The following is a 243,216-nucleotide window of genomic DNA, read 5'->3' as shown; positions in this document are numbered from 1 at the left end:
AGGTTGCCTAATTACTCTGAAATTCATCATTAGTCAAATAAGATGTTTCTAAATCTTAATGTTTCTTCTACAGTTCTGTGAATCTTATTTTTGTTTTTGTTTTTAATATATTTTATTGATTTTTTTTTACAGAGAGGAAGGGAGAGGGATAGAGAGTTAGAAACATCGATGAGGGAGAAACATCGATCACCTGCCTCCTGCACACCTCCCACTGGGGATATGCCCGCAACCAAAGTATATGCCCTTGACCGGAATTGAACCTGGGACCTTTCAGTCCGCAGGCCGACGCTCTATCCACTGAGCTAAACCAGTTAGGGCTGAATCTTATTTTTGAACATTCTCAAAGTGATTTTATCATCTTTCAGAGATAATCTGTTTTTAACAATATCCATAAAGCCTTTCTGTGATACATTCTTTCTCTTTTTCCCTTTTAATCACATTTTAACTACTCACCCAAAGGAGCTCTGGTCAGTGTTTTATTTTATCCTGTTAACAACTCCTAATGGCTGGTTTTTCTTATGTGCAATAAGCCAGTATTGTTTTTTGTTTTGTTTTTATATTTTTACTAGTGACCCAGTGCACAAAATTTGTGCACATTAAAGGGGAATTAATTAGGATAAATATTTTAATATTGCTATTTGCTCTTTATAGTAGAAGTGTCAGAGATGAAAGAAAATTAGTAAAATGCATATAAAATCTCCCTCCTATCAGAGTCCGGGGTGCGCCGCAGGGCCCAGAGTTAAGTCCCTGCTCACCACCCTCACACACTTTGAAAATGCAGGAGACCCAGACCTGGCCGGCCCCACCCCCGTCGAGCCCCTCCAGGCGGGAGGCGCAGCCTGAGGTCCCCCAGCCTGGCGCTGGGGCAGGGGGCGCAGTATGAGGTCTCCAGGCCCGCAGTGGGGTGAGCAGCCTGAGGTCCCCGTCAAGCCCCGCTGGGCAGGGGGCACAGCCTGAGGTCCTCCGGCCTGGCACTGGGGCGGGGAGGCGCGGTCTGAGGTCTCCCAGCCTGGTGCTGGGGTAGGGGGCACGCCCTGAGGTCCCCCATCAAGCCCAGTCCCCCCGCAGGGTCATGTCAGCGCTGTACAGGGGTGCACGCAGGCAGTGTCACGTCCCTAGCCAGAGATGCAAGCAGGCAGCGTGACGTTAGCGCTGGGGGCAGAAGTCCCTGCCCACAGACTGGCCGTGACTGGGACACCTAACGGACAAATAAGCATATTACCTCTTTTTATGTACAGATTGGTTTCAGAGAGGAAGGGAGAGGAACAGAGAAATAGAAACATCAATGATGAGAGAGAGTCATTGATCAGCTGCCTCCTGCACACCCCCTACTGGGGATCGAGCTCGCAACCTGGGCATGTGCCCTGACCAGGAATCAAACCCTGATAAATGGATGCTCATCAACTGAGCCATGTCGGCAGGGCAAACAAGTAATTGTTTTTAAAAGTATTTTCATACCTTCAATTTCCTGGACAAAGCATACTGAGATCCTGACTCAACCCAAAGAAATATTCCTTCCTTCAGAGTGAGTAGGCATAGGTGAGAGTATGGATGAAACATTTGTAAGTTGTAGTGTGCTTGGCATAAATAAGAACTACATAGTTTTTAAAAAATAATATAAAGTAGCCGAAACCGGTTTGGCTCAGTGGATAGAGCGTCGGCCTGCGGACTGAAGGGTCACAGGTTCGATTCCGGTCAAGGGCATGTACCTTGGCTGCGGGCATATCCTCAGTAGTGGGTGTGCAGGAGGCAGCTGGTCGATGTTTCTCTCTCATTGATGTTTCTAATTCTCTATCCCTCTCTTTTCCTCTCTGTAAAAAATCAATAAAATATATAATAATAAAAATAATATAAAGTAGTTACTAAATATGTACTTTTACCAAGGTTATGCATTTATTGCCAAGATAACTATAAAAGCATTTTCTGAGGGAAATTCACCTTAAATTTTTGGGATAATTCAAGAAATGTCTCTGGAAAAAAATTTTAATTTGTGGTCTCTCATGGTTATTGTTTTCAGTTTTTGTAAAGCTTCTCATTTATCTATTTTGGGGAAGCCCAAAGTAAATAGTTGGGACCTTATATTTGTTTGCCCTTGTTTTTCCTATTAAGCAATGATTTAAGAATATATCAAGCACCTTGACTTGTTAAGTACCTAGTGTTTGTGGGATTCCATTAAATTAATTTTAATAAGCCTACCCGGTTCTTGTGAAAACCCTTATTGGGATGTGTTTGATTTGTTTCATTGTTTTAATTCTGTGTTCATCCCCTAAGTATGCTATCTATCCATAAATAAACTGTCATAAGCCATAGATTGGCATAGTAGGAAATGCACAGGTGTTTAGATAGGGATCCGTTCCATTACCTACCGTGCTGTAGCCTTTCCCACAGGACTGCTGCAGTGCACAACTCCAGGGGCCACCATTCATATTTGTTGTGTTTCAGGGAGTGCCGTGTTCATAGAACAAATGTTAATAGTGCCCCTGAAATAGTACTGCAATGGCCTTGCTCTCTGAACCTGTTTTCTCTTCTCCTGTTTTCTGCCTGAGTTAAACAAAGTTCCTTAGAACCTGCATTGCTCTGCCACATAAGAGTCTGCCTGGACTATGGTAGCCCCCTTACTGGTATTGCTTATGACTCCCTCCCTCCAATCCTTCCTCTACCCAGGAGCCAAACTATCTAAATTTCTTATCTGAGCATGTCATACCCAGCCAAGGTGATGAGGCAGGCTGCCAACGATGCACACAACTTGTGGTGCATGATCCCTGCAGCACAGACCCAAAGGAGCTGGGTTAACCTGCGCTGACCAATGGACAGCATCCCTCTGAGCACAGATCCAGTATGTCCTTCCTCCTGTCACAGCCCAGAGACTTGGTGGGGTCAGGGAGGTGCTTTCAGTGGTTTTGCTGAGCCCCACAAAATATACACGATATATGGTAAAAAAGATAGTCGTCATTTCACTACTAGTGACCAAAAAAAAAAAAAGCTTTTCTTTTTTTAAATCCTCACTCGATATTTTCCATTGATTTTTAGAGAGAGTGAAAGGGAAAGGGAAAGACAGAAATATTGATGTGAGAGAAACTCATGGCTTGGTTCTTCCTGCACACGCCTGGACCAGGGCCCAGTCTGGGGAGGTACGTGCCCTTGCCCAGAATTGAACCTGGGACCCTTCGTTCCACAGCCCGACACTCCACCCACTGAGTCAAACTGGCCAGGGTCAAACGCTATTTTTTTTAAGAGTTTTACTGATTTTTAGCAAGAGAGGAAGGGAGAGACAAATGATGTGAGAGGGCAACATCAGCTGCCTCCCACACGCCCCTCTTCCAGGGATCAAGCCCCCAACCTGGGCCCGGGCCCTAACCGGGAATCAATCAGCAACCATTCAGTGCCTGGGACAACACCCAACCCACTGAGCCACACCAGCCAGGGCCCAAAAGCTATTTCTTTTTTTTTTTTCTTTTTCTTTTTTTAAATATATTTTATTGATTTTTTACAGAGAGGGATAGAGAGTTAGAAACATCGATCAGCTGCCTCTTGCACACCCCCAACTGGGGATGTGCCTGCAATCAAGGTACATGCCCTTGATCAGATTCGAACCTGGGACCCTTGAGTCCGCAGGCCAGACGCTCTATCCACTGAGCAAAACCAGTTTCGGCCCAAAAGCTATTTCAGATTCAATATCAATAAAGAGCTGTCAAACACCCCGGAACACAGACACGCCCACAGTTCGCTGGACCCAGGCGCCCAGCCCCACTCGCCCCTGCCCCTGAGTCTCTGCAGAGCTCTCTTCTGGCTCATCAGTGGTCCGTGCTACCCATGAACACAGACGTGCACACAGCGTCCTGCATCCAGACACACATACCTCGTTCACTTTTTGGCATCATGGTGGGCTGGAAGCAGCACCCCCCAATACTTGAGGCCAAAGGACCCCTTGTCCCTGGGGCTGAGACGTCTCTGGGGCTGAGCCTCTCCTACCCCTCTCCCCCCCCCCAACCCCACCCCAGGCCCTGGCCCATGAGGCCAAGGGCGAGGCCAGGCCCTGAGCCTCCCCCGACCTAGGGCCTCCCCATCAGGTCCAGTGTGGACAGGCCCAGGGTCCCAGCCCGCTTTTCCTTCCCATCCACTTGTCACCCCTTTTAGTTTGTTGGGTTTTTCCATCTTTCCATGAGTGTGGGCAGTGGACACAGCTCCCATCCCAAGCACCAGCCCTGGCTTCTGTCTGGACTTTCCATCCCCCTAGTTTTCATTATTTGTAACGAAAATTTCCAACAGAAGCCCAAGGCGGGAGCCCCTGGGAGCCCTTGCAGCCCCACCCCTCGCAGTGGGCCCCGTCAGAACTGAAAATTGCAAACCCCGATTTTAGATTCAGTTGCCCTTTCTCCGGTGTCCTGCTTCGGGGTCTGGCCATGGCCCCATCTGACTGCCCAGCTCTCTCTCCCCACCCTCCCTGGTGTTTGTTATTAAACATCTGTGGAGCTCCTACTGCAAGGAACAAAAAGAAAAAATTTAAAAAGCAACAAAAAAATACAAACAGAAGAGAAAAAAAAAATAACAAAAAAAGAACGAAAAAACACACACCGAAGAGATTTTAAAAAAGAAAGAAATACATAAACTGTCACCAACTGTTCTTAAACTGTTCCTTGTACTTTTTTGCCAAATTTAGCTTCTTGTAGTTTTAACTTATTGCTATGTTAACTATTTATTCTTGTTGCCCTGTAAGGACATTTGTGTATATTTCTGTTCCTTCATCCAGTTTGCAAGTTTAAAGGAACCACGATGTTCTCTTTGTTTCTTTAAGTTTTGCTGAGACCTGGTTATGCCTAATTTATTTATAAAGGGTAAGTGGAATCATTAAAGTAATAATTTTTTTTAAAGATCTGTCACCAAAAAAATAAATAAATAAATAAATAAAGCACCATTCTGTTCCTTTGCACATATTTATACAACAGTACAATATAAAGGTTATTTGACTTTTTTAATACATTTCCCATCTAGGTCATGAGTACCTTGATGGCAGATGGCATGTCATACATCTTTTATCCCTAACATCTAGTAAAGTGCCCAACATGTAGTCTACTCATGATCATAATAATTAACACTTAATACTGTTGAAGCGTTATCAGTTAAGTCCCATAAATCTAGTGGGGCAGGTATTATAATCCTACCTTTAAAGAGGAACAAAAAATGGTTTAGGAAAGTTGCCAAAGTTCACACAACTAATTAGTGGGAGAACCAGGATTCTAATCTAGATCTATCAAATTCCAAAGTCTAAGCATCACCACACAGCAATAAACAAATGTTTATTGAAAAGAAAATTATGTGTATGTGGCCTCTATCTGAACAGATATCCTCATCAAATATCACTCAATATTAGCCTGAAAGTCAAACCTATCTTCAGGATTATTCAGGAAATGAGGTGTGGTGTGTGTGTGTTTTTTAAGTATGATTTATAAATTTTGTATATATTCTAGATCTTTGATGGCAGTATTTGGCCAAAAATTCTTAGGTTACATATGTTGTTCTCCTTGACAATGGCATTTCTTCTCAAAATTTTGCCACCTTTTAGGCACACCTTGTCAAAGAAAAATATTCTGTAAACTTGAATAAGGTGGCAATGAATTTATCCTGCAGCCACACTTTTCAGCAACATTGCAGAATACAAAACCAACACAAAAATCAATTTCATTTTTCTACACCAACAATGAACAATGCAAAAAGAAAATTAAGAAAACAATTCCACTTACAGTAACATCAAAAAGAATACAATACTTAGAAATAAACTTAACCAAAAAAGGCAAAACACTTGTACAGTGAAAACTAGAAAATATTGCCAAAAGAAATTAAGACATAAATAAATAAAATGACATTTCATGGAATGGAATGGAAGACTTAATATTGTTAGGATAGAAGTACTACCCAAAATGATCTATGGATTTAATGCAATCCCTATCAAAACAGCAAAAAAGTTTTTGCAGAAATAGAAAAACCCATCCTAAAATTTATATGGAATTTTAAGGGGCCCCAAATACCCAAAGCAGTTGGAAAAAAAGAACAAAGTTGGAGGACTTGCTTCAAAACTTAGTACAGCAAGCAAAACAACATGCTGGAATAAAGACAGACATAGGCCAATAGAATAGACTAGAGATCTCAGAAATAAACCCTTATATTTATAGTCAAATGATTTTTGCTCATTTTCGAATTAGGTTGTTTTTGTTGTTGAGTTGTAGTTATTTATACATTGTGGATATTAATCCTTTATCAGATATGTAATTTGCAAATATTTTCTACCATTCAGAAGGTTCCCATTCAATAGGGGAAAGAATGGTCTTTTCAATAAATGGTACTGAAAAAACTGGATATCCACATACAAAAGAATGAAGTTAGTCCCTTATCTTACACCATAGAAAAATTTAACTCAAAATGGATCAAAGTTCTAAATATAAGACTAAAATTCTTAGAAGATAGAAGGAAGCTTTGTGGCATTAAATTTGTCAGTGATTGCTTGGATATGACAACAAAAGCTAGGCAACAGAAGAAAAAAATAGGACTACCTAAAAAAAAGAAAATAACAACACCAGACTACATCAAAATTAAAATCTTGCACATCAAAGGACACTATCGAGAGTAAAAGAGCAACCCATAGAATATAAGAAAATATTTCCAAATTATATATCTGATAAGGGATTAATATCCAAAATCCTATATAATAAAAAGGAAATATGCTAATTGACCATCACACCCTCACAAAGATGGTAGCACCGACAGCCAATAAGGAGGGAATATGCTAATTGACTGTCACCCCCTCAAAGATGGCAGCACCCACAGCCACAAGATGGTGGCGCCCAGTCCCCACAGCCCCACTGGGGCAGCAGGCACGTGGCCCAGCTGCTCCACATACCGGCCTCTGGAGTCCCCCAGTCCCCTCAGCCCCCCAACCACCCAGGGCCGGCCTGAGGTGCAGGCAAGCCTCAGATGGCGGCTGCCCAGCCACCCAGGGCCAGCCCGAGGCTCAGGTAACCAGGGCCAGCCAAGGCTTGTGCAGCCAAGGCCAGCCAAGGCTGTGGCAGCAGCAGAGGTGTGATGGGGCGTCACCTTCCCCTGATTGCCAGGTCGCCTCCCACCCCTGAGGGCTCCCAGACTGTGAGAGGGGGCAGGCCTGGCTGAGGGACCCCCCTTCCCAGTGCATGAATTTTCATGCAGTGGGCCTCTAGTATATAAAGAATTACAACTCAAAAACAACAAAAAAACTTAATTTAAAAATGAGTAAAAGAGTTGAATACACATCTCTCCAAAGAAGATATACAAATAGCCAATAAGCACATGAAAAGATGTTTAATGTCACTAATCAGGAAAATGCAAATCAAAAGAACAATAAGCTACCATTTTATACCTATTAGGATGTTTTTTTTAAAAAAAGTGTTGTCAAGGATGTGGAGAAATTAGAATCTTTGTACATTGTTGGAGGGAGCCAGATTGGTTTCAGAATTGCGGGGGAGGGGGGTGGATTTAAAAAACGTAATAGAACCCTAGACAGTTTGGCTCAGTGGATAGAGCATTGGCCTGCAGACTGAAGGGTCCCAGGTTGAATTCCGGTCAAAGGCATATGCCCAGGTTGTGGGCTTGATCCCCAATAGGGGGCATGCAGGAGGCAGCCAATCAATGATTCTCTCTCATCATTTATGTTTCTATCTCTCCCTCTCCCTTCCTCTCTGAAATTAATAAAAATATTTTTAAAATAAAATAAATAAAAAATGTAATAGAGGACATATATAAGTAACACCCCGTCTGAGTTTGAGATAGTACTCTATAATCCAATTCTTTTATGTATCTGTAGAGCAGTGATGGGCAACCTTTTGAGCTTGGTGTGTCAAACTTCGCCAAAAAACTGAGCATAACTCGGGTAGTGTGTCTCTTTGAGGAAAAAACTAACTCCAAGACTCTAATCGCAAATGTTTCATCCTCAGGAGCAGCAAATGTTTCATCCTCCTCGGCATGTGGCCGCATGTCATCAGAAATGGCTACGTGTATCAGTGCTGACATACGTGTCATAGGTTCACCATCACTGCTGTAGAGTTTGTACCAAATTTATTAAAAATCTACTTTTTCTGCAAACCATTTTGAATTTAGTTGGGGTTTGGACTTGTGGATAAGGAATTGTAAACATGTATTATTATTTGAAGACTAGAGGCCCAGTGCACAAAATTCATGCATGGGTACAGTCCCTAGTGACTGCTGGCTGCCAGCCAGGTCCTCCCTTCATTCTGCACCACCCCCTGGTGGTCAGCACACGTCATAGTGAGCGATCAAACTCCCGGTCGGTTGAACTCCCAAGGAGACAACTTGCATATTAGGCTTTTATATATATACTAGCATTCCCGTTGCAGGAAAAATCCTGCAATAGGATTTCCTGCTGCACTCTACCCCGCCTCCCCTCTGCCCTTGTCGCCCGCCCCGCCTTCTCCTCCAGCCCGCCTGCTTTTCCCTTCGCCCCCGGCCCTGACTTCGCTCCTCCCTTGTCCCCCAGCCCATCTTCTCCTCCAGCCAGCCTGCTTTTCCCTTCGCCCCAGCCCCGCCTCCACTCCGCCCTTGTCGCCTGCCCCGCCTTCTCCAGCCCGCCTGCTTTTCCATTCGCCCCCGGCCCCGCCTCCGCTCTGCTCTTGTCACCCGCCCCGCCTTCTCCAGCCCGCCTGCTTTTCCCTTCGCCCTGGCCCTGACTTTGCTCCTCCCTTCTCCTCCCTCCGCCTCCCGGCTTGCTTGCTTCTTCGAAGCTTTACGCCCTTCTGCAGCTCTTGGCTTCTTTCAACGCTGTCTTGATATGCAAATTAGCCACCATCTTTGTTGGGATAATTTGCATACTCATCCTGATTGGCTGGTGGGCGTGGCTTGGCTGGTGGGCGTGGCTTAGGTGAAGCGAAGGTGCGGTCAATTTGCATATTTGTCTATTATTAGATTAGATAGATAATATGAAGAATATATGTATGCAGGCCTCCATAACTTAAGAAAATATGTATTTTTTATGAGGGATGCTGTGGTGTCACATCCAAATTCTTTTTACCAGTAGATGTACTCATTTTCCAGCTATTGCCAGTGTTGATTAATAACAACTCACAGTTGTCCACTTCTTAGAATTTTGCCCTCAACCAAAAAGGAGCCATCTCTCTTTGGGGGCAAGGGACATGGGGAGAAGGCTTGTCAATGACTGTCTGACATAGTCCCTTATCTCAAGAGATTAATTTATTTCAGAGTTTCCCTGTGGAAACAGCTTGAATTCAAAACACTAAAGCTGGGTTTTGAATCCATGCTCTTCCTTAGTTTTTTCTCTCCTATGCTGCTTCTATCATCTTCTCCTAAGAGTAAATCCCTCAATAAGTCACTTGAACCAGAATCTCTCTCTCTCTCAGGCTCTACTTGTAGGGAACCTAACCCAAGACATTTGGTGCCAAGCATGGTCCTAGACACAGAGAATGGAATGATGGTTGCCAGGGGGTGGAGTGGGATGAGGGGCTGGGTGAAAGAGGTGAAAGGATTAGAAGGACAAATTGGGCCCTGGTTGGTGTGAATGAGTGTCATTCCATGCACTAAAAAGTCGCTGGTTCGATTCCAGTCAGGGCACATGCTCAGGTTATGCATTCGATCCCCAGTAGGGAGTGTGCAGGAGGCAGCCTATGGATGTTTTTCACCGATGTTTCATTGGCTACCTCTAAAATCTATAATAATTTTTAAAAGTACAAATTGGTAGTTAGAAAGCAGTCATGGGGAGTATGAAAGCAGTAAAGTATAATATAGGGAACATAGTCAATAATATTGTGATAACTACGTATGGTGCCAGGTGGGTACTGGAAATATCAGGGGGAACATTTTAAAGTATATGATTGTTTAACCACTATTATGTACACCTGAAATTAATACAAAATAATGTTGAATGTAAACTGTAAAAATAATTAAAATAAATAAAAATAGGGTTTATAAAAAAGCCCTGAAACTATACCTATTAACCTTTTGCACTCAGATGTCGAGTGTGACTCGACACGGTTAGCATCGAGATTAAAATTACTCTTAGAATGTATCAATAATTTGAAATATAAAAAAAACCAAATAGCCAAAACCGGTTTGGCTCAGTGGATAGAGCGTCGGGCTGCGGACTGAAAGGTCCCGGGTTTGATTCCGGTCAAGGGCATGTACCTTGGTTGCAGGCACATTCCCAGTAGGGGGTGTGCAGGAGGCAGCTGATCGATGTTTCTCTATCATCGATGTTTCTAACTGTCTATCCCTCTCTCTTCCTCTCTGTAAAAAGTCAATAAAATATATTTTAAAAAAAACAAATAAATAAGTTTGTATGAAAAGAAACTCCAGTTTTTTATTCTACTGCCACACTTTGTAAAATCCGGGGTATTTAAAAAATTAAATCCCGAGTAGAATAAAGGAATCGAGAAAAAAGCAAGCGAGTGCAAAGGGTTAAACAACTCTATATCCTCCCCTGTCCCCAGCCCCCAGCAACCACTATCCTACTTTCTGTTCTATGAATTTGACTACTTTAGATTCCTCATCTTACCTAATAAAAGAGAAAAATGCAAATTAACCATCACTCTGCTACACCCACAGCCAATCAGAGTGAGTATGCAAATTAACCAAACAAAGATGGAGGTTAATTTGCATATGCAGGTGCACAGCGGTATTTAGCCTGCTATGAGGGGAAGGGGGAGAGCAGAGGGAGCTACTGGAATGGTGTTCCAGACAGAAGCGAGGACTTGCCAGCTCCCGGCGGGAGCGGGGACATTCCGGCTCCTGGGCGGCTAGGGAGTGGGGGACTTGCCTGCTCCCGGGCAGCTGGGGTGGGGAGCAGGGACTTGCTGGCTCCCGGGCAGCTGGGAGTGAAGCCAGGGGCCTATTCTTGCACAGCTATCATGCAACAGGCCTCTAGTCTACCTAATAAAAGAGTAACATGCTAATTGACCATACCTTTGCCTCGCCCACCAGCCAATCAGGAGTGAATATGCAAATTAACCCAACAAAGATGGTGGGTTAATTTGCATATGCAGGCGCCGAGTGGCCAGGGATGGGGCAGGATGCAGGTGTTCCGCACCACCCCAGCCACTCGGGGCCTCTGGGCAGGTGGGAAGGCAGAAAGGCTGCTCCAGCCAGAGCGAAGGCGGTGCCGGCAGCCAGGGGAACGAAGGCCCATTCTTGCACGAATCTTCATCCGTGCATTGGGCCACTAGTATAAGTAGAATCATCCAGCATTTTCCTTTTTGTCTGCCACCCATTCTTGATCTCTTTCAGTTATAATGGGCAGTCCATCTACTGGTATATTGGCCCCAAGAACACCATGTTCTTTGAATCATCTCAAAAATCCCTGTCAGCCAGATTCTCCTGGCTCCCATTCTCACAATAAGTCCACCCTTCTTCTGATGGTTAAATACTGCACTGCTGGCTTACTACCATTGTATTAAACATTTATGGAGGGCTGTGCTTTAGCTTTGCCCAAAAATGACAGCTTTCTATTTTCCTTTCTAGCATTTACTCTTTTCATAAACGAATTTGCATGGGATTGAGAAAGGACTGAATGGCCCTAGCTGGTTTGGCTCAGTGGATAGAGCATTGGCCTGTGAACCCAAGGGTCCCGGGTTTGATTCCAGTCAAGGGCAAGTACCTCAGTTGCAGGCTCCTCCAAGGCCCGGGCTCTGTTCGGGGCTGTGCAGGAGGCAGCCAATCGATGTGTTTCTCTCACATTGATGTTTATCTCTGTCTTTCCCTCTCTCTTCCACTCTCTCTAAAAAAAAAAAATAAAATATCCTTGATGAGAATTAAAATAATAATAATAATAATCTTAAGAGAGAGAGAGAGAGAGAGAGAGAGAGAGGACTGATGGCTAAGTAAAAATAAAATGGTTTTGGGAATTAGACATATATTCAAATCTAGTTTTTGCCACTTCATTCAATAAGAGACTAGTCACTCTGAGGTATATGGGGAAAATTGGTCCTTAGATGTCAGGCTTCTATTTTGACTATAAGGCTTCCATTCTGACTAAACACTATATGTTGGATTTTAATACATGTCTTCTTAATTTTTGCAATATATACCAAGTAATAAAAAAAACAAAATTCCTTTCTGTAGATAACAAAAAATGTTTGTGAGGGTGTGACTTTTTGCTTTTATAAAGTGAGTGTAAGAACACTCATATCTTGTATATTCTTTGTGGAATGTCTGACCACCAAGGTCAGGTTATCCTGACCGTGACTGAATCCAAGAAGCCAGAACTAGCCATTGATAAACTTCCCCAGTACTCATTTTATCTAATTAACCTTACAGTGGTTTTAGGGTATTTTGCCCACCCCCAGCTCCTGAAGCAAATGGGACAGCAAACAGGACAATGAGATGTTCAGTGTTGCATGTTTTCTCAATAAAGCTCTCTGCTATCTGCCAGATGCACTGTTTGCCTGCACCAAGGGCCACCCAGCCCTGACATGCATAAAGGGTACAAGAGAATTCTACCTTTGCCTTTTATCTGCCTTTATTTGAGGGAGGCAGTGCGGTGATGGCAATAAAGCAGAACAATGAAACTCACTTGGCAATTGGTTGTGAGAGTAATTTCCTTAACCTTATTGCCTGGACCTAATAAAATAGAACTACATCCCAAAGCATAAGAATGTGTTTTCCACAGCTTTGATTGTGCTTTATCACCCAATCATGACCTCTAATTTACTAAACTACATAATCACTTTTATGTCGCTGATGACCTTGCTCTACGAATTAGAAGAATTTAATTTGGCTTATTTAAACTCTCAAGTTTGCATATACTGATCTCCAGGCACTTTAAAGGTCCTGTTTTGGAGAAAAAAAATGGGTTTAATTATGCAAGGATTTTATTAAGGGGGACACCTATGTAAGAGAATATAAGCAGGGAACTGAAATGGGCTGAGGGAGTTGTCAGACTGCCATGCATGTCTGACACTGTATGAATCAGGATGTCACGGTTTGATTCCCGGCCAGGTGGGCTCAATCCCCAGTGTAGGGTGTGCAGGAGGCAGCCAATCAACGATTCTCTCTCATCATTAATGTTACTCTCTCTTCCTTTCTCTCTGAAATCAATTTAAAAAAATATGTATTTTTAATTCTTTATTGTTTAAAGTATTATACATAGTATTACATATGTCTCCTTTTTCCCCCATTGACCTCTCCCCAGCCACCCCCACCCCCCAGCACAAGCCCTCTTCCCCTAGTGTCTGTGTCCATTGGTTATGCTTACCCCCCCGCCCCCACCTTCCCACTGAAGTTTGGCAGTCTGTTCGATGCTTCTCTGTCTCTGCATCTATTTTTGTTCATCAGTTTATGTTGTTCATTATATTCCACAAATGAGTGAGATCATGTGATATTTATCTTTCTCTGACTGGCTTGTTTTGCTTAGCATAATGCTCTCCAAAAAAATCTTTAAAAAATTTTTTTTTGGTAATGTATACATACTTGGGCAGACATCTGCTTTACTTTTTTGTTGTTGTTGTTAATTCTCACCCGAGGATATTTTTTCCATTGATTTTCAGAGACAGTAGAAAGGAGGGGAGAGGAGAAAGTAGAGTGAAAGGGGGAGAGAGAGAAACATCAATGCAAGAAAGACACATAGATTGGTTGACTGAGAAAATTTGAATATGGATTAAATTATAGATGATATTAGGGAATTGTTAATTTATTAGGGGTCATAATGGTATTGAGGTTCTGCAGTGAATATTCTAACACTTAGATTTATGCTAAAATATTTAGTGGAAAGTATCATGGGGTCTGCAACTTACTTTCATATAGTTAACATACACATACAAAGTGCGTAAGTCAAAATATTGATTATTAAACACAGAAATTTGAGTATCCTATCTAATAAAAGAGTAATATGCAAGTTAACCATCACTCCTCTACACCCACCAGCCAGTCAGAGCGAGTATGCAAATTAACCCCAACCAAGATGGCTGCAGCCACAGAGAGCAGGAGGGAGGCTTGGGTTTCCCTGGGAATGGAGGAAGCCAAGCTTTTCACACACCCTGGTGGGCCAAGGCCTCCACTCAAGGGTACAAAGTTTCAATTATAGAAGGTAAATAAATTCCAACTGAAATGGCGGCAGCCACCAGCTGGAAGAGCAGGAGGCTAGGGTTGCCCTGGGCGATGGAGGAAGCCAAGCTTCTGCAGCCCTGGCCGGCCTAGGCCTCCACTGCAGGCTACAAAGTTTCAATTGTAGAAGATAAATAAATTCCAGATACCAGGGCCTCCGCTTGGGTCACCAGGGGGCGTGGCTGGCCTGCAAACCACCACAGGCCCCTCACCCAGGCCGCCCCACACCCCAAGGGAACCCCCACCCTGATCCAGGACACCCTTCAGGGCAAACCAGCTGGCCCCCACCCATGCACCAGGCCTCTATCCTATATAATAAAAGAGTAATATGCAAATTGACCATCACTCCAACACACAAGATGGCCGGCCCCATGTGGTCAAAGATCCTGCCCTCATGTGGACACAAGATGGCCACCACAAGATGGCCAGCAGGGGAGGGCAGTTGAGAGGGACCAGGCCTGCAAGGGAGGGCAGTTGGGGGCAATCAACCCTGCAGGGGAGGGCAGTTAGGGGTGACCAGGCTGGCAGAGGAGGAAAGTTGGGGGCAAATAGGCTGGCAGGGGAGCAGTTGGACATCAATCAGGCTGGCATGGGAGTGGTTAGGGGGTGATAAGGCTGGCAGGCAGAAGCGGTTAGGGGCAATCAGGAAGGCAGGCAGGCGAGCAGTTGGGAGCCAGCAGTCCTGGATTGTGAGAGGGATGTCCCAGATTGGAGAGGGTGCAGGCTGGGCTGAGGGACACCCCCACCCCCGTGCATGAATTTCATGCACCGGGCCTCTAGTATGAGTATATAAGTTTTTGGATGTATGAATTTTTCCACAATAGAGAATTTTTTGGGGGGAAAGACATAGGCGCTCACAGACTGAATGAGGGATTAATAAATGATAGTAAATTTGATGGGTGAAACATGATAGGGATTCCTAACTTAAAGCCCATCCTTTTCCTTCTATGCTAATGTTGTTATTTATCTTGTGTGTGTGTGTTTTCTCCCCAGTTACATTTTGATAAAATATATGCAGAGACCATCTCTCCTACACTGGTCTATTATTCAATTAGGCCCTGCACCTATTCATTATACTTTTGTTGAGTGAATCCCCTATTAACAACATTTCAATGCTTCACCATCACCTAAACACCATTATACTGGCCCTAAAAACCCTTTACTGCAGCCTCATCAATGACCAGGACTTCTAAACTATTTGTCTCCTCTCATGCCACTATACCTTTAAAATTTCTGTTTCTTCTGCCTAAAATGTCCTTTCCCTTCTCTGACTGTCAGATGAATCCAAACATCATCTCCTCTGTATGGTCACAACACTTTGTACATGACTCTGAGCATATCATCATCATCATCATCATCATCTTTATCATTATCACTAGCATCCTTTATGTACCTCTATACACACACATATGCTATCATGAATATCCTGAACTCTTACAACAATCCTTCAAGGAAGCTATCATTATCTTCTCTGTATAGATGAAGAGACTAGCTCAAAGAAGTAAAGGGGCTTGCTTAGTCACATAGCTGGTAAGTTTTCAAACCCAGGTGTGTCTAACACAGAAGTTATTGCAATTGTTTTTTCCACGTGATTTCCTCTGCGGCAGAAACTACTTGTGATTTCTTTTTATTTCCCTGGGGTGTACATTGTGCCTAGTGAATAGTAGGCATTTCATAAATTTTTCTTGGCTGAAAAATTGCTAGTGCACACCATGTTAGATCCTACTTCTATGTTTCTCTTTGAGTATTTTCTACCTAAAATGGCTTGCCTCCTCTGTGCCTATTTAAACTCTGCCTGTTCTTTGAAATGCCTCCTCTGTGGAGCCCATCTGACTGGGACAGCTTATCTCTTTCTCCACTGTTTGAATAATGCTAGCGCACGCATTTTACCCCTAAATTACATTCTGCCCTTTATTGGTCTTGTATTGACTTATTCATGGTTAGCTTCTCAGGATAAGGTCAGGGTCTTCTCTTTGGAATGCCTCAGAGCACAGAACTTCTTTCATCTAGAGCCAAATAGCTTTTAGTAACATTGAGAGATTACAGTTGAATTAAATTCTACACACTTCTGAGAGTGCCAGTTGAAATACTGCTCTCTGATTAAGAACTTCCATTCATTGAACAGGAAATGTTGATTTTTGCTGAGACACAATAAATCCACTATTAACACAGGATAAGGTTGAAAACTGAGAAAAAAAACAAACTACATCAAGAATACACCATCATGCCCAGCTGGTGTGGCCCAATGGTTGAGCATCTACCCATGCACCAAGAGGTCATGGGTTCGACCCCCAGCAGGGGACGTGCAGGAGGCAGCAGATGGATGTTGGTGTTCCTCATTGATGTTTCTCTCTCCCCATCTTCCTCTCCCTTTTTCTGTCTCTAAAATCAACTAAAAATGTATAAAATATAAATAAATAAAATGGGGATAAAAATTCATGTCAACCATATATGTAAAAGAGCTTTATGAACGTTGTGCAAATATTAGTTATTGTTTTCAAAGGAGCATGTCCCTGGCTGCTTTGTCCATGCTTATTGTGCCACCTATTGGACATGCCTTGAATTACACTGCTCTTTTTCTCCTAAGCATCACCCAACAATCACCTTAGATTTTGCCTGGCATACTTGAAGATCCTTTGGAAAGAATACTCCCTTGCTTGGTTTCAGTGAATTTTCAATATATTATTTAAGATTAGTGAGCTCAACAACTATCTATTGGACATTTATCAAGTGGAAAGAGCCAAGGGAAAAAGATAGAAGTCTTAATACCCACTGTTGAGGAGATGTGGGTTATGCCAGCGTGGTAAGAAAGACTTCACAGAGTAGATGATCTCCTACAGGGGTCTCATGAAAAGAGTATATTTTTTTATAAGAGAATGGCTTTGTTCTGCTTTCGTATTTTTTTTATTGATTTCAGAGAGGAAGGAAGAGGGAGAGAGAGATAGAAACATCAATGATGAGAGAGAATCACTGATTAGCTGCCTCCTGCACAACCCACACTGGGGATTGAGCCGGCAACCCAGGCATGTGCCCTTGGCTGGAATCAAACCCGGGACCCTTCAGTCCGCAGGCCACTGAGCCAAACCGGCGAGGGCAAGAGTGTAATTTTGAGAGGGAAATAAGAGCACTTCAGGCAGAGAGAACAAATGAGCAAAGGCATAGAGCTGTAAAAGTACCTTTGGGAATGGTAAATTGCTCTGTGTAATCAGAGCGTTGGATCCAAGGAAGGAGGAGGTGATGACAGTGATTAATAGCCATTGTTCACAGCCTTACTGTGTACACAGTCCTTTCAAACATATGTCCTCAAGGGAGGCTTAATAGCACAATGGTTGACACCATGGACTGTGATGGCAGCTAGACCTTCATTTAAGTCTGTTTTTATTTGATAGCAATTTAACCTATCTCTGTTTCAGTTTCCTCATCCAAAAAAAATATATATTTCATAGGGCTCTTGTCAGGATTAAATAGGTTTGTCAAATTCTTATACACTAGCTACCATTAATAACTGCAATAATTAGTAGTTATCATAAGATACTATTATTTAATCTATAAGGAAGAAATTATTTTCCAAATACTATAGAGAAGGAAATAGGTTAAGTGGCTGAGGTAAAATTCCAAAATTTTAGACTTTTTAAACTATATATACTAGACTCCAGACTGCAAAAGCAGGTTGGGGCCAGAATGTTAAGAACTCTGAGTGACGCTATAAAGTTTGGACTTGATACTAGGTAGGTCATGGGAAGCCACAGAATATATATATTTAAATATATTTTATTGTTTTTTTACAGAGAGGAAGGGAGAGAGATAGAGAGTTAGAAACATCGATGAGAGAGAAACATTGATCAGCTGCCTCCTGCACACCTCCTACTGGGGATGTGCCTGCAACCCAGGTACATGCCCCTGACCAGAATCGAACCTGGGACCCTTCAGTACACAGGCTGACGCTCCATCCACTGAGCCAAACCGGTCAGGGCGCCACAGAATATTTTTAAGCAGGAGAGAGTTTTAAATCATATCTACTTTAGAGAGAATTCAGAATCTTTTGAGTAGAGTCACTGGACTTAGCAGCAATAATTGTAATTATAATGATAGTAAACATTCATTTCACAGTAATTATGATTAGGAATAAACATTATGCATTGTATTTCTTTAGAGAAAATAAACTGTTAGACGGCATCAACTCATTTAAAAAAAAATTTCATAGGAAGCAAACAGAGGGATATTCTATTGCCAATGTGATCTTTGTCCAAGTGAAAGGAGGTTATACACTTTCCCTTCCTCTCTAAAATCTCCCTTCCTCTCTAAAATCAATAAAATTTTTCTCTAATCTTCACAGCATACAGGGCTTGGGCATCTGAAGATGGAAGGGTAGCCTGCCCAAGGTCACAGAGCTTGTAAAATGGCAGTAAAAAACCCAAGCCTTTTTACTCCAAAGTTCTTGCTCTTTCATCAACATCTCACTTCCTCTCTGTGGTTAAAGGAGATATTTTAAGGCAGGAAGATGCTTCCCTCAAATTAAATTCAGAGTGTGAGTGTGAGGACCAAGGATGGATGCTGGATCTCCTCCCTCAAACGGATAGAAGAAAATGAATCTGAATCCTAGGAGCTTCTAGTCCTCTGAAACTGTGGGGGAGCATAACGCCAGTGGTCTTGATCTGGCATCTAGAAGGGTTCAGGAAACCTGGAGAAGGGGCTGTGTGTAAATTAATAAAGAGTCCAGAGAGGAAACATAATTTTGAAAGGCATTTAGGGAGTCAGAGAAGACTTAGTTAAAGGAACTAAGTTCTCTTCATCTCAGGACCCCTTGCTTTTTATTAACACAAATTGTCCTAAGGCAAGGTGGAGATATACACATCAAAGGGTAGGGTTAGGTACAGAATCCATTGTCAGATTGGGGAATTACCTCGGCTGTTCAGGTGTTTGGCCAAGAGGAGGCAATAACATGTAGATTAAGATGCCCTGAGCTGTCTGACAGCAAGCAATCAATTTAATGCATCCTTTTCAGGTTTGGGGAAATGCCTTTAGCCATTCCCAACAGGCGATAACATATGTGACTTAGCCCTTATTGAGTCCCCAAGTTCCATCAACCTTTCGATGAAACTCTTGCAATTATGCCATGGTGGAACTGGCTTCTGGCAGGAGCAGAAAAGGGGGGAATGGATGAGGAGGGAGCAGGAAGCAGGGAGGGCACAGCAGTTGATGACATTCTACCTGCTGAGCCTTATCTCACTAGGTAGGCAAGAGTGGATAAAAAAAGCTGTGGTACGCCCTAACTTGTTCGGCTCAATGGATAGAGTGTCGGCCTGCAGACTGAAGGGTCTCAGGTTCGATTCCAGCCAAGGGCACATGCCTGGGCTTCGGGCTTGATCCCCAGGAGGGGCTGTGCAGAAGGCAGCCAATCAATGATTCTCTCTCATCATTGATGTTTCTATCTCTCTCTCTCCCTCTCCCTTCCTCTCTAAAATCAATAAAATATATATTTTTTAAAAAGCTGTGGTACATTTACACCATGGAATACTATGCAGCAGTGAAAAGGAAAGATCTCTTACCCTTTGAGACAGCATGGAGGGACCTGGAGAGTATTATGCTAAGCAAAATAAGCCAGTCAGAGAAAGACAAGTATTACATGATCTCACTCACATATGGAATCTAATGAACAAAATAAACGGATGAACAAAATAGGTCCAGAGACATAGAAGCATAGAACAGACTGCAGAATCTCGAAGGGTCGGTGGGGGAGAGTGGGCGGTTAGGAAGAGATCAACTAAACAACTTTTAGCATATTTGCATAACCTATGGACACAGACAATAGGGTGGTTAAGGTCTGGGGTGGGGTTGGGGGCAGGCTAGAAAGGGTCAATGGGGGAAAAGGGGAACATATGTAATACTTCCAACAATAAAGATTTAATTTTTAAAAAGAGTTTCTGGCAGATCTACTCTGTGCCAGGGACCTGGAATTGTGGGGACTAATAAGTTCTGATCCCTAAAATTTCATAACATCACGATGTTATCATCCCATAAGATCAGAACTAGCAGGCTCCTCAGAGATTATGTCCAGTATCCTCATGGAATAAGGAAACAGGTCCAGAGAGGAGCAGTGATTTGCCCAAGGGCCACACAGCAGTGAGAGGCAGAATTTAGGGCCCCAGCCTTATTGGGATGTAGGGCCCCAGCCTTATTGGGATTTACTTCTCTTTAATCCATGCCAAAGTAAAAGTGACTGACAGAAGATCCTTTCCCAAAAGCATGCTTTTAAGAGAAAAGAGAGCACCTAGAGGAGAAAGGGGGTATAGAGAGAGGAAAAAGAGCCTAGGATCTCAGGGTCAACTCTGCCCCTCTCCAGTTTTCTCAGGAGCAGGCTATATCTGGGGATTTAAGAGGTTGGTATGTGGGAGCAGAAGTGAGATTTAATCCCCTTCCTCCACGCAAAAGCACACTTTTCCCCATATGGATTTCATATCATACAGAATATCCCAATGTAAAAGGATCTAATTAGTTTCCTTTCTTCTCTTTCTCCTTTCTTTACTCATTATACTAGTACCAGACACAGGAAATATTCCACAGTTAACAAAAAGATTGTTTCATGTGTCAGGGGCCATTCATTTATCTTAAAAGCTTACGAGTAAAATCTTAGAAAACTGAAATCTGGGTTCAGATCTTTGCTCTGACACCTGCTGTGTGATCCAGGACAGGTTCTTTCTGAACCTCGGATTCTTCCAAAGTAAATAAAGAAGTTAGCATCAACCTCAAAAGAGTGTTATGAAGATTAAATGAGAATGCAGATGAAGCACTTAATGCAGTGAGATACATTGAGTGCTCATAAATGGTAGCTATTTTTTTATTAATAATTATTACTAATAATAATTCTCTGAATATTTCCAGGCCTGTGCTATAATACTTTTGTGCCATGGGAGACAACTAAATTTTGTGACATCATACCATGGGTTCCAGTCCTGAAACTGGCTCCCTGTACTTGGGCACCCTGTCTCTTTGAGCCTTATTCCCTCATCTATAAAATAGGCTTACTAACCGCTACTCTACTCATCATATGGGACTATTATGGGACTCAAACAAGATGGTACATTCACAAAGGCCTCATCTATATATATATCAAAGCCAAGTGGCCAGAATGACTGGTTGCTATGATGCTCACTGTGGCCGGCCAACCGCCCAATCGGGGGCGGGGCCAGCTGGCCAACCTCCCACGGCCCCTCCCCCTGGCTGGCCAGGCCCCGATTGGCCCAATCAGGGCCGGGCTGGCCAGACTCCACCCATGCATTAATTCATGCATCGGGACTCCAGTAAATTATAAAGGGCTATATGTAAAAGTAAATGTCTATTATTATTAACTAGTGGCCTGGTGCACAAAATTCATGCACTTGTGGCAGGGGAGGGGGTCCCCCAGCCTGGCCTATGCCCTGTCACAGTGTAGGAGCCCCATGACCCATTGCCCCAAAGAGATAGGCCCTGCCCACCCATCCAGGGCTCCTTGATGGATTGCCCCAAAGAGGTAGGACGGAGCCGGGAGAGGCTTCAGGATCCCCAGTGCATGCGTACGGAGGCCCCCACCATGGCCCCGCCCCTGTCCCCAACACTGCAAGTCCCCACCCACCCGCACCTGCTGCGCGCACAGCCTGCTGGTTGGTCGTCACCGTAATGGCGTTCCAATCAATTTGAATATTACCCTATTATTAGATAGATAATCTGTGGCTCATTTCCCAAGGAGACTCTGGGTAAATAAAATAATATTGAGGTGATGTTTCAAGTAATTGAGGTCAACAAGAGAGGTTTGGTCCGTATGCCAAGTTCTAATCTGACCCTCTCCCATCAGGTGAGGCTTCTGTTTACTCCTTACTGAAGAGAGAAGCCTGAATATCTCCCCAATCTCTTCAATGCCTCAGGGTGTAAGGAGAGGAGAGAAAAAAGCCCAAATATAAGACCTGGCTTGTTTGCCTGCTCTATTGCTGTCTGCCTAGATAAGGGAGAGGAATCTGACAGATAGATCTCTTCTTGTGTCCTGATTCTTCTGGCTCCTCCATTCCCCAGGGTAGGTACACAGCATTGTTAGAACCCTGGGGAGAAGGGCTTTTTATTGAACTGATGAAAACTGTTTTACACATCTTCACTGCCCGTTCTCACTTGAGCATGTCATGGAAAATTCATATTGCTGAATATCCAGAGAAGTGGTGTTAAAATGTAAAAGAATAGCACATGATTCAAATATTGACCACCCATCCATTTGCTTTTATGGGTCCTTGGACATGTCACAAGGATCATTGATATCCTTTCTAGCCAGTGGTGTGCTGGTAAATGTTTTAATTGCCAGCTCTCTGAGTATAGGTCTGACATGAATGCTGGTTAGGATTTTAGTTTATGTTAATGGGTAAGATGAAAGCAAAATAAAAGAAAACAAACAAACAAACAAAAAAAACCCAAAGACATATATTGTAACCTCACTTATTTGTCAATAAGATGAGTAACTTATTTGCTGAATCACATAATAGTTTTCAAATGCTGGAAGAATATTTCCTCAATTTTTGCTGTGTTTTTCACAATGTAATAGCTCTAGATACAACATAATTTTTAAAAATATTTTTATTGATTTCAGAAAGGGAAAGGGAGAGAGAGATAGAAACATCAATGATGAAAGAGAATCACTGATCAACTGCCTCCTACAAAACCCTACACTGAGGGTCCAATCTGCAACCCGGGTATGTGCCCTGACTGGGAATTGAACTGTGACCTTCTGGTTCATAGGCTGATACTCAACCACTGAGCCATGCTGGCCAGGCTAGATACAACATAACTGTAAGTTTAATCTGCATTATTAACATTTGCTCTATCATTTTCTTAAATCTAAACAATTAACAAAACAAGCCTTGGTATGTAGCATTTGCCAGTTTCTGTGATATAAATATTCCCACTATGGCCAATTTCACAAAAGTTTAAAATTTTTACTGAATCCAAATTTTCTACTTTTTCTTTATTTGCTTGTACTTTTGGTGTCATATTTAAGAAATTGCCATGTTATCTAAGGTCACAAAGATTTACATATATGTTTCCTTCTAAGAGTTTTATAGCTTTTACATATAGGTCTTTGATAAACTTCACTTTTATATGTAGTGTGAGGTAAGGTTCAACTTCATTCTTTTGCATGTAGATATCAAGTTGTCCCAGCATTATTTATTTATTTACTAGAGACCCGGTGCACAAATTCATGCACGGTGGGGTCCCTCAGCCTGGCTGGTTATCAGGGCCAATCGGGGTGGTGAGAGGTTGGCCAGGGGGAGGGGCCACAGGAGGTTGGTCAGCCTGGCCTGCGGGATTGGGCCAAAACCAGCTCTCTGACCCCCCCCCAAAGGGTCCCAGATTGTGAGAGGGCACAGGCCAGGCCGAGGGACCCCACCAGTGCACCATCAAGTCCAGGGAGGGACGCAGGAGGGCTCTAGGGCATGTCCGGCCTGTCTTGCTTAGTCCCGATCAGCTGAACCCCAGTAGCAAGCTAACCTACTGGTTGGAGCATCTGCCCACTGGTGGTCAGTGCACATCATAGCAAACAGTTGAGCAGCCTTAGCATATCATTAGCATATTACTCTTTGGTTGAACAGATGACTGGACACTTAGCATATTAGGCTTTTATTATATAGGATTTCTTTTCCCTCTAGTACTATTTATTGATAAGAGTATTCTTTTCCCATTGAGTGGCATATAGCACACTATAATTTAAAATATTTGAAACATTGAGAATTAAAGTGTTTATTTCTTTGTAAAAAGTTATCAAGAGTAATGTGAACAGCACTTGTCTTATTGTTTAACTTACAATATCAATGACCATATTTTCTATGCTTGGAACATGGTCTTATTTCTTTTAATTTTGAATCAGCTTTCAACATTTTATTCTTTGCATTTTCAACATTATGAAGTATCTCCAAAAGTTTTATCATGAAGTATTCTGCTGAACTTACTTTCCCTAAGACATTTTCATTCTTTTGGTCACAACTACTGTCCTCATTTATACCAATAAGTTTGCCTTCACTAAGTTCCTCTGGCTGCACAATTAAAGTCTTTTGAATGAAAGGAGTGTCAATATTCCCATGCTCAACTATTTCTTCTCTAATTCCATTTAGGTTCAATTAAAGTTTCACTTCCAGCCTTATCACTGTTTTGTTTCTTTGCTCCATTTGAACTTTATTTTTTGATTATTCATTTCTGTAAAATGTCACGGGTTGGTTTATCACTGGTAGAAAAAGAGGCGACACTCTATATACTTTATTATCCATGCAAGAATTGAATAACAGACATGCAGTTATCAATCTCTGACCGACTGTGAAAGAAGTGATTGATCACTGATCATGATGTGCATCTGTTATTTACATAATGATTTGTGGATTGAAGAGATAGCAGCAAAGTTTGTACTTCGTGCAATTACTTATAGTTAATCCACGGTGATTAAACTGGAATTGTGTTGTTGGGGGACTGATGTCATTTAACTAAACTATAGTAACTAAAGCTCTGGCTCATGTGGCTCAGTTGATTGAGCGTCTTCCTATGCACCAAAAGGTCACTGGCCTGATTCCTGGTGGGGTGTGTAAGAAAGGCAACTGATTGATGTTTCTCTCTTACATCAATGTTTCTCTCTCCCTTTCCCTTTCTCTAAAGAAATCAATGAAAACATTAAAAAAATAAACTATGGTAACTAAAATTTATGCATTTCAGAACTGTGCAAAGGGATGCCTGTATTTATTAACTATTTTTATGTAATGTATTATATATTATTTATTATCACTTAATATAAATTCTAAAAATAGCTTTTAAATGGCTGTGTTTAACAATTGGCTCATAAAGTTCATTAAAATTTAACAATTGGCTCTCATCAATGCTTTCAGATCATAAATTCCTCAAATCATTTTTTTAAATATTTTATTGATTTTTTACAGAGAGCAAGGGAGAGGGATAGAGAGTCAGAAACATCAATGAGAGAGAAACATCAATCAGCTGCCTCCTGCACACCCCCACTGGGGATGCGCCCACAACCAAGGCACATGCCCCCGACCGGAATCGAACCCGGGACCCTTCAGTCCGCAGGCCGACGCTCTATCCACTGAGCCAAACCGGTTTTGGCTCAAATCATTTTTTTTTTTTTTTTGAGAGAGAGAGAGATCAATTTTGTTCCACATTTTTATGATTCATTGATTGATTCTTGTATATGCCCTGACTGGGGATTGAACCCACAACCCTGGCATATCGGAACAATGCTCTAACCAACTAAGCTACTTGGCCAGGGCTTATGCCTCAATTCCATGAATCCAGTCTTTCCTTCCTTTTCCCTCCCTCAGCCAAAACACAGATACATATACAAATATATTTAAAACTAAGCAAAAATATTCTCTTTTATTCAACTCTAGCCCTATAGAGTCTGGGTCATAGAGCTCAGTGTTTGTACAATGAAGATGAATTTACATACACATGAGAATGCATACCTAAGTTTACATCATTCCCTCATACGCATAATTTGGGTGTAGCACGCCCAAACAAAATAAATACTATGAGTCATAGGGCTGTAATGGATGCTGACTGCTTGACTGGACTACTCTGTGCTCCAAAAATATTTTTTGTTTATTTGGTTTTCTGATTATGAAAGAATACATGTACATTGGAAAGAATAGAAAGGATATCAAGAAGCTATTAACTCTTATTTTTATATTTTATTGATTTTTAAAAAATATATTTTATTTTTTTACAGAGAGGAAGAGAGAGGGATAGAGAGTTAGATACATCAATGAGACAGAAACATCGATCAGCTGCCTCTTGCACACCCCCTACTGGGGATGTGCCCGCAACCAAGGTACATGCCCTTGACCGGAATCGAACCTGGGACCCTTGAGTCCGCAGGCCGACGCTCTATCCACTGAGCCAAACTGGTTTCGACAAGAAGCTATTAACTCTTTTCTAGAGCCGTAGAGATAGAGATAGGAGATAGTGTTTGAGGTGAAAAATATGAGAAAAGACAAGGGAAGATAATTAACTTTGAATGCCTATCATATATCTGGCACTTTCTCGGTAACTCTTACAATCAGGTACCAAGTAAATGATAAAAAACAAGACTCAGAAAAAACAGCATGGAATTAGTGGAGCTGTGAATTGAACTCAGATCTGCTAACTTCAAAGCACAGGCTCTTTTCACTATATTATTATATGGTCTCTGTACGTGGTGGGCAGCATGGAATAGCCTGGTGGGCTAAAGGAGCCTTGACTGAACTGGACACCCTGAGGTAAGGCCCAGAGATTCAAATACCTAAATAACGACTTTCCTCCTTAGTCCAATCCATGCTTACATCATTGGAACCCAGGTGTCCAGTCTCTAACCCAGGGTCATTCCATTGTACTACATATATCATGCTGCCTCATATGTAGTTCTTATGAAAAACATATCATAAAGATTCTCCAATATCAAGGGTATCCTAATACTTTCATTCTGGGACAAGAGGATGACATATGAATGTCATCATGGACAGAGTGTTAATTATGCTTATGGAAATACTCTTGTTTTATTATTCAGTCAATTTTGACCTACATGAAGGAATTTTACTCATTTTATAAATGTTCCCAGTGGTTTTCCCCTCCCTGGTGGTTGGTGCACATTCCTACTCTGAGTGTGGGAGGAGGTGTGGTGGTGCTGAAGCAACAAGGAAATTTGTAGTCAGATAGACTTGGGCTGGAATCTTAGCTCTGTCAGTTACAGTTATTTTGGACAAGTAATTTCACCTCTTTGAACCTCATTTTACTAATCTGTCAACATGTTGAAACAGTACTCATCATTTTTTCTGTCAAGCCTGCTCCTCCTCCCCTGCCAACTCCTTGCCTAACAGCATGAACTACCAAGTTGCCTAAGTCAAAAACCCAAGTGTCACCTCTCACTTCTTCCTCTTTTTCACACACCAATCCAATCATGAATTTGATGATTTTGCCTCCCAAAATCTCTATTCTCCCTACTGTACCCTAATTTAAGTCATCATCCTTTTGCCTAGATTATTGCAATAGACACATAAATGGTTTCCCTGTCTCCAAATCTGTGTCCTTTAATCTATTCTCTACATCATAATTAAGAGTGATCTTTTCTAAATGAAAACTTTTAATGCCACCGACCAGTTTAAAAACTAATGGCTTCCCATTGCTTATAAGATAAAATCCAAAGTTTTTTATTATAATGCCTTTCCCGATTGGGTCTCTGCTTGGCTGTCATTGCTCCCCTACCTTGTCCGCTCTGCCTTAGCCAAAACTGTTCTCTCTGTTCTTCACACACATCATATTTTCTCTTGCTTCCAGGTTGTTGCATATTCCATTGCTGCTGCCTGGAACATGTTCTCTCCCTACCTACTACCTTCCCGTCCCTCCACCTCATTTACCTAGCTAGTCTTAGCTATTCTTTAGGTCTCCATTTAGGTATCACTTCCTCTAAAAAAAATCTTGCTCCTGATTTGTGTTCCTATAGCACACTGTGCTTACCCCCTGAAATCATAATTGCCTACTTTCTCACCTACTTCGACCAGTAGAATCTAAACTCCTTAAGGGCAGAGATGGTATCTTGCTTACCACAGAATATAGCCTCTCCTAAGTACATAGTAGTGTTCAATACATATTTGATTAGCTGATTGAATTAATGAACTGTTCTGTGCGCTCGTTGTCCAGATCCCTGTCTCTGTACACTAGGTTTTAGAATCTGGCTCTAGCCCTCATTCTGGCTTAGGTGACCTGTTTTCTTCTTGCACCCTAGAAAACTCCCAAGATTTTCAATTCTATATATTTTCTCTTATTATCAACTTCCTCTGCAGTTCCAATTAGGATAGTCCAAAGAATACAGGTATTGGTGCTGACCAATCCTGACCACCACTGATATTTGCCCAGAAATAATCTGATAATAACAACAAACCATTTCATGAACACCTACTATGTGGCAATTCCTTGCATATAAGGCAGACATTAGTCTCGTTTTTTTGATGAGAAAACACGTTTTAGATGTATGTACTATTATATGTAATACTTTAAACAATAAAAAAATTACATTAAAAAGAAAGAAAAAAAAAGAAAACACGTTCTATTCATATCTAATGGTTACTCAGGATTTGAACCCAGGTCTGCTAGGTTCCAAAGCTTTTCCACTATATAGGCTTGAAAGTGTTACACTTCTTATTGTATTTGGTTTGACAAGAAACATGTGTAGGTGGGGGGAGAGACAATGGTACAATGAGGCAAACCTGTTGGAAGGGGCGTCTGGTGATATCTAACAAAACTACACATGCATTTATCCTTTGATCCAGAAATCCCACTTCTAAGAATTTACCCTTAAGATATATCTACAACGTTAGAATAATACACATGCACGAAATTATTCATTACATCACTTGTAATGCAGAATACTGAAACACCCATACATTGAAGAATGGTTGAATAAACTATAGATGTGGCTCTCAAACATTTTGTTCATAGGCCTCATTTACATGTTTATAAATTATTGAGAATCCCAGAGATCTTTTGTTTATGTGGATTATATATATTGATATTTACCTTCTTAGAAATTAAAACTGAGAAAACATTTTAAGCAATTATTCAAAATAACAATAGTAAACACATTATAAGTTAACATAAATAACTTATTTTAATGAAAAACAACTATATTTTCCAAAACAAAGAACACAGTAAGAAGAGTAGAATTATTTACATTTTTTAAAAATCTCTTTGAAGCCAATCTACTAGAAGACAACTGGGTCATATTTGCTTCTGCATTCAATCTGTTGGGATACACTGTTTTAGTTTATGTATATGAATAAAATCCGTCCTTAACAGATATGTAGTTAGAAAAGAGAGGAGTATTTTAATAGTCATTTCAGATACTTGTGGATATTTTCTTTGATACTATATCAAAATTTGACAAGTGGTAATTTCTTTTTTTATAAATTTATTGTTACACTTATTTGGGCATTCATTGGTTGGTTCTTGTATGTGCCCTGACTGGGGATTGAACCAGAAACCTAAAGGTTAGTTGCAATGTGGAATCTGAAACCATATCAGTAAATTTTTGTGCTCTGTTCCATTAAAATCTTTGATCTATATTATACTTTAAAGGTAGATTTTACCCATATATATTTTTGTAACATCATGCATTGGTTATTTGAAAAAATACTAATTCATGGAGTTATGCAGATCTACCAAATGTTGACACATTTCATTATACAACATTAAAAAACACACGTTACAACATTCGTTAATCTCACCACCCATTTTTTTTCTGAAAAGTTTAGGAAGTTGTCAAGTTCATAGTGGTGAATATAAGTTTTTCAAAATTCTAATATTTACATGAAAGCTTGAATTTTATCATTGGTAACAAATACTGTTAGTTGTTTTCCTTGAAGTAACAGGCTCACTTCATATATTTTCTGGAAAATGTCTAATTCCCAAGTCTGAATGAATAAGCATAGTTATTTTATTGTTCTTTAAAGTAAAAATGATGTTCCAGTAAAAGTGTGTGTGTGTGTGTGTGTGTGTTTATTTTTTCAAGTTCTACTCATATAGAGCCTAGAAGCAATGGCACTATAGTGGCAATGAGCACACTTAGCAGTCCAATATCAAAAAAAAAAAAAAAAAAAAAGGAAGAAAGAAAGAAAGAAAGAAACCAATATCCTTTTAGAAGAAAGAAAGAAACCAATATTAATATTTAGAAACCAATATCCTTTTTTTTGGATATTGGTTTCTAAATACCATTCTCCACTAAATAGAATTAGAGCTTTTAGGGGAAATGGGTGATCCCAGGACTGAGGCTAGGAAAGCACAAGAAAAGCCTGGGATGCAATGCCAGAAAGTACGGGAAATGCTTTTAAAATGATGGATATGATGAAAGAACACAAAAGCTAGCTAAATCTAAAACAATTTGTACATCAAAATAAGTAGTGATGGTAATGACAACATAATTCATAGAATAAAATAAAAATTGATGAGTTCATTCTAATATAAATCAACAAATTGATAAATGAATAAAAGAGGTAGAAGCAAAAACCTCTCCCATATAGTAGGAAAACAAAAAAATGTATAAGGAATGATGACAATGTTATTAGAAAATTATCATTTGGCAAGCACTATAGTAATAATTGCTTCAAGCAAGAATTATCAATGAATGTTAGAACTTGTGGGGAGTCTCAAATAATCTCCCCACAATATATTTATTAATTACTAGAGGCCCGTTGCATGAAGATTCGTGGAATAGGCCTTCCTTCCCCTGGCTGCTGGCACTGGTTTTCTTCTGGCACCCGGGACCCAGGCCTTCGCTCCCGCCGGAGCCTTCAGTCTTTGCTCCAGCCGGAGTGCCGCTCCTGTAGCTCCCTCTGTCCCCCGCCCTTCCCCTCATAGCAGGCGTCCTGCCCTGCCTGGCCACTCCACACCTGCATGCGTGCTGCCCAGAGGCCCAGAGTGGCTGGGGGTCAGGGCCGTCGCCATCTTTGTCAGGTTAATTTGCATACTCACTCCTGATTGGCTGGTAGGTGATGTGAAGTGATGGTCAGTTTGCATATTTCTCTTTTATTAGTGTAGATAAAGAGCAAAATACCTGGTGGTTACTTTACACTGGATAAACCTGGCAAATACTGACTTAGTTAATTAACAGAACAAAGTTGCTCTCACCAATGATGGGATATATTGATATCACATGCTTCCTAATATGATGCATTCAGAAGGAGACAACATCAGTTTTGAAGTATTCCTGCTAAAAATGCATAACCTGAATCTAATCATGAAGAAACATCAGACAAACTCAAATTGAGGGATATTTTACAAAACAAATGCCCTGTATACTTAAAAAAAAATTTTTTTTTATTGATTTCAGAGAGGAAGGGAGAGGGAGAGAGAGATAGAAACATCAATGATGAGTGAGAATCATTGATTGGCTGCCACCTGCATGCCCCACATTGGGGATTGAGCCTGTAACCTTGACTGGACTCGAACCTGGGACCTGTCAGTCCGAAGAATGATGCTCTATCCACTGAACCAAACCAGCTAGGGCCCTGTATTCTTTTAAAATGTCAAGGCCATGAAAGACAAAGACTGAGAAACTGTTCCAGATTTTTTAAAAATTAAAGAGATTTGACAACTAATTATAATGTGTGATCCTGCCTAAATTTTGGGTCAGAAAAAAACTATTTTCTTTTTTTAAATATATTTTATTGATTTTTTTACAGAGAGGAAGAGAGGGATAGAGAGTTAGAAACATCGATGAGAGAGAAACATCGATCAGCTGCCTCTTGCACACCCCCTACTGGGGATGTGCCCGCAACCAAGGTACATGCCCTTGACCGGAATCGAACCTGGGACCCTTGAGTCCGCAAGCCGACGCTCTATCCACTGAGCCAAACCGGTTTTGGCAAAAACTATTTTCTTTTAATATAAAGAATATTAGTGGGTCACTTGGCAAAATTTAAATAAGATCATAAATTAAATCACAATACTATATCAATGTTAAGTTTCTGATTTTGATAATTGTACCCTGATATTTGTACTCTTTCTTTTGAGGAAATAGACTGAAAAATATTTAGGGATAAATGGATCAGAAAATAATTAAAACAGTTCCTTTATATATCCATTTTTATATCTATCTCTCCATACAGATAGAAGAAGGGTCAAGAATGAGAGCACATGCATGAACAAGAAAGAGAATAATAAAGCAAATGTGGTTAGATATGGGTTAAAAATACATGGGATTTTTGGTAGTATTTCTGCAACTTTTCTTTAAATCTGAAATTATTTCAAAATAAAAAGTCAAGAAATCCCATTAACATACATTTTGCACTATTTCCTTCTAAATATTATATTTACATATATTTTAAAAATATAAAACATAATTGGGATCATACAATAGTCTTTACTTAACATTATTTTTCTTTGATATTGAATCTTGAGCAGTTTTCAATTTCATTTAAAATTCTTTAAAAAGATAATTGTTAATGGATATATAGTATTTCTTGCGTGGAAGTACTATTATTCACTTAATTTCTTTATGGTTTTCCTTACATTTTTAGGTCATAATCCCACAGTAAAATATATAAGAAATACCTTTTTGCATATATCTTTGTTCACATATTTGATTACTTCCTTATGCTCAATTCCTAAAATGGGAATTGCTTTCTTCTTTTTAAAATGACTCAGATGACCTAACAAGCTCCCAAACATCCCCAATTTCCTTTTAAAATCTGTGCTGCTGCCCTAGCCGGTTTGGCTCAGTGGATAGAGTGTTGGCCTGCGGACTGAAGGGTCCCAGGTTCGATTCCAGTCAAGGGCATGTATCTTGGTTGCAGGCACATCCCCAGTAGGAGGTGTGCAGGAGGCAGCTGATCCGATGATTCTAACTCTCTATCCCTCTCCCTTCCTCTCTGTAAAAAACCAATAAAATATATTTAAAAAAAATAAAATTTGTGCTGCTTTACTGATTTCTGACCTGCTGCAGGACTTACCTGTTTGGTAACAGACTGTGAATTCTAGGTCTGACTCCTGGCTGTGGTTGGTGATTGCAGAGGTGTGTGGGAGATCACAGAGGGCAGCAGCAGACTGGGTTCAGTTCTGGGCTGCAGGCCAATCACCTGTTGAAGGGGAATCTTACTCTTTGGTGAGACCTAAAAATTAACAGGAAAGACCTGAAAAGTCACTAAGTGCGTGGGATGCACCGGCTTGATGCACATCAGGCTACAAGCCACAGATTTCATTCATCTTAACATTCCCTGAGGTGTACTATGTGCTGAGATTGGGTGTGGGGACACAGAGATAAATACTGAATCTGGCTCACAGGGCTCACATCTGATAGGTTAGATATACAAGTAAACAGATACTGACAGTGCAATGATGAGTACTTGTAAATTGGGAAGCACAAGGATTATCAGGAGCATGGAAGAAGATTTGTGCCTCCTTTTATACAAACTTTTATACAGTATATACTCTTATACACAAATATATGCATTCATCCCTCCTTTCTCCTCTTCCTTTCTTCTTTTTATCCAGTGCCCCTGTAATTTGTTAAGCTTATACCCTAGACCAGCAATTTTCAACCAGTGTGCCACAGAATTTTTAAAACATGCAATAGCTGACTATTCAGGGGCACTGACCTCTTTTCCCTTAGATTGTCAAATAAAAAAATGACAACAGCCAACACAACAATAGCCATTTGGTGTGAATGAATCAGCAAAAATATATATTTGTTGGTGTGCCACAGAATTTTATATAATTACTTTATGTGTGCCATGAGATGAACAAGATTGAAAATCACTGCCCTACACCAAAATGGGTGGTGGTGAAGTTGGAGAGAAATTCAATAAAAGAAATATAATTTATTGGGCTTATTGAGCAACTAGAGGCCCAGTGCACGAAATTGTGCATGGGTGGGGTCCCTAGGCCTGGCTGGCAATCAGGGCTGAACGGGGCCTTCCAGCTGCCAGCCAGGACCTTCCTTCGCTCCATGATACCCCCTGGTGGTCAGCGCATGTCATCGTGAGTGATCAAACTCCCCGTCTCCCAGTGGAACTCCCAAGGGGACACTTTGCATATTAGCCTTTTATATACATACATACATACACATACATACACACACACATATACATATATACACAGATATATATGTGTGTGTATATATATACATACATATACATATACATATACATATACATATACATATACATATATACATGCATATATATGCATACATATACATGCATACACATACATGCATACATATACATATATACATGCATATATATATATATATATATATATATATATATTCCAGGACATGCATATATATATATATATATATATATATATATATATTCCAGAGACACAAGAACTGTGACTCCTGTGCCACTTACCAAGCCAGGAAATGGATATATTTTTGGCCTGAATTTCTCCCTTCCCAGTTTTATTCAGGTATAATTGGCAAAAGGACTGAATTTCAAAGAACAAGTTTTAAAGAGCAAAGAAATTTTGTTTAGGATGCTACAGCTAAAATTCACTTGAAGAAACCATTCTTAGAGCATTAGCTTCCTATAGGATGGATGTATATGGTATAAAAATGAGAGGGGGGTCTTCCAGGTTGGGAATAGAGATATTTTAGAGTCACTGGATGGATAGTAGTGGAAATCAATGTGAAATTGAGAGTAGGATAACCAAATCAATGGACAGAAGGTCAATGTAGATTAAAATGAAAAAGATTTACAGTAGAGGAGAAAAACAGATGAGAGACATTTAAGAGCAGAGAGCAAAATGGGTACAAAGAGCCAAAACAAAGGAATAATCAGGGAGGTGGTAATGATGATAAAGGCAGCCTCTTTCAGCAACATAGTTTGAATTGAAGAGGAGAAATGTGAAACAAGAGGATACTGGTCCTGGGAACAAATTAATCATCTTTTTAAAAATATATATTTTTACTGATTTCAGAGAGGAAGGGAGAGGGAAAGAAACATCAATTGGCTGCCTCCAGCCCGCCCCTTACTGGGGAACAGGCCCTCAACCCGGAAATCCAACCATAACCTCCTGGTTCATAGGTCGGCGATCAACCACTGAGTCACACAGGCAGGGCCAAATGAATCATCTTCATGTAGTTGCTACACCCTGGATAGCATGATTAGTCCTAAACGAACGCAGATTTTCTGGTGGTGGTGAACTAGGCTAGGAAAGCACAGTGATAATGTTAGCTTGTCAAACTGATCTAAGTTAAAGGGCCCATTTCTCTAGATTGAAAATTTTTAGCAACAAGTAACTTACTCTTACAGCCTTTTCTGAATATTGCAGAAAGGACTGTTAGGGTATCATATGGGAGACTGAAGGAATCTCAAGGGTTTACTTTCAGGTTTTCCTTAGATTGGATGCATTTCACGTGTGAAATGGTGGTAGTGTAGTACTTAATTCATAGAGTTGTTGTGAGGATGATTCATAGTTTCCCCCCGAGCCCCAGTTTCTCTGGGTATAAAAAGGGGATAGTGATTTTTTTGGTAATGTGACTCAGAGGTAGGTGGTGCAGGCACACTCAGGATTGTACAGGAACAGCTTGCATGGATTGGAAGAGAGCCGCTAGGTTATATTATCTCTAAGGTGGCTGCTCAATTAGTATTTGAAAGTTCCTGGAGACCGTATATAATTATCTCATTAAGATTTTGTATTATTAGGACATAACCTCAGGTAAGATGAGACTGCCTTATAATTTTTTTTTTTTAAAGAAAAATATACTAGGTCTCTGCTGACATCTGCTATGCAGTAGAATGTCACAGGATCCAGTGTATTAAGTTCTATTATTCCTCAATGGAGGGATATTATATTAGGGAAATTTTACCCAGACCAAGGATGATGAAAAATAATGCACCCATCTTCTGTGCACACACACACACCGAGAGAAAGAAAGAACAAAAGCTGGTGGGAACAATCTTGATCGAGGGTGTTTTGGAACCAACAAGAACTGAAACTAACATTTGAATACCTTCTATGGGCCAGTTCCTTTACATAAATTATCTCCAGCCTTCACAGTAACTGGCAAGGTAAGCCTGTGAAAACGGAGGGTGGAAATAATTAACTTGCCTAGGGTCATCAAGTTAGATACAACAGAGGCTGGACTTGGTCGTGTTAGGATCTGCCACCAAAATCCCTGCTCGTTTTACCGGACTACTCTAGGTTAAAATAACGTAGTCTTTGGGAAAACTGGGGACCAGAGGATATGGAGAATGTCTCTTTCCCTACCTCTCCTCTAACAGTCTTTTTGTTCTTTTTGTTTTTGGCTCTGATGTTTGCACCCTAGACTTTGAGTGGGATCGAACACGGGGTATCTGAACACAATGATTCCACAGCCCCCACTAGGGAACAACTGCCTCCCTCCTGGGCCTTACCTGAGATTCAGGCAGGGGAGGGGGTGAGGATGGGGGTGGGTGGGGGGAAGAGTAGAGGTGGAGATCGGGGAGGGGATGAGTTAGAAAAGATGCATACTTCTTTTCTTTCAATTGTTTATGAATTTCAGGACAACCGGTTGGCTAGTCTCTTCTCTCGCTGAAAATAGTATTAATTATGGGGGAGGTTTCAGTGGTTAAGGTTTGGTGTCTGCTGGACATTTCTGTAAATGATCCCAGTAGATCCCAAAAAAGTTAAGGTCAAAGACAATTCCTTCATCTGTTTTGGGAGAGGATTGTGTGTGTGTGTGTGTGTGTGTGTGTGTGTAAAAAGGTTGGTGCTGGGCCACTCTTCTTACACCCCGACACACTGAAGGGTCCCCCTGATTCCCTCCCCGAGAGAGGCAGAGCGAGGAGATTCCCTCACGCTCCTGCTCTCAGGTGCGGGTCCGAGAGAGGGACCAGGGACGTTCTTGTTCCTCCTGGGGTGACGGAAAAGGTGCAAAGGTGCTTGGGGTCTGAGGACGAGGACCCGGGTGGGTGGGGGGCACCCGGCCGGCGGGGACCTAGGGGCTTTCGCCTCCCGGAGGCGCCGCCGGGGGCGGGCGGGAGGCCGTGGGCCGAGCTGGGAGCGCGCCGCCCCGCCCGCTCCGCCCGCCCAGCCGCGCTCCCGGCGTTCCCGGCCGCTCGTGCCTGAGCGGCGCCGCAGTCCCCGCGCCGTAGCCCGGCGTGGGGTGCAGGGGGCGCTGTGGCCCAGCGGCGCCGGCGGCAGGAGCAGCCAAGGCGACGCTGGAGGCTCCGCGGAGGCTCCCCGCCTGCGGCACCGCGGTCGTCCCGCCGCAGCCTGGCGCCCCCGACCCCGCTGCGCTGAGCGCCTCCGCGGTCCGCGTGGCTGCGGCGGCCCGGGAGCCCGATGCGGCTCGGCGGGTGCTGGGCCTCAGCAGCAGCGGCGGCCGCAGCCCCTTCGGGAGTGGGAAGCTGCGCGGCGGCGCCGGGGCAGCGCCGGTGCCCTCCGGAGGAGGCTGCGGGCTCGGGGACGACCCCCCCGCCCCCCCCGGGATGTGCTGAGGCGACGGCGGCTGCGGCTCGAGGTGAGTGTGCGCGGCGCGTCCCGGGGCTCGCCGGCCTCGGCCTCCGGGGATGGCCGGGGCGGCAGCCCTCAAGCCGGGCGGCGGGGAGTCCGGCCCCTGCGGCAACCTCCCCCCCAACCCCAACCCCAACCCCGCGGCTGGGGCCTCAGCCTTTCTCCCGGCGTCCCCGAGGAGGCTGGAGGCGCGTGAGGGGCGACTAGGCCCCGCGCCGCCGAGAAGCCCTGGCCCGGCCTCGGTTCCGGCGCCGCCCGGTGTGGAGCAGGGGCTGGCGGGGGCACGGGCGCCCCCCGGGTGGGCCCCGCGCGGAGCGCAGCCTCTGGTCCCGACCCTGCCCGTCCGCCCCCGAGGCGTGCAGAGGACGCCTGTTTGCCGGCAGCCTCGGCTTTTCCGCGCCCCCCACACCGAGTCCCGCAGAGGCGGGGGGCGGGGGGTGGGAGGAAGGGCGGGGGTGGGGTGCGGGGTTGGAGCACTGGACGGGCTGGGCCCCGTCAGCCCCGGGTGCCCCTGGGGTGTCACCTACGGGTCTGATGGGTTGAAAAGAACCTTTTGCGTCTGATTCGAGGTGAAATTTCATCACCTGCCGGTAGCTCATCCCTGCCTTCTTCTATTACATTTTGTCTCGCAGCGTGGTCTGCCTTGGAGAACGCTCCATCCCCAGCTTTGCGATGATAAATGCTCACAGTTATTTAAAAAAAAAAAAACACACACACACAACATACATATATTCTTACCAAAGTCGTTTCCCTCTTCTCCCCCCTGTAAGTGTATTTTAATGCTTCAGCCCTTGGTACAGACATGGTCTCCCTAAACAGACCCCTAGGATGGATGACGAGAGGATTTTTAAAAGTCGTGCTATCCTAGATAAACAGATACCCGGTGGGAATGGGACATGTTCTGAATGCCAGAAGTTAAATGATTTGTTCTGGTATTCGTGCAATAGAAAAGTTAATGACTAGTGATTACACTTGACCGCCCCTTGGCCAGGTTTATAGGTGTTGAGGGTTTCTGATAAATGCGGTTAAAAGTTGTTCTTGTTCTCTTATTATGTATGTGAAGGTTGTAGGGTCGATACGGACTTCTAAAACTTTTATAGACGTGAAAAAATAAACATGCTTATTGTTGAAAACTTGGAAAGCACAGGAAGGCACTGTACAGATTCTCCATAACTATTTAATAATGGGGGAAAGGTCACCTATAATCTCATAGTACGTTTTTATGGTCCTTTAAAGTTTAAATGTTGGGCTTGTGTACTGTTGGTGATTTTTAAATTATTCTGCATATTGGGTTCAAAGATAAAAGACTATTCCGTTTTACTGTTTAACATACAGGCATTTGAATAAGACCTATACAAATGTTTTACTAAATTCTGCTGTAATCATAGTTGAGTTCATCAATAAAAACAGAATAACATGGGTAGCTACCTAAAAGACCCCTGACTTTTTACCACCTGTGCCGCATGCGAAGCTCCTGAAGTCTAGGGAGGTTTGGTGTAGTAAATGTTTCTGAGGACCTATCCTGTTACATGCAGTACCCTTACATTGTTTTTGTAAGATTTTGCTCAAATACTTATGATTGTAAAAAATCGGCTTGATTAAAAAAAATTTTTTTTGTAGATTACATTGGGTTTTAAAAAGCCCAATCCAGTTTTTCTCAGTGTGTCCCTAGAGGCTACCAGCATTAGAATCAGTTGAGGGTGCTTATTAAAAGATGCAGATTCTGGCCCCTTGAAGCAGAATTTCTAGGGCCCTGGCTTGGTAGCTCAGTTTGTTCAAGCATTGTCCGGATATGCCAAGGTTGTGGGTTCCACCCCCTGACCCCCTATACAAGAATCAACCAGTGAATGTATAAGTAAGTGGAATAACAGATCAGTGTCTGTCTGTGTCTCTCTCCCTTCCCCTCTCTAAAATCAACATAATTTTAAAAATTTCTAAGAATGATGATGGCCCAAGGATCTTAATTCTTATCAAGCTCCCCTATTCTTAGTCCTACCAGTTTGAGAAATCCCTGATACAATAAAGTTTAAAGTTAACTAACCTTGGCAAGCTGAATGAAAGTATGGTGTCTGTTTTCTAGTTAAATTACCAATCAGTCTTAAGTGGCAATATAGTCATTTCTCTTAGCAACAGATAGTGGTGTTTTAATCTTAGAGAAAAGATATTTCAAGGGACAGCTGATTCAGTAAACAAACATTTGAGAGCCTTTTGTGGTAGCTGTGTTGTTAAAAAAGAATACCTGGCCATTTATTTTGGTTCTCATCTCCTCGGACCTCAATGTTATTGTCTGTAAAATGCAGGTAGTTATACTTACCTTGCAAGCCTTTTAGGGTAAGTATATCTGAAAAAATTTGTAATCCGTAAAAGATAGTTATAAAATTTTAGCTTTTTTAAAAAAAAATTATATTTTTATTGATTTCAGAGATGAAGGGAGAGGGAGAGAGAAGCATCAATGATGAAAGAGAATCATTGATCGAGCCTGCAACCCAGTCATGTGCCCTGACTGGGAATCAAACCGTGACCTCCTAGCTCCGTGGTCGGCAAACTTCGGCTCACGAGCCACATTCGGCTCTTTGGCCCCTTGGGTGTGGCTCTTCCACAAAATACCACGGCCTGGGCGAGTCTATTTTGAAGAAGTGGCATTAGAAGAAGTTTAAGTTTAAAAAATTTGGCTCTCAAAAGAAATTTCAGTCGTTGTACTGTTGACATTTGGCTCTGTTGACTAATGAGTTTGCCGACCACTGAGCTCATAGGTCCATGCTCAACCACTGAGCCACACTGGCCAGGCACATTTTAGCTATTAATTTTAAATGCCAGGTGCTTTCTTCAGTGTTCTGGCAAACACAATAATGACCTAGGTCTCTGCTAGCAACTAGCTAATTGTAGAAGCAGGACATATTTAGTTAACTGTTATAAGGCAGGGTCAGACAGGTGTTGTAATTGGGTGGCATATGCTAGATCGCTCGTTAAGGCTTCTATGTTTAATGTAGTAGCTTGCCTGTAAGAATATTAATAATTTTTATATATTATCTTTCTTTTCTCTTCCAATTCCTGATTCAGTGTTTTATTCTTTAAGGAGGCAATCATATATATTGCTTGGTAAGTGATAGTTTTATTTATTTTATTTTTTAAAATTGATTTTAGAGAAGAAGGGGGAGAGAGAGAGAGAGATAGAAACATCAGTGATCAGAGAGAATCATTGATTGGCTGCCTCCTGCACACCCCCAACTGGGGATCGAGCCCACAAGTCCTGCATGTGCCCTTGACCAGAATCAATGAATCAAACCCGGGACCCTTCAGTCCGAAGGCTTACGCTCTATTTATTGAGCCAAACCGGCTAGGGCTAAGTGATAGTTTTATATAAACTCCTTAGAAAGACAGAATGAGTGGAGATGATCCCATTTCTTCCTCTGTTGCTAAGTTACCACTATTCATTTCATTCAGTAAACTTTTATTTGGTACCTGTTATGTGCTTGACAGAGATTAGTTGCAAAGGCACAATTTAAGCCTCAATTTTCTCTTCTACAAAATGAAGCTGATAATACCTACCTTATAGGATCATTGTAAGGATTAAATGATATAATGTGTAAATCAGAGCTATGATTTAGTCCCAGCAGTCCCAGTAAGTCATTATTACTCTGGAAGTAGAAGATATGCTTCTTGTTTACTTCTTTTTGAAAGAGCTTGAAAGATCATTATTTATTTATACAGTTTACTACTAAGAAATAAAATCAATATGACCATTTTAAAGTATTAGAAATTGCTGAATTAAGGAGGAACCAAGGTGTCAGTAGTTAGTATTTTAATTGTGTAGTTAGTAGAAAATCTTATACTTTATGATACTAAATACATTTTATTTAATAAAATAATTAAAATGCTATTTATGAAATAATTCCAATTATGCAAATTAGTAGTACTTACAATTTTTTTCTTTTGAATTATTGTAAATAGCCCATTTATAGAACTGAACTATTAGAAAAATTAGAACAATATATAATGTTTTGTACTTTTGAAATACTTTTTGAGAGCCTTTAATAAGGTAAAGATGAGGAAATCTCTATGGACATGTTGAAATCAAGAAAAGGCATCAAATTCATATTGGGTAAGGGAAAAGGAGAACTTAATGTTAATGGGGATCTTGAGGCATTTAGGATTTTATATTGCAAAACTATTTTTAAAGTTGTCTTAAATTTTTTCTGTTAATTACCTTTTAGTTTAATATCCGTATATTTGTTTACTTAAGCTTAAAACATACTTTACTGGACCTAGGCTATTGGCTATAATAGTTTCTTTAGTTGGAAATTCTATAGTGATTTGTTATCTTTTCTCCTTATTATTTATGATGACATATCCTTAAGGATACACTTTTTAAATACCTATGATGGTAGTTTTGTTGCATTTAAAAAAAATATAGAAGTAGTAAATCCATGCCCTAGATTTAAAAATATTAATTAATTTTAAATGGAAATATATTACCTTTCAGAGGAAGGAGCCTTAGGAAGTAAGATAAAAGAAAATAGTAAGATGAGTCTAGAATTTTTCATAAATTAGGAAAAGTTTGGGTATATTCAGCCTTGGATTTTTCTGGCAGTTTGAAATAATATTAACTATAAAGAGGCTGTAAAATGTGAAGTGAAGAATTACATATATTTCAGTTAAATTTAGAGTATTAGGAAAGGCTCTATTTTTATTTTTTGTTTAAAGTATTACATAAGGCTCTATTTTTTGTAATATCTTTATTGAGATATAATTCACATACTATACAATGTACTCATTTAAAGTATACACTTCAGTGGCTGGTTAGTCACAGAATTGTGCAAATATCATCACTATATAATTTTAGACATTTTCATCACTCTAAAAAGAAACCCATTCCCATTAGCAGTCACTTCCCAGATCATCCCCTCAGTCTTTCCTGCCCTTAAGCAACCACCAATGTACTTTCTGCTCTGTGGATTTGCATATCTATTCTGGACATTTTCTATAAATAGAATCACAATATGTTCTTTTACTTAGCATAATGTTTTCAGGGTTCATCCATGTTACAGCATGTATCAGTACTTAATTTCTTTTTATTGTCAAATAATATCCCATTATATGGATGTAACACATTTTATTTATCCATTCATCACCATAACCATCATTCATAACCAGAACTCAGTGGAACTGGTCAACCATATTGGGTGATGATGGGAATAGTGGTGTGGGGGCTTTAACTATAAAAGGTTGTGTTCTAAGAATATTGTTTAAGAAAAGGCAATTGTAAGCCTTAGTTTTAGTTTTCCTTTAACTGCTAAAATATTTCTGAAAAGTTAAGAGTCCAGTTGTATATTTAGCTATTAGTGTTTCTAAGCATTAGACTGACAGATTTTAGCGATTGCTATTACCTCTCCATGATATATAATTCTATACACATAAAGATTAGTCATTGCTCTTTATTTTTATGTGTAGTATGGTCCCTATTGTTTGTTTCCAATCAAGTCATTAAAGCTTTTCTATGAGATTTTTGTAGAACATAGTTCAGAGTCAACAATAATGACTTGCTAATGTTTCTAATATTATTTCCAAATAGTAAGTACTGTAGGGAACCATGTTTGAGTTAACAAAGTGCAAGTTTTGGACCTTCATTCTACACACAGTGGATCACCCAAAGTATTTTCCCACTTGATTTGATCACTTTTAGATCCTTTAATAGTAACTTTGAACTGAGTGAGCTGAAAGGCTTCCACTAGTTTGTTATACAGCCTTTTAGTTGCTTTGGATACCATAATTTCTACATAATGTTAAAGAAGAATTCAGTTCTGGAGTGTTTTTGCTGCAATTAATGAAAAGGTATGCATTTCTATTTGTAATATGGTTCTTTTCTACCTCTTATGATTGTTTAGTAGTATCTGCCAGCATTCCTTTTATTAAAATGAATAAAGAGTAAATGGTATATATTTTTTATTTATTATTGTTTCAAAGCACAGCAGACCTGTCTCAAAATTATCTTTATTAAAATAAAAAGCAAGCAGTATGAAAAATTTTTGAGAATATTTTGTCAGGGTTTATGTAAACTCTAATATCCATTTTTAATTTTCAATTGAACATGAAAAATAACCCCTAAAAAGAATTGAAGTAAAATACTTTGAGAGAAAAACCTTAAAACTTCAAAATATATCATCTAACCTTTTTGTGATTCTGGTGATGTAATAACTGCCCATAGGCTTTAAAAAAAAAAAAATTAGCAGCTGAGGTAAATTGTTGGGGTTTTTTTGTTGTTGTTTTTTTAGGTCACTCTTAGAAATTTCTGCTCAATGTCTAAAAAAAATAAGTTTGATTCTTTTTTAAAAAATATATTTTTATTGATTTCAGAGAGGAAGGAAGAGGGAGAGAGAGAGATAGAAACATCCATGGTGGGAGAGAATCATGGATAGGATGCCTCCTGCAAGTCCCCCACTGGGGATCGAGCCCACAACCCAGGCATGTGCCCTTGATCAGAATTGAACCTGGGACCTTTTAGTTCGCAGGCCGTCGCTCTATCCACTGAGCCAAACCAGCTAGGGCCTTTTTTTTTTTTTTTTTTTAAGGTTGATTCTTTAATATGGCACAGACCTTCATGATTTGGTTCTAACCTGATCATCCCTCACTCCTGTTTCTACATGCTCCACTACCTAATCCTTCCAAGATTCCAGGTTTATGAAGTTTTTCTTGATTTCTTTGACCTTGCATTTCTTGTGTAATATAAAAGCTTTGTCAACAGTGTGCCACCTTCTGCTAGGTGTGTCACATATGTTATTTCTAATTCTTTAAATGACCCTATAGTATCCATAGTGTTATGCCTATTTTGCAGCTGAAAGAACTGAGAGTCTCGGGAACCCACATATGTGTCAAACCATATAGCTCTGCCTATAAAATCCACATTCTTTTTCATCTTGTGAACCTCCCTACGTGTTCTGTATTTGTTTTATTTTAGGATTTTCCATACTGCTTGATGAAATATTCATATTAGGAGAGCACAAATTTAGTTGATTGACTTTGGTGGATATTTTCATGTAGCATTTTGTATAAGGAAAAGGTGTGTGTGTGTGTGTGTGTGTGTGTGTGTGTGTGTGTGTGTGTGTACTTGAGAAACTTCAGCTTCATATACTGGTATTTAAAAAAATTTTATTGTGGTAAAATACACCACATACTAGTAGTTTTGAAGCAGATAAAAATGCCTGCTTTGCTATTATTAGAAAAATATAATAACTGATCTCTGGACCTCATTTCTCTGATCTGAAAATGAGTGGTGGACTAGATGTTTACATCCCCTTCAACAGTTAGTATTCTATTCAGTGATTTTAAAGAAGTGAATGAAAAGATAAATAACATGTAGACAACTCCAGGCAATGGTGAGTAAATGTCATTAATGAAATAACAGAATGAGGGTGGCGGTGGGGGTGGTAGCAATGGGCTCTGGATAGTGGCTAAGGAAGATAGAAGAACCAAGACCAAGGGATTGTAATTTATATAAAAGTTTTTCCTGTAATAAAGGAAATATATTTCTGAATAAAAACATGGAACTTCTGGAAGTTAGCTGGATGAATGAATAGCTTGTTCCTGAGGCCTCTTCTTTCTCTATTAGACCCTTTCTTCTGTGCTTTTTTTTTTTTTTTTTTTTTTTTTTGTGATAGTGTGTATATGTGTTTGAGAAAAAATGCATGTAGAGATGTGTTATGAAAACTAGAGGTCCGGTGCATGACATTCGTGCATGGGGGCGGGGTGGTCCCTCAGCCCAGCCTGCGTCCTCTCGCAGTCTGGGACCCCTTGGGGGATGTCCGCCTGCAGGCTTAAGCCTGATCCCCCTGGCAGTCAGACATCCTTCTTGCAGTCGGGGGCTCTCGCAGTCCAGGACCCCTCGCTTCTTACTGCCCGCCTGCAGCGGATGCCGGAGAGGCTCCCGCCTTCGCCGCTGCGCTCACCAGCCATGAGCCCGGCTTCTGGCTGAGCGCACTGACCACCAGGGGGCAGCTCCTGCATTGAGCGTCTGCCCCCTGGTGGTCAGTGTGCGTCATAGCGACCAGTCGTCCCATGTTTGGTTGATTTGCATATTAGGTTTTTATTATATCGGATAGGATAGGATAGCCAGGTCACTAGTAGCACTTGGAATAAAGCTTTTATATTGCTCATAAAGTAAGAATTCAGTAATTAAAATGGGGATCAGTAATTGTAAATCTTCACAGTTTGTTGATAAAGCAAAAGAGGGCATGTTTTGCATTTAAAAAAGCATGAGATACATTTTATTTATGTATTTATTTTTTCTTAATAAAAACTGAATTTTAATCAAAGTGTAATCTCTACAGAAACATACATCTGGGAAGGGCAGATGGTAAAGAGAAATTCCACACACCCCCCATTTTTTATTTTTTATTTTTTAAAATATATTTTACTGATTTTCTACAGAGAGGAAGGGAGAGGGATAGAGAGTTAGAAGCATCGATGAGAGAGAAACATCGATCAGCTGCCTCCTGCACCCCCCCCACTGGGGATGTGCCCGCAACCAAGGTACATGCCCTTGACCGGAATCAAACCTGGGACCTTTTAATTCGCAGGTCGATGCTCTATCCACTGAGCCAAACCGGTTAGGTCTCCCCCCCCCCCCCCCCATTTAAAAAAATTTAAATTCTTTATTGTTTAAAGTATTCCATAAGTCTCCTTTTCCCCCCATTGATCTCTCCCCGGATGCCCCTCCACCCCCAGCACATGCCCTCACTCCCCACCCCCACTTATATGGAGATGCTTTTTTTTTTTATTGCATTCTAATCCTAGATTTATTCAACACAATTATTTTACTCTACACAACAAAGTATAAACACATTATCTAAAATGCTACAAAGTTACAAAAAAATTCAAAACAGAAAATCCATAGTACTGACTGTACAATAATAGCCGAAAAAGCAATGTACATGTTGCCAAGGTAACCCCAAAGACCACCACGAAGGGGGAGAAGGTCTGTGATGACCTTGCAGACCAAATTTGCTCACCAATTTTAGAGAAAAAGGAGATGTGCCATATGGATGTATGTACATGACTACATGTGAAAACAGAACCATTTACAGCAACTAACATGGGATGTTTAACTCTAGAGGTCAGAAGAACTCAAGCAGGGGAGTATGGCTAGGTTAATAGGAACAGCAGCTGCACAAAAGCATGCCTTTTCCTGAAGGATCCTCAGGCTGCTAGACTGGCCCTAGGTCATCTGTGGAATGGAAAAATGTGCTCCCAGGCTGGGGTGCCACTGCCACCTGGAACCCTGCTCTGTTCCGGTTGCCTCTGCCACTAAATTGACTCTCAGAGACTGGAAACGTGGGAACTTTCTAGACAGGAAACTGGAGAGCATCTTCATAGGCACAACCCCAAATCAACACTTCTGCAGCCAAACTTGGCCTTCAGAGGAAACGTCTCAATGCTCCTTTGGAAGCCTGTCCCTGAGTGAGGATTTGTTTCCTACTCACTGTCCTTCAGCTAGAAAAGTGACAGAACTGAGTTGGATGGGATATAAGTTTCGGGGCAGAGCTTCGGTGGCTTGTTTATTGGGAGGAATTGGAGCTCGAGCGGCTCCTATGGCGGTGGAGGCCGGGGGAATGGGATCGCCGAAGCCGCGGGGAGTGTGACCTTCTCTTCATCCATGGAGGTGACCGACGCCACATGGGCGGTAGTGGTAGCATTCTCCTGGGAGGGCTGAATCGCCTAGGGGGTGGCCTAGGCCGGGGGCCAGCACAGCAGTGGCGGTGATTTCCTGGCCATCAATTTGTCCACCATCCATGTGCTTCGGTGCCTTCCCATCTTCATCTGGATTTTCAAACAACACGTATGCATAGCCTTTTGATAGATGGGGGTGCATCCTTTCTACAGGCATGTCAATCATTTAAATTTTTCCACAGGTGGAGAATATCTCCATGATGTGATCCTTGGTCACATTCCTGGTGAGTCTACCAGTGTGTACTTTTAGGGGAAGGACTCCGCCTTTTCCTTTCCTTTTCATCTCTTTTGGGTGGTTTGGATTTGGATTTGTTGAGCAGCCTGTTGTCATGTCTGCGCCGAAAAGGAGTTGAGAGCCGGAAGAGCTGCTGGAACTGGAGCTTCAGGATGTGCTGGAACTTCCTGAGCGGCTTGATGCTGATAAAAAGCTAGATCCTCTGCTTGAGCCAGTGCTAGTACTGGAGCCAGAGCTGGACCGAGACCTGGTGCTGCTGCTACCACTGGAAGGGCTGCACCTCTTTCGAGTTTTATCCCTGCCACGATCCTTTTCGCTCGACTCCTTGGTGGCCCCTTCTCCTTGGTGGCCCCTGTATCTTTAGAGCGATCCTTGGACTTCTCATCAGAGCAGTCTTTGCGTTTGGTAGGAGAAGGAGCCATCTTCCCACCACCGCGACTTCGTCCTGCTGTCCTGCTCTCCTCAGCCGCTGAGGTCGGCACTGCTCTGTGGAGATGCATTTTACTGTGAAAACTTTTACATAGTCTTCCCACCCTCAAGGTATTGGAGATGCTAATATTGACATATAGATAGACAGATTATGTCTTTACTACCTGGGAAATTGTTGAACAGCTAGAAAATTGTCCTTGTTAGCTTTTTCTGGAGTCCTTACTTCAGTGAATCTTAACTTTGGGAAGAAATCATTGTACACCAGAAGCAAGAAAGTGTTCTTTAATCAAATGAATTTGGGTTTTGCAAATACACATTAGTATTTTTAAAATGGAGGGGTAAAAGTAAAGGAACTTGTTTAATTTTGTTCAGCAGTGTATTACCCAAACTTACTGGCTGAGGAACCCTTTTCTCCCCCATAATACTTAGTATCTTTTACTGATCTAGATCAACTTTAATCTCTTTTATAAAGTCTCAACCTTAGGTGATAGGCCCTGCTTACTTCCTAAAGGACCTCATTCTATTGTTGGTTACTGCTAATTATTAGAAAGTAACTTTTATATTTAGCCAAAAATCTGCTTTTCTCTCATAGCTATCCTTTTGTTGTTTTGCTCTCTAAAATTATACAGAATAATTACTCTCATCTTAATATCTGAGGATGACCAAGATAATGAAGGCTTTGGAGTCATACTGCCTGAGCTCAAATTTTAATTCCATTGCTTTTACTGTGTGATCTTGGCCAAATTAATTAACTTTTCAGTGCCTCAGTTTTCTCATCTGTAAAATGTGAATAACAACTCTTCTATAGTGGGTTAAATGAGATGAATCATCTAAAGAGTTAATTACATAATATGTTGCTCTAGGTCCCCTGGGAAGCAACAAGTTAGAAGTGCAAGAGATTATGTGGGGAATAGAATGGAATGCCTATGAAAGGAAAGGAAGAGGAAGCCAAATTGATCAAAGAGAGTCTCAGTATGCAATATGGATCTGAAAGAAAAAAACCTCAGCCAACCCAATGGGTTGAATAGCTAGAAAATTGCCTGTTAGAGGAGTCTTGCCTCGGGAAGAATGGCCAGATTCTAATACACCCACCATGTTTAGTTATTCCAAGAGCTGCCCAAGAAGAATATGGCCTGGACTAGAAGGTTGAGATGAATTCTGAACATGCTGCAGCTGGAAGTTGTTAGCTAACTACTCCTTGCACTCAGATGCAAGTTCTTTTTTGAAGGGAGATCCAAGTGACTACCACAGTCCATTTTCTGTTCTTCATGGCTCTGTGTCTCTAAACATTTTCTAAGAGCAGCTTCTTTAGGGTTCCATGGACCTCTGTTCCTGATGGGAAACTTAGAAGAAGTAGGTTAGTGAGATAGGCTTCGGCCCCCATCTTTATGGTCATGGCTACTACTTAGTTGAACTTGCAGTAGCCTTAATCATTCTCCAGAATCCAGCTGGTTTCTGCAGAGGCCAGACTGGTGAATTAAACATATGAAAGGTACCACTACCCCTCCATCTTTAATATACTTAAGGGTAGCACTAATCTCTGCCATTCCTTTTACCTCCACCCTCTACACCAGGGGTCCTCATACTTTTTAAACAGGGGGTCAGTTCACTGTCCCTCAGAACGTTGGAGGGCCGGACTATAGTTTAAAAAAAAACTATGAACAAATTCCTATGCATACTGCTAAGTCGGCTGCTAAGCAGGACAGGCAGCGGCGGCAAAAACGCCCGGCGGGCTGGATAAATGTCCTCGGCGGGCCGCATGTGGCCCGCGGGCCGTAGTTTGAGGACCCCTGCTCTACACAGTACTACTTTGGATTTTTTATTTTGGCCAGAAAGTGGGGAGACACCAGGTTTCACTTGGTCTTTTCCCTATGATAGTGCTTATTCCACAGGCCAAGGATCCAGGGTGGGGGTCATCCTAGCCACCAATTATGCCAATCCCATATATATATATATTCAGGGACTGGGAAAATGACTGTTGGGTGGGTTTGTGGACCAGTGGATCCACTGTAAGCTAGACTTTGGCCAAGACTCCATTTATTGTTTATTTCTGTATTCCTTCCCTTGTAATAGGGCCATGATGCTGTTCCAGTCTCCAAATATCAATGTCATCTCAGACTCTGTGACCAGTAGTTCTTCAAATGTCTGGGTATTTTACTTTTCCTCTATATAGTAACCTGAGTAAATAGCCATAGGTTCTTTGGGGAAGAACATGGGGAAATATGTGTATGCTATTGTGTTGCAGGGTCCTTACTCCCTAGCCATCTTTTTTTGTCAGTGGGTGTGGATCTGAAAACTGTCTCAGGTTCAGGAATTAAGCAAGGGATAGAAGCTTTTTATTGAGGCAGCCACTCTCAGCCTTGTGCTTATCCATTCTTGCCTTGTGTTGATTGTATATGTTAAGCAGCACTGTTATCGGCCTGTTTTGCTCTAATGTTAACCTTTGGGAGGATTAACATTAGCTATCCTGGCAAGCAGGAGTGGAGGTGGGGGGCATATCCTAAGTGGAACTCATGTTGCCTTGTAGGTGAGAGGTCTCTGAAGTGTGTTCCTGCAGAGTGGGAAGTGCTAATATTATCCCTGCAATTTCTGAGGGGTCAGAGGATCTGGAGAATCAAAATCTTGGGGGGCAGCCATCTTAGATGTTCCTATTTCATCTAACAGGCTTCTGACCTTGGCATAACAGATCTGCCTTGACTGAACATTTAATTATTTTTGAAGCATTGTATTCTTTAACTATCCTGGGTTCGGTCTTCATCTTTTCACGTTCTCCCACTGTAAGTGATAAAGACCTCTGTGAGCCACTGGATAGCACTGTGGCCTTCACACTTAGTTTCCATTTGTTGGTTAGCTGCCTCCTCTAGGGAGTCACTGCAACACAACAGCCAGACTATTCCATTATTCTTGTATGCATTTTTCCCTCACACTTTTCAAGTACTGGAATCATTACACTATTCAGAGTGTTCCTTTCTGGGAACATTCTCCCAAGAAGGTTTTAGCACTTTTCCTAAGAAACTTTCAGCATTTGGGTCACCAGCTTGTGTCAGGGACTGTCCATGCTGTATATTTCACCCAGGATGAGATTCTTCTTGCCAGTTGGATAGTAAGTGATCTAGTTTCCAAACTCCATCTTAACCTTCTGTTTTATCATTTCACTTCTGGCACCAGCTGTGCCAATTTGAGTTCTTGGAAGCAGATTTCAAGACAGAAATGCAAGAAGTATATGGGAGAAGCGGAGGACTTCTATGAAAGGAAAAAATGGGAGAAACAGAATGGACAGGGAGAATCTCAGACCCACTGAAGACTCTGGAGCAAAATTTTTCATTAGTTGAGTCCTGCTTTTGATAGAAATGGCCTTTTATTAGTACTGGTGTTGTGATCAGTCATTGGCTTGGGCTGCCCAGGAAGAGGGTGATCTCAACTTGATAGGGTGCCTGAGGGACTGCAGCTGGGAGCTGGGAGCATGCCTAGCAGTTGGATCTCTTTCTTGAAGGGAGATACAAGGGACACGTCCCGATGACTGCCACACATAATAAGTGCTAAGTAAATGTTAGGTTTTATTATAATTATCTACAGAATAAGTTTTCCTAAGTGGCTTTTATCCTTTGTAAGTAAAAACTTCTAGACATCTTACTTTCTGGTTATTTTCTGTTAGAAATGTTGTTAAGATGTGAAATGAATCTCGTGCTTGGAACTGGAGCTAAAAACAGTATTTCAAGTGTGATGTGGCACATAGTAGGTGCTCAGTGAATGCTGATTGAGATGAACTGTGTTATTGATCTATTCAGCCTGCAGCATGTAATCTCCACCCCCTCTCCAATTTGGACATTTCTAATAGTGAAGCCTGAGATTACATTAGCTTGTTTCCTGTGATGGCTTTTTTCCTATAACAGATCATTCAGTAGTTTGGATCTTTTCGAACACAAATGTCAAACTATATATCACTATACAGCATCATGTTAGATTTAGTTGATTATTCGAATTTGATTCTGTCTTTTGAGTACTGATTCTTTGATTTAGCAGATCCAACTGTCACACTTTTCTTCATTTCATACTACATATCCTATCATTGTGCCACAAATGTTCACATCCAAATCATTAATAAAAATGTTGAACAGGCCCTAACCGGTTTGGCTCAGTGGATGGAGCATCAGCCTGCGGACTGAAGGGTCCCAGGTTTGATTCCGGTCAAGGGCATGTACCTTGGTTGCGGGCACATCCCCAGTGGGGGGTGTGCAGGAGGCAGCTGATTGATGTTTCTCTCTCATCAATGTTTCTAACTCTCTATCCCTCTCCCTTCCACTCTGTAAAAATCAATAAAAAATATTTAAAAATGTTGAACAGAATAAGGTTAAGAATCTAGACTATACCATTCAGATTGATAAGTATTTATGGTCAACGCTATTTAGCCAATTAATAATTCCTTAACCACATTGATATATGACCCCAATTTCTACATTTGTCCATTAAAAGATAGTAAAAGACTGTCAAATAAAGAACTTGCAGAAATATAGCAGATCAAGGCTAGTTCCTTAGGCAAAAAAGGAAAAGAAGTGAATCAATTTGACTACGGATGACCACCACTTTTCTTTTTATGTGCTTACATTTTTAAAAAAATTATTATAGAGAGATGAAGGAAGAGGGAGAGAGGGTGGGGAAGAGAGGGGGCGAGGGGATTGAACCCCTAACCTGGGTATTTGCCTTGATCAGGAATTGAACCCGCAACCCTTTGGTGCAGGGAATGACGCTCCAACCAATTGAGCCACCCAGCAAGGGCAGTGCTTAACTTTTCACTTTTATCTACCAGAAATTAGCCACATGACCTTGGTAAAGTTACTCAGCCTTTCAGGCCTTCACATACCTGAAATAATGTGATTGGCAAGTTCATAGAGACAGAAAGTAGAATAGTAGTTACCAGGGCCTGGGGGGGGGGGGGGTCAATGGAGAATTAGTGTTTAATGGATATAGATCTCAATTTGGGAAGATGAAAAAATTCTGGAGATGGATGGAGATGATGGTTGTACAATGTGAATATATTTAGTGTCACTGAACTATACACTTAAAAAACCACATCAAACTTAATGGAAACACTAAATAATTCCTATTAAAGTCAGAAATCAAATGTCCATTGTCACCACTTTTATTTATTTATTAATTAAAAATATATTTTTATTGATTTCAGAGAGAGAAATGGAGAGGGAGAGATAAAACCATCAATGATGAGGGAGAATCATTGATCGGCTGCCTCCTGTATCCCACCCCCACTCCCTCCTGTCCCCCTACTGGGGATTGAGCCCGAAAGCAGGGCATGTGCTCTGACCAGGAATAGACCCATGATCTCCTGGTTCATAGGTCAATGCTCAACCACTGAGCCATACTGCTCAGGCATTGTTTTCACTTTAAGAGGAACTAGCAATTTAATTAGACAAAGAAAAGAAGAGAACATAATTGGCGAAAAATGGACAAAAACTTGATGGAGGAGCCCCATTAATCTCCTTGGATTCTGTATTAGAGAAATAAAAGTTCCACTGGAAGGATTATGGGAGCCTGGAACAGTCTGCTCAGGAGGGTGTTGTATGTGTGCCTTCATGTAGAGATGTGTGTGATTGTGTGGAGGGAAACAAAATAAATCAGTTGAAACCCGGGAAAAAATATGATTGAATTAGATCACTGGGGTCTACAGAATCACTATTGAGAATAAGTAAAGGGGAGATACAAGACAAATTCATGGGGTATGTAGATCTGCAGTGATCTGGCTATTTCAGTTAGAGCACTTTTCTATGTACTGTTGTTGGGGTTCTGCTGCTAAAGAACTACATTGATCTAGAACCCTTTGGAATCTTAACAATAGAAAAGCTTAATATTTCAGGTTTAGTTCAATAGTTAATAGCCAGCATAGTTCCTAGAACATAGTAGTATGATTGAGATTATAAGAAGAATAATTGAAGAGACAGACATATAAATAACATTAAACTTAGTTGTCTTTTAGGCTTTGCTATCAATTATTGGAGGGTTGGAAGTATATATTATTTTTTACCTATCTCCTCTACTTTTGATTCCCCTCTGCTACTTGTGCTCTCTTTTGAACTCCCTCTTTTCTTTGTGAAGTAAAGATCATGTTCCATGGAAAAAAGTGGCTAGTTGAGTTCACATATCAAAGGATGTGCAAGTGCTTTTTTGAGACAGTCATCACAGTGTGCTATGCAGCAAAGTGCCTTATTCGTACTTCCCATTTTGTCACAGAATATTAAAAAGACATTTTCTCAAGAGTTAAGGTTTAGCAAAATTAATAAAATTTATTGCTTCATCTATCAAATGAATCTGGCATTTAAAAAATTTAAACTGAGAGTTCATGCAGTGAAGAATATGACTAGTACAATTTGGTGTTGTTGCTAAGGTACCTTGCAAGCAATTCTACCCAGCATTGCTTTGCAATGTGCAGATGTGTCCATCCATGCAAATGTCAACACAGTGAAAAAGGCATACTAAGGTGTTATGTTTTAGTGTTATCATGAAAATAGTGTTTTGTTTTGTTTTTGAATTTATTAGGGTGACACTGGTTAATAAAATTATATAGGTTTCAGTTGTACAGTTCTATAATACATCATCTGTATATTGTGTTGTGTGTTCACCACCCTAAGTCAAGTCCCCTTCCATCACTATTTATCCCCCTATACCCTTTTCTACCTCCCCCCACCCCTCTTTCCCTCTGGTAATCACCATACTGTTGTTTTTGAGGTTTTGATTTTTTTAGTCTGTTTCTGCTTTGTTAGTTTATTTTGTTCATTAGATTCCACATATGAGTGAAATCATATAGTACTTGTATTTCTCTGACTGGCTTATGAAAATAGTATTTTTTAAAAATTGTGTATAATTGACATACATTATATTAATTTCAGATATACTATATAATGATTTGATATAGGTATGAAAATACTTTTGACCTTATATACTTTCTGAAAGAGTCTTGGATTATAGATCTCTAGGAACCTATGGACCACAGTTTGAGAACCATTTGTAGTAAACTAACTCATCTCATTTTGTCCTTGGATGTTTTCAAGCAGCCTGAACTTTATCTTATAAGATTACCTAGCTTGTAAAGTTTTTTAAATTCAACACTCTGGTTAGATAAACTCCATTGAGTATTTAACTAACTGAATCATTTTAAAAAGTTTTAATAATATAGTGCTTAATCTGCACTCCTCGTTTTTAGTCTGAATACTTTACTGCTTGCTCATACCTATTAACTCTACCCTGATGACTTAAAAAAACAAACTAGTTTTAAGATTTGCTTTCCATATTTTCTTACTCTGAACAAATCTCTTAAAGTATAGCTGTTGATCTTTTGACATTTAAATCCTCTGAGAGTCATGCAATAAAAATCTTTGTTTTTCTAGCTCTTTTGGGAAAAGGCAAATAAATTTAGAATTGGTGGAATATTTTCAGCAGATTCTTAAAATGAAAGCACTTAGAAATATTAGTTGCATTGTAGTCTTATAGTATGTATTTTGTCATCATATCTAATACAGTGGTTTCTGTGGAAAATTTGGAGTTGCCTTAGGAGGGAGGTGGTACTTTTAATTTAATATAGTCCTGGTTTAAAGAAATTATTATTAAAATCTCTTATACGTGAAAATTGAAAATATAAACAAAGGTTTTGTTACAGATTAGATTCCTTAATAACAAATTCTAGATGGATTATCAAGATTCTTTTAGTATATTGAAATTTTATTGTTTTGATTTTTGTTGGATATAATTGGCAGTTGGCCAGCCTTAATCTGCTCCCCCCATAAACCTCTCATGTTTGTGTACTACTCTTCCCCTCATTTAATCTGCTCTTTGACTTTGCTGTTCCCACTCCTTGAAACTCTCTTCCCTAGATATTCGTAAAGTTACTTCTTGACATTCAGTCTTGGCATAAATGTCAACTTCTCAGTGAGACCTTCTCTGGCTGCCCTATCTAAAATTGTAATCCCCAATCTTTTTTCTTTTTCTCCTTTGCATGTATCATCTAGTGCACCATATATTTTACATGTTTATGTTGTTTATTATTCATTTCCACCCATTAAAATATAAGCTCCATGCCCGGCCAGTGTTGCTCAGTGGTTAAGCATGGACCCATGAACCAGGAGATCATGGTTTGATTCTTGGTCAGGGCACATGCCCAGGTTGTGGGCTCAATCCCCAGTAGGGGCCATGCAGAAGGCAGCCAATCCATGATTCTCTTTCATCATTGACGTTTCTATCTCTCTCTCCCTCTCCCTTCCTCTCTCTGAAATCAAGAAAAGCATATTTAAAAAAAAAAGTGTAACCTCCATGAAGGGCAGGGTTTTGTGTGTTTTTATATGTTGTTGGATGTGGTTTGCTAGTATTTTGTTGAAAATTTTCATATGCATATTTATTCCTAAGGTATATATTGGTCTGTAGTTTTCTTAGGATGTCTTTGCCTGATTTGGTATCATGGTAATTTTAGCCTCAGAGAATGAGTTAGAAAGTGTTCTTTACTGTTTTTTGTTTTTTTTTCCTGTTTTTTTTTTTTTTTTGGGGGGGGGGTTTAAGTTTGTGAAAGATGGGTATTAATCTGCTTTTTAAATATTTGGTAGAAGTCACCATTGACACTACCTGGGCTTGGTATGGAAGTTTTAAAATTTAATTTCTGGAAGTTTTAAAATTAATAATGCAACCTCTTAACTTGTTTATAGATATATTCAGAGTCTCTATTTTTTAATGTCAATTTTGGTAGTTTGTTTCTAAGATTTTATTAATTTCACCTAGGTTTTCTAATTTGTTAGTATATACTTGTTCATACTATTCTTTTATAATCCTTGAAAAATCGTATAATTTCTCTAAGGTCAGTAGTAATGGCCCCACTTTCACTTTTAAAAAAATGTTTTTGATTTCAGAGTTGTTTAATTTCTACCAATTTTTAAAAATTTCTCAAATTTCCTTCTGTTAATTGATTTCTAATTTCATTTCATCTTGGTCAGAAAACATACTTTGTATGATTTCAATCCTTTTAAATTCATTGAGGCTTGCTTTATGACTTAATTTATGACACGTGCACTTGGGAAGAATGTATATCCTGCTGCTGTTGTTGGATAGGGTGTTCTTTAGATGTCTATCAAATCTAGATAGTTTGTAAAGTTCATGGTTTCTATTTCCTTGCTAATTTTCTTCCTAGTTATATCCATTATTGAAAGTATGGTATTGAAGCCTAGAACTATTATTGTTGAATTGTTTATTTCTCACTTTAATTCTGTCAGTTCATACTTCACATATTTTGGGGCTCTATTGTTAGGTACTCTAACTTTAATTCTGATGTATAATATGGATTGGACTATGTATGTTAAAATTTGATAACTAAATAAAGCATTGATCTCATCATATATACTGTGAACAATAAATATCATTTGTCTTGTGTTTTTTTTTACTTTTTTTTGTTTTGTTATTCCCCATCTGAGGATATTATTCTATTGATTTTTAGGGAGAGTAGAAGAGAGAGGGAAAGACAGAAACATCGATGTGAGAGAAACATATCTATTGGTTGCCTCCTGCACGAGCCCAGACCAGGCCTGAAAGGAGCCTGCAACCAATGAATGTGCCCTTGACCAGAATCGAACCCGGCACTCTTTGTTCTGCAGGCCCAACTCTCTATCCACTGAGCCAAACCAGCAAGGGCAATATCATTTGTTTTGATATAGCTTTGATGCTTACATGATTTTGACTAGTAGTTATTATGTATAGATTACATAAAGAAGCACTTGTCTCTGAGAAGACTCTTAACTTCACTGGGCAGTGGTTCATTATACAGGTTTATGAGCATGTAAGGTACAGTGAACTGTAGCAGTTTAAACATGGTTGAGATAAAGTATTTAAATAATTACTTTGCTAGTGTATTACTTTTTATTGAGAGTAAAGTGCATGTGGTAGTATAATAATGTTCCTTGACTGTTCCTGGTAGAATTTGAGTCAGTACCAGTTATTATAAAACTATTAACAGTATCTACCTTTTGTACAAACAAGTTCTAAATCATATCTGGTTTAGGAAGAAGAAGCAAATAGAGAAGTATCCATTATGTTATATTCTATGAATATTTTTCTTTTCAATCTTCATAGCAATCATTTGATGTGGGTGGTGCTGCTCTCACTTTACAAAGATTCATTAATTTGACTAAAGTCACCCAGTGAATGCTTTTTTCATTTTCTATCATTCTTTTAGTCTTTTATTCCACAACTATGCCAGGCTTTGGAGATGCAGCCATGACCCTGTCAGACATGATCCTTTGCCCTCATGAAGTGAATTGTTTGGTGGAGTCCTTTTACTTAGTCTGAGCCACATTTCATGTAGCTGTGACACATATTTGTAGAGTACTTTATAAAATATTTTTGCATTATTACCTATTTTATTATTCTTATTGCAGTTTTGTGACTCTGGTGGGTTAGATATTATTGATATTATTCCCATTTGAAAACTGAAGTAAACTTAAACTTAGGGATATTAAAGTCATGTGGTTAGTAAATGGTGGAGCTAGCACCCAGTCCCAGGTCATCTGGCTCCAAGAATCCTCTACTTCTTCCATTACACTGCATTGTCTCGTTGTTTCACATGAAACTATAAGCCTAGATCACCAAGAGTGATATCCTAGAAAGTAACCAGTCCAGTAGCATTCAGTAGAGCAGATCTCCACCAGGCAAAGTATGTGGAGAGAGAAAAAAAATCAAGAGGCTCAAACAGCTGTGACTGGTGTGTCAAAATGAACGTTTTCTTAAATAATGCAGTGTGAAGAGACTACAGCATGAGAAATATTGGACAAACATGGTCTGAGCAGCACTTAGATGGGCTTCCAGGGGCTTCCCCTTACTCCCTTCCCCAACAAAGATTTGAAACAGTGAATTTAAGAGGAAGAGACCCAAGCAACACAGGGCTTTGTACAGAGCTATCTGCAGCTACAAATCAGAGTGTAATCTTTATATGAAGAAGGGATTGCTTGTTTTACATTGACTACCTCAGCTACTTTCATGCAGGTACAGAGATAGTGATCTATTCAGTGAAAAGATTTGAGTGCTTCCTCTGTGTAAAAGCTCTGTTAGGCCTTATGGGAATGATAACATAAGCATGACACCATACTTGTCCACAGGAGCTTGTAACCTAGTAAGGAGATTTTGCATTCATTCAAACAATACTTGTTCATTCAGAGTCTATGTGTCAGACCCTTACCAGGTGTTGAGGAGACAAAAGTGGAGATAACATAGAAATTGACTCTAAGCCTTTAGCTTATACTTCCCATTGCTTGGAGAGTATTTCTTTACCTCGGCAATTAGAAACCTTTTCAAGTAGAGAGCAGGATCTGAAATTCTCTTACCAAAATAGCAGTCAATACTGATGTTCTTGTGACTTGGCCACAAATAGAACCAGATAGCTTATGGCTCAGAGCTTAGGTGTCAGTTAGAAAAAATATATATCATATTTAACAGACAAAGGATTAGTGCCCGGGATATGTAAACACTCCAACAAATCATTAAGAAAAATACAGACATTCCAACAGAAAAAAAAAAAAAAGGTAAAAGATTTGAAGAAGAGATCACAAGATAGGAAATTCAAAGGGTAAAAATATATATCAATCTTATTAGTAATTAGAGAAATGACAATTCAATAATGAAATACTATTTTACCGCTCTTACTGGAAAAAAATAAAAGTTGATAATAGCAAATTTAAAATAATAATGATAAGAAGACTTTAAAGAACTTTCTCTATGACAGGTACAACAATCCTGTGAAGTAAGTACTATTATTATTATTGTTTTCTTGATAAGGAACTTGAGAGACAAGGATAGAGTAACTTGCCCAAGGTCTGACATCTAGTACTTGTTGACCTCAAATTTGAACTCAGGAAACTCTGTCTGTAGAGCTGTTCTCTCTCCCCCTCTCTCTCTCCCTCTCTTTCGCTCTCTCTGTCTTAAATTGATTTTTAGAGAGAGAGAGAGAGAGAGCGAGATATATCAAAGTGAGACCTAAACATCTGTTGGCTGCCTCCTGCATGCCCTCTATTGGGGATCAATCCTGCAACCTGGGCATGTGCCCTGACCAGGAATTGAACCAGCAAACTTTTGGTGCACAGGACAACACTCAAGCAATTGAGCCACACTTGCCACGGCTAGAGCCTGCACTCCTAATCACCAAAGCAGTGCCCTTGTCTGAGTTGATTACCATTATGCTGTATGTTCAGCCTCAAAAAGCTTACTAGAAAAAAAGCACTTAAATATGTGTTGAATGAATTTTTTAAAAATATATTTTTTATTTATTTCAGATAGGAAGGGAGAGGGGAGAGAGAGAGAAAAAAAAAACATCAATGATGAGAGAGAATCATTGATAGGCTGCCTCCTGCATGTCCCCTGCTGAGGATCTAGCAACCTGGGTATGTGTACCCTTGACTGGAATCGAACCTGGGACCCTTCAGTCCTCAGGCCGACACTCTATCCACTGAGCCAAGCCAGCTAGGGCTCAGTGAATTTTTTTAAACAGCAAATATATTAGGCACCTTATTTTGGAGGGTAATTTGTTAGTATCAAAAAGGACATATTAATTCCATTTCTTAATGTGTATTTTTGAAAAAAATGTATATAATGAGGCATGCATAAGGATATTCATGCCAGGCAGCATTCTTGATATTTGTGGAAAAATAAGGGAAAATGTAAATGCTCATTCTCATTAGTGCTGTAAATTACTAATAAACATACTAGTAGTTACATGTAGCTATATATAACTAATAAATATAAGTAAGAAAACTATGATATGGCTATATTTTAGAATTCTGGATGCACAGTTAAAATAAATGAAATAGTTAATCTGGAAAGATATCTAGGATTTATTATTGAATGAGAAAAGCAGGTTCTAGAACTTTTACTACCAAAATAGATTCTAGATGATGGAAGAGTAAAACAGAAATAATCATGAAAATAGCAGAGAAAATATGGATGAATATTTTTATAATAATGGAATGAGGAAGGCTTTTTTTGTAAGCATGATGAGAAATGTAGAAGTTACAGAGGAGAGGAATGTTGAATTTGACTACATAAAAATGGAAGATTTCTATGTAGAAAAAAGAACAAATATTAAACTGGGACAAAGATTCTAAATATGATATATAAAGAATATTTATAGACAATTTGCAAAAAGGCCAATAAACATGAAAGTTGTAAATGAAGAGTACAAATTAGAAAGTCAGGTCCGATTTCCTACCTGTGAAATTGGCAAAGATTGATCATTCTCAGTAACTGAGCTTGTAGAAAAACTTTATACTCTTGGAGGAAATATAAGTAAGCACAGCCTTTGTGGTGGAAATTTTGGCAATATTTATTAAAATTAAGTATACTTACTATCCTTGTCTCAAATTCCACTTTTAGGGATTTATTGTATATTAAAATGTAAAGATACATGAACAAAGGTATTATATTGTTTATAGGTATACAAATATGGAAACAGTGTTCATTAGTAGGGATGAGAGTTAAATTATACATTCATGTAATAGGATGCTGTTAAGTTGTTTAAAGAGACTGGCAAACCTGGATGTACATGCACACCTCATTTCACATTCTTATGTGTAGTGCTGGTTGATTATAACACTATGTTAAATAACATGGATGAATATATTAAAACAGAAGACTATATATTTTAAAGAATCTATTATACTTTGTATGGTGATAGATGTTTATAGACTTAACAAATGTGGTGATTATTGTGTAAGGTATTTAAATGTTGCATTACTATATTGTACACCTGAAACTAATATAATATTGTACATAAACTCTAATTTTAAAAAAATCCATTATAGTACCCTGTTTGATCTATATCTCTTTCCTTGCTCTGTCTGTGTACTGTTACATGTAGTGGGAACATTAATAATTTCAGGCATACCATAATATATATATGTTATTGAAGTAGAGTTTCTTTTTCTATTTTTCTTTTATTAGAAAAACAGTGAAGGGGGAATGCTGTTTCCAAATACATGCATACTCAGTGGTTAAGAGTCTGGGATATAGCCGAAACCGGTTTGGCTCAGTGGATAGAGCGTCGGTCTGCGGACTGAAAGGTCCCAGGTTTGATTCCGCCAAGGGCATGTACATTGGTTGTGGGCACATCCCCGGTGAGGGGTGTGCAGGAGGCAGCTGGTCGATGTTTCTCTCTCATCGATGTTTCTAGCTCTCTATCCCTCTCCCTTCCTCTCTGTAAAAAAATCAATAAAATATATTTAAAAAAAATAAAGAGCTTAAAAAAAAAGAGTCTGGGATATAAAACCAGATTTTCTGGGTTCAGATCCTGGCTCTGCTACTGTGTGCAACTTTGTGACAGTTAACTTCTTTTTGCCTCACTATTTCCTCATTATTTATCCAACAAATATTGGAGTGCTTACTGTATGCCCAACGCTATTCTAGATGCCAGCAATGCAACAAGGAGAATTAAGACAAAATCTACTCTCCTGTAGTAGATGTACATTCTGGAGAGTTTAATTCTATACCTACTATTTAGGGTTGCTAAGAGGATTAAGAGTTTAATACCAATAAAACACTTGGAACAGTCTATGGTACATAGTAAGTAGATGATAAATAATAATAATAATAATATTATTTCTCCTTTCCCCAAAAAAGACATACCAGGGAGTTTATTAACTATTTTATAGAAGTTTTTGTCAAATACAATGACTATATGAAAATAGTCTGTTTCAGTATATTCTTACATTTACCCTCATTCTGGGTTCTTTATGAAAATAATCTGTTTCAGTATATGAAGGCTATATGAAAATAATCTGTTTCAGTATATTCTTACATTTACCCTCATTCTGGGTTCTCTCATACACTCTGTCATTGAGCTCTAACTTGGCAGCCAATAAGTAAGTGCTCTATTACCTTAATTTGAGTGTGCTAGATGTTCAGGGGCAAAATTTACAGTGGTTCTTTTAAGGAATCTTATGGAAGTGGTAGAGAAATTAAGAGGGTAAAGATCAACAAATTATTAAAATTGATGAATTGAAGATTATCATAAACATCAATAAAGCCTAGAAGGATTGACTAATAATTATATAGCATTTAATGGGAAAAATGAAATGTTATAGTTTTATATATTGATTTGTAAATTCACAAAATCTCAGTATGTATTCATAGAATAAATATTTATTTACTGCCTGTCAGGTGTGCTGCTTAATGCTGTCAATGCTTTGGTGAATGAGATAGTCATGGAACCTAATCTCATACAGCTGATATTTTACAGTGTTACAAAAATAATTATAGAGTTATAAGAGCTGTGCAGGAAACCTAGTCTGAGGGGGTCAAAGGAAGATTTCCTTGAGGAATTGAGATTTAATCTGAGACCTGAGGTTGAGTGAGTTTATATTAGTCAGGAAGAGAGAGAAGAGTGGGAAATAGCAATCCAAGGAGGTGGAACAGCATGGATAAAGGACCATAGGTGGGAAAGAACTTGGTACCCTTGAGGACTAGGAAAATGTCAGTGTAGAGGGAGAGAAATAAACAGGAAGGAAAATGGTAAAAGAGTAAGCTGGAGAGTCAGGGTTAAATTATGCAGGACTTCATAAAGTCATAGTAAGGAGTCTTGATATTTTAAGTGCAACAGAAAACAATTGAAGGGTTTCAGCCAGAAGAATCACTTTATTAGATCTTTTAAAAGACTACTATAACTGCTGAATGGGTTCAGGAATGAGGTGGCAGAGTAGATGTGAGAAGATCATTGAAAAGATTATTTGTGGGGGGATCCAAGGTGGTAGCAGAAGTAAATGCAGTACTCGCATCCTCCCACAACCACATCAAAATTACAACTAAACCACAGAACAACCATTATTCAGAACTGCCTGAAATCTGGCTGAACGGAAGTCCTACAACTAGAGAATTAAAGAAGAAGCCACAGTGAAACTGGTAGGAGGGGTAGAGGTGCGGTCTGGGCTAGTGTGACACCTGTGTGTGGCATTTTTTTAGTCAGGAGGAATATCTCACCTGAGGTGCTCCCCTCCTGTGCCCCCATGAGGAGCAAGGGGTCCCAGCCCCATACCAGACCCCTCAGCCCAGGGTTCCAGTGCTGGGAAGAGAGGTCCTAATATTTTCAAGCTGTGAAAACCACTGGGGATTGTGGCTGAGTGATACAGAGGCTACTGCAGTCCCAGGCAGTTCTGCTTAAAGGGCCAGTGCACGGACTTACTTGGACTCACTTCCTCTGAGCTCCAGCTGAAGCAAGTCCTGCTCCATAGAGGTGTTTCCTGCACAGCAGCTCTTCCACTATAGTCACAGCTGGTCCTCACAGCCACTTGGCCTGGGAGTCAATTCCTCCTAGTGACACCAACAGCAAGCAAGGCTCAACTACAACAGGAGAATGCACACAGCCCACACAGGGGAACACCTAGAATGCCCACTCAGGTGACTAGGGAGGCTGAGCCACAGGACCCTATAGGACCGTGGTTGGCAAACTGCGGCTCGCGAGCCACATGCGACTCTTTGGCCCCTTGAGTGTGGCTCTTCCACAAAATACCACAGCCTGGGCGAGTCTATTTTGAAGAAGTGGCGTTAGAAGAAGTTAAAGTTTAAAAAATTTGGCTCTCAAAAGAAATTTCAATCGTTGTACTGTTGATATTTGGCTCTGTTGACTAATGAGTTTGCCGACAACTGCTAGGATATCTACCGTACTTTCCGGCGTATAAGACAACTGGGCATATAAGATTTTCCTGGGTTAAAAAGTCGTTTTATACGCCGGAAAATACAGTATATTGGACTATATTGATGGGATTAGATATAATGGATTAGACATATTGGACTACTGTATTTTCTGGCGTATAAGACGACTTTTTAACCCAGGAAAATCTTATACGCCTAGTCGTCTTATATGCCGGAAAATACGGTACTACACAAGGCCACTCTATCAATTTGAGGAGACATAGCAGCTCTACCTAATACATGGAAACAAACACAGGGGAGCAGCCAGGATGTGGAGACAAAGAAACATGTCACAAATGAAAGAACAGAAGAAATCTCCAGAAAAAGAATGAGAACGAAATGAAATGGAAGCAAGTGAACTACCAGATCCAGAGTTTCAAACAGTGGTTATCAAGGAACTTAGTGAAAATATCAATGACATAAAAAAGGACCAGTCAGAAATGAAGGATATAATAACTGAAATGAAGAATAATTTACAGGGAATGAACATGAGAGTAGAGGACGCCAAGAATCAAATCAGTTATTTGGAATATGAGGAAGCAAAAAACACCCAATCAGAACAGAAGAAAGAAAAAAGAAAAAATATGAAGATAGTGTAAGAAGCTTCTGGGACAACTTTAAGCTTATCAACATTCACATCATGGGGATGCCAGAAGGAAAAGAGAGGGAGCAAGAAATTGAAAACTTATTTAAAAAAATGACAGCAAACTTTCCTTACCTGGTGAAAGGAATAGACATACAAGTCTAGGAGGTGTAGAGAGTCCCAAACAAGATGAACCCAAAGAGGCCCACATCAAGACACATCATAATTAAAATGCCAAAGGTTAAAGACAAAGAATCTTAAAAGCAGCAAGAGAAAAGCAGTTAGTTACCAACAAGGGAGTGCCCATGTAATTATCAGCTGATTTCTCAACAGAAACTTTGCAGGCTGGAAGGAAGTGGCAAGAAATATTCAAAGTGATGAAAAGCAAGGCAAGATTACTCTACCCAGCAAAGTTATTATTTAGAATTGAAGGTTAGATAAGGAGCTTCCCAGATAAGAAAAAGCTAAAGGAGTTCATCACCACCAGCCAGTATTACATGAAATGTTGAAGGGTCTTCTTTAAGAAGAAAGATAAAAAATATGAACAGTAATATGGCAATAAATAAATAACAATTGAATCTAAATGTAAAAGAACAGGAATATAATGACAAAATAAACCAATGTATAAAGTAGAATCAGAGACGTGGAAACATGGAACAGACTGATGAATCTCAGAGGGAAAGGGGGAGGAGGGCTGGAAAGAGATTAACCAAAGAACATATATGCATACATGCATTACCCATGGAAACAGACAATAGGTGGTTAAAGGCCTAGGTTGGGATAGGATCCAGGTGGAGGGTGCCAATGGAGGGGGGAAAATGGGGACCATCTGTAATACTATCAACAATGAAGATTAAAACATCTATACTAATAAAAGGGTAATATGCCAATTAGACCGGGAGACCTTCCGGATGTCCTTCCGGACAAAGCCATAGTGGCGGGGCCAAGGCAGAGGCAGTTAGGGGCGATCAGGCCAGGAGGGGAGGGCAGTTGGGGGTGATCAGGCTGGCAGGGGAGGAAGTTGGGGGCAAGCAGATTGGCAGGGGGGACCAGTTGGGGGCGAGCAGGCTGGCAGTGGGGGGCAGTTGGGGGCGAGCAGGCCGGCAGGCAGAGTAGTTAGGGGCAATCAGGCAGGCAGGCAGGTGAGTGGTTAGGAGCCAGCGGTCCCGGATTGCGAGAGGGATGTCCAACTGCCGGTAGTTGGACATCCCCTGAGGGGTCCCAGATTGGAGAAGGTGCAGGCCGGGCTGAGGGACACCCCCTTCCCCTGCATGAATTTCGTGCACCGGGCCACTAGTAAATAATAAAAAAGATCATTTCAATACAAGGAAAAAAAAAAGATCATTTCAATATCCAGATGTGGAATAATGTTGGCTTGAACCAAGGTAGTGGTTGTAGACAGAGTAAATGAATTTTCATCTATTTTAGGAGGTGCTTGATGGTGAGCATCATGGAGAAGGAGGGATAGGGAATGTCTATATTATGAACAACTGGGTAGATGATGATGTAAGGAACAGAAGAAACAGTGTTGATTAGTATGAGACTAGATGTACTTAGGGAGTTTGAGATATCTGTGAGACATGGAAACTTGAATGGGCACTGTATATATAGATTTAGATCCCAGAAAAGAGGTCTGAGGTGAAGAAAAGGAAATTAGACTTGTTAACAGATGGTGTTTGAGGCAATGGTCGTAGGTAGAATTTCTTTGGAAAAGAATATATCGAGAAAAGAAAAGGACTGAGTACAAAACTGAGTTATTTTAACATGTAAGATTGAGTAGAAGAGGAGGAGTCAGGAATGAAGGTGAGAGGGAGATGTTAAAGAAGTAGGAGAAAGTCAGAATTTTTAGTGTCACATAAGACACAGAAGCAGAGTTTCATAAAGGAAGAGGATGTGATCTATAATTGAATATTGCTAAGATGGGGAAAGAAGCCAGAAAATAATGGGAGCATGGGTGAGGTGGAAGAAGGGAGATATTGAAAGCTGACAACTTTTGAGATTATATTCCTCTTAAATGTGAAGGGTTCACTGTTTGAAATGTGAAGTGTAGTGAAACATCCAAATGGAGAAGTATTGAAAGTTAGGTAGGTGAAGCCATGGCCCTGGAATTTGAGTGATGATATAAGGAACAGAAGAAGCAGTGAGCTATTCACATAGAGATGGTAGTTGAAGACTTTAGAAGAAATGGGAGCACATCTACAGTTAGAGATTTTCTTTGGCTTGTTATTAAATCCTCCAATATAATAAAAGGCTAATATGCAAATGGTCATCATGCCCTCATGCGTAATGACTGACCAGCAGGAGGCTGTATGCGCAGCAGGCGTGCGCAGGTGGGTGGGGCTGTGTGCTCCGTGAGGCGTGTGTGGGTGGGAGGGGCTGCATGTACAACTGGTCACCAGGAGATGCATGGTGCACCTTTTGGTCCCTCCCCCCCAGCTCCCACTGGCGGCTCCCTCCTGCCTCCTACTCACGGAAGCTCCTGCAGGCATGCTGCAGCTCTCGCCGGCTCCCCCCCAGCTCCCACTGGCGGCTCCCTCCTGCCTCCTACTCACGGAAGCTCCTGCAGGCATGCTGCGGCTCTCGCCGGCTCCCGTGAAAGTGGTGGGCAGCCTACTGTGTGCGATTTCGCGCACTGGGCCACTAGTAATATTATAATGTTCATAATACAAGTAATTTGAGCACGGACTTGTTTCATTCAACTCAAGCTTTGGCTGAGACCATTCAAGTTATGCTCTTCTTAAATTTGACATTGTTAAAAGTAAGATACAATGCTCTAAATCAGGGTGGGGAGGGCTTAGTCTATGGCCTGAGAAATCATTTGGTGTGGCCCTGCCAAGGCATTAGGAGTGAGTTAATTAAATGTTTGACCAAATCTAGCAAGCTAATTTTTAAGTTGATAATTTTATATGGTCCATGAATAATATTGTAAATATCCAAATGGTCCTTGGCAGAAAAAAGGTTTCCCACCTCTGCTCTAAATGTTCAGAAAAAGTCAAGATAGGAGCAAACATAGTATCTAATTTTACTGCAAGTATTAAGGTATACAGTTTATGAACCTACCAATTTGGCTATTTTTTCAATAGTTGTTACTGGTATATGAAATATATCAGGTGTAGTGACTGAATTAGTGGTGAGTCATAACTTTGCTCTACATATACTCTTGTTACTACTCTTGGTGCACACAATTTGTGGTATACAAATTATATTTCCCTGTCATTCTTCTTCCTAGAATGATCCAAATGATAAGACCCTACCCCCAGTGAATTTATCTCTCATGTATTATCTACTTGTAGGTCATAGAATATCAGTGTTAGTGTCTAATCTTTGAACTTTTAGGTATGCAATTAAGGTTAAAATTGTGATTTTGATATTGATGGTCTCAATTTATATCATGCTATCCTATCTAATAAAAGAGTAATATGCAAATTAACCATCACTCGGCTACACCAATAAGCCACACCCACCAGCCACTCCCACCACCCAATCAGGAGCTAATATGCAAATAAACCCAACCAAGATGGCTACGGCCACAGAGAGCAGGAGGGAGGCTTGGGTTTCCCAGGCATTGGAGGAAGCCAAGCTTTCTGTCTACCCTTGCCGGCCTAGGCCTCCACTCAAGGCTACAAAGTTTCAATGATAGAAGGTACATAAATCCCAACAGAAATGGCTGCCGCCATGGAGCAAGCAGAAGGCTTGGCTCCACTCCAGGCTACAAAGTTTCAATTGTAGAAGATAAATAAACCCCAGATACCAGGGCCTCTGCTTGGGTCACCGGGGGGTGTGGCCGGCCTGCAAACCACCACAGGCCCCTTGCCCAGGCCACCCCACGCCCCAAGGGAACCCCCACCCTGATCTGGGACATCCTTCAGGGCAAACCAGCCGGCCCCCACCTGTGTACCAGGCCTTTATCCTATCTAATAAAAGAGTAATATGCAGATTGACCATCACTCCAACACACAAGTTGGCTGCCCCATGTGGACATAAGATGGCTGCCACAAGATGGCCAGCAGAGGAGGGCAGTTGGGAGGGACCAGGCCTGCAAGGGAGGGCAGTTGTAGGCAATCAGGCCAGCAGGGGAGGGCAGTTGGGAGGGACCAGGCCTGCAAGGGAGGGCAGTTGGGGGCGATCAAGCCTGCAGGGGAGGGCAGTTAGGGGTGACCAAGCCAGCAGTGGAGGGAAGTTAGGGGGACCCAGGCCTGCAGGGAAGGGAAGTTGGGAGGGACTCAGGCCTGCAGGGGAGAGCAGTTGGGGGGGACCAGGCCTGCAGGGGAGGGCAGTTAGGGGTGACCAGGCCTGCAGGGGAGGGCAGGTAGGGGCAAACAGGCTGGCAGGAAAGCAGTTAGGCATCAATCAGGTTGGCAGGGGAGTGGTTAGGGGGTGATCAGGCTGGCAGGCAGAAGCGATTAGGGGCAATCAGGCAGGCAGGCAAGCAGTTGGGAGCCAGCAGTCCTGGATTGTGAGAGGGGTCCCAGATTGGAGAGGGTGCAGGCTGGGCTGAGGGACACCCTCCCCCCCTGCACGAATTTCGTGCACCGGGCCTCTAGTTGGGATATATTTGTTAAGACTTTTGTTACAAGTTAGCAACCAACTGGAGCTTACTTAAGAAAAAAGGGAATTTTTTTGAGGATACTAGGATATCTTACAGAATCCAAAACCAGGGATTGCAGCTGTATGTATTTCTCAGTAATAGTGTAGAAGGGTTTGTGAGTCATTCATTTTAGATCAGGAGCTCACATCAATTTAATAAATTGGTTAGGTTGATAGGTTTCCCTGAACATGGCATTTTATCTTGCAATAAAAATTTATGTGTGTGTATGGAGTGAGAGGCAGGCAACTCTAGAATTCTGTTGGCAAAGATAATCCAGTAGGTATCTGCTGTCTAGAAATTAGAGATTGATTTTGGACTGATACAGTGTTAATTAATAGTTCAGTAATGAACAAGCAATTTATATGTTAGTTTAGGGATGTTGTATATCTGAATAGTTTCTGACCCTATACCATGTATGTATATACACATTTGTTTATGTGGTCTTGAATCTTATTACTCCAAACATTAGAATTATATATGTTCCTTATTTTAGTGCCAATCTCAAATCAGTTACTGTTCTAGAGATTTGAGAGCATATGTATATTTGGTATGCCTGTTATCATCATGTTTCCCAATATTTGTTAAACTACTGTGCTTTTTGTTGAATGTATATTAGGGCAGTGGTTGGCAAACCGCGGCTCGCGAGCCACATGTGGCTCTTTGGCCCCTTGAGTGTGGCTCTTCCACAAAATACCATGGCCTGGGCGAGTCTATTTTGAAGAAGTGGCGTTAGAAGAAGTTTAAGTTTAAGTTTAAAAAATTTGGCTCTCAAAAGAAATTTCAGTGGTTGTACTGTTGATATTTGGCGCTGTTGACTAATGAGTTTGCCGACCACTGTACTAGGGGAAACAACCACCTGGCTCTAATTCAGTGTTTGTGAAAGGTGCCAGATTGATACCCTGGAAATTGAAGCCCTGTGTGAATGTGGGATAACAACAATGTCAACTTACCAGATCCTGCTCTCTTAATGTACTTTGGTCTTGATTTGCAGGAATAAAGCTCTTTTCAAAGATTATCTCATTTCTTTTTTTCTGCCACTGTGAGTCGAGAGTGTTCATATGTAAAAGGTTTTATTTTAGGATCAAATGTACTTCGCTCTTCAGAAAGTTGAACAGTTAGGTTACTTTTTTGTTCCTGTATTTCTTTTCATTGTTAAGACTTGAATTGATCACTTAAGACCAAAGGTCCTGATATATTAAGGTCCTGATATATAAATCACTCTTGCCTTTCTCTTCTAATTCTTTCACACAAATTGCTTTTGACAATAATAACAGCTACCATTTATTGAGCACTTATGTATCAGATTTAAGTGAGGCACTTTATATAAACACATTCTTCTTCATCATTAAAACTATCCTGAAAAGTATAGTTTTCATATAAAATATAAAGAAACTGAGACTTAGGGTAAGTAGCTTGCTCAAAGCAACAATGCTGTTAAATGCTAGTAGCTAGAGCATGAATTCCAACCTGGGCTTGCCAGAGTCCTGCACCAGTGCTCTTTCACCAAGCTCCACTGACTACTCATAAGAGGTGTTCATTTGGATTAGACATCACATGGGCAGGTTTATTACATGTTGGTCATGGTTGATTTGGAATTCAGTTTTGCTAGATATTCCATTGTTGTATTCATAGATACTCTTGAATCACACTTTTTTCTTTCTTTAAAAGTAAGTCATCAAACTTATTGGAGCTGTCTGAAGAGTTGTGATTATGGATAGAAAGCCTTGACAAAACATGGTTTAAGTTTGAACTGTTCTTCAGTATGCAAACAAATAATTTTATGTTGGTATTAACAAACTTTGAAATAGTAAATACGTTAGAGTCTTAGTCTCAGCACAATTCTTGGGATCCTTTGTATGGAAAAATTTCCTAGGTGGAAGTGCTGTGAAAGTAAATCCTTTAGTTATTTTACTTGGTGTTACAAGTGGTTATGAGCACTTAATCTTTGCCAAACATTATGCCGTATACTAGGGATGTAATGGTAAGTAAGACAGAAGCAGTCTGAAAAGTCTCAATAGCCTGGAATGGAGAGACAAGTAGTTAAAAAAATCGTGGTAAGTGCTATGATAGAGGAAGTAAAAGATAATTAAGAAAGAAGGGACATCTATTCCAGACTTAGATTAGAAGGGCTTCCTGGAAGATGTGTTGTTTAGGGTACGATAAGGAGGATAAGTGAGAATTAGTCAAGTAACAGTGTCACTGGCAGAGTATTCCAGAACTAAATAATAATGAGTGAAGGAATGTTTTGTTTTTATAACAGTTTTATTGAGATATAATTTACATACCATAAATTTTCACTCAAGTTTTTGAATATACATTCAGTTGTTTGCAGTATATTCACAGAGTTGTGTAACCATCACTGCTGTCTAATTACAGAACATTCTCATTAACCCCAAAAGAAGCCCCATACCCATTTAGCAGGCACTCCCCTTATTCCCTCCTCTCCCTAACCCCTGGTAACAATGAATCTACTTTCTATTTCCTTTTCTGAACACTTCATATAAATAGAACCATACACTATGTGGTCTTTTGTGACTGGCTTCTTTCACTTAGCGTAATGTTTTCAAAGTTCATTCATATTGTAGCCCATATCAGTATGAAAGCCTGTTTTGAGAAATGGGATGAGCAAGATTGAGAATTGAAAGTTCAGTTGATCACGTTTACCATGCATAGAGCAAAAATTAGAGAATAGAGAGGTATCCTACTAGAGAGGTAAGCAGAAACCATATAGAGGTATGGACTTAATTCTAAGGGTAAAAGGATACTATTGAATGGTGTTAAGTACAAAATAAAATAATCAGATTTGTTTTATATTTGTATAGAGACTAGGCTAGATGGCTACAAAATGGGTGCGGGACAGGGAGATTAGTTAGGATTCTTGCAGAAATTAGGGCAACAGAAAGATGTTGGTTGTGTGGGATATGGCAATGGAATGGAGAGAGTGGATGAGTTTGAGAGATTTAAAAGGCAAGATTGACAAGATGTGGTGTTAGTTTGAATGTAGAAGTGGGGAGAAGTAGAGGTAGTATCTAAAATGGCATTTAAGGTTTTGGGTTGGTGAGCCAGATGGATAAGGATGCATAGACTTATTAAAGATCTGGCTAGCTTAAAGGAGTTCCTAGGGTGCCAATCTATAAGGAGTACTAAAATGGTTCTGGAAAGTTAATGGTATGGAGGAAAAAAAGGTAAAGAATTCAGTTACCAGAACTTTTTACTTATTAGTAGAGTACTGTATGTTATTTAGAGGAAAACTTTGATAGACTAATATAGAAGAAGGTAACCCCCCCTCCCTCACCCCAGCTTCTTGCTTAAATAATGAGGTGTTTCCTAAACTGTACTCTAAGAAGCCCGAGGGCTGTTTTATTGAGCCCACTCAATAGAGGAGAGGTTGTCATCAGTGGGTCTCTGTTTTTGCCTATCCCTTTTATGGTTCTAATCCTTTTCTTTTTTCTTTTCCTGCCCTCCCCTCCCCTTCTTCCCCTCTCCTCTCCTCCCCTCCCTGTTAATCCTCACCTGAGGATATTTTTCCCATTAGTTTTTAGAGAGTGGAAGGGATGGAGGGAGGAAAGGAGAGGGAGAGAGAGAGAGAGACATCGATGTGAGAGAGGTCAGCAATTGAACCAGTACCCTTCAGTGAGTGAGCAAACACTCCAACCATTGAGCCACACTGGGCAGGGCTCTAACCCTTTTCTTTAGAATATTTATATACGATTGGATTGAAGAGTAACAAATTACAAACCTACTGTTACATATATCTGTTGCTATATGATAAACTACACCAAAACTGGTGGCTTCAAACAATTATTATCGCATTTTTCCATGTATAAGATGCTATATTTTTTCTAAAATCATTAGACTGAAGATCGAGGGGCGTCTTATACATGGAATTCAGCCGAGGAGGGAGCCTCAAGGGTGTGTAGCTGCCCATTCCTTGTCAAACAGGCTTCCTCCAATTACGAGCCTTATTGTTACGGACATCAGCTGATGCTGTAATTGGAGGTGGAGGTGGAGAGTGCTGCAGATGCAACAGGGACCAGAGCGTACTGAGCCCATAAAGATGTCAAAAAATAAAAAGATAAATACTGGTAAGCAGTTTTTATCTGCAAAATTCAAACTGAATGTAATCAGCTATGCAAAAGAGCATGGAAATAGAGCTGCAGAGAGACAATTTGGACCTCCTCCCAGTGAGTGTATGATCAGACAGTGGAGAAAACAGGAAGAACAACTCCTTAACATGCCAAAAAAGAAGAAGGCCTTCAGAGGAAAACCAGCAAAATGGGCAAACTTGGAGCAGATGCTTAAGGCTTGGATTATGGAGCAGCATTAGAGTGGCTTATGTGTGTCAACCAAGCTTATTCAATGTCAGGCAAGAATGTTTGCAAGCGAAATGAACATTGTTGACTAGAGGTCTGGTGCACGAAATTCGTGCACGGGGGGCGGGTGTGTGTCTCTCAGCCCAGCCTGCACCCTCTCTAATCTGGGACCCATTGAGGGATGTCCGACTGCCCGTTTAGGCCCGATCCGGGTGGGATCGGGCCTAAACGGGCAGTCGGACATCCCCTCTCACAATCCAGGACTGCTGGCTCCCAACTGCTTGCCTGCCTGCCTGCCTGCCTGCCTGCCTGCCTGATTGCCCCTAATCACCTCTGTCTGTCAGCCTGATCACCCCCTAACCACTCCCCTGCCAGCCTGGTCGCCTCTAACTGCCCTCCCTTGCCAGCTTGGTCATCCCCAACTGCCCTTCCCTGCAGGCCTGGTCCCCCCCAACTGCCCTCCTCTGCCGGCCCGGTCACCCCTAACTGCCCTCCTCTGCAAGCCTGATCGCCCCCAACTGCCCTCCTTTGCAGGCCTGGTCCCTCCCAACTGCCCTCCCCTGCTGGCCTGATGACCCACAACTGCCCTCCCCTGCTGGCCATCTTGTGGCGGCCATCTTGTGTCCACATGGGGGCAGCCATCTTTGACCAATGGGGGGCAGCCATCTTGTGTGTTGGAGTGATGGTCAATTTGCATATTACTATTTTATTAGATAGGATTTTATAGGAAAGGCAAAATGGTGCTTCAATTTCATGAGGCAAGAAGGGTTGGTCATGAGAACACAAACAAAGTTAGCTCAGAAAATGCTACCAGTTTATGAGGATGATCTCACATATATAGACAGTGACTTAGAAGACAGCAGTGGTACAATAGAAGTTGAAGAAATTGATATGTCTGGAACTAATAGTGATCAAGAAGAGAGCAGTGATGCAACAGAGGATGAATAAAGTGATATGCTGCATAATATTATAGTACTGGTATGTAAACATTACCTGCAGTAATCTAAATAAAAGTTTGTTCTGTTTTTTGTTTAAAATATTGATTTCTTGGGTGAGCCCAAGTGGCCCTGGGTCTGGGAGAGGCCAAGCATCCCTGGGTCCGGGTGAGACCATGTGTCCCTGGATCCGGGTGAGGCCTCGTGCACCTAGGCCCGGGTGAGCCCAAGTGGCCCTGGGTCTGGGAGAGGCCAAGCGTCCCTGGGTCCGGGTGAGACCATATGTCCCTGGATCCAGGTGAGGCCTCGTACACCTAGGCCCGGGTGAGCCCAAGTGGCCCTGGGTCTGGGAGAGGCCAAGCATCCCTGGGTCCGGGTGAGACCATGTGTCCCAGGATCCGGGTGAGGCCTCGTGCACCTAGGCCCGGGTGAGCCCAAGTGGCCCTGGGTCTGGGAGAGGCCAAGCGTCCCTGGGTCCGGGTGAGACCATGCGTCCCTGGATCCGGATGAGGCCTCGTGCACCTAGGCCCGGGTGAGCCCAAGTGGCCCTGGGTCTGGGAGTGGCCAAACGTTCCTGGGTCTGGGTGAGACCATGTGTCCCTGGATCCAGGTGAGGCCTTGTGCAACTAAGCCCGGGTGAGGCCATGTGCCCCTGGGTCTGGGAGAGGCCAAGCGTCCCTGGGTACGGGTGAAGCCAGATCCTGGGTCCGGGTGAGGCCGTGCGCCCCTGGATCCATCCGGGTGAGGCTGGGTCCCAGGCCCGGGTGAGACCACGCGCCCCTTGGGTATGGGTGAGGCCACGTGCCCCTTAGTCCAGGTGACGCCGTGCCCCTGGGTTCGGCCGAGACCAAACCAGAGGGAGTCGGACCTCCATTACCACCATTTGTCCACCATCCAGAGCTGAGGGGTCAGTGCTGACATGTACACATAAGGAACTACTGGACATCGAAATTGGGTCTCAAAAGAACTGTTGGTCCAGGGGGAAGCTCGCTACAGATTGATTCATTTGCCTGTCAGCATAAATATTATTGCTCGTCTCACATTCAGTTCTTATTAGTATATATCTAGTGACATTTGATCTCATTCATCTAGAGGAAATGATGAACAACATAGACTGAGGAACAAGAACAGAACCAGAATCAAGGAGGCATCGATCGGACTATCGGGCCTCAGAGGGAGGGTAGGGGGAGGGTGGGGGGAGGGGGAGAGTTCAACCAAAGGACCTGTATGCATGCATATAAGCCTGTCCAACGGTTAAGTTCAACAGGGGATTGGGGCATGCGTGGGGAGAGGGGTGGGATGGGAATGGGGGGATGAGGACAAATATGTGACACCTTAATCAATAAAGAAATTAAAAAAAAAAATAGAAAAAAAAAATAAAAAATAAAATATTGATTTCTTAAGTTTGGGTTAGAAAAGTCAGGGGTGTCTTATACATGGGGGCGTCTTATACACGGAAAAATACAGTATCTCTTCTGGTTCTGGGGATTGACTGGGCCCAACTAGATGGTTCTCTCCTAGGGGTCTTCATGTAGTTGTAGTCAGACAGGGACTGGGGATGGAGTCAGTCATCTTGAAGCTTGCTAATTCACATGTATGAGGTTCATGGGCCAAATCACTGACATCTGTCCTTTCCATGTAGTTTATCTGGCATTATAACTGGATTTTAAGAATGAGTGTCCTGAAAAGTTACTGTAGTCTCCCTCCTGTTTTGCTCTATTAGTTGAGGTAGTAATGGTCTGCCCCGGTTTGGAGGAAGTGGATATAGATTTCACCACTCTTGTAAGAAATTTCTATGGGATGGGAGATATTGTAGCAGCCGTCTTTGGAAATAGGATCTGCTACACCTACTTGGAGAACCCTGCCCAGACTAGGATAGGGAACCAAGAAAGAGGACTTTGGAATATTGAATATAGTTTTGTACATGTTGAGTTTAATTCCTTGCCAGACTTCCTGGTGGAAATGTTATTAAGTACTTTGGTTACTCAGCAGATACTGAATTTGTTCTGCGGTGAATAGTATTAATTAGCACCAAGATAGGAAACGATACTTAATTGAGAATATTTTTTAGTTTATCCTCCTCATTTTCTTTTCTTTCTTTTTTTAACCTATGGCCAGGATTTTGGAAATTATTACCTTCATAATTCTCTTCTGTTATAAACATGTCCATATCAAAGATTCCTATAAATTGTTTGCATCTTATACTTTAAATTTAAAAAATGTATTGCTTTTTATATATATAGCGAAACATTGATTTGTTGTTCCACTTACTTATGCATTCATTGGTTGGTTCTTGTATGTGCCCTGACGAGATTGAACCCGCAACTTTGGCATATCGGGACGATGCTCTAACCAACTGAACTACCCAGCCAGGGCCGCATCTTATATTTTAAACATCAGTTTTATTTGTGTCATTATTCCTTATATGTTTATTTTTAAAATAAATTTTTGGTATCTTAATTTTAGGCGATTCTTTTTCTTTCCCACATTATAATAAAACATTTCATCTTCTGTTACATATCCCAGGGAAATAATTTTTTAAAATCCTTGTTTTTCCACCCTGGCCTGGTGGCTCAGCTGGTTGGAGCATTGTTCCGTTTACTGAAAGGTGGCTGATTCCATTCCTAAGCTGCAGGTTCAATTCCCGGTCAGGGTGTGTATGGGAAGTGACCGATTGATGTTTCTCTCTTTCTCCCTCTTTCTCTTTCCCTTCCCCTCACTCTGAAAGTCAATTTAAAAAAATCCTCAAGTGAGGATTTTTAAAAAATCCTTGTTTGTTTTTTTTTGCTTCCTTTTTTAGTTTTTATATTTGAGAGTAAAGATTTCAGTAGTTTGGGTTTTTATTCATTGAAATTCACATATCTTCAATTCTCTTTTCTTTTATTAACAAATAACATACATTTATCCTAAGAAAAATTAGGTCTATGGAGGCTTGAAAACAGTGTAAATCACCCAAATTCTGTTGAGAGATTCTCCATTATATTTGGGTGTATATTTTTTAAGATTTTTAAGTTTCTCCCCAAATATGGAGTCTTACCTTTTGTACCATTTTGTAAATTGCTCCTTTAATTTGCTGTTTAGATTTTTCCTAATATTTTACTATTTTAAACATCAATCTAACAGTAACTTATTCTACATCTTTTCTGTTTATTCGAATACTTCTTTAAGATAAATATCTAGAAGAGTAGTTATTATATCAAAGGGCCTGTGATAAAATTTTGCAAACTATTTAAATCCTTACCACTTTTTTCTCTTCCACTAGAGAATGTCTCCATTTTTTTGATTCGCTCTTGCATTTGCTTGCTGTCCCTCTCACCTGTGACATACATTCACAAATATTTATTTCTTAGGGAGGAAGAAATCTTTATCATGAAGTTGATTACTTAAATATGACTTCATTAATTTCATACAATTTATTTCTTCATGAAGCATTTATTGAGCACTATTTGGTATACCGTGGATTACAGGGAAGGAAGACATAGCCCTTGTTCTCCATGAACTCTCACAGTCCAGTGGGGGAGATAGACATTCCAGGGATACCAGAAGGTGGAGATCAGGTACAGGGTTGAAAGTAGATTGACTAAAGAAGATGTCCTGTGAAGTCATAATTGTAAAGTTGAGACCAGTCACCATCTGTGTGATTTTTTTTTAATTTTTTATTCAGCCACATTTAAGCTGTTTGGGGGAATGTGTGAAGTAGGTACTAGTAGACAGTTGGACTTAACCAGGCTTGAGGCTTTGCCAGCTGAGACTAGACGGTCAAAGAAATATGATTCCAGAAAAAAAAAAAACCTATGATCTTTAGGATAGTTATTGGACTTGTCTCACACACATACCGGATTTGACTTTGAATCTATAGAATTATTTTTTTTTGTTAAAAAAAAAACTTCAATTAGCTAGGTATTAGAGAGGAGTACCTTACTTTCCTCATTCTCATTTGACTTTGTCCCTTTCATACCTGATATGATTTAGTTCTTCTTGATAAATGCAAGTCTATATTTTTAGCATCAGCAGCTCTTCTCATATAGAATATGTAGCCTGTACATATTTTTTCAAGTTCTCAAGATAGAAAAATCTTTTACCAGTGATTTTCGTTCCATATTGTTTTATTGGTTTCTGGAGTTTTAGGCCTTTTTCTTATTCTCTTATTTTTTAGTAAGCACATAATTTTCACATCAGATAATGGAACCATGTTTGTAATAATATCAACAAATTTCTTTTAGTGCCTCATTTTATTTTTAAAATTAAATGATGTACATTAGATCATCTCTAATATACGTTCTTGTTTTGAAAATTCTATGACTATATGATAGATATTTTATAGTGCTAATATGATATTCTTAGTTTTATTGTGATTAGTTTCATCTACTAATCTTGTTCAAGGCTAAATTAAGCTCTTAATGAATTTCGAATTATCTCTGAGCAGTTATAGAGGCATTTGTTGGACTACTATAACTTCATGGATCTTGTTATATATTGAGAAGAAGGAAATAACATCTGAGAAAACTTTGGCTTTTGCATACATCTGATAGTATATGTTAAAATTGAGTTAATAGTTCCATTGCTACTAAACGGAAGAGTACTGGGATCATAAGAGACTCCATTTGGAGGAAAACAGTTGTTTGGCAATAAAAATCTTAGCAGGAACTTTTGAATCTCATTTTAAGAGTTCTATATAGGTAGAAAAAAAAATCACACTAACAAGGACTTTCTTGTGAAGCAGCAGGTTTGTTAGCTTTGGATTCTTGGGGAGTCTATTGTAACATAAATCAGTGGTATTATTATGAATTAACATAATTAAAGGCATTGGGTAGAAAGGGCCTGCCTTGATGTTTCACTCTGTATTATATATTGAAAATAAGAAGTGTGCAAAAAGTCTTAATTGTTCATTGTAACATTTACCTGTTGGCCTTTTTAGACAATAAAATGTGTCTGCTGCTGCATTACATTTCATGCTGGCCAGCCACATCTTCGAATCTGTAGATGTAATTGTAATTTTTTGTAGCTTTTATTTGTCTAGCTATGATAGGTTTATATGAAGAAAATTACAGCTTCTTGCTTTTGCAATGTAATGAGCAATGTGTTTTTTCTTTAGGATCAAACAGAACATACTGACTCAGCAGGACTGGCTGGCAGTGCAGCAAGCATCATGATTAAGCACAGGGAAGTCTGTTTCTTATCACATGTGTAAGGGGAAAAAGGTAAGAAAATCAATGTTCATATTTCTCTTAGAGCTTGAACTTAAGAAAACAACTAGATTTATAGAAAATAATGCTTATGTATATATGCTGCTTGCTTCATTAATAACATTGCCTCTTGTTAAATCAGGAGTGTAGTTTTAAGAAAAATTTGACTTAAATTCAGAACAAAAGGATATTTTTAAATTACTGTTGAATTATGTAAAAAATGCTAACTTCTCTATCAGTGCTTTTAGAGTCAGTTTCTACCTTGAGAATACATAGTAATTTCTTTCTTTTTTTTTTTTTTTTTATTTATTTTTTTATTTTTTTAAATATTTTTTATTGAGGTATTATATGTGTACATATCTTACCATTACCCCCCCCACCCCACACCCACACATGCCCTCCCCCCCCAGAGTTTTGCGTCCATTGTTTATGCTTATATGCATGCATACAAGTCCTTCGTTTGATTTCATAACTCCCCCACCTCTCCCTAACTTTCCCCCTGTAATTTGAAAGTCTGTTTGATGCTTTACTGTTTCTGTATCTATCTTTTTGTTCATCACTTTATACTGATCTTTACTATCCCTAAATGAGTGGGATCATGTGGTATTTTTCTTTCATTGACTGGCTTATTTCACTTAGCATAATGTTCTCCAATTCCATCCAGGTTGCTGCAAATGATGAGAATTCCTTCTTTTTTATGGCAGCATAGTATTCCATTGTGTAGATGTACCACAGTTTTCTGATCCAGTCATCTGCTGACGGGCACCTAGGCTGTTTCCAAATCTTAGCTATGGTGAATTGTGCTGCTATGAACATAGGGGTGCATATATCCTTTCTGATTGGTGTTTCTAGTTTCTTCGGATATATTCCCAGGAGTGGGATTACTGGGTCAAATGGGAGTTCCATTTTCAGTTTTTTGAGGAAGCTCCATACTGTTCTCCACAGTGGCTGCACCAGTCTGCATTCCCACCAGCAGTGCACGAGGGTTCCTTTTTCTCCGCATCCTCGCCAACACTTGTCGTTTGTTGATTTGTTGATGATAGCCATTCTGACAGGTGTGAGATGGTACCGCATTGTTGTTTTGATTTGCATCTCTCGGATAATTAGTGACGTTGAGCATGTTTTCATGTGTCTCTTGGCCTTCCTTCTGTCTTCTTTTGAAAAGCTTCTATTTAGGTCTGTTGCCCATTTCTTTATTGGATCATTTATCTTCCTTTTATTAAGTTGTATAAGCTGCATGTAGATGTTGGAGATCAAACCTTTATCAGTGATGCCATTTGCAAATATGTTCTCCCATGCAGTAGGTCTTCTTGTTGTTTTGTTAATGGTTTCTTTTGCTGTGAAAAAGCTTTTTATTTTGATGTAGTCCCATTTGTTAATTTTCTCTTTAGCTTCCATTGCCCTAGGGGCAGTGTCAGTGAAGAATTTCTTTTGGCATATGTCTGAGATTTTGCTACCTGTGGATTCCTCTAGTATTTTTATGGTTTCCCGTCTTATGTTTAAGTCCTGTATCCATTTTGAGTTTATTTTTGTGTATGGCGTAAGTTGGTGATCAAGCTTCATTTTTTTGCATGTATCTGTCCAATTTTCCCAACACCATTTATTGAAGAGACTGTCTTGACTCCATTGTATGTTCATGCCTCCTTTGTCAAATATTAATTGAGCATAGTGGTTTGGGTCAATATCTGGATTCTCTATTCTGTTCCACTGATCTATATGTCTGTTCTTGTGCCAGTACCAGGCTGTTTTGAGAACAGTGGCTTTGTAATACAGCTTGAAATCTGGTATTGAGATCCCTCCTACTTTATTCTTCTTTCGCAGGATTGCTGTGGCTATTCGGGGTCTTTTTTTATTCCAGATGAATTTTTGGAGAGTTCTTTCAAGGTCGGTGAAATATGCCATTGGTATTTTAATGGGGAGTGCATTGAATCTATAGATTGCTTTGGGTAGTATGGACATTTTAATGATGTTGATTCTACCAATCCATGAACATGGTATGTTCTTCCATCTGTTTACGTCTTCCTCTATCTCTTTTTTCAGTGTCCTGTAGTTTTCCGTGTATAGGTCTTTTACCTCCTTAGTTAAGTTTATTCCTAGGTATCTTAATTTTTTTGGTGCGATGGTAAATGGAATTGCCTTTTTAGTCTCTCTGTCTGTAAGTTCACTATTGGTGTATAGAAAGGCCATAGATTTCTTGGCGTTAATTTTGTATCCTGCTACATTGCCAAATTCATTTATTAAGTCTATTAGTTTTTTGACGGAGTCTTTCGGATTTTTTATGTACAATATCATGTCGTCTGCAAATAAAGACAGCTTTACTTGTTCTTTTCCAATTTGGATGCCTTTTATTTCTTCTTCTTGTCTAATTGCAATGGCTAATACTTCCAGTACTATGTCAAACAGGAGTGGTGAGAGTGGGCATCCCTGTCTTGTTCCTGTTCTTAGGGGAAATGTTTTTAGTTTTTGTCCATTGAGTATGATGTTTGCTGTGGGTTTATCATATATAGCTTTTATTATGTTGAGGTATGAGCCTTCTATTCCCACCTTGTTGAGAGTTTTTATCAAGAAAGGGTGTTGGATTTTGTCAAATGCTTTTTCTGCATCAATTGATATGACTATGTGATTTTTATCTCTCAATTTGTTTATGTGATGTATCACGTTTATTGATTTGCGGATATTATACCATCCTTGCATTCCTGGGATAAATCCTACTTGGTCATGGTGTATGATCTTTCTGATGTACTGCTGGAGCCGATTTGCTAGAATTTTGTTGAGGATTTTGGCATCTATGTTCATGAGGGATATTGGCCTGTAATTCTCTTTCATTGTGTTGTCTTTATCTGGTTTTGGTATTAGGGTGATGCTGGCTTCATAGAAGGAGCTTGGAAGTGTTCCTTCCTCTTGAATTTTTTGAAATAGTCTGAGGAGGATAGGTTTTAGTTCTTCCTTGAATGTTTGGTAAAACTCTCCTGTGAAGCCATCAGGCCCCGGGCTTTTGTTTGCCGGAAGCTTCTTGATGACTGCTTCAATTTCGTCCATAGTTATTGGCCTATTGAGCTCTTTAGATTCTTCTTGATTGATTTTAGGAAGGTTATATTTTTCTAGGAATATGTCCATTTCCTCCAGGTTGTCTAGTTTGTTGGAATAGAGTTGTTCGTAGTATTTTGTAACAATCCTTTGTATCTCAGCGGGGTCTGTTGTTATTTCACCTCTTTCATTTCTGATTTTGTTTATTTGGGTCCTCTCTCTTTGCTTCTTGGTGAGCCTGGCTAGAGGTCCATCAATCTTGTTTATCCTTTCAAAGAACCAGCTCTTGGTTTTGTTGATCTTTCGTATTGTTTCTTTGGTCTCTATGTCATTTATCTCCGCTCTGATCTTTGTTATTTCCTTCCTTCTGGTTACAGTGGGCTTTTCTTGCTGCTCTTTTTCTAGCTCTTTGAGTTGTAGGGTTAAGTAATTTATTACCATTGATTCTTGTTTTTTGCAATAGGCTTGTAGAGCTATGAACTTCCCTCTCAAGACTGCTTTCGCTGTATCCCAAAGATTTTGGATTGTTGTGTTTTCATTGTCATTTGTTGCCATGATGTTTTTTATTTCTTCCTTGATCTCTCTGGTGACCCAGTCATGGTTTAATAGCATGCTGTTTAGTCTCCAAGTGTTTGATTTCTTTGGATTGTATTTATTGTAGTTGATTTCCAGTTTAATGCCACTGTGATCTGAGAAGACGCTTGATATAATTTCTATCTTCTTGAATTTGAAGAGACTTTGCCTGTGACCCAGCATATGGTCTATCTTTGAAAATGACCCATGTGCACTTGAGAAGAATGTATATTCTGTGGCTTTGGGGTGAAATGTTCTAAAGATGTCAATTAATTCCATCTGGTCTAGTGATTCATTTAGGATTGCTGTTTCTTTGCTGATTTTTTGTTTAGAGGATTTGTCCAGTGGTGATAGTGGGGTATTAAAGTCTCCTACTATGATTGTATTGCTATTAATCTCTCCCTTGAAATCTTCCAGGAGTTTTTTTATGTATTTGGGTGCTCCTATATTGGGAGCATATATGTTTACCAGAATTATTTCTTCTTGTTGGATTTCTCCCTTTAGTATTATGAAGTGGCCTTCTTTATCTCTTGTTATGGCATTTACTTTGAGGTCTATTTTGTCAGATATAAGTATTGCTACCCCAGCTTTTTTTTCATTTCCATTTGCCTGAAAGATATTTTTCCATCCCTTCACTTTCAATCTGTGTGAGTCTCTTGTTCTGAGGTGGGTCTCTTGTAGACAGCATATATATGGGTCGTGTTTTTTTATCCATTCAGCTACTCGATATCTTTTGATTGGAGCATTTAGTCCATTTACATTTAAAGATATTACTGAAAGGTATTTGTTTGTGGTCATATCTATTTTTGTGTCTATATTCCTTCTTACCTGTTTATTTCTTCTTTTTACAGTATTCCCTTTAGCAATTCTTGCATTGCTGGTTTGGTGGTAATAAACTCCTTAAGCCTTTTTTTATCTGCAAAGCTCCTGATTTCCCCTTCAATTTTGATTGATAGTCTTGCTGGATATAGTATTCTTGGATTCAGTCCTTTGCTTTGCAACACTTTGTATACCTCCGTCCATTCACTTCTAGCTTGTTGTGTTTCTGTTGAGTAATCATTTGACAATCTGATGGGTGTTCCTTTGTAGGTAACTCTCTGTCTCTCTCTTGCCGCCTTTAAGATTCTCTCTTTATCATTTATATTTGCCATTGAAATTATGACATGTCTTGGTGTGTGTCTTTTGGGGTTGATCCTGCTTGGGACTCTCTGTACTTGCGTAACTTTTATCTTTCCCATATCCGGGAAGTTTTCTGTCATTATTTCTTCAAATAGATTTTCTAATCCCTGCTGCTCTTCTTGTCCTTCTGGCAGCCCTATTATACGCATGTTACTTCGTTTCATGTTGTCCCGAAGCTCCCTTAGGCTTTCCTCCTGCTTTTTAATTTTTTTCTCCAATTGCTGTTGAGATTGAGCTTGTTTCTGTACCTGATCTTCTAACTCACTAATTCGGTCCTCTGCTTCTTGTAGTCTACTGTTGAAACTTTCCATGGTGTTTTTGATTGTAGCTATATCACTTTTCATTTCTTCCTGATTCTTGCATAAGTTGTTGATTTTCTCATCCATCCGATGTATAAATTCCACGACCATTACTCTAAACTCCTTTTCGGTCATGTTGCAAGCTTCAGTTTCACTGATTTCCTTTCTTGGCGACTCCACATTTTCTTTCCTCTGTGAGTTATTTCGTTTCCCCATTCTGGCTATCACCCGAAAGCTCAAGCTTCCGTTTGCGTGGACCTGGGCCGTGTGCTGTGGGGACTTCACTCCACCCGAGTTTCACTGAAGTGCTCTGACACTAGGACGTGTGGCTGCCTTTGGTTGGTGGGAACCAGACTTGCCCAGGGTCAGTGTCCCCAGTGTTCCGTGTGGTCTCGTGTGCACACTTAGATTCAGGGGCCCTGTCTGCACCACACTGTTGGTATGTGCCGAAAATGAGATCCTTAGCAAGTGCCAGGAGTCAGAGTTTCCCTTTGTCTGCACCAGGACTAGAGTGTCAGAGTCTCTGTTGCCTTGTGCGGTTTCTCGTTGAGACTCAGGGTCCCTATGTGTGCATGCACCAACAATTGGGGTCGCTGGCTCTTAGTGTGAATGCGCTGTGAGTCAGGGATCCCAGGCAGCTGTGTCCGGCGTGCCAAATTCCCTGAAGTGGAGCTGCGACCTGTGTGTGCTCTCTCTACTGAGCCAAACCGGCTAGGGCGCACACTCTTGATTTCCTGAAGGTGAGCTGGCTCCGTGCACTCTCCCGGAGTCCCGGAAGGGGGGCGGAGTCTGTCCTGCGTGCCAAATTCCCCAAAGGGAAAGCCCCTCTGTGCAAGCACTAAGATTCCCTGAAGGGAGAGCTGTGACCCGCAAGCCAAATTCCCCCAAATTCTCCGAAGGGGTGCCCTCTGTGCGCACTGACAGATTTCCCCAACAGGGAGCTGATTCTCTCCTGTGCGCTCTCGCGCGCGCCAAATTCCCTGAGGGGGAGTGAGTCCCTGCGCAAAGCTCTGCGGCTTGGGCGAGAGGCGGATCTATCAGTTAAAATGGCGCTGTCTGCGCGCCTGCGGGGAGGGGGATAGGCTCTTTGACTCACGGAATTCTGCCGGGACGTCTGGATTCTTGTTGTTTGTTGGTCTGAAGCTGTGATAGCAGTTCTCTGTCCCCAGTGGCTGCAGGGTCCTGGTTTGTGTCAGAAGCCAGGATCCGAGTCTCAGGCAGCTCTGTTTCTCAAGATGGCGTGGTCTCCGCGTCCGCAACAGCCGCGGAGATGTGTCCGCTTTCTACATAGTAATTTCACCATGAAGAAGAACCTGGATTTGAGCAATATTGTTAAGAGCAAATAATAGTAATCTCCCCAATTAGTGCCATTTATATTTCTTATTCATCATGCAAGAGTTCAGTTAAAGCTAATTTTGGGGCAGGGAATCAGAAATATAGATTTAATTACATTATTTTGAATTTTTAGACTACATATGAAGAGCAATACTTTTAAGAAAATTGGAAGTAGTGCCCTGGCTGGGTAGCTCAGTTGGTTAGAGCCATCATCCCAGTTTGCCAAGGTTGTGGGTTCAAGCCCCATCAGGGCACATACAAGAATCATCCAATGAATGCATAAATAAAGAGAAACAACATCCCTGACCTGTTTTGCTCAGTGGTTAGAATGTCAGCCCGATGGCTGAAGTCAAGGGCATGTGCCTTGGTTGCGGGCTTAATCACCCGACCCGGGGAAGGGATGCCAGCCGGAGGTGCCGTTTGATGTGTCTCTCAAATCGATGTTTCTTTCTCTCTCACTCTCCATCCTCTCTTTCCCCCTCCCCTCCACTCTCACTAAAATAATCAATGGGAAAAAATATCCTTGGGTGAGGATTAAAAAAAAAAAAAGAAGTGGAACAACAAATCACAAATTGATGTTTCTCTCTTATACTGTTTCCCTTCTTTCTCTCTCTCTAAAACCAATTAATAATAACTAAATACATCTACGCTTATTTGTAAAAGAAAAGAAAATTGGAAGTATTTTAATAGGTCTTTAGAGTAGGAATCATTGGCTTATTCCTGACTAGAAATCATGTTTGATTATTTAAGGGGTAAAAAATGGTGGTGGGGTAGAGGGTATATAGATGAGATTGGTTTCCGAAACTGATTGCATCATTCACTAATTAGTAATTTCGTATATTCTGGCTGAGTTTCTGGTTTTCCATGTAAGCTTTGAGGATAGAGGCAGGGTCTAACAGTGTGTGACAGGAGACTGAGCTTCCTTTCTATTCAGTTGAGAATGGAACAAAGACATTTAGGAGTAGTGCCTTCCTCATCAAAACTTCTGGGCCTACAGTTAGCAAGGTATTTCTTGTCCCCTAGCCTTCTCACATGGGAGTATAAGAGGGGAGTGCCCTTCTCTGCTTTCATGTGGTGAAATTTTATTCTTCAGGTGCCACTTCTTTAGGAAGTTTTCATCCACTGCAAAGATGGTCAATAATAATAATAATAAATAATAAATAGTCAGCAATAATAAATTATTATAATATTTATTACTATAGTCTACCTTACCCAAAATTATGCACCCTTGCAGTTTGGATTCACCTTTTCTTTGGCTCCATAGCACTAGTACATACATGTCAATTAGTATATACCACATGTTTTTGTTTGTTTGTTTGTTGTTGTTTTTTAGGAATTACTGGATAAAGGCTTCCATATTCAAACAAGTTGGGGAAGTTTTATTTATTTTTTTAAAAAATATATTTTACTGATTTTTTACAGAGAGGAAGGGAGAGGGATAGAGAGCCAGAAACATTGATGAGAGAGAAACATCGATCAGCCGCCTCCTGCACACTCCCCACTAGGGAAGTGCCCGCAACCAAGGTACATGCTCTTGACCAGAATCGAACCCGGGACCCCTCAGTCCGCAGGCCGACGCTCTCTCCACTGAGCCAAACCGGCTAGGGCACCACAGTGTTTTTTTTAATATTTTAAATTCATTTATTCATCTCCTCTATGAAACATTAGGCACTTTTAGGCCAAGGACATTGTTTTATTTGTCATTGTAACCTAATGACTAGGACAGTGCTGGTAGTTAGTAGATGCTCAGTAATGTTGATGCATGTATGTACACATTTATTGCAATTAGTATGCAGTGGTTGGCAAACTCATTAGTCAACAGAGCCAAATATCAACAGTACAACGATTGAAATTTCTTTTGAGAGCCAAATTTTTTAAACTTAAACTTCTCCTAACGCCACCTCTTCAAAATAGACTCTCCCAGGTCGTGGTATTTTGTGGAAGAGCCACACTCAAGGGGCCAAAGAGCCGCATGTGGCTTGCGAGCCGCAGTTTGCCGACCACGGGTATATGGCATAAAGAGGAAGTACCAGTGAAGGAGCCAGAGAGGCAGTCAGATCAGTGCTGTAAAAGACAGATTCAGGAGACTGTTTAAAAGCTCTCTGGTCCACAGAATAAAAAAGAAAAAAGGGGTCTACAAGCCCAAAGACAAATGAAGAGATCCTCAGGAAGAAACTACTGAAGTGAACTTATTACATTCCTTTTTGAGATGTGCATATATAATATTTAGTGACTTGTTTTTAAAAGGAGATGGGTACTTTTATAAAAAAGCAAGTAAAGAATCCTGACATAGATTGAAATCTTTTGAGAGGCACAGTTTATGCAGTGATAAGCCTGCCCCTCTCCCAAGTCCTCAGGAGACCACAGGTTTTTCTTTGGAAAATGAAACTAAAGAGGCTTGCAGAGATCAGGGATGAGGCACCATGGTGAAAACGGGGATTAAAGGAAATCCTATGTATTGGCAAGTGAGACCCATTCCCTCACTCTTTCCTCTGCTCTTTCAGAAGGTGATTTTCTGGTATTATAGCTCTGCACCCCCTGACAGGAGATTATGAGTCTTCTCTGGAGTCCAAAGAAAAAACTTTGTATACTGACATTTTGAGGTCTTTCAGTGAAATAGTTGTGTTCACCACTCATTGGAAGCCTTCTAGTTGAGAAGCCACACATGCAGAACTTTGCAATTGGCTTTTAGTACTTCATTTGTTCAGTAGTTAGGCATTTGGGGAACGGTCCAGTGTGAAAGACAGAGACCAAAACACAAAAGTACAAAAGAGGAACTTGAAGGAAATGATATTGGAAACAGAAGAAAGTTTGAAAACAAAAACAAAGCTGTAGGTAATCACATCAGAGAGGTAAGAGAAGTAATTATATCCATGAAATAAGATCAAGATGTCATAAAAAGAATCAGAAAAAGAAAGTGCTGTGGAAATTAAAAATATAATAGACACTTTTGGTGCATTTTAAATAATTTAAAAATGATCTCAGGTTTATAGAAAAGGCGCAAGTATATTACAAAAAACTTTTTTTCTCTGAACCATTTGAGTGAGTTGCTAGCTACCTGCTGTGTCACCTTTGAAACTGTTTCCTACAAACAAGGACAGTATCCTACATAATCACAATACAGCCATCAAAGTCAGGGGATTAACTGATGCATTACCACCACCTAATTCTCACACCTTAATCAAGTTTCCCTAGTTGTACAAATACTGTTCTTTTTGTAAAGAGGATCTAGTTTCAAATCACGTGTTGCATTTAGTTGTCATGTCTCTTTGGTCTCCTTCTTTCTGAACTAGTTCTGTGGTATTTGATTTTCTTGACCTTGACATTTAAAAATTGCAGACCAGTTATTGTAGAATGTCCCTCAATTTTGGTTTGCCTGCTATTTCCTCATGACTAGGTTCAGGTAATGCATTTTTGGTGGGAATATCACAGAACTGGTGCCGTTTTTGTTTTTAATTAATAACCTTTATTTTTTAAGAGCAGTTTTAGGTTCATAGCAAAATTGAGCAGAAAGTACAGGCTGTTCCCCAAATACTCCTATCCCTACTCCTTGTTACCCACGCCCCATCCCACACACATAGCCTCCCCCAGTATCAACATTGCTATGTCCTTTTCATTGCAATTCATTAGGGAGCACAATTTCTATTATTGATAACTAGAGGCCCAGCGCATGGAATCGTGCGGGTAGGGTCCCTAGGGCTTAGCCTTCTGCAATCAGGGCCATCTTCTGCCCATTTGCCAGTCCCCAGGCCGAATGCCACATCCACCGCTGGGCTGCCAGGCTGTTGGGATCACCAGCTCATCCCCGGCTGCTCGGGGGCTCAGGGCTGCGGGAAAGCAGGTGCTGGTGATTTCACCTCCATGTGTGTGCACCGGGCCGGCCACTGATGGAACGCACTGCCCTTTCGGGGCCGCTCACGCAGGCGCCACTCTGCCGCCACTGCTGCTGCTGCTGGGGGAAGGAGGGACCGAGAGGTGCTCAATGCACTCATGGTGACCAGTTGTTTAGTTGTCACGGTCATCACGGACACTGGCTTTTTATATATATATATATATATATATATATATATATATATATATATATACACACACACACACACGCACGCACGCACGCACGCACGCACGCACGCACGCACGCACACACACACACACACACTCTCTCTCTCTAGAGGCCCGGTGCATGAAATTCGAGCACGAGTTAGGGTCCCTAGGCCTGGCTGGCGATTAGGGCTGATCAGGTTCCTGGTCTCCCCCTCCTCCTTCCCTCCCTACCTCAGCACCCCACACCACCGCTGATCGCCTGCCATGTTCCACACCGCCCCCTGGTGGTCAGTGTACATAATAGCGAACAATCAAACTCCCATTCTCTTTGTTGAACTCCTGAGGGGACACTTTGCATATTAGCCTTTTATATATATAGATACATGTTCACTTTGATCACCTGTGTAAGGTAGTATCTGCCAGGCTTTGTCTCTGAAGTGACTTTTTTTTTTAATTTAAAAAGTATATATTTTATTGAATTTTTTTTACAGAGAGGAAGGGAGAGGGATAGAGAGTTAGAAACATTGATAGAAACATTGATCAGCTGCCTCCTGCACACTCCCTACTGGGGATGTGCCCACAACCAAGGTACATGCCCTTGACCGGAATTGAACCTGGGACCTTTCAGTCCGCAGGCTGATGCTCTATCCACTGAGCCAAAAGGATTAGGGCTTCTTTGGTAATTAGTAAGTATTTTTGTGGAGAGGAACTTTGAAAGTATGTAGATATCCTATTCCTCATCACACTTGGGATTTATTCATTCATGTTGTAAAGACTCATGGTTTTCTTTTTTATTCAAAGGGTTGTAATCCATTGCTATTATTATTTATTTTGATGCTCAAATGTCTCTGATTTGGCCTGTGGGAGCTCCTTCAGGCTGGTTTCTGTGTCTTTTTAACATGTCTCAATCATTCTTGGAGCACTTCTTTGCTTTCCAGTACACAAGATAAATATTCAAGGATCTTCTTTTTTTAAAATTGAAATATAATTCACATACCATAAAACTCAGCCTTTAAAAGTGTATAGTTCATTGTTTTATTAATACTTACAGAGTTGTGCAGTTATGACCACTGTCTAATTTCACATTTTCATCATCCCAAAGAGAAATCTGTATCCATTAGCAGTCACTCCCCATTTCTCCAATTCCCCCAACTCGTGGCAACTACTAATTTACTATCTGTCTCTATGGATTTGCCTAGTCTTTACATTTCATATAAATTGAATCATATAATATATAGCTTTTTGTGCCTGTTTTTTTCAGTTACCATAATATTTCCAAGATTCATCCATGTTGTATTATATAACAGTACTCATCCATTTTTATCATATAATATTCCATTTTGTCAATATCCCATATCACATTTTATTTATCCATTCATCAGTAGATAGATAATTTAAGTTGTTTCCAGTTTTGGCTGTTATGAATAATGCTGGTTATGAGCATTAGCAGATAACTTTTTGTATGAATATGTTTTCATTTCTCTTGGTTATGTATAAACCCGGGAGTGGAAAAGCTATGCCAAGTGTTAATAATTCTGTTTAACTTATTGAGGAAATAACAAATGTTTTCCAAAGTTACCACACCATTTTACTTTTTCCCAGCAGTGTTTGAGGGTTCTCTACAACCGCATCAAAGGTCTTGTATTTTTTCTACTCCAGTTTTGGAATCAGCCATTTCTCCCTGGAGCTCTGGTTCATTTTAGTGGATAACAATATGTAAAAACCAAATCTGGTGCTATGTATACTTATTACTTTTTGGAGTTGAGGTGGAGCTTTGCTGTTCCAAGATCCTCTATGGAAAGAGCTAGAAAATACACACACACACACACACACACACACACACACACACACACATACACTCACTCACTCCCGTACATTTGCATTGTATTTATTGTTATAAGCGTCTATGTTTATTGAAGTCCATGAGTTCACGCTGATACCTCAAATTCCAAACTAACACTGCAGGGTTCTTTGTAGTTTTCTCCTTTTCCACATTTTAACCCCTTTCTTCAACAGAGATAGACTTTCTCTCATTGCCTTTCATGTAATCACTTATTTGATCTATCTCTTTACCTGTAACCAATCTCCTATCACTGTCTTCTTCTCTTGGACTTCCTTCTTCTTCTTCTTTTTTTTTTTTTTTGTTAATCCTCATCCAAGGATATTTTTCTATTAATTTTTAGACAGAGTAGAAGGGAGAGGTAGAGACACAGAGAGAGAAACATTGATGTGAGAGGGACACATCGATTGGTTGCCTCCTGCACATGCCCTGACCAGGGCAGGGGATCGAACCTGTAACCAAAGTAAATGCCTTTGACCGGAATCAAACCTGGGACCCTTTATCCTAGAGTTGACACTCTGTCCCCTGTGCCAAACCAGCTAAGGCTCTCTTGGCCTTGCTTATCCTGTTCTGGCTCTGACCTACCACCCTGGATTGCCCTCTTACATCTTCTCACCCCTCCTGCCCATGGACCCTTTTTACCTGCTTGTGCTCTGATACCCCATGCTGGGCTGTCCATCTGAATAGACAACTTTCTCACCCTCCTGGGGCTCTGACACTTTATGCTGGGCCACCCTTACACACTTGGGCTCCTATTTACCACACTCCGGCTCTGATTCTCTCTCTCACACAGATGCCCTCTTCATCCTGCCTCCATGACTATTCAGTTTTTTAAAATAATTTTTTTCCTTTTATTTTTTAAACGTTTTATTTTGAAGTAATTATAGGCTCATAGGAAGTGTAAAATAGTATAGAAAGTTCCTTCATTTACCCATTTTTTTTCTCATTGGTGACATCTTTACATAACTATAGATAATATCAAAACCAGGAAATTGATATTTTATCCATTTATCAGTTGGTAGATATTTAAGTTGTTTCTACCTTTTGGCTCTTATGAATAATGCTGCTGTGAACATAATCATGAGTATATGTAGTTCTCTCCCTTTATTACATGTAGATTTGTCATCACTGAGATCTCTCTTGTATTACTTCTTTATAGTCACATACACCACTCTTGCCTCACTATCCCATCTTTTAAGATTTAAAAAATTAAAAGCATTATTACAAGTCACAGGAAGAGCTGAGTAAGCATAGGTGTAGATCATGTTAATGTTCATGAATGGGAAGAATTAATATCATTCCCAATCTTGAATGAGAAGCAGGCTAGGAATTCTACTTTCTGAATGGTAATTTTATTGGCACTGTTCCATCCTGCTACATTGCTGAGTATAGGGGCCATTTGGGGCATCCCCCACCTCCCAGTTCTTGACTTTGTGCAGAGAGCCCAGTCTGGCTTCCTCCAATACAGAAACTTCTATAAGTTTGCAGCCAATAATTCCCATCCTCCCTGCTAGTTTTCAAATTCCAGGCCTGAAGGTTGCTGTCTGGACTGCCATCTTTCAGTTCTCACTCACTACTGTGGCTTGCATTTGTCCTGGTTTATGGCATCTGTATATTTCCTTTTCTAGCTTTTGAAGTTGAGTGTATAAACTTAAAAAAAAATCTATTTTGCCTGTATTCACAGTGGAAAGGAATGCTTTCCACCACCAGTTCATTACACTCCTTCCTTTCTTTCTGTTATATATATTTTTATTGATTTCAGAGAGGAAGGGAGAGGGGAGAGAGAGAGAGAGAGACATCAATAATGAGAGAATCATTGATTGGCTGCCTCCTGCATGCCCCCTACTGGGGGTCAAGCCCAGAACCCAGGACCTTTCAGTCCGTAGGCAGATGCTCTACCTACTGAGCTAAACCGCTAGCGCTTTTTTCTTTTGAAAAATTTCGAGCCTATAGGAAAAGTGAATAAATAGTACAACGAAGACTCATATAGCCTTTACCTAGATCAGTGATGGGCAACCTTTTGAGCTTGGTGTGTCAAACTTCACCAAAAAACTGAGCATAACTCGGGTAGTGTGTCACTTTGAGGAAAAAACTAACTCCAAGACTCTAGTCGCAAATGTTTCATCCTCAGGAGCAGCAAATGTTTCATCCTCGGCATGCGGCCGCGTGTCATCAGAAATGGCTACGCGTGTCAGTGTTGACACGCGTGTCATAGGTTTGCCATCACTGACCTAGATTCATCAATTTTTACCATTTTTTTCAAATCCTCACCCGAGGATATGTGTGTGTGTTTTTTGTGTGTGTGTGTGTGTAAGAGAGAGAGAAAGAAAGAGGAAAACATCATTGTGAGAGAGAAACATCAATTGGTTTTCTCCTGTACCCACTTGTCCGGGGATTAAACCCACAACCTAGGTATGTGCCCTGACTGGGAATTGAGCCTGAAACCTTTTGGTGTACAGGACTTTGCTGTAACCAACTGAGTTACCTGGCCAGGACAATTTTTGCCATTTTGCCTCTTTATTGAGCATCTCTCTTTCTCACTTTCCTTTCTCACCCCCACATTCACACTCCAATACTTTTTTCTCTCTCATTCAAAAGTTAATTACAAATAGCACAACATGTCTTTCTTAAGTAGCTTAGCAGGCATTTCCTAAGAGTAAGGGCATTCTCTTACAAAATCAAAATACAGTTATCACATTCAAGAAAATGATTGTTAATTCACTATACCGAATGTATGGTTCAAATTCCTCCGCTTATCCCATAAATGTTAGGTTTTGCTTTGTTTATGAATATGTGCATGTTTTATTGAGGATCCAGTCAGTGATCTCTTTAGTCTCTTTTAATTTAGAATGATCTTGTTTTCTATAACACTGAATTTTTTGAAGAATTTAGGACAGTTATAGAATAGATTCTAGATTTGTCTGTTTCTTCCTGATTCAATTCAAGTTAAACATTTTTGGCAAGAATACTTGTAGGTGAAGTTTTAAACTTCTCATTGCATCACATCAGGAGATGCATAATGTCAACTTGTTAAACTATAGGTGATATTTGATAATTTGGTTAAGGTAGTGATTACCATATCTTTTCATGGTAAACATACATTTTCTCCTGTGTAATGAATAAGTCATCTGTGGAATGATACTTTGAGAAACTGTGAATAGTTTCTTCCCTAATAACCATTTAACAAAGGTTTTAACATCTATTTTTGATGCTTGCCTGAATTAATTATAATTGAAGTTTAATACAACTTACTGGCTAGCTGTGTATACACTGTTCACTTATTCATTTCAGAGGTATGTATTGAAAAGATAGTACGTTAGTCTCTGAGCTAATCATTTGGTGAGCACAATCAAGTGTTTGTCTTTGTGGTTTCTACAGTCTTGTGGGAAAGATTGACATTAATAAAATAGTCACATCAGGGTGTATTGATAGATTTTTATAAATATTATAAAGGAAAAAATGGAGTGCTGTGAGAGATTATAAAGGGAGATCACCTTTTCTAGAAATTCAGGGAAGACTTCCCTGTGAAAGTAAGCTAAGCTGAAAGATTTAGAATTATTTGGGTAAGGAGGGATGTGTTGGAGGCAGTTGGGTGAAAAGTCCCAAAGAGGGGCCTTTTGTATCAGTTGTTTTGTCTATAAATTATATTTTAACAATTGAAAATGTAATACAAATTTGATCTCTCTAGATTTAAACAAGTCTCTTAAGCGGTGTTTCCTCACTGATGGAGAATTATTTTCAAGCAGAAGCTTACAACCTGGACAAGGTTTTAGACGAATTTGAACAAAACGAAGGTGAGAATTACTTTGGTAAAGGTATTTGAATGTATTTATGATATAGAGAATGTGGGGTTATAAGAGGATGAAGTACTTTTTAAATATGTAAAAGCAGGTCCAATGACTTAATAATGTTATGTATTAATAGTCAGGGTAATAACTAACATTTTAAATCACTGTGTCAAAATATTATGCTAAACCATTTACATGGATTTTATAATTTTATCTTTAATCCCATGAAAGTATATCTTATTTACATTTTACAGATGAGAATAGAGGCACAGAGAGGTTAAGCAACTTCCTCAAAGTTATTTTGCTAATAAGTGGCAGGATTAGAATCCAGGCAGTATGATACTAGAGCCTTAACTCTCCTCTACTATATACAACCATCTATGGTCAAAAAAAGCTTTAAAATGTGTGATCGCATTTCCTAAACTAAGAAAAATTGCTTTTTGAATATCAATTGACCAATAAAGTCAAGATATATTTTAAGCCTAATTTTAAAAGATTAAGCAGCTGTCAATATGGTTAATTAAATTATGCCTTTTTAAGGCTCAGTCTAAAAATGTCTACTTAAGATTCACTAGGGAGCCCTGCCGGTGTGGCTCAGTGGTTGAGCGTCGACCTATGAACCAGAAGGTCACGGTTCGATTCCCAGTCAGGGCACATGCCTGGGTTGCAGGCTCCATCCCCAGTGTGGGGCGTGCAGGAGGCAGCCGATCGATGATTCTCTCTCATTGATGTTTCTATCTCTCTCCTCTCCCTTCCTCTCTGAAATTAAATAAATAGATAAATAAATTATATATATATAAAGATTCACTAGGGTAATGTTTTCCTTAAATTCCCCTCTCAGGATGACTTGAATGGATAAGCCATAGTTAAATCTGTTTCACCTTATCCACCTTCCTTGGTGTTCTCCCTTTCTAACAGGAAATGACATGTAACAAATTTACGGAGTGATATATTTCCAGCTAAAGTCCATAATTTTAGTATGGACTCCAAACCTTTACCCATTGATTCAGGTTGTTATTTGATGGCAGTTGGGAAGAAAGATTAGTCTTGATTTTGTTGCTTTGGGTCTATGATAGAGGAAGCCTTAAAGAGAACATGGGATCATTGGGGTAAGGAGGGAAAAGGGAGAGAAATGATACCTGGAATGGCTTGCTCTTCTCATATTTTACCATTGATGACCCAAAGCTAACCCACAACCCTAGGTTCATTCCTGATTCACGTAAATGTGAAACCTAATCATTTGGGATTTTCTTGGATCTAGAGGATCTTTATATATACCAAGGTGGAAGGTGTATTATCCTCTTAGTTTGAATCATTTATACAAGTATTTTTCTCAGTTCTTTCTTTGGTTTGGCCCTCTATGTATTACAGTTATTTGTCATGAGATATCTACACAGATGCTACACCTAATCTTGTGAATACTATACTTTTAGAATGCCACTTACTCTAATTAATAAAACATTAGTTCATTACATCACTCTTTTTGCCACTTCTTGTAGACTCTAATAGGGTACTTTGTATATAGTTGCTTTCTAATACATTTTTGTTGAGTCAATAAAAATTGTTTCCCTTAGTTTAAAAATAGAGTATTTGCATTTAAAAATAACTCCTTTAGGAAAAAAAAAAAAGAACTTCAGAAGCTACCTTCTTGTTTGTAACTAAATTGTTCATTTGTTTTGAACTCTTTTTTGTTCAAAATCTCAGTGCCAGTTGCGTTAAAGCTACAGCCTCTAGCTGGTACCTTTCCAAATTTATTTTAAATGATCTCTCATTTTGTGTTAATTTCCTCCTTTTAATGAAAAATATACCACACACAGACTGAGATAATACTAAATATTAACATTATACCCAGGTAGTAGGTAGTTGAAAAATGAAATGAGCACCTGATCATTCCTGTTACTAAATATGCTTGTAAGAAGCAATATTTCTTTTTTTGTTTCCTTGAACCAACTTGAAAACATGACTTCCTTTTATTTAAAAAATATATTTTATTGATTTTTTACAGAGAGGAAGAGAGAGGGATAGAGAGCCAGAAACATCGATGAGAGAGAAACATCGATCAGCTGCCTCTTGCACACCCCCTACTGGGGATGTGCCCGCAATCAAGGTACATGCCTTGACCGGAATCGAACCCAGGACCCTTGAGTCTGCAGGCCAACGCTCTATCCACTGAGCCAAACAGGTTTCGGCCATGACTTCCTTTTTTAAAGGAAGTACATACTACTAAATCTCATGTCTCTGCTACCCCAGATTTGATAAACTCAGGATTTAACACTTAGATACTAAGCCATTCTCCACATAATCTGATGTTTTATGGCCTTTGTAATCTGCCCTTTCTAGATTTTTTTTCACTACTTTCTTACTTGAATTCTTCTTTCAACCCAAACTGATTTGGTTATTGCTCTCAGATAGTTGTGTTGGGTTCTATACTTTTCCTTGTTCCCCTGTTAGGAATGTCCTCTTTTCCAGACTTACATAGAATTGTCTTTGAAGCCCAGCCCATTTGCTTCTGCTTCAATGAATTCAAGCTCGCTTTCTCAGCCTGTAAAATATCTTTCTCCTCTGAATTTGTTTTCTACTACTACATAATAATTTTCAAATACTTATGCTACCCTGTACTGCTAATTAGATATTCATCTGTATTGTATCTATTTCTTATTTGCCCAACTAGATTATGTACTTCTTGGAGGCCAGAGCTATCATTTAATCTTCATGTTCCTCAAACCCAATGCTTTTACTATGGTAGAAACTCACTTAGCATATATTGATTGTGTACTTACTACATACCAGAGACTATGCAAAGTAAGGACTTACACTGGTGGAAAGAAATGATTTCTGCCTAAAAAAGTCAGGTAAATTAACCATTGCATTAGAGTGTAATAAATACTTTAATGAAGATATGAAGAAGGTGCTAAGGGAGCATTAAAGATTAATGTTACTACTGAGGGGAAATATATCTGCATAATTTTAGAATTATGATTTATCAGATTTAAGCAAGAAGAAAGTAAGAAGGGTAATAAGTGCATTATTTGTTATTTTTCTAATTAACCTTACACATTGCACTGTAACTTGGGGAAAATAACCATCATAGTTATGATCTGCTAAAAAGTAAACAGGAACATGAAATTATGCTTATTGATAGGATATGTATAGATTGACTTAATAAGGTAAATGAATATTTTCTGCCAAATGTCTTTGATAATGTAAATATGAACCTAATTAATATATTGTGACATGGTTACAAGCAGAATTTCACACACTGTAGCAAACTTTTAAAAAACTTATGGACAAATTTCAAATATATACAAAGTAAACAATAGTATAGTAAACTCTAGGGTACCCATTACTTACCTTCTACAGTGATTAACATGCTGCCATTTTGATTTCATTTATATCTTCAACCACTTCTCACACCCTCCTTTACTGTTTGTTTGTTTTTGACAGTTTTTAAGATAAAATTTACACACATTGAAATGTACAGATCTTAATTGTATATTTTTAACAGATTTATCTCATGTAACCCACATTCTACTCATGATGTAATTATAGAACATTATATCTCCACAGAAAATTCCTTTCTTGTCCTTTCCACTCAATTACTATATCTTCATCACTTCTGATTTTTTTTTCACCTTAGATTAGTCTTCACCCCGTGATGTACTTAGTCAATCCAAGGCCTTCCCCATTGCTGGTGGCCCTCCACCCCCCAAGTACAGTATTAGATTGAGGTAGAATTCTTTTGTTGTTTGGAATGTTGTGGGATATTACAACTCAGTGACATTTAATACAGGGAACAGTTACAAATATATTTTCTTATTCTTGGCTAAGAATTAGAAACTTTATATTCTAGGAATATTTTATTTTCAGATTATATTTGCAAATATAGTTAATTAATTTAGTTTTAGCTTTTCCAGTATTACTAGCAAACTTACTGTAATTATTTGTGTTTTGTTTTTTTTTTCAGATGAAACAGTTTCTCCTATTTTATTGGAAACAAAGTGGAATAAGATTCTAGATCCCCCCTCGCACCGACTGTCATTTAACCCTGCATTGGCCAGTGTGAATGAACCTGTAGTTTCTAATGAGTCACAACCACAATTGAAAGTCTTCTCTCTGGCTTATTCGGCTCCTCTGACCATACAAAGAGAGGACCATTGTGCTAATGGGCAGGGCTGTAGTCTGAATCCAGAGGTCAACACAATGTGGATTGATGAAAATGCCATTGCAGAAGATCAGTTAATTAAGAGGAACTATAATCAAGATGACCAATGCAGTACTGTTGAAGTGGGAGAGAAGAAATGTGGAAACCTAGCTTGTCTGCCAGATGAGAAGAATGTTCTTGTTGTAGCTGTCATGCATAACTGTGATAAAAGGACATTACAAAGCGATTTGCAGGATTGTAATAATTATAATAGTCAATCCCTCATGGATGCTTTTAGCTGTTCACTGGATAATGAAAACAGACAAACTGATCAATTTAGTTTTAATATAAATGGTTCCACTGAAAAAGATATGAACTCAGAGAAACAAATGGATCTATTTAATAGGCCAAGTGCAGAGGGGGATTCTGTTAAACATATATGTACTACTTCATCTGATAATCTAGCCAGTAGCTCTTCCCCTTCACAATTAAAGGATGATGAAAACATAGGTAGAGACCCCTCCATGTCTGTAATTACAAGTTTAACAGTTGATTCAGTAATCTCATCCCAGGGAACAGAGGAAGGTCCTGCTGTTAAAAAACAAGAGAACTATATGCCAGATGAGATTCTCACTGACAAAACCAACTCTCCTAGGACAGATACAGGGAGTTTAAACTCCTTTTCCCATTTGAGTGAGGGGATTTTGATTAAAAAAGAGCCAGCAGAGGAGATGACAACGGAAAAATCCATCCCACCTGGCTTACCTCTGCTTCTCAAACCAGACATGCATAATGGGTCTGGAAAGGATAACTGTGAACAGTTTTCAGATTGCCTTTTGCCCAGTGAAGTTAGAGCTGATGAAAATGAAGGTCGTGAGCATGAAGAAATTCTTGGCTCTACAGACCTTAATATGACAGAACATTTCTCTGAATCTCAGGAGATGGCTGATTGGAAATTGACTAAACTAAATGAGGTGAATGACAGCCACGTAAGTGAAGAAAAGGAGAAGTTTCTGCAGATGAATCAGCCTGAGGACACTTACAATGATAGTGGAGGAGAGTGTGATAGAATGGCAGAAGCAGGTCTAAATTTAAAAGGAACTTTCATGAATGAAAGTGAAGGATGTGATTTCTCCACTGTTACTGATACACCAGCAGCAAATACTTCATCTAATTGTTGTGATTCCTATGGAATGCAGAGCCCAGTTGTTTGTTTTGTTCCAAAGACTTTACCCTCCAAAGAAGATTCAGTAACAGAAGAAAAGGAAATAGAGGAGAGCAAGTCAGAATGCTACTCAAATATCTATGAACAGAGAGGAAATGACATCACAGAAGGGAGTGGACTACTTTTAAACAGCACTGGTGACCTAATGAAGAAGAATTATTTACACAATTTCTCTAGCCAAGTTCCATCAGTGCTTGGGCAGTCTTCACCCAAGATAGCAAACCTGCAATCTATCAGTGTTCCTTTTGGTGGTGCAAGACCCAAGCAACCTTCTAATCTTAAACTTCAAATTCCAAAGCCATTATCAGACCATTTACAAAACGACCTTCCTGCGAACAATGGAAATAATATTAAAAACAAAAATGATGTTCTTGGGAAAGCAAAAATAGGGGAAAATTCAGCAACCAATGCATGTAATGCCTCTTTGGGAAACATTTCTATTGCTGATACAAATGGAGAACATTTAGAAAGTTATGAGTCTGGGATATCTAGTAGACCGGGTCTTGTGTTACCTCCAGATAGCCCAGATAATGATCTCAGAGCTGGTCAGTTTGGAATTTCTGCCAGAAAGCCATTTACCACCCTCGGTGAGGTGGCTCCAGTATGGGTACCAGATTCTCAGGCTCCAAATTGCATGAAATGTGAAGCCAGGTTTACTTTCACCAAAAGGAGGCATCATTGCAGAGCATGTGGGAAGGTAAGTTGTATCAGTTCAGAAATCTAGCATGCTCATTTTGTAATGCTCAATTAGAAATTAATAAAGGGAATAGTATAAGATGAACATACTTCTGATTGAGATGAACATTATAAATAGCTTTTGAACACCCAGTTCTAGTTCTAAGTAAAAAATGACCTCACTGATTATTGGTGTTTATATAAGGTTTTTGTTGCCAAGTCTTAAGCTGAATCAGTTTTCTTGAACAGATGAGAATTGAGGAAGTATTAACTTTGTGGTTTCTATATTGATAGATACTTGGTTAATGGAATTGTTTGAAATAAGGAAGTTATTCTTTCGATTTAAGAAATGTTTGTGATTTAGTTCATTTTTAAAAAAAAATATATATATTTTTTATTTCAGAGAGGAAGGGAGAAGGAGAGAGAGAAAAACATCAATGATGAGAGAGAATCATTGATTGGCTGCCTCCTGCATGCCCCCTACTGGGAATCAAGCCCCCATCCCTGGCATGTACCCCGACCAGGAATCAAACCATGACCTTCTGGTTCATAGGTCAATGCTCAACCACTGAGCCAGACTCACTGGGCTTAGTTCATTTTTTTTAATTCTTGAGAAATTGAATATTACACTTAGAATCCATTGCAGTTTTTGCTGTAGGATTTTTGCTACTGTACTATACATTCTGGAACTTTTTATACACAATACACATAATTTTGTCTTTCCCCCCCCATATATCTTTGATACAAAAAGAGTTGAACACTACAAATTTTTGTGACAAGATTATAAGAATAGTTGATAATTGTTCTCTAAAATTCTGTTAACTAGTAACATATCAACTTAGTAGTTTGTTTTTTTTTTAAAGAAGAACTGTAAACGAGGAAGAAAGAAATGTGAGGTTTGGTGTCAAGTCTGGATTTGAACTTTAGCTTTGTTAATATTAATATAACTTTATTAAGCCTTAGTTTCTTTATACATACATACATATATATGTATATATACATATATGTATGTTTGTGTGTGTGTGTGTGTGTGTATATATATATATATAATTGATTTGAGAGAGAAAGAGATAGAAACATCAGTGATGAGAGGGAATCATTGATTGGCTGCCTCCTGCACGTTGGACCGAGCCCACAACCCAGGCATGTGCCCTTGACCAGAATTGAACCTGGGACCCTTTGGTCCACAGGCCGATGCTCTATCCACAGAGCCAAACCGGCTAGGGCCTTAGTTTCTTTTTTGTTTGTTTGTTTTGGTTTTATTAATCCTCACATGAGGCTATTTTTCTATTGCTTTTCAGAGAGAGTGGAAGAGAGGGGTGGAGTGGGGGTCGGGGGGAGAGAGAGAGAGAGAGAGACAGACAGACAGACAGACACATTGATGTGAGAGAGACACATGAACTGGTTGCCTCCTGCACTTGCCCAGACTGGGAGCAGGGAGCAAACTGGGAATCCAACCTGAGACCCTTCAGTGCATAGGCTGATGCTCTAACCACTGAGCACACCGACCAGGGAGAGCCTTAGTTTTTTATAAAAAAAAAAAACAACTAAAAAGATTAATAATTTTTATATATTAGGCTTTTATGAAAATTAAATGAGATTACAGATATAATAATAAGTGCTTAGTAATTAACCTCTACTTCCTTTCTTGCCTGATTTATTGGACAATTAGGATTAATTAGGACGTTTTCAACTTCAAGGAACAGAGTATCTGATCTAGTGATTTAGACAAAAGTAACATTTTGCATAACAAGAAGCCTGCAGATACTCAGTTGTATCTAGGTTCGGTCAGGTTTACCTCTTGGTCTTCCCCTCATGGTCTCAAAATAATGGCACAGCTCCAAGTATCAAGTCTAATGCAACAACTTAAGTGCAAAGAAACTGGTTGGGGGAACAAAAAATCCTGTTCTTCTTGCTGTCCCCTCATCAGAGAGGAAAGGATCCCCAGCAACTTTTTCAATTTATTGGCCAGTTTTAGACCACAGGTCCAGTTTTAGACCAATTATTGACAAAGGGAAACAGGATTGCCAGGACTGGCTAAGGTAAATTATGATTCATCCCCTGGGGCTGAGCCCAATGTTGCCTGGGATTCTGTTAATAAGGAAAAGGGAGAGAATGGTTCCTGGGTGCAATCAGCAAGGGCTATTATATGGTCCTAGCACAAAGCAACCAAATGGGGAGCAGGATGAAGTTAAACTTGTGACCAGGCTGTTAGTCTCAGGTTATTAAAATTTGAAGAAAAGCAGGTGTCTAATTCATAAATATTTTTCAGTTTGAAGTAAACCTGTAGTCAGTAACAATCGGTTTTCTATTAGAAGATGAGAGTCAGTGTTTTTATTGTAGTTTTGCTGACTATGTGTAACACTTTCTTTCTTAAGATTTTGCTTTCTTAAGGAAATAATAACACTTTTGTTCTAGACCAGCATATCTAAATGTAATGAGTAAATAGGAAAATTACTCATTTAGATGGAATTTTACAGAGTGGAATTTGTGAAATTTCTGAATTCATATGGCTTATGGATTCATATTCTATCATTTATTTTCCCTTTTCATCTCCAGTAACCTCAGAGGTGTTCTAAAAATTGATGAGATAATATTTGTAAAATTTTTTGAGCTCCTCAGAAGAAAAGGGCTTATAAACATAGGTATTCTTTTTCTAGGTATTAAATTAATCAGATTATACTGGAGATGTAATTAGAAAAATACCCCAAGTGCCCTGGCTGGTGTGGCTCATTAGTTGGAGTGTCAGACAGCGTACTGAAGGGTCGCAGGTTCAATTCCTGGTCAAGGGCATATACCTGGGTTTTGGCCCCCGGCCCCCCGCAGTGTGTCTCTCACATCAGTGTTTCTTTTTCTCTCTCTTTCTCTCCTTCCCTTCCTCCCTTCCTTCCATCCTTTCCATTCTATCTGAAAAGCAATGAAAAAAATATCCCCAGGTGACGATTAACAAAAAGAAAAAACACCTCAAACAATGTTTGTTTCTCCATTCATGTATTCATTTGTGCAATAATTTTTCTAATCAAGGAAATAATAAACATTTGTCTAGTGCCTATTTTGTTTTAGTGTGATATGATAGCACTGAAATACTTTAGTCTGTTGCTCCATGGAATTTACATTCTAGTTTGGGAAAATAGAGAATAAATGCAATAGTTTGCAGTAGATTGTGTTCGTTGTAATAAAGTATGTGGTATGATATTTCAGTAATTTAAGTTTTTATATATAAATATGTAATTCTTTTTCTAGACCAGTGGTTCCCAACCTTTTTTTGGCCATGCCCCATCTAAGCATCTCTAAAATCCTGATGCCCTCCCTGTTACATAAAATTCTTATTCAAAAAGTGAACTTCTGTTCACATGGAAGAAACCTAAAAGGCCATTAACTTGGTCTAAACAAGCTTCCAGAGAACATGGCATCCTTGAAAGAGAAAAATAAAAGAATGAAAGGACAGTTGAAGTACTGAGGAAGAAATCACTGAGAAATTGTTAAAAAAATAATAACATGAAGTGATATGAAAAAATAGCAAATAAAGTTTCAAAACATAATAGAGAACTGAAATGCACAAATATGTCACAATATATATTTATATACTGTATGTGAGGCTTCTAGAACCATAAGAAATGCAAAAAATTTACTGTTAATAACTCATTCTTGAATTGCTCCCCTTAAAAATCAATTTGCCCTCCTCTGGGGCATGTGCCCTACATTGGGAACCACTGTTGTAGACTGATTTTACTCTTTGACTCTGTGCCTCTAGCTCAGAAAACTGGGGAACATACTTAGATGATGTTTGAAATGTGGTGGGATATTTTTTATTGTCATAGTAACTGGGGTTGCTGATAGCATTTAGTAATCTGGGACCAGGGCTGTTAACTATCCTGTGGTAATAAATGGGGCAGTGCTGTCCAGTGGAGAATTAGCCCACCCAAAATGCCGAGTGCACTTGTTGAGAAACACTGACTAACCTGGTTCATGGGAGGCAAATTCTGGTACTTTTAAATCCAGGATTACTAACCCTTGCTTAGTGCTTCAAATCTCTTCTGCTTATTTTTCTATTAGATTTAGGTACTAATTTAAATACTTATTCTATTGACCTGAGTATTTTATTACATCATAGCCTTTGTCTTTTTGAGAACAGGGTCAGTGTTTGCAGGTTTTTTATCAATTTTGTATTGCGGTACACTATGTGAGTCACAGACACTGTCCAATGTTGTGGTATATGTGACATTCGATTTCCATGTAGTTCTCTGGCCTGGGTGATTCTACAGAAATGCATCCTCTACCTGTGTCTCATTTCCTCTCCATTCTAGGTAGTTCTTGGCAAGTCATCTACTTTTCTAACTTCTGTGCCTTTTTCTAATCCCATTGAAAACATAAAGGATCCACCCCACACTATTGTTAGGCCCATGGGATATTGGGAAGGATGGATATTCTTGGGTCTTTCTGTTTAACTGCATTATGCTGCCCCCTACCTTAGTTTTTCAAAAAGATAATTTTGTGGGATTCTTTTTGTGTTCTTTTTCTTTTCTTCATTTTTGCTCGTGGTTATTTTGCCAAAGCACAAGCCCTCTTTCCACTTCTAAAAGTTCCCAACTGTATTAGTTTCCTAAGGCTGCTGTATAGGATACCACTAACTGGGTGTCCAAACAACTGAAATTTATTGTGTTACAATTCCATAGGGTAGAAGTCTGACATTGAGGTAATGACAGAGTTAGTTCGTTCTGAGGGCTGTGAGGGAAGGATCTGTTCCATATGTTTCTCCTTGACTTGTAGATGGCTGTCTTTATATTCATATGTTATTCTCTCTGTATATGTGTATTGTGTCCAACTTTTTCCTATTATAAGGTCACCAGTCATGTTGGATTAGGAGCCCACCCTAATGACCTCATTTTAACTTGATTACCTCTGTAAAGACCCTGTCTCCAAATGAGGTCACATTCTGAAGAATTGGGGGTTAAGACTTCAACATATTTATTTGGTGCAGACATAATGAAACTTGTAACATCAACTTAATATTATTTTTCTTCCATATTTTTAAATACAGAAAACAATCTCAAAATAAATATTCCAATCTAACATCTAAAAATTACATAAAATATAAAAAGTGAAAGAAAAAGGCCCTATTTCTATCCACTGTCTTACTTCAACTTATTTTACTTTGCTTTTCCATGTTAGTCGGTACAAACAGAACTACCTTATTCTTTTTACAGCCTGAATAATACAAACAGAATGATCTCATTCTTTTTTACAGGCTGAATTCCATTTTATGATTGATTATACTCAGTTTAATTGTCCCAGTACAGTTTGGGTTATTTATAACTTTTGGTTATTATAAGCTGTATATAGATAATTTTTGTGTACATCTCTTTATACATGTAGAAGTTCTTAGTAGGCCATATCTTTAAAATTGCATGTGTTGGGTCAAAAGGAATGAACACTTAAAAATTTTAGAAATATTGTTAAATTAACTTACCAATTCATAATATCACTAGCAGGATATGAGAGAAAGTTTATTTTTTCTCTGCACCCTCACCACCATTGGATAATATCAGGTTTTTTTAAAAAAATCTTTGCTTGTACAGTAGGAAAAAATACATCATTTAAAAATTTTTATTGTCATGAGTGATATTTAATATATCTATATTTGTTGACCATTTAATATATTTTTCTGTGAATTGTGTGAGTTCTTTGCATCTTTTTCCTTGAAGGTATGTGTATTTTTTATTAGTTTATTGAAGCTTTTAATATATAATGAATCTTAGCTCTTTGTTATATATGGCACAAATATTTTATCCAGTCTGTTATTTTATTCTTTTTGATGCTGTTATAAATGGATTTGTTTTCATGATTTCCTTTTCAGATTGTTCATTATTAGTGTTTAGAAACGCAACTGATTTATTTTTTTATTAAGGTATATGTGTACATATCTTACCGATTTTTTTTTTTTGGTGGACATATGTTTTCATTTCTCTTACACATACATTTAGGAGTAGAAATGCTGGATCATGAAATATGCATATATTCAGATATTATGGATACCAATCCATAATGGTCATACCAATTTACACTCCTGCCATTAGTACATGAGAATTTCAGTTGCTCCATATCCTTATCAATACATACTTGTTTTGTTTTTTTTTTCATTTTAATCATTCTACTGGGTGTGTGATAGTTTTAATTTGAATTTCCCTAATGACAAATTATTTTAAGCATCTTTTCGTGAGTTTATTGGCCATTCAGATATCCTCTTTTGTAAAGGATTTGTTCAAGTTTTTCGATTATTTTTATTCTTTATTGATTAAGGTATTACATATGTGTCCTTATCCCCTCATTGCCCCCCCATCCTCCCACTCATGCCCTCACCCCCCTGGTGTCTGTGTTCATTGGTTAGGCTTATATGCATGCATACAAGTCCTTTAGTTGATCTCTCCCCTTTACCCCCACCCTCCCCTACCTTCCCTCTGAAGTTTAACGGTCTGATCGACGCTTCTCTGTTTCTGGATCTGTTTTTGTTCATCAGTTTATGTTGTTCATTATATTCTACAAATGAGTGAGATCATGTGATATTTATCTGGCTTATTTCGCTTAGCATAATGCTTTTCAGATTGTTCATTATTAGTGTATAGAAATGCAACTGATTTTTGTGTGTTGACTTTGTATCCTGCAACTTTGCTGAATTCATTTATTAGTTCTAACAGTGTTTTTTTTGTGTGTGTGTGTGTGTGTGTGTGTAATCTTTAGGGTTTTCTACATACAAGATCATATCATCTGCAAACATATAATTTTACTTCTTGTTCAATTATATGCCTTTATTTATTTTTTATTGCCTAATTACTTTGGCTAGAACTTCCAGTATTATGATGAAAAGAAGATGGGAAAGCAGGCATATTTGCCTTGTTCTTGATCTCAGAGGAAAAGGCTTTCTGTATTTCACCATTGAGTATGATGTTTGCTGTGGCTTTTTCACATGTGGACTTTATTACATTGTGGTATTTTCCTTCTATTTCTAGTTTTTTGAGTGTTTTTGTTATTAAGAGTGTTGAATTTTTTCAAATGCCTTTTCTGCATCAATTGAGATGATCGTTTGGGTTTTTCCCCTTCATTCGGTTAATGTATATTACGTTGATTAATTTTTGTATGTTGAACCATCCCAAATTTATTCTTGCTCCCCTCCATTTCTTCTCTATACTGTAGCAATGCAGATATAGTCATGTCTTTATCTGATTAAAATATTTAAGTGATTTCCCATTGATGTAATAAAAAGACCAAAATTATTCATACAACCTATAGAACCTTTGCTTGGTCTGGCCTTCTCTTATTCCATGCAGCCCTTAATTCTCAGGTCTCTAGCCACATTAACTTGTTTTTACTTCCTTGATGGAGCCATCCTTCTTCCCCTAATGGAACCTGTGCACATGCCATTTCCTCTGCTTATTATTGTTTCACTTCTTAGTAACATTTTATGCATAGAAAACTTTTACCCATACTTCAGATTTTATCTCTGTCATTTCCTAAATAAAACCTTCCCTGACCCTGCCAATCCAGTAAGCCTAAATTACATGATCTTTTCTTTTTTTTTACTATGCAGTTTTTTGCAGCACGTAATTTTACATGTACTTTGTATGATTGTTTGATTTTTAGATTATAACCTCCATAGACCGTTAATTCCACAAAGGCAAGGACTATGTCGGTTTGTTCACTGCCACACCCAATGGGGTAGCATGGTGCCCAGCATGTCAGGGCTCAAATATCTGTGGAGTAAATGAATAAATTGTGTCTTGGTTTTATCTCTTGATTAGAAAGGTAATTAAAGGATTTAAGGAAGGTAAACATAATTAAATTTACATTTTAAAAAGCTCTGTCATTTCACATTTGGGTGAAAGATGAATTGGGAAGATGTATCTGAAGATTGGAAAGACAGATAATTGATATGATGATAGTTTAGGCTTCAGATTATAAAGGCCTGAAAAAAGGCAGCAGTATTAGTGATGGAGAGGAAGAGTGGGGAGAACTGTTTAAGAGGGAAAACCAACAGGACCTAGTGACTGACTGGATGTGGTCATGGTGAGGGAGAAGGAAAAGTCAAGTCTCTGGGTGAATTCATGAAATACATGAATTAGTATGAGGCAATATATCACATAGTGGTTAAGAACAGAGCCTGTAGAAGCTTATGTAACTTACTAGCTGTACGACTGAGCATTTGTTGATTTAACTGTTAATTATAAATGTCTTCATAGAATTTTCAAGGTTAAATGAGATAATAGATGTGGAGTTACTAGTGTTTATACAATTTGCAGTGAACTTGAGCAAGTCATTTAACCATCCAAACTTAGTTTCTTTTGGGATAAAATAATAATATATCCCATGTTCTTCCTACATCTCAGAGTTACTTTGAAAATATAAAGCCTCTGAAAACTGTAAATTGGTAGTCATAGTAGCTAGATATTAATAACATCTAGAGAGAGAGGAGATGATCTCTCTCACACTGTCTTTGATATGACTTCATTTCTTGGTTCATCTTTGTAAGCTATCTATATATATAAAGAGCCAGGGTCGTAACATCCAAAACAACCGAAGGCTTGACTGAATGCCAGGCTGCTTCTCTCTCTGGGCCTCGCTAGCAGCCAAGCCTCTCTCTCTCTCTCCCAGAGGTCAGCAGTTCAGCCCACTCGCCAGCAGCCCGGGGCAGCTGCTGATCAGGCCTGGAGATAGGCCCGGAAATGCTGACTGGCATTGAAACTGACCAATCAGAACCATATCTGGGTGAATTGCAAGGAGCCAATGGCTGCCTAGGAGGTGGAGCTTTTGATGCTGACTGGCATAGAAACCAACCAATTAGAACCTACTCTGGCCCTAGCTGGTTTGGCTCAATGGATAGAGCGTCGGCCTGTGGACTGAAGGGTCCCAGGTTTGATTCCAGCCAAGGGCACATGCCTGGGTTGCAGGCTCGATCCCCAGTAGGGAGCGTGCAGGAAGCAGCCAATCAATGATTCTCTCTCATCATTGATGTTTCTATCTCTCCCTCTCCCTTTCTCTCTAAAATCAATAAAATATATTAAAAAAAAAAAAAAAGAACCTACTCTGGGTGAACTGTGAAGGCAGAACCTAAGATGGGGGCTGAGGAGGGGTGTTAAGGGCAACAGCTGTTTGGTGTAAGGTGTAAGAAAGAGATTTAATTTTTTAATTATCAGTTTGGCAGTATAGTGCATATGGCTAGCTATCAGTCCAGATATAGGGATTATGTGTTTTTGTCTGCCAAGAGCATCTCCTCCTGCTGAAAAAGCGCCGCGCCCCCCCCCCATTTAAGCAATCCTATGTTATATAATCTATCTATACTAATAAAAGGGTAACATGCTAATTAGACCGGGTTGACCGGCCATCTTCCAGACGTTCAACTTCCTTCCGGACAAAGCCATGGTGGTGGGGGCCAAGGCAGAGGCAGTTAGGGGTGATCAGGCTGGCAGGGGAGGTCAGTTAGGGGCGAGATCAGGTCGGCAGGGGATGGCAATTGGGGGCAACCAGGCCAGCAGGGGAGGGCAGTTGGGGGCAAGATCAGGCCGGCAGAGGAGAACAGTTGGGGCAATCAGGCAGGCAGAGGCAGTTAGGGGTGATCAGGCTGGCAGGGGAGAGCAGTTAGGGGCGCAATCAGGCTGGCAGGGGAGGGCAGTTAGGGGCGATCAGGCAGGCAGGCAGGCAAGTGGTTAGGAGCCAGTCGTCCCGGATTGCAAGGGGGATGTCCCCCGAGGGGTCCCGGATTGGAGAGGGTGCAGGCCGGGCTGAGAACGCCCCCCCCCTCTGTGCATGCATTTCATGCACCGGGCCTCTAGTAGATACATATTGGCCCTAAAAACTGTATTAGTAGAATTTACTGAGAACAGCTTTCTGCTTGTATGAAGCTCTCTGGGATAAGTGACTAATGAGTTCTGAAGAAAATAAATCTTCACAGGGAGCTAAGGAGATTCTTTTGCCTGGTGTGGAATGGAAAAAGAAGTAAGATTATCAAGAGTCAAGCCTGGAAGGTGAAATAAGGTGCTAGTGAAAATAAGGTGCTAGATATGATTATTATTCCTCACATAAGGGTAGTAAAATACAGAAGTTAAAACCCAGAATTCCTAGTCTTTGTTTATTTCACCCTGCTATGTTACCTTTCCAAATAGAAATAGCAGATGTAACTATAAATGCCTATGTTATTTGATATTGTGTGTAGGAATTTTGCCTAAGGGGAGCTCAGATTCTAACCCTCCATCCCCACATGTGTATTTGCTAATCTTGGCTAAGATTTTTATTTTTAGCCAAACTTCACTTTCCTTATTGCTGGCAGACATGTAATCTCACACTATTGCTTTTGAATTGGGTCTTGTGCTCAACTGCGTTTTCCTTTAATGTTTTTAGTGTTGTAATAATAAAGTTTCCTATCAGTCAGTGTTGGTCAGTACTGGTTTACTCCCTTTCTACTGTGATCCTAAGTAAATTTATTATGTTCTTTTTCCTGCAGGTTTTCTGTGCTTCCTGCTGTAGCCTGAAATGTAAATTGTTATACATGGATAGAAAGGAAGCTAGAGTATGTGTAATCTGCCACTCAGTGCTAATGAATGGTAAGTATTAAAACGGGTTGAAATCACAGTTATTGAGAACAAGAGAATTTCCTGCCTTTCTCTACACGTTTAGCTTCTGAAATGTCATAACTTTAATTAAAAATATTGAGCTAAATTTCCATGTTTTAAAAATATTTTAGCATTTTAGAATTCCTGTGCCTAATGTAATGAATGAATGCTAAGGTCAGGTAAGTTTTGCAGAAAGAATGGAAGTTCTTGTGGAAATCTGGTGCTATATGGCTGTTAATATACTGTGAAATGATTGGAGTGGGATGGGGGTAGGGGACTCTTGACCACTTAGATGATGAAATATTAAAATTGGACTGAGGTTTTCCTTTCAAGGGAAGCTATCTCTTTCTAGGAAATACCTTAATAACTTAGGATATATTCTTATTAACATCTTGTTTCATTCACCTTGTTAAAAATAAACATTTTAGCATCTAGGATCAAATAGAAAATTGCACTTCTCTATTATCTCCTTAATACTACTTAGATTTGTTACAAGGATAATGGTTTTGAATTTAGTTACATGGTAAAATATATATATATGTGGCCAGGAGAAGATAAATATAGCTTATCCAGTGTTCCTTTGTTGCAGGATTGGAAATGAACCCAAGGCATTTTAGTTAAACAAACAAACAAAAGCCACCAGAGTATTCTCTTAGAGATATTATAATTGATTAGGCTGTAGTATTTTCCTCTTTGAGTGCATCTTTGTACAGTTGTCAAAACAATTACTAATAGACATAAAATGTTGAACTTGGATACCACTGCCGCCTGTGCCAGGGTAGTGTGCCTCCTGGAAGCCGAAACTTACCTGCTCGAGGCCCCTCTTGCTCTGTCTGTGTTGCTCATAGTGATGTTTTCCTGTTGCTGGCTTATTAACCTATTGCATGTCAGTTAATCTGATCTGTTCTAATCTCCTTTGAGCTACCCAATTTCCTCCCATTTCTGAATTCTTATAATTTTGTTCAAATATGAATTCATTCTCTTTATTCTTAAAGGTCATTTTTTAAATGGTTATTTCACTCTGTTGCTCAATTGGTAATTTTGATTCTTGCTTTCATTTTCGAACATATATCCACAGTTAAGAGCATGCTGCTTAATTACAGTACCCAATACCACTTGTATTTGATGAGGTCTTTCAACTTGATAGCTTTTTTCTATTTTATTTTAATTTGGCAAAGCTAAAGATGAAGGAAATGGCAGAGGATTCATGTGGACTACTTACATTTTGTTAAGCAAAGATGCCCTTAATGGGATCCTAAACTAATTTACTTTTCCTGGTTTTTCCAGTGTCTTTTCTCTCGCATGGCTTAGCCCAGTCTTTTACAGAATATTTAATTTGATGCTTTTCAGTGTTCCCTTGTCCCTTTTTCCTTTTCTCTTCCCTTCTTTCTGCCAATGCTTTCAAAGGAACATAACTGTTGTTTCCAGCCTTGTCCTGCAGTTTGGAGGCAATAAATATTCAGAATCTTATGGATCATTCTTGGACATTGAATGAGATTTGTAAAAATGTTAAAAAATATTGGGTGGTGTCTATTCCTGGGCATGTGATATTACCTGAACCTGGAATATAAAATTTGAAATCTTTCATTTCTGTAGCATCTTTCATCCTATTTACTTTAAAGTCGATATGTCAGTATTTAGTTAAATTATAGACTAACAAAATATAGTATTTTAACATATTGTGAGCATTTATATTTTTTGATGGCACTTATAGGATATTGGCACATTTTCATGTTCAAATGGGACCTATGCTCTTGAGACACACCAAAGATGTGAAATGATTGTTTTTGCTGGATACTTTTACTCAGGGTGATCATTGCACAAAAGCAGAATCCACAAAAGTGTTGAGATGCATTCACCTGAGCTTTAGGCTTCAGATTTTTTAAAATGAGATTTTACCTTAACTAAGAGAAGAATCTAAAAGTCTAGAAATGACAAAGAAAATATTATACAATGGAGTCATGTTATTTTAGCCCTGATTTTTATTTTTGCTAGAACTTTATAAAATGTATTGAACATTAAACCTCCCCACCCCACCTCCAAATGCCTAAGTGCTACCCCCGTTGCAAATCCTTAATAAGTTTGATGTTGTTTCATTCCCTCTTCAGGGAATGTGTGGTCTCCTTTACAGAAGCCAGGGGCCTAGTCATTAACCTCAGACTGACCTATCAGTCTGTATTAGAAGTATCATGTAATTCTTATTTCTTGCTTCCAAATAGTTTACTTAACTAAATGGTTTCCTTTATTGACTAAAATTACTTATCTCCTTAATACTACTTCACTAGCCAGCTAGAAGAGAGATATACTATGAGTGTTAATGAGGAGGAGCTACATTATTTATCCAGTATTTGGAGGTCTTGATGTCCATATTTTGCAATCCATTCACATTGATTGTGTCTGTATTTGCTTTAGCTCAAGCCTGGGAGAACATGATGAGTGCCTCAAGCCAGAGCCCTAACCCTAACAATCCTGCTGAATACTGTTCTACTATCCCTCCCTTGCAGCAAGCTCAGGCCTCAGGAGCCCTGAGCTCTCCACCTCCCACTGTGATGGTACCTGTGGGAGTTTTAAAGCACCCTGGAGCAGAAGGTAGGGGATCATGTGCTGTTCTCTCTTTTTCCTCACCAAGTTCCTCTGAAAAGGTGCTGATGTGATTTTACAGCACAAGTCTTTAAGACACTACAGATAAGTCCCTTTGGATGGTTATTAAAGTGGAAGAACAAGGTGAGAAATGTGTTGAGACTATTTCCGGGCAAGTAAAGAATAATATTGTATTGCCTGATATTTTGGAGGCATCTCTAAAATATGCCAGTGTTCTCTTTAATTTTAGAATGGAGCAATTACACTGCTTATATTTGAAAAGAGATGCAGATTTTGAAGTCTGCCTGTAAAATCCTAACCTCATGCCTACTTTAATGTTCTTTTATAGGAGTTCACTAAGTGATGAAAATGAGAGTTCTTCCTCTGACCAGCCCATTGCTTTTTGACATATACAGAGCCATTTTCTCTTCATTTTTAATCTATTCATATAAAAATATGGAAATATTGTGTTAGGTACATAGATCTTTATAAAATTCAGAACTTTAATTCTGATTATAACATATGGTAGGTAGGAAATTATAGGCTAAACTTATTTTAATTATATCTCTATGATATTGTCAGATGAAAGGCACTTTGTAAATTCAGGGGATTGATTATCAGTAGTAAAAATAACAATTACATATTTCCTTAAAATGATCTTATTAGGAAGTTTCCCTTGATAATTAAAATCAATCTTCTTGCATTAATTTTTTTTGTCTAGTAGTATTCCCTTCCCCTTGCTTAACAGCCCTTCTCCCCTTGTGAAGATCAAAGACTTCCGTTGACATTATCATGCTCTTCCCCGTTTTCCCCTTTCCTCAGATCAGCCCTTAATGATACTCTGTATTTTTATGAGTTCAGGTTTTCTTTCTTAAAACCTTTATTCTCTTTACTTCATTTGTCATTTTTGTTGTTCTTCTCTTATCTCTCTTTGTTTTGGCTCTTTGAATTGATTTCCAAAACTGGATTTAAAAATATTATTTCATCAGATTCAGTTTTCCAGCTTTCTCTTGTTCTTTTACTAAAATGCCAACTGCTTTTTCACTGCCAGATAAGTCTTTTTCTCCTTCAGTTACACTTTAGTCAAAGTTCTGGTCAGTTTGCTTACCAATGCTTACATGTCTGAGCCAATTCTTCCTTTTTAATTAATAATTCTTCAAGATTCTTCAGGGTGTCTTTTGCCCTTTAAAAATACCATAGCACTTTTCCAGATATTTAATTCCTATGGAACCTCATCTTTTTAGGAGATGTGGATGTCTACTGCTAGATATTTTCCCCCTGCTATTTATTTCCTAGGCACTTAAAACACCTTCTTTAGTTTTCTCTTTTAGTGTCATGGGACAGAGTATGTGATACAATCATAGGTGTATTTAAGAATTCTTCATATTTTAAACCAAAGTGTTTTAAATCTTTGCATATAAGTTATAGAAGTAAAATATACTTAAATGTGTATTTTATTAATTTATAACCACTTTTACACATAGTTACAGTTCTTATATTTCTAATTATAAGATGCTAAATAGTGATTTTTATTTTATTTTTTACATCTGGAATTGGTGACCTTCTCTTCTTTGATGTTAGAAACCCTACCGATGTCACATTGATGCCTCTTATTTTTCTGGTTCCTTAAGTGGCTCAGCCCAGAGAGCAGAGGCGAGTTTGGTTTGCTGATGGGATCTTGCCTAATGGAGAAGTTGCTGATGCAGCCAAATTAACAATGAATGGAACTTCCTCTGCAGGAACCCTGGCTGTGTCACATGACCCAGTCAAGCCAGTAACTACCAGTCCTTTACCAGCAGAGGTAAGAAAACAAAATGGTAACTAAAAGTGAGTGCTTACTTTCCTTAGCATGTGCTGCCTCTGTCTTGCTTTTTATAAGTTGAGTGACCTTTCTGTGGATACAGTTTGGATACAGTTTAGTGCATGTGTGTGTATTTATAGGGGTACAGTATACTAGTACTAGTCACAGTTTTGGGGCTAATGGAATTCTCTTTCATTGGGACCTAATTTTCAGAAGGGGACAAATACTAGCTACTTTTTCTGGACTCAGTGAGAAAACAAGAGTCACCTCGGGTCAAAATGAGCAAATATACTTCTATACAGTGGTACCCTTTCTATTGCTCATTGCCTCCTTGAATTTGGTCGTCAAACCTATAATAAAGCTTATGTTAATTCCACCTAAGTATATGTGTCCATTTAAAAAAAAAATAAAACAAGAGGATTAAATTTAGATAAAAAGTTTTTACTCTTGAAGTTTTCATAGAGTTGTTAGTTACTATTTATATTTATGATCAGTAATTTTTTTCAGGGATTTACATAATTTATGGATTTTATTTTAGCTGAAATTGTATGTTATTAATATTACATTTATTGACATACAGAGCTAAATTTCCTGTTTGGTGAAGGAACATTAAACCATGTCATATCTGTCTTCAAATATTTCTAAGTCTTTTTTCCCCCCTGAGGTTACAAAGGATTCCAGCCAGAACTATCTTATTTTTCCCTGAATTTTTATAATCACTTTGTCAAGAAGGTTCCTTCTTTTTCCTTCACTTGTTTGTTTGGAAAATTTTCAAACTCACAAAAAAGTTGCAAGAATAGTACAGTGAACACCCATATACTCTTCACTTACATTTACTGATTATTCACATTTTGCCATATTTGCTTTACCCTTACACACACACGCACACACTCTCACACACATGCAGTTATTTTTTTGATGAACCATTTGAGGATTATTTGTACTTCATTGTTTAAGAACAAGCTATTTTCTTTCATAAACAGAATACAGTTATCATATGAGAAAGAAATTTAACATGTAATTCTATTATCTAATATATAGTCCATATTCAGATTTGCTCAATTGTTCCAATAATGTTCTTTATAGATTTTATTTATACACAAGTGCACATATATAAAATTTTTATTATTAAACTAGAGGCCCGGTGCACGAAATTTGTGCACTTGGGGGGGTTGCCCCTCAGCCCAGCCTGCACCATCTCAAATCTGGGACCCCTCGGGGGATGTCCGACTGCCGGTTTAGGCCCGATCCCCTAAACTGGCAGTTGGGCATCCCTCTCACAATCCGGGACCGCTGGCTCCCAACCACTCGCCTGCCTGCCAGCCCGATAACCCCCTAACCACTCCCCTGCCAACCTGATCGATGCTTAACTGTTCCCCTGCCGGCCCGATTGCCCCGAACTGCCCTCACCTGCTTCCCCAGTTGCCCCCATTGCCCTCCCTTGCCAGCCTGGTTGTCCCCAACTGCCCTCCCCTGCCAGCCTGGTTGCCCCCAGCTGCCCTCCCCTGCAGGCCTGGTGCCCCCCAACTGTCCTCCCCTGCAGGCCTGGTTGCCCCCAACTGCCTTCTCCTGCCAGCCTGGTTGCCCCTAACTACCCTCCCCTGCTCCATCTTGTGGTGGCCATCTTTGACCACATGGGGGCGGCCATCTTGTGCGAGGGCGTGAGGGTCAATTTGTATATTACCTCTTTATTATCTACACTAATAAAAGAGAAACATGCAAATTGATCGTACCTCCACTATGCCCACAAGCCACGCCCACCAGCCAATCAGGAGTGAGTATGCAAATTAACCCAACCAAGATGGCTGTGGCCACAGAGCAAGCAGGAGGCTTGGGTTTCCCTGGCAATGGAGGAAGCCAAGCTTCCTGCCCGCCCTGGTCGACCCTGGCCTCTGCTCAAGGCTACAAAGTTTCAATTATAGAAGATAAATAAATCCCAACAAAAATGGTGGCAACCACGGAGCTGGAGAGAGCAGGAGGCTTGGGTTGCCCCCAGCGATGGAGGAAGCCAAGCTTCCTGCCCGCCCTGGCTGGCCCTGGCCTCCACTCAAGGCTACAAAGTTTCAATTATAGAAGATAAATAAATCCCAGATACCAGGGCCTCCCCTTGGGTCGCCAGGGGGTATGGCCAGCCTGCAAACCACCACAGGCCCTTGCCAGGCCGCCCCATGCCCCAAGGGAACCCCTACCCTGATCTGGGACACCCTTCAGGGCAAACCAGCTGGATCTCACCCGTGCACCAGGCCTCTATCCTATCTAATAAAAGAGTAGTATGCAAATTGTCCGTCACTCCAACACACAAGATGGCTGCCCCCATGTGGTCAAAGATCCTGCCCCCATGTGGACACAAGATGGCCACCACAAGATGGCCAACAGGGGAGGGCATTTTGGAGGGACCAGGCCTGCAAGGGAGGGCAGTTGGGGGTGGTCAGGCCTGCAGGGGAGGGCAGTTAGGAGGGACCAGGCCTGGAAGGGAGGGCAGTTGTGGGTGATCAAGCCTGCAGGGGAGGGCAGTTAGGGGTGACTAGGCCGGCAGAGGAGGGAAGTTGGGGGTGACCGGGCCTGCAGGAGAGGGCAGTTAGGGGCAATCAGGCTGGCAGGGGAGCAGTTAGGCATCAATCAGGCTGGCAGGGGAGTGGTTAGGGGGTGATCAGGCTGGCAGGCAGAAGTGGTTAGGGGCAATCAGGAAGGCAGGCAAGCGAGCGGTAGGGAGCTAGCAGTCCTGGATTGTGAGAGGGATGTCCCAACTGCCCGTTTAAGGTCGGATCAGGCCTAAACGGGCAGTCGGACATCCCTCGAGGGATCCCAGATTGAAGAGGGTGCAGGCTGGGCTGAGGGACACCCCCCCACCCTGTGCACAAATTTCGTGCACCAGGCCTGTAGTATAGGATAAAATCTTTTTTAAAAATTAGGATCCCATCAAGGATCACAGTTGCATTTAGTTGTCATGTTTCTTTGGTTTTCTTTACTTCAGAACAGTTATACCACTTTTTAAAATTTGCTTTTCATTTTACTGTGTTTAAGTAGACAAATGCAGCTCAAACCAGTGTTGTTTAATGGTCAAGTATATTTTCAATCCATGGTTGGGAATCCATGTATGTGGAGGACTGACTTAAGTTATATGCAGATTTTGGCTGTGCAAGTTGTGGATGCCCCTAACCTCTGCATTGTTCAAGGTCAACCTTATTAATATTTTTGGAATATCTAGGCCATGTTTTGCATAAGGTCCTTAATTTGTATTTGTCTGATTTTTTCTCATGATTAATTTCAGATTAAACATTTTGGCAATAATAATACCACCTAAGTGATGACCATTTCTTAGTGGAACACATAAATTATCAGTTTGATAGTTGGTTAAATTGATATCTCCTGTGTTTCTCCACTGCAAAAGTAGCTATTCCTCTTTGCAGTTAATATGTGAGGGTTGATACTTTGAGACTGTGAATGTCCTGTTTCCCCAGCAATCTTTCACAAGTGATTTCACTGTCCTTTGACAATTCTTGCCTGAATCAATTATATCTAAGATGTTTACGCAATTATGACTTTGTTTTCTATTAAATTTTTTTACATCTTTTAAATTGTATGATTGGTTCTTAAAACATAGGTATTTTTGTTGTTGTTGCTAATAGTTTTTTTGGTGGAATCTTTATTGTTTTCTCTATATAGAATCATGTCATCTGTAAATAGTGAGAGTTTTATTTCTTTCTAATTTGGATGCCTTTTATTTTATTTTTTCTTGTCTAATTGCTCTGGTTAACATAAAAAAAATTTTAATGAATGAGGAAGCTCTAGTGGATACATGTTATAGGGAAATAAGGTTTAGCTCAGTTTAGGAGAAACTAAACCAAGTTAGTTATTTTATTTCTGTGGTCTCACATTGTTCAACACTCTATTATAATACTTATCTGGTAAAATGAGGGAAAACAAATTCTCTAAGGCCAGACTGGAATATAGTTTTCTCATCTTTATGGCCCATAGAGTACCTGGCAGTTAGTAGGTGCTCACTAAATTAAATAAATACCTTTTCACAGATGGTATTTAAGTAGAGGCCAGGTGGTCACTTCTTATTATATTAAAAGGTGAATTAATGCATCATTAAGTAGCAAATTAGAATATATTGCTTTATTTCCTATACTATGCCTTGAAATCGGTCATAATGGTTTCCCATTGAATTATAGATAGTATATATAAAAGATATTGACATATTTTTAAAAATATATATTTATTAATTTCAGAGAAGAAGGGAGAAGGAGAGAGAAATAAAAACATCAATGATGAGAGAGAATCATTGATTGGCTGCCTCCTGCAGGCCCCCCACTGGGGATCGAGCCTGCAACCTGGGCATGTGCCATGACTGGGAATCAAACCGTGACCTCTTGGTTCATAGGTTGATACTCAACCACTGAGCCATGCTGGCTGGGTGATATTGACATATTTTCAAAAGTAATTTAAATATTTATTAATTTTTAAAATATATATAGCAAAGTGCTTTAGGAGAATTAATTTTTGGGAAACAACTTGATGAGCATATACATACAGGGTATCCCCCCAATGTACACACACTTTAACAGCTGACAGCTGTTAAATAAAAATGAAATGTATTTTAATAAACACTGCCTTAATAATTATTCGAAGTGTGTATATACATTTTTGGGGACACCCTATATCTACAATAATAAAAGTGTGATATACTAATTAGACCGGACGTCCTTCTCGACGACCTGGATGAAGCTGGGCTGCGAGGGAAGCCTGGGTCACTCAAAATGTGTTTATTATACTTTATTAAATACTAGTGGCCCTGTGCACGAAATTCATGCATGGGGGTGTGACCCTCAGCCCAGCCTGCACCCTCTCCAATCTGGGACCCCTTGGGGGATGTCCGACTGCCGGCTTAGGCCTGATCGCTGCCTAAACCAGCAGTCGGACATCCCGCTCGCAATCCAGGACCACTGGCTCCTAACTGCTCACCTGCCTGCCAGTCTGCTTGCCCCCAACTGACCCCCCACTGGCCTTCTCACCCCCAACTGCCCCCCCTTGCCAGCCTGATCACCCCCAACTACCCCGACCTGCTGGCCTAATCACCCCCAGCTGCCCTCCCCTCCTGGCCTGATTGCCCCTAACGGCCTCTGCCCCGGCCCCGCCACCATGGCTTTGTCCAGAAGGATGTCTGGAAGGTCTCCCAGAAGGTCTCCCAGTCTAATAAGCATATTACACTTTTATTAGTATAGATATCTAGCATGATCATATTAATGTAAAGAAAATTTAAGTTTTATTTCATGGCATAGTAAATGAAAATGAAGACCTATTTTATTTATTTATAAATATATTTTTATTTCAGAGAGGAAGGGAGAGAGCTAGAGAGATAGAAACATCAATGATGAGAGAGAATCATTGATTGGCTGCCTCCTGCATGTGCCCCACTGGGGGTGATCAAGCCTGCAACCCGGGCATGTGCCTCCAGCCAGAATCGAACCTGGGACCCTTTAGTCCGCAGGCCGACACTCTATCCACTGAGGCAAACCAACCAGGGCAATGATGACCTATTTTAATCTCTATATGTTATCAAAGTTAATTTTTTTTTATTGTGGTAAAATCTTACCTAACAATAGACAAACATGTAAATTGACTGTACCTCCGCTACGCCCACAGCCAATCAGGAGTGAGTATGCAAATTAATCCAACAAAGATGGTGGGTTAATTTGCATATGCAGGCGTGGAGCGGCCTGGTGGGGCGAGACGCCTGCTATGAGGGGGAGGTGGGGAGCGGAGGGAGCTACAGGAGCAGTGCTGCGGCTGGGAGCGAGGACTTGCCGGCTCCCGGGCAGCCTGGGAGCGGGGACTTGGAGGCTCCCAGGTGGCCGGGAGCGAAGCCAGGGGAAGGAAGCACGAATATCATGCAACAGGCCTCTAGTATATATATATATAACATAAAATTTACCATCTTAACAATTTTTAATTGCACAACCCATGGCATTAAGTACTTTCATATTGTACAACCATCACCACTATTTCCAAAGATATTTTGAAAAAGCTGTGTAAATGAGACTTTAAGAAACCAAATACATTAAAAGTTCAGAAATTATGAGATAACATTGAATTTTGTGTTTGTTCACACTGCAAGTTTTAAATATATATATGTTTTTTATGGCAAAAGAAACTTGGGTAAGGGAAGCTTCGCCTCTTTTCTCATTACTATGATTTGATGATGCCAAAAGGAGAGACTGTACAGTTGGGAACAATTTTATAGTATAAGCCCAGTCTTCTGGGGAACCATAGGTTAATGAGTATGAAAAAAGTATGAATTCCAGATCTTCACTTCAATTTTCATTTATATTCTTGATTATATTTTTCAAAGTCTTAAACATCTCTATAATGCTCACTTTGCTAATTTGCTTTTCCTAGACAGATATTTCTCTGTTCTCTGGGAATATAACTCAGGTTGGAAGTCCTGTTGGGAGTGCAATGAATCTTATTCCTGAAGATGGTCTCCCTCCCATTCTCATCTCTACTGGTGTAAAAGGAGGTTTGTGTACTTACATATTGCCTTCTAATTAAGGGAAGGTGATAACCACCCTTCTCTAACAAAAAAATCAACTACTCAATACCATGGAATTAATGGTTGCTGTTACTGGTTGTTTTAGAGTAGATATTTATGCTTTTATATGATAACTAGTAGCCCTGCACATGAATCCGTGCGCCAGTGGCTTGCCAGTAGCTTGCTGCCACCCTCCAGTAGCTCTCCGCCCGCTGCCCCGCCCTCCTGTAGCTCCCCCGGTCCCCCTCTCCCCGCCCCCCCATCTCAAAGCTTGCTGCTCTGTCCCCTCCTGTAGTTCTCTGCTGCCTGCTTATAGCTCGCTGCCCCACCCTCCTGCTGATCTGTGATCCGGTCGTTACGCAGTCGGTCGTTACGCTTCCTGGTGTAATGACCATTTGCATCTTTATTATATAGGATGTCATTTCATTTATTGGAAGGATATATTTTTAATTTTAGTGTAAATGTAGTTGATTGGCAGGTTTTAAAAATATTTGTGTATTTTAAATATGTTTTTATTGATTTCAAAGAGAGGAAGGTAAAGGGAAAGAGAGGTGGAAACATCAATGGTGAGAGAGAATCATTGACAGGCTGCCTCCTGCGTGTCCCCTACTGGGGATCAAGCCTGTAACCTGGATATGTGCCCTGACTGGGAATCAAACAGGTGATCTCTTCCTGGTTCATGGGTTGATGTTTAACCACTGAGCCACACTAGCCAGGCTGAAAATATTTTAAAGCATATAATACTCTAAAGTGTTTCTTGTGGTTCTAGAGTTGGCCCACCTGATACGTCAGTACATTAATTTAACTTTTTGTTTTGAAGTGTAATACACATTCAAAATCTGTAATAATAAAAGCGTAATATGCTAATTAGACCGGACAGCCGAACGACCTTCTGGACGTCATTCCGGATGTCCTTCTGGACAAATCTGCGGTGGCAGGGCCTGAGGCAGAGGCAGTTAGGGGCCATCAGGCAGGCAGAGGCGGTTAGGGGTGATCAGGCAGGCAGGCAAGAGGGGTTGGGGCGATTAGGCCAGGCAGGCAGGCAAGCGGTTAGGAGCCAGTGGTCCCAGATTACGAGAGGGTGCAGGCCGGGCTGAGGGACACCCCCTTCCCGTGCACGAATTTTGTGCACCGGGCCTCTAGTGTACATTTAAGTGGAGGATACTGAAATTGCAATTTTATTGTTAAAAATATTTTTAGTGAGTTCTGATAAGTAAATTATTATCCAATTTAAAGAATGCTTTTCTTTGCATGGAACAGACTGAAGAATTTCAGAGGGAAGATGGGGTGGAGGGGTGGATGGGAAGTGATTAACCAGGGAATCTAGATGCATATTATGGACACAGACAGTAGAGTGGTGAAGGCCTGGGAGGGGCGGGTGCAGGGTGGAAGGGGTTAATGGGAACAAAAAACAAATCGGACATCTGTAATACTTTAAATAATTTTTAAAAATGCTTATCTTTTTGTGAAAGTTTCTTGTTGACATACCCAGATCAGCATCCAATTAGCATATTTTCAAAAGATGTTTTATCAATAATTTCTCCTCAATTTTTTCCTAGTCTTTTACCTGGTCTCCTTGCCTTCAGTCTTTCTGTACTTTATCTTCCACATCTAGCCAGTTACCTTTTTAAACAAAGATCCTATCTAATAAAAGAGTAATATGCAAATTGACCATCACTCCAACACACAAGATGGCTGCCCCCATGTGGACACAAGATGGCCACCACAAGATGGCCAGCAGGGGAGGGCAGATGGGAGGGACCAGGCCTGCAGGGGAGGGCAGTTAGGGGTGACCAGGCCTGCAGGGGAGGGCAGTTGGGAGGGACCAGGCCTACAGGGGAGGGCAGTTAGGGGTGACCAGGCCTACAGGCGAGAGCAGTTGGGAGGGACCAGGCCTGCAGGGAAGGGCAGTTGGGAGGGACCAGGTCTGCAGGGGAGGGCATTTAGGGGCAATCAGGCTAGCAGGGGAGCAGTTGGGCATCAATCAGCTGACAGGGGAGTGGTTAGGGGGTGATCAGGCTGGCAGGCAGAAGTGGTTAGGGGCAATCAGGAAGGCAGGGAGGCGAGTGGTTGGGAGCCAGCAGTCCTGGATTGTGAGAGGGATGTCCGACTGCCCATTTAGGCCTGATAATGGTAGGATTGGGCCTAAATGGGCAGTCGGACATCCCTTGAGGGATCCCAGATTGAAGAGGGTGCAGGCTGAGCTGAGGGACACACACCCCCGTGCATGAATTTTGTGCACCGGGCCTGTAGTATTATCATATATTGCTTTGGCTTAGAAACAGTCAATGGATTTTCGATGCCTTCAGTATAAATTGCTTACCTTAGCATACAGTGTTCTTTATAACTTTATCTCAACTTATCTTTCTAACTTTATTTTCAGCTACTGCCTTATGCATTCTACAGTTCACATGCATGCTACAATTTATTTACTGTATTGAATATTTGCTTTGCATACTTTCATGCCTTTTCTTCTGCTGTGGAAGAGTGGGAAGAGAATGGACTTCAGAACTGGACAAACCTGAGCTTTGCTCTCAGTACTAATCCATTGTAGCTGTGTGATCCAGTGGGCAAATCATATATTCTCTCTGAATGTTTTTCCTAGTCTTTAAAAAAAACCAGTAATGCCGAAACTGGTTTGGCTCAGTGGATAGAGCGTCGCCCTGCGGACTCAGGGGTCCCAGGTTTGATTCCGGTCAAGGGCATGTACCTTGGTTGCAGGCATATCCCCAGTAGGGGGTGTACAGGAGGCAGCTGATCGATGTTTCTCTTTCTTTGATGTTTCTAACTCTCTATCGCTCTCCCTTCCTCTCTGTAAAAAATCAATAAAATATATTTAAAAAAAAAAAACAGTAACTACACCAACCTTAATTTAAGAGTCATGAATATTAAGTCAGATTTCATATCTGAAAGTACTTAATAAAAAAAGTGTAATTAATATTATCATTTTCTTGCCTAGAATACCCTTCTATAACCTAGACTCCTTGAAGAATTCCTCAACCTTTCAAAATCCAGATTAGGGGAAAACTCTCCTCTGAATCCTTACCTAGGTTTTCTCTGTAGTAGTGTTTTGCGTCCTTACTCTTTTAGTAGGAATTTTTGTAGACTGTTACTACATTTTTTTCTTATTGTAATGTAGATATTTTATAGGTCTGATTCTTTCACTTAGAAGATGAATTCCTTCATTCTTAATTTATGTTTATATCTTTTTATTTTAAATATATTTTTATTAATTTCAAAGAGGAAGGGAGAGGGAGAGAGAGAAACATCAGTGATGAGAGAGAATCATTGATCGGCTGCCTCCTCCACGCCCCACACGGGGACTGAGCACACAACCCAGGCATGTGCCCCGACCGGGAATTGGACCGTGACCTGGTCCATAGGTCGATGTTCAACCACTGAGCCATGCTGGCTGGGCATGTTTGTGTCTTTTGCTGCTAGCATGGTGCTGTGCCTATAGTAGTCTCTCAGCAGTGTTGGCTGAATGTATTGTACTATCAAATCCAACAGTGTTCTGATAATTCAACAGTGAACTTTCACATAAAGTTAAGCATTCTTTTGCTTTGTATAATACCTATGCTTCTTTACCAGGCAGGGACCCCTAAAAATATTCTTTTGTTAGTAAAATTACTATGTAGGTGACAAATTTTTGCTATTTTAATAAATCTTAGATTAATAAGAAATTTATTGGCCTACTCTGTTGTTAAGATGAATAAGATTGCATTTTCATTAAAAGTAATGTCCATTAACTGATTGTCAAAACCTCTTCTACTTAAAACAACTGGTTATCTCATATTTGCTTACTTAAAGCACATTACTCTCTCTCTTCACCATAGTTTTGCAATGTCATATTCCAGTGAAATAACTTCATAAATTTTTTTCTTTTTTTTAAGTCACTTAGTATTTCCCTTTCTAATAAATATTTTCATTGATAGGTAGACATTTCCCATACATCCAAAAAATAGTTTTTTGGATTCTATTAGTCATTGGGAAATGGTGTTATTTTGTTCTACCTGGCTGTCCCTTAATGATGCATTTTATAAGCAATTTTCATGTTTCCGGTTTCTTTCCACTATTTTTATATTCTACAGTGGTTATTCCCCCTCATTTTGACTTCAAACTGAGATGACTACCATCATTCAAAATGTGGTGGCTGAATATGACATAGTACTATACTTACAGGGATTATATGGGAAGGGTTCTATTCAGAGCATCGAGTATTAATTTGTTTATGTTCAGAATCTGATGTGTGATTTACTGGTGATTTTGGTGATATATGTACTGAACTCTTGACTTTTACATAGAGGAATTTTTTCATGAAATCAATCACTTAAGATACTTTTGGCTTATTTTCTAGGTGCATTTTTATTTTTTATTTTATATTTATTTATTTATTTATTTATTTATTTATTTATTTATTTATTTTTTTTTTTTTTTTCCTAGGTGCATTTTTAAAGTTTAATGTTTTAATGGTAAAAAATCTCAGACTACACTAAGGGACATTGAGTAAAAAGTAGGATTCTCTTCTATCTCAACCGCTAGGCATCCTTTCCAGAAGTAACTAGTATGTTATCACTTTCTTATATATCATGAATTCTTTAAAATGTTGCTCTTAAAACATGTAATATGCGAAATTCTTATTATGATTATTGGAGAATTTTTGTTAAATAAAAGGGTTGTTTTTAGATTTGGCACAAACCATTTTGTGGAGCAATCTCTACTAGGATAACCATGTTGTCCTCCAAATTGGCCTGGGTCACTTTTGAGAGTGAAAGAGGGCACTGTTAATGATACTGAGCTAGCAGGCACAAACCTCTATTCTCTCTAGCTATAAACCAAATGCTCTCTCTTTTCTTTGCATAATCAGTCTGTTCTTCCATCAGATTTCTTTCTGTGTTTGTCCCTTTAGCCAGTCTCTTACATTGTTTTTTTCCCTTTACAGACTATGCTGTGGAAGAGAAACCATCACAGATTTCAGTGATGCAACAGTTGGAGGATGGTGGCCCTGACCCACTTGTATTTGTTTTAAATGCGAATTTGTTGTCGATGGTTAAAATTGTAAATTGTAAGTTAGAAATTTGTTTTTCAAAATAAAAAATGATATACTTTACTGACTCATAGATAATACATAAAGCTTTCAAATTTATTACAAATATTTTTATATAGAGCCACATCTTGTTGACCACTGGGTACTGAAGAAGTTGGTTTGTATAAAATAATATATCCCAGAGGACAGTTGTGGGACTAACAGAAACTCTTGCTAAAAGTCATAGAGGTGAGATAGGTGAATTCTCTATGAAGGAAAGCCAAAGAAAACTTGAACTGATCTGAGTTAGGTTCTTCCTGAAATGAGTATGTTATGTCACAACTTACCACCAGGATAACCAGTGGTGGGTATATTATCCAGGAGGGTAAAAAAAAAAAACATGCCAGATTTAAATCTCAGAAATCTTAACAATGGTGCAAAACTTTGTTTGGGAGAAGTATTATTTAACTAACACGTAGTGAAGCTTCAGTACTTCTTATGATTCAGAAGAAACTTCTAAATTCTTGTGCCTTCTTGGGCATCAGAATGAGAGAGAAGACAGTAACTTAAAATCCTGATTCTAAGATGATATTGGAAAATAGAGAACACATTTCTTTTGGATGAATATTAATAGGCACAGTTTTGGAGAGGAAGGAAGCACTGGAGAACAGTCCTCTAGTTCCCACTGTGAGCTTGTTTTAAGTTGATCTTGGAAACCAGAAACATCTATTTCCTTAGAGGTTCTACATCGATGAAATGCAGTTTTCTAGTTTACTTGCTAGACAAACCTTTGCATGTTTGGCCAGTTATGAAATGCTTGTGATCTTTCCTTCTACGATCAATTTTAAAATAATTTGCTCATTGGGGTGGTGAACACACAATACATTGAAACCTATATAATCTTATTAACCAATTGTCACCCCAATAAATTAAATTTAAAAAATAAACAAAAAATAAAGTAACTTGGTCAAAATTTCAATTTGTCATATCTAGTTTATAAGTTACACTTAGAAAATAATTAACCTAGACTTCTTTATTTTGTTTTGTTTTGTTAATCCTCACCCAAGGATATTTTTCCATTGATTTTTAGAGACAGTGGAAGGGAGGGGAAGAGACATAGAGAAAAATAGATGTGAGAGAGACACATCAATTGGTTGCCTCCTGCACATGCACCAACCTGCTGGGGATTGAGTCTGTGCCTTGACTGGAATTGAACCTGGGGCCCTTCAGTCCTTGGGCCAACGGTCTATCCATTGAGCCAAATCAGCTAGGGCTAACCTAGAATTCCTTTTTAAAAAAATATATATTTTTTTATTGATTTCAGAGAGAAAGGGAGAGGGAGAGAGAGAGATAGAAACATCAGTGATGAGAGAGAATCATTGATTGGCTGCCTCCTGCATGCCCTCTACTGAGGATCGAGCCTGCAACCTGGGCATGTGCCCTTGACCGGAATTAAACCCGGGACCCTTCAGTCCCAGGCCCATGCTCTATCTTCTGCACCAAATCAGCTCACCATCTGTTTAGGTATATAAAGGAACAATTGCCAAAGTGAAAGAAGGGATCTTTTGTTAGTTTGATTTACATTGTGGTATTTATAATGTTATTAGAATCCTTTTTCAATTCCTTTGGGGATCCCACTATGTTGGAATACAAATGATAAAAGTGCCAAGGACTGAACATTTTTAACTACATTTTTAAGTATATATGGCTTATGCTATTAAGACTCTACAGAGCCCTATAGTGAACAAGTGGAAGTAGTCCAGAAAAGCCATCTTTTTCATCACTTTTTACATCATGAAGACAAGTAAAGTCATGTTGAGGATCTAGAATTTTCTTGCAGAAAGGACTATAATTAGAATATCTAGAATCTTTTAGTCATAGATTAATGTACACATAAAAGACATATTTTTTAGGCCACAACGAATTCAAAGCTGTAAGATGGGCTTTTACTGTTGTTGTTTTAGGCCTTACATAAGTAATTCCTATGTTGAAGTGTGTGGTGGTGTTTTTTTAAATAAAGATGGGGAAATAGATTTTTAAAATCATTATAGCTAAGGATGTGTAGATTGATTGTATTTTATTTATAAAGGAATATTGTTTCTTTTGATAATTACACTATTTTAATAATAGCAGTTAAAAGTTTTCAGTGTTGTATTTTCACTATTCTTTTACTCCCCTTCCAATTGTTTTTCTAAGGGTTTGCCTAGAGCCAGAGGCATTGATATATTTTATTTCCTACAGTAGTTCTTTGACTCAATGCAGTACAAATCACAGGTTGAATTATACAGACAGTATGATCCATTTTATTCTTTACTGTATTATAACAGATTTTTGTGCATTTTTCAAAGGTTAAGAGTTGAGAGGAATGTCTTTGTTATATTTTTATTCCATCTGTAGATGTGAACAGGAAGTGCTGGTGTTTCACAACCAAGGGAATGCATGCAGTGGGTCAGTCTGAGATCGTCATTCTTCTACAATGTCTGCCTGATGAAAAGTGTCTGCCGAAGGACATCTTTAATCATTTTGTACAGCTTTATCGCGATGCTCTGGCAGGTGGGAATCCTTATGATTTAATCTGCACCCTTTATAGGTGATAAAACTTTTAGACACAGATGCAAAATAATTGTGTTAAATTTGGAAGCCTGGCGTTGGATGTTGATATTAGTGGCAAGTTAGACCATGCATTGGTCTGAGGAAATTATAAATTTTAGTACTTTACCTGGTGTGTTTGTTATTTTACAAAGGCTAGAATCAAAAGTTGTAAGAGAATTCATTGAGCTTGATGTAAGAATATTTTCCTTCGAGTAGCTTAGGGATCATGATATTGTTACCCAATAGAAGAAAGCATAATCATAACTTACTACTTGTTTCTTTAGTTAACAATATTTAGATAATCATAATGTAAAAGTACTCTCCATTTAATTTTCAAGTTTCAAGAACCAAGCATGGATATCTTTATTATGGTTTCAAAATTCTATATAATAAAGAGGTAATATGCAAATTGACCATCACACCCTCACAAAGATGGCTGCCTACCACCAGGCTGGCAGGGGGGTTAATGAGGGACGACCAAATGACTGACCAGCAAGCTGCGTGGGGCAACCAGGCCAGCAGGGGGGGCAGTTAGGGGTGACCAAGCAGGCAGGCAGGTGAGTGATTAGGAGCCAGTGGTCCAGGATTGTGAGAGGGATGTCGAACTGCCAGTTTAGGGGTCGGGCCTAAACTGGCATTCGGACATTCCCCGAGGGGTCCCAGATTGGAGAGGGTGCAGGCTGGGCAAAGGGGACCCCCCACTCCACCTCCCACCCACCATGCATGAATTTCATGCACCGAGCCTCTAGTAAATTATAAAAATTATTTACTGTAACAATCAAAAAGTAAATGCATAGCTAGTATAAACTGGAGAACTAATCATATAGTAGCCATATTTTTAAGTTTTGAGAAAACTCCATACTGTTTTTCAATAGTGACTGCACCATTTTACATTTCCACCTGCACAAGGGTTCCCTTTTCTCCACATTTTCACCAATATTTGTTATTTTAAAATAGATTTTTTTAAAAAAGCTGTTGTAGGAATTCAGCAAGAAATTATCAGGGTTTAAGTTTAGTAATGGCAATGGGAATAAAGACTGTTGAAGAGAGATAAACGACAGCGATGCTTTAGTTGAATAGAATTAGTTAACTAATTGGATGTGAGGGGTGAGAGGGAACAAGTGGAAAGTTGACTTCAGATTCATTAAGGTAGTAAATAGAAGAAGAACAAATATGGCAGCTGAAGTCTTTGTTCATTGCGTTGAATTTGAAATGATGACAGCAGATGATGATATATAAATTGAAATGACCCCAGGAGGTGGATCTGGGAGACCCAGTGTTTATGTGAAAGTTTAAACTACAGTTCTGAATCAGATAGGCAAGTGTGAAGAGACTAGAGCTGTGAATGGAACTCTGAGAAATACCTACAAGGAAAGGCATGAATCATTATATGAGTCATTAAAATATATGTTTAGAATGTATAGTTACTTATTTTTAAAAAGTATCCGTATATATCAGTAGAGTCCATTATTATATTGAAATGCAAAAGGTCTGCAACAAAAAATTACTTGGAACTGATAGTAAGATAATGGTGATAGCCTAAGGTCTGCCTATAATACATTTAAGCCATCTTAAATATATGTACATGCCCTCACCCAATATACATGTATATTTATATTGTAATATATGTACATGCCCTCACCCAGTATACATGTATAATACATTTAAGCCATCTTAAATATATGTACATGCCCTCACCCAATATACATGTATACTTAGGTAAATAACATTTCAGCAGCATAAACAAATGAGCTATGAGAGTCTCTTCTTGAATAGTAGTCATTTCACAGCTCAGAAATAAGGGCCTAGAAAAGTATCTTAGATTATCTAGTACAACTCTAATGAAACCTGGAGATGTTGATAGCTTGTCTAAATCACAGGCCTAGTTGGTGGCAGAATTAGGCCTAAAGCTCCCCAACCACTGTTCTTTAGTTTATGTCAGTATAGCATAAAACTGTACTATTAGTAGTATAGCAGTTTTTAAAAACAGATATGCAAAATATCTATGTGATATGCATGTTTTACTATGAATCCTGTTTTTAGATAAAGTAGCAACTTGCTATATTATTTCACTATGATTTTTTTAATAGGTGGAAACATATTTTAAGTGTTCTAAAATGACCTCAATTCATTATTTTTCTCCTTTGTATAGTACAGTGAGAGGAATTGGCAAATTGTATCTTAAATTTCCCTTGAGTATGAAAGCTTTGAATACTCTATTACTTGCTTAGTGGTTTCTCTACCACAAATCACTAAAAAAAAAACCTTAAAAACCCTTGAATGAACTTTATAATTTAATCTGAAATTTTCATCTAAACTACATGTATTTAATAATACATGTATGTATATATGTTTCTTATTTAGTAATATATATTTGTCATAGTTGCTTATGCTTTCCACAGTGAGGGGGAAAATTATATTTTGTGAGAAACGACATTTGAGAGTTTCAGGATGCCTTCTAATTATCATAATGCCATGGAAGATTTTAAATTGTATATAATAATTTTGAAGCAAGTCACTTTTTTACCTGTAAAACAAAAAGTTTCCTGACTAATGCATTTCCAGGGAAAGAGGAACCTCACTGGTGTTTTCACCATCATCAATGATTTTCTTGTATTGTTTTACTAGTTAAAGAATATTATCTTACTAGAGGCCTGATGCACGAAATTCGTGCAAGAGTAGGGCTTCCTTCCCCTGGCTGCTGGCACCAGCTTCCATCTGGCACCCAGGACCCGGGCTTCCCTCTGGCCCCGGCTTCATCCGGAATGACGTCTGGAAGGAAGTCTCGTCTAATTAGCATATTACCCTTTTATTATTATAGATGGAACAGGTTTTTATTTTTCCAGCTAATTTTGAACCTTTTTGATAAGTTACATTTATTTTATCTTTCTGTGAACAGAGGAGCCAAGGTATTGATGCTTTGTAGAGTAATTTTTCAACTGATGAGAAAGTAATATGGAATTATTTATGAAGACATGACTTAAGACTAATCATTAATATTTATTGAGCACTTGCTACATGATAGGCAATGTATTCATTGCTTTATGTGCACTATTCCACTTCTTCTTAACTATGAAGTTTATACTGTTCTTTTTCCCATTTTACATATGAGGAAACTGAAAGGCACTGAGGGCACAATAACTTGCCCACAATCACACACATAGCTGGTAAGTGGTTGGACCCAGGTTTGAATTCAGCTGTGTCTTCTCTAAATCTCATTTTTTGAACCATAAAAAGCAATAAACTGCCTCTTGAGCTTTTTGAAGTTACATGGTAAATCTCACAGATGTTCTAAACTGAGGAAATAATCTTTTATGAAGTACTCATGCTTAACTGTAGTGAATTGTATTACAGAGAACTCCAAGGAACTGAATAAATTGATGACTTGAGCTTTTTTAAGTTATATTAATGCCTAAAATATTAGTATTTCTTGAAGTAAGTGAACTGTTTGGAAATTGTTCCATTTGAGTTGATGTAAAGATTGATAAATATGCTTTGAAACAAAGGAAGCTGTTGTCATAGATATTTAAGTTGTATTTAAATTGAATTTAAAGATGGTTATTTGTGAGCACTTTGAAAAACAAAGTTTTAATTCCAAATTTAAGATAGAAAATTGCAAATTATATATATTTTAAAGAAATTGTGGTATGTCAAAAGATCAAGAGATTGAAAGATCTGCTTTTTAGATCTTATTTTGCCACTTATTTACCCAGTGTCTTTGAGAGTCACTTCACCTCTACCCCTAAGCTTCAATTTGTTCATCTGTAAAATAAAACCTCCAAATTCAGAAATGGTACTAGCTCTGTTAAGCTAGTGGCACTGGTTTGATAATTACCTGAATTGCTTTGCAAGCTACTGATTTAAAGCATTTGACATTATTGTCAGATCATTTATGCTCAGAAGCAAGAGCTGTCTGTTTTAATTACTATATAGATTCTTCAGTGATCTTGGGGTATGTAGAATTAGTTCAGTGGATACATTGTATTGAATGTTTCCATTGAGAAATATTCTGTATAAATTAGTATATAATAGATTTTATGAATTCAAGAGCCCCAGATTAAGTCTTCAAATGAAAGCTTTTCTTTATCAAATTCTTATGTCCAGTGTGTTATTTTTGCCAGTATCTGTGGACTGTTACCCTTTTTTTGATGAGGTAGTAATGACAGTGTAAACTAAATCACTCTTTGGATTGATAAAAGTCTACTTAAATTTTTTTTTAAAGAAAGTAAATGTTTAAAGCATAAAAGATATTTTTTATAATGGAAGGGGACATACTAAAAATTTTCAGTGTGATAGGGGCAGAAAGGTAATCAATATCTGTGGGAAAATACCAATAATAGATTTCAAAGGAATAATTAACAAATGCCTTGAGTTCCAAGCCAGCATTTTTCACCTCTGAGCTGTATTCACTAGGACATTCTTATGAAACATAAAAATGCTGTCATTAGAGCTTTAGAGGAATGCTATTGTGTACTCTCCATTGTGGAGGGAGGGAGAAATCTTCCATCTCTTCTCCTATCCCTCCTTCTCCCCACCCTTCCAGATAAAAAGATGAAAATTTATATAAACCTTACTTTAAAACCTTTGATAAAGCAAAGAAAATCCTGTAATGTTTGGCTGATTATTATATGTATATTTGCATTATAACTAATAGTTATGTTTTGAGAACACACTGTGTGCCAGGTACTGATAGCCATTCTACATATATTCTACCATTTATTCTTCCCAGCAGGTCAGAAGTTTAGTATAATTTCTCCCATTTTAGCTTCTGTTGAGGCTCACAGAAGTTAAGTAACTTGCCCCCAAATCACACAATAATGAGTGATCAAACTAGTATTCAAACTCATATCTCTGAAACTCCCAAATCTGTGACCTTTTTTTCAAAATACCATACTACTTTCTTGATATGGGGATTTAAATATATATATATATATATATATATATATATATATATATATATATATATATATATATATATATATATATATTTCTGAGAGAAAGGGAGAGGGAAAGAGAGAAACATCGATGAGAGAGAATCATTGATCGGCTGCCTCCTGCATGCCCCCCACTGGGAATTGAGCCTGCAGCCCAGGCATGTGCCCTTGACCGGAATTGAACCTGGGACCCTTCAGTCTATAGACCAATGCTCTGCCTACTGAGCCAAATCAGCTAGGGCTGTATGGGGATATTTTTTTAATATAGATCTGGTCCAACAGTTTAAATGGGCAGCCAGTTTCAGTTAATCCTGCGGCAAGAGTACTTAGTACCCCTAATGATGATGATGTCCAGGTGAACATGGCTCTCATCCACAGAGTTTTTCTGAGTTTTGTGTGGGAGGTGTTACCTTTATTTGTAGACCCTACTATCAATATAGCTTCCCACCTTCACTCAAGGATTCTATGACCCATCACTGAACTGTTCTGTGAACAAACAGACTCCAGTTTTCAAAAAAGTAAGCACTAACATTTGTGATGGGGATTTTTGTATTTGGTGGTCTTTCAGAGACATCAAAGGAAGCTTGCACATTCTAGTGAACATATCTGCTCTTACGTTATTGAACAGCTCTTATCAGAAATTTTGTAATTCTGAACTAAGGAAAATATCTCATTAATGAAGGGCTGATTTGGTACTGTTTCATTTTAAAAAATACTTAAATTAGAAAGTGCTTAATAAAGAGCATTTGCAGGTAAAAAAAAGAATCCCCACCTAATATGAATTTAAGTAAGCCCTACGTTATTTACATTTCATATTTGTCTCCAAAATTACAAAGGCACAACCTTCTCTATAAATTTTCTTTTCCCCTCAATGTCTCATACATAACTTTATTGTCTTAATTCATTATGTTCATGAATTAACTTTTTCACCCAGTGAGATTATAAGCTCTGTGAGAGCAGGTACCTAATCTTAACATATTTTCACGACCTTTGAATCAATAATTGTTATCCTGATTCATATAGTAAAGTTGCACCATCTAACAAGGGAAGCCATCAATATTTTTGGCTTTACTCTATACCAAGGGTGGGGAATGTCCGGCCCTCAGGCTGCATAAGGCGTGCAGAATCATTGGGTCTGGCCCTGCCAAGGCAACCACAGGCAGGACTTGAAATTCAATAAATCTAGGCGCTTTTTTCATGGCAACAAACATTTATATTAAGTGAATTATATTAAGCAAATAATGTTATAAATATCTACATGCCTCTTGGCAGAAAAAAGGTTCCCCACTCCTGATCTAGACAAACTTCTACAGTGATAATACAAGATATATATACCATGCTCACAGAAGCCCTGATAACATTGGGGAAAATTTTTTCATTTAATAAATGCCATTTGTTTATTTAAAAACTTTCTAAACATGGCTGTTTCATGGTGAAAAGTTAGGAATTAGTGTTCAGTAATGTCTGGCCTAGTATTGAGTAATAATGATTACTAAATATATTATTGATTTATTAATAGAAAGTAATCTGAACTTTTTTGTTTTAGGGAATGTTGTGGGCAACTTAGGACATTCCTTCTTCAGTCAAAGTTTCCTTGGCAGTAAAGAACATGGAGGATTCTTATATGTGACATCTACTTACCAGTCACTGCAAGACCTTGTACTCCCAGCCCCACCTTACTTATTTGGGATTCTCATCCAGAAATGGGAAACTCCTTGGGCTAAAGTGTTTCCTATTCGACTGATGTTGAGACTTGGAGCTGAATATCGACGTAAGTAATAACATACTTTCTTCTAAAATACATGAGCAAGTCATGATGACTAAATAAAGTTCTGAAATATTCAGAGTCCCCTAGCCCCTTGTGATACTGATACAATTCAGCAGAAGTAGTATTTTCAAATAGCTAAGCTAAACTTAGCCATTATCTCTACTCATTTTGCCTAGAATGGGACGGACTTAAAAATATCAAATGAGAAAATTGGTGATTATTTATTACCCTCTAAACTTATTGGTTTTATAATTCATTGATAAATACATAACCATCTTCAGAAAAAAATGAATTTGAACTTAAGAAGTAACTTTATTATTATTTTTTTAAACCTGAGGATATGTTTTTTATTTTATTGATTTTTTTTAGAGAGAGAGAAAAAAAGAGAGAGGGAGAGAGAAACATCAATCTTTTGCCTCCCTTATGTGTCTTGACCAGGCATCGAATCCAAAACCTGGATATGTGCCCTGACGAGGAATCAAACCTGCAATCTTTTGGTGCATGGGACAGCACTACAACCAGCTGAGCCACCCTGCCAGGGCTAACTTTACTTTTTATAGTGTCTATATTTGGTGGGTGTATTTTTTGTCACTTGGTTGGAAAATAGTTATGGCAAATTATATTTTATGTAACCTAACAGATACTGGAAACTAATGGTATAGAGATCACTCTCAGTTGATAAGGTAAGCAACAGAGACCTTCCTTCCCATGGTTGTAGCAGTGCAACTAAGTTGTGATTTTTTTTTTTTAAAGACAACAAGGACTAAATGCAAGCTTTATTTTAAACTTTATAACTTCACCTAATTGAAAGCACCCTGGTTTAGACCACTTGAATAGGTTCTTAACGCTACCACTTACTAGCTCTGTAACTTTGGTCAAATCACTCAAGTTGTCTGATTGTCAGTTTCTTTTGCAACTGGTGATAAAAGCCTGCCTTTTATATTATATTAGAGGCCTGGTGCTTGAAATTTGTGCATGGGGGGGGTCCCCCCCCCCCCCCCCCGCTAGCTCGACCTGAACCCTCTCACAATCCAGGCGCCCTTGGGGGATGTCCGACTGCTGGTTTAGGCCCAATCCCACAGGGATCCTGCAGCGGGATTGGGTCTAAACCAGCAGTTGGACATCCCTCTCGCAATCTGGGACTGCTGGCTCCTAACCGCTCACCTGCCTGCCTGCCTGCCTGATTGCCCCTAACCACCTCTGCCTGCCTGCCTGATTGCCCCTAACTGCCTCTGCCCTGGCCACTTGCCCCTAATCACTCATCTGCCTGCCTGATCGCCCCTAACCGCTCACCTGCCTGCCTGATCACCTCTAACTGCCTCTGCCTGCCTGCCTGATCGCCACTAACCCCTCTGTCTGCCTGCCTGATCGCCCCTAACTGCTTGCCTGCCTGCCTGATGGCCCCTAACCACTTGCCTGCCTGCTTGATCGCTCCTGACTGCCTCTGCCTGCCTGCCTGATCACCCCAAACCACTGGCCTGCCTGCCTGATTGCCCCTAACTGCTCACCTGCCTGTCTGATCGTCCCTAACCGCCTCTGCCCTGGCCGCAGCACCCGGGACCCAGGCCTGCTTCGCCTGGGCTGGCCGCAGGCACCTGGGACCCCGGGCAGCTTCTCCCGGGCCCCGGCTTTGTCAGGAAGGATGTCCGGTCTATCCAGTCTAATTAGCATATTACCCTTTTATTAGTATAGATAGGATTTTTAAGAGGATCAAATGAGATGAAAAAATTATTTTATAAACCATAAAATATATATGTCCTCAGCAGGTGAACTTCATTGCTTCACTTATTTATTCATTAATTCAACAAGAAATTAATAAAGGCCTACCATGTGTCATGAATTCTGGGAATTCAGAAATGGCCAAGACCTGTTATAGGCCCTTGGAAACCTTTGTAAGGAAGACATACAGAAATCATGAAGTAGTGTATTGTATTAATACACATATTCAGAGTTAACAGAGTTCTATGGGCGCTCCAAGATGGGCCCTAAGTTCACCAATAATGAAGGAATTAGATAAGAAATATGTCTTGGACCAAAGGCTTCTGGATTGAACTGTGAAGGAAGCATATCATCAGCCTAGTGAAGTAGGAAAAGGAAAGGGATTGTTTGCAGATGAACCAGCATGTATAATTTCTTGAACAGAGAATTCAGACCATAAAGTTCAAGGAGTGAGCCAGCTAATAGGATCACGTGGTATTTGGTTCCCCTAAGGAGGGTCCTGGTTGGAAGATGTCTAAAAGTGAATTCTTTTAGATGCTTGAGCACAGAGGAATCAGAAGATATATATTTCCTGGATCATATTAATCCACTTTGAAGAACAGTGCTTCCTAAGACCTTGTGGTCATTTTTGAAACCACTGCATCAAAAGGCTTATTCTGGTCATCAAAACAGATTGGTGTAGTTTATAGAAGTCTCAGGATTTGCCTTTGATGCTACCTGCTAAATACTTTTTTTTTTAAAAATCCTCACTGAGGATATTTTTTCCATTGACTTTTTTTTCTCCTTTTTAGAGGAAGTGGAGGGGGGGAATGGGGGAGAGAGAGAAACATCAATGTGAGAGAGACACATAGATTGGTTGCCTCCTGCACATGCGCAACAGGGGCTGGGATTGAGCCTGAAACCGAGGTATATGCCTTTGACTGGGAATCAAACCCGAGACCCTTCGCTCCACAAGCCGATGCTCCGACCACTGAGCCAAACCAGACAGGGCGCTAAATACTTTTGAGCTCTAAATTTCATATGCTCTAATGAAAACTATCAACCATGATATCTCTTTTATTCAAATTTTAAGCTGCCAGACTTAGTCTGATCATTTCTCATTTCCATAGTTTATCCATGCCCACTGTTCAGCGTCAGATTTCGGAAGCCATTGTTTGGAGAGACAGGACATACCATTATGAATCTTCTTTCAGTAAGTTGGTAATTTTTGCTTTCTTTTTCTTTACTGGGATTTATATGGGTGAAGGAAGAGAAGGATTTTATTATTTTGTTGATAGCAATGCCTCTGCTGCTTCAGGCAGGTGAAGATTTATATATATATACTAGAGGCCCGGTGCACGAAATTCGTGCATAGGGGGGGTGTCCCTCAGCCCAGCCTGCACCCTCTCCAATCTGGGACCCCTTGGGGGATGTCCGACTGCCTCGGACACCCCTCTCACAATCCAGGACTGCTGGCTCCCAACTGCTCGTCTGCCTGCCTTCCTGATTGCCCCTAACCGCTTCTGCCTGCCAGCCTGATCACCCCCTAACCACTCCCCTGCCAGCCTGATTTATGCCTAACTGCTCCCCTGCCAGTCTGATTGCCCCTAACTGCCCTCCCCTGCAGGCCTCGTCATCCCTAACTGCTCTCCCCTGCAGGCCTGGTCACCCCTAACTGCCCTCCCCTGCAGGCCTGGTCACCCCTAACTGCCCTCCCCTGCAGGCCTGGTAACCCCCAACTGCTCTCCCCTGCAGGCCTGGGTCCCCACCAACTGCCATTCTCTGCAGGCCTGGTCACCCGCAACTTCCCTCATCTACCACCCTGGTCACCCCTAACTGCCCTCCCCTGCAGGCTTGATCGCCCCCAACTGCCCTTGCTTGCAGGCCTGGTCCCTCCCAACTGCCCTCCCCTGCTGGCCTGACCACCCACAACTGCCCTCCCCTGCAGATCTGGTCCCTCCCAACTACCCTCCCCTGCTGGCCATCTTGTGGCGGCCATCTTGTGTCCACATGGGGGCAGTCATCTTGTGTGTTGGAGTGATGGTCAATTTGCATATTATTCTTTTATTAGATAGGATTAGATAGGCTAGAGGCCTGGTGCTCTGGTGGGGGCCGGCTGGTTTGTCCTGAAGGGTGTCCCGGATCAGGGTGAAGGTTCCCTTAGGGCATGGGGCGGCCTGGGCGAGGGGCCTGTGGTGGTTTGCGGGCCTGTGGTGGTTTGCGGGCCTGTGGTGGTTTGCAGGCCTGCCATGCCCCCCGGCGACCCAAGAAGAGGCCCTGGTATCTGGGATTTATTTACCTTCTATAATTGAAATTTTGTAGCCTTGAGCGGAGCCAAGCCTCCTGCTTGCTCCGTGGCCACAGCCATTTTTGTTGGGATTTATTTATCTTCTATAATTGAAACTTTGTAGCCTTAAGCGGAGGCCAAGGCAGGCCAGGGCTGCCGAAACTTGGCTTCCTCCATCGCTGGTGGCAACTCAAGCCTCCTGCTCTCTCCAGCTCCGTGGCTGCTGCCATTTTTGTTGGGATTTATTTATCTTCTATAAATGAAACTTTGTATCCTTGAGTGGAGGCCTGGCCTGCCAGGGTGTGTGGAAAGCTTGGCTTCCTCCATTGCTGGGGAAACCCAAGCCTCCTGCTCTCTCCGTGGCTGCAGCCATCTTGATTGGGTTAATTTGCATACTTGCTCCTGATTGGCTGGTGGACGTGGCTTGTGGGTGTAACAGAGGTATGGTCAATTTGCATATTACTCTTTTATTAGATGGGATATTCTTTTCTAAGTATAAGGAGCCTTGGAGTGAAATAGTACAGGATTCTAGCCCCTGATTTTACACTTATTATGTAAGTGACCTTGCAGGATTATTATTAGGATTAGAGGTAATGAACAATTAAAGCATAGAGCCGTGGTCGGCAAACTGCAGCTCACAAGCCACATGCGGCTCTTTGGCCCCTTGAGTGTGGCTCTTCCACAAAATACCACGGCCTGGGTGAGTCTATTTTGAAGAAGTGGCATTAGAAGAAGTTTAAGTTTAAAAAATTTGGCTCTCAAAAGAAATTTCAATCGTCGTACTGTTGATATTTGGCTCTGTTGACTAATGAGTTTGACCACTGGCATAGAGCATTCTGTCTTGTTTTTATTTTAAGCCAAGCATTCTGCAGTGTATCTAGAATATATCTAGAATCTGAAAACTTCTCAAAACCTTTTGAACTATTAACATCTGGGTTGAAATGATCACTGTCTCTTGTCTTGATTATTTTTATTGTGTATCTGATCTCCTTCCCCCCATCCCTGGCTAACCCTCAAACATTCCAGAATCTCCTATAACAACAGACACATGTGCTCAGCATTAATCTGCACCCCCCTCCGCCCCCCCCCTCCCGCCCCCCCAGACAGTGATGGTAATCCTGGCCTTAGTGTTACGGTAGCATGGGATTACTGATCTTGGTTTTTTCATATTTAAAACCAATTTTTTATTACTCATTTTGTTAAATGTAAGATGACACACATCTTTGTGTGAATACTGTTCAAGCACAAACCTGGCCAAAAAAAAAAAATGTAGAGGTCCTTATGGTGGCCTGTAAGACCCTGTGAAATCTAGCTGTTTGCTATCACTTTGACCTCGACTCCTACCCCTCTTGCTCATTTTGCTTCAGCCAGACTAGATATCGTGTGTGTGTACCCTGCAAATATTCATTCAGGGCCTAGGTTGTTTCAGGTATTTGGAATATAATTAGAACAAAACAAGAGAGAGTTCTTACCCTCTTGGAGCTTTCCTTAGTGGGAGGAGACAGTTAATCTATCTATCTATCTATCTATCTATCTATCTATCTATCTATCTATCTATCTATCTAAAAGCCCAGCAACCGACCAGCAGAATGATCAGAACGACCCATCGACCAGTTCCACCAGGGGGCAGACGCTCAACACAGGAGATGCCTCCTGATGGTCAGTGCGCTCCAACAGTGGGAGTGCCACTCGGCTGACCAGGATGAGTGGTGCTCTCACAGCGGGCCTATGCCCGCAGGCCACGCCCCCCCCACCAGTGCATGAATCCGTGCACTGGGCCTCTTAATAAATAAATATGGAAAGTGTTAAGTGGTGTTAAAGCAGGGTAAGTATTCAAATATTTGTTTAATATCCTATCTAATAAAAGAGTAATATGCAAATTGACCATCACTCCAACACACAAGATGGCCACCCCCTGTGGTCAAAGACGGCTTCCCCCAAGTGGACACAAGATAGCTGCCACAACATGGCCGGCAGGGGAGGGCAGTTGTGGGCAATCAAGCCTGCAGGGGAGGGCAGTTAGGGGTGACCAGGCCTGCAGGGGAGGGCAGTTAGGGGTGACCAGGCATGCAGGGGAGGACAGTTAGGGGTGACCAGGCGTGTAGGGGAGGACAGTTAGGGGCAAACAGGTCTGCAGGGGAGGGCTGTTGGGGGCAACGGGCTGGCAGGGGAGGGCAGTTAGGGGTGACCAGGCTACCAAGGGAGGGCAGTTAGGGGTGACCGGGCCAGCAGGGGAGGGCAGTTGGGGGTGACCAGGCCTGCAAGGGAGGACAGTTAGGGGTGACCAGGCTGGCAGGGGAGGGCAGTTAGGGGCAATCGGGCTGGCAGGGGAACAGTTAGGCGTCAATCAGGCTGGCAGGGGAGTGATTAGGGAGTGATCATGCTGGCAGGCAGAAGCAGTTAGGGGCAATCAGGCAGGCAGGCAGGTGAGCGGTTGAGAGCCAGCAGTCCTGGATTGTGAGAGGGGTGTCCGACTGCCCTTGAGGGGTCCCAGATTGGAGAGGGTGCAGGCTGGGCTGAGGGACCCTTCACCCCCCCACCCCCGCCCCGTGCACGAATTTCATGCACCGGGCCTCTAGTTGTATATAAGAGATATATGAAACTTTTAAATTTATCTATAAGCGTTTACAGTTTAATGAAGAGCTGGAGTACACATACCAGTACACTATGGGACTCTCATTATTCTTACTATTTAGATGAATTGAAGCTTTTCATTTTGATATTTTTTCCACTTTTGCTAATTTTATTACTATAAGTGGAATCCTGTCATTGATTACTTCTTTATTCCACTTCAATCTGCTTTTGCCCAGGACTTCAGAAATTACCAATATACATTGCCAATAGTTCAAGGTTTGGTGGTTGATATGGAAGTTCGGAAAACCAGCATCAAAATTCCCAGCAACAGATACAATGAGGTAAGTTTTATCATGAAGGCATATTTTTCATAGTTCAATGCATGAATGAAGTTGAAAAATAGGGGATTATTTATAAAGTTTATTTTTAAATAGTTGACAGTGAAATCAGTTCGTAATATTGTATGACCTAGATCAATGATGAGAAATTTTATAATTAGCAAGATATTAAATTTGTGATTTATTTAGTCATTGGTTGTGCTTTTGACCTTTGCATGCCATGATAATCAGTGATAGATTTGCATTCTGATCAAGATATAAAATAAACTTTATAATATTCATGGTGGAATCTTTTCATTTTTTCTTTACTGTGAGTACATGTTATTTTTGACTGTCGTTTATGTTTTAGCACAGGTCACTAAGTCCCAAAATGACATTTAAGTAAGGTTCCAAAAGCAAATGATTGCATCTTAAATTAAGCTGTATTTTGTAAATAAAATGAAATTGTGCATATTATATACATATTAACAGTTGTATAAACCTTTACCTATTTGTCATGTGAAATCTTTCTTGAATTTAAAATGTTCTTAAGATAATTTCTGAAATGTCTAATAGTAAACATTGTGATTTAAAATAAATGTTATTTTAAAAGTTAGCTTGATATTATAATAGTTAAAATGTGTTGTTTTTTTGTGTAAAGTTGTTGTTTTATTAGGCAGGATGATAGATAACTCCCTGATCACTTCTTTCACTACTTCTTGGTATGAAATAATTTCCTCCTTCCCTCTCTTTTTTTTCTTTCTTCCTTTCTTTTTTTCCTTCTTTATTCAGACTTCTATTTACTTATTCACTTGTGCATTCAATAAACATTGTGTACTTGTTATGCACTTAGAATCACACAAATGTTTTACTGGACTTAGAAGCTCAGGGCTCTGCATTGCTATGTGTGAGAATGATCTATGTTAAGAAAGCCTTTACCCATGGCTTTCTCTATGATGGCTTTTTTCAGGAGAATGGAAAATAGTAGCTAGTGTATGCTTAATTTTTTCTGGGATACGATTAGCAGTTTTTAGCTTTTAGTCCTACCTGGAAATGAATATCAAGCATTAATATACTAGACTAGGTAGAGGCAAATCTTCAAAGTGAATTATAAAGAGATTATGCTTTGAAAACTTGTTTTCTCATATTTGAAGTTTTATTATTTGATTCAGAAACATTGATTAAGCATATTCTGTGTTATGAAATACAAAGATGAGTAAGAACATTTTTCTTGCTTTGTGGGAGCTTACTGTCCAGAAGTAAGATGATCAGATATCATCCCCAAACCGGTAACGTATATTACTATCCTTGGTGTTTGCAAGATGGTGCTTTGTGCTGGGAATTGGGTCTGCTTAGTATATCTACGAAAGCTATGAGGCTTCCCATAGTTATTTCAGTACTGACTGATGACATTCAGGATAACAGCTGCCATTCATATTATTTGTCTTTATCTGAATTCTGTCTTCTAGGTTTATGGTTGTGCAATTTCAGAAATCTTTGTTCAAAAATAGTAAACACATTTCTTATCATTTATTACTTTTCATTTTCAATAAAGTTCACCAATTTATTATCACTTATTTTTCTTACCTGATTTAGCAGACTGACTTCTCTTCTAATTCAGTTTTTGTTTCAATTCAACATAATTGTATCTCTCACAATCTTGGAGAGTTGAACTGTGTTGTGTCTAATAAGTCTTCACTTCATATTTGAAAAAGTATATTTCATTATATACATTATTTCATTTAATCAACCACAACATTCTACTTTTCCTCTCATTCATTTTTTCATTTATACCTATAGTCTTTCTTATTACTTCCTAACCTGTGTTCCTTTTTTTGCTTTATAGCCCTTGCACAAGCCATATTATTGATGCACACTTCCCCTCCTCTTCACCTACCTAACTCTCACTCATTTTTAAAAATTTTTATTTTTGTTAACCCTCACCCGAGGATAAATATCCATTGATTTTTAGAGAGTGTGAAAGGGAGAGGGAGAGACAGAGAGAGAAACATTGATGTGAGAGAGTCACATTGATTGGTTGCCTCCTGCATGCACCCCAACTGGGGCCAGAGATTGAGCCTGCAACCAAAGATGTGCCCTTGGCAGGAATCCAACCCAGGACCCTTCAGTCCACAGGCCAACGCTCTATCCACTGAGCCAAATCTGCCAGGGCTAATTTTTCAATTGTCAGTTTCAGTAACATTTTCTTAGAAAGACTTTTGTTTAACTGCCAACTGGGATAATCCTCCTTGTTATAAGCATCCCTAGAATTCCATATTCTATGTGCAATACTCACGGCAGATGGCCCTAAAATCTGAGGAGTGTTATACATTTCTTTTCTCTTAGGGAGGAGGAATGGGTAATCCTCTTAAAGAATAATAGGAGTTGGTGAAATATGCAAAATAGAACATAGAAGTGATATTCCATTTACTGTTGGTTAGCTATTCCTTGTGCTATATGTGGAAGACAATATTTAACCACAGGTATAAATTAAAATAAAAGGATCCCCAAGAAGGATACCTAGATGTTGTACCTCCACTGACTGCAACAGGAAGTAACTGCTGAACACCACATGCTCAGAATAAGATTGTCCCTTCCCCCATAAACAGTGGCTCCAGAACACTGTTGCTAGCCAAATCCCTAACTCTCCCTGACTCCCAGCACTCACAACCTTGCTGCCACTTTTGGTCTTGAAACCACCAGCTCTAATCTCAGATGTTCAAGCACAGTAAGAAGTCCTGGGCTCCTGAGGCATCTTCCATCTCTCACAATTGTAATATCTATGTTCATCTCTCACTCACTTCAGAATACCCAAAACTTAGTCCTTTTAAGTTCATTTGTCTCTGACCATTTCCTTGGTGATCTGTCCAGTCCTCTGGCCTTAAATACTGTCTCTCTGCTGATGTCTTCTAAGTGTTCTCCTGCCTGAATCTCTCTCCTGTTTTGTGGACTTGAGTGTCTTACTGCCCACTTGACAGCTCTATTTGAGTAGGCATCTCAAGCTTAGCAAGTTCAACTCTAACCTCTTACTCTTCCCTCAAAACCTGCTCTTCATGTAGCATTCCATAAGTTAATGACAGTGCTGTCCTTCCAGTTACCAGGCGCAAAACTTGGGAATCATCTGTCTTTTCTTTCATATCCCATGTTTAATCTCTCAGGAAATTCTGTTGGCTCTACCTTCCAAATATATGTAGAATCCAACCATTTCTCAATCCTTGGACCTATCTTGATCTAAGTTAACATCATCTCTGCCCTGGGTTTGTGCAGCAGCCTTCTATGGTCTTCCCATTGGGACCCGTTCCCCCATCAGTCTAGTCTCAGCACAATAGCCATAGTGATCCTGTTTAACCTAAGTCAGATCATACCACTCCTCTGCTCAGTACCCTCCAAAGATCTTTTATCCCAGTCAGAATAAAAGGTGAAGCCCTAAAAAAAAAAAAAAAGGTGGAGTCCTTAGTCCGTTCCACTATTTGTATTTCTTAACCCGTTACTTCTCTAACCTAATTTCATACACCTCTTCTTTTTCTGTCAGTCAGCTCCAGCCACACTGTCTTTAATGTTCCTTGAAACTACCAGGCATGCTACCACTCCAGGGCCATTGTTCCCACTGTTCTAAATGCCTATAAGCTCTTCCTTAGATTATCCCATAGCTTTCCTCTCACTTTTCAGTAAGGCCTTTTCTGACTGTCCTATTATTTATTTGTTTGTTTATTTATTTTAAGTTTCAAAGTGAGGAAAGGAGAGAGGGTGATAGAAACATCAATGATGAAAGAATCATTGATTGGCTGTCTCCTGCATACCCCCTACTGGGGATCAAGCCTGCAATCTGGACATATGCCCTGACCGGGAATCGAACCCTGACCTCCCGGTTCATGGGTTGATGCTGAACCACTGAGCAACACTGGCTGGGCTGACTATCCTATTTCAAGTGGCCAGTCCTCCTGGTCCTACTTCCTTGCCTTATTTTTCTGTTTAGTACTTATCAATGTCTAACATTTTATGTATCTTATTTATTGTTTTTGTTTTTTCCCCTTACACACACAAGAATCTAAATTCTATGAAGGAAGGGATTTATTAAATAAATGAAGTACTAACACAGTACCTGGTACATATTCCATGCTCAATAAGTATTTGCTAAATGAATGAGCCAAGGTTCATAGTTAATATGTAGACACATAGAACTGGAAGGTGGGTACTAGCTTCTGGACACAAGTGAACTCCAGCTAACTATTAAGATAAATATTTGTATTTTTTCTAAATATCTCCAGGAAAGGATATTGCCCCTTTCCCCCTGTTCCTTCATCAGTCAGCTATGTTCCCTTCTTCGTTCTATTTCTGTTTCTTCACTCATGCTTTTCTCTTTATCCAAAGTGTTCTTCCTCTACCTGACTTCAAAGCCACTTCAAATGGTCCGCTCTAGAGACTTCCCTAGAATTCTCCATGTCCCAGTGTCACTCTTTCTTCCCTGTTTTCCCAGCTTTCTTTATACATGTAACATGGATAGCTGATTAGTATGAACCCTTTCCTGCTCTGTTTATCTTTCATTCTTCATTGTGTCCATGGTGTGGTGGTTTGCTTTCATACATTTCCATGCCTCTGTGATGGACCTTCCTACCTGAAGTTCTTGTCACTTGATAAATGCTTATAGAATTAAATCATTAAAACTTATTTTATTGGATACCTAACCTATGTGACACTACAGTTATAAGTGAACCAAAAAAAATTTGTAATTGTGTTAACAGTTATTCTCAGTACAATCCCATGAATAAGACAAACCCTCCAAATCCATCCCTGCTTTTATGGTTTACTAATCAATGTACGGAGCAAATATTTATTGAATACCTGCCATGAGGAAGGCCCTGTGCTAATAAGCCTTACACATTATGTACAAGTTGTATGGCTGTTCCTCAAGACCCACTTAACTTGTCCTACATAAGCCCTTTCTACTTCAAATCAAAAGGCTAAATCAACTGTCATTTTTTTTAAAATATATTTTATTGATTTTCCACAGAGAGGAAGAGAGAGGGATAGAGAGTTAGAAACATCGATGAGAGAGAAACATCGATTCAGCTGCCTCTTGCACACCCCCCACTGGGGATGTGCCCGCAACCAAGGTACATGCCCTCGACCGGAATCGAACCCGGGACCCTTGAGTCCGCAGGCCGACGCTCTATCCACTGAGCCAAACCGGTTTCGGCATCAACTGTCATTTTTAACATGTGATCTCAGAGAGGAAGTTGAAAGTCATGGTATGTTAATAATTCAGAGATGGATTAGGTATAACAACTCACATATCCCTCCAGCACAGTAATTTCTAGAACTATATTCTTTAATTGGCTCTTATGATCTTCATAAATGGTTAGACTGCAGTGGTGGGAAATACAAGAAAATAAGGCGTAAGTATTACTTCACCTGTTATTTTAAAATGGTTCTTTGAAGATAAGACCCATATAGCGTTAGCTCTGCCTAGCTCATGGTTGGTGCTCCGTAGATGTTTGCTATTTTGCACATACTGTTATCACAGCAGTTATTTATCTTCCTTTTATCAGTATGTCATTGTCACCAATTTGTGATCTCTTAGGAAGAGTATGAATCCCATTATCTCAGAGGTACTGGGTTGACTTATTAGCTGCAGACTCTAAGGTTGCTTTACAATTTTATACTGAGGGTGGAGGAAACATACACATTTTATTTAACAATCAGTGCTTATTATGTCCTTGGTGCTGTTCTAGCACTTTACAAATACTTATTTAATCTTCATAATTGTGTGAAATAGTTACTTTTATTGTGTCACTTGATAAAGGATAAAAGTGGGACATGGAGAAATAAAATAACTTGCCCAAGAGCACACAACAGTAGCAAATCCAGGATTAAAATATAGACAGTCTGGCTTGAGTCCTTGCTATTAATCTTAACCCAAGTCTGGATGTGAATAATGCCATATAAGAAATACGAAGAATGTGCTATGGCATTTCAAAGAAGGGAGTGGTCACATTGGTGTCTGATAGGAATTAAAGAAGGCTACATGCAAGAATTGGCGTTTTACTAAGCTTTGGTTTGGGGGGCAGCTTTGTCAGGTGCTTGGGTATGGGAGAAGAAAAGGTAGGCTAAGTAATAGTATATGCTAAAGCTCACAGATGGGAAACAGCAATGCATCAGGAAGTATTCCTGCATATAAGGATACAGTCAAGAGGAAACAAGACAGCTGGTTTGGGGCCAGAGCAGCACATAGAAAGCTCATGATTTTGAGTCGAGGAAAAGGTGAAGTTGTGACTTGAGCAGAGCTGCGCTTTGGTAATTATGTAACTAGTGTGTGGAATGAATCAGAACTGACAGACGGAGAGTGGAAAAACCAGCTATATGGTTATTATGTCCAGAAAAGAGACAATTAGGTCTTGAACTCTGGTGCAGATAGTGATAGATATGAGATAATTACGCTCTAACCCAGGCGTCTTCAAACTACGGCCTGCGGGCCACATGTGGGTGTTTTTGCCGTTCTGTTTTTTTACTTCAAAATAAGATATGTGCAGCGTGCATAGGAATTTGTTCATAGTTTTTTTTTAACTATAGTCCGGCCCTCCAACGGTCTGAGGGACAGTGAACTGGCCCCCTGTTTAAAAAGTTTGAGGACCCCCTGCTCTAACCACTGAGCAATGCCGGCTGGGCCAGAATTTGAATTGATAAAACAGAGGAAAGGCACAACTAAAATGGGAAATCAGGTATTTGTATTAATCATCATATGGCAAGTGTAAGTTTACTTATGGTCACTAAGGTCCTTTGAATATCTGGGATACTCTCGGTGTAAATGAATGATTTAAGAGGGAAAAAAAATCTATTCCTTTCTAAAGAAATATGAAGCTTTTTATCTCATTGGACTTGAAGTTGACATTCAGAGAAATTATCTTCTTAGAGCCTACCTATTTATTCAGAATGTCTGAATTGAAAATATTTCTTAATCTGCTTAGTGTAGACAAAATTAGAAACCTCTTTAGCCTAATGGTTTAGAAGAAATGATGGCTATAACATTCTTTTAAATTGCTACATATGATTATATCAGTTTCTTCCGTATTTTACAAATGTAAATTACAAATGAGAGCCTACTTTAAAAAGTGTGTTGACTTTTCTTTTTAAATATATATTTTTATTGATTTCATAGAGGAAGGAAGAGGGAGAGAGAGATAGAAACATCAGTGATGAGAGAATCATTGACTGACTGCCTCCCGCATTGCCCCTCACTGGGGCTTGAGCCCGCAACCCAGGCATGTGCCCCTGATGACTTTTCTAAGTAGGAATCTTCCATCTGACTTTATCTTGTTTGCCAAAGACTTACTTAAAGGTAATCCTTGCCCTAGCCTGGTGGCTCGGTTGGTGCGTCATCCCATGCACCAAAAGATTGTGGGTTCAATTCCCTGTCAGGGCACATACCTAGGTTGAGGATAACGGGAGGCAACTGATCAATGTTTCTCTCTCTCTCCCTTCCTCTTTCTCTAAAATCAATAAACATATCCTCGGGTGATGATTTAAAAAAACCCTGATAGAAGTGGTTTGGACTAATGAGGTTGATAAATGTCAGTGTGAAGGAAATATTTAATTACGAGAGGCCCGGTCCATGGATTCATGCACCGGTGGGGTCCCTCCGCATGGCCTGTGGGGATCTGGGGAGGAGCCACTCCCGCTCATCCTGGCCCTGCTTATCCTGGTCAGCTGATCACCAGGGGGCAGCTCCTGTGTTGAGCATCTGCCTCCTGGTGATCAGTGTGTGTCATAGCGACTGGTTGAGCAGTCAACTGGTCGACTGGTTGCTTAGGCTTTTATATATATAGATTGTTTGGATGCCTCTAGTGATACAGTAATATATTAAAACTTTAACTTTACAAAAGTTATAAACATGAAGTGAAGCCATATCATATCTTGTATTTTAACCAAGGAGGCAAAAGACTTATACCCTGGAAACGACAAAACATTGCTAAAAGAACTTAAAGAAGAGACCTAAATAAATGGGAAGATATCTCATGTTCTTAGATTGGAAAATTTAATATTAAGATGTCAATACTACTTAAAGTGATCTACAGGTTAAATGCAAGCCCTACCAAAATTCCAATGGCTTTTTAAATTAAATTATATTTTAGCCTTAGTTGGTTTTGCTTAGTGGTTAGAGCATCAGACTGAGGACTGAAGAGTCCTGGGTTTGATTCCAGTCAAGGGCACATGCCTGTGTTGTGGGCTTGATCTCCAGTAGAGGGCACGCAGAAGACAGCCAGTCAATGATTCTCTCTCATCATTGATGCTTCTGCCTTCTCTCCCTCTCCCTTCCTCTCTGAAATTAATAAAAATATATTTTAAAAAAAGAATTGAAAACGGGAACTCATAACAAGTACATGTACACACATGTTCACAGTAGCACTATTCATGGTAGTAAAAAAGTGGACATAGCCCAAAGGTCATGGTGGAAGGGTAAATCAATTGTGGTATATATACATCTAATCCTTGAACAACACAGGTTTTAACTATGGGGATCCATTTATATGTGCATCCTATCTAATAAAGATGGAATATGCAAATTGACCGTAACTCCATGACAAAGATGGTGGCGCCCACAGCCAGTAAGGAGGGAATATGCAAACTGACGTGACAAGGCGAGAGGTGGAAGGTGGCTCTGGGCCGGAGCGAAGGCGGTGCCAGCAGCCAGGGGAAGGAAGGCTTATTCTTGCATGAATCTTCGTGGATCGGGCCTCTAGTTTTTAAATAAATATAGTCATTCCTCTGTATCTCCAAGTTTCGTATCTGAGGATTCAACCAACTGCAGATCCAAAACAGTATTTTTGATCTGTAATTGGTATCCGTGAATGTGGAGGTCCAACTGTCAGCATTGTTCTACTTGAGCATCCACAGATTTTTGTTATTCATAGGGGTCCTGGAATCAGTCCCTCATGGATACCAAGGGACTGTAGTTAAGTTTTGGGGGAGTCAGAAGTTATAGGTGTATTTTTGACTGCACAAGGGATCAGTAACCCCCCTGTTGTTCAAAGGTCAACTGTATATATAATGAAATATTATTCAGCCATAAAAAGAAATGAAGTAATGAATACATGTTACACCATGGAAGAGCTTCAAAAACGTTATTCTAAGTGAAAAAAGCCAGACATAATGGCCACATATTGTAAGGTTCTATTGATATGAACCATTCAAAATAAATGCGTGGAGACAGAGTGTGGATTGGTGTTTGGAGGGGGAGTGAGGAGACACTGGTTCACAAACAAGGGTTTTTTCTTCAGGTGATGGGACTGATTTGGAACTGGGTAAGGTGGTGGTTGCCCAATATACTGAATGTATTAAATACCACTGAACTTCTCACTTTAAAATGGTTAACTTTATGTCATGTAAATTTCACCTCAGTAAGGTGTGTTTTTTTTTTAGTGTATTGATACAGGAATATAAAAGGTATCCAGACACTAACCTGGTGTTTTTCACACTGTGGTAATGCAGTTTATAACATAAGAAGGATAGGGGAGTAAAACAAAAGACAAATTTTGGAAGTTTTTCAAAAGATTGAAGCCATTTTAAAGGATTGGATCAGAAAGTTGGACAAATGGGATGGCATGAAAGAAAAAATGGGTAATAAAAACAAATTATTATTAGCCTCTTTTAACCAGAAGCCAGAGTTCAGCATCAAGATAATATAAGCTCAGATTTGTTTATTAGACACAAAATGGTGGCCTGTGAATTTTTAGGTTAGCTTCAGAATTTTTAAAATATTTTGATAAGAACAAAGCAAAATATTGGTAAATGACTCATTGAAGATGTCAAGCATAAATTAGTAAAACTAAGAAATAATGGAATTTACATCTTTTTTTAAATTAAATATATTTTTATTGATTTCAGAGAGGAAGGAAGAGGGAGAGGGAGATAGAAACATCCATGATGAGAGAGAATCATGGTGGATCGGCTGCCTCCTGCAAGTCCCCCACTGGGCATTAAACCCACAACCCCGGCATGTGCCCTTGACCGGAATTGAACCTGGGACCTTTCAGTTCACAGGCCAACGCTCTATCCACTGAGCCAAACCAGCTAGGGCAGAGTTTACATCTTTTAGAGGAAAGGCCTCACTCCTTAGTATGCATGTGGAAAAAGAAGGCAGGTACACTTCAATATGGGACATTCTTTTGACTTAGAATTTCAATATCTTCAGAGGACCCACTGAATAATGAAAACTACTGTAGTTAGCTAAACTAATTTTAGTTGCTTGTGTTCAGTGAAGCAATAAAAGACAAAAGAATGCAAAATGTGTCATATGCCTAAGTTATAATATGAATCACCTATAAACTATACAGGGAATTTTTGTATGTTGATTTTTGGGCTAACAGTGACTGATCCTTCACTCTGTTTTCATTATTTGGTAGCCCTTTTATCACTGTAATCTTACCTAGTAATAAAGAAACATGTAAATTGACCATACCTCTGCTACGCCCACACAGCCAATCAGAGTGGGTATGCAAATTAACCCAACAAAGATGGCGGTTAATTTGCATACATACCTGGGTCTCAGGAACCTCTTTGGCACCCAGGTCACTCCCAGCTGGCCATTGGAAGGGTGGGGGGGGCCCCTTCCCAAGCCTAAAGTCTGGGGCAGCTCGAGCTGGCGATCAGTGGGGTGGGGGCGGGGAGAGCCTGCCCAAGCCTAAAGCCTCAGGTGGAGACTTTAGGCTTGGGCAGGGGCCGAGCCTGGGATCGGAGGGAAGGGGAAAAAAATCAGTGGAAACATATCCTCAGGTGAGGATAAAAAGAAAAAGAAAGAAATGTCATATCCTATGAAAGACACATCTTGAAAATGCCTAAAGAAAGTTGTCATTTTTTCATGGTGAAGGGACTGGAGTCTGTGTTGATGAAAATATCTTGGCAGCTGCGGTGACTGGCAGTGGCTGCAGCAGCGGGGTGATGGGGCTGGCGCCTTCCCCGATCAGCCCAGTCGCCTCCTGCAAAGGGAGGCCAGACTGCGGCTTAGGTCCACTTCCAACGGGGAGCGGGCCTAAGCATCAGTAGGATATCCCCTGAAGGCTCTCAATATGTGAGAGGGGGCAGGCTGGGCTGAGGGACCCCTCCCCAGTGCACAAATTTTGTGCACTGGGCCCCTAGTAAGTAATAATATTCTGTTTTGTCTTTGAGAAGGTGAAGGAGTTATGCCATATCAGACCCCCCCCCAAAAAAAAAAAAAAAAAAAGCCCATTCTTGGCAGAGAAGAAAGCTAACTCTCTTTTTTGGTTACAGGTGATGAAAGCCATGAACAAGTCTAATGAGCATGTCCTGGCAGGAGGTGCCTGCTTCAATGAGAAGGCAGACTCTCATCTTGTGTGTGTACAGAATGATGATGGAAACTATCAGACCCAGGCCATCAGTATTCACAACCAGCCCAGGAAGGGTGAGTAATTGTTCTGATGGAGATGATGAGAATGGAAGATTGTACTGGACTTGGAGATTGGATATCTCAGCCCCATTACACTTACTTTCTAGAAGGGTGACCACAAACAACCTGATTAAATTAACATTTCCAAGCTTATTTTCCAGGGTTACATTGGCTCTTCAGTAGCCAGACGCAGAATTGCAAATGGCATCTCTGTTATTGAGGGGAACATTCAAAAGTATTGCCTCAGGCCATGTGTCCCTGGATCCGGGTGAGGCTGGGTCCCGGGTCTGGGTGAGGCCACGCGCCCCTGGGTCTGGGAGAGGCCACGCGCCCCTGGGTCCGGGTGAGGCCATGTGTCCCTGGATCCGGGTGAGGCCTCGCGCACCTAGGTCCAGGTGAGGCCACGCGCCCCTGGGTCTGGGAGAGGCCACGTGCCCCTGAGTCCGGGCGAAGCCGTGCCCCTGGGTCCGGCCGAGACCAAACCAGAGGGAGTCAGACCTACGTTACCACCATTTGTCCACCATCCAGAGCTGAGGGGTCAGTGCTGACATGTACACATAAGGAACTGGTGGACATTGAAATTGGGTCTCTAAAGAACTGTTGGTCCAGAAAGAAACTCACTGCAGACTGATTCATTTGCCTGTCAGCATAACTATTATTGCTCGTCTCACATTCAGTTCTTATAAGTATATCTCTAGGGACACATGATCTCGCTCATCTAGGGGAAATGATGAACAACATAGACTGATGAACAAGAACGGAACCAGAAACAAGGAGGCATCGATCGGACTAGCGGGCCTCAGAGGGAGGATAGGGGAGGTTGGGGGGAAGGCGGAGAGATCAACCAAAGGACTTATGTGCATGCATATGAGCCTATCCAATGGTTAAGTTCAACAGGGGGTTGGGGCATCTTTGGGGAGGGGTGTGGGATGGGAATGGGGGGATGAGGACAAATATGTGACACCTTAATCAATAAAGAAATTAAAAAATAATAATAATAAAAAAAATAAAATAAATAAAAAAGTATTGCCTCAGGATATTGACAGGGCCAGCATTGATATCTGAAGGTAGGAAGCTAGGTCCCACGGTGAAAATATATTTAGATTGGGGTTTGTTGAATGACCACACTCAAAGAATATTAGTGAGTAGGTCGACAGGAAGGAAGGTTTCTAGGTTCAGTGGCACCTGGATTGTGGTCTCGTCACTTAGGAGATTGTTAGAAATGAGGAATCCACACCCAGATCTGCTAAATCAGAATTTGCATTTTAACACAATCCCTGTGCAATTCAAATACACATTAGAATCTAAGAATCACTGCTCAGTGTGACATTTTCTCAAGTGTCTTATCAGGTTCTGTGGTTTTAAAACATCCTAATATATAAAAAGCCAGGGGCCGCCACGACCAAAACAACCAGATGGACAACCGAACACAGGCTGCGTGGGGCGACAAGGCTGGCAGGGTAGTTAGTGAGGGACGACCAAACAACTGAACAGCAGGCTGCATGGGGCGACCAGGTCAGCAGGGGGGGGACCAAGCCGGCCGTGGGGGCAGTTGGGGGTGACCAGGTCAGCAGGGGGGAAATTGGGGGCAACCAGGCTGGCGGGGGGGCAGTTGGGGGCGACCAGGCCAGCAGGGGGGCAGTTAGGTGCCATCAGGCCAGCAGGCAGAGGCAGTTAGGGGTGATCAGGCTGGCAGGGGGGGCAGTTAGGGGCAATTAGGCAGGCAGGCAGGTGAGCAGTTAGGAGCCAGCAGTCCTGGATTGTGAGAGGGATTGGAGAGGGTGCAGGCTGGGCTGAGGGGCCCCTCCCCCAAATGCACGAATTTTGTGCACCAGGCCTCTAGTATTCATATAAATAGATGAAAGTCTTGCTTAATACATTAAACTGAGAAATCCCAAGTTAAACCAGTTTTAGCAGATTTTTTTACTACCGTTCTTTTTAGAGGCTTTAATGAGCCGATGTGTATTATGATTCCAAAAGGAGGGTAGTGTGTAGCCTTTCCTAAATTTATTTGACCATAAGTCTCTTTCCCCTCAGAATATCTCCTAAAACTTGCTTTCTTTAGTATGCTTTATGAAACACTTCTCTAGAAGACATACTGTAGGTCACTTTCTTTAATATATATTTAAAATGAGTTATTTAGTTAGTAAAGGTATAAAAGGTATTTAGCACATATATATTCAAATACCATATCCAAAATAAGGTAGGTGATAAGTCCACAGTGCTCCCTGTTAGTCAAATCTTACTCAGAATATTTAATAAGTTCTGGATATCATTAATGTAATTGATGATGTCCATTGGTAAAACTGGTAGATCTTCAGAGGATGATTCAAGGCCTCTGAAAAATCTGGGAACTAGGTCAAAGGAAGACATCCTTACTGAAGTATAAATGTTTTACTTGAAAAAGTACAAATAGCTATCTCTATTTTTAAGGTTTTCTGTTATGTGGAAATAAGATTCAACTTATTCTGAATAGCTACAAAAGGCCAAAACCAGCACCACTGCATGAAAGTATTAAGGATCTAGATTTAGCTCAATTTGAGAGCACTCTCTAGAACACGGAGAGTTACCCAGAAGTAGAATGGACTGCCGTGTGCTGTTGTGGGCTCCTTGTCAGTAGGAGCCTCGATAAAGGCTGGATGACCTACCCATTAGAAATACTGGGGGCCGCCCTAGCCCGTTTGGCTCAGTGGATAGAGCGTCGCCCTGCGGACTGAAGGGTTCCAGGTTCGATTCCGGTCAAGGGCATGTACCTTGGTTGCAGGCACATCCCCAGTAGGGAGTGTGCAGGAGGCAGCTGAATCGATGTTTCTCTCTCATCAATGTTTCTGGCTCTCTATCCCTCTCCTTTCCTCTCTGTAAAAAATCAATAAAATATATTTTAAAAAAAAGAAATACTGGGGGCCAGTGAGTAGGGAGCTGGAACAGCTCAGTACAATTTAAGATGTGGAGAAAAAGAGTGTAGAGAAGTTTTCATAAACCTAAATGTATTAAATATCCTTTCTTTTATGAAGAGTCAGTGGTATCAGGTGTTTGTCTTTCAAATAGGTGCTTGTGTTTTTAATAGCTCCACTTCATAAATAAAATAGTTGGCAACCATATCTCAATATTCAAAATATATTTGACCTAAACACACACCTAGAAACCAGTGAATTTAGATCAGGGGTCAGAAGACTTTTTCTGTATATTTTAGGCTTTGCAGGCCTGCAGTCTTTGTTGTCAACTACTCTGTGACATCATATTTCAAAAACTGCCATAGACAATGTGTATACGAATCGACATGGCTGTGTTCCAATATAATTTTATTTAGAAAAACAGGCTTCAGTCCAAGCCCAGGACTTGACCACCAAGATTCCTCTGCCTGTAAAATTCTTTGGTTCTCAATTATAGGAAGAACAAAACAAAATGGGAGCATGTATATTTTTAAAAATATATATTTTTTTTATTGATTTCAGAGAGGAAGGAAGAGGGAGAGAGAGAGAGAAACATCATTGATGAGAGAGAATCACTGACTGGCTGTCTCCTGCATGCCCCACACTGGGGATTGAGCTCGTAACCCAGGCATGTGCCCTGATGGGGAATTGAACCAGGAGCTCCTGGTTCATAGGTCGACACTCAACTACTGAGCCACACTGGCTGGGTGGGAGCGTGTATCTTAAAATCTCATTCGCAGCCTATCATAAGCATCAGAATCATTGGTTACTTGTATATTATGGTGTATAGAGTTGGTGTTTCTTGTCTTCTGGATGGTTGGAGTTCCCAATGACTAAATATTTTATTATTGTTCTCTGTCTCTCAATCTCAGGGTCTATCTTTACTAAAGATTTCTTTTGTTGTTTTAGTGACTGGTGCCAGTTTCTTTGTGTTCAGTGGCGCTCTGAAATCCTCTTCAGGCTATCTTGCCAAGTCCAGTATTGTGGAAGGTAAAGAATGAGTTACTTACTGCACATACAGTAGTTCAGTCCTATTTGTACAACTGAAAAGCAAAGGATACTAAAGGAAGCTTTGACATTTTTGCCATAGAGTTCTGGACTCATTATTTATTCAGTAGCATCTCACTCTTCAGCTACTTAAAACTGTCATAATAGTGGTTAGTTCTCCAAAGAAGGAAGTACGTGGTAGAGATACTGCGGGACAGTGGTCTTAGAACTACACTGCACAGAAGGGGGGTTGGAAGGGAATAAATGTGTATGGAATGGCACTAGTTACTTAAGAGATGGCCTTTCAGAGCTTTGGGATAAGGAGACATAGTCTAAGTTTAAATATATCATTGGGTGCAAATCTGTAAACTTGTGGATGAAGTTCAGTCCCTGTTACCCACAGGAATGTTGCAATCATTTGGGATAAGGAGAAACTCTGTTCTGTCTGAAGTGAAATCAACAGGCAAGTGTTTTAAACAGAACACATCTCGGCACTCGCTCCTCATAGCACTTTCAGTAAGGAAGAGCTCAGCTCAGAGCACACCACCTGCTTGTGTCTGTCCGCTCTAGAGAGCAGTTTCACATTTAATTTAGAGGGGTTTGCTAGGTTCCAGGTCCGTTTCTCACTGCCCCTCTCCCTGGCTTTTCATTGTTTTCATCGGTATTGTCTTGTGCTGATTCGCAGATGGCGTCATGGTCCAGATCACTGCAGAGAACATGGATGCCTTGAGGCAGGCGCTGCGAGAGATGAAGGACTTCACCATCACCTGTGGCAAGGCAGATGCCGAGGACCCCCAGGAGCACATCCACATCCAGTGGGTGGATGACGACAAGAACGTCAACAAGGGGTAAAGGCAGCAAACTCCCCCCTTGAGGCATGTAGTTACTGCTGGGCTCTGGGTCTGTCTGCACTGATGTGTTATAACTTCCCTGGAAGCCCTGCCTGAGAGACTGCTTTGGTAGACACCACATAGAATTTTAAATTCCTGGCTTCTTGGCTTCATTTCTGAAGGAGTTTCTGTGCATATTTTTGAAGGGAGGAAACTTTGACTGTTTTACAAAACAATTTCAAGTTATTGAGATAATAGTAATGCCTAAGCCTTGTATGGTTTGCAAAGCACTTTTACTAATATTGTTTAATTTGATAGAACTGGTGTCATTCCAGTATCACAGAGGAGTAAGGAAGCACCAAGAGACTATAACTGCCTGCACGAAGCGAGGGAGTGGCAGGCGAGGATCGCCTCCTGGGCTGCAGGTGCTGTCCTCTGTCCCAGTCAGGGCAGCTCTTGTTCGGAAGGTTCAGGCCCAAACCTCGGAGTCGCCTGTATCTCAGGCCCTATACCTAATCTAACTGTAAATGCTGTTAGCTTTACTTCAGAATACATCATAGACTCTTATTACTGCTTCTTCCTACCTAAACCGCCATCATCCCAGTTCAGGCCACCATTGTTTGGTCTGCATTATTGCAGTAGCCTCCTAATTGGTTTCTTTGTTTCTAGTCTTGGCCTGTTCCCTCTTCCCAGCCTAATCTGTTTCTAATTCTACAGAGTTGCTCCTCTGCTCAAAACCCACCACTGACTTCCATTATCATTCAGGGTCAAAACCAAAGTCTTTGCGACCTCTAAGGCCTTACACAGTCTGCATCCCTCTGCCCCACTCTTACTTCTCAGAAGCAACACCTGCCTTCTTGTGGGGACATGGCAACTATACTTCTGTCCTGGCACTTGCTGTTCTCTCAGCTTATACTTTGCCCCTGGGTAGCCACCTGAGTCACTCCCTCACTGCCTTCAGAATTTTCTAAAATGTAGGTAACTTTCTCGGTAAGGCCTTCTGTGGCCAACCTACCTAAATAATAACTCTGTCGTACACATTTCTTCCCTCCCACCCCCCAATTCCTATCCCCCTTCTGTGCAGAATAGTTCTAAGTGCACTTATAAGTTTCTAACAGACAAAAATTTTTACTTATTGTCCCTGGGATGTAAGCTCCATGAGGACAGGGACTTTTGTCTGGTTTATTTACTGCTACCAGTATATTACCAGCACCAAAAGCACTGTCTGGTACCTAGCAGGTACTTTAAAAATTGATTGAATAAATTAGTATATTATACCTCATTAAGCTTTCTCCCATCCACTGTCTATCCATCCACCCATCTATCCTTTAGGCAATAATAATTCCACGTGTGGAGATACAAAAATGAATTACACGTGGTTCCAGTTGATAAGTGGCTTAGTCTCATTTTGAAATAGTTAATTTGATAGAACTGGTGTCATTCCAGTATCACAGAGGAGTAAGGAAGCACCAAGAGACTATAACTGCCTGCACGAAGCGAGGGAGTGGCAGGCGAGGATCGCCTCCTGGGCTGCAGGTGCTGTCCTCTGTCCCAGTCAGGGCAGCTCTTGTTCGGAAGGTTCAGGCCCAAACCTCGGAGTCGCCTGTATCTCAGGCCCTATACCTAATCGAAGTGCATCGAAGTATGGAAAATGCTCATAGAAAACACTGTAGGATGCAGTGAAGATTAAAAAAAGGAAAGCGGAAGCTTGGCAGAGGTGGTAGGTCAGCATTCAAGAATGACTCCATAGAGAAATAGCTGCTGCTCTAGCTGAATCTGGTAGGATGAGTGGGTATTTGCCACATAGCTCTGGTAGAGGAGGCATTCCAGTCAGCGGGAATAGCAGACCCAAAGGTAGATAGAGGGCATTTACAGCATGGCACAAAAACTTACTGAACAGAAGGAAGCAATTTCTAAATCGTTGAGTGCATTTGACTGTTTTACAAATAACCCTTTATCTTCCTGTACTTCACTGGCAAATTTAATTTCAAAATCAGTTTGTTTAATTCTCCACTACAGTTGGAAATGAACATGATTATTAGGACCAAAAAATTGATCATCTGAAAATCTGATGCCATACATATTGGTAACTAAAAACAAGCAGGTGGCCTCTTTCTACAACAAATGCCATTGGCAGCATCTTAGGAAACAGGACAAGAACTAGTCACGGAGACTCTGGAACTCGGGAGTTTAGTTTGTACAAATGGAACATTTTCCAGTTTGTCCCTCTGTCTGGGTACCCTCTCTCAAAAGAGTACTCATCAACTAAGAGTGTTCTTTCTGATGAATTAGCAATTAAACTTAACATTGTTTAAATAATCAAGTGAATGAAGTGAATCCCTGATATTGAAGTTTAAGTTAAATTTCATCTTAAATATGTAGAGGTTGAAAAACATAAACAGGTTTGAAAATTGTTAGGAAGAGTTTGGAATCTTTGTGATTCCATTGATAAACCTTATCACCAATGAGTGTGTTATTTGGAATATTTGTGATTCCATTGATAAACCTTATCACCAATGAGTGTGTTATTTATCTCCAGTTATTTGTACTTGTTATATTTTGGAGAGGAAATGACTATAAAATGTGGGCCTTTCTATTCAGGAATCTAGGAATGATAATTTAGCACCAAAGGGAATTTGTTGTGATAAATAAAACAGATACTTGTTCACCAGTTCACATCAGCACTGTGATAATGAATATACTCAGTTAAATAATTCTTTTAATCAACAAACATTTATTAAACTCCTATGTTCCAAGTACTGTGTCCGAACTGAGAATATAGCACACAAAGGTGAGTATATCATATTCCTCCCCTTCAGAAGTTCATTTGTAAGACGGATACACAAAATGTATGGTGAGTATAACGTGATGGGTGTATTATAGTCAGGAGCAGAGTGCTGTGACAGAGCAGAGGGGAGAGCAAAATTGAGGGGCGGGGCGGCTGTGCATTCACTGAAGGAAGGAATGCTGCAAGAAGAGAGCAGGTTTGAGTAAACAGTTCTTCGTATTAAAATAACCAGCTCCTGGAATCATGAGTCCTTTGTATGTGTGTTCTTTGAATTATTTTAGTGAGCCCTTCCCATGAGCACTCTATTCATACATGTTTGTGTAGTGGCTTCTTGCTATGATATGTTGATCAGATGTGTTTGGCAAGGTGCCCGGTGTCAAGATTTGATAAGAGAAGTGGCTCTTCTGACTTCCAGAGCTGCTTCCATCTCTTTTCTTTCCCTCTATTTTAGTGTCATAAGTCCCATAGATGGGAAGTTAATGGAGTCTATAACAAGTGTGAAGATATTCCATGGGTCAGAGTATAAAGCAAATGGAAAAGTCATCAGATGGACAGAGGTAAGGAAATAAAACTTGGCATTCTTGACCCGCTTTGAGCACAACTTTTGCTAGGTCCAGAGACACATTCTGGCCTGATGCTGGAGGATAAGAAAAAAAAAGTCTGTCTTCTATACTGCAGTTCCCACTGGTCTGTCTTAGCTCACCAGTAAGAAATGCCACCAAGTGCAGGCCGCAGCACTGATGTCTGCTCCTGCCTGTGCACAGCTGTTAGGGTTTGTTTGCATTGGAATTCACGAAGGCTGCATCTCTGAGTGGTACACATCACCTTTGCTCTATGATTCAGAAAGCTGGGCTAGTTAGGCTGCACTCCCAGTCAAACTATCTTAGATAACATGGTCTTTAGGAATTAACACATTTCATCAATAGAAAACTAGTGTGTCAACTATAATTTAAAAAGAACAAAAGAAAGCTAAAGTTTGAAGACTGAGTAGCTTGTCCAAGCTTACATGGCAAATAAGTAATGTCAGAGTCCTGATTCAAACCCAGATCTGGGCAGTTCCTAAGCTCTTTCCCACTGTGTTGTCCCTGAACTTGAAAGCTGTATTAGAGGCTGACCTGGGGCAAGAGGAGCAGGGCAGAGAACCTGTGTGTGCATCTCAGACAAACCAGAGTTTACTCTCTGAGAATAAACAGATGGGTGCTAGGTCTCCCAATTTGTTTTGAACCTTATTTATACTTATCTATAAAATACACTATTAAGTTAAAGATCTCTAAGATCCCTTGCAACTTTAGAAGTAATTTTTTTAAAGTTCTGTGATTTCTAGCTTTTCTCTTTTACACACGAGGCAGGAGAGGCCAAGTGCCTTACCCAAGTTCACATAGCTGGTTCCTGATAGCAGAGACTAGAGTCTGGTTCTGCAGTTCTTGAGCTGTTGTTCCAAGTGATGTGTCCTTCATACCAAGTCCAGCGTTTTCATACACAGCTCAGTGGTCTTAGCTGCTTGCTTTATGATTATTCCTTTGACATATTTTGAGCAGTTCAGACACTGGAACATAAAACTCCTATTGCTTATAAAATAGTTTGACCTCCGTTTCCTCCTTTTTGATCCCTAGTAACCTAGTGAGGCATGGTGGCGACCCATTAATTTGCATAATGAGAAAGGCTCTGAAAGGCTGTGAGACTGACCTGCCTGATGCTAGTTACTGAGCAGAGGCCAGGGCCTCCTGACTCCCATGCCAGAGCTCTTTCCCTCGTTCCATGCTGGCACTCTCACCTGTGCATCGTCACAGGGCTTCAGAGCTGACTCCTCTTAGTATTCTTAGTATAAGCTTATTGAGCACTAGGCTAGGGGTTGGTATAGATAAACATATTTTGCTAATATATCATTTTTTATAGTAACTAGAGAGGACAGGTGCTTTCCATTTTATAAAGCCAGATTGGGCATTCAGAAGCCAAAGGACTTGTTCATCACCTTCCTCCATGTGACTAGGACTCAGGTCTCTCGGTTCCAAATTTGCTATGTTCTCCCTGTGCCCAGTGCGTGCACACTGGCATAGCTCTGGCCTCAGCAAAGGCGAAGCTACACTAGTATGGTGGCGAAAGCTCTGTAAGAGACAGAAGACCTGGATTCTGGACTTACCTGTCTCTGTCTCTGAATACTTACGTACACTTGGGTGAATCCACTCCCTTCTATAAGTACTCGGTAATATGAAGGGTTTGGGTCACAAAAGCTATAGGAGCCATTCTCTTAGATTCTAAGATCAGTTCCTAAGAAAATCGTCCACATACAGGTTTTGAGTAGAATGTACCAGGATGACCCTGACTATGGCTTCCAGAGAAATGGGCAGGTTGCTGCTACCATTTTATAGATTCAGAGACTGAGATTGTTTCTTGGATGTAAGATGTTAGTGCCCCACTTTTGTCCCAGGGACTTTGAGGTACCCTGTCAGGTCTTTTTGCACATCTCCACGGATCAGGGTGCTCACGCAGTGAGCTGATGTACTTGTTTCTTCCCACATCTCCTGGGCACAAGGTTAAGTCTCTTTCGTTTGGGGAACAGGTGTTTTTCCTAGAAAATGACGACCAGCACAGTTGTCTAAGTGATCCAGCAGATCATAGCCGGCTGACCGAGCACATCGCCAAGGCTTTTTGCCTTGCTCTCTGTCCCCACCTGAAGCTCCTGAAGGAAGATGGAATGACTAAACTGGGACTTCGTGTGACACTGGACTCAGATCAGGTAAGGAGATCCTTAGGCAGCCTTTGAAGCTGGCCTTGGGAGCTGGTCAGTTTCTGTTTTCTGATATGTGAGTTTCCCTGCATCAGCCCAGAATTTCTTTGGACCCTGGGTCTGACCAGATGTAGAATTCTGGCCCTCCCTCTATTAAAAATACACCTTGATGTGCTGTTTGATCAGACTCTGAATCATTTGAACTTTGGCTTCCTCACCTGAAAATGTTCCAAGGACTCTAGAGTTAGGAGAAGTTTGTGTGAAGACCTGCCACCCCTGTGTGCATGACATCGATGCTGCCCGTTGAGACTCCTCCGTCCCACCCTTCAGGAATCATTCTGCCCTTTAGGAGATCAGGTCCCAGCTGTCCTTTGTCCTGTTGACCACAGCAGGCCTCTACTGACTGGCCTCTGCAGCTCCCCCTCCTTAAAGTTTTCTTACTGTGAACATTTCCATGTTTGTTAGTAGATGGGACTTGAGCTATTTCCCCTGTCAGCTCAGGTCTCCTATGGTCAAGCTTCTCTCCCTTTCTTATTCAGAGTTTTTGGTATGCTGTTAGTAGCAATAATCCATTTAAAAAAATTTTTTTTAATTGATTTTGGAGAGGGAGAGCTAGAAACATCAATAATGAAAGAGAATCATTGATTGGCTGCCTCCTGCAGGCCCTCCCACTGGGGATTGAGCCCACAACCCAGGCTTGTGCCCTGACTGGGAATCAAACCATGACCTCCTGGTTCATAGGTTGACACTCAACCACTGAGCCACGCCACCCAGGCAGCAATATTACATTCTTAGCACATGTGCCCCCCGGCCCCCCCCCCCCCCCCCCCCGAGTCCCTTGTCCCATTGCCTCTCTCCCATGGCCTAGCATCTAATCTCTCTACAAGACATACCTCAGATATATTGTGGGTTCCACTCCAGACGACAGCAATAAGTGACTATTGCAATAAAGCAAGTCACATGAACTTTGTTTCCCAGTGCTTTTACACTACTGTAGTCTGTTAAGTGTTCAGTAGTATTATGTCTAAAATCAATGTGCACACCTTACTTAAAAAGTACTTTATTGCCCTCGCTGGTTTGGCTCCATGGATAGAGCGTCAGACTAAGGACTGAAGGGTCCCAGTTTTGATTCCAGTCAAGGGCACATGCCCGGGTTTGAGGCTTGATCCCTAGTAGGGGGTGTGCAGGAGGCAGCCAATCAATGATTCTCTCTCATCATTGATGTTTCTCTCTCTCTCCCTTCCTCTCTGAAATCAATAAAAATATAAAAAATACTTTATTGATAAAAAATTCTTTCAGCGAGTCATAATCTTTTTGCTGCTGGAGGGTCTTGACTCAGTGTTGATGGCTACTAACTGTTCAGGGAGGGGGCTGCTGAAGATTGGTGGATGTGGCAATTTCTTAAAAATAAGATAACGAAGCTTGATGATTGACTTCCTTTCACGAACGATTTCTCTGTAATGTGTGATACTGTTTGATAGCATTTTACCCACAAAACTACTTTCAGAGTTGGAGTCAGTCCTGTCAGACCCTGTCACTGCTTCATTAACTAAGTTTATGAAATACTCTAAATCCTTTGTTGCCTTTCACGTTTTCACACCAGGAGTAGATTACTTTCTTTGCATAAGAAGCAACTCCTCATCCATTAAAGTTTTATCATGAAATTGCAGCAGTTCAGTCACCCCTCAGGCACCACTTCTAATCTAGGTGTCTTGTTGTTTCCACCACATCTGCAGTTATTTCCTCCACTAAACTCCTCAAAGTCATGCATGAGGGTTGGAATCAACTTCTTCCAAAACTCCTGTTAATGTTGATATTTTGACCTGTTTACATGAATCACAAATGTTCTTAATGGCACTTAGAATGGTGAATTCTTTCCAGAAGGTTTTCAATTTCCTTTGTCCAGATCCATCAAAGTAGTCTCTTATCTATGGCAGATACAAAATGTATTTCTTAAAAAGTAAGACTTGAAAGTCTAAATTACTTCTTGACCCATAATGGATGTGTTAGCAGACATTAAAACATTAATCCATGTACATCGCCATCAGAGCTCTTGGGTGACCAGATACATTGTCAGTGAGCAGTAATATTTTAAAAGGAGTCTTTCTGAGTAGTAGGTCTAGACAGTGGGCTTAAAATACTCAGTAAACAGATATATTGTTAGCCAGACTTTGTTGTTCCACAGGCAAAGTACGTTTAGCATAATTGTTAAGGACCCTAGCATTTTCGGAATGGTAAATGAGCACTGGCTTCAACGTAGTCACCAGCTCACGGCCCTGCCCTCTGAAGCCAGACATTGACTTCTCTCTAGCTATGGGAGCCCCAGATGGCATGTTCTTCCAATACAAGGCTGTTTTGTCTCCATTGAATGTAGCCACCTTCACTAATCATCTTAGCTAGATCTTCTGGATAATTTGCAACATTACTTACTGCTTCACCTTAAACTTTGTTATGGAGATAGCTGCTTTTCCGTAAACCTCATAAACCAACCTGTTAGCTTCCAACTTTTTTTTTGCTGCTTCCTCGCCTCTCTCAGCTGCCAAAGAATTGAAGAATTGGGGCCTTGCTCTGGATTAGGCTTTGGCTTAAGGGAATATTGTGGCTGGTTTGATCTACTATTCAGACCATTAAAACTTTCTCCATATCGGCAATAAGGCTGCTTCACTTTAGCATTGGTATTCACTGGCGTAGCATCTTTAACTTCCTTCAAGAACTTTTCCTTTGCATTCACAGCGTGACTGTATGGTGCAAGAGGCCTAGCTTTGGGCCTCTCTGAGCTTTGGCTGTGCTTTCTTCACTTGTTCATTTCTAGCTTTTGGTTTAAAGTGAAAGATGTGAGACTCCTCCCTCTACTCGAACATTTAGAAGGCATTGTAGGGGTTATTAATTGGCCTAATTTGAATATTGTTGTGTCTCTAGGGAGGCCTGAGGAGAGGAAGAGAGATGGGGTAACGGCCAGTCATTGTAGCCGCCAGAACACACACATTTATTGGTTAAATTTGCAGTCTTATGTGTGTAGTTTGTGGCACCCCTAAATAATTACAATAGCAACATCAAAGATCACTGATCGAAGATCACCATAACAAATGTAATAACGTTTGAAATACTTCTAGGATTACCAAAATGGGACAGACACAAGGTGAGCAAATGCTGTTGGAAAATGGTGCTCGATAGACTTGCTCGATGCAGGGTTGCTACAGTCCTTCAATTTGTAAAAAACTCAGTATCTACAAAGCACAGTAAAGCTAAGCCTGTACATTTCTTTTGGATTTTGGATCCCTGGGACCTGTCCCAGTGTTCCTGTTTAGATGCAGTTGTGTTATTATTAGGGAAAATGTGGAAGATCATGTATCTGGCTCTATTTCCCAACTAGTCATCCATCAAGAAGTATGTGTTTTGTACTTAATGTCTCTCCCCATGCTATACTAAGCATGGCAGAGTAATACAAATGAGGTATCATGGTTCTTTGTCAAATGGTACTGATAATCTGGAGAGTTACTTCACATAAAACAATTAAAAAACAAGAATTTTTCACTGATGTGTGGGCCTCTTGAGGGCCAGGGGGGGCCCTGTTCCATTCACCTTTGAGTCCCTGTGTTAGTAGATGCTCAAACTATGGTGTGGGGCCAGATGGTTGACAGAACAAGTGCTCAGTTCCTGCTGTGCTAGGGAGTTATACCTAGTGTAGTTCCCATTTTAATTTTCACAGCCAGAGGTTTAGGTTTTATTTCTGACATTCCATACCTCTCCATAGCACCTCAGTCCCTTCTTGGGGAACTAAGACCTTACCAGGTTAAGTGTCTTAAGAGCCCAAGGTCTCATGGCTACCAAGTGTTAGGGTTAGGATGAATAAATGACAGGATGAAAAATGACAGTTTAGGGAAGAGGAGGAGAAATTTGTATTAACTGCTATGTGTCTAGCCCAGTGATGGGCAACCTTTTGAGCTTGGTGTGTCAAACTTCGCCAAAAAACTGAGCATAACTCGGGTAGTGTGTCACTTTGAGGAAAAAACATTATTTCGCAAATGTTTCATCCTCAGGAGCAGCAAATGTTTCATCCTCGGCATGCGGCCGCCTTAACGGCCGCGTGTCATCAGAAATGGCTACGCGTGTCAGTGCTGACACGCATGTCATAGGTTCGCCATCACTGGTCTAGCCCATGGTCAGGAAGCCCATCTCCTTTCCTGCTCAGCTTCCTTGGCCCTCAGCTCTCTGGAGAGATCTTCTCCATCCAGTAACTTGTCCTCCTTCTCTCTGTGGTATAGGTTGGTTATCAAGCAGGGAGCAATGGCCAGCCCCTTCCCGCGCAGTACATGAATGACCTGGACAGCGCTTTGGTGCCAGTGATCCATGGAGGGGCCTGCCAGCTCAGTGAGGGCCCCGTCGTCATGGAACTCATCTTTTATATTCTGGAGAACATCGCATAGACAGAGGACTCCGTGTGTTTTTTCTGTTCAGACCTGTTCAACAGAAGTCATACCCAAGTCATTTGCACTTTAGAACTGGAGGATTAAGCTTTTGTTAACACTATTAATTGGGGGGGAAGGGGAGTGGGGTTTGGGGGATTAGGGTGGTTGGGGGGACAGATGTTCCATAATTCTAAGTCTTCTATGCATTGTCCATAAGATCTGGGCAGCTTCCATTACTGCACCACCGTTATACTATCCTTGCAGTTAAATCCCCTTCTGTTACTGTTTAAACAAGAATTCTGCTCCTGTTTTAAGACTTATTTATGGTCTTGTGCTCAGAAATGATCAAATGGGTACAACCATCACCAAGGGTGGGGTGGGAGGGCAGAGAGGAAATAAAAAATGAAGCATCAGTCTTGTACTCTTTGTACAGAATTGATACAAAAAGGATCACACACTGATCTTGTCCCATTTATATCCCAGTAACTTCAAGTAGAAGTCACACTTACATTTTTGTTTGTTTTTACCAGATTACCCAACGGATTATCCCTCTTCTAGCCAAGGAAGGGCAGCTCAGTGTAAGTGAGGTGACTTGCGATAGCAGAGCCAAGTTGAGGATTGCTCAAGCTCTGCCCCAGTGAATGGCAGGTATTGAATTGGGCCTTTCGGTGAAAGCTGGCAATATACCCAAGGCATTTTTAGTTATAATATACACTAGATGTATTTTTTACAACATTTTATTGAGAAATAATTTAAACTTCCAAGAAAATTGCAAGTAAAAAAAAGCCCTATGTACGCTTTATTTAGATTCACCTATTGTTCACATATTAACACTTTTGCCCATTTGTGTTATCAGTGTCTCTCCACAAAAAAATGGAGACATTTGAGAGTAAGTTGCATAGCTAATAGCTCTTTACCCCTAAATACTTTAATGCTTATTTCCTAAAATTAAAGACATTCTCTTCCATTACAGCAGGACAGTTCTCAACTTTAGTCAATTTAACACTGATATACCAGCTACCTTACTCTAGCATCCATCCTGTAGTGTCCCTCATGGCATTTCCCCCTCCGGTAAAGCTTCTAGCCTGGGATCAGACAAGGCAAATAGCTTTACTGACCCACCTGTATCTTTTATGTCCTCCATATTTTTGGTGAGTATAGTTCCCTTACCTAATTTTTTAAATTTGATTGGTATCTTTCCATAATTAGAAGCAGTTTATGCATTCTTGGCCAGAATCCTAAGTGATGTGTGCTTTTTATATAGCCACCTGCACCTCATTGATGAGGGTAAATTTTGATCACCTGTTCAGTGTTGTCCAATTTCTCCAGTTTTCCCCCCCCTTGGAATGAATAACCAATGTGTACAGACACTTTCAGATCATGCAGATATCTTACTCATCAAAATTCCCCCTAAGATTTAGCATCCACGGATGTTTCTTATCTGAACTGATCTTTGACTATGATGGCTACAGATTTTTCAATTCCAGCACTCCCTCCACCTTTACAAGTTGCACTTGGTCATTATAAGCAAAAGCTCTTCCTTCTTTCCTATATACGTATTCGCTTAATTCTCATGGTGGACTTGTGGGTTACATTTTGAATGGTTCTAACCCATTATTTGGGTACTCAAATAGCTCAGCTTTGGCCATAGAGCACTCCTTCAGGGTAGCTCATCCATCCTTGTGAAATACTCCTATAATTTTTTTTTAACACTTTGCTTTCTGGCCTAACAAGATTCTCCATGCTCATCTAGTGCTCATGCTGCTCCAGCCTGGAAATCAGCCATGGTTTCTTTTAGTGGTATTAGAAACCAAGGTTTGGTTTATCCATGATATATGTGATGTACTCAGAGTACTTTCTTTTTCATTAAAAATTTATTTTGGTCACAGACCTAATGGATTTCACAATCCAAAGTTTGAAAAACTCAGCTCTAAGGTGACTCACTCTCTTATCACCGTCATCTTCTGAAAGCCCAGGCCAAGCAGCAGATGGTCCCTCTGCTACAAGCACAGCTCCGAGAATCCTCTGGCAGCTAATGCAGGCCTCTGGGACAGGGAGAGGCCGCTTCCCAGTGGTTAGAGCTGGCTTAGCACTTGGCAATTAAAGGCTGTGGAGCTGTTTAGGCAGCTGTTTTCCAAACAGGCCCACAAGCCTGGCCTTCCATTTGAAGTATGTCTGCCTATGTTTATGCCTTCTCTGTGGTGGTGGTGGTGGATCCACATTCTGTACTGTTTCTCCATAAGCTTTGCTGGTGGTGGCTGCAGAGAACTGTGATTGTAACCTTTTCGCACAGACTCAGAGGCACCCAGAGCTTCTAAGGGAAAAGAGTAGATGCCCAAAGAATACCAGCATGTACTGAGCCTTGGACCACACATCCCTCCAAAACCTGATAGGAATACTTAACAGGGCAGGGATTTGGGTGCAACATCCAGCTTGGTCTAAATATACCTTGGAAGTTTGGAGCTTCTACAAACGCTGGTCCCGTTTTTTCCTACAGAAATTTATCTTTTCTCCTTTTCAGTTAAATATATCTTGCAATTGTACGTATTACTTCTGGATCAGTGCAAACTTTAAAATTCTCCCACTGAGGACAGACTCTTGGCCCTGCGGAGTCAGGTCCATTCTCAATTTGCATAAAACATCTTGTGGAACGGGGCGTAATAGAGCCAAGGCTAGTTTACACCTCCCATTTGTTTTATCTTTGTATTGTACACTGTATGTTGTAATGGCTATATAAAGTAGAGGGCTGAAACATCTCATTTCTAAATATGTCAAATTTTTCTATAACATAAACTTAAAGATTAGCATATAGAGAGCCTTATAAACTGAAGAGGGATAGGCTTGCCATTATGGTAACATTAAATTTTTAAAAATTATTGCATTCTTACCAAATGCTAGACAAGGTGTTTCTCCATTTATTTTTATCAGCACTTTCTGAGCACTTACTGGGCTCTGGAAAGACAGGACGTTACCTTGTGTAAGCTCCCACCTAATATCTTCCCTCCTCCAGTGGTTCCTGAGTGCTGGTGGGCCCACCATTTCCAACTAAATTTACTTCTGTCATAATTAGTCATCGGGGAACAATCTGTGCATTTAATGCATTTCAGACAATAACCAAGCAACCTGCTGAACACTTTTTATGTTTTAATAGTAATGTTAAAATAATAATTTAAACGGTAATGGGACTTTTAGGAATCGTACGTGTAGCCTGAAAGGCTAAGGAGTGGAGCAGGAATGATAATGCCCACTCGCGAGTTTGGGAAGCTGAGGCCCATGGGAAGAGTCCGTGGGAAGATTCTCGGAGCTGGACCAGGTACAAGCTCCCTGGCTCCACCAGCCTCAGCCCCAGTTTCATCTTAAATGGAGCTGCCCATTTAAGGGGCAAGATCTCTGAGAACTACCCACAAAATGCAGAAAACAAGCTTTCAACAATGGTGGTATAAGAAAGGAAAATGATGTTAAAAGCCACAAAATAGTTTGCCCTTTGTGAGCAAGACTTCCTATGAAAAATTACTTCTGTATTTTATTCAGTTCACTAATTCACAAGAAAGTATGCCTTGCACTAGATTAAAGAGAATTTACAATTTAAAAATAATTTGGGTCATGGCAGCTTCTCTGCCCCCGAGTCACTAATAATCTGTTCGGTTTCTGCATTTGGACAAACCTCAGGATAAGATGAGGCTGGGCAGGCTCCTCCCACCACCAGTGACCCCTGCACGCCCTGGCTACAACAAAGGCCCTTTCAGAAAGAGCCTCAGTCTCCAAGTCCAGTGGGCGCTTTGTCTCGCCTCCCTCAGCCTGGAGGTTTTGTTTTTCAAAAAGCAACGAGCAGCGAAGGAGACTAGAACTGGCCAGGTTGCAACGGGAAATCTGTGAGGCGCAGTACACTTCCTACCAATTGAACAGGCGTTTCCAGCAGAGCCTGAGGTTAGGAATTCGGAAGGTGGTTGGAGCCTTGGAGGGTAACCATAGCTGTCCTTGCCCTCTTAGTAAGCACTGGTTGTGGTACAAACCCTTCTTTGCCCTAGGCACCTTAGGAAGGCTAACAACCCTTCTTTCATTCTAGGTTACTGCTGCTTTGACACACAGATGTAACTACAATTAAGTGTTAAATCTCACATCTGTAGAAATTTGGGTAGTTGACTCTGATGGCTAAGTAAGTCTGGTCAGAAAGCTCTTGGAAAAAAGTCATTTGTCTGTCCTTCCTGCTGTTACCCTCTAAAAGATTTGCTATTAAGGGCAGGGAAGCACGGTCCAGCCCTGTGTCAGAAAAAGACACACAGCTGTGCTTACATAGTGCTGTAGTGACCAGTAAGCTGAATGTATTTGCTTCACTTAGAGCCTTTAAAAATGACCTCAAGGAATGCTTTGTCGAACTTAAGCTAATGCTAAATGGGTGTGGGGGAGAGGGATGGGATGTAAAGTTTATTTCTAAGAAATGTAGAATACTGCAGTTTTGAATATTAAATCTATTGCAACTATAAATCCCGTCTCCATCCATTCAGAAAAACAAAGCCAAAGGAGAACTCCTTGGGGAGAACGAAGGGATTTCCCTCCGTGATCAGCTGAAGAGGCAAGGCTTCCTCTGCCCTCTCTCAGAGAAAGCCATCGCAGCAGTTTCTGTCAATTAAATGTTACTGCTACTCAGGCCTTTAAAAAGTGATAGGACTTTGTTTAGGATTTTGATGGTTACTCTGCGTTTAGGGCATAAAACCCCTATAAGTGAATTAGACGTAGTTTATTAAAAAGGTACATAAATTTTTGTATCCCCCCAGTTAGCAGTCTTTTTGTGTTAGGTTCTCAGACCGAACCCAAGGTACAGCCTTGCCTACTTCCCACCCTATAGTCCAAAACACAACTTCCTCCCTCCACTGAGAGCTTGGGGAGCAGGGAGCTAGTGCAGCAGCTGTCAGGAAACAAGGCACAGGCAGAGCGGGCGGAAACCGAGCTGTGGCACAGCCGCCACTGACAACCGAGTCACGGAACCTGCACCACCCCAAGCAGGGGAGTTTCCAATCACTCTCGGTTCTCCCATCCTCTACAGTTATATTTTTTAAAGGCACATTCAGAAATGTTGCAACTAGGGGCTAGGGTAAGCTGCACACAGTTGCTACACAGGGGTTCAGGGGCTGCAAGACTCCATGGCACAGAGCAATGAGGGTTTCCTTGCTTTTGCCCAGAGGGAAGGGGAAGCAGCCTCCTGGAATCCAGCCTGCTTTGGTGTGGAGGCCTAGGAAGGGGCCAGCAACAGGAGGGACCAGGGCCGTGGTCAGTAATGCACGTACGTACAGGTCTTTGGTGTTTGTGTAGCAGCATCTCGCTCCCTATGTACAAAGGCTTCTGTAGCCAGCAAAGCTGGGCAAAGTATGCTTCTGCACACAGCCGCTGGCCTGACTCCGCTCCCAGCGCTGACTGTCTGAAGCACAGGCACAAAGCACAGGAAGTAAGTCTAAACTGCAATGGATATACAAATAGAGTTCAGAAAGGTTTTCCTGAAAACAGACCTGGGTTTAACTTCCCTCCCAGGGTCTACTGAGGATCCTAAGAAACTCAGGCCAAGGCCTACCCAACAGTTGTGCCTTTTGATCATCCTCACAGATGAGAACTGCTGAGGCGTACTGGAAGTGCCCTGTGGGGCCTGGGCAGAGAGCAGGGGCAGAGGTTCTGAGAGTCCAGAGAGCTGCCCACCTCACAGGCCCCTAGGCTCCAGGACCAGCCAGTTCTCGGTGACCATCTGTATGTCCTGGCCACTCAGAGGCTCCCGCAGCCTCACCTTCACCTCCAGCTTGCCCCCAGTGGGCTTCCTTCCATCCAGGACCTGAGGATCGCAGAGAGGGAGATGGTAACTGATGGGGACAGGCTGGAGCAGGCAGCTCCCTATGCTCACAGGTAAAGAATGAGGAGCTAAAACATTTTGTGGTCTCTACTTCATGACAACCCTGGTGGTGGGTCCAGAGAGCTGCCCATCTCACAGGTAAGTCTTAACAAAAAGAATATGTAAATACAAATAACTCTGGTCACTCGGTTTCCCCATGGAAGAAATTCTCTGGCTTAAAGGTGCAGTCTGAAAAACCACTAAGCCCAGACCCTCACTTCACAGATGGCCCAGAGAGTGAATGTTCTATACACTGCAGTGTGCCGAGGCCAGGACTAGAACCCAGGCCGGGGGTTCCTTTCTGCCCACCATGCTGCCTCCCTCCTGGCAGGAAGGGGGAAGCTGGTATGCAAAGCAGGGAGTGCTGCAGCCAATGTGGCCGATACCGAGCACCTAGTAAAAAGCCGTTCCCAGGAAAGGTGGTGGAGGGAGGTGGGTGCGCCCTTGTGGGAAAAGCCCCACTATGAAGGCATCAGCGAGGGTCTCAGCCACACGCTGCTGAGGACACACCCTTCTCTCTGGACCTCAGTTTCCTCATGTCAAAGGCAAGCTCTTAAGAGTCCCTGCCTGTGAAATTTGATGAGTTCACAGAAGCTGAAAGAGCTGTCTGGGGCCAATTCCTTAACAGTCTGGCTTCATTGTGGCGGGTCCCAGATTGTGAAATACCTTATCGACTTTATGTCCAGAGCTTGTTTCATTTCATCAAGCTGCCGGACTACTGTCCAACCATAACCCTGTCCTTCCATATCTAGGAGTGCCAAGTTGATAGCAATGACTGGGCCGTCCTCCACCATCCTGGGAACTTGAGTGGCTCAGAGTGTTATGGAAAGAACATAGCTACTTTCTGAAAGGGTGATGCTATAAAGTTTTGTCACACCTTCTGAATCTCTCAACCTGTAAAATGGGAATAGCACCTATTGCACAGCACACTTGTGGGTATTTTTAATGGGAACAAAAATCCTACAGTGGACCCATGCTCAGTGAATGTTGGCTTTTCACTTGCCAAGCCCTCTGGTTTCCCCACCTTACCTCTACAATCTCTGGGTCCTACCTCCAAAATCTCTCTGATCTCACACTCATTCTCCAGCCGCTCCAGTTTCAGGTGGGCTGTGCCGACCAGCTTGTCACTTCTGAAGAAGGATCTGGGGAGCCAAGGGTCAGCAGAGGATTGGACTGGGCAGGGGAAGCAGGAATGAGCTAGCTGAGTCCAGCACAAGAAAGCTGAGTAGTAGCAGGGATGGCAGCAAGAGAAGCCTTTCCTCCCAGCCCACCGTGGCAGTATGACTGTCAGGGGTCTCACCCTTTGTGGAAAATTTCAAACTTGATTCCTTTGCTTTGGATCACCCTTCTGAAGCCCCGGTGATTTCGGTTGATGTTTAATTTGAAGAGCTGATCATATTCTGCATGAGTGGGAGAAGAAGGGGCTTGGCTACCAGGGATTTCCTAGGGGCTGATCTCCCCTCTGGATTGCTCTGCCTGTCATTCAGTAAGACTACCACCAGAGGGTGGTAGAACCTAGGTCCTGGCCTTGCAAATCCACTCAGTTCTTGTGCTCTTAAGACACAGATTTTGCTCAAATGGGAGGGACATGGAATTTGGAGTCAGGATTGCATTCCCACACCTTTGTGCTTGGAGGCCATAGGCAAGTCCCTTTTTCTCTCCAAGCCTCAGTTTTCCCCAACTACATAAGAGAAGTGGTAATACCTGCCTTTGTCTCCCAAGTTGAGTACCAAATAAGGTAACAGATCTGGAAACACAAATGCTGCACATACACACATCAGAGAATGAGAGAGGAGAACGCAGCCCTCACCTGGAGAGTTGGTGTTCTTCACCACGGCTGTTTTGCTTTTTTGAGCCTGGTCCTAGAGCAGGAAGAAGGAAGAAGTGTGGACAGCTTGAAAAAACGGGTCTTTTGGGTTAAGTCAGTGTTGAGGGAAGGGACGCCTATAGATCTTCAAACCCCTCCCTATAGCCAGACCTCCCAGGGACTGGGAGAAATTGAGCACCAGGTCCCCAAACAGAAGATGGGGTTCAGAGGATCCTATCTCTACCTGAACCTCACCGAGTTAGGGTAGTGGAACTCAAACCGCACAAAAGCATCCAAGTCATCAGGGGTCACCCCTATAAAGGAGAAATGGGGGTCAGCACCTTAGATGAAGGGGAGCCAGTGCCTGCCATTGGCTGGGGGTAGAGTATCTAGGCAAGAGCCTCCTGGAGTAGGGGTGGCCCTAGGGCTACCTGGAGGAGCTGGGAGGTTCATTCCCCGGACAATGATCAGATGCATTTCTGTGCTGTTGAGTTCCGAGAAGATCCTATAGCCAAGGGGAGAGAGCCCAAAGTGAAGTCGTGCTGTGGGAAAGGTCCCTGCTTCCGGGGACTGCCTGCCTGCCAGGCAGTGCTCAGAATAGAGGGTGCAGGGAGGCACGGCTCGTCTGGGCTACGAGCAGCAGAGCTGGTACAAAGACCTCAGTCCAGAGCTCCTTCCTCAGCCACCCACAGCTCTGAGCTCCTCACAGGCAGGCACCACGCCCTACCTCCCACATCCCTAGGCCCAGTGCCTATGGCAGGACCAAGCCCGGGAATTCTTACTAAAGGGGCCTAAGTCCCCAGTCTTGGCCCCCAGCCTCTTGGCCCATCCCTACATGGAGCCATTGTCTCAGGCTTTGGTACCTCACAGTCTGGAATGTCTTTGACTCAAAGTGGTGGCTAGGAGGGTCAAGGCCCTGCGCCTGGGCCAGCTGTAGGATCTCAAGCTGCTTCTTGCGGTCCTGAGCGAGCTTCTCAAACCTGACAGGGACAGGTGCACACATTAGCTCAACAGGGCCCATTTTCTGCTCCCTGCCCCACCTGCTCCAGCCCTGCATTTACCGGGTAGTCTCGGCCACATTGCCTTGGTGCATGAACTGCTTGGAGAACAGCACACACTTCTGAAAATAGAGGCCCAGAGTGGGTCTAGGTTGGTTTTAGAGGCCTGACTTCTGAAAGCTCCAACCTTGTCCTATAGTCTCACCCCTCTTCTCCCCCAACACGTACCCTTCCCAAGATCATTTTCCAAGTCCCTAAGCCAGTGGTTCTCAACCTTTCTAATGCCGCGACCCTTTAATACAGTTCCTCATGTTGTGGTGACCCCCAACCATAAAATTATTTTCGTTGCTACTTCATAACTGTAATTTTGCTACTGTTATGAATTGTAATGTAAATATCTGTGTTTTCTGATATTTAGAAAATATAGGCTCTACAGCAGCGGTTCTCAACCTGTGGGTCGTGACCCACAGGTTGAAAACCGCTAGCAGGGTCGCCTAAGACCATCGGAAAACACAGATATTTACGATTCATAACAGTAGCAAAATTACAGTTATGAAGTAGCAACGAAAATAATTTTATGGTTGGGGGTCACCACAACATGGGAACTGTATTAAAGGGTCGCGGCATTAGAAAGGTTGAGAACCACCGCCCTAAGCTTTTGCTGTTTTCTTTCCTGATGATAGCCACACCCCAATATTCAATTAGCAAACTCCTATTTTATTACCCAAATTATTTACTACAGAACATTATCTTATGTGGGTTTTTTTTCCATAAATCATGATAATATTCATGCAAAACCTAAGAGAAACATCACTTCAGAAAGCAGACTTGCCGGCAGCAGTTCAGATTGATATGTGCAAATATACATATATGTATATTTTCCTATATACAAATATGTGTATGTGTCTCCTAACACTTCCTCCGATCTTCAAAGTACTTTCCGCTCCAGTCTGTTGTTTGAACTTCATCACCACCCTGGGATATCCCATTTTACAGATGAAAATGTGGTTCAGAGAGCGGAAGTGCCTTGTGCCAGGTCAAACAGCCAGTAAGTGGAAGAGCCAGAATTTGAAACCAGGCCTCTCTGGTCTGAGCCTCATGCCTTTCCCCAAAGGCAGGCTGTGGGCACTGAAGGGAAGAGAGGCAAGCAGTCAACTGACCTCGTGTTGCTCCAGAAGCATTTTTTGTAGCTGGGCGTACACTTCCTCGGCCTTCTGGGAGAGGCGCAGGTCTTCATGGTGAATGAGGATAAAGTCACCCTCCTCATCCGTCAAGGGTGAAGGCACCTGCCAAGGTCACAACGCCCCCCAGGGGCGCCAAGAGTCAGATCATCCCCCTACTGGCCCAACACATGCAGGAATCCAAACTGAATGTTTCCCCAGCTTCTAACCACCCGTGTTGGGAACTCACTGCCTCCCGCCTGTCCCAGGCTGCGAGATACTCTCCTCCCACCTGGCCTTTCCTGGCCTCTCTTGGGGCCATGGGGCAGAGACGCATAACAAAAGGCTTTTCCAGCACTCACCACATCCTGTCCAAGTCCCACCCCTCAGGTTGGCTTGAGGACCTCTCAGGGAAGGTATGGCTGATAGCAATGGACAGTGGCGTCCAGGCAGCTGCCTGGTTTACAGCCCTGCTGTCAAGCCTGCCACCCGCCTCTCCTGCCGGGGAAGTACTGCTTAAACAGGAGGGACTCACCTTGGCGAGGTCCACAGGTCTGCCGGCTCGGACCTGGGTGATCTGAGCCTCGAGGCGTTTGGCCAGCCGCAGGTGAGCTTTGGCCTGTTCCAGGTCCTGGCCACGCTTGGCCTGCAGGGCTGCCCGCTGGTACTGCAGTTTGCGAGCCTCTAGCAGTGCCAGCTGCTCCCGCACTGAAGGGAGAGCGATGCTGGTTAAGCCATGCCTGCCCCTCACTAGTGCCTTCAGTCCTCCACCCCTCTTCTCCCCAACTCACCAGAGGGACTCAGTGACTCCTTAGAACTCGAGGCCTTGGGCTCAGGCAGGGCCCGGGAGGAAGATACCAGAGGCTTCTTAGATACTGGGGCCTGGGTTGGAGGCTCATCCTGCAGGTGCCCAGGAGGAGGTCACAGGGAATCTGTTCCCCACCCGGCCGCAGCAGCTCGGACTCTCTTCTTAACACTGCACTAACTTGCTGTGTGAAATGAGATGAATGGCCTCCCCTTGTGGGCCCTACAGAATCCCAGAAGCTCTGAGCTAATCTTCCCAACAGCAGACAGTAGGGTATTAGGGATAGAACATGGACTCTGGAGTTAGAAAGACATCCATTTCAATCTAGCTCTGATAATGCCTATCTGGGTGCCCTTGGCCAAGTTTTTTCTCTGCAAAATGGACAATAGGGTCTAGGTTTACCCCTCATCTGCTATCCCCACCCCCCATCCCTGGAGTCTGGGCCCTCAGCCAAACCTCATCCTCATCCCCATCTTCCTCTGCTGGGGCTGTTTCCTCAGAGGCCAGTTTCTGGGCAGCTGCTAAAGCAGCTGCTACTGCATCCGCCTCAATGCCTGTGATGGGCTCCAGACCAGGGATGGGGGGGAATCCTGTAGGGGAGAGAGCTGGGTGAGGGCTGGGGTGGCCTCTGAGGGCTCAGCTGGGTCTTCCGGGGCATGGCTGGGATGGGTGGCTCCCACAGGTGGAGGCAGCCACCTGAGAATCATTTCCCCTCCTCCTCAGAGATTTCAGTGACCCTAGGCCAAGCACCACTTACCTGGAGGAACCGGCAACTCAGCAAAATCAACTTTGCGTCCTGCTCGGTGCGCTCGAATGGCATCTTGATATTGCTGCGAGGGAAGGAAGGGAGGGCTATTGCAGCAGGTCTGCAGGCTCCACACAGACGACAGGAAGACCAAAAGCAGCCCCAGGAGGAAAAAGCCTGAGGCAGCAAGAGCTTGAAAGAGACAGACAGATGGAAACTAGCTGCAAGGGCAGAGAGCAGCCAGCCAGAGTGGCTGACACAGGCGGTTTCATGGCTGCAGGCCCACCTTGGCAATGCGCTCGTGCATCCGGGCCTTGCGCTCATCCCCACTGGCCCGGGCCTGGATGCCTGCCTCACGGTACTTGTTCAGCCTCTGCTGCAGGGCGTCCAGCACCGTCTGTGGCTCAGCAAGGGCCACTTGAGAGGAGGAAGGAGATAGCATCAGCTCTGCCTACCTCTCCCCAGGTCCCCACTCCACAGTCCCACCATCCCATCCTACCTGGGGTTGCTGGGGTGTCAGGGGCCATCACTGGCTGCACTCGCTCCACTGCTGGGGGTATGACTGTGGGTGCTGTGAGGGCCTTGGAAGCCTGTGGGAGGGGCTTCAGGTCTGGGGGACCCAGAGCAGAAGTATAGGTGGGGGTGCCCGGCTAGTCCCAGCCTGAGCAGGTTCCCTCCCCGATCCCCATACTGACCCTCAGGTGCTGGGGGCATGGCACTCAGGTCCACAGGCTGCCCCTTCTCCAGGGCCTCCAGGACGGCACCGAATCTCTGCACGGTAGTAAGAAAAGCAGGTGCTCGTAAGCCAGGGAATCCCAGGAGCCTGGGCTGAAAAATCCCCCCTCACTCAAGCCCAGTCCAGCTGTGTGACCATGAGCAGGCCACTGCCCCCAACTGTGAAACGGGCTGGACACAGGGTCCCTGAGCAGATGTCATACCTTCCCAATCCTCATGAGCTCTCGGGCACGGTCCAGGTCTCCAGCCCGCTTGGCACTCAGGGCAGCCACTTTGTACTCCCTCTGTCGGGCCAACAACAGGGCCCGGGGGTCTGGGTCTGAACCGGGTGGGGCAGATGTGCCAGGGCCGCCCAAGCTCGTCTCAGGCTGAGAAGGGTTGTCTATGGAGAAACAAAAAGCCCGAGAGGGGGCCTCAGGGTCAAAGAAGAACGTGCACAGCTGGGTTGCCAGCACCCACAGGAAACGTGTGGCTCAGGGCCATCGACAGCGGTGGGACGGGGAAGCAGGGCAGGGGCCCTGACCTTGGGAACCAGAACGGGATTTGAGTGTCTCCAGATACCTGGCGACGTGGTGGGGGGAACGGGAAGGTCTGCATCAGGGCTCCTGTTGGTTGTTTCCTGAGGGGCCGGGGATTTCTTGCCCAAGGCCACTGGAGGTGGGATCTCCTCCTCGTTGATCGTCCTGCCTTTCCTCACAGCAGCCAGCTGGGACTCTAGGGTCTGGGGCAGAGAACCAGAAACCCAGTCGGACCCTTCAACTCCCTCAGGCCAGCGGGGAGGCCCCCCCCACTACTGGCCCAACCTCTGGCTGCCCTCAGCCCCACTCCTCCCAGCCCTGCTCCCAGGCTGGGCCCACCTACCTTCAGGCCACGCTCACAGCGCCTGGTTTTGGCTGCTTCACCTGCCTCCTTGGCGCTGGCCGCAGCCTCCCGGTAATTGCGGATCCGATCTTCCAGCAGAGCCTGCAGCCCCTGAGGCCCTCCAGCCTGTAGATACTCCAGCTCAGGGCCTGGCCACTCCAGGGCCAGCTAGGCCCTTGCTGCTCCCTCCCTGCAACAAAGCTGCCCCAGAAAACGGAGCTCTTGGGTTCAAGGAGAAGGAGCTCCTCAAAGCCTCAAGGTGGAGGCAAAGACTTACTGGAGAGGCCAGAGGCCATATCAGAGGCAAACACAGAGGCCCAGACAAGCTGTGAAGGACTACAGAGGGTGGTCTGGGAGAACAGAGACCTTTGAGGCCAGCCAGGCACCAAAGAGTTCCTCATGCTCAGTCACTGCTTACGCAGGGACACTGCTGGGGAGGGCCCGAGAGGGTGACTGCCGTCTTCCTATGCAAGCGAGGCTACATGCATGTTATACGTGGACCTGCAGGGGTGTTAGAGGTCCCTTAAGAACCTACCTGAGCTGCTGGGACTGAGGCTGTTAGGAGAGGTGTCTGCCCTGGAGGTTCAATGTTTTCCTGTCCCTTTTCATCCTCAGAGCTACCCATGATGGCTGTCTCATCGCCATGCAGGGACCCAGCTTCCCCATCTGCACCCAGGACCTCTTGCAGCTCAGTCTGGGGAGACACAAGTCACAGGAGCGTGGGAGCCTCATGGCCATACATACTATGATAGGATCTGAAAACAAAGGGCCCTCTTCCCCTCAGTGCTTCCCAACACCAGTCCCTGTGCCTGAAAGCCCCCTTTACCAACACACTTCTTTAATCTGACTGAAGACAGTCTTGAAAACAGTGAGACCACAAGTCTGAGAAGCCCCAAGTACAAAGTGCAGACCAGCCATCAAAGGAAACTAGTCTCACACTGTACAGTCCGGAAACAGCCCCAAGAAGGGCAGGGCAGTTGCACAACATCAGAGCACACAGAGGGACAAACCCCAGCCTCCTCTGCAGGTTTGATCAGGCCCAGGACACCAGCTTGGCAGACGCACCAGCAAGTCTGTATCGTCCTCCAGCCCGTCTTCCTCCTCCTCCTCCTCCTCCTCCTCCACATCCCGCATACAGTCCGCTGCCAACTTCTCGATGTGGGCCATAGGTAAGGGCGCTGGGGAAACAGAGGGTCAGGGCCTCAGAAAAGGTCCATGAAGAGTGAAGGAGAGCCTTCAATGACTGCACATTTCCACACCCAGGTAAAACCCTGCCCTGCCACAGCCAGTCCCACCTGGCAAACTCCTGCTCTTCGTTATGACCCAGCTCCAAAGACCCTCAGCAGGGAAACCTTCCTGGACCCTTCTCTGCATTTTTGCTCTAGTTCTTCACAGACACATTCTTCCTTTTCTCCTAACTACACCTCTCACATGTGTAAAGACTGTTAACATCCATTTGAGCTTCACAATAATTCTGCAAGATAGGTCACATTATCGCCTATAAAAGTAAACTGAGAACTACCAATATTAATTTTCCTATTAATTGCAATCCTATTAGTAGTAGAGCCATGACTCAAACCCAGGCTCATCTAACCCCAAAGGTTTGGACTGAGAACAAATGGAGGGCCATGGTCCTCCCGTTATCCTCAGCTCAGGAGACAGGGATTGGGGGAGGTTCTCCCGAGGGTTTCTGGTGAGAAGAGGAAGATTTAGATCCTCTGACCCTCCCAGACTTCAGGTCTCTGTCCTCTTCCAGGCTAGGCAGGAAGATCCCACTTATTCATCGGGTACAGCTTCTATGCACGTCTTAGTGCCCAATTCAGTCTGTGCTGAGCCCCTCTATACCAGGCCCTGGCTGGGCTAAGGGTAGAGACCTGAGTCAGCCAGAGAAGCATAATGCTGATTGTCCACCATATGAAGAGGGGCAGTCCAGGGAAGGAGTGCGCTCCCCGTCACACAGGTGTGTGAGCTCTTGGTGAGAGCGCTGCAGAAGGGACATGGGTATCAGAAGGACCAGGTGATGTGGCTGCATCCTCACAGCTGGCAGAGGACCCTCTCCACCACCTGCTTGAGCCCATCTGGTCCCAGCACCAAGTCCAGCCCAGCACCGACAACTTACCCTTCCCTTTGGGGGCTGGCTTCCTGCCTGTGGTCCCTGCTTCCCCAGTGAGGGCCAGCAGCTCCGCCTCCAGGTCCCCATCATCTTCAGTCTCCTCCACCCCCAGCAGCATGTCCTCGGGGCTGAACTCCACAAAGAGCCCCAGCTGAGAGCAGAGAAGATTTCTTAGGAACCACACAATGGGGCCAAGGATGCAGCCCAGCCCCACAGCCAGGCTCCTAGAGATCAGTGGCTCCTTCACTGTCTGAGGCCCAATGTGCAGAAAGGGAAACTGAGGCCTACAGAATTACCCCTTAGTATACTCCCTGGTGACCATAAAGACAGTAAGACCACAATGCCATTATTATTATTACAACAATAACAGCACTGTATTTACTTAGTATTCCGTGTGCTTATCTTAGTTAATTCTCAATCCTAAGGGGTAGGTTCTATTTTTTAAAAATTATAAAACACATAACCTGAAAACTATAATCATAACCATTTTTAAGTGTACAGTTCAGTGGCATTAAGTACATCAAACTGCTGTGCTACTATCACCACTATCCATCCACACTTTCCATCTTGCAAAACTGAAACTGTGCACCCATTAAACAATAACTCACCATTTCCCCTCCCCCCAGCCCAATAACCACATTCTACTTTCTGTCTGTATGAATTTGACTACTCTAAATAAAGGTAGGCCCTTTATCACATTCAGATGATACTGAGACAACCTTGTTAAGTGGCAGAGCTAGAATTTAAAATAAGGTCACATGCCTTGAGTCTATGCCCTTTATCCTCGCACCTCCCTTACCTGCCTCTTTTAAGAAGTCTCAGGACTTGAGCTCAGAATAAATAGAGATTAGGGAACAGACCCATAAGGCTGCAAAGCTCTCCCAGTGGATTAGCCCTCAAGCCCTGGCATCTGTGGCCGGTAAGAAGAGTTGTTTAGGGCCTAAATGAACCCATGAGAGTGCTGAGGCCCCATCAGTACCCTATAAACTGGTGGTTCCTGAATCCTCCAGGCCACTCGTAAGCAGGTGGCCATGGCGGGAGGATGCTGGGTTGAAACACAGGCGAGTTCAGGCCTCATCTCCCACATGTGTATGGCAGAGGCCAGAGTGTCCCAACTCTGGGAAGCACTGCTCCCAGTCTCTGCACTAATGGTGATACCACAGATGGCCCAGTTTGCCCACACTGTTGAGGAACCCCCACCCTGGCTCAGGGGTGAAGGCTATATACATACCTGCTTGGCAGCTGCCACACCCTGACCCCTGGCCTGAGGGCCCTTCCGAGGTCTTGGCCCTGGCATCTTGGCAGCCGAGATACCTGTCTGGTGGGGAACGGAAGAGACTCAGACTGGAGGAGCGTATAAACCCCTCCCCCAAAAGTGCTACCTTAGTGCGGTGTGGTTAGTCAACTCCCAACTCACGCGGAAAAAGGCAATGCTTAAGGTCAAAGAATGAAATACTAACACGGAAAGTATGGCACTGAAGCAAACAACAGGAGGGAGAAGGGATGAGGACCACCTGCAAAGGGGCTTAAGTGGGGAGCGTGAAGCTGGTGGACAAATTTGGGTTAAACCCAAGGCTGAGTGGGGAGGAGCCAGGAAGACAGACTCAGGGAAGTAACTCCAGGCCAGGGGTGGGTGGGTATAAGGCTGGGTAGGATTCAGAAAGGCTCTAAAGCCGTGCTGTCAAATACGGTAGCCATGGCTACTTACATTGAAATCAATTAAATTAAAAATCCAGTTTCTCAGTTACTGGCCAGCACAAAGACTGAACACTTTTATCACAAAAACTTCTATTGGGCAGTTCTGCTCTAGTCTAGAGAACTGACTCCGCATTCCGATTCAGAGATCTCACAACCATTCAGAGGACCTACTATGTGTCAAGAGACCCTGTGCTGGGCACTGGGAGTGCAGGAAAGAATCTGACAGGTCCTCAAGCCTCACAGAACATTTACGTGGCGAGACAGCCTCATGGAGGGACCACCAGCCCCGGGGCTGCTCTAGGGGCCGTGCGTGCCCAGGTGCGGCCGTGCCCGGCGCAGAGGGGAAAGGCTGTGCTGAGGACGAAGCCTGTGCTGAGTCATGTGGAAGCTGGGAAAAGGACTCTATACGGAGGGAACGACCTGACCATTCTGGGGTGAGAAACAGTTTGGCCTCCACCAGGAACCCTAGGACCTGGGATTACTGGAGCATAAACTGTGCGGCAGGACATGGAGCAAGTGAAGCTGCAAATGTGAGCAAGGGACGATAGAAAACACCTCTGAGCCTTAAAGGAACCCAGGCATTATGCCGAGGGCCAGGGCCGGGCCGGGGTCCGGCCGGCGGGCCGGCTGCAGACGGGCAGGAGGCAGCAGGGCGCACGGAGGCTGCCAACCGTCCCGCCTGGCAACGGTCCCGCCCAAAGGGGCGCGCTGCGGAGCGCGGGTGGCGAGAAGCGGTGGGAGTGCAGAGGCGGCGGTGACATCGCCAGAGCCCCGAGGTGCGCGGGCTGTGAGCGCCCGGGAGGGGCTCAGGGTGACTTCAGGAGTCAGATTTCAGCGGCGGGGCTCATGGCGGGCGGGCACTGAGCGGGCAGCGCGCGCGGCTCCGGGGAACTCAGACCAGGTCCGTCAGACGCGCCAAGTCTGCAGGTCCCGGGCACCGGGACGGGGCGCCGGGGCTGGACCCCGGCCCGAGCTCACGAAGAGGAGGGCTGCGGAGAGCGCAGGAGAGGCGACGCCGGGGGACCCCATCCCTCGCGGCAGGACGCCTCCTCGCCCCGCCCCAGCCCCAGCCGACGCCGTCTCCCCGCGGCCCCAGGTCACCCTCGCCAGGGGGCGGGTACGCGGCATACCTCGCGGCGAATCCGGAACCGACCCGGGCCTGCTCTCGCCCCGCACCGCCCGGGACTCCCGTGGCCCCCGGGCGGCGGCCGCGGCAGCCGTGACAGGAAGTTCCCCCACGGAGACGCTCGCGCCCGAACACGTGACTCCACGCCCCGGCGACACGCAACACGCATGCGCAAGGCGAAGCGGGTGTGGCGCCCCAACAGGTGTCTCCAAGGGTGGCGTCCTGAGCGCGCAGGCAACGCAAGGCTAGTTTTGTGGGCCGAAGGGCGGTTCCGGGGAGCCAGCCGGCCTGCACAAAGGCTGCAGGTGCGACCCCTGCCCTTGCTCCGTTACACCTTCCCCACCAAGGCGCCTCCTGGGCTCCTGGGAGGCTCCCGGGCGCACTCTCACCGCACGTCCTTGCTCAGCCCTCTTGCGTGGGTCCCGGGCTGGCGTGGACCCCACCAAAGGGGCCGGCTTCTCTGCTTGCCACCTTCTTGGTGTCCTTTGAGCTTCTCCAGCAAAATGGGGCGCACCATATATATTTTTTTAAGTATTTTTATTGATTTCAGAGAGGAAGGCAGTGGGAGAGAGAGGTAGAAACATCAATGATGAGAATCATTGATCACCTGCCTCCTGCACAACCCCACACTGGGGATGGAGTCCATAACCCTGGCCTGTGCCCTGACTGGGAATCCAACTGTGACCTCCTGGTTCATAGGTTGATGCTCAACCACTGAGCCACGCCAGCTGGGCCATATTTTTAAACATTTAGTAACTACCTTTCCAATCAGAAAGTGGGTTAAATATTTAAGATATGACCGGCAGTGGGTGTTCACTGCACCTCTTCATGAAGTTTAGCACTTCTCCTCCTACTTCGCAGGGCAATGAAATGGGGGATGGTAAGAGGCATTAAAGAGCATCTTCCATCTAAAACAAACCTTGCAACTCACTCCTGCATATCTCAACTTTTAAATTACATTTTGTAGTTAGTGATTGAAAGAATCTTGCATTTTCCTTGGACAAAGAGCTTTTCCATCTCCTCTTGCTTTTGGTTGGTTGGTTGCCCAAAGAGACTGACCTTAGCATTGTAAAAGTGAAGTTTCATTCCAATTTTTCTGTCATTAAATATAATAAAACTAGAGGCCCAGTGCATGGATTCATGCACCGGTGGGGTCCATTGGCCTGGCCTTTGCCTTCTCACAATATGGGACCCCTCAGGGGATGTCAGATTGCCAGTGTTGGCCTGATTTCTGCAGGCCAGACAGAGGGACCCCACCGGTTCACGAATCCGTGCACCAGGCCTCTAGTATGCATATAAGATCTTTGGTACTCTCTCCCACGCTACCCCCTGAGATTCATCAGTCTGTTCCATGTTCCCATGTCTGTGCATTGAACATCTACCCCCTGGTGGTCAGTGTGCCTCATAACTACCAAATGGTCGAACAGTCGCTTAGGCTTTTATATATAGACTAGAGACCTGGTGCATGAAATTCGTGCATGGAGGGCGGGGTTCCCTCAACTCAGCCTGCACCCTCTCCAATTGGGGACCCCTTGAAGGATGTCCAACTGCCATTTCAGGCCCGATTCCAGAGATCGGGTGTAAACCAGCAGTCAGATATCCCTCTCACAATCTGGGACTACTGGCTCCTAACTGCTCACCTGCCTGCCTCTCTGCCTGATTGCCCTTAACTGTCTCTGCCTGCCAACCTGATCACCCCTAACTGCCCTCCCCTGCTGACCTGGTTGCCCCCAACTGCCCTCCCCTGCCAGCATGATCTCGCCCTCAATGGCCCTCTCCTGCAGGCCTGATGTTGCCCCAAACTGTCCTCCTCTGCTGGCCAATTTGGTTCTGATTGGTCGGTTCCTCTGCCAGTCAGCGTCAAAAGCTCTGCCTCCTAGGCAGCCATTGGCTCCCCACAGCACCCAGATTTGGTTCTCATTGGTCGGTTCCTATGCCAGTCAGCATCAGAAGCTCCGCCTCCTAGGCAGCCATTTGTTCCCCACAGCACCCACTTTTGGTTCTGATTGGTTGGTTCCTATGCCAGTCAGCATCTCCAGGCCTATTTCTGTGCTTGATCAGGAGGCTGGGAGAGAAAGAAAAGCCTGGCTGCTGGCGAAGATCAGAAAGAAAGAGGGAGAGAAAGAGAGAGGTTAAGTACACTGATCAACAGCTTCCACTGAGGCTGCAGATCAGACCCTGACTCACTTTCTGGGTCTTAGCCACCTGGGCAGTCAGTGCTGGGTCACCAGGCTGCAGCTGGGCAACCCAGCGCTGACTTCCAGATGGTCAGCATTTGGTCGTGAGCGGTCATTACAATCCTGGGCTTTTATTATTAAGATAGATAGATATGTCTATCTATCTATCTATCGATCTATCTATAGGGGCCCGATGCACAGATTCATGCAAGAATGGGCCTTCCTTCCCCTGGCTGCCAGCACCACCTTTGTTCTGGCTGGAGCGGCCTTTCTGCTACGGCTCGGAGCCACCTTTCTGCCTTTCCCACACTGCCCAGAGGCCCGGAGTGGCTGGGGTGGTGCAGAATGCCTGTGTTGTCGCCACGGCATAGACGCAAGCGTCCTATCCTGCCCCTGGCCACTCGGTGCCTGCATATGCAAATTAATCCAACAAAGATGGGTTATTTCTCCTCATCTTTGTTGGGTTAATTTGCATACTCCTGATTGGCTGGTGGGTGTCGTGAAGTACAGTCAATTAGCATGTTACTCTTTTATTAGGTAGATATTTAATATATCATCAAAGGTATACAGTGTTTCACATTTGCTAGAATGCAAGCTCCACTGTTCTTTAAGTTATCCCGTGTCTAAAGCAATGCATTGTACATAGTAGGCATTCAATTAAAATAGTTCCTATTCCTGGTGTGAATTAACATGAGTACCAATCACAAGTTTAAGAAAAAAATAGCACAATAATATAGTTGAAACCACCTATACACCTATCATGGTGCCAGACTTTCCTAAAGAGCTACCTACTCTCCTGAGTTATTCTTGAGCATTTCTCTTTATTTCTACTATGTATGTATATGCCCTTAAATAATCCTTATCTTTTTCCAAGCTTTAACATTATATCATTGTTATCACCACATATATTCTTCAACTTATCTGCTCAACTCTATTTGTAAGCTTCATCCACATTTGACACTTGCAATTTATCTAATTATTTTTCATTTCTGTATGGCATTTCATAGTATGAAAATAATTTACTTTTCCAGTGGCTTGCCATTATAGTACTATGAACATTCTCGTATACAACTCCTAGGGTACACGTGCTTTTCTATGGTGTATACCTAGGAGTGGAATTGCTGCCTCATATGATTTCCACATTTTCCAGACTAAATACCAAATTATCTACAAAGTATTTGTTTGTTTACACTCCCATCAGTGGTGCATTTGGATTCCAGTTGTTCATATAGATTCTCCTACACTATTTATCACTCACAAAATTTAACCTTTACCTCATACTTACTAATATTATTGTAGTCCACAATGTATGTAATTATTTGCATCTCTTAAATATACAACCCAATCAAAACTCACAGTACAATTAGCTCTCATTTCTCTATTTTCCTTTAGTTTAGAATAATTCCTCCATTTTGTTTTTGTCTTTTGTGATATTGACATTTTTAAAAAGGAAAAGTTGCTTTGTAGAGTATTTTCTCCTCAATTTTGATTTAGCTGATTATTTTCTCAATACTTAGGTCAAACATTTCTGGCAGGACTATTATTACATGGGTGATGTGTGTTTCTCATGAGGAAACTTTAGATGTCAGTTTGTCCCATTGTTGGTTTCCAAATAAATATTAGAATTAACTTGCAACGTTATACAAAAAAACCCTGCCAAGATTTTGATTGGAATTGATTTCTATTTAGAGATTAATTACATCTCTTTTTTTTTAAAAAATATATTTTATTGATTTTTTACAGAGAGGAAGAGAGAGGGATAGAGAGTTAGAAACATCGATGAGAGAGAAACATCGACCAGCTGCCTCTTGCACAACCCCTACTGGGGATGTGCCCGCAACCAAGGTACATGCCCTTGACCGGAATCGAACCTGGGACCCTTGAGTCCGCAGGCCGACGCTCTGTCCACTGAGCCAAACCGGTTTAGGCTAATTACATCTCTTTATTAGCTTTATTCCTAGATACCTTATATTTTCTGTGCCATCTAAGTCTTTTTCATTTAAATATTTGTTTTTATGATATATGGTACCTTTTTAAAATGTACATTTTCTAGCTATTCATTGCCAGGGATTCTTTATTACTGATATTACTTCCAGCATTTCTTTTTTGTAAACTAAGTTTGTTTCATTCACATTGCTCAAAAGTTAAAAAGATACATGAAATACAGTGAAAGTCTTTTTAACTCCTGATCATAGCCATCCATTTCTTTCCCAGGGGCACCCAATATAACCAATTTCTTACATATTTCCCCAGACTATTTTACACCAATTCAAATAATTGTGTGCAGATATTGATATACATGGCATGTTACCATTAAATAAACGGTGGGGCTACTAACAGAAATAAAAGTCAGAGAGAGGTTTTATTTGGTTTTATAATCTGATGTCTGGAATGACTAGAAATTTCCCAAACACTCTGGAAAAATCAAATTATTTAAAAGAAAATTCCAAACTACATGGTAGTCATTTCCCTTCATTATATTTTGCCACAAAAAGTCCATGTGCTAGAAAAATAAAATCCGGTTCTTTGAAATCAGCTCACAGTCCTTCCTTGTGAAGCTCTTCACTCTTCTTTCAGGGCGTACAGCACATCCCCCTGGCTGATGTTGAGCCGCACGCGAAGGAGCAGGTCATTCCTGCTGGGCTCCACGAGGAGGAGGCGGCAGGAGCCCAGGCGAGAGCACACTGCCATGGTCTCTGACATGGTGGGGTAGGGGAGCCCCTCCATCCGGCACAGTTCCACGTGCTGCCTGTATACCTAGAAACAAAGAGCAGATCTGAGGTCAGCTGCCAGGAAGGTTACGAGAGGAAAGGTAGTCCTGGGTCTGTATCTGATCATTTATTTCTTCTTTTAGGGAAATCAGATACTTCTTGACCAGGATATTTAGTACCCTGAAGGCATCAAAGGTTGTCGCAATGGGGGCACAAATGAAGGGCAGAATGCAGTACTACCTTCAGAATCAGGGTTCTTGCAAATACCTAAATATGACGCCCTGGCAAGTCATCTCGCTTTCTGAGCTTCAGTTTTATCTATTAAATGTATTATATCTCTTGAGTAATGAATATAAAATGTCTAGTACTGAAATTGTTACACAGTCTTGGTATCCTGGGGCTGAGAATTCCATAATAGAGATGGTCATAATTCAAGTCAAATTTTGCTATAAGGTATTTTCCTAGAACCTGAAACAGCTCTTCTGCAGAGTGACTTTCACTTTAAGTATGTAAACATTTCCTGAACATCTACAATATGCCATTAACTGCAGTGAACCAGGAACCCAAATCTGAATTGGTTAATATCCCTGCTTCTGACAAGCTCCCAGTATCGTACAGGTACCAAGGCATGACCCTTGGAAAAGCACAGAGGCACAGAGACAATCTACAATAATAAAAGAGAAACATGCAAATTGACCGTACCTCCGCGACGCCCACCAGCCAATCAGGAGTATGCAAATTAACCCAACAAAGATGGTGCGGAGCAGCTGGGGGCAGGGTGGACAGGAGTCCTTAGGAGCCAGGCTGCTCTGAGCCTGTAGGCCCACGTGTACGCCCAGAGCAACCAGGGTCCCGGAATGACCCCTGGCCACTTCAGGCCTACGCACGCAGGCGCGGAACAGCCAGCAGCTGGGTGGGAACATCTGCCACATCGCCATGGCAACGTGGCAGATGTTCCCGCCCCGCGGCTGCTTACGCACGCACCAAGCAGCCTGCGTCCTGGGAACAGGCGTCCTTGGGAGCCAGGCCGCTCTGGGCCTATAGGCCCAGAACACCCCCCCGGCCACTCCGGGCCTACAAGCAGGCACAGAGCAGCTGGGGGTGGGGCGGGAACATCCCCGGGCGCTCTGAGCTGGCGCATGTGCAAGCGGCCACAGGCAGGGCAGGAACATCCCCCGCAGTGAGTGAGCAGACAGCAGGGCCCTGTGTGCCCCTGGCCATGGCAGCGAGGTGCAGGCAGTCCCTTGCAGGGCCCCCACAGAGAGCAGACACCAGGGCCTGTGGTGGTGTCAAGCAGGCAGGTCTGCAGAGAGCAGAGAACCACAGGGAGCAGGCCTAAGCCGTCAGTAGGACATCCCCTGAGGGCTCCCAGATTGGAGAGGGTGCAGGTTGGGCTGAGGACCCCCACCCCGCTCCCATGCACGAATTTCGTGCACCGAGCCCCTAGTATTGAATAAAGAGGCAAGCGGGTAGCTGGAAACATGGATTCTGACCCTAAAGCCCCAAGTGGGTCAGGCAAGTCTGTAGTAGTTTCTGGCAGTCTTCTAACTGTAAGTCCATTCCGCACCCCCACACCCAACCCCTACCCCCCACCAATACTGGGAGCTTGTCAGAAGCAGGGATATTAACCAATTCAGATTTGGGTTCCTGGTTCACAGCACAGTTAATGGCATATTGTAGATGTTCAGGAAATGTTTACATACTAAAAATGAAAGTCACTCTGCAGAAGAGCTGTTTCAGGCTCTAGAAGGAGAATGGGCAAAATATGACCAGCAACTAAATGTTTTAAAAAGAAAATAAAAAAGTAAAGAAACAAGTAGCTGGAAGGAAAATGTTTTTCTGTGCATCTAAAACATGCTCATAGAGAGATACACACTCCCAGGTACACACACACACACCTTTGGTAGTTCACCTTCTAAGGGAGCCATTGCCTGTGGACACTGGTCTTCAATAAACCACGAAGGCATGAGACCTCAGGCTTCCTTTTACGGACATAATTGAAATGATGCTCAAAGACTGGGATTTTAAACATGGCTCATTCTGAAAGCCTCACCCCCATTACACCACGCAAGCTGTATTAGGGCAGTGACTTTTGATTGTTCATCTTTGAACCTCCCATCCTAGAACAGTATCTGGCACATAGTAAACCTTCAATCTAATATGTAGAAACCAGTTGCTAAAGGTCTCCTCATGCAACTCAATAAAAATATCACATAAAAATAGGTGCTGGTTTGATATTCCTTAGCATTACCAGATTCCCACATGTTTTAACGGCACCAGACCAAAATCTAGATGGATTTTTGAAAAGGAGATTGACCACCTGTTGAAATGTTGCTTCCTCCAGTCCCGATCGACGGAATTCCGCAAGGATCGCTCTCAGGAAGCTCTGTTCCATAACCGAGGAATTTCTTAAAGAAAATGAAGACGTGAATTCTCAGTGTGGCTGCACCAACACGGAGGGGAAAGCAGAATAAAGCTTTTCTGCATTTTCAGAGACAGGAAAAAACTGGGGACTACTTCCTCCTATATTATTTGGTAAGGGGGCCCCCTACCCTCCCAGAGTCTTAAAATGATACATAAATGCCACTTTGGAAGTAAGGAACCACAGAAACTACATCTGGAAAGGTACCAGCACCCCAAATATGCCCCTTAAGGAAAAGGACCACGTCTTCAGTAAATGCAGAAAAACAAGCTTCCGTGGCTTCCCCGGACTGTGGCCCTCTCCAGGTGGTCTTTCAAAGAAGGTTCAAGGTCAGGAAGCAGAAGCATCTTACTTGATGGCAGCGATGTACGCCGATGAGAACATCTCATCCACTGCTTGCAGCAGGTGGGCCACGGTGACCTGGCCAGGGGAGCCGGGCTCCTGGCAGGATTCACAGATCTCGGTGGCGCGCCTGCAGACGTCTAGGCAGCGTCGTGCATCTCCAGAGAGGGCTGCGACCTACAGGAGAGATCATTTTATTCCTTGAGGTCCCCTTGCCATGTCAACCAACAGATTCTGTGTTCAGCTAGAAAAAGGAAGGCGTTGCTGAGAATGGACTTAAGCCTGAAGTTAAGTCCTAGTTGGGAACCTGGAGGAAGCCCAGATATAGATTATCACAGGCACGTGCAGGTTAACAATGGGGATACGCTCTGAGAAATGCTTCATGAGGCGATTTCACTGTTGTGCAAATATCCGAGGACACTTACACAAACCTACATGGTGTAGCCTTTTTATAAGTAGAAAGAATACACCTAAAATATTGATGAACAGTATAGTAACCGTCTTATTATCATTATCAAGTATTGTGTACTATACATAATTGTATGTGCTGTGCATTCATACAACTCACAGCGCAGGTTTGTTTACAGCAGTATCACCACAAACACCTGAGCAATGTGTTACGCTACGACATTACAATGGCTCTAGCAAATACCTAAATATGGGATTTTTCAGCTCCATGGGTCCACTGTTGTATATGCAGTCCTTCATCGGCCAAAATGTCATCATGCAGCACATGACTTTTACTGTGCCTGGGACTCTTCCCTGAGTCCAAACCTTTGTCTTGGTTTTACAAATAACTCCAAAGTAGGAAAGGCAGAAACCCATAGCTTTATTTAATACTAGAGGCCCACTGCACGAAATTCATGGAGGGGAGGGGGCGGTCCCTCAGCCCGGCCTGCACCCTCTCGCAATCCGGGATTGCTGGCTCCTAACCGCTCACCTGCCTGCCTGATCGCCCCTAACCACTCACCTGCCTGCCTGATCACCCCTACCCGCCTCTGCCGCCTGCCTGATCGCCCCTAACTGCCTCTGCCTCGCCCCCTGCTGCTGCAGCTTCGTCCATCCATCCAGAATGATGTCTGGAAGGTCATTCGGCTGTCCAGTCTAATGAGCATATTATCCTTTCTTATTATAGATAAGAAATATTACTGATGATTACCTTTATTCTAAGAAAATTCAAATGGGAGCAGATCACCTAGAGATGGAAATAATGACTGATGAGGCCTTGTGCTTTTCTTTTGGGAAAGTGACAGCATCTTCAATTATTTAAGGGGTATTTGTGGACCCTGCTATTGTTCCTGGAAGTTTAATATAGGGTAAAGGGTGAGAATAAATGCCGAATAGGCAAAGGGTAGGTTTTGTCTGTTGGCTCAGAGCTCCATCTATGCCCTTCTGTGCTTTCCTGTAGTTCAGGGGACTGCGTTTCCTAGATGCCCTGGCAGCTTACTTCTCACTGCGGAGCATGGACGCAGTGGAGAAGCTCCACTCTGCTCCTCACTGGGCTCAGCAGGGGCGGGGGCAGGGGCAGTGCAGTCCGCAGGCTGCTGTCTTCCTTGGCAGCACCGTTCCAATGGCAGCAGCAAGTTCTCAGCAGCCTCAGTAGGGCATGGTCTGGCTCCTTCATCCATGAGAGTGAGAATGGCTTCCTGAAGCTATTAATCTCTAACTTCACTTTTTTTTCCTCTCTTCTAGCCTTTCCTTTCCAACCCTTTGGTAACCAGTTCCCAATATTAAACTCTATCTGTTTGAAATACCTAATGAGGGCAGGTCAGACTGTGCCGCTGAGGCTCGGAGAAGGTGCTCCTGTGTGTTCTCTCAGGCTCTGGGATGTGCCTGCATGTTGTTTTCTCAGGCTCGGGGCTGCACCCAGCCCCTCCTCCTGAGCTGGTCGTGACCGTTACAGAATCCTGACCAAATTTGCATATCTCTTTCTCTCTCTCTCTCTGTGTGTGTGTGTGTGTATGTATATATAGATTAGGGAAATGAAATCTATGAGAGACCTGTGCCCCACAATCACACTGACACATCTGAAAACACAAGGGCTCTCATTTCTTGCATGGAGAGAAATATGTCCCCAGAAGCAGCCAGCCAAGGCCAAGAGGCTAAGGTGGGGCCTATTTTGGAGGTAAAGCCACAGCCAAATTTTATAAAAGCAAATTTTATAGGCATATATATATACACAACACACAAAGACATTAAAAAGCCATTTCTGGGAATAAGGATTACAGAAGTTTTTAAATGTTTTGTGTGTATTTCTGTTTTTAAGAATTCAAATTTAAGACACTCAAAACAAAAATCACTTTTCCAGTAACTCAAGAGAGAAACATGAGCATCAGCTTATATTCTTCCCTTCCTCTAATCTCCCACATCCAGCAGGTAAGGGTGTCCTATGGATGTTTCCACCTGTCACCTCTCTCCTCCGATCCCATTCCACTGCCTTGGGAAGCAGTACTGTGTTCATAGAAGCAAAGTGCACAGGGACCCTGGGAGGCAAGAAAACACCCAGAGCAGTCTTCCCCCTGAGAGCACCTGTGAACCCTGGTGACCGTCAGCATCCGTTCTGATGGCTGTTGTGGTGATGGAGACAAAAGAAAAAGCTGGGGCTTACCCAACATGGACTCTAAGAGCAGACCTTATATGGTCATGGGCCCGACCTCAGCATAAGGGTGAGGAGAGAAGCAACCTGCAGAAGGATGGCTAGAAAAATGGCCTGTTTTGACCTCAATAGTAGGTGGTGTAGAGTTAGAAAACCCTATTGCAAGAGCAGAGTTGAATAGTGGTGGTAGACAGTGGCCTGTAAAGCCTAAAACATTTACTACCTGACCCTTCACAGAAAAAGTCTGCTGACTCCTGCCCTAGATCCTCTCCCATTTCATGCTGTTGGATGAACATTAGGGCCACTGTGGGGAGGAACAGTTTAGGGCTCAGAAAATGTTGTGCTTTGTTAATTTGTATTGTTTCAGTTAAACTCTTTGCCCTGGAGATGTTCCCTCTTATATCATGGCAGAAGTCCCAAGATTTATTCCCAAACAAGAATAAACAAAGTCTCTAGGCCAGGACACCAGGGATTGTCAGAGGGGAGGGGATGTCCCTAACAATTTGCATGCTGAACTCTGACGCCAGCCCACCTACCCACCACACTGCCCTCCAGGCAGGACACAGGAAGCCAACTACAGGAAATCTGACCATCCCGATGGAAAACAACTAAAGATATGGAAATTGGCCCATCAGACTACCCTAGTGAAGCTTACTCAAATGCTCTGAGCTCCCAATAAGCTTTGTAATCTCCGTTCTTATACCTAAGTGGACAGCCAAGACATCTGAGGAAAGGAACAGTGCAGGATAAACCAACAGACAAAAGCATCTTGGAGGAAAAGGAAGAAGATAACTTTGGGGGATCTCTCTTAGAAAGTGAAGCCTGGAGACAAGCATCTGTCTGGCTCCCCTGACCCCAGAACCTAACACAGTGAGCAGCCAGTTCTGAGCAGGTGTTGCAGACACGTGCTGCTGCTATAGGCGTTCAGAGTTCACAGCATCCCAGGCAAGACACTAGAAATGCATTTATAATTCTTTTAAGTGCTGAAATACAATGGATGTGTGGTTTCTTGTGTTCACCTTGAGGGAGATATGTAACCCACTTTATTCTTCAGCAGCCTCAGAGAAGTCTTAGTGGAATGAGGCCCACGAGCCCCAAGTTTGACATGCTTGAATGTAGTCCAAATTGTATACCTACCATGGGGTGTGCACCTTGCTAGACACTGACAGGCCAGCAGAGGACATTTGGCTCGAGCGGACTAGAAAGTCCTGAACGAGAAAGTGGCCCCAGCCTCATTTAGTGGAACAGCCAGCGGTCATCCTATCCGGCTCCACAGGAGGCAGCCGCACGGAGGGCGAGACAGCAGGCCAACGATAACAACGGCCGCTTACAGCCCACAGCCTCAACGGCCAGCACTGATCGGTCTGAAGGACAATGAACTTCATTGCCCAGCCTCCCCCACTTGAGGTTTTTGTGCATAAAATTCAACCCCAGGGACAGCGGAGGCTGAGTCCTGAGCTTCCCCGGTTGTGGCTTCACCCACTCCCCCATTCCCTCTAATAAACTCCCCTCTTGCTGGCTGTGTCTATTTCCTTGAGCGACTCCAATCTTACAGGCACCTTATAGACATGGTTGAATTTCATTCTCACAATGACCCTATGAGGTAGCTAGTATTATTACAATTTTTCAGAGAAGTAAACTGAGGCTCAGGAAGTTTTGAAGTAACTTTCCTATAACCTTCCACATGCCTATTAAGTGTTAGAGCCAGAATTCAAAGCAGGTTTGTCTATTTAACTATTCTGCCCTTTTCATTATACAAAGCTGTCTGCTCCCTGAATCAATTAATTTTCGTTTTAATTGATTAAACCCACCATAGTCATAGCCCCCTATCAGTTATACAGTAAGATTTCAGGAATTTTTCAAAACTTCGTTTCTACTTTTTGTATTTGTTTTTACAAGATTTCCTAAATTTCTCATCATTCCCAAAGCACCCAGCACAGGACCTTACACCAACAGGGGCTCAGCAAAGAACTGCCGCCTGTTTTGTAGGTACAGCCAGGAGCTCCCGAGGGTGACTTACCTTCCTGGCAACAAGCTGGATGGCATCATCCTCAAAGGCCTTCAGATGTTTGAGTCGGGACATGAGGATCTGCTGCAGCTGCCTGTAAGTGTAAGGCTGGAAGGACATCCTGGTGAAACCCTGGGGAGCCAAGATGACAGAGAAACAAGTTCATTGACTGCCCTCTCTGATAGCCCTGGCGGAAAGTGGCCCACCAGTCCCCAAATCCATATAACAGTTTGCAGACTTCATGCTGGGACTCCCACTGCTTCCAGCTCTTCGTGACTGACAATGGCCAGTGGCATCTTGTAGGGCAGTAGTTCTCAACTACTTTTCATTTAGTTTAAAATATCCTTTTATTCTGCCAGAATCATGGAGAAGTAGATAGAAGTAGAGGTGCTCCGATGAGTGACGGGAGGATCTTCAGCTCTATGACGTGCAGAGGCACCGCTCCTGGTCTCACTCGCCATGCTTGTAAGTACCTGTGGTTCAGGCGGAACCCGGGGCTCACGAGGGCACACACTGCATCCACCTTGCTCACTGCTACGCTCTAGCCATCTAACACTGCCTGGCAAGGGTCAGTGCTTAAATACATTTTAAAAATAACTAAACCTCCAGGGCTCTGCAGCTTAACAGTGCACAGGCAGCAGAACATCAAGATATGTTTGCAGCAAATCATGCAATGGTGACAGTTTAATTCCAATTGAAAATGAGAAGCGTTTTAGAAACCACATTTCGAACTTCCCCCACTTACGTTAGTGTCCTATGTATTCATTTTTGCCGGACTCCTTAGCACAGCTTCTGGGTCTGTAAGAACAACCAGAGAACGGCCCCAGGACCTACCAGCCGGCTGGACACGCGGTTCATCATGATGCGCTCCGGCAGGTCCATGGTGTTGGCAATGGTCAGGACCACAAGCCGGGCCTCCTTGTGAGTGGGCCAGTCAAAGAGATTGTACATTATATCTTGTTTCTGAGTCCACAGAAGATCGAGCTGCCAGGGAAACGGAGAGAGATGCAGGGTCAACTACAGAGACGGCGCCAGGGCCCAGAGTGAAGACCTGTCACCACTGCTTTAGCTGCATGCGCTTCTCAGGGCACATCAGCAAGGAAGTGAGTGGACACGTGCCACTTGCCACGAGACAACAGGCTCAGACGAAGGAAGGAACCAAGCTTCCCTCCTGCCCAGTACTTGCTCCCAAAACTTCTGTCAACAACCACGTGGCTTCTTTCCCAGTCCTCCTGGGGGCACCTCCTCACCTCATCCACAAGCAGCACGGTGGTTTCCTGAGAGGACCCGTGGGTGCGGAATCGCTTGGCCAGCAGTTCGGCTGCATGGGTAGCTGTTGCCTTTTGGCCTGTCATCTGCTGCATTGTGGGAAAACAGGTATGGTCAACTCTAAGGACTACTCCCTTGGGCTTAAAGTTAAAACTGCAAACAGAGGAAGCTCTTCAGCCTGAGGGTTTCAGGATCCTATACTCTTTGCCTTCTACCCTACACACAGAAGGCACCAAAACAGAAGATAAAGAACGTCTGTGTGATTGAAATGCAAATGAACCAGAGTAGTCCCAGAAGCCCCTCCATAATCATTGCTTCCCGACTCTATAACTGAACGTTATCTGTTACAAGAGAACAGCTAATGAACCAAGAGTGAGGTGCAAACTCGCGCCTACCTCTAACCCCTTCCTAGTCTGCCACACTGCCTCCTGTGCACACATGGTTCTCACCATGATGGTATATACTGGTTTCCAACAGTTCATAACGAGCTCCTAGACTTTAAGGTCCCTGTGGGTAGGCATTCTGCCTTTGCTCTTGCTATCTCTACTCAAAGGGCAATGCCTGGCATGTTGAAAATATGTAATATGCACAAAATTAAGTAAACATTTTTCTTTTCATGTGCCAAGAGACTGTATTTTCCAAAAAGCCCAAACTGCTTTGCTTACCTGCAAGATTTGCACGTAGACTTGGTGGGGCTCTGTCAGTTTCATGCCATTGACTTCAATGTATTGAAAGGGAGGAACATCATTTGCTTGGGCCGCCTGCTGTAGGCAGTGTATTACCTCGTGTACAGTGGCAGTCTTCCCGGTCCCAGGTACCCCAGAGATATACATGCACCTAGGCAGGAAGGGAAGGCGTGAGGGTTAGGTGTGTGCCAGCTGCCTCACCAGTTAGGAGTGAGCAAATGTGTGTGGAAGGAAGGTCCAAGAGCCCTGAAATGTGGAGGCGGGGGCAGTAAGGACCATCCTTGGAAGCTGATTAGAGCAGGGCCTGTTTCTATAGAATCATTCATTCCACAAGCAATGCCAGTGTCACTTTTCTTGGAAAATCAGAATTCCCATTCCTGCAGAATAACTTTGACAACAAAAAGCTGCTTTAGAAGCTTTGGGCTTTTGCCTGTTCTCCTGACACTGGGGAAAGACCATCTGGTTGAACTCTGACACCTGAGGGGTGTACCAGCAGGAGCCTTCTCCCCCGACCATCCTACCTGGCTCAGCATGACTCACCCTCCAGTATGATCAAGGAGTTTGCTTTCCACAAAGTTGTAGATATCTTGGAATTCCTTCTCCCGACAGGGAAGAGAGTCAGGTACAGCAGAAACATGCAGACTAAGTAAGGGAAAAGGAAGATTTTAGAAGTATTTCACCATGCACTCAATAATTGAAAGACTTATCTATAGTTTCTATATAAAACCTTAATCACAAACCCAAGGGAATGTCTTCATTCTCAAATCTCTTCATGCAGTTGCATAATCCCTTTCTCCCCGCAAATCACCAACTCAGTGGTGCTGACCAAAGGTACACGTCACCTGGGAAGCTCTCCCCAAATCGCATTGCTGAACCTCACCCCGCAAGAGATTCTGATTCGGTTGATTTCTGGAAGGATGTAGGCTTGTATATTTTTTAAAACTCCCAACACAGTTCTAAAGCGTACGGCCCCTGAGAAGTAGTGTCCTGACTAATCACCTCCATCCCTGAGAAAAGGATGGCAGTGACTGGAAGGTTACTCCTAGAACCAGTCTGCATTAGCTGACCCAGACACCACTTGAGAGGTTTCTTCTCTCGGAACACACATGTTCATTTTACTCTATTATTACTCCTGTTTCATGTGAATGAAAGTAGAGGCCCATCTCTTTCTATCTGAAAGGAGCCCACGAGCAGTGTTACCTTAGCCGGGCCTCCTCTAGCACGCTGGCAGGCCCCCGGGCAGCCAGGTTTCTGTTGCGGATCTGGGGAGTGGCAGAATGTGGCATTCTAGGCGTGGGCTGTATTCAGAAAAAGAGAACATATTTCAGAAAAACACAACTCACACACACACACACACACACCCCAACAACAAAGCAAAACACTATTCAGGACACATTAGCAAATCTGATTCCTGATGACTTGCTAAAAAGAAGAGAGGTGGTGAATTCCTTAGTTCTTTTATGTATAAAATACCATGATTCTCCCTCTCTCTCCTCACATCACACATACACTTTTTTCATAGTTCCAACACAATTTCTTTTTTCCAGTTTACACACAGTATTAGGATTTGAAAACAGTGGCAATCTGGGGAAAGAATAAATCAAAGTATGGATTAAATACTATTTAAAAGTAAAATATTGCTTTAAAGGAAAGGTAAGAAATTATGAAGAAATCCTAACTACACTGCCCACACATAGGGTTGAGTGGGAGGCATAAACTGGGTTTGATTCAGAGGATCCTCGTATGGACTGGTATGAAAACATGGTTAGACCTTGTTTACCGGTTTAACACCTATTAATTTTGGAGAAAACAAGAAAGGAGTAAGAAAACCTTGCTCAGAACATATCAAAATGTCACTCCAATCAATTTAATAAATAAAAAGAAGGTATCAAAAATTTGGTAGATTTCTGATCTTTTTTATTATGCTGAAGATGCCCTCACACCCGATAGCTCTTCTACTTGGTGCGATCCAGGAGATGCAATCAAACCAGAAGGTAGGTGAGCTATTTGCATAAAAAAGAATTCCAGGTAAGTTCGCCTCACGTCTAAAAGTTATCTATTGGATTTCTTTCCATACAGGTGTTCCAAAGAATAATATGCTCCACAGAAAAATTTAACTGGTCAGACTCCTGCTCTCAGGCTCTCTTTGAAGGTCGCAATACCATTAATACCCATCTGAACACGGGAAGACTCTGAAAGTCCCATAGGAAGCAGGAGAGACATCCCTTATTCTCTCCCAGTTAACAATTCATTACCAATACCTGAGTAGCCCTCCCTGTTTCTCAGGTGTATCAAGTGACACTGTTACCGGACAAGTGACGGGACCCTGAGCAGGTCTGCCTGGAACCAGCCCGTAGTGTGTGGGTTCTTGACTTTGTGCAGGAAAAATGTCACCACACGAGTCGAGGTGACTATGAGGGTACATTTATTAAATCCGGGGACAGTAAAACAAGGAAGGGTTTAGCAAAGTAGAAGCAACGGAAGAGCCTAGGCTGGGCTGCCTTAGCTCTCTGCGAAGTCAGAGAAAAGGGGACCTTAGAGACAGGTGCAGGGGGTGAGCCTGGGACAGCTGCCACTGCCCATTGCTCCCCTGGTTGCAAGTCTCTTGGGGCCCCTGAGAGTGTCACAGATGTGGGAGAACAGGGGGAAGGCAATGGCGCAGGTTGCTTCCCAGAGGGAGAGCGTGTGCTGGGTTATCTCTCTTGCAGGCGGGAATCAGGGGAGGTCTTGGCAGAACAGTCATTAGTTTTCCAGGTGTGCCCTTTCAAGGTCGTGATCTCTATTGATTGGTAGGTGCCAGGGCAAGGATCATTAGTTATTGCAGCTGGTCCTGGCATTGCTGCTTTTCTGGGCCTGGAGCTTAAATACAACTTAGGCCTAGACATGATCTCTAGGGAGGTGACCTTCTGTATCTGGCTGTGAATTGCTGGGCCAGTTTGTTCAGCTAACTGTCTCAATTTCTCTATTCCACTTGTCCTGGCTTACTGGCCTGTCTCAGAGCAAAGCCAACAACATGGCTCAGCAGCCCTGATTCAATACCCACTGAGCACTGATTACACACAAAGCACTCTACTGGGTTTTGTGGGCAATGCAATCATCAAGTGCCAGTTCTTGTCCTTCTCTCTGGAAGTTTGGCTCTTGGCCATTTGGTTTTGTATTTTAAAGGGAACTCAAAAATCACCACCTACTGCATGGGTGGGGAACGTCCAGCTGGCGGGCCACAGAAGGCCAGGAAATCATTTCGTCTGGCCCTGCCAAGGCATTAGGGGTGGGTTAATTAAATGTTTGACCAAATATAGCAGGCTAGTTTTTAAGGTCATAATTGTGTATAGCCTTCAAACGATGTTATAAATATCCAAATGGCCCATGGTAGAAAAAAAAGGTTCCCCACCCCCAATACTGGATTCATTTGCAGCCCTAGGGTTCATGAATATTCCAAGTGTAATAGCTCTCAATATAGCAGACCTGTACTCAGAACCCAGTTATTACTAACAGTAGTGTGATCTCAGCCACCACATTTTAAATTGAGAGGGATGCTTCGTGGAAGATAAAGCTGAAAGAACCTTACGGTTTTCTTCGGTGTCTTGCAGGGGGTGTGCAAGGATGACTTCGTGGAAGAGTGTGGGCTCCTGGACACACAGCTGCGTATTCTCCGTGGGAGGGGTGGTGTCGAAGCCGCTTCCTCCTCACTGTCCGAGTCTGTAATCTCTGCTGCGGGCAGAAATTCTTCCTCTTCTTTGTCATTTTTGCGATTATCTAAAAACCTGAATGGCGGGACACATTTTCTGATATTCAGTGTTTGAAGTCTAAATCAGGGCACCCTAACAGGTGAGTGTAGATTACAGGTGTTGCAGTGTCTGCTGTGGTGAGCAGTATAAGATGTGCTCCACTTGTTTGCTACTGAGGTACTCTGCTGAGGGCTTTATTTGTTTTATTTTGTGACCTGTATATTATTATTCCCACTTTTATGATGAAGAACCTGAGGCTTAGGAAGGTTATGTAACCTTCCCAAGGGTATACAGACAGTAAATGACAAAGCTCAGCTTCACATCCAAGAGTATCAGAATCCAAGTTCATGCTTGTAGGCATCCCTCTAACAGTCTTGCCAGGTGTGAGTATGAGGCCCCGAGAGGCACCTATGCCCAGAACAACATTTCTTGCCCCTTTCTAACTGACATTTATGTAAACTAACATAATTCCAGACATAGTAGGTAAAAAGGTGAATTTCAATGGAATAGCAAATAACAAATAAGAACTATAAGAGGCTTTAAGAAATGAAATAAGATAATAGATACCAGAGATGGCAGTGATAAACGCATTTCTGCCTGCCAAGGAGCACTCTTACCGAAGCTGCTGCCTAATCCGATTCAAAGTCAAGAGGTAACTCTTTCTGCGGATACGATGGGGAGTAGAGGTAGCTTCATCCTGAGCTTCTGGTGTCTGTGCCTCCCTGCAAGATATCACAGCAAGGTGACGGAAAGCAGTTCCAGGCACTGGGCGCAGCAGCAGGCCCTAGAAGAGTCAGGTGGCCTGACTTGCTCCTATTGCTTTTGCAGGAGCTAATCACTTTGCTAAAAAGTTCGTAATTGAAATTTGACTCAAACTCAGAGAAAAAAGTTTGCTTAAAGCTTCTTATTTAAATAAGACTCACCATCCAACGAGAGACCAGAATATACCAACCTCAGGCACAGTATCTTGTCCTTTTTTCTTTCTGACATATCTATGACTTTACAGTCTACCCAGCTCAAGGTTGGCAGAAATGCAGCTATATATTAAATACAAAACTGCCCTAACTGGTTTGGCTCAGTGGATTGAGTGTCGGCCTGCGGACTCAAGGGTCCCAGGTTCGATTCTGGTCAAGGGCATGTACCTTGGTTGCAGGCACATCCCCAGGAGGGGGTGTGCAGGAGGCAGCTGATCGATGTTTGTCTCTCATCAATGTTTCAAACTCTCTATCTCTCTCCCTTCCTCTCTGTAAAAATCAATAAAATGTATTTTTTTAAAAATACAAAACATTTATCAAGCAAACCTATAATGAGCTGGATGCTGAAATTTCTGAGCAGGAAACACTGAAATGTGTAATTTCTGGCTCCTCACATTATTTGTGCAGTCCATTATTTACAAACACTGCCTAGGGCCAAACTGTAAACTTTGTTCTAGATGCATTATCCTCTTGTACTACATGTATTTGAGAATGGTTTCCAGTGTTGTTTTTTTATAAACTAAAGAAATGGCTGTTAAAATGTGGCAAGTAATGAAACCCAGGACTACGAAGCAATTCAGGTTTGGGAAATTATCTTCTGAAGCAGTGACCCCCAAAGGGCATCTGGGTATACCAGAATCATCCAGATCATTTTAAACATGCAGATTCTTAGGCCCGGCATTTGGAGATTAAGTCACTATTCCTGGAAAGAGGCTCAGAAATCTGTGTTTTGGAAAAGCTCCACGTGATTCGGACACATTCAGACTTGCGACCCACTGCTCTAACTTTATGGACTGTGACCAACACAATTCACATCACGTGAACCATCTGGATTTACTCTGTGGGAGGAGGGGTAACATCTCCCTCACCTCTTTTTTATCTTTTCTGGTTTCAGAACCACGGAAGGCACCACTGAGCTTCTCTTCCCCCCTCTGAAAGGGTCAAGTGTTATTTCCCGACTAATCTCTGTGGTTTTCAAAGCTGGGACCCGGGTTCGCAGGATCATGCGACATTCACGTGAAGCCTCGTCGTGCTCGGCACAAGAGCGTCGCATCGCCCCCGTTTTCTCTGGGGCTTTCAGAGCCGGAGATGAGGTCTGGAGTCCATCAGGCTGAGACCTCTTAGAAGGTGAGGTGATTTCAGAGGCCACTTTCTGTTTAGTCCTTCTGGGAGAATCCAAAGACACCCGCGAAGTCTCCTGGGAAATCCTAGTGTTAGGTGTCACAGGGAAACCTAGGCCCAAGAGAAATCACCACAGACGTGTGTGAATTTTATAACTAGCATTATATACACCCCCATCTCATTGTAGCTAAATGCAGCCACTGAAGTCATACAAAGACATGAGTTCTCCATATTTTGAATTATTCCATGCTTTCCCCCTCTCAGGTCAGGTAGCTATATATTTTAGTCTCTCTCCTAAATTCTGTGGGTGATTTTCCTAGCTAGAACCGTAAGTCAATTATTAAGTCAGCTTTTGTAGGTAAATGTTTACTTGGATTTCTCTGAAGTAATCTACCAGACCACTGCACATCCTCAGCCTCATTCAACAAATGGCATTTGAAAAACTTATACCAGTGGCTCTGTTGACTAACACCAAGGCCTAGATTTTTCTTAGCTCAGATTAAGTCTACCAACAGAGAGAAGTTGGATCCCTGGGGGCAACCATTGGGTTCAGTGAATACACAGAACCACATTAAGATTTGCTCCTCTCTCACCTGACTGCAAGCACCACGAACCTGACATTCATTCACAGCTATCAGTTGAGCTGTTAAAATGGCAAGGTATGTGCCAGGTGCTCGGAGGAACCAAAAATTGAAAGAGACAATCCTGGTCCCCAATTACAAGACACTCGAGTCCAACAGGGTAGATGACATACATGGATGTCTGTAATATGAAGTAAAATAATTGTTCTAAAGCCCCTAAGTGCTAATGAAGATGACTCATAAAGATAGGGCATGAAAGAAAAGGCCAGATCTTACAGGGCTTTGAACATGAACAGAAATAAAATAACCTAACTCTATTTCACCTATAATATAAACATCAGGAGGAAAAACTTAACCAGCTTTACTTCCTCAATGGAATACATTCTAAAGGTACAAAGCAATGCAAATAAAATTTTAATTTTCACTTGGTTAAGTTTACTGCCAGTCGTAGTATTGGAATAGCTACTGAGACTCCCGTGTGTGTGTTAGGCTTGCTCCTGGGAGTCAGGGCTCTTCTCCCTAAAGAAGGTGATACAATCATGTACTGTGGGGAGAAGGGGAAGAGCCCTGTTGTTTATAGACTAGAAATATCAGTATGGTTTCAAGAATTTTAAAGTATATACGTCTTTTAGCTCTTCTACTAGGGATCTACTAGTAAAAGGCACTGTCCCCTTAGTAGCAGACATCTTGAAGAAATGGCTCATTTATTATTATTTTAAAACCTTTATTGCTGCAAGTGTTACATATCTTCCTCCTTGTTCTCCCATTGACCCCTTCTAGCCCACCCCTGCCCCCTACCCCAGGGCTTCACCACCCTGTTGTCTGTGTCCATGGGTTATGCATACAAGTTCTTTGGTTGATCTCTTCCCACCTCCCACCCGCCTTCCCTCTGAGATTCTGACGTCTGTTCCATGCTTCTATGTCTCTGGATCTATTCTGTTCACCAGTTTATTGTGAAACTCATTTACAGAGCTCAGTATCACTAGTCATAGAAAAATACAACAATGGCATACCATCTCACACCTATTAGGATGGCCACTATCCAAAACAAAAATAACAAGTGTTGGGAAGGAGGTAGAGAAACTGGAATCCTTGTACACTGTGGGTGAGAATCCTTGTACACTGTGGCTGTAAAATGGTACAGCTGCTATGGAAAACAGTATGGTGATTGCTCAAAATAGAATTACCATACACTCCAGCAATTCCACTTCTGGGTATATACCCAAAATGAAAGCAGGGACTGAAGTAGATATTTATACACCTGTACTCATAGCAGCATTAGTCACAATAGCCAAAAGGTAGAAGCAACCCAAATGTCCATTCACAGATGAATGGATAAATACATTGTGATAGGCACATACATACCATGGCATATTATTTCAGCATTAAAAAGACAGGAAATTTTGACACATGCTACAACGTGGATATACCCTGAGGACATTATGTTAACTTAACCAACCAGTCAGAAAAAGACAAATACTGTATGATTCCACTTATAGGAATTATCTAGAGTGATCAAATTCAGAGACAGAAAGTAGAATGGTGGCTGCCAAAGGATGGGGGAATGAAGAGTGACTGTTTAATGGTTAGAAGATGGTGGTGATGGTTGTACAACAATGTGAATATATTTAATGCCACTAGACTGTGCACTTAAAATAGATTAAAATGGTAAATGTTATGTTATGTATATTTCAACATGTGTCCAATCAGTACCTGGCCCACTGCGGCACTAACTCACTGTTGTAGTATGAATTAATATCTTATTCCTTTAGCCTCCATTGCCCCTTGTGGTCCGTTCCACACTTACTTTCAAGCTCCAGCCTCTTCCTTGCCCTTGGGGTAACCAGATGGGTAGGAACTTGGTGAGATTTGGAGGTGGAGTGCCTCAATTCAATCCTTTCGACACCATGCTTTGCCGTGGTCCAAGAAGGGCTGTCTATGCTGCGATTCTTGGTTTCCATGGACTTCTGGCATCTAGGACTGCCTTCTTGTAGCTTCTCCAACTCTGCAAACAATTCTGGAGATAGTGGTTTGAAGTTCTCCTCATTCCAAGACAGTTTCACAAAGAACGTCTTCTCATTTTTCAGATCTGTAGGTAACACTTCATGTGGGGCTAAAGCTACTACCTGAATTTGGAAAGTAAAGGTGAATAGGAAGAAATGAGGACAAAAATAGCCAAGGAATGCTCCATGATGGCTATACTCAAAAAGCATTGAAGTCTGCATCCTTATCCGGAACGTTACTTTTCCAAACTAAAGCGGCACAGCCAAGGCATAGCGTATTTCCACAGACTCCTCCTCACTGATATCCATCCTCTATGTTGGTTTCTTTTCCAGGCCATGCTATTCAGCCATGCCAAATTTCCCACAAAAACCTCTCTAAGCATGCCCCACTGTTCAATAGTCTATAATGGCTCCCCACTATAGCAAGATCAGATTACTTACACTGAGTTTCAATGCCTTCCAAAATCTGGCCTCATTTTACCTCCTGAGTGCTCAATACTCTTCAAAATGGCCTTCCATCATTAGTCCAGCTTGGCTTGTCACAGTCTTGCTCATTCTCACCATAGTGATCCTCCCTAAACACACTCCTCCCTCTCTGCCCTTTCAAATCTACCAATCTCGCTGTGTCAACTTATACATCTGCCTTTCATTTCTTCACTCTGAGCCCAGATTAGAAAAATCTGACTATAGTCACGCCAGACCAAAGTCTCTCTGCAGCACCATTAAATCAACCACCTAGTCACCATGAGACCACAATTCACACCATGATCTAATCTCATTTTGGGCCTGAAGTAGCTTGAGGAATAACCCATATCTTAGTCTCCAAACTAGTGTCTCAGTTCAGACTATAGCTCACCGGAACCTGATTTATCACAAAGTCCCATAACACAATTTGCCTGCAGTAATCAGCACGCTTCGTCCTGCTTTATTGAAGGTGAAGTACTCGTTTAAGCAAGTGTATTCAGCCTCGCAATGCTTCATGCCTACCACAATCATAGCTAAACGTAATTTCCCACTGCGGTACATTTGCTAATTCCAGCTCATCCCTCAGATCACAACCCAGATGTCACTCCCTCCAGGAGGCTCCTAACACATGGTAAGTGATCTCAATAAGTATCTGTTAAGATGAAGTAGACAGACAAGCAGAGAAGATGACAAACAGCAAAAAATTCATTTCCGTGAGGTAAATCAGAGTCAGTAATACATTTAAGGTCATGCAGTTTAGGAGACAGACAGAAAATCAAGGCATCACCTACCTGCACAGGGCCAGAGATGGTCTCGGCATCAATGTTGCTGTTACAGGCGGGGTAATCATACCAGAATATTTCCTGCACATCGGGCTTCCGGCCCAGCAAATGGTGTTTACTGACAGAAATTTCACAGAATCGGATAAACCACTGTACTCGAGCACGTTTCTTACAATAAGGTTCAGAATCTAGGAGGGATAGGTAGAAAGGTTAAGAAAAATGCAAGAACATTTTATTAAGAACTTCATCTGTGTCAGACACTGTGCTAAGCACTTGATGATACTTGATTAACATATTATTTTTAATCCTCACAATAACCCTACAAGGTAGGGACTATCGCTATCTCCCTTATATAGGCAAAGTGATCAAGTTACAGGGACCTTAAATGATTTTTCAATGGCCACAAGACCAACCAGCAGCAATTTGACTCAACCCCGCACCCGTGTTCTCCTCACTTTGCTCCACCACTTCCTAATTGTGACTGTCAGTCATCAAAAAAGTTACTAAAGGCATTTGAGAGGAGCGATTCTAATCAAACCTTATAAATCAATGCTTATAAAGAAGCCATCAAACAGTAGAAAAGCAAAAATCCTGGCAAGAATCAGAGCATCAGGCACTGAGATGACTTCTGGCAAACATGTGCTTGCAATCTTCAGTGTTATCATTGTACTGCACCATTAACATTACTGCATCCCAGCATTAGCTCCAAATAAAAGCACATACACTCTAGTGCCATCACCATCACCACCTCTTCTCTTCCTTCGCTCTCTTCAGAGAAAGACTGAAGCACCGCACAAGGATTCTAAAATGTGCACACAGGGCCCATACTTCAAATACTGAAGTCCACACTGCTCAGGTGCTCCCCCTAGTGGATATTAGTTTGATGAGGTTTTCCTCCCTACTGTCAAATATGTTTCCTATGTAGGTAATGTAAAAACATCTTTATCCACTCACTCTATCAGCTCCTTTATTTTAGGCCTCCAAATTGCCACAGGACTGACTAACTCTAATTCCTCCTGGAAGAGGCAGTTTTGTGTAGCTTCAAATTCCTCTTAATCCTCCTTTTGGAGTTCTGCCCCATTTCCACCTTTCTGTGCTCTTCTCTGCTTTGCAGAGGGTGGTTAAAGCTCAGACAATCAGCAGAAGCAGTGAGTGTGGACTTGCAGACTCTGGTTAGCACTACTTCCCCTTCTGCTCTTCCAGTTTTGGGGGCAGCAGTGGCTTTCTGCACTTACTGATCTTGGGGAAACACCATTTTTGTTTTTCTACTCTTTTCAACCCTTAAACAAAGTCCCTCTGGGTAAAACACCTACTAAAGTGTTTTTGTTTTACTGACTGAACATCAACTCATACCAATCCAACCTACATCCTCTCTCATTAAGAATTTGCAAATTTAGCCGAAACCGGTTTGGCTCAGTGGATAGAGCGTCGGCCTGCGGACTGAAAGGTTCGATTCCGGTCAAGGGCATGTACCTTGGTTGCGGGCACATCCCCAGTAGGGGGTGTGCAAGAGGCAGCTGATCGATGTTTCTCTATCATCGATGTTTCTCTCTATCCCTCTCTCTTCCACTCTGTAATAAAATTAATAAAATAATAAAAAAAAAAGAATTTGCAAATTTCATTATTAACTTCCTTATGCCTATCAAAAACAAATCACCTATTTTTTTTCTTCCCCCTTCTTCCTGAATTCATCCTTTCACTCCATTCCAAAAATCCAGCCTAATGGCCATTGTTACCCACTGCTAAAAATAATATAAAAGCTAAATTCTTGAGCCCCCAATCTCATTTTATCCAATACTGCTCTAGAGTAAGGAAGTTCACTTGCTGGAAGAGGGTACAGCTAGCACTAAAGTGACCCCACCTCGGAATCTACGGTTCACACCCTATATGCTGCTGTGAACAGAGGCTTCAGTAACTGCCCCTCTTCCCCACCACCTAGCACTTCCCAATTATTCGTGACAAGAAATGGTTTTCATTCCAACCCAAAACTCACCGTCTTCAAACAGCTCAATCAATTTAGCAACATACGGATTTTCATCATCATTCCCTTCAACCAATACAAACTGTCCAACTTGGATGCGAGTCTCAGTCGAACAACCTTTTGATGTCATGCTCATTTCTCTAGGAAGTAACAGGGAAACATGTTAGGCAAGTGCTCTCCAACTGGAAAATCCCCTAAATAGTTCTCTCTGCTGACCAATTCTCCTACTGGAAAACCAATTCACCCATTTCTATGCAAGAGTAGACAAAATGGGTTGATGAACTGTTTTAGCATGAATGATTAATCCAGAAGCCTTAATATGAACCCTACTTCTCTCAGCCTTCTATCGAAGGCTTCCAAAGGCATAAAAGCTGCCCAATAACAGTATCAAATTAGTCATGGATCGCTAGGGCTGGGAGGACACCGTAACATCGAATCCTACCCTGTTATGCAGAATTACATAGAATCTACACCTTAACTGACATTATCATTCATATCACATTTTATTAACCTGACGTCTTCTTTTATCATTAAACTGCTATATTTATGCTACCATCTTCTTGCATCAAACAAAACCTCTCCTTACAACCAATTCATATTTACTGTCCCTTAGTCCTCAATATATAGCAACTAGAACAGGCTAGATACAAGTTATTAACAGTTTAGCCTGGAGAAGTTGTATTTCCAGGACAACCAAATCACTCACTTGTAGGTTTGGTAGTGTAGTTTTCGATCCAACAATGGGCTGCCAACCCACGAATAAGTCGGTCTGCTCCTCAGCCTTGTAGAGCAGTACGCCATGGCTCCTGTGTAAAAGCCACTCACTCTGAGTAAACATGACAACACTCTGATGGATTATAGGGTACAATCCCTGCCTTCAATGAGTTCAACCTTCTTTTCTGCCCCAGCTGCACTCTCCCACATTTTAGACTTAGAAAACATTTTTAGGAAAAAGTCAAAGCTCTATGAAGATCAAGCTTAAGCAATTTAGTATCATCTGGGTATGTCTTGCACTATGCTTATCTCTTTCTATCCAGGGAAACAGGAGGGTCAATATGTAAGAAATGAACTATAAATGTTTAGAAGTACTTACTAGGTACAAGGTACAGTGATAGGCATGAAACATCTAGCAACTTAAAACTAAAACACAGTGATACAGTGGTTGGTTGTGTCTTTCTAACACTTATAATCTAGAAAGGGATAAACTATAGATGTACCAAAGGACAAAATAGTGTGAAGAATCAAGAAAAAGAGCCAGAGAGACTACTGTAAGTTAGAGGACCAGGTCTTGTGGCTATTCGGGGAGGAAGGGCTTCCTATATGGGTTTCCTGAACTGAGTATTAAATAATGAGCATATATTGATAAAATGGAATGTAATGAGGGATTCTAAGAGATGGAGGCAAAAACATTCAAGAGGCATTTGTAGGAATAGCAATGAGTTTTATTAAGTATATTATTCCACTTACATTAAAGAAAAAAAAAAGTGTCACTTACCTGTATTGCTGACAGTTGTAAGGGGTATTTTTTTGGCGGTAGCTAACAGGTCCTAGATGTAAGTATTTTGAAGAGCTGAAAAGAAATGCTTGTATTAAAGTACATGGATAAAAGATGTTTTATTGGGCAAAAACAAAAATGTAAACAAAAAATCCAAACATATATGCTAATCTTTAAAATTTGGAAACCTCCATTAGTCCTAATAATTATGCCAATCCATTATCTTACATTTAAATAATTAAGAAAATAAATCTTTTTGGGGGAAAAAACATGACTTTATACATATATAATATAGATACATACATAGCGATCATAATTATTATTTCAATAATATATTCAGGTCTAAATGGACTTCTATATGTAGTATTAATAAATTAATATTAATTAAAATAGTGTATGTACATGCTCCAAATAATAATGATGTAAAAATTACTACTCTTTAAAATTCTTTATTGTTTAAAGTATTACATGTCTCCTTTCCTCCCACTGAAGAAAATAAATCTTACATAAATGTCTAACCACTCTGCTGTGCACCTGAAACTAATATAAAATAATACTGAATATCAACTGTAATCAACAAGTAACAATAAATAAATAAATAAATAAGAAAAATAAGCCTTTCCTATATATTCAGTACTTTTCTTATGAAGCTAAAATTTGACAAAACTGGGGTAAAAAAACTTTTTTTAATGCAGCCTGACAAAATTACTCCAAATGACTGATAGCAGGACCAATAACTACAGTCTATGTTGAAAACAACAGAATTAGAAGAGCGTATTACCATTGATTGGCTGCCTCCTGCATGTTCTCTACTGGGGCTTGAGCCTGCAACCTGGACAGGAATCAAACTAGCGACTGCCTGGTGCATGGGACTACACTCAACCAACGCAGCCACACTGGCTAGGGCTCTCCATCTCTTAAATGATCTAATCATAGGATAAATGGCCTGATCTGTCACTTTGACTGTGATATTTGATTACACTGGCACAATGACCTCATGTTTCAAACAAAAAATTGGCATAGAATAGACCATTTCCATACCAATAAGGTACTTAATCATGTCTAGTTAAGGCATCAAATCCATACGTCAACTCTTAAATCCAGACCATATTTCAGCTAACTAAAGTAGGTATCCTTCAAAACCAAGTGACGATAAAATCTAACATTCCTTTTCTAGATCATGAGCTGTGTTCAATGAGACCAAGTACAGTAGTTCCCCTTATCCTCAGAGGATGTTTGAAGATCCCGAGTGGATGCCCGAAACCATGGATACCCAACCCTATACATATATCCCGTTCTTTCCTATATCTACATATGTATGATAAAGTTTAACTCACAAATTAGGCACAGTAAGAAATTAACAACAATAATAAAACAATTATAATAATATACTGTAATATAACTTATGTGAATGTGGTCTTTCAAAATATCTGACAATCAATCTGATAACTGAGCCAGCTAATAGGTGGGTAGCTCATACAGCCTGGATGCGCTGGACAAAGGATGATTCAGTCCTGGGCAAAAAGAGTGCAAGATTTCACTACACTACTAAGTATCTTGTGCAATTCAAAACATAAATTTGTATTTCTGGAATTTTCCATTTAATGTTTTCAGACCGCAGTTAAAGCAGGTAACTGAAACCTTGGAAACTGAAATTGCAGATAAGGGGGACTACTGTATAGGCATATATGTGCACAAGCATGGGTGACTCACCCTCGGCTCAGCAGTCAGAGGGTATAGGAAAGAAGACTATCTGGGCCTGGACTACATAACCTGCCTCGCCTGGGTCTATCACCGCTCCAGGCCTGCTTTTCCAAACCGCAAACAGACCAAAGCTATTAGTGCTCTCAGACTCTTCCTGAAAATCTTTGTAGGGATGGCTCAAGTCTTAGCTCCAGTGAAACTTCTTCCTCAGAGGCCTTCACTAATACACAATGGGAAGTCGCCCACCCTGTCCCTTATACTCCCCTCAGGTTCAAGTTCCATTACACCACCCTATTATCAAAGCAATAACTACAACATTACTTTCTTATTTAGTGTTTCCCACATTTGAATGTTGTCTTCCAAAAGATCAGAGATCTTGGGACCTTGTTTATCTTGTTCATAACTGTATCCCCAGGACCTAGCTTAGGACTTGGCACATAACAGGTGAATGAACAAATGAATATGTGAAAATGATTAGGGCAATACCAAGTGTGGTAAGGATGTGGAACAGCCAGAATTCATACACTGCTGGAGGGCATGTGAATTGGCAAAACCAATTTGGAAAATTGGCAGTATCTACTAAAGCTAAACGTATGCATATCCTATGACCCAACAATTCCAATACAATTTGCCCAACAGAAAAATATACTTATCATCAAAATACATGAGCCAGAAGGTTCACAGCAGCATTATAAAGCAATGAAATTAAGCCAAGCACTAAGTGGGGAAAACCTCACAAAATAACAATGAACTAAAGAAGTCAGACGCCAAAAGAATACATACTATTATTTAGTCCGTTTATATAGCATTCAAAAACAGGTAAAAGTAATCTATAGTGTTAGAAGTCTGAATAGAAGGTAACTGAAAGGAAGCATGAAAGGGTTTTTCTGGGATGCTGGTCATGTTTCTTGATCTAGATGTTGATTACATAGGCATATTCACTAAGAAAACATATTGACATGTTATTTCTAAAATTTGCTGATTAGGTGAGATTATAAAATACTAGAGGCCCGGTGCACTAAATTCATGCACAGGGGGCGGGAAGGGGGGGGGTCCCTTAGCCCAGCCTGCACCCTCTCCAATCCAGGACCCCTCAGGGGATGTCCGACTGCCGGTTTAGGCACCAGGCACCGGCAGTCAGACATCCCTCTTGCAATTCAGAACCACTGGCTCCTAATCACTCGCCTCCCTGCCTGCCTGATCGCCCCCGAACTGCTCTCACCTGCCGGCCTAATTGCCCCCTAACTGCTCTCCCCTGCCGGCCTAATCTCCCCTAGCTGCCTCTGACTCGCCCCCACCACTGGGGCTTTGTCCGGAAGGATGTCCAGTCTAGTTAGCATATTACCCTTTCATTAGTATAGATATTCAGCCTGCCAGGTGTAGCTCAGTGGTTGAGCATCGACCTATGAACCAGGTCATGGTTTGATTCCCGGTCAGGGCTTCCAGTATGGGATGTGCAGGAGGCAACCAATTGATTATTCTCTCTCACCATTGATGTTTCTCTCTCTCTCTCTCTCTCTCTTCCTCTCTGAAATCAATAAAAATATTTTTAATACATTTTTTATTGATTTTTTACCAAGAGGAAGAGAGAGGGATAGAGAGTTAGAAACATCGATGAGAGAGAAACATTAATCAGCTGCCTCCTGCACACCTCCCACTGGGGATGGCCCACAACCAAGGCACGCGCCCCCGACTGGGGACCCTTCAGTCCACAGGTCGACACTCTATCCACTGAGCCAAACCGGTTTGGCTAAAAATATTTTTTAAATATATATATTCAAACAATAAAAACAATTGAGCTGCACACTCATGATTTCTGCACTTTTCTGTATGTATGTTATTTTTCAATGAAAAGTTGAAAAAATTAAGAAGGAGTCCTGAAGAGGTAGCATAGGGACATCATAGTTGCCAGGCTTCTGAGCCATTACCTCACTTTCTTACCCTTGACCCAGCATTTCATCTCAACCACCATCAACAGAGAGATTCCACAAGAAGGGTAATAAATGGGGTAAATAAAATGAGAGGCCTGCCGAAACCGGTTTGGCTCAGTGGATAGAGCGTCGGCCTGTGGACTCAAGGGTCCCAGGTTCGATTCCGGTCAAGGGCATGTACCTTGGTTGCGGGCGCATCCCCAGTAGGGGGTGTGCAGGAGGCAGCTGATCGATGTTTCTCTCTCATCCATGTTTCTAACTCTCTATCCCTCTCTCTTCCTCTCTGTAAAAAATCAATAAAAAATATATTAAAAAAAAAATATGAGAGGCCTGCCTTGGCCTAGCAAAGGCTTTGGCTTCTAGAAGATACCCACTACAGACTCTCAATGTTACCAGATAGCAGAAATTTGGAACATACACACCACCCAGTCCAGGGGTCACACCCAAGGAAAACAGATAAGAGAGTTGCAGTAAAAATAATGATAGCAGATATGTACTGAGCTAATATGACAGAAGGTGGAGCCAAAACTCTTCATGTATTTATCTCAATCCTCCCAATAATCCTAGAACAATGTTAGTACATAGTACCAAGTGCACAGAAGGCTCTCAATAATAAATATTTGCTGAGCGATAGATGTTATTATTGCTTCAAAAGGGTAATTTGTCCCAATGTTTGATGGCACAGCCTTAATTCAAACCCTGAGCAGTGGGATTCTAATGACTGCTCTTAACCACTTCACTGTTATGTGCAAGTGAATAATGTGAAATATATGCCTCAGAGAGCTTACTTCTTTTTTTAAAAATATATATTTCATTGATTTTTTACAGAGAGGAAGAGAGGGATAGAGAGTTAGAAACATCGATGAGAGAGAAACATCGATCAGCTGCCTCCTGCACACCCCGCTACTGGGGATGTGCCCGCAACCAAGGTACATGCCCTTGACTGGAATCAAACCCGGGACGTTTCAGTCTGCAGGCCGACGCTCTATCCACTGAGCCAAACCGGTTTCGGCTAGAGAGCTTACTTCTGATGTGCTTATTACAGTAAGTCAGGCTTCCCAGACTCTGACTGAGGGGTCAAATGGGCCTTGGTTTCCTTATCCATAAAATCGAATAGTAACAGAACCTCCCTTTTATTCAACCAATATGTATTAATTGCCCACTGTGTGCCAGGCAGTGTTCTAGGATTACTGAGCATTAAATGGGAGAACGCAAAATGGTAAATCCACTCGCTCACTTCCTTAACTCCTTGTTCTATGTGTAAGGGACAGTGGTTCTCTTTTGTTGTTGTTTTTTACTAATTTGATGTTATGAAACTCATATACAATTCACACAAAATTTTAGATGATTCATCAACCTTCTAAAGTCCACATACTGCCCTCTGTTGCGGTTAAGAATTGTTGCAGAGGAACTTGGCACACCCTGTTCTCACATCAGAAACCTCCAATGGCATTCACAAGTACCCATTACAGCAGGGAAGGGGATGCCATTTCTACAGACAACAGAAAATAGAAAACTGACATATTTAATCATTGCAGTTTCACAGATAGTAAACCAGGATAAGAATCTCTCTATCTCATGCCTTTAAGTCCAGTGCTTTCCCAACTGTCAAGACAGAAGGCCCTTCTATTCTAGGGTAAGATTACAGGAAGTAGAAGAGGTGGTTAAGCCCCGCACAACTGGGGAGCGGGGAGAGGAGGCAACTTAGACAAGTCTCTCTCTAGGAGCAATTGCTACATCCGTAAAATGGGGTAATAACTTATGATCCTATCTCCCTCCCTGTGGTGCTGCTACACTATGGCTCAGAGGAGGAAAGATGCGCTGCTTCACCAGAGCAATGTAGACCGAAGGGATGGTTGAGATCATTACTGAGAGTCTCAGGGCCCCGAGGGCAGGAATGCTCACGCTTCTCTGCGGTCGGCTTCCGGCTCTGCCCCTGCAAACTCGCAGCCCCTGGCGGAGCCGAAAGCGTTTCAGCAATCGGGGTGTGCGGAAGGAACGCTCCTAGCGGGCTTAGGACGATGCCTGGCACTGAACAGTCGCTTAGTAAATACGTGCTGAACGAATCAATGACTGAGTCTACAAAGAACAACTTCCTCAGTCCCCGCGGCTCAGGTCCCCCTCCAGCCCGCGGGCCGCCACACGCACCGCGGGCCGAACCTTCCTGAAGCTAGGCGCAAGCCCTCCACTTCCCACCGTCCCCACTGCAGGAGCTCGTGGGGCTGCAGTAACGCTCACCTGCCCCAGCCGGCCTCCTCTAGCAGCCCAGGCGCCGCGCGGTGGAGCGGAAACGGGATCCTCACTAGCAATGGAATGAAGGCGAAGATAAAATTTCGCGCCAAACGTCGTAGCCCCGCCCCGAGGCTGTCTCCTAGTTGCGTCACCAGCCCGCCCTCCCTCTCCGGGAGTCCCGCCCTCCCTTCCGGTCTAGTCCTCCCTGACTCGGAGTCCCGCCCTCCCTTCTGTCCCGCCTACCTAAGAGAGGACGCATGACGTAGGCACGCCTACGTGCGGCGGCCATCCTTTGATTCTATCGCCGACGTCGTTTGCGGAAGGAGATTGCCTACGCTGCAGCATTTCCGATTTCAAGCTGGTAACGTGAGCTATTTAAAGGAGACTTCCTCCATCTTTCTTCGTGTGTTTGGTGTGTGTTTTTAACCTGGATGTGACGCACTAAAGGACCCGACGGAAATAGAACTGAAAGCGTTCTAAAATGGCGAACCGCACGGTAAAGGATGCCCACAGCATTCACGGCACCAACCCGCAGTATCTGGTGGAGAAGATCATTCGGACTCGAATCTATGAGTCCAAGTACTGGAAAGAGGAGTGCTTTGGGCTCACGGGTGAGTGGAAGCGCGCCGACCCCACTTTGTGGCCCGGTTCTCCTGACTGAGCGCCGGTGGGACTAGACCCCGGGGGTGAGACTGGGAGGGAATCTGTCGTTTAGAAAAACCGGAGCGCCTACTAGGAGCGCCTGCTATGTGCCTGGACTTACTTGTATGAGGCTTTGGGCTCACAGATGACAGGGTCTTATTCCGAAGGGTGTCTCAACTGGGTTCTTTGCGTTGTTCCATGTTTAATGATAACTTGCTGGGTTCCAGACAGTATTAAGCTCGGGACCCCGAAAGTCTTTTCTTTTTTGGTACCTAACATTTATTATTTGCTATGTCAGGTTTGATTCTCACTGTGGGCCTTAAACTTTATTATTTAAATTTGAACTCACAGACTCAAAGAGAGGTGGAGTGACTTGCCCTAGTTCACACAGCTAGTGTTTGATTTTGACAACTGTGGAAGGTTATTCCCATTTTGTAGATGAGGTTTATTCTCTATTATGTGGCTGTTGAAGAGTTGTTACCGTGTTTTATGTCTTTTGTGAATGAAAAGGGGGCTCTGTAATGAATCTGACATGTTCAGTGACAGGAAGTACAGTAAACCCTCGATTTCTCCGACCTCGATTTCTCCGACCTCGATTTAATGGACAAAATTTCCGGTTCATATGTCTTGTGAAAATCAACACCCTGTTAATTTTAAAAGGCTTTTAACTAAGATTTGGTTATAATTAAATTAACAGGTTCTTTTTTTGTTGGTATTCACTTTTTTTTTTTTAATCTCCCCATTTTGGCTACCTGTTTGTGTATTAGGTAGATCTGCTACACCTCTCAATCTCTAGTGCAGGACAATGTCAAACCCTGTTTCTGATCAATTAGATCAGGCAAAGACCCAAAGCTAACCGGCCTCTGCCTACAGACTGATTGGATTTGACTTGAGTAGCCCTCAGGCAATCATCCACAGGTGAGGCAAGAGGTTTTCCAACAGGGTGGGGCAATTGCTTCTGCCTGGAGGCTGATTGTTATTCTCAGTCTCTTAATGGGCCTCAGAAACTCCACACTGGAGGGTCAGCTGTCTACCCCTCACCCCCCAGGCAAAACTGCCTTGATAGCAAAGGTCAGCTTGAGAAAGATGACCTCTACAGTGTGAGGAATGATATGAAACTGGGGTGGCTGCCTTCCGAACTCTAACCCTAGAGCCCCCAACCCTGTCTTCTGCTCACACAGCTCCAGTCCACTTTGCCCTCCCTCTGCTGGAGCACAAGGTGAATGACTGTGCAAGAAATTTTGTGTTGGCCCTTTAAGAGGTTGCCTGCATTTCCAGCCCTCTCTCCCTGGCAGACAGCAACCCTGCTGCTTTTCACAGCCAGATATTATATGGGCATCTTTCTTTTTTCTTCTTTTTTTAATATACCATATTTTCCAGCATATAAGACAACTGGTCGTATAAGATTTTCCTGGGTTAAAAATTCTTCTTATACGCCGGAAAATACGGTACATGTTGCTAATAATATGGTCTCAATACATACATCAAAAGAATTATAAGGTACTGTATTTTCCAGCGTATAAGACGACTTTTTAACCCAGGGAAATCTTACACACCCAGTCATCTTCTACGCTGGAAAATACAGTATATTATTGATTTTTTACATAGAGGAAGGGCAAGGGATAGAGAGTTAGAAACATCAATGAGAGAGAAACATCGATCAGCTGCCTCCTGCACACTCCCCACTGGGTATGTGCCTGCAACCAAGGTACATGCCCTTGACCAGAATCGAACCAGGGACCCTTCAGTTCGCAGGCCGACGCTCTATCCACTGAGCCAAACCTGTCAGGGCTGGGCACCTTTCTCAGTTCTGATGCTCTCTGCTGGGTGGCCCAGCTTGGGGTTTAGACCCAAGTTCTCAGTGGCAACCCCCCACAGCTGAGATATCTCTCCAGAACTTTAGCTACTGTCTGTGGGAGCCTGGCCAGCCCTTTCGTGCCTCTGCCCTTCCTTCCAGTCTTTATTCGGTCTCCACTTTCCGTCCTTGGTTATCAGGGTTCTCTCTTCAGTTGATTATTCAGTATGTTTTTTGTGTGTTTTAGTTGAAATTCCAGTTTGTTCCTGGGAACCTCTGTAGCATCCACTTACTCTGCTGCCATTTCTAACCTTTTGCACTCGGTTGTCGAGTGTGACTCGACACGGTTAGCATCGGTAGCAGGAATCGAGACAAAGCAAGCGAGTGCAAAGGGTTCATCTCCTTTACTATGGGTTTTTTTTAAAAAAAAACAATTTATTGATTTCAGAGAGGAAGGGAGAGGGAGAGACAGAAACATCAATGACGAGAGAATCATTGATCAGCTGCCTCCTGCATGCCCCCTACTGGGTATTGAGCCCATAACTCGGGCCTGTGCCCTGACTGGGAATCAAACCATGATCTGGTTCATAGGTCAACTCTCAATCACTGAGCCACACCAGCTGGGCATTCACTGTTAGTTTTAACACATTTTAGTGACTAGGCCATATATTAGAAAAAAACACTGTAGTAATACCAGTGACAAATAAATATTACATATCTACAACTGTAGTCTACTCATTTAAACTGAAGATTCACCTCTTGTAAGCAATGTTCAGGGAATGATTAGCACATGATCACACCATATCTTGAGTGGTAATTGGTTCTGTTTGTTGCCTGTAGTGTGACTTTTTTTGTAGCATTTTTAATGCCTGCAGGCTGATGTTCTGAGTGCTAAGCCACAACCCAGCTGTGTGCATTTGTTTGCTCATGGTGACTGATAACTAGACCTATTCAGTATAAATTTAAAATTACAGTAATAGAAAATTTTTTTTTGAAAACTTTTCGATGAAATTAAATTTTTCATTACACAAACATGTCTACATAAGTAAAAACAGGTAAACTAATTTGTCGATTTCTTAACATGCATTTGGACATCCCCTCACTTGAATTAGTCCATTATCTCGAGGGTGATCTGATCATAAAGTCTGAACTGGGCAAGTCATTGTTGGTAGTCATGCCCATGTAACTTTTTTAGTAAAAGGTTTAACTTTGCCTTAAGCAAGCCCTGCCCTTTGTTCTTGTGCATCTAGGTTAACACACCTTTGAAATGTCAGAGTAATCCTTTTTTGGGAGCATGTAATTTTGTTAACTATCCTATCATGTAATCTTAGTTCTCTTCTTAATTCCAATGTATAAAAAGAAATGCAAAACTGTCATTCTCAGGAGCATTTGAGATCTTGCTTCCTGGCATATCATCAGTTTGGTTCAGATAAACTCTCATAAAATTGTCTACAGGATTGGACATTTTTACATCTCTCTGTTAACTCCAAATGTGTTATTTCCCCCTAACATGATGGTGGACTCGAAGTTTGATGGCTTAGATTTAAATCCAGGCCTTGCTGCTTTCTAGCTGTGGACCTTGAAGCAAGTCAGTTAACCTTCCTTAGACCTCATTTTCCTTAGCTGAAAACAGGGCAGTGCTACAACTTAACCTCATGGTTTGTTGTGAAAATTAAATGAATGCTTAGCTAATAGCCTGGTATATAATAATTCATCAGTGTATGACAGCTGCTACCATTATCACCTATTATTACTACTATTAAGTGCACATTTGTTCTCCTAATATTAAACTGTTGATGAGTATTCAGGAGGACCAAACCTTGAACTAACTTCTCTTCAAATCGGGAAAAGCTAAGCCCTAATATGTCTGAAATGCCACTGTTTTTTGTGTGTGTGTGTGTTTATTTTTTAGCTGAACTTGTAGTTGATAAAGCCATGGAGTTAAGGTTTGTCGGTGGCGTCTATGGTGGCAACATAAAGCCAACTCCCTTTCTGTGTTTGACCTTGAAGATGCTTCAGATTCAACCAGAGAAGGATATCATTGTTGAGTTTATAAAAAATGAAGATTTCAAGTGAGTAAAATGTTGACTAATATAAAAGCTTCAATTTCAGTAGTCCAGAATTTGGTTTTGGTTAAGAGGAGTGATAACGTATCTCATTTCCACAGAGTCCCACTTTAGGATTTTGCTTTTGAACTCTTAAATTTGTATTTTGATTGATCTTTACTTTTCCAACATTGGTAACTTATCCCCCAAAAAAGGTATTCCACAAAATCACTGATGCTCAGAGGTAAAGAAAACGACATTCTGTAGAAGATAAGAGGGAAGACTTTGGTGTTAGATATAGGTTCATGTCCAGACTCTGTTACTTATTAACTGTGACCTTAGAAAAGTTACTTAATTTCTAAGCTTTATTTTCTTTACTTGCAAAATGAAGACAGAAATATCAACTCAGGATAGATGTGAGGGTTACAGAAGATAGTGCTATAAATTCCACTGCACAGTGTATGTTGCATAGTAAACATCCCAAAATGTGAGCTGCTCTTATTTTATTATCCATTCTCAAGGAGCTCACAGACAAGAGACATACATAATAATAATTCACAGACAGGTAAAAAGAGGCAAAGCTGGTTGCAGATATCATATTCTTTGCTACCATATTAAGTGGAGATTTGATGAGTAGTTGGTTATAAAAGAAAGGGAAAAGGAAAGAATCTTACAAAACATTAACAGCTAGAAAATAGCTAATTTTTATTAGGTACTTGCTGTGTGCTATGCTTAGCATTGTACACGTATTTTGTCATACTAGTATACCATGCCAGCAAATTAGGTGCTGTCTTCTGCATTTTACAAGAATTGAGAAAGCAAATAAAGTAAGTAATAGAACCAGAATTTGAACCCAGATGATTTTGAAATTCTTCCTGAATCAGCGTTCTGCTGCCTAGCAGCAATTTATATATTCATGTCTATGTGTATTAGTTCTTGTTAGTAAATATATCCTATGCTTTCTGTTGTTTATTCAGTAACTCATTAGACTATCTGTGAGGTAAATAGGTTATATCTTAATTTTGCAGGTAATATAATAGACTCTGAAAGTTGAACAACACATCCCAAATTCTCACAACTAGTAAGTGGTAGAATGGGAACTTGAACCCAGGACTCCATATTTTAGCTCTTCCTACTGCCCCATGCTGCCTCTAAAATTGCAGCTTTCTCATTTGCCAAAGAAAAAGAACTTGTTTATCCAATACTGTCATAAGTAAAGCCAATGGTAAAACTCAGGAATTTTTAAGGATGAACTTTTAGAACTTTTTAGGAATTGTTGTTTCACTGTCATTGATCTGTCAGGTATGTCCGCATGTTGGGAGCACTTTATATGAGGCTGACAGGCACTGCAATTGATTGCTACAAATACTTGGAGCCTCTGTACAATGATTATAGAAAAATTAAGAGCCAGAACCGAAATGGAGGTAAGTATGGTGCCATATGATTGAACCTTCATTCCTGAGCCAGTTTTTATTTCACCAGTATCTCTGCCCTCATAGTCACATAGTGAGTGCTCCCCTTTATCTCCTTCATTAGACTGTTAGCCTCCTGTTGGCCTTAACCAGCCTACCCTATCTGCCCACCTTCCTGACTGCACCTTTATTTTTTATAATATGGAGCGTTTTATCAGTTTGTGTGCCATCCTTGCGCAGGGGCCATGCTCATCTTCTCTGTAGTGTTCCAGTTTTAGTATATGTGCTGCTGAAGTGAGCATCTTATTTTAATCCCAGCCTGTGTCACATGCTCCCTCCACATGTGCTCCATTCCATAATATTTAGCTCTAGAATGACCACCATAAAAGCCTTCCCCAAACCTCCCAAGTTAGTTTTCCATCTTCACAGTTCTTTCTGCTGGCCTCTCTAGCTACTATACTTCACACTACAGTATATAGACTAAGTGTACTTACTCATACTTATGTAGGAGTCCCACTGAAAAACAGTAAGTATATCCAAGAGGTGCAGCTCCATGCCTCTTACAGAGACACTTCTAGTGATAAAGTGGGTTAGTGCAATCATAACCTTTTCTCACTTGGTGCAATAAAAAATTAGTAACTGTGTTTTTTTTTTCCTTTCCCTTCTACATGTATCATTAAGCAGTAGAAGGTTAAGAATTTGAAATTATACTTTAAACTTTTGTTAACTTAGTAATTTATTTATCGAATAAATATGTATTAAATGTCAAGTCATGCCAAGTAATAATGGCCATGACTCCCATCTTGTTCACCATGTTATTGTTTGCTATGTACTGGAAATAACATGGTAAACAAGATGGACATGGCCATTATAGAATTACTTATTTATGATTATGATAGAAGCCTGGTGCACGAAAATTATGCACTGGGGGGTGGGGGGCTCGGCCCAGCCTGCGCCCTCTCACAGTCCAGGACCCCTCCGGGGGTTGTCCGCCTGTCAGCTTAGGCCCGAGGGGGATCAGACCTAAGCCAGCAGTCAGAATCCCTCACACAGTCCAGGGCTCTCATAGTCTGGGATCCCTCCCTCCTTACCACCCGCAGTGGAGACAAGAGAGGCTCTTGCCACCACCGCTGCGCTCGCCAGCTGTGAGCCCAGCTTCTGGCTGATGGCTGAGCAGCGCTCCCCCTGTTGGGAGCGCACTGACCACCAGGGGACAGCTCCTGCGTTGAGCATCTGCCCCCTGGTGGTCAGTGCACATTATAGCAACTGGTCATTCTGTCATTTGGTCAATTTGCATATTAGGGTTTTATTATATAGGATTATGTTAACTAAAGTAAGATAGGGTTTCTCAGTCTATTGGCAGTTTGGGCCATATAATTCTTTGTAGGGCGCTGTCCTGTGCATTGTAGGATATTTAACAATACCCCTGGCCTCCACCCATTAAAAGCCAGTAGCACTCCCCACCCTAGTTACGGGGGGGCAAAATTACCCGTGGTAATGTTTACTATAGAAATTCTGAAATTTTTCCATTTACCATATAAGACACGCATTCTATATTCAGAAATTACACTTTAGTTATATGATCTATTCAAGAACATTACCTCTGTGCAATTCACAACTATTTGTGCTTGCTTTTGCGTTTGTCTCTTCTGCTAATTGGGACAGCTTCATTTATCCTTTTATCCCCAGCTCCTAAATGAGGCCTGGCACATAGATGCTTTCAATAAATGTGAGTTGAATGAATGAAGATAAGTGGTGAAGGCTTCAAGGGCTTAGTTTAAGCCCAGCTTTAACAGTACTCCCTTCTGTGTAATTGCCACACCATAATAGCTTCACTAGTGAAAAGGAAGCTGCAGAGAATTCACAATTACTTTTTGGCTATTTAAATTTATTTCCAAATTGTTGAGCTTATGATTTTTCTTTTATTAGAGTTTGAACTGATGCACGTAGATGAGTTCATTGATGAACTACTACACAGTGAGAGAGTCTGTGATATCATTCTGCCCCGGCTACAGGTAAGAGATCAAAGTCTCATATATGAGTCACTCCCCCCCTACCTCGACCCCCCAAATAAGTAGTCTACATGTCTCTGTAAAACATAGCAGCTTGGAGGTGAGAGTCAAGCAGATAATTTGAAGGGGTAGGGCTTTAAAAATTATTAACACAAGAAGACTTTGTTCTTTAAAATGTTATGTCAAAGACACTGTAGCTAGGGTAGATTTTTGAAATTTGTGAGCAGCTTTTTTCAAATTGCCCTTCATATAAAATTCAGGATATTAAACATAAAAGGAGGGTCAGGAGTATGAGCAGACTTTAATCCCTAAAATAGCACTGTAATCATCCTGTCTTCCTTTCCCAGAGATATATGATTGTCCGTGAAATGCCTTTCAGGAACAGCTTTTACAGAGTATGATTTTAAAACTGTTGAAAATAAAAAGGGAAAACAGATATAGTAGGTAGCTAAAGAGAAAGGGAATAGAGATTTCTAAAGAGAGAGATGACTGAACAGGGAACTAGGAGACCTAAGTTTCTGGGTAATTATTACAGCTGACTTGCTGGGGGACCTGGTTTTATTTTCCCTTCTATGAAATAAAAAACTAGATTAACTAGTGGTCTGCCCCATGGGACTATTTTAAGGCTATTGGAAGGAATAAGAGGAGACAGCTCCACATTAGCCAACCAGAGCAGCTCCTTTTTCTTTAAGTAACATATCGGGCTTGAGAGTGAGATTTCATTTGAGCATAGACTTTCTTTTAAATGGCTTTATTAAGATATAATTGACATAGAATAAATTACGTACATTTAAAGTATAGAGTTTGGTAAGTTTTGACATATGTGTGTATGCCCTTGAAACTCATCACAATTAAGAATAGTGAAAATATCCATCACCCCAGAAGTTTCCTTCTATACAATCCCGCCCACCCACCCCTATTCAACCACTGATATATATGCTACTTTGTCATGATAGATTAGTTGCATTTTGGGATTAGTACAGTACATTCTAATTTTAGTCTGTCTTCTCCCCAGCATAATTATTTTGAAATTCATCTATGTTGTTACATGTATTAATAGTTTATTTCCTTTTATTGCTGAATGAGTGTCTCTCTACTGTTCCATACTCGATACTATAGTCCATGTGGTGAAGAGAATGAGATTTCAAATCTGAAAACTGGCTTTTAGGACCCAATTCTCTTACTAACGCATTGTGGATTACATTAATTATTATTATATTGTCTGCTCTTGTTATTTTTAGAAATACTGCAAAAGAACTGAAATACTTAGAATTGCAATCATGTTTTAACTAAGGGTTCCAAAGCCCAGTCAGCTTGAAGCAAACCTACTGATATGAGGTGGTTTGCATGGAGTCTAGAAGACTATAAAACAAGCCTCACTGAGGAGAGAGAAATTGAAATTTGACAGATACATGTTCTGTCAGCAAGAGGTGTGGGCCTCTTACATGTCTTGGATTAAGTGACCCTTAAGAAGTGACCCTCTTGCTCTGATTCTGTTCTTATTAAGCAACCCATAGATCATCAGTTTAGCTTCTGATGTGTCCTGACATTGGCAAGGAGCTTCTGTGGAATGAATTCTAATTTCATCAAACACAAATACTATGAATTATATATTGACTTTATTCACTGACAAATCTGGTGAGCATTAGGGATTCTGGAAACCCTATCTGATGTGATCCTAGATCCCAAACTGGTGATCCTGAGTGGAAAGCATTTTTCTGAGGGATTGACTTAACTGAGTGGCATCTTTGTCTCATTTCTACCAACTTATATAGAATGTTTTTAGGGATGAATGAGAGTTAAGTAACATACAAATGTTACTATTTATTCTAGGGCTATCCAACATTCTTTATGCACTTAGCACTTATAAATGGTAAGGGATCTTATGACCCAGCCAGACCATTTGGCAGTTTTGAATTCACCTTTGCCTCTCAGATCCTTTGTCACTCAGTAAACACTGCTAAGTCACATCTCAGAAGAAAATGGAACCAGATGAATTATTTCCTGTGCCTTGTTAAAAAAATGCATGACTCTAGACAGCTCTCTGAATCTTGGGTTTTGTAGAGAATTGGTGCTGTTCTAAAGCAAGACCTAATACACTCTTCAGCCCCAAACTGGACTGAGCCTCAGTGGATCTCTTGGGGCAATTCTGATCTGAGCCACTTCTGGCAGAACTTCCAGCCAACACGGTCCCAGCCATGAACTTACGGCCCTTATATATGAAGTCCACATTTTTTTATTTGAGGCTATACCTATCTTGATTGATAACCCAGTGACCTTAGAGTATAAGATCACAGAGAATAGAACCAACAGGAAATGGAGACGTCCCTTCAGCTTTGTATCTGTTTACAGGGGAATTTAAAGACTATATAAATTTCTGGTATATTAAACACCTTATGAGCATTTTAAACTGTCAAGGATGTCTTTGAAATGAATCTCAGGAGCCCAGTGTTGGGACTTCTGGACATAGATAAGATATCAAGGCCCCCTAACACTCATTGTGTTTTCTGTAGAAACGCTATGTGCTAGAGGAAGCTGAGCAATTGGAGCCTCGGGTTAGCGCTCTAGAAGAGGACATGGATGATGTCGAGTCCAGTGAAGAGGAGGAAGAAGAGGATGAGAAGGTCAGGTACCTGGGAGCTTAAGGGGGAAGAAGGGATAGTTACAGGGAAGGGGAATGGTGTTTTGTTGTTTTTAACTTTCTTTAACCAAAAAATGCAGTATTTAGTCAATAAGAATATGGGCTTTAAAATAGACCCTGGTTCATATCTCAACTCTGCTGTATATAGTAGTATAACCTTGTGCAAATTACATAATCTCAGTTTTCTCTGTATAATGTGGATATACTTATGGTAAGTTAAAAAAGGACCTAAAACATTTGTGATTAAAATTCAAGTAACAATATACATATGGAAAAAGGTTAGCGGAACATACAAGAAATACTAGCTCATGGAGTCTGAGACATTATAAATGGAAGTGTAGCTCTGAGCCATCAGGCTCCCTTAAAGTTGAGTGCAGAAGGAAGCACAATCATTCATGAATTCAAAGCCATGTAAAGCTGAGGTGCTTTTCTGTGGTGAGTGAGCCAAAAGTAGGTTTTTGTGTTTTTTTTAATGGGAAATTTTAATCACATACCAAAGTGGAGAGATTGTACTTCAATTTACCCATCAGCCTAGCTTCAATGTTGATCAACTCATAGCCAGTTTGTTTCCTCTACATCTCTACCCATTTGCCCCCCACCAATTTACCTTGAAGCATCTTAACATTTCATGTATCAGTTTTTAAAATGAAATGGTTCTAGAATAGCCTCCCAAGATGAATGTCCTTGGTAGCATTGTAAACTCATGGATTTAAGCATTTTTTTTATGCTTTGATGCATTATTGTCCCTTTTGATTGATACTCACAGTGTCCCATCTTTGGCTAGTGGGGGTCCCTCAACTTGACTTGTGAGACTTTGATATAATCATAGTAGTCTCAGCCCCTTGCTTTCTGATGTATGTTCTAGTCATCTTTTACTAGCTTCTGCCCTCAAACTGGAATTAGCCATTTTCCAAGGAGCCTTTGATTCCATTTACTGAGCTACGATATTTAGATACCATAACTTGGGTACTGTACATGGTTATTCTCTAGGTTTGGTCAGTGTTACTAGCTAGGCCTTGGTAGTTGGCTGAACTTAAAGGAAATTTCTCTTTAAGATTAAAGTACACCATGAGTTTGTATTTAACCTTAATCATTTTACATTTATATGTTTTCTTTTGCATTGGAAATTCAACTTCTTAAGGAGATAAATATGATTAGTAATCTCTCACTACTCTCAGTAAGTCCCAGAATAATGGTACCAACACTAGAACAATAATGGAATTATTGGAAAGTTTTTTTAATTGGAGTTTTTTCCTCCTCCAAGTTATCCCTCCATGTTTTTCAAATTACTGTTTTTAAAATCACTTGAAGGTAGCCCAGCTGGTGTGGCTCAGTGGTTGTGTCAGTCTATGAACCAAGAGGTCATAGTTTGATTCCCAGTTAAAGCACATGCCGAGGTTGCAGGCTTGATCCCAGGGGAGGGCATGCAGGAGGCAGCCGATAGAGGATTCTCTCTCACCATTGATGTTCATCATTGATGTTTCTCTCTCTCTCTCTCTCTCTCTCTCTGAAATAAAAGAATCACTTAACCCTTTGCACTCGCTTGCTTTTTTCTCGATTCCTTTATTCTACTCGGGATTTAATTTTTTAAATACCCCAGATTTTACAAAGCGCGGCAGTAGAATAAAAAATTGGAGTTTCTTTTCATACAAACTTATTTGGATTTTTTTTATATTTCAAATTATTGATACATTCAATAACCATCACACTTGACATCCGAGTGCAAAAGGTTAAAGGTAGAATTTGGGACAGGATAGGTTGGGGAGTGTAGCAGTGTTTCTAAATGGCTCTCTATAAGCCTTGCTCATCACTGATCCATCTATCTCATTTATCTCATTTACAGTTGGAGAGAGTACCATCACCTGATCACCGCCGGAGAAGCTACCGAGACTTGGACAAGCCCCGTCGCTCTCCCACACTGCGCTACAGGAGAAGTAGGAGCAGGTCTCCTAGAAGGTAAGGCCCTAGTCATTTGCCTCTTCCAGGAAGATTTTAAGCACTGTAGACTCAAAGTTTGGACTTCAGGGAAGGAAAGATGCCAGTCTATGGAGAATGTTTGCTTGCCCAATGTGTTAGTTGCTGGAAAATAACCACCCACAAAACCTCAGTGGCAGACAGTATAATCATTTATTTAAGTTCACAAGTCTGCAGTCAGTGATATAAGCTGGGCTTGGCTAGGCAGTTTTTTTAGTATGTTATGTTCACTCACCTGATTTGTAGTCTGTTGGCCTTAGTTACAAGATGGCCTTAGTTAGCTAGGATGACTGGGGCAATTCATCTCTTCTCTATGTATGTCTCATTCTAGGCTAGGTTAGGCACATTCTCATGGTAATGGCAGAATTCAAGAGCCAACAAGCCCAATCATGCAAGTTTCTTTCCACTATACGGTTGTATCACATCTGTAAATATCCCATTGGCCAAAGCAAGTCACTTGGAGTGGGAGGGTGCTAAAAGTTACATGACAAAAGAGATGGGTTAAAAATTGGGGCAATTTTTTGCAATGTACAACATTCAAGGCACCTACCTACTAAGGCTCTTCTTCATCTGTTTTCTTTACATTTAGGCGAAGTCGGTCTCCAAAAAGGAGGAGGTAGGCCTTTGTGGGTTTTTGTAATGAAGGGTAGGAATTGGGGCAAAGGGGGGCAGAGGGGATGCTGTTTTTGTGATTAAATTGCCAGGCAGATATGGGAGTGTAACCAGTCATTTCCACAGCCCTTCCCCTCGCCGAGAGAGGCATCGGAGCAAAAGTCCAAGACGTCACCGCAGCAGGTCCCGAGATAGACGACACAGATCCCGCTCCAAGTCCCCAGGTATAACATTTGGGCCTTTTGCTATTGGTTGTATTAACAAAGAAATGTAATAGGAACAATTAACCTCTTGCAATACTGGAGTGCTTGTGTTATTGCTTAGAAGAAAAGGAAATGGACTTAGAATTTAAAAATTAAGAGTTGACATCTTGACTCTCATTTATAGGCTTTGCTGTTAAGTGGAGGAGCCTCAGTTTTTTCATCATCTGAAATTTTAGGACTGAGACTTAATAAGAGTAGTGGTAAATACTCAATGCGATGTTTGTGTAATGAGCCATAAAGCCCTGGATGCATATGAAGTGGGTTCATTTCTCCTCTCCACCATACACACACCATTTCAGAGAGCTACTATCAAACAGAGATGTCCCTAGCATAGACCAATAAAGTATTAAGCCAATGGGAGGTTTTGGGGGAGGTGAAAATGACTTCGGAGGAATAGGAGGGTAGAATCTCAATTCATTTATTGGCCTTTTCTTTCCTAGGTCATCACCGTAGTCACAGACACAGAAGCCACTCAAAATCTCCTGAAAGGTATGGATTGACCTCTATTTTGACTTGAGAATTTCACTCTTTATTCAGAAATTAAAGCCCCAGTCACAATTAAATTTGACCTGAAATTTTGCTTTGATGGGGATATTTAGGAATTCTCCTTCATTATAGGAGAAAATTGGCCTGTTGCCCTGAGAATTACTAGAATTATATATGTTTGTGTTGTTTTGTTTTTCTTTGAAGGTGATAGGGTTATGTGCTTTGGATAGTGATAGGGGTATGAGCTTTGGTCTCAGGAGGCCTGGACTTAACCCCAACTTTTAACACTTTTAACAGAGTGACAATGAACAAGTCACTTTCATTTGATAAGCTTTCAATAGAAATGTCTATATGCTATACACTGTTATGTTCATTCTTAATCTCTCAGAGGTCATTTCCTCAGTGGTAAATTTTGGACAGTAATGCTAGCTAGACTCATTGTGTTACTCTGAGACATAGAACACCAGGCCATTTAATGAAGATTATGTATCACCTCTGTTCCCATCAGTGTCACCATACCCCAGTTTTCCTCAAAAGTCCTTGCCCAGCTCCTTGAACAGGTGTTAAGTTTAATAATGTGTATGTGTTGCCATTTCAGATCTAAGAAGAGCCACAAGAAGAGCCGGAGAGGGAATGAGTAATGGACTCAGTTTAGGTTTAGTCCAAATAGCCTCCTGCAAATATGAAGTCATCTCTCTTTGTGGAAGGACTAAGATCTACTCCCAAGGCAGCTATAAGAATATTTTAGGGTGTTTTTGGTTTTTTTAACCTGAAAGTCTCTCCACTTTTTTTTCCTTGGGGGTGGAGGGGTGGGTGGTAATGAAAGAGGTGCTTAGTTTTGTATCTCTTTTTGAATCCTAATCCATATTTGAGGGATAATGCTCCCCAAGGGCTGCTTTTGATCCCTTGTACAACAAACATTGAGGATTTGGGAAGTGGAGGGTATGTATGACAAGGAGGAGATATGGGCGGCCTAGTAATACTTTTGTTATTAAATTTAACATTCCATCTTTCTTTGGTTTCATTTTTAGTTTGCTCCGATTAGAACTGTTTTGAGAATCCTAAGATTTGTGCTGCTGCTGTTACATTAAAAAATCAAGTTAGTAAAACATTAGTGCTTTTTTCCCCAGCAGTAGCAAGTGATAATAAATATGAGAATTAACTGATGAATAGCAGTTTTGTAACAAAAGGATTCTTCTGGATCATTTAATCCAGTTGCACTGAACAGTTCAACAAACAGTAAAACTTAACACCTTTTATACAGCATTTTTATATATTGTTTCTCCTTCCACAAGGTTAAGATGCCCAGCCTGTATTCTAGAAGAATTGACATTATCCAAGTCTAGTCAGTAGCAGTAGGGCAACAAGATTGAAAAGGTTTGTTGGAGAGAAAAGTAATGTCACTCAGGGTTTTGACCTGAATTGTTGGACAATAATGCCATTCATAAAGCCAGGAAATATAGCAGGAAGAGACCAGGATTTACAGGGGCAGGTAGTGGGAGTTGTAGTGAAAATGATGCAATCAGTTTAGACAGCTATAGTATGTCTAGGCAAAGCTCAGAAAGTTGGAACTAGGAACTGGAATTGAGCATAGTGATCTACCCTTGAAATGACAATGTTTGGATAATTGTGGATGTGCAGAATTAAACAGATTGCCCCAGGAGTATTTGTATATGTAGGAGCAGCCAATAACAGAATCAGGCAACAGCACTGGTGAGAGGAAGTGCAGTCATGGGTTGAAAACTGCAGTGAATCATTCAGAAAAGAGAATTAGATGAGGACGCAGAAACAAAATGATTGAAAAATGTTCATTTGGTCCCTTGCTGGTGTTCCCCAGTGGTTAAAGCAAAGGGTTGTGGGTTCAATTCCCAGTCAAGGGCATGTACTTGGGTTGCAGGTTCACTCCCCACCCCAGTCTGAATGCATCCATGAGGCATACAATCCATGTGTCTCTTTAGCATTGATGCTTCCCTCCGAAAAAAGCAATGGCGGGGGGGGGGGGGGGGGGGGGGGGGGATCATCTGGTGAGGATTAACAACAACAAACAAAAATGTTCATGGGTATTGATAATCAAGAGGAGAGGATGTTGGAATCTTTGCTAGCAAAGTTCCATTTACCTGCACTTACCTTTCCTCCTTTAAAAATGAAAAAGTGATTGAATGACTTCCTGCAGCTCTGGTCCCAGCAAGAATTGTGAATACCAACTGCCTCACAGGATGGATCCAGTTTCTTGGAAAGCCATACATATCTGGTCATAGGATTCACATTCTATTGCTTGCTATTGAACTGAAGGATTATTGCAGCAATATTAAAGCATTTGGGCATCATTATCATGATTTTGAATTCTTCAGTGATTCTTCTTTTGAAGATACTTCAGCTAATAAGAGTTGTCCATCAGAGCTATTTTGTTCTATCATACAACTATATATGACTGCCTTTAAAAATTAAATATAAGCACCTCTGTTTACATCTGTTATAGAATCCTAGCAGTTATTTCTTGTGATCTAAGCAGAAAGAAATGTCTTTTGGCTAAAGAACTTCTGGGCCAACTAAATCATCATCCAGTACATTAAAATATTTAAATGTTTGTCTTAAAACTCCCCAGCAATTTTTAATAACAGAAAGAAACCTCCCCAAATATAAACTATAAACTTCAAGCATACTTATTAGGCTTATGGTGAAATCTGGACCAAATTGGAGCAGTATAGCCAACCTATAGCAGGAAGCCGATTGTCCTTATTCTCGTTAGTACAAAAGAAATAACAGTGAGTAGGACATGATGAGCATCTCTTCGGAAATTGTTTTTGATAAATTACAGGCTTGCAGAGGAGATGGAGCCTAAGGATAAATCCTGCTGAAGGGCCATTTCTGTCATGTATGTGCTAGCCAGTCTAGTAAATGAGGCCTTGGAACTGTAGCTTTATAACTTGTTTTTTATTTTTGTTTTTACTTGGGCCTGTACAACAAATTTTGCATCGTGTGTGTGTTCTGTATTGAAAAAATTTCAGGAAAGAAATGTTATTCCTTACGCAAAATGCATTCTGATGTTTTCTATATAGTAACAGTTTTTAATATTGGGTACAAACCACTAAATTGATTTCACTTCCCACAATTTGAATTACACTGCCTTAAAAATTTTGCCATAGGGCACAATGACTTCTTAATACTAAAAAAATAAAGGGAGAAATGTGTTCTCAGAGACAAAGGAAATAATGGATTTGGTGAGAGGCTGCTAATCTAAGATCCCAACTTAAACTTAGCCCCGTTCTGTTATTTTCAGCAGACTGACCTAACTTTAACTCGGCATTAATCAGAAAAGAATGATCACAGGTGCTGGCCACTCCCCCAAAAGGTTAAATTCTCCACAGTGATGGATCTGGGTTTTTTTAAATGCAAATGTAAAAGTTCAAAGAAGAGATGAAAGGAGATAGGAAATTAGGTTGAAGAGAGTAAATGAAGATGAAAAGCTGGAAAAAGGAAACCTTAGAAAACAAAATACAAGATAAAGGTATTGAGAAAATAGGAGGAAAAAATGAAAAAAGCTAAAGGGATAATAAAACAGCTCTAGGAATTCTGGCTCAGTGGATAGAGCGACGGGCCAGTAGACTGAAGGGTCCCGGGTTTAATTCCGGTCAAGGGCACATGCCCGGTTTACAGACTCGATCCCCAGTAGGGGGCGAATTAAAATAAAGAGGAATTATAAGACTCAAATATTTGAACACTGCCTATATAGAAATAATAGAACCAGGAAATAGAGGGACTCTTTTAAGTGTGCTAGTTTCATTTTTCAAAACAGGAGTCATACTGTCTTTAATTAAAATATACATGACACTAGAAATAAATTATTCCAGCCTCTTAAGTGTTTTCTATAATTGTCCTTAATTTTCAAGGGAAACTCAGAATTAGATTCTTGTAGAAAATTTTCAATTTTGGCATTTCTTCACTTTCACATTTTTTCTTGTTAAACCCAAGTAAAATGTGCTATATTTACTAAATACAGCATATGAGCCCATTTTTATAAAATTGTATGTACACATACGTATAAGAGATGGTTGGAATGAATACAGTTCACCAGATAACCGTATTTCTGGTTGATGGGCTTTTGAATGCTTTAATACCTTTTTTTTTTAATAGACATTTAAATTCTTTACAAGGAAAATGTGAGTTCTTTGGAGAAAGCTTTTTATAAGCTTACCAACATATTTTATATAGTTTGCCAGAAATGCAAATTGGTAATCACTTTTCTGGGTGGTAATTTGGCAGTATGTCAGAGGAACCTTAGAATTTTTATCCTTTTTACCTAATAATCCCATTTATATTTATATTAACAATCCCATTCACCATAATATAGAAACATACACAAAAACATCTTATCCCAGAAATGAAACTAGACCACTTACATCACATACAAAAATTAAAAAATGGATTAAAAGACTGAAATTGAAAATGTAAGGCCTGAAATCATAAAACTCCTAGAAGAAAACACAGGCAATAAATTTTGGACACTGGTCTTAGCAATACTTCTTTGGATAAGTCTCCTAGGGCAAAGATAACAAAAGCAAAAATGAACAGATGGAACTACATCAAACAAAAGCTTTTGTACCACAGAAGAAACTCAACAAAAAAAGCAACCTACTGAACTGGAGAAGTTATTTGCAACTGATATATCCAATAAGGGGTTAATATCCAAAATATATAAAGAATTCATACAGCTTAGCATCAAAGAAACAATTAGATGAAAAATGGAAAGAGGACATGAATATAGATATTTCTCCAAGGAGGACATAGAGGTGGTTGACCGACACACAGAAAGATGCACTGATCATTAGGGAAATGCAAATCAAAACCACAAAGAGAGATGACCTTACACCAGTCAGAATGACTTATCAATAAACCAGCCAGGCAGGTGTGCCTCAGTGGTTGAGCATCAACCCACAAACCAGGTCACGGTTCAATCCTTGGTCAATGGCACATGATGGAGCTGCAGACTCAATCCCCAGTAGGGGTTGTGCAGGAGGCAGCTGATCAATGAATCTCTTATTGATATTTCTACCTCTCCCGCTTCCTCTCTCTGAAATTAAAAAAAAAAAATTTTTAATAGTAAAAATAAATCAACAAACAAATGTTGAAGGATGTGGAGAAAAGGGAACCCTTGTGTACTATGTTGGTGGGATTGTAAATTGGTGCACCCATTATGAATACAGTATGAAAGTTCCTCAAAAAATTAAAAATAGAGCTACCATATGACCGAGCAATTATTTTACTTCTGGGTATTTATCTGAAAAAATCCAAAACACTAATTTAAAAAGATATATGCACCCCTATATTCATTGCAGTATTACTTGTAATAGCCAGAAATGGAAGAAACCTAGGTGTCCATTGATAGATGAATGGATAAAGAAGATGCAGTACCTATATACAATGGAATATTTTACTCAGCCATAAAAAAGAATGAAATCTTGCCATTTGGGACAACACGGATGGACCTAGAGGATATTACTGCAAAGTGAAATAAGTCAGAAGAGAAAGACAAATACCGTATAATTTCACTTACATGTGGAATCTAAAAAAACAAAAAACCATAAACTCAAAAACAAACTCATAGATACAGAGAACAAATTCAGGGTTGCTAGATAGCACTGGAGGGGGGATGGGCAAAAAAAGTGAAAGGAATTAAGAAATATAAATTGCCAATTATAAAAACAGTCATGGGATATAAAATACAGGATAGGGAATACAGTCAATAATGTAGTAATTATGTATGGTGCCAGATGGGTACTAGACTTATGGTGATCACTTCATAAGGTATATAAATGCCTAATCACTACATTTTACACCTGAAACTAATACTGTATGTCAACTATAATTGAAAAGTAAATTTTCAGTTATCCCATTTTTACTTTTTTAATATAAATATGAGAAAAAAATAGCAATAATTTCTGTCTTACGGACTGAACAAATAAATCACATAGTTAATGATTGACATGTCTTTGAATTATATTTAATGGCAAGGGAAAATGTTAATGTCTTCATGTCACTAATTATACAAAAAAACTTTCAAAACTATATGAACTTAAGTGTGTGTATGTGTGTTCCCTACATAAGGTTGAATAATTTGCCCTTTCCAATTGCTCTACAATAAATTTGAATAAAAACTTTTTAAGGTTACAACTTCCATTAAATGTTTGCAAACTTACAAACTGTATAAATTATAAAATAAGTGTCTTCTATTTTTCAACTACGAACAGTTTTGCCAGTTATTGAACACTGGCAATTGCTGAAGGAGGGACAAATGAAATGCTGAAAATTACTCTACATATACAACTTTCATATAAAGAAAACCTAGGATACTGGGTTTTATTGCCCTTTAATACTTTTTGCCAGGCCATATAGTCATTTCCTTTAGGAGGGTAGGCTGAGCTGGGGGCAGTCTCTTGTTGCATATTATTTTATTAATGAAAATTTCAAATTATACAAAAGTAGAACGAGTTGAACACCCTGTACACCTCATAACCTGTTCTCTAAGACCTGAAAAGGAGGTTAAATACTTGAACACTAAAACTTTATTTATTTATTTTTTAAAATATATTTTATTGATTTTTTACAGAGAGGAAGGGAGGGGGATAGAGAGTTAGAAACATTGATGAGAGAGAAACATGGATCAGTTGCCTCCTGCACACACCCCACTGGGTATGTGCCCGCAACCAAGGTACATGCCCTTGACCGGAATCGAACCTGGGACCCTTGAGTCCGCAGGCCGACACTTTATCCACTGAGCCAAACCGATTAGGGCGAACATTAAAACTTTAAAAAAATCTTGAATGTTCCAAGTAACATTTTTAACACAAAAGCATTTTGTTGGGCCAGGTATCTCATTAACAAATGAGTTAACTCCACCACTTAGCAGGATTCTGAGGGATGCCGAAGCTTTAATATGAAAAAATAACAGTAAATACACCTGATCTTAACATTTAATAAATACCTTTTCAGGGCTGTAAATATGGCAGGAAAGCCCTCAACCTCCTGCAATAGATTTCAAGCATCTTCCATGTTGGAAAATATGGCAAAAGCCCAGGTAGTCTCCTATTTTAAGTAATGCATATCTGAGGAAGCAGAACAAAGATAACACATTCATTGTCCATAAAATACATTTCTTTGTACTTACTCTGTACATTTCCAAAGAAATCTATAGCATCATTTAGCAAATTTGGCAAATTTCTTTGAGGTGTTTCAACAAAATGACCTTACCTCAATGTATTAGTATCAAAAACAGCTAAAAAAATCTACCACCAATGACACAAGTTTGAATTCCTACTATAATTACGGACCACAAGTATTATTGGAAAACACCACCCTGGCAAGTGTGCTTTCCAGGTAGTAGTACAGGACTCAGAATGGATAGTCTGACTAGTGTTCCTCAGTAAAGAATTACCTTCCTTTCACTCTCATTGCCAGTATCAGTCTCAGTGTTTAAAAATTCTGCTTCATGCCGAAACCGGTTTGGCTCAGTG

General features: G+C 41.5%; 4 protein-coding genes, 1 non-coding gene and 1 pseudogene across 11 annotated transcripts; 2 read left to right on the top strand and 4 right to left on the bottom strand.

The window, feature by feature from the left end:
• Positions 1-36,719: 36,719 nt before the first annotated feature.
• Positions 36,720-170,709, top strand: ZFYVE9 (zinc finger FYVE-type containing 9). The gene is made up of 19 exons (XM_054720563.1): positions 36,720-37,081; positions 79,689-79,794; positions 95,762-95,867; positions 99,826-101,924; positions 112,395-112,494; positions 114,916-115,092; positions 116,715-116,884; positions 123,287-123,407; positions 128,362-128,484; positions 130,843-130,998; positions 137,518-137,742; positions 140,568-140,650; positions 144,535-144,639; positions 155,881-156,031; positions 159,859-159,939; positions 160,622-160,784; positions 164,006-164,111; positions 166,115-166,291; positions 170,548-170,709. The coding sequence occupies exons 3-19, from the start codon at positions 95,798-95,800 to the stop codon at positions 170,707-170,709; spliced, it is 4,269 nt and encodes a 1,422-aa protein (XP_054576538.1). The 5' UTR covers positions 36,720-37,081; positions 79,689-79,794; positions 95,762-95,797.
• LOC129150169 (RNA-binding protein with serine-rich domain 1-like) lies at positions 46,626-47,454 on the bottom strand (annotated as a pseudogene).
• CC2D1B (coiled-coil and C2 domain containing 1B) lies at positions 170,653-188,750 on the bottom strand. Of its 5 annotated transcripts, none has more exons than XR_008556910.1 (25): positions 188,619-188,750; positions 187,022-187,108; positions 185,797-185,941; positions 184,743-184,855; positions 184,213-184,371; positions 183,678-183,803; positions 183,378-183,537; positions 183,020-183,198; positions 182,777-182,852; positions 182,581-182,691; positions 182,368-182,498; positions 182,094-182,166; positions 181,793-181,926; positions 181,323-181,431; positions 181,067-181,239; positions 180,532-180,657; positions 179,435-179,493; positions 179,237-179,353; positions 178,805-178,878; positions 178,629-178,687; positions 178,377-178,428; positions 177,867-177,966; positions 177,618-177,708; positions 175,981-176,509; positions 170,653-170,742 (listed from the first exon to the last, which is right to left on the bottom strand). XR_008556910.1 is itself a non-coding variant. In XM_054720567.1 (25 exons), the coding sequence occupies exons 2-24, from the start codon at positions 187,085-187,087 to the stop codon at positions 176,381-176,383; spliced, it is 2,562 nt and encodes an 853-aa protein (XP_054576542.1). In that variant the 5' UTR covers positions 187,088-187,108; positions 188,619-188,750; the 3' UTR covers positions 170,677-170,742; position 176,380. The 5 variants fall into 5 exon arrangements, 4 of the variants coding, with proteins under 4 accessions (XP_054576542.1, XP_008137532.3, XP_054576539.1 ...); XM_054720567.1 differs by having other exon boundaries at positions 170,677-170,742; positions 176,380-176,509; XM_008139310.3 differs by lacking the exon at positions 170,653-170,742 and having other exon boundaries at positions 175,415-176,145; positions 176,380-176,509.
• Positions 188,751-193,147: 4,397 nt separating this feature from the next.
• ORC1 (origin recognition complex subunit 1) lies at positions 193,148-215,262 on the bottom strand. The gene is made up of 16 exons (XM_008139309.3): positions 215,168-215,262; positions 214,474-214,601; positions 212,490-212,668; positions 211,038-211,356; positions 208,397-208,760; positions 207,171-207,275; positions 206,394-206,589; positions 204,026-204,123; positions 203,366-203,467; positions 202,805-202,976; positions 202,121-202,228; positions 201,705-201,854; positions 200,883-201,002; positions 196,277-196,443; positions 195,823-195,910; positions 193,148-193,548 (listed from the first exon to the last, which is right to left on the bottom strand). The coding sequence occupies exons 1-16, from the start codon at positions 215,260-215,262 to the stop codon at positions 193,354-193,356; spliced, it is 2,586 nt and encodes an 861-aa protein (XP_008137531.2). The 3' UTR covers positions 193,148-193,353.
• Positions 215,263-222,111: 6,849 nt separating this feature from the next.
• PRPF38A (pre-mRNA processing factor 38A) lies at positions 222,112-236,715 on the top strand. Of its 3 annotated transcripts, none has more exons than XM_008139308.3 (10): positions 222,115-222,434; positions 226,173-226,332; positions 227,608-227,729; positions 229,647-229,732; positions 232,243-232,353; positions 234,214-234,326; positions 234,934-234,960; positions 235,083-235,180; positions 235,660-235,708; positions 236,304-236,715. In XM_008139308.3, exons 1-10 carry the CDS (start codon positions 222,305-222,307, stop codon positions 236,344-236,346), a joined length of 939 nt encoding a protein of 312 aa, XP_008137530.1. In that variant the 5' UTR covers positions 222,115-222,304; the 3' UTR covers positions 236,347-236,715. The 3 variants fall into 3 exon arrangements, with proteins under 3 accessions (XP_054576536.1, XP_008137530.1, XP_054576537.1); XM_054720562.1 differs by having other exon boundaries at positions 222,271-222,434; positions 226,271-226,332; XM_054720561.1 differs by lacking the exon at positions 234,934-234,960 and having other exon boundaries at positions 222,112-222,434.
• Positions 227,913-228,019, bottom strand: LOC114230817 (U6 spliceosomal RNA). Its single transcript, XR_003616793.1, has one exon. It is a non-coding gene; the product is annotated as a U6 spliceosomal RNA (small nuclear RNA).
• Positions 236,716-243,216: the final 6,501 nt, after the last annotated feature.

This window comes from Eptesicus fuscus, chromosome 9 (genome assembly GCF_027574615.1).
Source record: "Eptesicus fuscus isolate TK198812 chromosome 9, DD_ASM_mEF_20220401, whole genome shotgun sequence".
Taxonomy (NCBI): domain Eukaryota; kingdom Metazoa; phylum Chordata; class Mammalia; order Chiroptera; family Vespertilionidae; genus Eptesicus; species Eptesicus fuscus.
This window is presented reverse-complemented; position numbering and strand designations above follow the sequence as displayed.

Bases quoted from the DNA above. Each gene is read 5' to 3' on its own strand.
- ZFYVE9 (XM_054720563.1), top strand. From the start codon at position 95,798: ATGGAGAATTATTTTCAAGCAGAAGCTTACAACCTGGACAAGGTTTTA. The intron at 130,999-137,517 runs GTGGGAATCCTT...TTTTTGTTTTAG, and splicing joins TTATCGCGATGCTCTGGCAG to GGAATGTTGTGGGCAACTTA. The intron at 160,785-164,005 runs GTAAAGGCAGCA...CCTCTATTTTAG, and splicing joins GACAAGAACGTCAACAAGGG to TGTCATAAGTCCCATAGATG.
- CC2D1B (XM_054720567.1), bottom strand. From the start codon at position 187,087: ATGCCAGGGCCAAGACCTCGGAAGGGCCCTCAGGCCAGGGGTCAGGGT. The intron at 184,856-185,796 runs GTAAGTTGTCGG...CTGTTTCCCCAG, and splicing joins GCCAGCCCCCAAAGGGAAGG to CGCCCTTACCTATGGCCCAC. The intron at 181,240-181,322 runs GTGAGTTGGGGA...CTCTCCCTTCAG, and splicing joins GGAGTCACTGAGTCCCTCTG to TGCGGGAGCAGCTGGCACTG.
- ORC1 (XM_008139309.3), bottom strand. From the start codon at position 215,262: ATGGCGTACTGCTCTACAAGGCTGAGGAGCAGACCGACTTATTCGTGG. The intron at 206,590-207,170 runs GTAAGAGTGCTC...CCCGCCATTCAG, and splicing joins CGGATTAGGCAGCAGCTTCG to GTTTTTAGATAATCGCAAAA. The intron at 203,468-204,025 runs GTAACACTGCTC...TCCCTTACTTAG, and splicing joins CTAGAGGAGGCCCGGCTAAG to TCTGCATGTTTCTGCTGTAC.
- PRPF38A (XM_008139308.3), top strand. From the start codon at position 222,305: ATGGCGAACCGCACGGTAAAGGATGCCCACAGCATTCACGGCACCAAC. The intron at 232,354-234,213 runs GTCAGGTACCTG...TCTCATTTACAG, and splicing joins AGGAAGAAGAGGATGAGAAG to TTGGAGAGAGTACCATCACC. The intron at 234,327-234,933 runs GTAAGGCCCTAG...CTTTACATTTAG, and splicing joins AGGAGCAGGTCTCCTAGAAG to GCGAAGTCGGTCTCCAAAAA.